A 217,708-nucleotide genomic window follows, 5' to 3' on the forward strand; every position below is an offset into this window, starting at 1 on the left:
CGACTAGTACAGGTTAGTCTTCATTCCCCTTTCTGGAACACACTCCTCCTTCTAGGATGTAATGGAGATCAGAGCTTGGACCCTGTAACTAGACTGCCTGCCTGGGTTTGAGTCCCAGCTCCTCTAATTACTTGTGTGACCTTGGGCAAGTTATGTAACCTCTTCAGTGCCTCAGTTTTCTCATCCGTAAAATGGGAACTTCAATCATCATAGCTATCATTTGGCTGTGGATGAGAAGTAAATGAAGTGCTGAGTAAGTGTTAACTGTTGCCTCAGAAGAAACTGGGAGGGGGAAGTCTTAGAAGTGTTTCAACATAGAAAAGCTCTCATTCTGAAATGTGGGCAAATTTCAGGGATTGATAGATCCTAGCAAACTCTTGTGTCCCTGGTTCCTGTGCTGGGGATCTTATACAGGATTTGAACCAGGTAAGCTGCTACAGGATATTGGGCAGAATGCAGGACCAGGAAGCAAGAAAACTGAGTCTGCCACAAACAAACCAAGTGATCTTGAGCAAGCGACTTCTCCTTTGGGGACCTCAACTTCCTCATCTCTAAAATAAGGGTGACCTGGATAATCATTCAGTTCACTTCCAGCCTTGACATCCTATGACTACCTACATCTCAGGGTGTTTAGGGCACATGCCTTTGGGTAGATAGCATGTGGAAATTGTTACTGTTCCCCATGCTCCTGTCTACACTGTTAACCAAATATGAGATATCTGGGAAGAATGGAGAGTATAGATATTTGGTTTTTTTTTCAATTAATTTAGTTTTATATATTTGGGGGCACAAGTGCAGGTTTCTTTTTTTTTTTTTTTTTTTTTTTTTTGAGACAGGGTCTCACTCTGTCTCCCAGGCTGAAGTGCAGTGGTGCGATCTTGGCTCACTGCAACCTCCGCCTCCCCGGTTCAAGCGATTCTCCTGCCTCAGCCTCCCGAGTATCTGGGATTACAGGCACATGCTACTACACCCAGCTAATTTCTGGATTTTTAGTAGAGCCAGGGTTTCACTATGTTGGCCAGGGTGGTCTCAAACTCCTGACCTCAAGTGATCCACCCGCCTCAGCCTCCTAAAGTGCTGAGATTACAGGCGTGAGCCACCGCGCCCGGCCTAGTGCAGGTTTCTTTTTTTTTTTTTGAGACGAGTCTCACTGTGTCTCCCAGGCTGGAGTGCAGTGGCATGATCTCGGCTCACTGCAAGCTCCGCCTCCCGGGTTCATGCCATTCTCCCGCCTCAGCCTCCCGAGTAGCTGAGACTACAGGCGCCCGCCACCACGCCCGGCTAGTTTTTTGTATTTTTAGTAGAGACGGGGTTTCACCGTGTTAGCCAGGATAGTCTCGATCTCCTGACCTCGTGATCCACCCGCCTCGGCCTCCCAAAGTGCTGGGATTACAGGCTTGAGCCACCGCGCCCGGCCGTGCAGGTTTCTTACATGCACTTATTGCATGCATAGGGGTGAAGTTTGGGCTTTTTTTAGTGTACGCATCGCCCAAATAGTGAACATCATACCCAATAGGTAGTTTTTCAACCCCCACCCTCCTCCCACCTTCTCACCTTTCATAGTCTCCGATGTCTTTTATTCCGCTCTGTATGTCCATGTATACCCATTATTTAGCTCCCACTTATAAGTGAGAATATGCCATATTTGACTTTGTTTCTTGAGTTATTTCACTGAGGATAATGGCCTCTGGTTCCATCCATGTTGCTGGAAAACACATGATTTCATTCTTTTTTATGGCTGAGTAGTATTCCACTGTGTGTGTGTTTGTGTGTGTGTGTGTGTGTGTGTGTGTGTGTGTGTGTTGGGAGATGATCATGATGTCCATTGCTGTGTGATAGCTTGGAATTTAATTTATTAAAGTCAAGTTGGAGTTTATAAACTGCATTTTATCACTCACTACATTCGCTACATTTTCTTTATCCAATCCTCCATTGATGGACACATCGATTTGGTTGATTTTTATATAGTGAAATGTTCAATTCTAGGTCATGAAAATTCAAAGAGATTTTTCAAGCTGTTTCCCCTAATCTAAGAAATGTAACTCTAGGCCGGGCGCGGTGGCTCAAGCCTGTAATCCCAGCACTTTGGGAGGCCGAGACGGGTGGATCATGAGGTCAGGAGATAGAGACCATCCTGGCTAACACGGTGAAACCCTGTCTCTACTAAAAAAAATACAAAAAACTAGCCGGGCGAGGTGGCGGGCGCCTGTAGTCCCAGCTACTCGGGAGGCTGAGGCAGGAGAATGGCGTGAACCCAGGAGGCGGAGCTTGCAGTGAGCTGAGATCCGGCCACTGCACTCCAGCCTGGGCAACAGAGCGAGACTCCGTCTCAAAAAAAAACAAAAAAACAGAAATGTAACTCTAGTGGTTCATAGAGGAACAGTTTTTCTACCAGTATGACAGGACAGCCAAACACAATGAACTTGTGATTGCACAAGAAACTTTTGTTGATGGAAGAACAGGTATTCAGATTTCTACAAGACCTGGGGACTGAGTAGATGGCAACTGGAATCTGTATTGAGCTTCCAGTGCTGAGCTGCCCAGAGTTCCATGGAATGACATATTTTAGTGAAGAAGAGCCTGATCACGTTTCAAAAATAGGGAATTTTTAAATGAATGAAAAAAATACGAAACATATTTTCATCAACTTAATCCATTTCACACTTTCAGAAGAGATCCACAGCTTTTAATGAGTATGAATTATGCTTTCAGTTTTTGTGGCAGCTTTTAAAGAACAAATCTTGGGATATGTCTGAATTACCCAGCCAAAATTGTGGCTTGTTTTCAAGAGAAGCAGATTGAGATAGAAGTAAACTATGCTAGACAGCATGACACTGCTTTAAATTTTGGAAACATATATATGGATCCCAGAGCAATCCTGAAATTTTTGCTCTGTAACCTATGTTTGAGTTTACACAGCTCTGTGAATGAACTTTTTCTTCATAAAATTGCTAAATAAAGCTAAAAGCTATTTTCAGTGAAGCAAATCTGAATTAAAATGAGGTTGGCATTTCATGAAGTACTACTATATGCATTTTTGAATGAATAAAGTTGGTAAGATATATTCTGTTACTTTTGAATTACATTTTTTAAAACTTTTTTTTTTTTTTTTTTTGAGACAGTGTCTCTCTCTGTTGCCCAGGCTGGAGTGCAGGGGTGTGATTTTGGCTCACTGCAACCTCTGCCTCCCGGGTTCAAGCGATTTTCCTGCTTCAGCCTCCTGAGTAGCTAGGACTACAGGTGCCCACCACCACACCTGGCTAATTTTTGTATTTTTAGTAGAGATGGGGTTTTGCCATGTTAGCCAGGCTGGTTTCAAGCTCCTGACCTCATGATCTACCCTCCTCGGCCTCCCAAAGTGCTGGGACTACAGGCATAAGCCACAGCGCCCGGCAAAACCCTATTTTAAAATAGGAACCAAGTTACAACTCACTGTTGTTAAAACCAAAAGTCAAAATTTATGCACAAGTATGACTTTACTATCTTAATGGCATTTAAAATTTTATTTTATGTATATTGAACATTTAATGTGTTTGCTGATTATACAAATTATAGAGGTTTATTTTTATATTAGAAGATACAGAAAACTACAATGCAATAAAATATCAATCTTAACGAACTTTATTGAGGTATATCATTTAACAAGTATGTCTTGAACCCTTACTGAGTTTCAGCCACTGGGCTGAGTGATGGGTTTTTTGTTTTGTTTTGAGACAGAGTCTTGCTCTGTCGCCTAGGCTGGCGTGCAGTGGTGCCATCTCAGCTCACTGCAACCTCTGCCTCCTAGGTTCAAGCGATTCTCCTGCCTCAGCCTCCTGAGTAGCTGAGATTATAGGCGCCCGCCACAATGCCCAGCTAATTTTTGTATTTTTAGTAGAGACAGGGTTTCCCCATGTTGGCCAGGCAGGTCTTGAGCCCCTGACTTCATATGATCCACTCGCCTTGGCCTCCCAAAGTGTTGGGATCACAGGCGTGAGCCACGACACCCGGCCCACTGATGGAGTTATAAAGGTGAAGAACTAGTCTAGCGCAGAATGCAGAGTAAACAGACGAATACAATGTGATTGAGCTGTATTGTTAAATACAAGAAAGGACTATCAGGAAGACTTTTTGGAAAAAGTGTCTACACTGAGACCATAAGAATTAGTAGGAATCAGTCAAATAAATGTGGGAGGAGGAGAAAGGGATTATTCCAGGTAAAGAAAACAAGTCCAGGGCTTGAGAGGTAAAAGGTGGCTTGGTGTGGTGGAAAAGGTGAAAGAAATTTGCGACTGGAGAGCAAGAAATATGGTCGAGAGGGACTAAAAAAAAAAAGTAGGGAGAGCCCAGATGCCGAAGGGTCTAAAAAGCCTCAGTAAGGTTTTGGAGCTTTGCCCTGAAGGCAATAGAATGCCTTTGAATTGTCTGAAGCAGGTGGTAACTTGATCAGGTCTACTTTTTGCAAAGTGGAGAATGCTTTGGAAGGAAGCAAGTGTGCACGCAGCGGGACCCGTTAGACTAATGTATAAATCCTGCCTGGAGGTCATCACTGGACAGGGGAGGTGGGGGAGGCGGTGAAGATAAAGAAAAGGGGATGAATTTGAAATATCCTGTTTTAAAAGGAGGTAGAATCCACAGAACTTGGCAATGGATTGGATGTGACAAGTGAGAGGAATCAGTGATGACTGCCAGGTTTCCGACCTGAACGAGTGGATGGATGAAGGGAAGCCGAGTTTTGGAGGGAAAGAGAAACATAATACCAACATTTAAAACATAGTAAGACTAAGAGGCTGAAGGAAAGGGTAGAACCTTCAATCTGAGCCGAGCAGGGCCGACAGCGCTGGGCAGCCTCCCACGCCTTTTCCTCCGCGAGGCCCACGCAACCGGTCAACTAAACCGAAGAACCACGTGAGGGAGACCCCACTGGGCACCGGGCGCGAGCCCTGCGCATGCCCGTTGGGTCCCGGAGGCCGAGTCTGCGCAGTTGGGGGAATTCAGGCCCATACGCTCCCCGCCTTTGCGTCGCCCCGAACATCGAGGCGCGGTCATGCGCTACCTTTTGCACGTATCCGGTCGTCCCTCTGTCCGCCCGGGACGCCTAGCCCCACCCACCGTTCCCGCCCCTTCCGTGTTTTGGTGCGCACGGGTTCCGCCAGACAGTACTACCATTGGCTGTCAGTCGGATCCGAGAACGACGATTGGCTTTCCTTGACCGTCCCTCAAGCACCTCCCCGGAGATGGTCTGAGGTGGGAGAAGAGCTGAAGAGACCCGGAGCCGACGGATGGTAAGCTCGGGTATGTGATCTGCAGAGGCTGCAGGAGGCCGGGCTCATCCCGAGCCGCTTCGGCGAGTCTTCTTGCCGCTTGGCCACGCTGGTCTGCCCTGGTCCGGTCCCCTCACCCCGACTTGAACCTCCCTGCTTTCTAGTCAAGGGGCTTCGCTGCGGCTGAGAGTCGGTCGCTGCCACGCCTTGGGGGGAAGGATTCCGGGAAGCCTGCGAGACTGCGAGTGGAGAGGTTTTGTCCAACGGGACGGTCTCCTTCCTTCTGTCTAAATTCTACTTGTCCTTCGAGGCGTGGTGCGGGCCCCATCGCTTAGGGGAGCCTTGCTTTTCGCCTGACCGCGGAGGTTTCTGTCCTGGTCTCCCTCATCGGGTACTTTGTTTTGGTCGTTGTCTTCACATATCAGTCTTATGTCTTTGGCCAAATTATGAGTTCTTAGGCGTTTAGGACCCTCTTTTTCTTGAACACCACAGTTCATTCATTGTCTTGCATTACAATATATGCTCTCTTAAGTGTTAAGAGGGTGGAGTGATAATCATGCCTCTGTCTCCTCAGAGTAGAAACAAGCGACACAGAAAGAGAAATTAAAGAAGCCAGGAGCACAGTCAGAGAGAGTCAGGGAGTTTTGCCCAGGTTTCAGATCATTCTGTATCTCCAGCTAGCTTGCCTCCTTGGTCTTACCCAGTAGTCTAACAGCAGGTATATGTTTAGAATATTTGTGCTCGGCACAGTATAGGGACACAGGCAGGTATGATATGGTTTCTGCTCAGAAGCTTCTTATAGTCCAATTGGGTAAACGAGACTAGAACATATAAAACGACCGTGGCAACATAAAAATAGGGTTGAGGTTTTATGGTGTCAGCTGTGCCAGCCATAGAACTAAGGAGCAAAAGTAGATCCAGGGATGGGGTAGTTTAGGAATGCTTCCCGGAATGTGATTACCTCCTGATATTTATTGAGTACCTGAGGTGTACAAAGCTCTGTGCTGAATCTGGGAACGAGAAATGAGTAAGTGATGGCTACTATCCTGAGAAACTCCTAGTCTAGGGGAAACAAGTTTCATTGCAGTGATAGCAAAGATGTGGATGGATGCTGTGGGCAGGAGATGGGATATGCCAGCTGTACCTGGATGAATTGGGAAAGGGGTCATCAAAGAGAGGGCTTTTGGGTTTGAAGGGCAAATAGAAGTTGCATAGGCAGGCCTATCGCGGTGGCTCACACCTGTAATCACAGCACTTTGGGAGGCCGAGGCGGGTGGATCACTTGAGGTCAGGAGTTTGAGACCAGCCTGGCCAACATGGCAAGACCCTATTTCTACTAATACTACAAAAATTAGCCGGGCGTGTTGGTGCGTGCTTATAGTCGCAGCTATAATACGTCGGAGGTTAAGTCACAAGAATCGCTTGAACCTGGGAGGCGGAGGTTGCAGTGAGCCAAGATCACACCACTGCGCTCTAGCCTGGGCAACAGAGCAAGACTCCATCTCCAAAAAAAAAAAAAGAAAAAAAAAAGAACTTGCATTGGCATAGAGTTTTAGGAGAATGTAGGGTATTCAGAGACAAAGATGATGGAATCAGAGGAAGAAGGAATGAAGTATGGCTGAGGAAGCCAGAGAACAGCATCGTGTGGGGGAAAGAGCATGATCTCTGGATTGGAATGAGGGTGCTCTTACATCAGATGAAGTGTAGAGAGGGCTCACCACAGGGCTGACACACCGTAGCCTCTCAATAGATGTTCGTTTCCCTACCTAGACCTGGAGAAGTAAAAATGAGACCACTTTGAGAAGAGCCTTGCATTTCATACTGTAATAGAGAGTCAGAGGAGGTGTGGGATTTTATGACTTTTGGAAGCTGTTTTTCTACTTTTTTTACCCCAACATTATAAAAGCAGTCAATGTTCAATATTTCTTTCTTCTTCTTCTTCTTTTTTTTTTTTTTTTTTTTTTTTTTTTGACAGGGTCTGGCTCTGCCGCCTAGGATGGAGTACAATGGTTTGATCTTGGCTCTTTTGCAACCTCTGCCTCCTGGGCTCAAGCCATCCTCCCACCTCAACCTCCCAAGTAGCTGAGACTACAGGTGCATGCTACCACATCGGCTGTTTTTATTGTCGTTGTTTTTTGAGATGGAATCTTGCTTTGTCGCTAGGCTGGAGTACAATGGTGCGATCTCGGCTCACTGCAACCTCCGCCTCCTGGGTTCAAGCGATTCCCCTGCCTCAGCCTCCCTGGTAGTTGGGACTACAGGCGTATGCCACCACACCCAGCTACTTTTTTGTATTTGGCCAGAATGGCCTCGATCTCCTAACCTTATGATCCGCCCACCTCGGCCTCCCAAAATGCTGGGATTACAGGCATGAGCCACTGTGCCTGGCTGATTTTTGTATTTTTAGTAGAGACGGAGTTTCACCATATTGCCCAGGCTGGTCACAAACTCCTGAGCTCAAGCCATTTGCTCACCTCGGCCTGCCAAAGTGCTAAGATTGTGAGCCACTGCACTCGGCCCAGCAGTCAACATTTGTAATAGGGATTCACTGTTAGTCTGTGAGCAGCTCAGCAGCCCCACATACACCCCAGAGTGTTAAGGATGACTGGATTCTTCTCTGGGGAGGAGAAAAGGCTATGTAGGTATAGTGGGTATAGTAGGTTCAGAAAAGCCTGTATTGGAGGCATGAAGGATCTTCTGTTTTTTTGTATTTTCTGTTTTTTTCCTTTTAGTATTCAGCAAAGGCCTTTTTCAGAGTCCCCACCTGTCTCAGGTAGGCCAGAGAGAGCAACATGGTGGGGTCAGCAAGAATCAGTGAGAATTCCTGAGGAGAAGGTGACACTCAGGAGACAGAGCCAAGGCCAGCTAGTGTCCTCTGTCTACCAGAAAGTTTACTTGCAATGTCACCCTCTGTTCTGTATTTTGTTTATTCTTTATTGTTACTCAAAGTATGCTTCTGGAACTGCTTGTATCACAACTGGGGTGCTGAGTAAAAAGGGCACATTTCTAGGCTTAACCTCTGCCTTCCTGAATCTGAACTTCTCAGGCAGACGCTGGATAACTCTACATTCATGTGCAGATCTAAAATTAAGAACCAGCCGGGCACGGTGGCTCACATCTGTAATCCCAGCACTCTGGGAGGCTGAGGTGGGTGGATCACCAGAGGTCAGGAGTTCGAGACCAGCCTGGCCATCATGGTGAAACTCCGTCTCTACTAAAAATACAAAACTTAGCCAGGCGTGGTGACACACCTGTAATCCCAGCTACTCAGGAGGCTGAGGCAGGAGAATCGCTTGAACCCTGGAGGTGGAGGTTGCAGTGGGTGGAGGTTACAGTGAGCTGAGGTTGCGCCACCGCATTCCAGCCTGGGCGACAGAGCAAGACTCTGTCTCAAACAATAAAAATATAATAAAATTGACAGCATTTAGGGGTGTGTGTGTGTGTGTGTGTGTGTGTGTGTGTGTGTTTGAGACAGTCTCACTCTGTCACCCAGGCTGGAGTACAGTGGAATACAGTGGCACGATCTTGGCTCATTGCAGCTTCTGCCTCCCAAGTTCAAGCGATTTCCTGCCTCAGCCTCCTGAGTAGCTTGTGCCATCATGCCACCATGCCTGGCTAATTTTTGTATTTTTAGTAGAGACAGGGTTTCACCATGTTGGCCAGGCTGGTCTCGAAATCCTAACCTCAGATGATCCACCTGCCTTGGCCTCCCAGAGTGCTGGGATTACAGGTGTGTACCACTGCGCCTGGCCAAGAACCTTCAGTTCTGTGTTTATCTTTCTTCAATAAATATTTATTACAGACTGGGTGCAGTGGCTCATGCCTGTAACTCCAACACTTTGGGAGGCTGAGGCAGATGGATTGCTTGAGTCCAGGAATTCGAGACCAGCCTGGGCAACATGGGAAAAACAAAATAAAAATTAGACAGATATGGTGGCGCATGCCTGTGGTCCCAGTTACTTGGGAGGCTGAGGTGGGAGGATCTCCTGACCGTAGGGAGGTCGAAGCTTCAGTGAGCTGTGATTTTGTGCCGCTGTACTCAGCCTGGGTGACAGAGTGAGACTCTGTCTCAAGAAAAAAAAAAATATTTGTTACATGCCTAAGCATGTCTAGCAGCGTATAGACACCCAAGGTGCAGTATAAACTACATAGATAACGACTGTTTATGTTCAAATGGAATCTACATTTTAACAAGGTATTAGCAGAGTGGTGGAGTAAACCATTGGATAGGTTAGGTAAAGGCAGATTGGATGGCACTTTGAAAGTCTGGCAGGGGACTTATGATTCAGTAAGAAATAAGGAGCTTCTGGGCTCATCTGCAGGCTATATGTAGTAGAACCATATATGGACTAGAGTCAGCTCAACATGACCCTACCATTACCACTAGTGTGTGGCTATGAGCAAGACAGTTGACCTCTGGAACTTCAGGTGTTTATCTATAAATGAGGTTAAAAATAGCACCTACCAGCTGAGCGTGGTGGCTCACGCCTATAATCCCAGCACTTTGGGAGGCCAAGGCGGGTGGATCACCTGAGGTCAGGAGTTTGGGACTAGCCTGACCAACATGGGGAAACCCTCTCTCTACTAAAAATTTAAAAATTAGCCAGGCATGGTGGCAGGCACCTGTAATCCCAGCTACTCGAGAGGCTGAGGCAGGAGAATCGCTTGAACCCGGGAGGCAGAGGTTGCAGTGAGCTGAAATCTAGCCATTGCACTCCAGTCTGGGAGACAAGTGAAACTCAATCTCAAAAAAAAAAAAAGCACCTACCCCAAAGGGTGGTGTTGGTAATTAAATGACATAATGCAAATAAAATGCTTACTAGGGTGCTTGACATATAATAAGTGTGAAATTAAAAACAAAAAGATTTATTATCTTCATTTTGCAGATGAGAGTATTCAGAAGTTACGAGTTAAGTTCTTGACAAAGGTCGTACAGCTAGTAGGTGGTGAACAATGGAGCCAGGATTTGAACGCTGATCTTTCTCAAAAGCCATCTGTTTGAACCTGAGCATTGTTCTTCCTCACATAGGAATAATTCCTTCTTGGTGGGTTGCTCTGAAGCTTCATGAGAAAATGTCTGTTAAAGCGTTTAGCTCAGTGCCTGGCACACACTCAGTAGTGTTAGTTTTTGTTTTCCCTTTCCACAAACACCAGACATCCTCCAGGGATTTAAGGAATTACTCCATCCTTACTGTAAAAGTGCAGGGTTTCTCATGGGTCACTGGAACAACACGTGCTGATTCTAGGCAGGCTGCCTGCCCAGGTTTTTGCCCCCAGCAGCACCTGGGTGGAATTCTTGCAGCTGTGGATTTCTTCCTCTTCCTCTAGGGTGAAGGCCATGCCGCCTCCTGGGAAAGTTCCTCGGAAGGAGAATCTGTGGCTCCAGTGTGAGTGGGGGTCCTGCTCCTTTGTGTGCTCAGCCATGGAAAAGTTCTTCGAGCATGTCACTCAGCACCTGCAGCAGCACCTGCACGGCCCTGGGGAGGAGGAGGAAGAGGAAGAGGAGGATGACCCACTTGGTAAGACAACAGGACACAGGAAGGGGAGGAGCTCAAAGAAAGGTGGAAAATCTGACTTTCTTTTCCTTAGAGGAAGAAGGCGGCCTGAGAGAATGGTGATTTATTTTCCTAATTGTGTTTTTGTTGTATATAAAAACATTGTAAACTCATTTATAGAAAACTCAGTCAACAAGGATATAAGGAATAAATCTGCCATCCTGCCATCAAAAAGTAATTGCTGACAGTACTTTAGTGAACATTATTTTTGACATCTCTTTGCATGTGTTTACATATATTTAAATACAGATGAATATGCTTTTTTTTTAAAGATAATTCTGTACAAGTTGTTGGCAACCTGTTTTTTTTTCCTTTTTTTTTTTCTTTTTTTTACTCTGCTAGTATTCCCAATTTTTTTTCTTTTACTGCAACCAGTCAGAAATGCATCTTATTTTTTAGAGACAGGGCTTCTTCACGTTGTCACCCAGGCTGGAGTCCAGTGTCATGATCATAGCTCATTGCAGCCTTCAACACTCAAGGGATCCTCCTGCCTCAGCATGCCGGGTATCTAGGACTGCGGGCATGTACCACCACCACACGCCAATTTTTTTTTTTTTTTAATTTTTATTATTTTTAGAGACAGGATCTTGCTTATGTTGCCCACGGATCTCAGACTCCTGGCCTCGAGCAATCCTACCTCAGCCTCCTGAGTAGCTGGGACTATTGGCGTGTGCCACCAAGTCTAACCCTACTCCCACCTCCCAATTTTTTTTTTTTTTTTTTTGCTTTGAGACGGAGTTTTGCTCTGTTGCCAGGTTGGAGTGCAGTGGTTCAATCTCGGCTCATTGCAACCTCCGCCTCCCAGGTTCAAGCGATTCTCTTGCCTCAGCCTCTCGAGTAGCTGGGACTACAGGCGTGCGCCACCACGCCCAGCTAATTTTTGTACTTTTAGTAGAGATGGGGTTTCACCTTGTTGGCCAGGATGGTCTCGATCTCTTGATATCGTGATCCGCCCGCCTCGGCCTCCCAAAGTGCTGGGATTACAGGCGTGAGCCACCGTGCCCAGCCCTATCTCACACTTTTTAACCTTTCTCTGACTTATGTTTTAGGTATGCCTTTTATCAATAGCAAATAACTGGGATTTTAATAAAATCCAATCTGAAAACAATAACAATAGTGAACTCTTCTATAGTACCTACTGTGTATCAAGTATTGCTGGGTACTTTTTTTTTTTTTTTTGAGACAGAGCCTCGCTCTTGTCGCCCAGGCTGGAGTGCAGTGGTGCGATCTCAGCTCACTGCAACCTCCACCTCCCGGGATCAAGCAATTCTGTTGCCTCAGCCTCTTGCCATGATTACAGGTGCCCGCCACCACACCTGGCCAAGTTTTGTACTTTGAGTAGAGACAGGGTTTCATCATATTGGCCAGGCTGGTCTCGAACTTCTGACCTCGGGTGATCCACCTGCCTCAGCCTCCCAAAGTGCTGGGATTACAGATGTGAGCCACCTCCCCCGGCCAGTACTTTTTTAAACCAACATTAAAGCACTGTTTCCCACAGAGCCTATGAGGTAGGCACTATTATTATTTATTATTATTATTATTATTTTTTGAGACGGAGTCTTGCTCTGTCTCCCAGGCTGGAGTGCAGTGACTGGATCTCGGCTCACTGCAAGCTCCGCCTCCCGGATTTACACCATTCTCCTGCCTCAGCCTCCCGAGTAGCTGGGACTACAGGCGCCCGCCACCTCGCCCGGCTAGTTTTTTGTATTTTTTAGTAGAGACAGAGTTTCACCGTGTTAGCCAGGATGGTCTCGATCTCCTGAGCTCGTGATCCACCCGTCTCGGCCTCCCAAAGTGCTGGGATTACAGGCTTGAGCCACCGTGCCCAGCCCTATTATTATTTTTTAGACGGAGTCTTGCTGTGTCACCAGGCTGCAGTACGGTGGTGCGATCTCGGCTCACTGCAACCTCTGCCTCCTGAGTTCAAGCGATTCTCCTGCCCTGGCCTCCCAAGTAGCTGGGATTACAGGCGCGTGCCACCACACCCGTCTAATTTTTTTTTGTATTTTTAGTAGAGACGGGGTTTCACCATGTTAGCCAGGATGCCCTGTTGGCCAGGCTGGTCTTGAACTCCTGACCTCAGGTGATCTACCCGCCTCGGCCTCCCAAAGTGCTGGGATTATAGACGTGAGCCACCATGCCTGGCCAGTACTTTTTTAAACCTACATTAAAGCACTATTTCCCAAAGAGCCTATGAGATAGGCACTATTATTATTTATTATTTATTATTATTTTTAGACTGAGTCTTGCTCTGTCGCCAGGCTGGAGTGTGGTAGTGTGATCTCGGCTCACTGCAACCTCCCCCTCCCGGGTTCTAGCAATTCTCCTGCCTCAGCCTCCGTAGTAACTGGGATTACAAGTGCATGCCACCATACCCAGCTAATTTTTTTTGTATTTTTAGTAGAGACAGGGTTTCGCTGTGTTAGCCAGGATGGGATAGGTACTATTATTATGTCTATTTTACAAATAAGGAAATGGAGGCACAGAGGAATAAAATAACTTGTCCAAAGTCATGGTACTAATAAGTGGCAGGATTTAAAAGAAAAAGGAAAAAAACCTTTTTTTTTTTTTGGAGATGGAGTCTTACTCTGTCACCCAGGCTGGAGTACAGTGGTGCAATCTTGGCTAATTGTAACCTCCATCTCCTGGGTTGAAGTGATTCTCTTGCCTCAGCCTCCCGAGTAGCTGAGATTACAGGTGCCCGCCACCATGCCCGGTTAATTTTTGTGTTTTTTGTTTTGTTTTGTTTTGTTTTTTTTTTTTTTTTTGAGACAGAGTCTCGCTCTGTAGCCCAGGCTGGAGTGCAGTGGCCGGATCTCAGCTCACTGCAAGCTCCGCCTCCCGGGTTCACGCCATTCTCCTGCCTCAGCCTCCCCAGTAGCTGGGACTACAGGCGCTGCCACCTCGCCCGGCTATTTTTTGTATTTCTTAGTAGAGACGGGGTTTCACCGTGTTAGGCAGGATGGTCTCGATCTCCTGACCTCGTGATCCGCCCATCTCGGCCTCCCAAAGTGCTGGGATTACAGGCTTGAGCCACCGCGCCCGGCAATTTTTGTGTTTTTAGTAGAGATGGGGTTTCACCATATTGGCCAGGCTGGTCTCAAACCCCTGACCTTGTGATCCGCCCGCCTCGGCCTCCCAAAGTGTTGGGATTACAGGTATGAGCCACTGTACCTGGCCAAAACGACTTTTTTTTAGAGACAGAGTCTTGCTGTGTTACCCAGGTTGATCTTAAACTCTTGGCCTCAAGTGATCCTCCTGCCTCAGCAGGCTGAGCAGCTGGGACTATAAGCATAGACCATTGCATCTGGCAGGAATACATTTTTCTTTTCTTTTTTTCTTTTGCGGGAGTGCAGTGGCTCATCTCCGCTCACTGCAAGCTCCACCTCCTGGGTTCATACCATTCTCCTGCCTCAGCCTCCCTAGTAGCTGGGACTACAGGTGCCTACCACCACACCGCCTAATTTTTTTATTTTATTTTTTAGTAGAGATGGGGTTTGACTCTGTTAGCCAGGATGTTCTTGTCCTGACCTCGTGATGTGCCTGCCTTGACCTCCCAAAGTGCTGGGATTGCAGGCGTGAGCCACCGTGCCCGGCGTTTTATTTTTTTATTTTTTTTTGAGACAGAGTCTTGCTCTGTTGCCTAGGCTGGAGTGCAGTGGCTGGATCTCAGCTCACTGCAAGCTCCGCCTCTCGAGTTTACGCCATTCTCCTGCCTCAGCCTCCTGAGTAGCTGGGACTACAGGCGCCCGCCACCTTGCCCGGCTAGTTTTTTGTATTTTTTAGTAGAGATGGGGTTTCACCGTGTTAGCCAGGATGGTCTTGATCTCCTGACCTTGTGATCTGCCCGTCTCGGCCTCCCAAAGTGCTGGGATTACAGGCTTGAGCCTCCGCGCCCAGCCTGTTTTATTTTTTAAATATGTTTTTATTTTGCCTGTGACTCAGTCCTCAGGAGGTTCTGAGAACATGTATCGAAGGAATACATTTTGTATCACGACCTTGTACACCAAAGTTAAAGAAAAAAAACGTTGAAATAATACTTTTTTTACTGAATGCTTTCTGCAATGTTCTATCCTATTCTCTTTTATTTAAAAAGAAAATGTGGCTTTTTTTTTTCTTTCTTTTTTTTTTTTTTTTTTTCCTGAGACAGAATTTCCCTCTTGTTGCCCAGGCTGGAGTGCAGTGGCGCGATCTCGGCTCACTGCAATCTCTGCTCACTGCAATCTCTGCCTCCCAGGTTCAAGTTATTCTCCTCCCTCAGCCTCCCGAGTAGCTGGGATTACAGGCATGCGCCACCATGCCCGGATAATTTTGTATTTTTAGTAGAGACAGGGTATCTCCATGTTGGTCAGGCTGATCTCAAACTCCTGAACTCAGGTGATCCGCCCACCTCAGCCTCCCAACGTGCTGGGATTACAGTCATGAGCCACAGCACCCAGCCCAAAAATGTGGTTTATAGTTCATTGAACTGATTTCATCACCCACTAGTGGGTCACAACACAGTCTGAAAAACTGTATTCTACAGGAAATATGGAGGCAGCTCTCCTTCTCCCACCCCAAATTCTGTTTTAAGTCTGGTGACTGTGAACCATAACTGATAGTTTCAAAATTCAAGTCATATTTATACAAAAGAAAAATTGGGGCATGATTATATTTTCTAAAGTATCTGTGTTTCAAAACAAGTTAACTTCCATAAAGCACTGAAAATACAGTATTTAGAGATGCTAGAGAGATAGGAAATGGATTGGAAGAGTTGATGGGGCCTTCTTGGAGAAGGCAGATCTTAAGCAAAACATGAGGGGAAGGAGGACTGTTGGTTTTACAAGAAGTGGGAGGTGTCTGAGATCGAGAGGCAGCATCTTCATCAGGAACTGCAGAAACACATGTCAGAGGTCTTGCATGCCGGCCATTTCTGCTGTCTGTTTCTGGCATAGGCCTTGCACACACACTCACCTCTGCCTAGACCACACTTCACCTATTTACAGATACTCATCCATCGTCCTTCAGAGTTCAACATGGGGACGCTACTCAGAACACCATGTCTACATCAAATTATCTCTGTTTAATACTTTTATAGCACCACGTATATCCCCACTTTGTAACACTCATCACTGGTTGCAATTTTATATTTATAGATCTGATTATTTGATGAATATGCTTTCTCCCTGACTGAAAGCTATGTGAGGGCAAGGAGTGGGACACTTTTTACTTGTTATAGTCCCTCTACCTGGCACACAATTTATGTTCATTAAATACTGGTATTTGCTAAATGAACTCCTGGTAATTGGATTAGAGTCCAGCCTCCTCACTCTCTGTTTAGTGCTGCAGGGGGAAGGTGACCTGAGCCTTGGAAAGTGTCCGACTCTTCCTTTTAAACCCCTTTCTACAGAGGAAGAATTCTCCTGCTTGTGGCAGGAATGTGGCTTTTGTTCTCTGGACAATTCTGCTGACCTCATCCGCCATGTCTACTTCCACTGCTACCACACCAAGCTGAAACAGTGGGGGCTGCAGGCCTTGCAAAGCCAGGCTGACCTCGGCCCCTGCATCCTGGACTTCCAGAGCCGGAACGTCATCCCTGATATCCCTGACCACTTCCTGTGTCTGTGGGAGCACTGTGAGGTCAGCAGGCAGTGCCAGTAATTGGGGTGGAAGGAAGCTGGGGGTCTTAACTCTGAAGCCTTGTCCCTTTCAGGGATGCCTTCTATTTCCAAGATTCCTGCTAGTATCTCTCCTCCATTTCTTTTGCTCTCTTTAAAATTTATTTATTTTTTACACACAGGCTCTTGGTCTGAAACCCAGGCTAGAGTACAGTGGTGCAATCACAGCTCACTGTTACCTTTAACTCCTGGGCTCAAGCAATACTCCCACCTCAGCCTCCCAAGTAGCTAGGACTACAGGCATGTACCACCATGCCCTGCTAACTTCCAAATTTTTTGTAGAGACAAGGTCTGGGTATGTTGCCCAGGCTGGTCTCGAACTCTTGGCCTCAAGTGATTCTCCTGCCTCAGCCTCTCAAAGTGCTGGGATTATGGGGTTGAGCCACCACCGCACCTGGCCACTCGTCCATTTCTGTGTAGTGCCTTTCACAAACTTTCCCATCCCCATCAAGTTAATTTGGGAGAGAGCCAATAATTCTTTGGGCACATAGGGGTGAGTCCCTCTACCCACCCTCAGTCCTCACCCCAAGTTGCCCTGGCACAGAGTTCCTTCGACAATCCTGAGTGGTTTTATCGGCATGTGGAAGCACACAGTCTGTGCTGTGAATATGAAGCAGTCGGCAAGGACAACCCTGTGGTGCTGTGTGGCTGGAAAGGTAGGGCTACTCCTTAACTTCTGGTCTCTGGAAGAAACCCTGGGGTTGCTGAAGAGCTAGGACAGAAAGGGATAGGGGTCCTACAGGGGCAAGGTTGGCTGCTGGCTGGAGGGACTCAGGGGTACCAGATCCGAGGCAAAACGGGTTTTGTGGCTGGAGACTGACAGGGCTTCCTTCCTAGGCTGTACCTGCACCTTCAAGGACCGCAGTAAACTTCGGGAGCACCTCCGCAGCCATACCCAGGAGAAAGTGGTAGCCTGCCCCACCTGTGGGGGCATGTTTGCCAACAATACCAAGTTCTTAGATCACATCCGTCGCCAGACCTCATTGGATCGTAAGTAGTCAGAGGAAGTGGGGTAGATGCAGGATGTCCTGCTTGCAATGGGTTAGGGGCATGTTTCTAGCGGGGGTGGCTGCTGAAGAGACCTGCCTCTTGGCTCCCTCTTCTTTTTGGGCTCAGGCACCTCCCATAGTCTCTTTGCTGATTCAGATTCGTAGACATTGTTATTCAGTACTTACTGTGTGTATTACCAGTTACTCAGGGAATCCTCACAACAGCCCCATGAGGTAGGCTTCTTATCCCCTTTTTGCAGATGAGGAAACTGAGGCTCAGAGAGGTTAAATCACTTACCTGAGATCACACAGCTAGTAAGTGGTGAAGCTGGAATTCTAACTCAGGTTCTCCAAGTCCCATGCTCTTTCCATGATACTGTGTCCATTCATAGCTCCCTAAGCTCTCCTTTTCTCCTTGGGTGGTTCCCTTCTGCCTGGGATGGTTCCCCTCTCCTTTCTGTGCCTGTCCACTATCCCCTACAGCCCTCCTTTCTTCTGCCTGCCCCACCCCAGAGCAGCACTTCCAGTGTTCTCACTGTTCCAAGAGATTTGCCACAGAGCGGCTGTTGCGGGACCACATGCGCAACCATGGTGAGTGGCCTGCGGCCCCCAGCCTCCCTGCTGCCCTCCAAGCTTCCACAAGTTCTCACATCACAGCCTCCTCTCTGCTTCTCTCAGTGAATCACTATAAGTGCCCTCTGTGTGACATGACCTGCCCGCTGCCTTCCTCCCTCCGCAACCACATGCGCTTTCGTCACAGTGAGGACCGGCCCTTTAAATGTGACTGTTGTGACTACAGGTAAGGGGGACCAGGGACCAGAAAACAGCTCGTGTTCCTGTGTTCCCCATGTCCTCCAATCCCTCCTGATTTCTCATGGCAGCTGCAAGAATCTTATTGACCTCCAGAAGCACCTGGATACCCACAGTGAGGAGCCAGCCTACAGGTGTGATTTTGAGAACTGCACCTTCACTGCTCGCTCCCTCTGCTCTATCAAGTCCCATTACCGCAAAGTACACGAAGTGAGTGGGGCTGGTGGTGCGAAGGGCTAGTGGAAGTATGGGGGACCCTGGGGTGAAGAACTGGTATCATTTTACCCTTCCTTCCCCATCAGGGAGACTCTGAGCCAAGGTACAAATGTCATGTGTGTGACAAATGCTTCACACGGGGCAACAACCTCACCGTGCACCTTCGCAAGAAGCACCAGTTCAAGTGGCCCTCAGGGCATCCCCGTTTTCGGTATGTCTCTCAGCCCTCCTTCCCAGATTAACACACTTGTTTTTATACCTTTTCAACAAGTTGTGAAAACCTTAATTTGATGGTGGTTTTATGTCTACCATTTCCATTTAGATGCAAAGAATCCTAAGAATAATGGTGGAGCAAAGCTTATTTTTCTATTTTTTGATTGTAAGGCATGGTGCCAAACCCAATTAATCGTGCCAAAAAGTCCTGCAGCCGGAACTAGAGCTAGAGTCTAAGGGTTCTGATCCTTAGCTCCAAGGCCTTCTCATAAATCCTTTGACACTTTCACCCTTCAACACAGTCAGTCTCTGTTTCTCTGGTTGGGTTTCTACATAAAACTTTCCATTTTGAGTAATGATCTTTCCCTCTTGCCTTTTCTTCTACATATTCCAATAAAGACCTTTTTTGTCTTCAACTCCTGTCACTTGGAATCCAGGACTTCTTCCATCCCTCATGTTTGTTCCTTACTTTGCCAGCCTCCACACCATTTCTGTATCCCCCTGCCTGGATTTGCTGCCCTTTATGCTCCTACCTCACCAGGTACAAGGAACATGAAGATGGCTATATGCGGCTGCAGCTGGTTCGCTACGAGAGTGTAGAGCTGACACAGCAACTGCTGCGGCAACCACAGGAGGGATCGGGCCTGGGAACGTCGCTGAACGAGAGCAGCCTGCAGGGCATTATTCTGGAAACAGTGCCAGGGGAGCCAGGACGTAAGGAAGAGGAAGAGGAGGGCAAGGTTGGCGATGGGACAGCCCTCTCAGCCTCTCAGGACAACCCCAGTTCTGTCATCCATGTGGTGAATCAGACCAATGCCCAAGGCCAGCAAGAGATTGTCTACTATGTGCTGTCTGAAGCCCCAGGAGAGCCTCCGCCAGCCCCTGAGCCACCCTCAGGGGGCATCATGGAAAAGCTTCAAGGAATAGCTGAGGAGCCAGAGATCCAGATGGTTTGAAGGCCGCAGAGCCAGACCATTTCTTCTCCAGGTCCTGGAGTTTGAGCCAGGCAAGTGGCTGTGCCCCTAGTGGACAGCCGTTGCCAATGGATGCCTTTAGGAGTGGTGCTGAGAGCAGTGTGGTCCACTCTGGTCTGGGTTTGCATCATTCTATGGACTCTAAAGACTTCCCTTTTCTGCCAGACTGCATTTTGTGGGGAGCCTGAGGACTTTGGATTCTTTGAGGGGATCCTAGATGTGTGTGTTCTTGTTAAAGAGGCTGTTATCAGGCTTAACCATAACCCTCAAGACATGCTTGACGGTGATTAAATCCTTAGCTCACATCCATTCCCATCTTTAGGGCTCCTTAGGCCCAAAGATGGCATGTGACTGGTTCCTACAAGGGTCCTTTCTTTGTCGCCAGCCAAGGCATTGAGAACCAATTAGCCATTTTCCTCTTAAGGTTTCCTCTACAACCCCAAGGACTTTCATGATTATCCTCAGGGACAGGATAGGAGGCATTGAGCGTGTTTATTAACAAATTGTTTTTGGTAATAAAAGAAATGCTTGGACTCTTACTCATTTCTTCTTACATTTGGTGGCAGTTTAATAGGTAATGAGGAGAATAGCCACCCAGGAGAGGAGCTGAATAGTTAGGCTTGTTCCCCTTCTGGTGACTCAGGTGGTTGGTTTTTTGTTGGCTTAACTGTCCTGTTGTCCTCTCCTCCTCCCCTTGGTGAAACTTCACTATTTCTTCTTAGAGTATATGCCATTTCCATGGAGGTCCCAGGTCTTTGGCTGTGAGTGGGCAATAGTGGTACTATAGAATGAACAAGAATGGGCTCACCAGGAGGATAGGACAGCTGACTGTGGCCTCACTTTGAATACTGATTAGAACCCAGTGCCTCCAGGGTAGGGGTTCTTTACCTGGGAGTGGGAAGGAAGCTGGGGGTACAGAGTGGATTGGAAAGCCTCCTAGGGAAGGGAGGCAATCAAATGGTCCAGGAACCAAACTAAAAAATGATGTGTCTGTGCATTTTCCTGGGGAAAGGATCTGTTTTTTGCTGGATTCTCAAAGAGATTGAAACCTTGCAAAATAAGAATCATTTAGTCTGGTTCAGCTACTTCTCAGCACCCTGTGTCCATTTTTATGGTCTACTGCTATACTAGAGAGGTCAAGGAAATAGTTTTGGGTGGACAGGAAGCTACCCAAAAAGGATCTCTGGGCCTTTTTTTTTTTTTTTTTTTTTTTTAAAGACAATTCTATTACTAAAAAAACTAAGGTCGGGTGTGGTGGTTCATGCCTGTAATCCCAACACTTTGGGAGGCTGAGACGGGCGGATCACAAGGTCAAGAGATTGAGCCCATCCTGGCCAACATGGTGAAACCCTGTCTCTACTAAAAATATAAAAATTAGCTGGGCATGGTGGTGTGCACCTGTAGTCCCAGCTACTTGGGAGGCTGAGGCAGGAGAATCACTTGAACCCGGGAGGCAGAGGTTGCAGTGAGCCGAGATCATGCCACTGCACTCCAGCCTGGCAACACAGCGAGACTCTATCTCAAACAGACAAAGAAAGAAAGGAAAACTGTGTGTCTATTTGTGGAAAGAAAAAAATATCTTCATTAATCCCATCAGCCATTTACTGAGTTCCTACTATAGTCCAGGCACAGGTGCTAAGGATACAAAGATGAATAAAACCCAGGACCTTCCCTGGAGGGACTTGCAATATAGAAGCAAGGAAAGACTAGGTAAGCTGAGTGATAGAAGTTTATCAGGGTACATTTAGAAGGCTCCAAATAGGAGTAGATGGTATTACCTGGGCAAGGAATCAGGAAAGGTTTCATCCAGGAAGAGACCTTCCGCCTAACCAAGACTAGATGAAGACTTTAAAGGTTCTAAACTCCAAAAAGATTGTGGTGTCCCATTTTTCATATGTAATCAGAATGAAAATATTAAGCCCTGAAACATATTTCAAGTTCAACATGATTATACTTAAAACGTATACTGTGTATAGATTGACTATCAAATTCTGTTTCTAATTTTTTCCTTTATTTTTCAGTTCCCCTGTTTTGCTGGTGTTCTAAGCACTGACGTGGCGTGCCCTTTGAGTAATACCACACTAGTGACTTTATCCATTCTTCCATGAGCAGTGTCTTTGGGAACAGGCCAGCATTCTATGAAAAGGGCCTTCCCTACTAGTCTCAGTCATGCCCACACCAAATCCCATTGCTCTATCTGGACCATGGAGACAGAAGAAGAGATTCTGGTCTGTTACCATGTGATTCCATTCCCTAGGAGGAGGGGTGACTTGGGATCCTGGACTCAGTATGCATGGCTTAGAAAGTACTGGACCAGAAGTGAGGGGTCATTGTTGAGTAGGCAGCCAAAGGCCTCTGGAAGGATACTAAAGGCTGTGGTGGGTGACAGTGGGCTCCTGGAGGAAGCAGGGTGATGATACTAATTTGGTTACCTTCGAGTTTCACCTAAAGTCAACCCTGGTCCCAGCATCATGGTGTCTGAAGATTAAGGAGACACCCTGTCTTAGTGTTCCTTAAAGTGAGTAGGGATAGGAGAGAAGGCAGGCGGTCTAGGAGTTGGAAGCAGATAACTTCTTTTCTCTTATTTGGGACAAGTCCACAACCACAGAGGACTTAGAATAACTGGGTGGATATAAAAAAATGTCAACTATGGCCGGGTATGGTAGCTCATGCCTGTAATCCTAGCACTTTGGGAGGCTGAGGTGGGCAGATCACTTGAGGTCAGGAGTTCGAGACCAGCCTGGCCAACATGGTGAAACCCTGTCTCTACTAAAAATACAAAAAGTAGTTGGGCATGGTGGCACATGCCTCTAGTCCCAGCTACTCGGAAGGCTGAGATAGGAGTATTGCTTGAACCTGGGAGGCAGAGGTTGGAGTGAGCGGAGATCACATCACAGTACTCCAGGCTGGGCGACAGAGCAAGACTCTGTCTCAAAACAAAACAAAAAAAAAAGTGTCAACTAAAAAGGAAAATTCAAAAACAGGCCAGGTGCAGTGACTCATGTCTATAATCCCAGCACTTTGGGAGGCCAAGGTGGGTGGATGGCTTGAGCCCAGGAATTCACGACTAACCTGAGCAACATAACGAAACCCCATCTCTACAAAAAAATACAAAAATTTAGCGCAGGCGTGGTGGTGCATGCCTGTAGTCCCATCCACTCAGGAGGCTGAGGTGAGAGAATTGCCTGAGCCCAAGGAAGTCGAGGCTGCAGTAAGCTGTGATTGTGCCACTGCACCCCAGCCTGGATGACAGAACAGTGTCTCAAAAAAAAAAAAAAAAAGAAAAAGAAAAAGAAAAATGATTCTCCAAGATGAGAAGAGAGAGGAATGATGAATGGTCATGGGGAATAAATCATTACTGTAAGATTATGACCTAGTGAATTTGGACACTCAATGCATGTTAAATGAATCAATGAATTTTGCTCAAGACCAAGAATCAAATGAGGAACATATCCACTTCATGTACAGTAGCAGAGAGACTTAAGGCTGAGAGGGAAGGGTGGAGGAGATGGTGAAAGCTTCTTCATACTATGCTAAATAGCTTGGATTTCTTGGCTGGGAAGGGAATGTGGAGGACAAGTAAGTAGATGAAACTTGGAAAGGAATGGGGATGTCCCTCCCCTCGTGGAACTTAAGGCTAATTTCCTGAGGGAAAGAGACTAGAAGCCAAAGGGAAGAAGCCAGTGAGAGAAGATTTCAAAAATACAAGAGAAGCCTGGTGCGGTGGCTCATGCCTGTAATCCCAGCACTTTGGGAGGCAGAGGCAGAGGCAGGGGCAGAGGTGAGAGGATTGCTTGAGTCCAGGAGTTTGAGACCAGCTAGGGCAGCATGGCAGAACCCAGACTACAAAAAACTACAAAAAGCAGGGCATGGTGGTGCGTGCCTATAATCCCAGCTACTCAGGAAGCTGAGATGGGAGGATGGCTTGAACCTGGGAGGTCCAGGCTACAGTGAATTGTGATCATGCCACTGCACTTTAGCCTGGGCAACAGAGCCAGACTCTGTCTAAAAAGACAAACAACAACAACAAAAAAAGGGAGAAATCTACAGGAGAGAGGATATTGATAGGGTAAAGCCCCTAGATTTGGGGTGGGAAGAATATAGAGAACAAGTAGATAAATAAAACTTGGAAAGGAATGGAGTACAGAGAAGAAGGTAGGAGTGGGAGTGGATATGGATTTTATTCATAGGCATAAGGTGGATTTCATGCTCGGTGGTCTCTATTTCATTGATAAAGTAGGAATTAAAGTTATTGAGGATAATTTGTTGGATTAAGGATTTATATGAATTGACACATTTTAGAAATGCCATTTACAGATACAAGAATGAGATAGAAGACCTGACCACCCAGCTGAGGTTGAAGACCAAGATCAGACAGGGGCAACTTCAATACAACCATACAATTTTCTTTTTCTTTTTTTTTTTTTTTTTTTTTTTTTTTTTTTTTTTTGAGACGGAGTCTCGCTCTGTCGCCCAGGCTGGAGTGCAGTGGCCGGATCTCAGCTCACTGCAAACTCCGCCTCCCGGGTTTACGCCATTCTCCTGCCTCAGCCTCCCGAGTAGCTGGGACTACAGGCGCCCGCCACCTCGCCCGGCTAGTTTTCTGTATTTTTTAGTAGAGACAGAGTTTCACCGTGTTAGCCAGGATGGTCTCAATCTACTGACCTCGTGATCTGCCCGTCTCAGCCTCCCAAAGTGCTGGGATTGCAGGCTTGAGCCACCGCACGCAGCCTTTTTTTTTTTTTCTTTTTTTTTTTAGCAGACAGGAGCACCCCTGGAACAAAAACAGAAGACAGACCACTGGGTGTATCACAGCAATGGCGTGGTGGCCAGGACATGGGTTGCACAGGGCCAAGGAGCAAGGCAATTAGAGCAGCTAGAGATGGATCATCAAGTCCAGACTGGACGGTGAGGGCCTGGGAATCTGAAGGTAGTACAGCAGTTAGTCACACCACTGGAGATTCCAGTGAGGCTTCTGAAGATTAGTGGGCAGAAAGGAAAGGTTGTGGTCAAGAAGGGGACTTCTGTTTAATTGATGCATAATAAGTATGCATATTTATGGGTAATATGTGATATTTTGATACTTGCATACAATGTGTAATCAAGGTAATTAGGATATCCATCATCTCAAACATTTATCATTTCTTCGTGTTGGGAACATTTCAAATCCTTTTCTGGCTGTTTTGAAGTATGCAATAAGTGGCCAGGCAGAGTGGCTCACTCTTGTAATCCCAGCACTTTGGGAGATCTAGGTGGGCGATCACGAGGTCAGGGGCTCGAGACTAGCCTGGCTAACACGATGAAACCCCATCTCTACTAAAAATACAAAAAATTAGCCGGGCATGGTGGCACGTGCCTGTAATCCCAGCTACTCAGGAGGCTGAGGCAGGAGAACTGCTTGAACCCAGAAGGCGGAGGTTGCAGTGAGCCGAGATCGCGCCATTGTACTCTAGTCTGGACAACAGGGCGAGACTCCATCTCAAAAAAAAAAAGAAAGAAAAAAAAAAAGAAAAGAGAAAAAAAAGAAATATACAATAAGCTGCTGTTAACTAGAATCACCCTACTGTGCTGTGGGATGCTAGAACATATTCCTTCCATCTAACTATATTTTTGTAGACATTAACCAATCTCTTCATCCCCTACCCTTCACTTCACTACCCTTCCTTCCTAGCCTCTGGTAACCATCATTCTACTCTCCACCTTCATGAGATCAACTTTTTTAGTTCCCACATATGAGTAAGAACATGAGACATTTGTCTTTTTGTGCCTGGCTTATTTCACTTAACACAATGTCCTCCAGTTCCATCTATGTTGCTGCAAATGACAGAATTTCATTATTTTTATTTTATTTATTTATTTATTTATATATCTATTTATTTATTTTATTTTTTTTGACAGAGTTTCGCTCTATATCCCAGGCTGGAGTGCGATGGCGTGATCTCTGCTTACTGCAACCTCCATCTCCCAGGTTCAAGCAATTCTCCTGCTTCAGCCTCCCAAGTAGCTGGGATTACAGGCGCCTGCTACCACGCCCAGCTAATTTTTTGTATTTTTAATAGAGATGGGGTTTCACCATGTTGGCCAGGCTGGTCTCAAACTCCTGATCTCAGGTGATCCACCTGCCTTGGCCTCCCAAAGTACTGGGATTACAGGCATGAACCACCGCGTCTGACCTATTTTTATTTTTATTTTTATTTTTGAGACAGAGTCTGGCTCTGTCCCCCAGGATAGAGTGCAGTGGCGAAGTGGCACTATCTCAGCTCACAGAAACCTCCACCTCCCAGGTTCAAGCAATTCTCCTGCCTCAGCCTCCCAGGGAGCTGGGATTATAAGCGTGCACCACCACACCCAGCTAATTGTTGTATTTTAGTAGAGACAAGGTTTCACCATGTTGGCAAGGCTGGTCTCGAATTCCTGACCTCAATTGATTCACCTGCCTCAGCCTCCCCAAGTGCTGGGGTTACAGGCATGAGCTGCTGTGCCTGGCCGAATTTCATTCTTTTTTATAGCTGAATAATATTCCACCGTGTGTATGTACTACATTTTCTTTTTTTTTTTTTTTTTTTTTTGAGACGGAGTCTCGCTCTGTAGCCCAGGCTGGAGTGCAGTGGCCGGATCTCAGCTCACTGCAAGCTCCGCCTCCCGGGTTCATGCCATTCTCCTGCCTCAGCCTCCCAAGTAGCTGGGACTACAGGCGCTGCCACCTCGCCCGGCTATTTTTTGTATTTCTTAGTAGAGACGGGGTTTCACCGTGTTAGCCAGGATGGTCTCAATCTCCTGACCTCGTGATCCGCCCATCTCGGCCTCCCAAAGTGCTGGGATTACAGGCTTGAGCCACCGCGCCCGGCCTACATTTTCTTTATCCATTCATCCACTGATGGACACTGAGGTTGATTCCATTTCTTGGCTATTGTGAATAGTACTGCAATGAACATGGGAGTGCAGATATCTCCCCAATATACTGATTTCCTTTATTTTGGATATATACCCAGCGGTGAAATTGCTGGATCATATGGTAGGTCTATTTTTAGTTTTTTGAGAAATGTTCATACTGATTTTTTTTTTTTTTTAAAGACAGATTCTCACTGTCACCCAGGCTAGAGTGCAGTGGCACAAATCTTGGCTCACTGCAACCTCTATCTCCTGGGCTCAAGCAATTCTCTTGCCTCAGCCTCCCAAGTAGCTGGGATTACATGCATGTGGCGCCACACCTGGCTAATTTTTTGTATTTTTAGTAGAAGAGGAGTTTCACCATGTTGGCCAGGCTGGTCTTAAACTCCTGACCTCAAGTGATCTGCCCGCCTTGGCATCCCAAAGTGCTGGGAACACAGGCATGAGCCACTGTGCCCGGCCCATACTGTTTTTTATAGTGGCTGTGCTAATTTACATTTCTACCGACAGTGTACTAGCGTTCCCAGAAAGGGGACATTTTTAAATGGAGCTATTCAGAGTCCAGAGTACGTCTGCAGGGAAGTAGGCTGCTGAGTGGAGACAGGTCATTGGAGTAGAGTAGACCAAGAGAAATAAAGCATTTTAAATGCCTACTAGAAGTGACCTTTCTGACCCACCCATCAGTGGGGTGGATCTTTATGATATTGTGAAACGTATCAGTTGGCCCTCCATATCCGTGGGTTCCACATCCATGGATTCAACCAACTTCAGACTGAAAATATTCAGGAAAAAAAATGGTGGTTGCATCCGTACTGAACGTGTACAGACTTTTTTCCTTGTCATTATTCCCTGAAAATATACGGAATAGTATAACAACTATTCACATAGCATTTACATAATATGAGGTATTATAACTAATCTAGAGATGATTTAAAGTATATGGGAAGGGCTGGGCACAGTGGCTTATGCCTGTAATCCTAGCACTTTGGGAGGCTGAAGCGGGCAGATCACTTGAGGCCAGGAGTTCAAGACCAGCCTGGCCATTATGGCAGAACCTCGTCTTTACTAAAAATTCAAAACTTAGCTGGGCATGGCGGCACATGCCTGTGATCCCAGCTACTTGGGAGGCTGAGACAGGAGGATTTGCTTGAGCCCAGGAGGTAGAGATCACAGTGAGCTGAGATCGCAGTGCGCTAAGATCACACCATTGCATTCCAGCCCAGGTGACACAGCAAGACTGTCTCAAAAAATATATATATACACACACACACATATATAAAAGCATATATAATGTATAAATATATATTATATATAAGTATATATTTAAGTATATATAAATATGTAAGTATATATTTACATATGTATAAGTATATATAAAATATATAAGTATATATTTTTATATAAGTATATATTATATATAATATTTATATAAGTGTGCAGGGAATTCAAAGCCAGCTTTCAATGATCAGATCAAAACTACTGCAAAGTCTGCTTTAATACATGAAATTAAAAAAAATAAAGTATAGGCTGGGCACGGTGGCTCACGCCTGTAATCCCAGCACTTTGGGAGGCTGAGGCAGGCGGATCACGAGGTCAGGAGATCGAGACCATTCTGTCTAACACGGTGAAACCCCGTCTTTACTAAAAATATACAAAAAATTAACTGGGCATGGTGGTGGGCACCTGTAGTCCCAGTTACTCGGGAGGCTGAGGCAGGAGAATGGCGAGAACCCGGGAGGCGGAGCTTGCAGTGAGCTGAGATCGCACCACTGCACTCCAGCCTGGGCGACAGAGCGAGACTCCGTCTCAAAAAAAAAGAAAAAGAGGCCGGGCGCGGTGGCTCACGCCTGTAATCCCGGCACTCTGGGAGGCCAAGACGGGCGGATCACAAGGTCAGGAGATCGAGACCATCCTGGCTAACACGGTGAAACCCCGTCTCTACTAAAAAAAATACAAAAAACTAGCCTGGTGAGGTGGCGGGCACCTGTAGTCCCAGGTACTCGGGAGGCTGAGGCAGGAGAATGGTGTAAAACGCGGGAAGCGGAGCTTGCAGTGAGCTGAGATGCGGCCACTGCACTCCAGCCTGGGCGACAGAGCGAGACTCCGTCTCAAAAAAAAAAAAAAAAAAAGAAAAGAAAAGAAAAAAAAATAATAAAGTATATGGGAGGCTGTGCATAGGTTATACGGAAATACTAAACCATTTTATATTGGGACTTGAACATCTGTGGACTTTGATTATCCGAAGGGAGTCCCAGAACCAATCTCCCACAGATACTGAGGGACGACTGTACAAATGTACAATATTTGGTCTTTTCCCTCATTTCCCGGCATACAACTTCTAAAATCCTTGGACTCTTCACAGTGTAAGTGTCTTTTTGTGACCCAGTGAGTTGACTGAGGGCTGGCAGCACCTAGGTAGCTTCAGGATGGGGGCTGATCACGGGAAAGAACAAGGCAGGATTAGAGGGTTGAGACTTTCAGCCCCACCCCACAACCACCAGGAAGGGGAGAGGGGCTGAAGGTTGAGTTGATCACCAATGACCAATGATTTAATCAATCATGCCTATGTAATGAAGCCTCCATAAAAACTCAAAGGAGGTTCAGAGAGCTTCTGGATAGCTGAACATGTGAAGGTTCCTAGAGAGTTCCTGGAGAGTGCATAGAAGTTCTCCACCCTCTGGCTGGGCACGGTGGCTCATGCCTGTAATCCTAGCACTTTGGGAGGCTGAGGTGGGCGGATTGCCTGAGCTCAGGAGTTTGAGACCAGTGTGAGCAACACGGTGAAACCTCGTCTCTACTAAATACAAAAATCAGCCGGGCGTGGCAGCATACACCTGTAATCTCAGCTACTCATGAGGCTGAGACAGGAGAATCATTTGAACCCGGGAGGCGGAGGTTGCAGTGAGCCGAGATCGCGACACTGCACTCTAGCCTGGGCGACAGAGCGAGACTTCGTCTCAAAAAAAAAAAAAAAAAAAGGAAGTTCTCCACCCTCTTCCCACATACCTCACCTATTGCCTCTCTTTGTCTGTATTCTGTGTAATATCCTTTATAATAAGCTGATAAGTGTAAGTAAAGTGTTTCCCCAAGTTCTATTAGCCACTCTAGCAAATTAATCAAACCAAACGAGAGGGTTGAGGGAACCATGATTTATAGCCAGTTGGTCAGAAGCATGAACAGAAACAACCTGCGGCTTGTGATTGGCATTGGAAGTGGGGGGTAGTCTGTGGGACTGAGCCCTCAACCTGTGGCATCTGACACGATCTCCAGGCAGGTAGTGTTGGAATTGAATTGAATTAGAGGACAACCAGCTGGCGTCCACTGCAGAATTGATTGCTTGCTTAAAGTGTAGGGCAAAACACCCACACGTCTGGCGTCAGAAGTGTGTTGTGAGAATACAGTAAGAGAAACTGAGTTTGTTTATTTCTGTATATTCTCAACCCATATTAAGGATAGGAGAACAGGGCCCAGAGAAAAGCTGGGGAGACACCTGATCTGTAAAGCTGGTTCCACCCAAAAGATACAACCAAGAGGTGTGGTGCGAGTTCAAGTTTTAAGAGAAGGAAGAAAAAGAGATAAGAGACTTGGGCAGAGACCCTTGGCATTCTGCAGCTTTGGAGAACCCCACTTTCTTCTTATCAAAGGAAATGGTGGTACATAGCAGGAGAGAGAGGGAGAGACAAACACTGCACTTTAAAAATTCACTTTAAAATTGCTTCATTTTGTTTCGTTGTTTTTATAATTTTTTTTTTTTTTTTTTGAGATGGAGTTTCACTCTCGTCACCCAGACTGGAGTATAATGGCACGATCTCTGCTCACTGCAACCTCTGCCTCCCAGGTTCAAGTGATTCTCCTGCCTCAGCCTCCCAAGTAGCTGGAATTACAGGTATGTGCCACCACGCCCAGCTAATTTTTGTATTTTTAGTAGAGACAGGCTTTCACCATGTTGACCAGGCTGGTCTCGAACTCCTAACTTCAGGTGATCCACCCGCCTCAGCCTCCCAAAGTGCTGGGATTACAGGCGTGAGCCACTACGCCCAGCCTATAATTTTTTTAAAAAGCAACAGCAACAGCAGAGACTCTGCCTAGTCTCTAAGGGGTCAGGAGAGGTAATCAATAGTTACCCCTCCACGGCCTCCACGCAGCGCCTATGCACATTTTTCCTTCCTGCCTTGAGGAGCCACAGGAGGACTGGAGAGCTTTGCTGCTACATACTGGCAGGAACCCTGAAGCCAGCTGATTGGGTGGGGCAGGGTGGGGGTTTGTCCTCAGTCTCGTCTTTATCCACCCCTCCTTCCTGGTCCTGGGCTGCATCTCTCCAAGTGACCAGCAGAGGGGCCTTCATTAACAAATACACTTCAAAACCATTCTGTCCAGAGGTGACAGACTGTCATGATGCTCAAGGGAGGCACAGTGGAAGAGGGACCTGGGATGGTGGAAGCAGAACTGGTCAGTTACAATATCCCCCCAGTCGAATTCCTTTCCAGCTCCCATAGGACCCTGGTAACCCTCCTTTTTTCCATAGGCCCACAAAGCTGCTTACCAACTGCTTCTCCCACAAATCCCTGCCCAGAGCAGCCTGTGTCTGTTAGATTAGCTCCTGGCACTAAGCTGAGATGGGAATTTTCTGCTTCTGCCTTGCTCCTCTTAAGCCAATTATCATCAACCCTTACATGTCATGTCTGGGCCTAGGGAAACATGCCCTGGATGGAGGCTCTGTCTTAGTGGTGGGGGTGAGGAGGTCTGGGGTGGGAGTTGGGAGAATCCTAGAGGAGGGGGAGAATCCATCTCAGGGAATGGGAGGAGTTCTGTTTGGAGGAATAGAGGAGGATCCACCTGGACATTGGAGAAAGTCTGTGGTGGGAAATAGGGGGCTTGTTCTGGGGATGGGAGATTTAGACTAAGGAAAGAAGGTTCTTTTAAGCAACGGTTCTCAAAAGGTGGTCCCTGGACTAGCAGCATCAGCATTACTTGAGAACATTAGAGATATAAATTCTCTGGCTCCACCCCAGATACTGAATCAAAAACTCTGGGAGTAGAGCCCAGTAATCTAATCAGTGTTTTAACAAGCTCTCTAGATGATGTGGATGTGCGCTCAAATTTGAGGACCACTGCTCTTGAGTTACAAGGTCTACTCTAGGAGTTGGAACTGTGTGTTCTCAGGAATCAAAGGTCCATCCTGGGGGATACGTGGTGGGAGTGGGGAGTATCTCTAGGATGGAAAGGGTCTGTGCTAGTGGACCTCTGGAAGGTTGGAAAGGTTCTATATCCTAGAATTAGAAAGGTCCGTTGAGGGGAACTGAGAAAATCTGCTTTATAAAGTGGGAAGGTGACAATAGGTAATGAGGAAGTCTGACATCATACATAAAGCCATGGTTTAGGATCACTGAGACCTGGATTTGAATCCCTACATTCATCACACTAGCTACGTACTTCATACTTGTACTTAACATTTCTGAGCTTCAGTTCCTTATCTAAAACATGGAAGAATAATACTGACTTCATAACATTGTTACAAGGACTGGTTAGACTGTTCGGTTAATGGGTATTTATGGAGTTCATTTTCTTTTTTTTAATTTTTAATTTTTTAATTTTTAATTTTTTTTTTTTTTTTGGTAGAGATGGGGTCTCCTTACATTGCCCACGCTGGTCTCAAAATCCTGGGCTCAAACAGTCCTCCTGCCTGAGCCTCCCAAAGTGCTGGGATTACAGGTATGAGCCACCACACCTGGTTTTGAGTGCAATTTCTGTGTCCAAGTTCTAGGAACATAGTGGAGAAAGAGACTGGCCCAGCCCTTTACTCAGATATCAACCATAGCTCTATGCTATGTGCCTAGCAAGTAGTAGGCATCCAGTAAATGTAGTTTCCCCTCTTTGCTAAGGAAAGGAAGATTCATCTGGGGGAAGGAAATGAGCCTGAACCATGGTGTGACCTGGAAGTAAGAATGTATGGTCTATGCAGTGGCGTGATCATGGCTCACTGCAGCCTTAACATCCCAGGCTCAAGTGATCCTCCTGCCTTGGCCTCCCGAGTAGCTGGGACTACAGGCATGTGCCACTACGTCTGGCTTATTTATTTGTGTATTTACTTATTCATTTAATTTTATTTTTTGAGACAGAGTCTTGCTGTGTCTTCCAGGCTGGAGTGCAGCGGCGTGATCTTGGCTCACTACAACCTCCGCCTCCCGGGTTCAAGCGATTCTTGTGCCCTAGCCTCCAAAGTATTATAGGCATGAGCCACCATGCCTGGCTAATTATTCTAATATTAGTAGAGATGGGATCTCGCCATGTTGGCCAGGCTGGTCTCAAACTCCTGACCTCAAGTTATCCACCCGCCTTGGCCTCCCAAAGTGCTGGGATTACAGGCGTGAGACACCATTCCTGGCCTATAGTCTATTCTTGAGAATGAAAAATTGTAATCTGCTGAGTGTGGTGGCTCACGCCTGTAATCCCAGCACTTTGGGAGGCTGAGGCGGGTGGATCGCTTGAGGTCAGAAGTTTGAAACCAGCCTGGTCAACATGGTGAAACCCCATCTCTACAAAAAATACAAAAAGTAGTCAGGTGTGCTGGTGTGTGCTAGTAGTCCCAGCTACTCAGGAGGGTAAGGCAGGAGAATCACTTCAACCCGGGAGATAGAGGCTGCAGTGAGCTGAGATCTCACCACTGCTCTCCAGCCTGGGTGCCAGAATGAGACTATTAAAGAAAGAGAGAGAGAGAGAGAGAGAGAGAGAGAGAGAGAGAGAGAGAAAATAAGAAAGGAAAAAAGGAAGGAAAGAAGGAAAGAAGGAAAAGAAAGAAAAGAAGGATGGAAGGAAGGAAGGAAAAAGAAAGTTGTGTGCCAAAGAATAAAGCTGGGTGGTATTAAGACATGGAGGTTATATCAGGAGGATGAAGAGCCTGTCTAGAAAACAGAGGGAGACAGTCCATTTGGGAATAAGGTTCTGAGAGGCCCAATTAGCAGGGTAGGTAAAAGCTGGGACTTTGGGGTTCAAGCCCTGCTCTGCCATCAACTATTGCTTAACCTCCCTATGCCTCAGTTTTTCATCTCTAAAGGGGGGTTGTAAAACCTGTCTCATAGGGATATTGTGAAGATTAAATGAGATAATGCCTAGTACAAAGTAGTTAATAAATGCAACTGTTGGGGGATGGGAGGTCTATAGTAGCTGATGGGAGGTTGACTTGGAGAATGGAGGGTCCATCTGGAGAATAGGAGGTTGGTCCTGAGGAATGGTGGTGATGGTGGGGCATGGAGTTGGGGGAAGACAGGAAAGACTGGATCCAAACCCCACATAAACCTCACTGTTACAGGGCGGGGCCTAGAGAAATCCTCCAGGGACCACCAGCTTTTAGGGCTGTGGAGAGGTGGTTGGCAGTGGAGAGGTTTGACTGCTAGTAACCTCTCAACTGCTGCAAGTAAGGAGAAGCCTCAGCGGTGGCAGTCGCACCAGCGGCCTCAGAGCCTTCCCTCCCATCGTCTCTGCTGTGTGACAGGTGGGAACTTAAAAGCTCAGGTCACGTGTCTTGGCTAGCTAACCTACTTACCCCTTGAAGACATAATGGCTGGGACAGGCAAGGACCAAGAGGAATTGGCTGAGAAAGGGGCAGAGCAAGGGAAAGCCCCAAGTATGTTCTGGGGACCTACATTTGAAGTCTTTGGGGGCAAGGGAGAGAATGTGCAGGTGCATGAGATTCCCGGAGCACTGTCTGTGAGCCCTCTGCATGCCCTGGCACACAGGTCCCTCCAGGATATGGCATGTGCCTGTCTTGAAGGCCTGTATCTGGCTAGGTGACTGCAGTCGGAGCAGACTGAGCACTGGGTTCCAGTTTAACTCTGGAGCTGCTGCAGGCTCTCCCAAAGCTGCTGCCATTTCCCCGTCTTTATTAGTGTCCTAACCCAGAGAAAGTGTGAATGGGGAAAGGGGAGTATGTTCCAATGTCCCAAGGCTCCTGCGTTTTTGAAAGCCTTTGTACCTAGTTTGGGGATTCCTGGAGGGAGGCCTGCACTCATGGGCTGGAACTGAGGGAAATTGTTGGGGAGCTGGTATCGTGTGTGAAGACAGACTGACACCTTTACAATCCCTCCACTTCTCCCCACCCCCAACACCACTGCCTAATCTGTCTTCCAGAGACTTGTCCCCACGGAATGACTCCAGCTCTCCTTTCCTCACTGCCTCCAAGTCGGCCCTTTGCCATCAACCCCCAGTCCTGAGTTCACCCCTGCACCCGATCCGGCCCACGCGCCGCAAGCGCTGCTCTCTCCTTTGCCGTCCTCGCCCACCGCGGGCTGCCGGGCGGCGCGGGCCCTTTAAGAACGGCGGGACCGGCGAGCAGTAGCTGGGAGGAGAGCGCAGTCGCCCCGCGGGCTCGGAGGACACAGCGTCCGGGTCCAGGCTCTGGGAAGCGGGTGTGCACAGCCCAGCGGAGTCGGGGCGCGACCCCAACCGCCTCTCACCATCCTTGCCATCTTCTCCGAGCCGAGGGCCGGCCGTCCTGCCTCGCCTGCCCCGCCCCGGCCCCGCCCCGGCCCGGGCAGCCGGGACCGGGAGCCGGGACGCGGGTGCCGCAGCCCGAGGCAGGTAAGGGGATCCCCGGCTCTCCGTCCCTGGTCCGTGGCAGCGCTGAGCATCCCTGCCTCGCACCAGCCCGGGGGCGCGTCAAGGTGACTAGGCATGCGGGAGACGGGGCGGGGGCTTGAGCCGCCGTGGGGTGCTTAGTTTTGAGTCCGGGTGGTGCGCCTGGCTTTGGGGACAGCCCGGGGCACGCGGGCCCGGGGGTGCCGGCGGGAGGGGCCGGCCTGGGCATCGTGCCAAGGGATGGGGAGTGGGACGCAGCTGGAGGCCTGAAGCCTCCTCCTCTCCGCCTTCCCCTGGTCCGCCCTGCACTCACCCTGATACCCCGACCTCCTAGCTGGCAGCCTCGGCCGGCTGCCCCTTCTCCCCCGCCCCCTATCCCTTCAGTCCCCAGGGGCTGCTGGCCTGCGGGGTAAGGAGATTAGAGAAGCCGCGGGGAGGAAGGAGCGATTGAGGGCTTCAAGGGGACGGGCTGGAGCCAGGTTGGAGCTGGGCTGCCCGGGACTGAGCGTCTCCGTGCGGGGAGTGGGGGGCGGGGGCAGAGTGCGGGGCTAACAGTCGCGGATCTGCCCCGAGAAGGAGGTGGGGAGTGGGGGCGGGGGAAGCATTGGAACGCCAGGGAGCTTTGAGCGGGGCTCCGTAGTCTGCCCCAAACTGAGCAGGCCCTCTCCCCGCAGGCCGGCGGCGTGATGGCGGAGAAGGCGCTGGAGGCTGTGGGCTGTGGACTAGGTCCGGGGGCTGTGGCCATGGCAGTGACGCTGGAGGACGGGGCGGAACCCCCTGTGCTGACCACACACCTGAAGAAGGTGGAGAACCACATCACTGAAGCCCAGCGCTTCTCCCACCTACCCAAGCGCTCAGCCGTGGACATCGAGTTCGTGGAGCTGTCCTATTCCGTGCGGGAGGGGCCCTGCTGGCGCAAAAGGGGTAGGGAACAGCCTGGTAGGGGGAGTCCGTGGGCCCTCTCTGAGTTGCCTCTCCAGAAGCATGAGGCCTGGGTGTCCCATGTTCGGCAAGTCCTGCACCAGTGGGCTCTGTGGAAACACTAAAATCTGGGTCCCAGCCCGTTGCTCACTGCACTGTTGGGGTGTCAGGATCTACTCTCCCCCACACCTGTGAGCACCATGGGATACTGGGTGCAATTGGTTATTGAAGCTTTATCTTCTAAAGAGATCCTGTGACCTCTGGTCCTTGAGTGGTCCTTGATGAGTTTTCCTTCTTTTGTTTATGGAGGATTCCTAACTGTGAGGACTACTATGAAAAAGCAAGGGGCTGTGTCTGCAGGGTTGAGCAATACCCTTGGACCTAATTATAAAGACGTTCTCATTCCTGTCATCTTACTCCATTCTTACCACAGTGCTCAGAAGCAGGGAGGGTGGCGGTTTGGCAGGATAGATGTCATCTCTTTGTTACTAATAAGGAAACTGAGGCCCAGGGAAGTTGAGTAACTTGACCAATGTCACACAGCTAGTCAAGTGGCAGAGCTGGGACCAGAAGCCTGGTTTCCCAGCTCTCCATGCATTGTTCTTTTCTCTCTCTTCCCTGTACAGCAGTCCCATCACCTCCACCTTCCTGCCCATGAGAACAGGTTCCCCTGAACCCTGAGCAGCCCCTGCAGCCCCTACCCTGAGCAGCTTTAGCTGGTAATAGGGAAGCTGAGGCTGTTTCCCAGAGCCTGGGTGTGGGCTGGGGTGGGGCTGGGACATTGTTCTCTGAGGTTTGACAGATAGGTTTGGGGTGCTTCAGAGCAGGGCTGAGCATGATCTTCTCTGCACTCTCCAAACCCTCATTCCCAAGAGTGACCAAAAGGTCACATGGCTGAGCCAATGGAAACTGAGGCATCTAGGCTTCCTGCCCAGTGTGCCCTGTCCCTAAGCAGCCTCTTTCAGTCCTGAGACCAGCTCTGGGCAAGATGATGAGGCAGTTGTTATTTCCTTAGCTCTCTCATTTCCTCATAATTTTAAGAAGAAACTAAGATTGTTTTAAAAATGTGTCTAGACGGGCCAGCTCTCCAGTTGCTTCCATGTGCCAGCTACAGATTGATACCCCTCACCTGGTCCTTCCCTCCTTTTGACCTTGCCAGCCTCATTCTGCTCTACTGGCCATTTTGCCATTTTTTTCATCCGTCATCCCTTTCTCTGGCCCCTGCCCTCCCCTCGATGACTTCTCTTTTCCTTTGAATCCCTCTCCCCTTCTTTAGAGGACAGAAAGCAGTTAGGGGTAGGCAGAAAGGAAAGAAAGCAAGGGGGATGGAGAGAGAGTGAGTTCTGCCTTTCCCAAGTGAGGATTTGTTATCTCCCCTAAATATATATGACGTTTCTTATTTTTTCAAAACAGCTTCCTTTTAATTATTATTAATAATCTCACTTAACATTAATAATAACCTTATTAAGTCCTTGGGAATATATATTATTATCCTTCCTTTATAGATGAGGAGTCAGAGGCCTTAAACATTAAGTGACTTGACAAAATTGCAAAGAGAGCTACTGACGGCAGCAGAACTAGAATACCAGTGTCTCTCCAGCCCAAGGGCCTGGCTGGTCTCTTCAGTTGTGGGACAGAGGTTCCTAGTCACTTATAAGCTGTGTGACCTTGGGCAGGCTGCTTACCCGTTCTTGGCCTTGCTTTTCTCATCTGTAAACAGGGATGATAAGAATACACAGACGTGTGAAGCTCAGCTGAGGCGGTATCTGTGAGAGGCAAATGTAAGATGATTTTTGTGTTAGGCATCAGTGTTCAACCAGCTACTGTAATTAATTGAGGGGAAGGTTCGTTGTTGCCAGTTTCTTCTCCTGCAAGAGATCACTTCCTGTGAGTGGCTCTGAAAGGCATATGCTGGAGTGCACCACCAAATGTCTCTGACTGATGGCGAGGAGGACTGAGGCAGAGGGCTAGAGCCCACGGCTTCCCTCTCCCAGGAAAGAACTTGCTGTGTGACCCTGGGTGAGTCACTAGATGTCTCTGGTCCCCAGTTGCCTCACCCATGTTGTTAGAGAAACAGTTGAAGCTTTGTAAACCATGGGTACCATCCAGGCAGTTGCTGTGATCCGGACCTGACAGTGGGCAGGAGCTGCTCCCCCTTCTGATGGGAAGCATCCAGAGGGACAGCCGGGCCCAGAACACAGTCCTGGGTGTTGTGGAGGGAGGGTTAAATATGCCTTCCCTTCACTGTCTCCACTAAGGACACTAAGGAGGTGAAATGGGGAGGGACTTGGGCTCTGTGGGGGTTAGAGGGGGCCGCAATGAGCAAGGTGCTAGGTAAGGGATTGGCATGTCCTCAACTACGAGGCACGTCTGCCAGCATCGCAAGCGAGGCCCTCCTTGATGGTTTTATCCTTCCCCTCCACTTCCATGTCTCACCAGGTCACTCCATGTAGGTTCTGCCCTCTGTTCCTTGGATTGTGAGTGTAAATACACATACTTTTATATCACAGAGCTTTTCCTCCCAAAGCCTGGAGGGCCTCTGCTTTCCCTTTGCCTTTTAGAATCCTGCTCATCCTCCGAGGCTTAGCTCAAACGCCACCTCTTCCATGAGGCCAGTCTTGATTTTCCCCTTGCCCCTCCGACTCACATCAATTCCATTGTTTTGCATTCTCACAGCACATTTTTTGTACTTCTGTTATAACTCTAATTTGATTTTTCTTCATAGATTTTTTTGTCTGTCTATCTTACTTAGATTATGACCTTCTTGAATACAAAAACTATGTCTTCCTCAATTTTTGTCCAGTGTTTGGTACAGAGCTTGGTATATAGTAGATATCAATAAGCATTTGTCAAGTAGGATTAATAGTAAAATGTCACTTTTTAATGCATTCTATGTGCCAAGCACTGTGTCATATGTTTTACATATATTATCTCATTGAATCTTTACAACAACCCTATGAGATAGGTACTATCATCCTCATTTTACAGATGAGGGACCTGGAGCTCAGAGAGGTTAAGCAACTTGCCCGAGGTCACACAGCTGGTAAGTGTGGAGCCAGAATTTGAACCCAGATCCACCTGACTCCAAACCGTGCTCTAAATGCATATGCTGCCTTCCAATGAATGAATGAAAGGTGAGATTTTACTGGGCCATGTAGGGGCTAGAGAGACAAGCCTGGTGGGCAGAGAGAGTGCAAAGAAGAAGGCTTTTTCTGAATTAGGGAAAAGCTCTGAGAACTCACGCTCATGGAACAGACACTTACTGAACATCTACTACAGGCCAGACAGTCTACTGAGATTACCAAGATGAGTGAGACACTGCCCCCAAGGAGCTCACTGACTAAGAGGCTGGGAGAGTGGGGCAAGTGACAGGCACATCAAGTAACAAACATGCTAGGATAGGAGAGGTGCTATGGAAACACAGGGGATAGGCAGCCAGCTCGGGCTGTAGTAGTGGGCAAGTTTTCCTGGAGGGGGTGAGACAGTGGCCGCTGTGATTACAGAAGAGGACCAGGGGCTTCTACAGCTTTGATCCCCTCTCCACACCCATCTATGAGACATGTGGATTTTCCCACGCCCTTTAGAAGAGGATTGTTGCCTCTGGTACTTTGATATTAGTGGTGGTGGTTTCTAGGGGGACGGGATGAGAGGGACAGGTTCCTGCCAGGGCTATGAGGGTTGTTCCTCCATCCTAACCCAATCACACTGAATAGGGACTACCTATTTCACTGATAGCCATGGCTGCTCCTAAGAATTTTGGGGGTACCTCTGTTCACTGCAGCCTGACCAAAAATTCCTCCTCTCCTCACTGCAGGTTATAAGACCCTTCTCAAGTGCCTCTCAGGTAAATTCTGCCGCCGGGAACTGATTGGCATCATGGGCCCCTCAGGGGCTGGCAAGTCCACCTTCATGAACATCTTGGCAGGATACAGGTAAGAATGAGACTGGGGTGGAATGGGGGCAGGACTCAGGAAGAAGTATCCCTTGGGGAACACAGAAGGTATTCTGAAGTGGCTTTGACCCCCATCCTCAACCCACATCCCCGCAGGGAGTCTGGAATGAAGGGGCAGATCCTGGTTAATGGGAGGCCGCGGGAGCTGAGGACTTTCCGCAAGATGTCCTGCTACATCATGCAAGATGACATGCTGCTGCCGCACCTCACGGTGTTGGAAGCCATGATGGTGAGGGCTGGATAGTCCCCTCCTCCCAGCAACCCCCTCTGTCTGCTGTCCCCACCTTCCCCATCGGCGGAGGGGTCAAGGCAGAGCTCTCTCCCACACATACCTCTCTCGCTTACTCTCTGGACCCCAGGTCTCTGCTAACCTGAAGCTGAGTGAGAAGCAGGAGGTGAAGAAGGAGCTGGTGAGTGGAGAAGGGAGGCAGCGGCGCCACTCCCTTTTGTGGTGCTGCTGAGCTCAAGGCCCCGAGCTGGGGGTGGGAGAGTGGCGGCCTAGGCTGAGACAGTGGACTTAAGGGAGATGCTTTTTGAAGCTGGGGTGGTGCCTGGGGGAAGCAGAGACTCCGAAGCTGACCTGGCATGGGTGGGGTGGGGCCAGGTGACAGAGATCCTGACGGCACTGGGCCTGATGTCGTGCTCCCACACGAGGACAGCCCTGCTCTCCGGCGGGCAGAGGAAGCGTCTGGCCATCGCCCTGGAGCTGGTCAATAACCCGCCTGTCATGTTCTTTGATGAGCCCACCAGGTAGTTCTCTTCACCCTTTCCCACCAGCATACCCCTCTCCTCTCGGCCCTGCGCCAGGGCTGGAGGCTGTATCTTCTCCATGATCCAGAGCCTCTGTTCACATCCTCCTGGGGCCAAGATAAGGGCTTCTTCCTCATCTCCGTCCTTGCCAAATCTGTTGCTGTGAGTGGCCCCATCCTTCATCCGGGCAGAGATCCAGATGTCCTCCCCGATTGACACCTCCCTCTCCAGTCACCCTCGGCCATCAGTCACCAAGTCCTGTTGATTCCGCCTCCTTTTGATATCTCTCATATTTGCCCTGCCCCATCGCTAATGTTGATGTTAAATTCAGGACAGCAACAGATTCTTATCTCCTTGTCTCCAGTGTCTCCCAGTCAGTCCTTCCTCCAAACTGTAGCTAGAGTGAACTTTCTTTTATTTTTTTAAGACGGAGTCTCGCTCTGTCAACCAGGCTGGAGTGCAGTGGTGCAATCTTGGCTCACTGCAACCTCTGCCTCCTGGGTTCAAGTGATTCTCCTGCCTCAGTCCCTTGAGTAGCTGGGATTACAGGCAGGTACTACCATGCCTGGCTAATTTTTGTATTTTTAGTAGAGACGGGGTTTCACCATGTTGGTCAGGCTGGTCTTGAACTTCTGACCTTGTGATCCACCCGCCTTGGCCTCCCAAAGTGCTGGGATTACAGGTGTGAGCCACCATGCCTGACCAGAGTGAACTTTCTAAACACAAGTCTGCAGTGCTCACTCCCCTGCTTAAAACATGCAGTGTTTCCTGTCCCACTTGTCCTCAAAATATAAAGTCAGGTGACTTACAAGGGCCTGGTCTGAACCTACTTCTCCAGCCTCATGTCATGTACTTTATGCTCTAATAATACTGAGTTGCTTATAATTCCCTGGTCAAGCCACGTGTTTCATGCCTCTAAGCTTTGCCCATGCTGTGTCTTCTGCTGGAATGCCCTTCACCACTGTGCCTCCCCTCTTCCCTTCACCTGCTTAGCTCTTACTCCTGGGCTCGCTCAGGAACCTTCTCTGACTACCCTCCAACACCTGATACAGCTGAGCTGAATCCTCCCCCTCTTTCACCCAGTGTTGCTACAGCACTTTCCGCATTACCCAAAATCATCTGTGTGCTTGTCTCTCTCTCCTTCCAGACCAGAGTCTATGTATTATTTATGCATCATTGTAATCCCAGTGCCTGGCATACAACAGGTCCTCAATATATGCTTATTAAACTGAACCGTGCTCTGGGCTTCTGGGTATACCTCCAAGTGCCTGAACAGTAAAGGATACAGATGTGGCCAGAGTGCCCTCTTCCTGCCAGCTTCATCCCCTTCACAGCAGCTGCCCCACCCCAGACACTCCCTTCTTTTGGCCTCACCCACCTCACGTGGCCCCCTGGTGGCCTCTCTCTGGACAGTGGTCTGGATAGCGCCTCTTGTTTCCAAGTGGTGTCCCTCATGAAGTCCCTGGCACAGGGGGGCCGTACCATCATCTGCACCATCCACCAGCCCAGTGCCAAGCTCTTTGAGATGTTTGACAAGGTGAGTGTCTCCAGGCCTCAAGGAGGATTGGCTTGAGATGGAGGGATGGAAGGGGGTCAGTAGGGGTGCTTGGCCCGCTGCTCCTTCCTTACCCTTCTCTTTCTGCTGCAGCTCTACATCCTGAGCCAGGGTCAGTGCATCTTCAAAGGTGTGGTCACCAACCTGATCCCCTATCTAAAGGGACTCGGCTTGCATTGCCCCACTTACCACAACCCGGCTGACTTCAGTGAGTGGGGGTCGTTGGTAGGGGCTGGGAAACGGCAGCGGGCCGAACCTGGAGGCTCTGCACTCAGGCCTTCTAGGGATAGGGATCTCACCGTCGCCTGCCTTCCCCACACACCCAAGGCGGGACTGACTTGCCCTTGGGAAGTGAGGATGAATCTAAACTGACCTCTCCACTCTGTGTCCCCAGTCATCGAGGTGGCCTCTGGCGAGTATGGAGACCTGAACCCCATGTTGTTCAGGGCTGTGCAGAATGGGCTGTGTGCCATGGCTGAGAAGAAGAGCAGCCCTGAGAAGAACGAGGTCCCTGCCCCCTGCCCCCCTTGTCCTCCGGTGAGTAGGAGTGGAGAGGGCAGAGAGGGCATAGTTGGGGAGGGGAGACTGGACCATGGACAGTGGCCCTGTCAAAGAGGCTGTTCCCTGGAGGCATTGCAACCATTGGGTACGGAAGAACCTAGGACTTGGAATCGACCTACTATGAACAGCACCGTGACCTTAGGCACGTTATTTAACCTCCTTGAGCTCCAGTTTCCTCATTCACGTATTCATTTGGCAAGTTCTTGTTGAGCAGCTACAGTGTGCTGTCCTTGGTCCTGGCATAGTGCTCATCTGGTAAGCAAGATCAACATGGTCCCCAGCCTCGTAGCCAGTGTGGCTTACTGTTCTCTCTAACTTAGAGATGATGATACTTACCTCACAGGGTGATTGGGAGGACTAATCAGATAATCACATAAAGCTCTTAGCACTGTAGCTGGTACAGCGGGCATCTGCCCGGTGCTAGTTCTCTTCCTTAAATGAGACACTATAACCCCTGAAAACCAGATTGGTTAGTCTTTGTTGTTATTGTTGTCATTATCATCATTATTAAATAATATTACTGTATAATTAGTGGCATAAAGGAATTATACCCTTAGAGTTAATATGTTTTGATGGATTAAAGAAGTAACTGATCTATTATTAGCCACCACGGGTGTCCATTACTTTCTTTCCATCTCCTCCCTCCCAAGTTTTTGCCCCCTCTTTGTGTCTGAATCTCACTCGGATTCACACCCCTAAGCCTGGCTTTCAGGAACACAATTTAATGGTGGAAGATTCTCTGTAGACTTGGAGGACCCCTGCCCTGGGGAAGAGCTCTGAGGTTTTTAATTCACTGAGCTGGGTGTTCTGTGGGTGAATGGGGTAGGCTCACCTGATCCCGATCCAATTTCTTCTTCCCAGGAAGTGGATCCCATTGAAAGCCACACCTTTGCCACCAGCACTCTCACACAGTTCTGCATCCTCTTCAAGAGGACCTTCCTGTCCATCCTCAGGGACACGGTGAGGCGTCAGGCTAGGGGAGAGGAGGCTGGCACAGGCCTGACCTTTTGGGCTGTAGGCTCCTAGCAGCTGAGATGGGAATGGGGACCCTCCCTCACAGCCCCACAATGTGCCTGTGGGTCTCTGTGCCTGTGAGGACAGCTCCGAGTTCCTACCCTGCTCTGTGGCTTGCCCTGGCCTGTAACACATCCCTCTCCTGGTGATGACCCCTCCCAAGGTCCTGACCCACCTGCGGTTCATGTCCCACGTGGTTATTGGCGTGCTCATCGGCCTCCTCTACCTGCATATTGGTGACGATGCCAGCAAGGTCTTCAACAACACCGGCTGCCTCTTCTTCTCCATGCTGTTCCTCATGTTCGCCGCCCTCATGCCAACTGTGCTCACCTGTGAGCTGACCTGCCCTGGGCATGGGGCAAGGGCGTGGGTGCTGGGGCTTGGGGCAGGGGCCAGGGTGTTGGCTGGCTGTGCCTAAGCAGCCTGTGTCCTCAGTCCCCCTAGAAATGGCGGTCTTCATGAGGGAGCACCTCAACTACTGGTACAGTCTCAAAGCGTATTACCTGGCCAAGACCATGGCTGACGTGCCCTTTCAGGTGGGCCTCTTCCTCCCACCTGCCCAGTGCCTCCATCTTGTTTTGCTCCTTCTATCCTTGCTTTCTTGCCTCCCTCAAACTTGTCACTTTCCTTCCTTTGCTGTCCTTCTACTCACTTAGCAAATAGATGGTGAGTACCTATCATAGGCCAGGCTCTGTACCAGGCCTTAGGGATATAGCAATGAACTAGACTGATATAGTCTTGACCACGTGGAACTTATGTTTTAATAAGAACAACTGACAGCAAACAGAAAACGATGAAAATAACCCTATAGGGCCGGGCGCGGTGGCTTACGCCTGTAATCCCAGCACTTTGGGAGGCCGAGGCTGGAGGATCACTTGAGCTCAGGAGTCTGAGACCAGCCTAGGCAACATGACGAAATCCCATCTCTACTGAAAATACAAAAATTAGTGAGGCATGGTGTTGTGCACCTATAGTCCCAGCTACTGGGGGCAGTGGGGGTTTGAGGGCAGTGTTGAGGTGGGAGGATTGCTTGAGCCCAGGAGGCAGAGGTTGCAGTAAGCCTCCAGATTGCGCCACTGCACTCTAGCCTGGATGAGTTAGTGAGAGACCCTGTCTCAAAAAAAAAAAAAAGAGGAAATAGCCCTACAAATGACTCTGTAACTCTTATTAGGGGCGGTCGACAATGGTGTACTCTCTGGCTCTTACTGCCACTTGCTATCTGTAAGATCTTGGGCAAATCACTCTCTTTGCTAAAGTGTCCCCATCTATAAAGTGGAATTACAATACTATCTACCTGAGGATTGTTAGAATTGAATGAGTTAATGTATATAAAGTACTTAGAATAGTGCCTGGCACACACGAAGTGCCAAATAAATGTTAGCTGGTTGTTGTTACTGCCAGTACCACCCTGTTCCAAGCATCAGGGCCACCAGTAGTCCACAGGATGCATTTGTGTAAATTAGAAAAAGGTACCCCTTCCTCAGGGTGGACAGCACAACAGGATGCTTGGCTTAATGAGAAGAGCACAAGCTGGACCTTTGGCCTTTGGTTGGCTCTTGGTTACATGCCCTTGAGCAGGGGATGACTGTATTTAGTAGGCTCAGACCCTGACCCCTAGGAGTTGGTAGCTCATGGGGGAACAAAATGGCTCTCCTATGGAGAGTTAATTAATTAACAATATAATGAATAAGCTGGTCCAGGTGGGAAGGACTTTAGACGCTCAGGGAAGGGAAAAGTCACTGTGCCTGAAGCAGTCACGGTTGACCCAACGGAACACGTGAGACAAGATAAGTGAGGGTCATATGGCCAGGGAGGAAGGGGACGTGTGTCAGTCTGGGGGACAGCTTGAACGAGAGTGTGGAGGCAGGATGGGCACCCTGGGAATAGGTATTCTAGAGGCCCAGGCTTGGGTGGAGTGGAGGTCTTGGCTGCTGCACCCCTGGCTTGAAGTCCACTGCCCAGTCCGTGCCCACTCCCCAGGTGGTGTGTCCGGTGGTGTACTGCAGCATTGTGTACTGGATGACGGGCCAGCCCGCTGAGACCAGCCGCTTCCTGCTCTTCTCAGCCCTGGCCACTGCCACCGCCTTGGTGGCCCAATCTTTGGGGCTGCTGATCGGAGCTGCTTCCAACTCCCTACAGGTGGGAGGCCGGCAGCTGGGGATTCCCAAGGTGGGAGGAGGTCTTGTGGGAGGAAGCAGGGCCTGGTGCAAGGGGTAGGGTGGAGCTCTAGGAAACCTGGGTTTGTCTTGGTCACCCCTATGATGGCCTGGCCCCTTCTCGTCCCCTCTAGGTGGCCACCTTTGTGGGCCCAGTTACCGCCATCCCTGTCCTCTTATTCTCCGGCTTCTTTGTCAGCTTCAAGACCATCCCCACTTACCTGCAATGGAGCTCCTATCTCTCCTATGTCAGGTCAGTACCCCTGCCCTCCTCATTCGCCTCTGCTTCTCCCTGGAGGAGTCCATACCCAGGGCTTCCTGGGTTGTGCCAAGTCTGCTGCCTGCCCCATTATCCTTTGGGCAGGGGCACCCTGGCTGTGCCCCAGGGATGAAAGCATTGCAGCTGGGCTCTGGCAGTTTTCTCAGAGAGCAGGGACCCTGTGTGCTGTGTCCTATCTGACATCCTTGCCTGCCTAGGTATGGCTTTGAGGGTGTGATCCTGACGATCTATGGCATGGAGCGAGGAGACCTGACATGTTTAGAGGAACGCTGTCCGTTCCGCGAGCCACAGAGCATCCTCCGAGCGCTGGATGTGGAGGATGCCAAGCTCTACATGGACTTCCTGGTCTTGGGCATCTTCTTCCTAGCCCTGCGGCTGCTGGCCTACCTTGTGCTCCGTTACCGGGTCAAGTCAGAGAGATAGAGGCTTGCCCCAGCCTATACCCCAGCCCCTGCAGCAGGAAGCCCCCAGCCCTAGCCCTTTGGGACTGTTTTAACCTTATAGACTTGGGCACTGGTTCCTGGCGGGGCTACCCTCTCCTCCCTTGGCTCCTCCACAGGTTGGCTGTCGGACTGCACTCCCAACCTGGACTCTGGGAGTGGGGGCTCCAGCCCTCCCCACCATGCCCAGGAGTCTTCCCAAGTTGATGCAGTTTGTAGCTTCCTCCCTACTCTCTCCAACACCTGCATGCAAAGACCACTGGGAGGCTGCTCCTTCCTTCCTGCCCATGGCACCCTCCTCTGCTGTCTGCCTGGGAGCCCCAGGCTCTCCAGACCCCCACTTACAACTGACCAAAGTGGCCCCCTCTGGGGGTCCCCACCACACAAGTGTTTGTAAACTGGGCTGCTATAAGGTTGGAGTTCCAGGGCTGGGCCCTGGTGGGGTCCCCTGGAAGTCCCATTATGGAAGTTGAAATGGACAGGGAGGGACTCTGGAAGTCTCTTCCTCCTCCTCCCCTTCTCCCCACCCCTAGACCCTGGCTCACTTGGACAATCTGCCAGGACAGAAGCTGGATTTTCTGTCTAGGTCACCACTCCCAATCCTGGGGATTGGAGAGGCCTGGGGCTGTGGGATGCCCCGTCCCCCTCCCCATCACCTTTGGTGGGAGTAGGGCCTGGTGGCACCTGTGCAATAATGTATGTGTTTCTCTCCCACCTGCCACTGGAACTGGAGAATGCACTTTATTCTGGGGGGTGAGTGGGGGAAGACCCAACCCTCCTTTCTCGCTGCCCCTGACGCATGCACGGTCTCGTGATGCTCCCTCCCTCTCCGGAGTGACAGGCACATACATGCGAACAGGCCATCTCAGCCCTACACACTTGCCATCCTCTACAGTGCAGAGGAAGAGTGATGGTGGCATGCTGGTGGTGGCGGGAGGACAGTGCCAACCTCCTCCTGGGGATCCCATGTTGGAGACTCTAAGGATAAGGCTGGTGCTGCCCAGGGTGTCTACAGGACCTGCAGGTGTCTACCCCCAAGTCTTCTCTCCTCCCGAGCCAGGGGTGGCACAGGGCACTAGATCCCTGGAGTTCAGGACCCAACACAAGCACAAACACGGGCATAAGTTGGCCTTGGCCACTGCCACCCATGGCCCTCCTTTTGTGCTCCATGCTGGCATCTTCACTCCCCTACCCCTTCCCCAGCCACTGCTGTTCATTCAAACCCCTGTCCGTGTCCCTCCACCATTCCTATCAGCAGGTGGCCCCTGGGCATCAGAACAGCCTGCCCTGGGCACCAGGTGGCGGACACAGAGCATGTCTGGCTTTCCTGGTGGGTCCAGGCTCATTCTGTTTCTTGTTTCCCCTCCCCCAGGGCTCATTTCCCTCCTTTTTCCTGTACACATCCGTGTCTACCTCCTCTCACCCTGCCACAGATTCTTCCTATCACACAGAGATGCCAGTTGTATTCGTGGATTTCACCCATTATTAATAAAACCTATATTTATACAGTATGCAATGTGTAAATGTGTGTGGATCTGCCTCCTGGTACTGTGCGCTGCAAGGGGATCTTCAAAGCATTTGGCAAGATGCTTGTCGGCTGTAGGGAGTCTGTGGCAGGTGATGGTAGGTCCTAGGTACATGTCAAGCTAGTGAACATGTAGCTTAAGAAATATTTGTCAGGCCGGGCGCGGTGGCTCACGCCTGTAATCCCAGCACTTTGGGAGGCCGAGGCGGGCGGATCACAAGGTCAGGAGATCGAGACCACGGTGAAACCCCGTCTCTACTAAAAATACAAAAAATTAGCCGGGCGCGGTTGTGGGCGCCTGTAGTCCCAGCTACTCGGGAGGCTGAGGCAGGAGAATGGCGTGAACCCGGGAGGCGGAGCTTGCAGTGAGCCGAGATTGCGCCACTGCACTCCAGCCTGGGCGACAGAGCGAGACTCCGTCTCAAAAAAAAAAAAAAAAAAAAAAAAATTTGTGTCACCGGGCATGGTGGCTCATGCCTGTAATCCCAGCACTTTGGGAGGCCGAGGCAGGTGGATCACGGGGTCAGGAGATCGAGACCATCTTGGCTAACACGGTGAAACCCCGTCTCTACCAAAAATACAAAAAATTAGCCGGGCATGGTGGTGGGCGCCTGTAGTCTCAGCTACTCGGGAGGTTGAGGCAGGAGAATGGCATGAACCCGGGAGACGGAGGTTGCAGTAAGCTAAGATTGCGCCACTGCACTCCAACCTGGGCAACAGAGTGAGACTCCGTCTCAAAAAAAAAAAAAAAAAAAAAGATAAAAATATTTGTGTCATGCTTTCCATTTCACAGAGGCTTCACTTTCATTCTCTCAAGGGAGTCCCATGCTGCCCCTGCACTATCCTTGTTTGTAGGTGAGAGAACTGAGACTTGGGTTAAGGAACTTACCCAAGGGCCCTCAACGAATGGAGGAGGAGTAAGGCCTGGAGACCAGATCTTCTGCCTCCGTAGTCCTCATTCTTGGCATTGGTCAATGACACTTGTTCATGGTGGATCCACATGCTGTGTGGGGGACCTGTGTGTCTGTTGCATGGGCGAGTTCTTGCCCAAATGATGCCTGCCTCTGTCTTCAGGACTCACTGAGGCCTGGGTGTGCCTGCAGGGGTGGGGTGTGTTAATGGTTCTGGAGGACAGTGAGAAGCAGAAAAGACCCTGGAGCCCCATCCCTAGGATGGGGGTGGTGGGGACCTCACTGGGTTTATTTGCCTTTCCCCTTTGCTTCTCTTCTTTCCACCCAGCCACCCTTCCCGGGGCTGAACTGTCAGCCACCAGGAATACAAATGGGTTTGGTGACTGGGGGTTTGAATCAGGCAAGTGTCCAGAAGTTCTTGAGGGCTGGGGGCAGGACAACCCAAGAAGCAGCACACGGACTTGCCCTCTTCTCTCCTGGGCCTGCGGCTTGGGGACTGAAGGAAATGACTGGCATCAACCTGCCAGCTGCCTGGGACACCCTAGTGCCACACGTAGACTTAAGTGACCCAAACTAAACTAGGCTCCAATTTATGAGTGGTTGGGTGCTCACCTGGAGATGAATGACTTTTTTTTTTTTTCTTATGGAGGTTTGTGATGGGAGTGGAAAGCATGAAGGAGTTCAAGCTGCTGGAATTCTAGTTAGATTTAGAGGGCATTCTGGGTGCCACCTTCTCCCTGGAGTGATGCCAAGAGATGGCTTTTGACATATCAAAGGGCATGAAATCCCACCATTAAAGAATCTTTCTTAAGATTCTTATTGTACTCTCTCTATTTTTCTTTTTTATTTAAAGACAGGGTCTCACTCTGTCACCTAGGCTGCAGTGCAGTGGTACAAACATAGCTCATTGCAGCCTTGAACTCCTGGGCTCAAGGGATCCTCCTCCCTCAGTCTCCTGGGTAGCTGGGACCATAGGTGTATGCCACTATGCCCAGATAATTTTAAATTTTTTTTTTTTGAGACAGAGTTTCACTCTCGTTGCCCAGGCTTGAGTGCAACGGCGCGATCTCGGCTCACCACAGCCTCCACCTCCCAGGTTCAAGCGATTCTCCTACCTCAGCCTCCCGAGTAGCTGGGGTTACAGGCATGCACCACCACGTCCAGCTAATTTTGTATTTTTAGTAGAGATGGGGTTTCTCCACCTTGGTCAGGCTGGTCTCGAACTCCTAACCTCAGGCCTAATTTTTAAAATTTTTAAAATGTAGAGATGGGATCTCATCATGTTGCCCAGGCTGGTCTCCACCTCCCGGGCTGAAACATTCCTCTCAGCTCAGCCTCCAAAAGTGTTAGGATTATAGGCATGAGCCACTATGCCCGGCCCTCTTTCTCTTTTTAAAACGTAAATACTAGGGCATGGCATGGTAGCTCACACCTGTAATTCCAGGACTTTGGGAGGCCCCATCACTACAACTCTCTATAAAAACAAACAAACAATTAGCTGGGCAAGGTGGCAGTGCTTGTAGTCCTAGTTACTTGGGAGGCTGAGGTGAGAGGATCACTTGAGCCCAGGAGTTTGAGATTACAGTGAGCTGTGATTGTGCCACTGCACCCTAGCCTAGGTGACAGAGTGACACCCTGTTAAAAACAAAACAAAACAAAAAAACAGTAAATACTTCTGAAAGGGTTAAACACTTATAGATTCACACATTTACAAGTTCCTGTGGGAGCCAATGAAGGCCATCGGCCTTCCAGAGCCAGCAAAGGCCATGCGGGCACAGAGAACATTTGTAGAGTGGCTCACATATTTGCTAAGAGAGCTCTTTTGATTCCCACAGCAACCCCACGAGATTGCTAGGATGAGCACTATCATCTCCTTTTATAGAAAAGGAGTCCAGGCACGGTAGCTCATGCCTGTATCCCAGCACTTTGGGAGGCCGAGACAGGCAGATCACCTGAGGTCAGAGTTTGAGATCGGCCTGACCAACATGGAGAAACCCCGTCTCTACTAAAAATACAAAAATTAGCCAGGCATGGTGGTGCATGCCTGTAATCCCAGCTACTCAGGAGGCTGAGGCAGGAGAATCTCTTGAACCTGGGAGGCGGAGGTTGCAGTGAGCCGAGATCGCACCATTGCACTCCAGCCTGGGCAACGAGAGTGAAACTCTGCCTCAAAATAAATAAATAAATAAAAATAAGAATACAAAATAGAAAAGGAAACCTAGGCTTGAAGAAATAACTTGAGCAAGCTCTTGAGATACTGTATTCTTTTGTTTTTTTTGGAAATGGAGTCTCTCTCTCTCTGCCACCCAGGCTGGAGTACAGTGGCACCATCTCAGCTCACTGCAACCTTCGCCTCTGGGGCTCAAGCAATTCTCCTGCCTCAGCCTCCCAAGTAGCTGGGATTAGAGGCGTGCACCACCACACCTGGTTGATTTTTTTGTATTTTTAGTAGAGATGGGGTTTCACCATGTAACCCTGATGGTCTCGAACTCCTGAGCTCAGGCGATCCACCCACATTGGCCTCCCAAAGTGCTGGGATTACAGGCATGAGCCACCACGCCCGGCCGACATCATCTTCTTTAACACAATCACCTTCTCTGTCCAGACCTATGCAAAGTGCTGAAGACCAGAGTTGACCAAGACAGTTGTCCATGCAATAATTCTTTTTTTTTTTTTTTGAGACAGGGTCTCGTTCTGTCACCCATGCTAGAGTACAAGGTGCAGTCATGGCTTACTGTAGCCTCAACCTCCTGGGCTCAAGGGATCCTCTCATCTCAGCCTCTAGAGTAGCTGGGACTGCAGGTGCATGCCACCATGCCTGGCTAATTTTTTTTTTTTAATTATTTTTTGTGGAGTCAGGGTTTTATTATGTTGCCCAAGCAGGTCTCAAAACTCCTGGGCTCAAGCGATCCTTCTGCCTCAGCCTCCTAAAGTGCTGGGATTGCAGGTGTGAGCGACCACACTCCGGCCTCATGCTATAATTTTTTTTTTTTTTTTTTTAGACAGAGTCTCACTCTAGCCAAGGCTGGAGTGTGCAGTGGCATGATCTTGGCTCACTGCAACCTCTGCCTTCTGCATTCCAGTGATTCTCCTGCCTTAGTCTCCTGAGTAGCTGGGACTACAGGTGCCTGCCACCACGCCTGGCTAATTTTTTTGTATTTTTAGTAGAGATGGGGTTTCACCATGTTGGTCAGGCTGGTCTCGAAGGTCAGGATCACTGACCTCAGGTGATCCACCCACCTCGGCCTCCCAGAGTGCTGGGATTCTAGGCGTGAGCCACTGTGCCCCATCCTGAGGTCACACAACAGAGGACATGCCCATGGCATGACTCACAGTACTTCTGTCTGCAAGAGGTCAAAGTATATGTTATTAATAAAACCTACATGGCTGTCGTATCCATGGGGAAGGTGACAGGGAAGGAAAACAGATTGCTCTGAGCTGTGTCCAGGAGCTGCCGCCAGGTGACTGCCTTGCATGGCTAGGTAAGTGGAATTAAGCTAGAGGAGTTTATCAGGCCCAAACTGTCACCCCTGAGACTACATTCATGGGGTTCCTATACTTCCCCTCCCACATTCCATTCTACTCTCCTTGAAGAACCTCTTTTTAAAACGCAAATGTGTTGTTCACCCTGCTGCTGGCATGCCCTGCCCTTCCTTTCTCTGATTTATTTATTTATTGAGACAGGGTCTCTCTTTATTGCCCAGGTTGGAGTGCCGTGGCACAATCTCGGTTCACTGTGACCTCTGCCTCCCAGGTTCAAGCAATTCTCCTGCTTCAGTCTCCCCAGTAGCTGTGAGTATAGGCGTGTGCCACCATGCCCAGATAATTTTTTGTGCTTTTATTTTTATTTTTGAGACAGAGTTTCACTTTATCTCCCAAGCTAGAGTGCAGTGGCATAATCTTGGCTCACTGCAACCTCTGCCTCCCAAGTTCAAGCAATTCTTGTGCCTCAGCCTCCTGAGTAGCTGCTACTACAGGCCCACGCCACCACTCCTGGTTGATTTTTTTTTTTTTTTTTGGATATGGAGTCTTGCTTGTCTCCCAGGCTAGAGTGCAGTAGTGTGATCTCGGCTCACAGCAACCTCCACCTCCTGGATTCAAGCAATTCTCCTGCCTCAGCCTCCTGCATAGCTGGGACTGCAGGCATGCATCACCCAGCCTGGCTAATTTTTGTATTTTTAGTAGAGATGAGGTTTCACCATGTTGCCCAGGCTGGTCGTGAACTTCTGGGCTCAGGCAATCCGCCTGCCTTGGCCTCCCAAAGTGCTAGGATTACAGGTAAAAGCCACCATGCCTGGCCAATTTTTTGTATTTTTAGTAGAGACGGGGTTTCACCATGTTGGCCATGGTGACCAATTTGAGCTGGTCTGAAGCTCCTGGCCTCAGGAGATCTGCCCTCACCCCCAGCCTTCCAAAGTGCTGAGATTACAGGCATGAGCCACTGCGCGTGGCCCTCTGATTTATTTTTTCAGATCCAGTACAAATGTTACCTCCTCTGCACTCCCTTTTCCAGACTCTCCTAATGCTTTGCCTCTGCCACTGACGGACATCATTTGTTTGTCTGTTTTTTATATTTTTCTTTTCTTTTTTCTTTTCTTTTTCTTTTTGAGATGGGGTCTCACTCTGTTGCCCAGGCTGGAGTGCAGTGGCGCAATCTCTGCTCACTGCAAGCTCCGCCTCCCAGGTTCAGGCCATTCTCCTGCCTCAGCCTCCCGAGTAGCTGGGACTACAGGCACCCGCCACCACGCCCGGCTAATTTTTTGTATTTTTGGTAGAGACGGGGTTTCATCGTGTTAGCAAGGATGGTCTTGATCTCCTGACCTCGTGACCCGTCCGCGTCGGCCTCCCAAAGTGCTGGGATTACAGGTGTGAGCCACCGTGCCCATCCTTATTTTCTATTTTCATTTTAAGTAGAGACAGGGTCTCACTGTATTGCCCAGGCTGGTCTTGAACTCCTGGTCTCAAATGATCCTCCTGCCTTGGCCTTGAAGTACATCATTTGTAAATGTGGTAGTTGGTTCCATTAAAACGAGGTGCATGCCTTGTTTTGGTTGGCAGCCCAGGGCCTAGTGCTGAACCTGGCTCAAGGGGGTGAGGTGCTCAGTACTACCCAATACCACACTACAATGAATGAACAAATGTCTAAATGAAACATCCACATTGTTTTCAGTAAGTCCTCTTCCCAGCCCTGCCCTGGAGAGCCTGTCTGTTGGTGCCCTAGTGCACAGCTCTGTTGTGTGAATATTGTCCACTCATGCTTGCATACAAAGGCGTGCCCTGGCTGTGGGTGGTGGGTGGCTCCCCTTTCTGGCCTACGTGAGCCCAGGGTGTGGAAGTGTGTGGAAGTGCAGGGATAAGGGTGGGAGCTTCGGGAACTGGGAAGCCCCAGGGCTAGGCCATGAATGGGTGTCAGACCCGAAGAGCAGGTTGGGGTGCAAGCTCTCCTTCAGCCCCCATTCTTCCTCCTTTCTTAACCAAGGTTACCAGAGGCCACACACTTACAGGTCTGGGGTCTGAAGAGGACCAGATACCTAAGGGAGAACCCAAGGAAGCCTTAGGCTCAGGTCTCTGCCTGAAGGTAGGCTGGGGAAGTAGAGAGGGCAGAGGGAAGAATCCCGCGGACACCTGCGCCTCAGGGAGGCCCAGGGGTAAGGTAGGAAGACTCAGGCCCGGGATTTTGTTCTGGCTCATCCACTTCCTAACTGAATCAACCTGCACAAGTCATTTCACCCTTCTGAGCATCAGTTTCTTCATCTGTAAAATGGGCCTAACAAGCAGCCCAGCCTGGGAGGTGGTTAGTGAGGTCACTGGGTGTCACTGGCGCTTGGGAACCTGCAGAGGGCAGTACTAGCGTCAATGCCCGCGGGGATGGAGGCAGGGAGGGGCGGGGGCGGGGGCGGGGGCGGGGGCGATGGCGGGATGGGTGGCCCCGGAGTGCCAGCCCTGCGCCTGCTCCGGAGCACTGGGCCCCTCTCGCTGACCCCCTCAGACCCCGCAGATCCAAGTGCCTGGGCTCGTCCTCTTTCACTCCCGCTGCCAGGGCCAGGTGCCAGGGCCGCGCAGGCGGGCGGAGGCGGGCAGGAAGCGCCTTGCGGAGGAGCCGGGGACTCTGGGAGTCAGCGGGAGACGCCGGTGTCCGCTCAGCCGACCCCTCCGGGCCGCGGCCGACGTCTCCCGGAACTGTGCAGCCGCGGGTAAAGGCCTGGCGGGCTTGATCGCCACTGCGCCCCTGGCTGGGAGGCCGTGATGAGCGTGGGGCAGGGCGGGCCGGGGGAGGAGGCTGTGCAAGGGCGGCGGAGAGATCCCGGCCGGGAACGAGAGCTGGGCGCTGAATGGCGGGCGTTCTGGCAAGTCTCCCCCTGGTTCCCCGAGGCAACCTGAAAGTAGGAGAGCTGTTTGGGACCCAGTTTGGTGGAGGAGCTCTGGACCTGTGGGAACACCGCCCCTGTACGTTTCCTGCAGTGCCCCCTCCTTTTCTCACTGCCCTGGAGATCTGGGTGATCACCGGAGAACTGCCCTTGGCCCTGCGAGTCCCGTCTTGACTCAGTGGCCCTAGATCCGAGGTTAACCCGGAACCTAGGCTTTGTCAGGCTTCCGGAGCCCTCTCTTAACCCTTCCCCAGCCCCTGTGACGGGCCAGCAGCCAGCCAGCTCCTCCGCTGGTGGCCTAATGCAGCCAGTTCTCCCTAAGCGTGCCCTGCCCAAGAAGCCCCGATCTCAGTGGAGAAGACCAGGTGCTAAATAGGGACACATTCCATTTAAGTGAGTTCAGAGGCCTCAGAAAAGACTTTCCAGGGACGGAGACTTTTGAGTAGGATCTTAAAAGATTGATTGGGGCCCGAGTGGTGGCTGGAGCCTGCAGTCCCTGCACTTTGGGAGGCCAAGGCGGGCGGATCACTTTAGCCCCGGAGTTCGAGACCACCCTGGGCAACAATGGTGAAAACCCGGTCTCTACAAAAACAAAAAACAAAAATTAGCCAGGTGTGGTGGCACACCACTGTGGTCCTAGCTACTCAGGAGGCTGAAGCAGGAGGATTGCTTGAGCCCAGGAGGTACAGGTTGCTGTGAGCTGAGATCGCACCACTCCACTCCAGCCTGGGCAACAGAGCGAGAGACCCTGTCTCAGAAAAAAAAAAAAAAAAAAAAGATTGGTTGGGACTCTAACAGAGGAGAAAGGTCATTCCAAACTGAGAAGAGTGTATGAACAAATTTAGGACAGCAAGAGCAAGAATCCGGTGAGCCTGGGGAATAAGGTACGGGCTGGGACAAACTCAGAAAAATAGCTTGTGAGAGCTCAGTGTTTGGACTCGTAACCTCGGACTTTCAGGAGGTGCTTGGTGCCTGGGGTGAGGGATTAGAATGGGATGAGACTGAAGGCAGAAAGGCTGGTGAGGAGATCATGTCGTGTCCAATAAATGCTGGTCAGGGCAGCAACTGGCTGGCAAAGCAGTGGGGAGGAATTGCTGGTACTCTTCACACTGCCTGAAGGAGCAGGGGAAGAAAGATTTGAAGACAGAGGTCAGGTTTCTAGTGTAAGGCGTGGGTGGGAAGATTTGCAGCAAGGTAAATGACAAGAGGAGGGGAATGATGAGTTCAGTTTTACATGGGAGAAGTTTGAAGCAGTGGCAGGTTGTCCATCTGGAGATGTCAAGTGAGAAGTTCATTCATTTATTTGTTATTTATGTCAGCTTCAAAAGCTGCTTACATAAAAGTCACAGAGAACATAAAATGATAACACCATTAAAACTCAGCTAAAAGGACCTGATATCTGGGGAAGAAAGGCAGAGTGGGATGGATAATTATTACTGGAAAATCTAGGCACAGGAAAGCCACTGAAAATGAACACAGGACTCCTATCTGAGCTTGCTGGCAACTAAGAAGGAAAAAGGACATCTAAATAAAGCAGTTTCCCAGGGTAGAACTCAGGGAAAGGTGTTCGTGAAGCTTCAGGGGAGAGGCAAGACGTGGTAGGAAGGCTGGCTGTGATGGCTCATGCTCGTAATCCCAGCACTTTGCAAAGCCAAGGCAGGTGGATTACCTGCCTTGGTCAGAAGTTCGAGAGCAGCTTGACCAACATGGTAAACCCCATCTCTACTAAAACTACAAAAATTACCCCATTGTGGTGGTAGGCACCTGTAATCCCAGCTACTTGGGAGGCTGAGGCAGTAGAATGGGATCCCTCAAGTTGGAGAGTTTGGGAGAGGGATGAGAGCTGAAAGCCAGGCCAGGGCTTCAGCAGGGCCAACATTTGAGGAAGGGCTGATCCTCTCTTGGGAGGAAGGTCCCTCCTTGGCTGGAATGGGGTTAGGGGTACAGGGCAGGAGTGGTGGCAGTCATCCATTCGTACCATTCTTCTTGCAGGATAGAAGTCAGTCCTAGGCCCCCCAGGCTCTGGCCTTCTCTCCCAGAATGAGGTGGGGCCACCATTTGCCCAGGGCCTCTTGGGGCTCTGGTTTTGGAAGAGCACTCCAGCCACCAGGTGAGTAGGAAGCAGGGGTTTCTGTTTTTATCTCTTTCTTGCTTTCCAGGGTCCACATGATGCCTCCAAGACAGCAGGGATCCAGATACCAGGTGCACTAGTCTCAGCTCTGTGATTCTCTAGCTGTTGACCTTCAGCATGTCACCTCACCTTCCTCAGCTGCCTTTTTCCCATCCTAAAATAAGGGAGTTGGACTCGGCCAGGTGCAGTGGCTCATTCCTGTAATTCTAGTACTTTGGGAGGCCAAGGCGGTCGGATCACGAGGTCAGGAGTTCAAGACCAGCCTGGCAACATGGTGAAACCCTGTCTCTATTAAAACTACAAAAAAAAATTAGCCGGGCATGGTGGTGCACACCTGTAATCCCAGCTATTTGGGAGGCTGAGGCAGGAGAATCATTTGAACCTGGGAGGCAGAAGTTGCAGTGAGCTGAGATTGCACCATTGCACTCCAGCCTGGACAATAGAGTAAGACTCTGTCTCAAAAAAAAAAAAGGAGTTGGACTAGATCGTCTTCAAGAGTCTCTTGTAGCTACATAAGTCTAGGAACTTGTCTGACTTGACTTTACATACAACAGAGATTTACTGAGTGCCTGCTGTACTGCAGACCTGGTGTTAAGTTCTAAGTAAGAAATTGTGAACAAAAACAGACGTAAGGGGGACAAAAAAATTTTAAAACACCCAAATGTGATCCCTCTCATGGAGGAGAGAGGAATGAATGTTAATCAAATAACCACACAATGAAATATAAAGTTGCAAAATAACTGCTGCAAAAGGGCAGTACATGCTGCTATGAGAGCAAATACTGGGGGGTTTGATGTAGACATGGGTTCTGTGTATGGGATGGGATCTGCAGATGCTATTTCTTCCTTCTCTCTATAGATGAACGTATCCCCTTCCTGATCCACTGGAGTTGGCCCCTTCAAGGGGAGCGTCCCCTTGGGCCCCTTAGGTGAGGCCTGGGTGTCATACCTTAGGACTAATCTGGGCACAACAGAGCAGACTGGGAAGGGTCAAGACTTGGGGCTAGCTTGATCTCTTGGGGACCTTGGGGAGGGGTTTGGTCCTCTGGGGGAGGGAGGATACAGTGGCAGCTCCAAGGCCTTAGAGGAAGTTGGCTTAGATCATCTGTGGTAGAAGGCATAGTAGTCAGTGGAGGGAGGACCCTGTGGGAAGTGGGTGGAGCCTGGCATGACCAGCTTGAGTTCCAGGCAGGCAGTCAGCAGTGGGGGCTGGAGGGCTAGGGTTAAGGCCTCAGCACCTGGGAAGGGTGTGAGAGTCAGACAAGCCTCTAAACTTGGGGGTCCAGTGTGGGGCCTGCATCTCAGGAAACCGGAAATCTAGCAGTGCAGACGGGCTTGGATCCAGAGCTTGCGAAGGGGCTGACCCAAGATCCAAGTCCCAGCTCATCCCCTCTCCTTGTTCCCAGGGCCTTTATACGCCACCATGGAAACTTGGCAGACAGTGCTTCCCGGTTCGGGAGGCATGGACGGCTGTTCCCCAGCGCCTCTGCAACCGGTAAAGGGACTGGCTGGGACCCTGGTTGGGGGGTGTGGTGGGGAGATGGGGCTGGAAGGAGAAGTAGGGTGAGGAAGGCATAGAGGATCCACTGCCATCTTCCATCGGTGGTCCCTCCTCCTCTCTCTGCCTCCCTCCCATCCGTCTATGTATCCCTTCCTGCAATACTCTTGCAATGCACACTTATATGTACAAAGCACTAGGAGAGCCACACCATCCTATCCTCAACCAAGTTGGGTCAAGCGGGTTAAGACGGCACATAGGTCACTGTGAAACCAGTTGGTCCAGGCTCAGCATTACATGTCTAGTGGCTCCCCACTTTCTGACATAGGGATTCCAGACTTTCTGGACAGTCTATATTTTCTCAGGGAGTCTTGTGTGCCCACCATTGTGGGCCCCAGCATCAGCATCTATGCCTTGATGTCCCAGCCTGACCTCACCACCGCCCTGATTGGCCCTAAGCTACATCTCCAGGCCCCTTTCTCTGACCCATTTCCCTTGTCTTCCCACTCAGAAGCCATACAGCGGTACCGCTGGAACCTGGCTGAGTGGTTCAGCAGGCTGCCCAGGGAGGAGCGCCAGTTTGGCCCGACTTTTGCCCTAGACACAGTCCACGTTGATCCTGTGATCCGCGAGAGCACCCCCGATGAGCTACTTCGCCCACCCGCAGAGCTGGCCCTGGAGCATCAGCCACCCCAGGCTGGGCTCCCCCCACTGGCCCTGTCTCAGCTCTTTAACCCGGATGCCTCTGGGCGCCGGGTGCAGACAGTGGTGCTGTATGGGACAGTGGGCACAGGCAAGAGCACGCTGGTGCGCAAGATGGTTCTGGACTGGTGTTACGGGCGGCTGCCGGCCTTCGAGCTGCTCATCCCCTTCTCCTGTGAGGACCTGTCATCCCTGGGCCCTGCCCCAGTCTCCTTGTGCCAACTTGTGGCCCAGCGCTACATGCCCCTGAAGAAGGTTCTGCCCCTGATGGCTGCCGCTGGGTCCCACCTCCTCTTTGTGCTCCATGGCTTAGAGCGTCTCAACCTCGACTTCCGACTGGCAGGCACAGGACTTTGCAGTGACCCGGAGCAACCAGAGGAACCAGCTGCTATCATCGTCAACTTGCTGCGCAAATACATGCTGCCTGAGGTGGGTGGCCCTTCACCCCAGGCTATCACTGCTGCCCCTTGACTTGCCCCGTAGGTCCTGGGTTACTTTAACTCCTGGGCCCTTCACTTCCCAGCAGTGTGACCCAGAACAAGTCAGTAACTTCCTCAGGCTTCTGTTCCTTTCTTCTTGAGTTGCTCTGATCAAATGGGATACTGCACATAACATTAGCACAGCGGCCTGGATCACAGCAGGAGTTCAGTAATTGCTAGTTATAACTGTTATCCTCATCAATGTCTTCCTCCTTGGACACTCAGTCTTCAGGGGTCCCCTGGGAATAGAGGCAGTCAACAGGACACTAAGGTCTTTCTTAACTTTCAACCATGATCTTCCCAGGCCAGCATTCTAGTGACCACTCGGCCCTCTGCCATTGGCCGTATCCCCAGCAAGTACGTGGGCCGCTATGGTGAGATCTGTGGTTTCTCTGATACCAACCTGCAGAAGCTCTACTTCCAGCTCCGCCTCAACCAGCCAGACTGCGGGTGCGGTTCAGGTGTCTCCGCTGCACCAGCTCAGCGTGACAACCTGGTGCAGATGCTCTCCCGGAACCTGGAGGGGCACCACCAGATCGCCGCTGCCTGTTTCCTGCCGTCCTATTGCTGGCTCGTCTGTGCCACCTTGCACTTCCTGCATGCCCCCACGCCTGCTGGGCAGACCCTTACAAGTATCTACACCAGCTTCCTGCGCCTCAACTTCAGCGGGGAAACCCTGGACAGCACTGACGCCTCCAATTTGTCCCTGATGGCCTATGCAGCCCGAACCATGGGCAAGTTGGCCTATGAGGGGGTGTCCTCCCGCAAGACCTACTTCTCTGAAGAGGATGTCTGTGGCTGCCTGGAGGCTGGCATCAAGACGGAGGAGGAGTTTCAGCTGCTGCACATCTTCCGCCGGGATGCCCTGAGGTTTTTCCTGGCCCCATGTGTGGAGCCGGGGCGTGCGGGAACCTTCGTGTTCACCGTGCCTGCCATGCAGGAATACCTGGCCGCCCTCTACATTGTGCTGGGTTTGCGCAAGACGACCCTGCAAAAGGTGGGCAAGGAAGTGGCTGAGCTCGTGGGCCGTGTGGGGGAGGACGTCAGCCTGGTACTGGGCATCATGGCCAAGCTGCTGCCTCTGCGGGCTCTGCCTCTGCTCTTCAACCTGATCAAGGTAACATCCCTGACACCCCCACCTGCTTCTTCCCTCCCCAGCACCCCAAGCTGCCCATGCTCCCACAGGGTTCCCTGTTCACCCCTTGCTCCTCTCCCAGCAGGAAACTGCTGCTTCCTGCACAGGTATGAATCTTCTTCCTGGATCTGGTTTCAGCTCTGGGCATTTTGGCTTTTGGTGGGATTGCTTAGAGAGAAGCCACAAGGCTGGGGAAGGCTTGGTGGCTGGGGAGGGGAATCTGGGGACATGGGGACTTTAATAACAATCCTACATGGATTCCTAAAAGTGGTTTCTTTTTTGTGTCTTTCCTCCTAGGAGGCAGGCCTGTCCTCTGCTTTGCAGGTCCAGAAACTCGATTGTGTCTGTTCCTCCAGAGGTGATTAGGCTCTGAGAGTGATGACTCATCCTAACTAAATCACCAGGGACAGGTTTATAAAGCAGATGCCATTTTATTCATTTATACTAGGAAGATGAATGGCATTGGTAATTGGCTTAGGGGAGTCATCCTGAGGGCAGGTCCACTCCAGAAACCAAATTACAGACTTGAGGACTGTGCTGTGAGCGGCGCAGCTGAGCGAAGTCTTTGAGGGCTGGAAGGAGCCACTGTGTGTGTGATGTGTGCCAGGCGCTTTATCAGTGTTCATCCTTTTGTTTTTCACATCACTCCTGGAAAGGAAATACTATTTTTTTTTTTTTTTGAGAAGGAGTTTCACTCTTGTTGCCCAGGCTGGAGTGCAACGGCGCGATGTCAGCTCACTGCAACCTCCGCCTCCCAGGTTCAAGCGATTCTCCTGTCTCAGCCTCCTGAGTAGCTGGGATTACAGATATGCGCCACCACACCCGCCTAACTTTTTTATTTTTAGTAGAGACAGGGTTTCATCATGTTGGTCGGGCTGGTCTTGAACTCCTGACCTCAGGTGATCTACCTGCCTTGGCCTTCCAAAGTGCTGGGATTACAGGTGTGAGCCACCGTGCCCGGCCTGGAAATACTATTATGATCCCTTTTACAGAGGGATAAACTGAGGCTTGAGAGGTAAAGTAACTTGTCTAAGATCACTCAAATAGTAAGTTTAAAAAGCTGGGATAGAAGCTCAGGGCTTTGTGATTCTGAATCCTGTGCTCTTTTTGCCAAACTATACTGGTGCATTATGGATATTTCTGTCAAGCTGTGGGACCTTGCTAGATAATCTTTGTTTTCTCTAGGTTGTTTCTGCAACCAATTTTGAGGAGGCAGAGTGCTGATTAGTGCTGGCAGAATTTCAACACTTTAAAAAAAAATTTAAATGTATTTTTATTTTTTGAGACAGAGTCTTACTCTGTTGCCCAGGCTAGAGTGCAGTGGTGCAATCATAGCTCACTGCAGCTTCAACCTCCTGGGCTCAAGCAATCCTCCCACCTCAACTTCACTGAGTAGCTGGCACCTCAGGCATGTGCCACCATCCCTGGCTAATTTTTAAAAATTTTAATTTTGTAGCCGGGTGCAGTGGCTCACGCCTATAATCCTAGCACTTTGGGAGGTGAGGCAGGTGGATCACCTGAGATCAGGAGTTTGAGACCAACCTGGTCAACATGGTTAGCCAAGTGTGGTGCCGGGTGCCTGTAATCCCAGCCACTTGGGAGGCTGAGGCGGAAGAATTGCTTGAACCTGGGAGGCGGAGGTTGCAGTGAGCCAAGATTGTGCCACTGCACTCCAGCCTGAGCGACAGAGCGAGGCTCCCTCTCAAAAATAAAAAAAAATAATAAAATTAAATTAAATTAAAAAATAAAAATTGTTTAATTTTGTAGAGATGGGGTCTCATTAGTGATCTTCTCACTTTGGCCTCCCAAAGTGCTGGGCTACAGGTGTGAACCAGTGTTCCCAGCCACCTTTTTCTTTTTATAGGCACCAAAGCATAAGGACTAAGCACAGGAATTTGGTAACTCAGCTATTTGAGTTCAAATCCAGGCTCTGCTACTTAATTAGCTGTGAGATCTTGGACAGGTTACTTAACTCTGTGCCTCAGATTCCTCATCTGTGAAATGGAGATAATACTAGAACTCATATCACTGGCCTAGCATGAAGATTAAAGGAACTCATCCTCAGGGTCTGGCACATGGTAAGTGCTATTTAATTGCTTTTTTTTTTTTTGCTTTTGTTTTTTTGAGATGGAGTCTCACTCTGTCGCCCAGGCTGGAGTACAGTGGTACCATCTCTGCTCACTTGGTTTAAGTGATTCTTCCGGCTCAGCCTCCCGAGTAGCTGGGACTACAGGCACCTGCCACCATGCCTGGCTAATTTTTGTATTTTTAGTAGAGACAGGGTTTCACCATGTTGGCCAGACTGGTCTTGAACTCCTGACCTCAGGTGATCCACCCACCTCAGCCTCCCAAAGTGCGGGATTACAGGAGTGAGCCACCACGCCCGGCCTAGGCTGTTTGTTTGTCACACATAGAAACAAACTTAGTTTGAGACCAGCCTGGACAACATGGCGAAACCCCATTTCTACTAAAAATACAAAAATTAGCTGGGTGTGGTGGCACGTGTCTGTAATCCCAGCTACTTGGGAGGCTGAGGCAGGAGAATCTCTTGAGCCCAGGAAGTGGAGGTTGCAGTGAGCCGAGATCGCGCCACTGTACTCCAGTCTAGGTAACACAGCGATACTCTGTCTCAAAAAAAAAAAGAAAGAAAAGAAACAGGCTCGTGCAGCCCACTCCTTCTCACACCATCACCTCTGATAGGAGGTCACAGCTGCTGCTGAGGCCACCCCGCCTTGAGGATGTGCCTGCTGGACCTGAGTTGCAACGAGAGGATGCAGTCTCCCGAGGGGATTCAGAAAGCCCCCAGTTATTGAAAACCCACAAGAATTGTCAGCCCCACACCCCCAAGCCCTCTTGGAGGGAGGGCTGCCCTGGCAGAGCACTGAGCCCATCTGTTTATTCACAATCCTGTGGATTCAGCTTCACAGGGTGACATATTCTGTCACAGGTTAGTGTTGGAGAAGGGGTACTATCACCTCTATGAAAGGAACCTCACATGTAAACATGAAACATAGCCAGGTGCAGTGGTGCACACCTGTAGTCACAGCTCTCAGGAGGCCAAGGCAGGAGAATCACTTTAGCCCAAGAGTTAAAGACTGCAGTGAGCTAGGATCACACCACTGCACTCCAGCCTGGGTGACATAGCAAGACCCTGTCTCTAAACAAATAAAAAATCAAAAAGTGAAAAAAAACCCAGACGTTAAAGGTGGTGCCACAGAACAATGTCATGGTTTGTTGCCAGAGGAATGACCCTTCTTCCCTTTCACTACCATTGCAGGGATGGGGGAAGATATCACAAACCCCCAACATTTATTTCTTTGTCAGATATTTGAGTACCTGCTGTGTGCCAGGCAGTGTGTTAGAATCTGAGGAAACTACAGGCTTCTGCCCTTTCTGATCTAGTCGGAGCTCCTCTCCCAGAAGGAAACTGCTGCTTCCTGCAGTTTCAGCACAAAAATATCGATGTAACCATATAAGGAAAAATTACGGCAAATGCCTGGAAAGGAGCCCCAGATGCCATGAAAGTGTGTAGTGGGGGAACTGGTTTGAGGGGTCAGGAGAGTCTCTTTGTGGAAGGGCATGTCATCTGACCCTTGTAGCATTAGCCAAGGGAAGAAGTTGGGGGGAAATGCCCCAGGAAGGGGCAGCACCCTGGAGGATTTTTTTATTTTTCTCTGAGACAGGGTCTTGCTCTGTTGCCCAGGCTGGAGTTCAGTGGTGTGATCTCAGCTCACTGCATCCCCGACCTCCAGTGCTGAAGGGACTACAGGCACATGCCACCATGCCTGGCTAATTTTTTTTTTTATTAAAAAATTTTTTTGCCGGGTGCAGTGGCTCACGCCTATAATCCCAGCACTTTGGGAGGCCGAGGTGGGTACATCACGAGGTCAGGAGGTCGAGACCATCCTGGCTAACACGGTGAAACCCCGTCTCCACTAAAAATACAAAAACTTAGCTGGGCATGGTGGCGGGCGCCTGTAGTCCCAGCTGCTAAGGAGGCTGAGTTAGGAGAATGGCGTGAACCCAGGAGGCAGAGCTTGCAGTGAGCAGAGATTGCGCCACTGCACTCCAGCCTGGGCGACAGAGCGAAACTCTGTCTCAAAAAAAAAAAATTTTTTTTCGATAGAGATAGTGTCTGGCTATATTGGCCAGGCTGGTCTAGAACTCCCGGGCTCAAGTGATCCTCCTGCTTCGACCTCCCTAAGTGCTGGGATTACAGGCATGAGCCACTGCACCGGGCCTATGGAGGCTTTGAAGGAGGAAAGACCTTGGCACTGTGTTTTTTTTTTGTTTGGTTTTTTTGTTGTTGTTGTTTTTTGTTTTTTTTTGTTTTTTTTGTTTTTTTTGTTGAGACGGAGTCTCACTCTGTCACCCAGGCTGGAGTGCAGTGGCGCGATCTCGGCTCACTGCAAGCTCCGCCTCCCGGGTTTACGCCATTCTCCTGCCTCAGCCTCCCGAGTAGCTGGGACTACAGGCGCCGCCACCACGCCCGGCTAGTTTTTTGTATTTTTTATTAGAGATGGGGTTTCACCGTGTTAGCCAGGATGGTCTTGATCTCCTGACCTCATGATCCGCCCGTCTCGGCCTCCCAAAGTGCTGGGATTACAGGCTTGAGCCACCGCGCCCGGCCTGACCTTGGCACTGTTAAGATGAAAAAAGCCAAAAAGGCAGGAGCATAGTGAGTGGGGCCAAGAGGCTTGTGATGAAGGCATTGTAGTTGGCAGGGCCCAGATCACACAAGACCTTAAAGCAGTAGGAGCTGCATCAATCGTAGCTGCTGAGACAACAATGATGTTGAAGATGGTGATGTATTTGTGACACCTAGCCTGGTCCCAAACTAAGTGTGTAATACATGCTAATTCCTTCTTACCACCTCCTGGGTTTGAAAATGTATCAGGGTGTTTGGGAAAGAGAAAGAAGTTCCTAATGTCTGCAGCACATGAGACAGGTGTTGAGATATGACCCTGGGAAAGTCAAATTAGGGCCAAATTATTAAAAGTTTTGGGCCGGGTGCAGTGGCTTATGCCTATAATCCTAGCACTTTGGGGGCCTAGGCTAGGGAGCCCAGGAGTTCAAGACCAGCTTAGGTGACACAGCAAGACCCCATCTCTAGTTTTAAAAATCATTTCATATTCCAGGCTAAATGTTTGGAGTTTGCCACATAGGCAGTGGAAGGTGTCGCAGCAGGGGAGTAGCATGATCAGACAAATTATGCTAAGTTCACGGGGAGACCACAGGGCTGGAGCGGTCACAGGGGTGTACCTTAAGCTGAGCCTTGAAGGCTGAACAGGCATGTGGAAGGCCACAGTGACCCTCCCCTGCTTCTTTTTCAGGTGGTTCCACGAGTGTTTGGGCGCATGGTGGGTAAAAGCCGGGAGGCGGTGGCCCAGGCCATGGTGCTGGAGATGTTCCGAGAGGAGGACTATTACAATGATGATGTTCTGGACCAGATGGGCGCCAGTATCCTAGGCGTGGAGGGCCCCCGGCGCCACCCAGATGAGCCTCCTGAGGATGAAGTCTTCGAGCTCTTCCCCATATTCATGGGGGGGCTTCTCTCTGCCCACAACCGAGCTGTGCTAGCTCAGCTTGGCTGCCCCATCAAGAACCTGGATGCCCTGGAGAATGCCCAGGCCATCAAGAAGAAGCTGGGCAAGCTGGGCCGGCAGGTGCTACCCCCGTCGGAGCTCCTTGACCACCTCTTCTTCCACTACGAGTTCCAGAACCAGCGCTTCTCCGCCGAGGTGCTCAGCTCCCTTCGTCAGCTCAACTTGGCAGGTGTGCGTATGACACCCGTCAAGTGCACAGTGGTGGCATCTGTGCTGGGCAGCGGAAGGCATGCCCTGGATGAGGTGAATTTGGCCTCCTGCCAGCTAGACCCTGCTGGGCTGCGCACACTCATGCCTGTCTTCCTGCGTGCCCGGAAACTGGGGTAAGGACCTATCCTCATGCACAGGCATGAAGAGGGTTGGAGGTGAAGCAGTGGGAAGAGAAAGTGCCAGGGAAACCAGAGGTACTGATGAATGACCAGATGAAGAAATCTAGTTTGGGCGGAGGAGACAGGAGCAGCAGAAGGGAGGAGCCAGCCCTGGTGGCTCCTGCTTGTAATCCCACTGCTTTGGGAAGACAAGGCAGAAGCATCACTTGAGCCTAGTAGTTTGAGACCATCCTGGGCAACATAGCAAGACCCTGTCTCTACAAAAGAATTTAAAAATTAGTCAGGTGTGGTGGCATGTGGCTATCATCCCAGCTACTCAGGAGGCTGAGATGGGAGGATTGCTTGAGCCCAGGTGTCTGAGGCTGCAGTGAGTTGTGATCATGCCATTGTGCTCCAACCTGGGTGACAGAGTGAGACCCTGTCTCTCAAAAAAGGGGAGGCAGGTATGGATTCCCAGAGGCAGGCTGATGAAAAAAGGTCATGGTAGATGGACAGACTGCTTGCTGAATTCCCTCCCTGGTCTCTCACCTCCCCTCTGGCCACCTTCTGCTCCAGCTTGCAACTCAACAGCCTGGGCCCTGAGGCCTGCAAGGACCTCCGAGACCTGCTGCTACATGACCAGTGCCAAATTACCACACTGCGGTGAGTGCCCTGGGAGTGGGGCATCCTGGTGGCCAGCTAAGGTCAAGGGTGAGTTCCCTGCCTCCTGGCATACTTGGCACAGGCCCGTCCAAGGGATAGTAAATGGAGGTGGGTCTAGGCCCTGACTGGTCCCCTCCACTTCCCCTAGGTCTACTGCAAGCAGCGGGGCAGCAGGGAAAGATGCCACCTGTAATGGGTGCTAAGAAACCTCTCACGTGGCTAAAAACAGCCTGGGGGAGGCAGGGAGAGAGGGTGGAATAATACCTAGGCCAGTTGCCTGGTAACAGTGCCACTGATCCCCTTCCAGGATTTTTCCTGCAGCTTCCTGAGGATGACCCTAATGCTGGGCACTCAGTAGACACCCCTGAAGTGTTGACTGATACATGGGGAACCCGAGCACCTGGGTTCCGAGTTTCTGGTTGGTGTAAGGGGAGGCAAATGAGGAGAGAAAAAGGAAGAACAGGGAGAAGGATACAGGAGTCAGAGGGAAGGGAGAAGCAGAGGCTGTGGAGGGGGTGAAAAAGGCAGAAGAAGGGAAACAGAAATGGTGAGGAGGAAGGGAATAGATAAGAAGGGGGTCGGGGGAAGAGGGAAGGAAAGGCCAGCTCCCCTACTCTCCCTCCTCTGCCAGGCACCACACCCCCTATTGCTCTACCCTTTCTCCTGGGCCTGCATTTCTATGTCCAGGCTCCTCTTGCCCCAAGCAGGGCCCTCTTTGGCCCACGTCCTGACACCCAGCACAGCGCGCTGCCCCATCAAGGCTGCCAGCACCACCAGCAACCTTGCCTCCCCCTCCTCTCAATGGGCCCTCATAACCTTGGGTTGCACGTGGCCGTAGGCTGTCCAACAACCCGCTGATGGCGGCAGGTGTTGCCCTGCTGATGGAGGGGCTGGCAGGAAACACCTCAGTGACACACCTGTCCCTGCTGCACACCGGCCTTGGGGACGAAGGTCTGGAGCTGCTGGCTGCCCAGCTGGATCGCAACCGGCAGCTGCAGGAGCTGAACGTGGCTTACAATGGTGCTGGTGACACAGCGGCCCTGGCCCTGGCCAGAGCTGCCCGGGAGCACCCTTCCCTGGAACTGCTGCAGTGAGTCCTGTCCCTGGTCCCATTGCCCCCAGCCCTTCAGACTACTTCCATCTCTCGACTGTGCTCTTCCAATCCTAGGGAGTGCTTCTGGGCCTGGGCCTGTCACCTGTCCTCTATTCCTGGTTTCTGACTGATCCTTGTCAACCTAGCTCTGAGTCAACCCACCCGCTCTGTGACTGGCCCTTAAACTGCCCCAGTTCCCTACCACCATTTCTCCTAAAGGCCTACTGTCCCTGGTCCCACTGAATTCTAGTATCAGGATCGGGTGCGGTGGCTCATGTCTGTAATCCCAGCACTTTGGGAGGCCGAGGCAGGCGCATCGCCTGAGGTCAGGAGTTCAAGACCAGCCTGGTCAACATGGTGAAACCCTGTCTCTACTAAACATACAAAAATTATCTGGGCATGTTGGTGCGCACCTGTAATCCCAGCTGCTTGGGAGGCTGAGGCAGGAGAATCGCTTGAACCCGGGAGGTGGAGGTTGCGGTAAGCCGAGATCATGCCACTGCACTCCAGCCTGGGTGACAGAGCGAGACTCTGTCTCAAAAAAAAAAAAAAAAAAAGAATTTTAATATTAGTCCCTGCTTCCCACTGGCCAGCACCCTCCATCTCTGGCTCATTGCAGATACTTACCTGATCGCACTCTGCAGCCAGGAGATGAGATGTGAGGCCCCCTGCTTTCCATCTGTCTACCCTCGGGCCCTCCTTCTCAGAGCTCTACTGAATGGCATCGACTTTCTCTCTCCTGCCAGCCTCTACTTCAATGAGCTGAGCTCAGAGGGCCGCCAGGTCTTGCGAGACTTGGGGGGTGCTGCTGAAGGTGGTGCCCGGGTGGTGGTGTCACTGACAGAGGGGACGGCGGTGTCGGAATACTGGTCAGTGATCCTCAGCGAAGTCCAGCGGAACCTCAACAGCTGGGACCGGGCCCGGGTCCAGCGACACCTTGAGCTCCTCCTGCGGGATCTGGAAGATAGCCGGGGTGCTACCCTTAATCCTTGGCGCAAGGCCCAGCTGCTGCGAGTGGAGGGCGAGGTGAGGGGCCTCCTAGAGCAGCTGGGAGGCTCTGGAAGCTGAGACACTGGCGGCAGGCACCTAACTATGTGACCACTGGCCCTAAACCTCTTCCCTCTGTGGCCTCCTGGCTTGCACTGCTCCCCCTAGAAAGATTCCTTCAGGTCTGGGGGCAAAGGAATGGGCACAGCTGTGCCAGTTGCCCTCCTAGGGCATGTTCGATCAGGACCGAGTCTGGAATCTCCAAGTTAAAGATGGTGAATCAATGCTTCGGGCTTGGAGATGGAACATGCCTCCTCTCCATTCATCAAGAAGGACCAAAGCATGTGGCATTTGGATGGCCAGAGTGCCCTGAAGCACCACCACCAACCTTGCCTCCCCCTCCTCTCAAGGAGCCTCTGATTGTGCCACCAAGGGGCTCACATCTTATGTCTGCCATGCCAGGGGTGTTGCCATCCAGATGTGTTGGAAACTTCCCCTCATGACTTATGCTCACCTGTGGACACTGAGGGTGCCCTCGCATTGGTGCTTTCTCCTCATCCTCATGCCCCCTTTGCCACAGTGGTACGATGGCTTGGTGGCCCCGCGAGGCAGATGCACCTGACTTGCTGCTATTAAAAAGCTGTGTGCCTTCCACCGATTGTGACCTCTTCTTTATTGCCTGGTGCTTCCAGGACGGGCACTCTTCTTGGTCTTTCTGGTTAAACTACCAACCATGATCTATTGCACGTGGTTCTTGGGCACTAGGTTCAGAGGCAGTGGAGGCTGGAGGGGCCCATGAACAAGATACTGGCATGGGGTTTGGCCATGCTGGACTGTATTATTCTGATCTCACACTGCTAATGAAGACATACACAAGACGGGGTAAGTAATTTATAAAGGAGGCTGGGCATGGTGGCTCACGCCCATAATCCCAGCACTTTGGGAGACTGAGGTGGGCGGATCACCTGAGGTCAGGAGTTTGAGACCAGCCTGACTAACATGGAGAAACCTTGTCTCTACTAAAAATACAAAATTAGCTGGGTGTGGTGGCGCATGCCTGTAATCCCTGCTACTCGAGAGGCTAAAGCAAGAGAATCGCTTGAACCCAGGAGGTTGCAGTGAGCTGAGATAGCGCCACTGCACTCCAGCCTGGGAAACAAGAGTGAAACTCTGTCAAAAAAAAAAAAAAAAAAAAAATTATAAAGGAAAGAAGTTTAATTGACTCACAGTTCCACATGGCTGGGGAGGCCTCACAATTGTGACAGAAGGCACATGAGGAGCAAAGTCACATCTTACATGGCAGCAGGCAAGAGAGTGTGTGCTGGGGAACTCCCCTTTATAAAACCATCAGATCTCATGAGACTTATTCACTCTCATGAAAACAGCACAGGAAAACCTGCCCCTGTGATTCAATTACCTCCCACCGGGTACCTCCCATGACACGAGGGAGTTATGGGAGCTGCAATTCAAGATGAGATTTGGGTAGGGACACAGCCAAACCATACCATGGGCCATAGAATTCTTATCACCCTTTTCACACTTACCCCCCAGGCTGGGAGTTAGTGACCAGCAATATGCCTTTCTCTGCACAGAGGGGCAACGGGGTCAGATTCAGGGTCTCCAGAAAAGTCTTGGGCCCAGGATAGAGTCAGTATGAACTCACACTTTCCCAGAGAATAAGACTAAGCGGGGCATGGTGGCTCACGCCTGTAATCCCAGCACTTTGGGAGGCCGAGGCGGGCAGATCACCTGAGGTTGGGAGTTTGAGACCAGCCTGACAAATACGGAGAAACCCCATCTCTATTAAAAATACAAAATTAGCAGGGTGTGGTGGCACATGCCTGTAATCCCAGCTACTGAGGAGGCTGAGGCAGGAGAATTGCTTGAACCTGGGAGGCAGAGGTTGTGATGAGCCAAGATTGTGCCATTGCACTCCAGCTTGGGCAACAAGAGCTAATCTCTGTCTCAAAAAAAAAAAAAAAAAAAAAAAAAAAGACTCTCACTGCCGTTAACCATTACCCCACTGCTTCCACAGCGTCTTCAAGGAGGCGGGACCTGGGAGGGGATGGGTGGGAGGGTCAGTGACTGGACGAACCTTGTCCCTACCCCAGCACTGGGTTGCTGATCCAGCTATGGAGAAAGCTGCAGGTAGGAGGCCAGGAGAAATCCTCTGCAGGGGACTTTGGGACAGGCAGGGGGCCGACTTGGAGGCTGAAGCTTTGGGACCAGGGCACACTTGATTTTGGGGCTTGGAGCCCTGAGGCAGGTAAACAAGTCAGGAGAAAAGTAGTGAGTTGATATGTCTGTCTTCCTGGTCCACACCCTGTACTGATATGCTCAGATTTATGTGCCAAGGACTTGGGGGGAGGGGAAGGGAGAGGACCGCACAATATTCCTGTGCGTATGGCAGTGAGAAGAGAAGACCCTTTTGGAGCAGAATGGAGGGGGCATGCCCTGAGTTTGGGGGTTCCCCTGAGTCCTTTTAGTTTATGCCAATGGAAGAGGCACATCTGGGGAGAAGAATGTGACTCTCCTCCTCTCACCCACTTCTTTGCCCAGTAGATCTGCAGGACGCAGCCTCGTTAACTCTGTAAGTGCCATGAGGGTTGGGGCAAGGGGAAGAAAGAATCGGAGGCAGGGAAGCGCTTCACTGCCATTAGCACCCAAAGGAGATCCTGGGACCCAAGTCCAGCTGCCAGCTTGTACCTGCTTCCCCTGCCTCCTTGCAGGAAGTTTAAGTTTAACCCAAAGCTGGGCATTGATAATCCTGTCCTCTCACTGGCCGAAGACCACGACCCCTCTGGTAACTCCCTCACCCACTGACAACCATTCCCTTTCCCTGGAGGCACCACAACTCCACACAGCCTCCCATCTCCTTGGTAACCACTCACTCAGTCTCCCTCTGATAACAGCCTTGGTTGGGAGTAGAGATAGGAGGGGCCAGGCGTATTCTCCTGTCCCAGTCCCTCTGCCCATGAAGTGTTCACCCCACCACCCAACACCCAACCAGGCAGAAACTGCTTGTATCAGGACACAGGGTCTGCCAGGCACATGGCGAACCTGTACTTGGGCTGTGCCCTCTCCTCCCCCTTTTCTGCTGCCCACCTCACCCTCCAGATCCCTGGAGCCTGGAGCGGCCTCGCTTCTGCTTGCTGAGCAAAGAGAAGGGCAAGAGTTTTGGCTTCCACCTGCAGCAGGAGCTGGGCAGGGCTGGGCATGTGGTGTGCAGGGTGGACCCAGGCACCTCTGCCCAGCGCCAGGGTCTTCAGGAAGGAGACAGAATCCTGGCGGTGAACAACGATGTTGTGGAACACGAAGACTACGCGGTGGTAAGGCTGTGGTCCGGGAGAGCATGCTAGCACCTCAAAAAGAGAAGCGGGTTGCTCAGTCCCCTGGGCACTATGGCAGCAAGGCACAAGCCTCACTCCCCTACACCCCAGGATTTAGGAGTGCCCAAGTCAGAGGGGTTGGGGAAAGCATCTAGAAAGCTGATTCCCACTGGGCGCAGTGGCTCATGCCTGTAATCCCAGCACTTTGGGAGGCCGAGGCGGGTGGATCACCCAAGGTCAGGAGTTCAAGGCCAGCCTGGGCAACATGGCAAGACCTTGTCTCTACTAAAAATACAGCAATTAGCTGAGCGTGGTGGTGGCGCCTGTATTCGCAGCTACTCGGGAGGCTGAGGCAGGAGAATCACTTGAACCTGGGAGGCGGAGGTTGCAGTGAGCCGAGATTGTGCCATTGCACTCCAGCCTGGGCAACAAGAGCGAAACTCCATCTCAAAAAAAAAAAAAAAAAAAAAAGAAAAGAAAGAAAAAAAGCCTATTCCCATGGCAAAAAAATGTGGATTCCAGGGAGGTCCTGGGGGTTGGCAAGAGGGTCTAGACCAAACCCACGCCCACGTGCCCTCTGTCCAGGTGGTACGCCGCATCCGGGCCAGCGGTCCTCGGGTGTTGCTGACAGTCTTGGCACGGCATGCACATGACGTGGCCCGAGCTCAGCTGGGAGAAGATGCCCACCTCTGTCCCACCCTAGGCCCAGGGGTCCGGCCCCGGCTGTGCCACATAGTGAAAGATGAGGGTGGTTTTGGCTTCGGCGTCACCCATGGTGAGCCCAGAGGGTGCGAGGGGGTGGCAAGGATGAGGGATTTCAGTCCCTGTTCAGGGCAGGCAGGCAACAGACTGGAACTTTTTTTTTTTTTTTTTTTTTTTTTTTGATTTCTAGGCAATCAGGGTCCTTTCTGGTTGGTGCTAAGTACTGGAGGAGCAGCTGAGCGGGCAGGGGTGCCCCCCGGGGCCCGACTGCTGGAAGTGAATGGGGTCAGTGTGGAGAAGCTCACTCACAACCAACTCACCAGGAAGGTGTGGCTGCCTGTCTCCCACTCTCCTCCCCCAGTCTGGGCCTGGGCCCCACCTCGGGAAGACGCCTCCTCCCCTATGCACCTAACCTCCTTATCTGGTCTCCTACCTTGATCACCATCCTGCCCCTCTACAGTTTGTGCCAGGCTCCACTTAGTGCCTGGGAGGAGGGGCTGTGGGGGGAGCATGCCTCTTCTCTCCCTGCCCAGGTGTTATACTGATGCCCTGCTGGGTCCCCACAGCTTTGGCAGAGTGGACAGCAGGTGACCTTGCTGGTGGCAGGGCCAGAGGTGGAGGAACAGTGTCGCCAGCTGGGATTGCCCCTGGCTGCACCCCTGGCAGAGGGCTGGGCACTGCCCAACAAGCCCCGCTGTCTGCACCTAGAGAAAGGGCCCCAGGGTTTTGGGTTCCTGCTCCGGGAGGAAAAGGGCCCTGACGGTCGCCCTGGTGAGTAGGAGCCCTGGGGGTGGTGGGGGAAGGTGGGCCTTGGGGTGGGCACACAAGTGTATATACACCTTTCAGTGCACAGAAGAGGTGTCCCTGTCTGAGCTCTGGCCCTGGGCCGCCTCTTCCTGTTCACTCCGGGGTCAGTCCCCTGGTGTGCACACAGTGGCCTAGGATAGCTGGAGGGGAGCAGTGAGGATGTGTATGCCCCAGGACAGTTCCTGTGGGAAGTGGACCCGGGACTGCCAGCCAAGAAGGCTGGGATGCAGGCTGGGGACCGGCTGGTGGCTGTGGCTGGGGAGAGCGTGGAGGGGCTGGGCCATGAGGAGACAGTGTCCAGGATCCAGGCGCAGGGCTCCTGTGTCTCCCTCATTGTCGTCGACCCTGAGGCTGACCGCTTCTTCAGCATGGTGCGTGCTGAGGGGCAGGGGCTAGGGTTGGGGCAGGAGTGGAGCAGGGCTTGGGTCCAACAGATTTGCTCTACCTGCCACCTTCCAGGTTCGCCTATCCCCACTCCTCTTCTTGGAGAACACAGAGGCTCCCGCCTCTCCCCAGGGCAGCAGCTCAGCCTCACTGGTTGAGACAGAGGTCCCTTCGCTTGAAGACACAGGCGTGCCTTCTGTCCCTCTGGGCTCCCGACAGTGCTTTCTGTACCCTGGGCCTGGTGGCGGCTATGGCTTCCGACTCAGCTGTGTGGCCAGTGGGCCTCGTCTCTTCATCTCCCAGGTGACTGATGCCCCATGCATCTTGGATCCCTTCAATCCTTTGCTGCCTGATCAGTCTTCCTCTTCTTCCCTCCCAGAGCCTTAAGCCAGCAAACTTTCCCCTGGTGTCCCCTGTTCTGCATGCCCCCACACCACCAGGTGACTCCCGGAGGCTCAGCTGCCCGGGCTGGGCTGCAAGTGGGAGATGTGATTCTGGAAGTGAACGGGTATCCTGTTGGGGGAGAGAATGACCTGGAGAGGCTTCAGCAGCTGCCTGAGGCTGAGCCACCCCTCTGCCTGAAGCTGGCAGCCAGGTCTCTGCGGGGCTTGGAAGCCTGGATTCCCACTGGGGCTGCAGAGGTGAGGAAGAAGAAACGGATGGGACTGTGAGTAGTTACAGAGGGCAGGGAGGAGTGAGAAAGAAGGGCAGAGTGGGCGAGGTACAAGGTGAAGCAGTGTGGGGCATGCAGGTTGGGACTTCAGGTTGTGGTAGGTGGGGACAGAAGGACCCGTGAAATAAGCCCCATTCCTGGGCATTGCAGGGCAGGGGTGAGAAAGAAAAAGGAACTCTTCTGGGTGCCACCTGGAATGACCTTCTACCTCCTCTCTCTGCACAGGACTGGGCTCTGGCCTCGGAGCTGCTGTAGAGCACCTCTGCCTGGTACAGACATACCCAGGGGCTACTGTGTCTTCACTCTCCAGCCCGAGGTGGTGGAGGCAGGATTGCTCTCTCTAAGCCAGACTGAAGGAACTCAGGCACCACCCATCACAGGCTGGCCCAGGTGCTCCCCCGCTTCCTGCAGGCCCACCTTCTAGCAGAGGGTGTGGATGGAGGCCTCAGGCAGGTTCCTGAAGGAGTCTGAGGCTCCAGAGGATGTCATATGGGAGTTTGGAGAGCTGTGTCCCAGGGATGAAGGTGTGGCTGTGGGTCTGGCTAGGATTTAAGCCATCTGGACCTTTTCTAGATATGACTCCAGGACACTTGAGTGTAATGCAAAAATGTGGAGACCAGCTATGCCTGCCCGCTGTGGGTGCCTTAGCATTGCCGGAGGGTGGTGCTTGGTCACCGTTGCATTTGTTATAGAAGTGGCCGTTCCCCATAAATCTGACTGCCTGTGTTTGTGTTGGTGGGGGTAAGGGACAGTGGTGTGAAGGGACCAAAAGGGCCTCAGGCTCAAGGGGTGGGATGCGGCTTCTGCAGGAGAAAAGGTGAGACCTGGTCAAATTTCTTTCCTATCACTGAGTCTCAGGGATAATGGGTCAACCCAGAACTGAGATGTCTGCATGAGAGCCACTCCTAAAAATAAACAAAACAAAAGAAAAAAACAACAAAAGAAGAAAACTAAATAAAAATAAAAATAAAAAAGATCCACTCCTCTCTGCCAAAAGGCCAGAGCCCACAGCTCTACTGAGTTCTACATCAAGACACTTTATTGCTGGCGCCTCAGAGAACACTAGAGACTAGGGGCTGATGGCCTCAAAGATCCAGGGCGGTGAGTCCAAACTGGCGTAGCTGCTCCTTGTGCCTGGCATGGAGTCTCAATGCCGTCCCATCCCACTGTGACTTGATGGCTCTCAGCTTGGCCAAGAGCCTGTCCAGACTGTCCTGCAGACATCAATATTTCAGCCCCCAGGAAGAGACAGGGAAGGAGTGAGGGCTGCCCCAGGTTGGTTCGTAAGCTTTCCTTGCCCAGTAGACATGGTTGTATCCCCTCTCTGCCCTCAGGATAGAGCGGGGCTCCCTTGGAGATACGTCTTCTCCTTACCCCTGGGTTGTCAGTCATCACACTAGCTGGGGTTTGTGGGCATGGGGGAGTCCTGGGTACTGGGATGACTGGGATCCAGGAGGTGGTGCTTACCTGTAAGATTTCCTCATACTTTGCCTCCATGTCTGCCACGTGGGTCCGAAGCTGAGACAGGGCCTGGTCCCGCTCTCTTAGAGCTTGTTCAGCCTCTTCCCGGGCAGCCGCAGCTTCCCTTTGGCATGCCTCTGGGGGCAGGCAGGATGAAAGACAGCAGGATGGTGACACTCTATCCTTGACCAGTCTCCAAAGGTATCTGGAAAGGAGACCTTGAATGGGCTCATTCCAGACTCCCCCAGCATCACCAACTTTCCTGCAGTCCCTGTAAAAGCTGAAGCTCCACTGAGGTGTAGCAGAGAATGGTGGGCTTGAGACAGAAGGCTCCAAAGTCGGATTACTACCTAGGTGACCACAGACATGTCTCTTTCTGAGCCTCAGTGTCTTCATCTTTTTATTTATTATTTATTTATTTATTTAGATGGAGTCTCACTCTGTCGCCAGACTGGAGTGCAGTGGCATGATCTCGGCTCACTGCAACCGCCGCCTCCTGGGTTCAAGCAATTCTCCTGCCTCAGCCTCCTGAGTAGCTGGGACTACAGGCACATGCCACCACGCCCAGCTAATTTTTAAATTTTTATTAGAGACAGGGTTTCACCATGTTGGCCAGGATGGTCCCTATCTCTTGACCTCGTGATCCGCCCACCTCAGCCTCCCAGAGTGCTGGGATTACAGGCGTGAGCCACCGCAGCTAGCTGGTGTCTTCATCTTTAAAGAGAGAATGACACATCTCTCAGGGGTATGCTGTGACCTTTAAACACGATGATGGATGACAAAGCACCTAGCTAGTATACAGGAAGTGCTCCGTAAACATTGATTCATTGGCCGGGTGTGATGGCTCACGCCTGTAATCCTAGCACTATGGGAGGCCGGGGAGGGCGGATTACCTGAGATCAGGAGTCCTGGCCAACATGGTGAAACTCCCATCTCTACTAAAAATACAAAAATTAGCCAGGCATGGTGGCACACATCTGTAATCCCAGCTACCCGGGAGGCTGAGGCAGGAGAATGGCTTGAACCTGGGAGGCAGAGGTTGCTGTCAGCCGAGATTGCGCCATTGCACTCCAGCCTGAGCAACCAGAACGAAACTGCGTCTCAAAAAAACAAAACAAAACAAAACAAAAACAAAAAACAACAACAACAAAAACAAAAACAATTGAGTTATTGATTGACTTGGAATTTGAGGTAAAGCAAAGATTAGGAAAGGAACCCAGGGTCTGAATGGCAGATAAGCAGCTCCTGGCCATCTATAGCTAAACCAAAGGCTTTTTTTTTTTTTTTTTTGGTCGGAGTCTTACTCTGTCACCCAGGCTGGAGTGCAGTGGTGCGATCTCGGCTCACTGCAGCCTCCGCGTCCTGGATTCAAGTGATTCTTCTGACTCAGCTTCCCAAGTATCTGAGATTACAGGCACATGCCACCATGCCCGGCTAATTTTTGTAATTTTAGTAGAGACGGCATTTCACCATATTGGCCAGGCTGGTCTCGAACTCCTGGCCTCAAGCAATCCTCTCGCCTTGGCCTCCCAAAGTGCTGGGATTACAGAGGTGAGCCACTGAGCCTGGCTGAAGGCATTTTTAAGGTATGAACACTTTGGGACCAAAATTGTGCAAGACCTCATGTGTCATGCTGAGATATTTCAACATTATTTTGTAAGCAGGAGGCAAGAGAAGAGAAGCAAAGGCTTCCTAGTTTTTAAAAATATTTTTGCTTATTGGGAGTGTTTATTCATTTATTTAGTGAACAGTTATTTAGGACCTACCGGGTGCTAGGTCTTGTAAGTAAATAAGTCAAACATTTTCCCTTAGTTTCGTTGTAGAAATTAGCTAAACTAAAAGGGAATATGTTTTGCTCACAAGAGACATGGCAGTGGTGGGGAGTTAGGTAGGGCTGGACTTGGAGAGGAGGAAATGGGGTGTGACGCCTACCTCTTCTTTTTTATTTTTATTTATTTTTTTGAGACAGAGTTGCTCTGTCGCCCAGGCTGGAGTGCAATGGCGCGATCTCGGCTCACTGCAACCTCTGCCTCCCGGATTCAAGCAATTCTCCTGCCTCAGCCTCCCGAGTAGCTGGGATTACAGGTGTGCGCCACCACATCCGGCTAATTTTTATATTTTTAGTAGAGACAGGGTTTCACCATTTGGCCAGGCTGTTCTCGAACTCCTGACCTCAGGCGATCCGCCCGCCTTGGCCTCCCATAGTGCTGGGATTACAGGCCTGAGCCACTGCGCCTGGCACCTCTTCTTTACTTACAACAGAGATTCTTGGCATCCCGAACCCTCTGCTCCAGTCCTCGGTGGTGGAGGGTCAGTGAAAGTGGGGAAAGTGATCCCAGAGCCCAGGTGGCAGCTTTCTGGAGCAGAGACTTTGAAGTCTGCCCCTTCATGCTGGCCCTTGCTGCAACTCTTGGAGACAAGGGGCTTGGGGGATGGGGAAACCTACCTAGCTGCCCCCGAAGGCCCTTGACTTCTTCCTCCAGCTGCTTGCTGCGGGATTGCATATCCTCCTGCAGGGCATGGCACTGGCGACTCATCTCTGGGGTGGGGGCAGTAGGCCGCCAGGGACCCAGGTCGGAGATGGAGCGATGGAGAAAGGAAATGAAGTTGTGGGTGGGGAAGACTCTACTTGGTCTAGTGGAACAGGAGCACAAAGGCCTTCTTGGTTCTTCTTTTTCTTTTTCTTTTTTTTTTTTTTGAGACGGGGTCTCGCTCTGTCGCCCAGGCTGGAGTGCAGTGGTGCGATCTTGGCTCACTGCAAGCTCCGCCTCCCGGGTTCACCCCCTTCTCCTGCCTCAGTCTCCCGAGTAGCTGGGACTACAGGCACCTGCCACCACACCCGGCTAATTTTTTGCATTTTTAGTAGAGACGGAGTTTCACCATGTTAGCCAGGATGGTCTCGATCTCCTGACCTCGTGATCCGCCCGCCTCGGCCTCCCAAAGTGCTGGGATTACAGGTGTGAGCCACCACTCCCGGCCCATGGTCTTCTTGGTTCTTTTTGTGATTCTGAGAAGCTAGAGACCATGAAAACCTGAGGAAGGGAAAGGAAGCCCAACCCACCTCCCCCACCGTCCAGCTTTGGATGGGGATGCTAGTCCTTCTCCCCTCCCATAGGATGGTTGAGGTGATGGCTATGACTGCATGTGTATCCTACACAGCATCAAGCACATGGCACCAGGCATCCTGGCAGGCCCCTGCCTGGGATCCCAGGAACCTACCTGCCTTTGATTCCTGCAGGATCCTGCCTGATTTGTACTGTTCGGGGAAGACCAAGACCAGGCCTGGCAGTTGGAAGCCCTCCTTGTTTCCCTTCCTTGCATCATCTGACCCTGCTGGTTGTCTTCCTCCAGGCCCCTGTCTCCTGCCCACCTGCTCAACAGACCACACACCTGCATATATGGCCTTCCCTTCACTTCGGGCCCCTTCCAGCTCAGCCTCCACCCTTTGCAGCCTCTGCTTCAGCTGGTCTTCGGAAGCCTTGGCTCGACGGGCTTCATCCCTCCGTACAGCTGTGAGCAGTCCCAGAGCCACTGTCAGGACTGGCTGGGGCCCGCTAAATCAGCCCCCATGAACTTGATGAATTTTGCCCGTCTCTAGAAATCTGGTGGCGGGGCGTCCAGCCTCTTATTCTCTCTCTGGGTTTTGTTGTTTTTGTTTTTTATCCCTAGAGTCTCACAGGCTCCTCATTATTAAGAAGTAAAGACTCTCTCCATGTTCTGCCTATACAAAATAGCTTTCCGGATAGCCCGGCATGGTGGCTCATGCCTGTAATCCCAATATTTTGGGGGGCTTAGGTGGGAGAATTGCTTGAGGCCAGGAGTTTGAGACCTGCCTGGGCAACAGAGTGAGACCTTGTCTCTATAAGAAAAATAAATAGGGCCAGGCGCAGTGGCTCATGCCTGTAATCCCAGCACTTTGGGAGGCCAAGGTGGGAGGATCATGAGGTCAAGAGTTCGAGACCAGCTTGGCCAACATGGTGAAAACCTGTCTCTAATAAGAATACAAAAATTAGCCGGGTGTGGTGGCTGTGTGCCTGTAATCCCAGCTACTTGGGAGGCCGAGGCAGGGGAATCACTTGAGCCTGGGAGGCAGAGGTTGCAGTGAGCCAAGATCGCGCCACTGCACTCCAGCCTGGGCAACAGAGCACAGGACTCTGTCTTAAAAAAAAAGATAGTAAAATAAAATAAAATGAAATAATAAAATAAAATAAATTTTAAAAAAGAAAAATAAATAAATAAATAAATAAAGTAGCTAGGTAGGGTGGTGTGCACCAGCTACTCGTGAAGCTGAGGTGGGAAGATTGTTGGGGTCCAGGAGTTTGAGATTACAGTGAGCTATGATCACACCACTGCAGTCCAGCCTGGGCAATAGAGCAAGATTCTGTCTAAAAAAAAAAAAAGCTTCCTTTATCAACTCTCACTGCCCACCCCTCTCTCATTGTCTTTTTCCACTAGGGGATGGTTAGGGTTCAACTTAGCCCCCCACTGTATCTCCAACTCTCCAATCCCCCAGGATACAGAAATGCCCCATTTCACTTGCCCTGTTGCCCACCCCCATGCCAACTTCTACCCTCCTTACCCAAGTGGTCTCGGAGCAGCTCCTTCTCCAGCACCACCAGCCTGTGCCTGGACTCAGCCTCCACATCTGCACCTGCTGTGGCAAGTGGCAGAGCCTCAGCTCTTCGTGATCTCAGCATTCCTCACTCTCCTTGCGTCCTCGCCCCACACCCTGCACTTTTGCCACAGGAGACCTGAGGACCACTAAATGAGGGATCCATGGTGGCAGAGTCTACTGAAGTCAGCACTGTGTCCTTACCAACCAGCACATAACAGATATGCAAAATACACATGACAAATATATTAGGAAGGCACAAAGCTAGATGGTGCTTAAAGGACAGCGTGAGTGACCATTTCCCCACTTCCTCAGCTCCCTGCATCTGACTTCAAGGACACGAAAGAGGAAGGTCAAGAGAGTTCCATCCTGTCATGTAGAAGGCTGAATTCTCTCTGGAGGAGCTCTGCGTGGTCTTCATGCCAGAACATGGAGAAGCAGGGGGCACCTCCACCCACCATGACTCACCCCAGTTCTTTTTCTTCTGCGCCCCAGATTTCTTCCCTTTTTCTTTGTTTTTAAGTGGCATCTCCTTGCTGTCCTGGGAGAAGGAGGGGACCTTATGTTTAGGTCTGGACACAGGGATGCTTTCCTGACTGAATCAGGAGTCTCAGGGGAGTCTCCTGGTTCTACTCCAAATTTGCATCTCATACTCTTCAGAAAAGTCAGTTCACAGTCTCTTTGGAACCTCAGGCAGGGTTGGGGTCAACGGGGAGGGTGAAGTTTTTTCTCTCAACCAGGCTGACTGTACGGAAGTCACTCCTCACAACTCTCTTTTAGATAAATCCCTGTACCTGCTCCCCTCCCTCTTCCCATCATCCTCAACCCCCTCTTCCTACCTGTAGGATCCTCTCCTGCCAGTGTTGGGGCTCCCTGTGGAGTGACCCACCCGTGGGGAGTGGCAGAGAGAAGGCCCAACTAGCGAGGAGCCTGAGGCGGGGCCTGGGTCCTGGGAGCCAATCCTTGGTGGCAAATTTCTCTTGAGGGCAGGACTGAGGGCTGGAAGGTTGGGTTTCGGGAGGCTGTATGTTGTCCAGGCAACTGGGAAACATGGAGTTGGTAGGAAGGTGGAATGGGCTAAATCAGCTCACAAAGCTTAAAATATCAAGGTCTCAAAGGGTCAGTTCTTTCCTTATCCCAAAACCCTAAGTATAGTTTGAAAAGAAAGGGCTTTGGAGGCCGATTGGTTATGATTCATTGCCACGTAGACATGGCCTGCAATTTGGAGACTTCCAAATTCAGATGTACACATCTGAGATAATATGTTGTGCTGATACAGAGGAAAAGGACTGACAGTAGCCATGTTGGACAATTGACATCCCGAGGTCCCATCAGCAAAATGACATTAGTAGGTTTAAAACTGAAGATCTAAGCTGGGGGCGGTGGCTCATGCCTATAATCCCAACATTTTCAGAAGCTGAGGCAGGAGGATTACTTGAGGCCAGGAGTTCAAGACCAGCCTGGACAACACAGTGAGACCTCATTTCTACAAAAAATTAAAAAATTAGCCTGGCAGGGTGGTGCACACCTGTTAGTCTCAGCTACTCGGGAGGCTGAAGCAGGAGAACCACTTGAGCCTGGGAGGTTGAGGCAGCAGTGAGCTATGATTGCACCACTGCACTCCAGCCTGGATGACAGAGGGAGACCCTGTCTCAAACAAACAAACAAACAAACAAACAAAAACCCCAAACCACTGAAGATCCTCTTCAGTACACTGTGGAATGAGGGTAATAAGTACAGGAATAGGTAGTCGAGGGCGTTTCCCACTTCAGAGAAATGAGACACAAAGGAACAGCAGACCCATGGACTCTAGGGTACTGACCTAGAGGGATGCAAGTGTGCAGGAAAGTGCTCAGGTTAGAGACAAGACATTTGAGTTTGAGTCCCAACTGTGGATATGTAAACTGAGGCAAGCCATTTGACTTTGCTCAGCATCAGTTTCCTGATCTTTAAATGTTTGATTTTGTAGCTCTTGAAAAGCCTGTGTTTTAGCTAGGTGTTTACATGGCTATCTTCTCTCCTAGTTACTTAATCTATTGCTACATTTCCCCATTCCCTTGTGTGGTTGATTTTCAGACAGGTGTTGAGACATTGCTTTGTGAGGCTCCCTGCAGCATAGAGTTGGTTGGGGCTCCCTCTAGTGGACTTGTTTGACCTTCTCCTGAGTTTCCCACATTTTTGCTTTTAAATTATTTACTGGGCAATACTGGGGGTGACTCCCTTTGGGGATACTTCTTAGTGTCCTGCTGGAGCCAGGAGTGGCTGGAATAATTAATGTGGGGGAGAGAGTATGACAGGTGGCCCTCCCTTGTCAGGCAGCCTTCACTCTCCCTGCAGCTCTGTGCTATCCTGAGGCTTGCCATCTATCTGCCACTTGGATCTCTGGGCACCATACTGGTTAGAGTGAAAACAGCAGACACTTCAGGGCTTTTCTCCTTTTGGATTAGGGGACCTGCAGACCGTTTCTTTAGGTTTTTTGTTTGTTTGTTTTGTTTTTGTTTTTGTTTTGAGACAGCGTCTCGCTCTGTTGCCCAGGCTGGAGTGCAGTGGCACGATCTCGGCTCACTGCAAGCTCCACCTCCCGGGTTCATGCTGCGACTGCAGGCATCCACCACCACGCCCCGCTAATTTTTTTGTATTTTTAGTAGAGATGGGGTTTCACTGTGTTAGCCAGGATGGACTCGATCTCCTGACCTCGTGATCCACCCGCCTCGGCCTCCCAAAATTCTGGGATTACAGGCGTGAGCCACCGCGCCTGGCATTTTTTTTTTCTCAGTGTCTCTCTCTGTCACCCAGGCTGGAGTGCAGTGGCATGATCACGGCTCACTGCAGCCTCAGCCTCTCCAGGCTCTGGTGATCTTCCCACCTCAACCTCCTGAGTAGCCGGGACTATAGGCGCATGCCACCACACCTGGCTAATTTTTATATTTTTTGTAGAGACGGGGTTTACCATATTGGCCAGCATGGTCTTGAACTCCTGGCCTCAAGTGATCTGCCTGCCTTGGCCTCCCAAGTTTCTTGGATTACAGGCGTGAGCCACTGCACCAGGCTATCTTTTTTTTTCAGACAGAGTCTTGTTCTGTCACCAGGCTGGAGTACAGTGATGTGATCTCGGCTCACTGCAACCTCCACCTCCTGGGTTCAAGCAATTCTCTGCCTCAGCCTCCCGAGTAGCTGGGATTACAGGCACCCACCACCACGCCTGGCTAATTTTTGTATTTTTAGTAGAGATGGGGTTTCACCATCTTGGCCAGGTTGGTCTTGAACTCCTGACCTCGTGATCCACCTGCCTCAGCCTCCCAAAGTGCTGGGATTACAGGCATGAGCCACTGCGCCTGGCCTTCTTTCTTTAGGTACTTCTCTTCAACTCTGTCACCCTCAATATTTTTGGTCCATTGCCTATTGTCAGGAGCAGATCTGTAGAAATAGCCACAAGAGGCTGGGCATGGTGACTCATGCCTGTTATCCCAGCACTTTGGGAGGCTGAGGTGGGCAGATCATGAGGTCAGGAGTTCGAGACCAGCCTGGCCAACATTATTAAACCCTTTCTCTACTGAAAAATACAAAAATTAGCTGGGCATGGTGGTGTGCGCCTGTAATCCCAGCTACTTGGGAGGCTGAGGCAGGAGAATCGCTTGAACCCAGGAGGTAGAGGTTGTGGTGAGCCAAGATCACGCCACTGCATTCCAGCCTGGGCAACCAGAGCAAAACTCTGTCTAAAAAAAACCCGTGGTCTCTGCAACCCCTTATTGTGATCCAGACATTCCTTTCTATTGATTCCAGATCTTTAGATAATAACTCTTTCAAGCAATTGTCAATTGGAAAATCTCTGAATTCACTTATGACCCGGAACCTAATTCTAACCCTAATTCCCTTACCCACTTCCTCACTTCCAGTTGTCCTGCCTTTCTAGACCGAACCAATGTACATCTTACATGTATTGATTGATGTCTTATGTTTTCTTAAAATGTATAAAGCAAGCCGGCGCAGTGGCTCACGCCTGTCATCCCAGCACTTTGCGAGGCCAAGGCAGGTGGATCACCTGAGGTCAGGAGTTCAAGACCAGCGTGACCAACATGGTGAAGCCCTGTCTCTACTACAAATACAAAAAATTAGCCGAGCATTTTGGTGGGTGCCTGTAATCCCAGCTACTTGGGAGGCTGAGGCAGGAGAATCTCTTGAGCCCGGGAGGCGGAGGTTGCAGGGAGCCGATATTGCGCCATTGCACTCCAGCCTGGGCAACAAGAGTGCAATTCCGTCTGAAAAAAAACAAAGATGCAAAAAGCCAAATTGTAGCCTGTTCACCTTCAGCACTTGTCAGGATCTCCTGAGAGTTGTGTCACGGGCCATTGGTCACTCATATTTGGCTCAGAATAAATCTCTTCAAATATTTTACAGAGTTTGACTCTTTTCTTTGACATGAGACTAATGTTAATAAGTTCTGATAGCCCACTACCATCAGACCAGCTTCTTCTAATCTTGAGCATGTTTTTCATTTATTCTCCCTCCACCACCTCCTTCTCCTGTGCTGTAATGCAGTGGGGGTTCCTGTCCCTGTCCTCCTCATCTAGAAGCCTGTTTGGGAGGTTTTTCTTTTTTTTTTTTTTTTTTGAGACGGAGTCTCGCTTTGTCGCCCAGGCTGGAGTGCAGTGGCCGGATCTCAGCTCACTGCAAGCTCCGCCTCCCGGGTTCACGCCATTCTCCTGCCTCAGCCTCCCGAGCAGCTGGGACTACAGGCGCCCACCACCTCGCCCGGCTAGTTTCTTTTTTTTTTGTATTTTTTAGTAGAGACGGGGTTTCACCGGGTTAGCAAGGATGGTCTCGATCTCCTGACCTCGTGATCCGCCCGTCTCGGCCTCCCAAAGTGCTGGGATTACAGGCTTGAGCCACCGCGCCCGGCCTGGGAGGTTTTTCTTTCTTTCTTTTTTTTTTTTTTTTGAGACAGTCTCACTCTGTGGCCCATGCTGGAGTGCAGTGGTGTGATCTCAGCTCACTGCAACCTCTGCTTCCTGGGTTCAAGAGATTCTTGTGCCTCAGTCTCCAGAGTAGCTGGGATTACAGGCATGTGCCACCACATTCAGCTAATTTTTGTATTTTTAGTAGAGATGGGGTTTCACCATGTTGGCCAGGCTGGTCTGGAACTCCCAATCTCAGGTGATCTGCTTGCTTTGGTCTCCAAGTGTCAGGGTTGTGTGAACCCGAGCAACTCCATCTTGAAGAGGAGCTGGGTAAAATGAGGCTGAGAACTACTGGGCTGCATTCCCAGAAGGTTAAGGCATTCTAAGTCATAGGATGAGATAGAAGGTTGGCACAGATACAGATCATAAAAACCTTGCTGATAAAACAGGTCGCAGTAAAGGAGCTGGCCAAAACCCACCAAAACCAAGATGGTGACGAGAGTGACCTCTGGTCGTCCTCACTGCTACACTCCCACCAGCGCCATGACAGTTTACAAATGCCATGGCAACATCAGGAAGTTACCCTGTATGGTGTAAAAAGGGGAGGCATGAATAATCCACCCCTTGTTTAGCATCTCATCAAGAAATAACCATAAAAATGGTTATGTCTATGGAGTCACCATTCTTCTGTTCCAACACTTTCCTAATAAACTTGTTTTCACTTTACTCTAGAGTCGCCCTGAATTCTTTCTTGTGTGAGATCCAAGAACGGTCTCTTAGGATCTGGATCGGGACCCCTTTCCTGTGACAAAAGTGCTGGGATTGCAGGCATGAGCCACTGAGCTTGGCAAATTTTTTGCATTTTTTACAGAGACAGGGTTTCCCTATGTTGCCCATCCTGGTCTCGAACTCCTGGTCTCAAGCAATCCATCTGCCTCAGCCTCCCAAAGTGTTGGGACTACAGGCAGGAGCTACCTTGCTTGGTTGGAAACTTTTTTTTCCGTGGAATGATTAGTGTCCCCATTACTTGTTGATGTAAAGGAAAAGACTGGCACAAATTTAAGCAGAGAGTTTACTTGGGCCAAGTTTGAGGACAGCAATCCAGGAGCATAGATTCAAGTTGCCCTTGACAATAGGCTTAGATTAGTAGCAGTTACAAGTGTGTGTGTGTGGGTTTTTTTTTTTTTTTTTTTTTGAGATGGAGTTTCACTCTTGTTGCCCAGGCTGGAATGCAGTGGCACAATCTTGGCTCACTGCAACCTCTGCCTCCCGGTTCAAGTGATTCTCCTGCCTCAGCCTCCCGAGTAGCTGAGATTACAGGCTCCCACCACCAAGTCTGGCTGATTTTTTGTATTTTTAATAGAGACAGCATTTCACCATCTTGGCCAGGCTGGTCTTGAACTACTGATCTCGTGATCCGCCTCCCAAAGTGCTGAGATTACAGGCGTGAGCCACCAGGCCCGGCCAACAAGTCTTTTTTTTTTTTTTTTTTTTGAGACGGAGTCTCGCTCTGTCGCCCAGGCTGGAGTGCAGTGGTGCGATCTCGGCTCATGCAAGCTCCACCTCCCGGGTTCACGCCATTCTCCTGCCTCAGCCTCCTGACAAGTGTCTTTTTAAAGGAAAAAAGAGGCCAGGTGTGGTGGCTCATGCCTATAATCTTAGCACTTTGGGAGGCCCAGGCGGGAGGATCACTTGAGGCCAGGAGTTTAAGATCAGCCTGGGCAACCTGAGACCACCACCACCCCACCGAAAATAAATAAATAAATAAACAAACAAATGCAAAGAAGAGGCAGTTCCTAAACTGTCTGCTAATCATTTGCATTAACATAGCGTAAGGTATTTGATTGGCTGTACGTTGTATTCCAGGAACATGAAGATGATGGGTGAGGCAGCTAGTCAGGGACCAAATGCCTTTAAACCACTGCCCCCAGGCATGGGTCGGGGGTTTGTGACTGAAGTCCCATACTCATGTTTCTCTGGGCCTGATAATTTTGCATACCTCACACAGTTCAGACAGTTTTGAGCTACTTTTCTTTTCTCATCCTGATGCATAGAATGACATTAGAATAGAGATTGCAGAATATAAGCAACTATACCCCAGAAGAGAATGTAGTTTACAAATACGTTCAGTCAATGGACTTTCCTTTTTTTCTTTTGAGACAAAGTCTCGCTCTGTGCCCAGGCTGAAGTGGAGTGGTGCGATCTCGGATCACTGCAACCTCCGCCTCCCAGGTTCAAGGCATTCTCCTGTTTCAGCCTCCAGAGTAGCTGGGATTACAGGTGCCCGCCACCACGCCTGGCTACTTTTTGTATTCTAGCAGAGATGGGGTTTCGCCATGTTGGTCAGGTTGGTCTCAAACTCCCGATCTCGAGTGATCCGCCAGCCTCGGCCTCCCAATGTGTTGGGATTATAGGCGTGAGCCACCATGCTCGGCTCAGTCAATGGACTTTCAGGTGCGGAATGAGGATGTGGTTTGGGGTGAAGGTGAAGTGGGATAAGAAAAAGGCTACATGTTACACGATGTGATGCAGGATGAACCAACTCTAGCATAATCTGGAATGGGAATGACATTGTGATCAACAGTCCAATCCCCTCTCTTGTACGTTTTCTAAAACAAGTCAAATAAAAATTGTGGCCTGGCGTGGTGGCTCGCGCCACGCCCAGCTAATTTTTTTTTTTTTTTGGAAAAAAAAAAAGGTAAGAAAAGGGCAATCTTCCTTTTCTTATTAACCTTACTTTATTTATTCTTTTTTTTTTTTTTTGACAGAGTTTCACTCTCGTTGCCCAGGCTGGAGTGCAGTGGCACAATCTCGGCTCACTGCAACCTCTGGCTCCCGGGTTCAAGTGATTCTCCTGCCTCAGTCTCCCGAGTAGCTGGGATTACAGGTGCCCGCCACTAAACCCAGCTAATTTTTGTATTTTTAGTAAAGACGAGATTTCACCATGTTGGCCAAGCTGGTCTCCAACTCCTGACCTGAGGTGATCCGCCCCCCTCGGCCTCACAAGGTGCTGGGATTACAGGCATGAGCCACTGCACTGGGCTGAATGGATTGGATTTTAAAGCACACTTCAGGCAGAGGGAATAAGGGAACTGTCTGAGTAATGGTGATGAAGAAAGAAAGAATTGCGGTGGTGCGGTGGTCATGCCTGTGATTCTCAGCACTTTGGGAGGCCGAGGAGGGCGGATCACCTCAGGTCAGGAATTGGAGGTCATGTCAGCTTGGCCAACACTGTGAAATCTCGTCTTTACTAAAAATACAAAAATTAATCAGGCATGGTGGCAGGCACCTGTAATCCCAGCTACTCGGTGGGCAGCGGTTGCATTCAGTTGAGATTGTGCTACTGCGCTCCAGCCTGGGTGACAGAGAGAGACTCTGTCTCAAAATAAAAATAAATAAATAAATAAATAAATAAATAAAAAGAATTGTATTTGATGACTTGGTGAGTCAGTTAGCATAAGACATGTGTACCAGGGAGTAGTATAAAACTACAAGTTTGTTTAGCTTGGAGTTAGAGCAACTTGATTGTCGATTTTATTCCAGAGGCAATGGGAAGTGTTTAAAGTTTGTGATGCTGTCTGAACTACACTATAGGAAGCCTATGGTGGCAGGATGAATTGAAGGCAGAGGAAAAGGTTTCAACAGTCCAGGGAAAAGAAAAGGAGGACCTGCAACTAGGTGTTGGCACTAAGGATGGAGCTTTGCCTAGATTTTCCCTTCATAGATTCTTCTCTTCCTGAATGGAAACTGATAAAAGGAAATTCTTCTGATAGTAAATTATGTTGACTCCAAAATCAATTCTAGATAAAGGCGATTAAATTGCAAACCCAGGATGTCTGGCTGAAAGGTCCCTGCATTCAAAGATATTTTCCCCTTTACAGGAGCACCTGATAAATATAGCTCACTAATCCTTTGTGCTTTGTGGAAGAGCCTGGAGGGGGATCGAAGGCGGAACTAATACTTACTGACACACCTGGGTCTGCAAACTCCCAAAACCGAGGCTCAGAATTAGTAAATTAGGGCAGGGCACTTCCTTCTTTGGAAGGGAAGTTCCTATTTTCAAAGTTCTTCCAACGGAACTTTTACATTAGAGAAGTGTAATTGACCGAGAAGTGGAAGTGACCGGGAACAGCATTTCTGTTCCCTGGGCGGGAGACAGAACCCCCTCGGGCAGAGCCAGTAGCAGGTCAGCTTCTGAGGGGGCCCTCATGCTGGCGGCGCGGACCTGTGGTGCAATGCTCCGAATAGGAGAATCTTAAATACATGTTTGAGACTCAATTCCCAGAAACGTAACTAGTCTTCACGAGCCAAAAAAAAAAAAAGGAAGTACTTTCTTTTCAAGAGGTCAAAGGGCCTGGAAGAAGAGCTACTGGCTTGAGTGTCTCAAGCCTTGCTGGGGGCCTAATCCGGCTGGAACAGGCCGCAGCATTCATATTCCTGTCCTTGGTCGTGTCTTAATGAAGACTTGAATAAGGGGTGGAGAAATAACTTTCCTTTTTCTCCCACCATCCTCCCACAGTGTAAATAAGCAAATAACTCGAATCTCCATTTCGTCATTTGTCAGGCGTGGGGAAAGACTTGACATCAAGACTTCCATTCCATCGCCACCTGTCTTAATTTAAACATTCCCATGACCCACTCCAGAAGCGCCAACCTCCCGCCCACAAGGAGCATGGAAGTCTCGGTTTCTGACTACTGCGCAGACTCCACCTTGGACCTACCCCCACCTCCAATCCCCCGCCGCTCCTTTCCCCGTTTCTCCAGCAGAGGGCGCAGGCCCGAAGGTTCCGCCGGCCCCGCCCCAGCCTGGCCCCGCCCCACCTCCGGCGTAGGGGCGGGGGAGACGGGCACGGAAACCTCGCTGCGGCGTTCCGGGAGTTGTGGGCACGCTGGCTGCTCGGAGCCGGTGGCCCGGGGGTCGTCGCTGCGCAGTCTGGCCGCGGCCGGCCGCTTCCCCGAGCTCACCAGTAAGCCGGTCCGCCTCCGGGACGCGCGCCCCGCCCGCCTCGGGCTCGCGCGCTCGGAAGGGGCGCGTCCCGCGCTCTCCCGGCACCGCCCACTCCCCTCCCCACGGCCGCTCCTCCCTCAGCCCGGATAGCCGGCAGCGGCGGCGGCGGCGGCGGCGGCGGCGGCGGCCGGGAGAGGCCCCTCCTTCAAGCCCTGCTTCTCTCCCTCGCTCGCAGTCCAGCCGAGCCGGCGGACCCGCCTGGGCTCCGACCCTGCCCAGGCCATGGCCGGCAACGTGAAGAAGAGCTCTGGGGCCGGGGGCGGCGGCGGCTCCGGGGGCTCGGGCTCGGGTGGCCTGATTGGGCTCATGAAGGACGCCTTCCAGCCGCACCACCACCACCACCACCACCACCTCAGCCCCCACCCGCCGGGGACCGTAGACAAGAAGATGGTGGAGAAGTGCTGGAAGCTCATGGACAAGGTGAAAGGCCTGCGGAGCGCCCGCTGTTGCAGGGTGGGCGTGGGCGGAGGGCCGCGGGGTGGGGAACGAGCGGACGGAGGAAGCGGGGGAGGGGACGTGTCTGGTGAAGCCGGGGAGGCGCGGAGCCGGGGTGACCGGCCGGGGGATGGGGGGCGTGGGGGCGGGGACGAGGCCGGGAGGGTGGGGGGCGGCGTGGGGGAGGGGCTGCCGTTGGGAGTCGGGGAACGCTGGGGTGCCGCGTTTGGGGTAGCCAGACAAAGATGGAGTGGGGGCTGGGGCGAAGGTTAACTGGGAAGCCAGTGGGGCGGAAGTATAATGGGGGGTGCGGAGTTTGGGGCTCTGTGCAGGGTGTAGGGATGTAGGTCACGGAATTGGCCTGGGAGGTTAGCAGGGAGGGCGTGAGGAAGAGTGTTTGATTTACCGGCTGGGGCTCTTGGCTGGGGCTCTTGGCTGGGTGAGATCTAACCAGGGAATTAGGTTCCTGGGCTCTGATTGAGGAACCTGGCTGGGGTCAGGACAGCTCCGCAGGGAAGCTGTGCTCTGGGTGAGAGTATAGTGCCTTCTCATTAAGATGTAACCCGAAGATAAAAGACATAGGGATGTTTAAGTGGGGCAAGGAAATAACTTTCCTCCACATCTAGCGCCAGCTCAAGTTTTTTGTTACCCTCAGAAACACTGGATTTGATCCATTGCTGGTGCTGAGATATGCACTGATTAAACCACAAGTTCTGGTTAGAACTATTATCTTCTGAAAGATGGACTGGCTGAGCCTGTTAAGCAGCAGCAGATTCTGACTTCTTAATAACTTCCTCCCTACTACACCGCTTGAGCTGGGTTCTTTTTTTCTGGTAACGGTTCTGACTCCTTATTACAGGTCCTGACTTTAAACTTGTTCGATGAGCTTCTTTGATTACGCTTGTTTGTTTGTTTTTTGCAAATGCGAACAAAAATAACTCCTTTATATTTAGCCAGTAAGTTTGTCATTTGGGAGACTTTTACTTCCTTATAGTTGTTTCTATATAATGAAATGTAGTTAGTCTCAAGTAATTAAGTGTTTAAGCAGTCAGACGCTTTGGTAGAATTCAGTACGTTTTCTTGGTATTTTTCATATTCATTAATTACTTTGGCAAAATTCATATTGCGCATGAAAAGTGATTAGAAGTATCTGGCACGTTCTAACAGAATGGTGTTATTTCCTCCAGGGTAAAATTTGGTTTTCTTTGGTTCCTCTCTGGGCCTCGGTTCCTCTTCTGTAAAGTTCTTCATGGGGTGTTTTGGACTAGAAACCGCTAATACAATGATTATGAAGCGCTTAGCCAATGTAATGTGCAATTCAAATGCCTAATAAGTCCTGTGTGTGAATTAACACTCCTGTAGTGCGTGCCAGTGGTTTCATAGCTACCTTTTTAGGGCTGGTTTTTCTCATGTTAAATAATTGGTATTGTAATTAATGACACAAGTATTTGTGTGTTGATTATATTGGTGGTGTAGTACTAATTTTATTATTAGAAATTATAATAAAATCCTTACAGAAAGTTTAGGTGCGTAAAGGAAACTTTAAATGTGTCGCCTCTTTTAAAAAAAGCGCATTGGAGGTATTCAAATGCTGAAGTTTGTTAGTTTGCTTTTTAGGGATATATCGTTAAGGACTAAAAAATTTCCTCTGGCATAGAAAAAAATACCTTTATAATGAGTGTCTCGTATCAGACATGTGGGTGCAGTACAATCAAAATTGTACTGATTAGTGACCCCTGCTTAAGAATAATCTCTTTATTAAAGAGATTCTGTATTCTGTTTTTTTTTTTTTTTCTTGAGATGAAGTGTCTGCTCCTGTTACCCACTGGGCCCGGCCCTCTATTCTAAAAGAATAAGAATATTCTGTATTCTTATTAAAGTGTTTCTGTAAATACAGAGTAAGATATAGGTAGTCCTATTCTACAAGGTAGCCCAAATAAAATCCTCCCTTAAGTCTTACTCCTTCATCTATTTAAAGTATGTGTATTGAATTTTGATTTATTCAGCAGAATGTTTAATTATTTGGGAAGAATAAAGAGGACTCAAAGTTTCGACTCAAATTGCTTTTCAGGTTTGATAGTTTCACAGAAAGTAGGCTTCTAGCTTTTCCATTCCAGTGTAGGGAGAGGGATGTTTTATTTTTGTATTACTTGCCTCAGAGGTTGGTTTTAGTACTATCTCCTCCCCCTGTATCACATATTTCTAGTTGCTCTGAAAACGTAGTATTTTCTGATGTGTCAGTCTGATAGGTTTATGCTGCTTTCCAGATCTTTGAATACCTCTGTGATGTTACTAGATTGCACCATCTCTTTTACCCTTGATGTTTTGAGCGTAAGGTTTACTCTTTTTTCACTTTATTTTTATTGTTGAAAGTCTTAAATGTGTCACCACACCTGGACTTCAGGTGCTATAAGTGGTGAAGAACCTACTGTCAAATCCACAGATGTCCCACACATTTATTTCTTTTTAACAAAATTTTTGGGCCAGGTCCCATGGTTCACACCTGTAATCCCAGCATTTTGGGAGGCCGAGGTGGGCAGATCACTTGAAGTCAGGAGCTCCAGACCAGCTCTGTCAACATGGTGAAACCCTGCCTGTACTAAAAAATACAAGAATTAGCCAGGCGTGGTGGCAGACGCCTGTAATCCCAGCTACTTGGGAGGCTGAGACAGGAGAATCCCTTGAACCTGGGGCAGAGATTGCAGTGAGCCAAGATCATCGTACCACTGCACTCTAGCCTGAGCTACAGAGCGAGACTCGGTCTCAAAAAAAAAAAAAGAAAAAAAAAAGTCTGTTTAATTCCTTTGAATGACACACATTTAGTTCTTTTTTTTAAATTTAAATTTTAATTTTTTGAGACGGAGTTTCACTCTTACTGCACAGGCTGGATGCAATGACACGATCTCAGCTCACCGCGACCTCCGCCTGCTAGGTTCAAGTGATTCTCTCCTGCCTCAACCTCCTGAGTAGCTGGGATTACAGGCATGTACCACCATGCCCAACTGATTTTTTTTCTTTTTTTTCCTGTTTTCAGTAGAGACAGGGTTTCTCCATGTTGGTCAGACTGGTCTCGAACTCGCGACCTCAGGTGATCTGCCCCCCTCGGCCTCCCAAAGTGCTGGGATTACAGGTGTGAGCCACCACGCCTGGCCATACACACATTTAGTTCTAAGTCACCATCTCATACCTGTTTTATCTTTGTTGTTGAAGCTGGATGAATATTATTCCAGCCAACTCTTAATCAGTTTATTGAATTAGCACTGGGAACTGTTAGTCTCTTTCCTTCCCCCAATATGGGATCTATACAGATGGAAAAATTGGCATAAGACATGGGTTCTGGTTAACATAGGCCCGATTTCCTAATCCATTATGGAACTTAAACTTACTATTGGAAAAATGTTTGTGCTAGAATGCTTGTTATTAAACTAAAGTTAGACAGAGCCTCTGGTTTTCTTTTTGCCACCCCAGGATATTGTAATAAACATGTGCATAAGTACTTCTATGCGAAGAAAGTCGCTAGTAAGCCAAAAGACAGTTGGGCAGAGAGGAGAGGAGTGGGAAGTGAAGAGAAAAAGTCACCTAAATTGGCCTTAAACGTATGCCGGGCTCACACCTGTAATCCCAGCACTTTGAGAGGATGAGGTAGGTAGATCATTTGATCCCAGCTTGAGCCCAGGAATTCCAGATCAGCCTGGGCAACATGGCGAAACCCTGTCTCTGCAAAAAATACACATGTTGGCCAGGCATGGTGGTACCTTCCTCTAAGTTTGAGCTGCTAGGGATGATAGCTTGAGCCTAGGAGATCGAGGCTGCAATGAGTTGTTGAGCGAGCCACTGCACTCCAGCCTGGGGAACAGAGTGAGACCCTGTCTCAAAAATAAGTAAATTGCTTTAAATGTAAATTTAGAAGTATCAAAGTGTTTAATTTGATAAGAGAGTTTATTTATTTATTTGCTCTGTCACCCAGGCTGGAGTGCAGTGGCACGTTCTCAGCTCACTGTTTCCTCCACCTCCCAGGTTCAAATGATTCTCGTGTCTCAGCCACTGAGTAGCTGGGATTACAGGCATGCGCCACCATACCTGGCTAATTTTTCTATTTTTATTTTTTACTAGAGACAGATTTTCACCATGTTGGCCAGGCTGCTCTCGAACTCCTGGCCTCAGTTGATCTGCCCAACTCAGCCTCCCAAAGTGCTGAGATAACAGGCATGAGCCACCATGCCTGGCTCAATTTAGTAAGAGACTTTACATTCCATTATGAAATAGAACAGAGGTTGGCAAACTTTTTCTGAAAAGGGAGGTTTCAGAGCCATTGTAAATACCGTAATCCTCCATTATCCTAGGGGATATGTTCAAGACACCCAGTGGATGCCTGAAAACCCTGGATAGTACTGAACCCTGTACATATACTATGTTTTTCCTATACATACGTACCTATGATAAAGCTTAGTTTATAAATTAGGCACAGTAAGAGATTAACAACAACAATAATGAAAGAGTACAATTACAAAATACACTGTAGTAAAAGTTATGTAAATGTGGTCTCTCAAAATATCTTATTGTAGGCTGGGCGTGGTGGCTTATGTCTGTAATGCCAGCACTTTGGGAGGCCGAGGCAAGTGGATCACCTGAGGTCAAGAGTTCGAGACCAGCCTGACCAAAAAGGTGAAATCCTGTCTCTACTAAAAATACAAAAATTAGCTGGGTATGGTGGTGGGTGCCTGTAATCCCAGCTACTTGCGGGGCTGAGGCAGGAGAATTGCTTGAACCTGGGAGGCAGAGGTTGCGGTAAGCTGAGACTGCTCCATTGTACTCCAGCCTGGGCAGCAAGAGTGAAACTCCGTCTCAAAACAACAACAAAAAATCTTATTGTATGGTACTGCAGGTAATGGTAACCTTAGATATGGGGAGATTACTGTATTTTAGGCTTTGCTGGGCACACAGTAAGTCTCATGTTCTTTGTTGTTATTGTTACAACTCTTTTTATTTTTATTTTAGTTTTTTTTTTGAGACGGAGTCTTGCTCTGTCTCCCGGCTGGAGTGCAGTGGTGCAATCTCGGCTCACTGCAAACTCCACTTCCCGGGTTTACGCCATTCTCCTGCCTCAGCCTCCCGAGTAGCTGGGACTACAGGTGCCCGCCACCACACCCGGCTAATTTTTTTTGTATTTTTAGTAGAGACAGGGTTTCACCATGTTAGCCAGGATGGTCTTGATCTCCTGACTTCATGATCTGCCCACCTCGGCCTCCCAAAGTGCTGGGATTACAGGCTTGAGCTACCACTCCTGGCCACAACTCTTTGTATTTTTTATTTTTTGAGGTAGAGGCTCACTCTGTTGCCCAGGCTGGAGTGCAATGGCATAATCTAAGCTCACTGCAACCTTTGCCTCCTGGGTTCAAGCAATTCTTTTGCCTTAGCCTCCTGAGTAGCTGGGATTACAGGTGCCCACCAGCACACCCAGCTAATTTTTGTACTTTTAGTAGAGATGGGGTTTTGCCATGTTGGCTAGGCTGGTCTTGAACTCCTGACCTCAAGTGATCCGCCCACTTCAGCCTCCCAAAGTGCTGGAACTACAAACATGAGCCACCGCGCCCGGCTGTTGTTATGACTCTTTAAAAATGTGAAAGCCACAAAAAAAGGATACAGGTGATAATTTGCCCACTCTTGAAGTAGAGCATCTATTTTAGGTTTGAATTTTATTTTCATTTTATTTTTTTATTATTTTTGAGGTGGAATTCCACTCTTACTGCCCAGCCTGGAGTGCAATGGCGCGATCTCACCTCACCGCAGCCCCTGCCTCCCAGGTTCAAGCGATTCTTCTGCCTCAGCCTCCCCAGTAGCTGAGATTACAGGCATGTGCCACCATGCCTGGCTAATTTTGTATTTTTAGTAGAGACAGGGTTTCTCCATGTTGATCAGGCTGGTCTCGAACTCCTGACCTTAGGTGATCCACCTGCCTCAGTCTTCCAAAGTGAGCCGCCATGCCCCGCCCTTATTTTTAATTAGTTTATATAATTGAAACATTAAGGTATTGATGATTTTTAAATGGGATATAGTTTGTTAGAAAAATACATTTAAAAGCATGAGCTTGAAAGAAAATTACATTTTTTTTTTTTTTTAAATTTAAAAAAATATTTAATTGCCCGGGTATGTGGTGGCTCATGCTTGTAATCCTAGCACTTTGGAGGCCGAGGCGGGTGGATCACTTGAGGTCAGTTTGAGACCAGCCTTACTAACATGGAGAAACCCCTTCTCTACTAAAAATACAAAAAATTCGCCAGGTGTGGTGGCGCATCCCTATAATCCCAGCTACATGGGAGGCTGAGGCAGGAGAATTGCTTGAACTCGGGAAACAGGCTGCGGTGAGCCGAGATCGCATCATAGCACTCCAGCCTGGGCAAGAAGAGCAAAACTCCGTCTGAAAGAAAAAATATATATATATTTTATTTTTATTGATTATTATTAACTAGTATTTTTTTAAAAAATAGAGACAGGATCAGGCCTGGCACGGTGGCTCACGCCTGTAATCCCAGCACTTTGGGGGACTGAGGCTGGGGGATCACCTGAGGTCAGGAGTTTGAGACCAGCCTGACTAACATGGTGAAACCCTGTCTCTACCAAAATTAGCTGAGCCTGATGGCTATGGGAGGCAGAGGTTGCAGTGAGCCGAGATCGTGCTACTGCCCTCCAGCCTAGGCGACAGAGCAAAACTCTGCCTCAAAAAAAAACAAAAGAAAAAAAATAGAAACAGAGTCTGACAATGTTGTCTAGGCTGGTCTCAAACTCTCTTGGGCTCAAATAATTCTCCCATGTCAGCCTTCCACAGTGTTGGGATTACAGGCGTGAGCCACTGCGCCCAGCCAAAAAAGTATTTTTAAAAGATGATTATTGGCCGGGTGCGGTGGCTCAAGCCTGTAATCCCCGCACTTTGGGAGGCTGAGACGGGTGGATCACGAGCTCAGGAGATCGAGACCATCCTGGCTAACACGGTGAAACCCTGCCTCTACTAAAAAATACAAAAAAACTAGCCGGGCGAGGTGGCGGGCGCCTGTAGTCCCAGCTACTCAGGAGGCTGAGGCAGGAGAACGGCGTGAACCCGGGAGGCGGAGCTTGCAGTGAGCCGAGATCCGGCCACTGCACTCCAGCCTGGGCAACAGAGGGAGACTCTGTCTTTAAAAAAAAAAAAAAGATGATTATTTCCTTCCTTCTAACTTTTCCTGCCTTACCCTATCCACCTTGCCTCCTGTGCCTCCTAAAAGCACCTTAGGAAACTTCCTGTATTTTGGAAGTGAGATGCACTTAGAATTTGCAAATTAGTATATAGCATTTAATTGGACTACTACTTAACTCCCTCCCTTCCTTACCTTCCTGTATCTGCACACTCAAGCATAGTGGTAGGTATTAAGTTGTTACACTCTAGGAGATTACATTACAAATTGTATATAAGTGATGTGACTATAGGTGAAATACGTCTGAAGTGATAAGGATCTCTTAAGTTTATCTTCTCTGTGTGAAATGTGTCAATATTTTTTCTGTATTTATCTTAACCTCTCAAGATTGTAAAGTCCTTGAGGGTAGCACCTGTAACCTGCTTATCCCCTGCAATAACCAGTTATGGAGCCTTCCATAATAGTAGATACTTTGTAAGTTTTTTCGTTTTGTTTTTATTTTTTTAGAAAGGTATTTATTTATTTATTTTTTAGTACACTTGAAAGAGGGCCAAGTGGGTGACTTGAGACCAAGTGCCTATTTTTATTTTTATTTATTTTTTACTAAAGAGACAGAGTCTTGCTCTAATGCCCAGGCTGGAGCACAGTGTCACAGTCATAGTTCACTGCATCCTTAAGCGTCTGGGCTCAAGCCATCCTCCTGCCTTGGCCTTCCAAAGTGCTGGGACTATAGTCACAAGCCACTGCACCCAGCTAGTAGTTGGCTTTGTGGGCCCCCAAGGAATAACTGCATGGAAAAGGTATGGAGGGGGGCATCCATCTTTTCTTTTTTTTTTCTTTTTCTTTCTTTTTTTTTTTTTTTTGAGAGGGAGTCTAGCTCTGTTGCCCAGGCTGGAGTGCAATGGCATGGTCTTGGCTCACTGCAACCTCTGCCTCCTGGGTTCAAGCAATTCTCTTGCCTCAGCCTCCTGAGTAGCTGGGACTACAGGTGTGTGCTACCACACCTGACTAATTTTTGTATTTTTAGTAGAGATAGGGTTTCGCTGTTCTGGCCAGGCTGGTCTCAAACTCCTGACCTTGTGATGTGCCCGCCTTGGCCTCTGAAAGTGCTGGGATTACAGGCATGAGCCACCACGCCCGGCAGGGGGCATCTATCTTAATTACATTAAAACTTATTTATTTCTTGCAGTAGCCCTTTGTTGGTATCATCCCTGTTTTATATATAAAGACATTTAGGCTCAGAGTGGTTAAGTAGCTTAGTTAATAATGGAGCCTGTCTTGGAATGGTGGATTACCCACCGTCCTAAAAGTTCTTCCATACGTTACCTTCTCAGGTATACAACAAAGTCTCAATCACAAAAGCCATTTATTTAGAAAGTGACCTGTTGAGGTCACCTGCTGTATAGACCTCTGACTTATACAGCATTCCCCTCCATTCGAGGGAAGTAGACATTCTCTGTTTTTTTTTAATTATTATTATTTTTATTTTTATTTTTATTTTTTTTGAGACGGAGTCTCACTCTGTGGCCCAGGCTGGAGTGCAGTGGCCGGATCTCAGCCCACTGCAAGCTCTGCCTCCCGGGTTTACGCCATTCTCCTGCCTCAGCCTCCCGAGTAGCTGGGACTACAGGCGCCCGCCACCTCGCCTGGCTAGTTTTTTGTATTTTTTAGTAGAGATGGGGTTTCACCATGTTAGCCAGGATGGTCTCGATCTCCTGACCTCGTGATCCACCCGTCTCGGCCTTCCAAAGTGCTGGGATTACAGGCTTGAGCCACCGCGCCCGGCAATTATTATTATTTTTAAAATTAATTAATTATTTATTTTGAGACGGAGTCTCGCTCTGTCACCCAGGCTGGAGTGCAGTGGCGCGATCTCGGCTCACTGCAAGCTCCACCTCCCAAGTTCACGCCATTCTCCTGCTTCAGCCTCCTAAGTAACTGGGACTACAGGTGCCTGCCACCACACCCGGCTAATTTTTTTTGTATTTTTAGTAGAGATGGGGTTTCACTGTGTTAGCCAGGATGGTCTCGATCTTCTGACCTCGTGATCCGCCTGCCTCAGCCACCCAAAGTGCTGAGATTACAGGCATGAGCCACCGTGCTGAGCCCCGGCTGACTAATTTTTATATTTTTAGTAGAGATGGGGTTTCATCGTATTGGTCAGGCTTGCCTCGAACTCCTGACCTCAGGTGATCCGCCTGCCTCAGCCTTCCAAAGTGCTGGAATTACAGGCGTGAGCCACCCTGCCCGGCCTTTTTTTTTTTTTTTTTAAAGACAGAGTCTCTCTCTGTCACCCAGGCTGGCGTACAGTCTCGGTTCAATGCAGTGAGTGGCATGATCTCACCTCCGCCTCCCGGGTTCAAGCAATTCTCTTGCCTCAGCCTCCCAAGTAGTTGGGATTACAGGCATGTGCCACCACACCAGTTAATTTTTGTACTTTTGATAGAGATGGGGTTTCACCATGTTGACCAGGATGGTCTCAAACTCTTGGCCTCGAGTGACTCACCCACTGTGACCTCCCAGGTGTGAGGGATTACAGGTGTGAGCCACCGTGCCTGGCCAGTAGACATTCTCTTGAATGACAGTAAGATAGTGTTTAGTACTATTCAATGAAGTATCTGTTGTCTACTTAAAAGGTTGGTGTTTCTTCAAATTGTGAGTGCTAGTTACTTTGTGTGGTGATCATAGAGGCTTTTGTATACTTTTCCACTTATACTTAATTTATGTTGTGTACTACATTTTTTATTTTTTCTGATCAGATAGTTCAGATTGTAGTTTACTTTTTAGCTTCTGTTTATTAACATCTCTCTCTCCCCCGTTAGAGCTCCTTAGGACCAAGGCTTTGTCTTAACATAGTCCCTCATTTTCTGTCGAATGAATTGAGGGGATCCGGTAGGAAATTTATTTATTTTTTTTTTATTTTTTTTATTTTTTTTTAGCGAGTGCTCTGTAACTCGCTAAAAAAGTAACATTTACTGAATGAGGGTTTACCTCATAAAGGTAGTATATAATTATTGTAAAACATGATTTGTGTTTTATGCCTATGAAAAGCTCACCCAAAGAATGTAAGATTCTTCATAATTCCTTAATGTAAAACATGAGACGGTTGGGTATTTCATGTAATCAGCAATAGGATTTTGAAAGGCATGTAGAATAAAAGTAGGGTTAGGCCAGGGAAAAAGATTGTACGCTCTCTTCATTTTGTGAGTTTGGTTGAAGTTTTTGCTGATTCTTGCTATAGGAAAAAAGTTATTTTTAATATGTTTTTAGCCAGCAGTATACATATAATGAATCTGATAAATCATGGTCAAATTGGTCCTGGAGTCTTCCTCTTCATCAGAGTTCAATGTTATATTCAAACATACAATAATATTTATACTGTGATAATTTCCCTAATGATTAACCTAGAGTGTTGAAAAATGGACTAAATATTTGTTTGAAAACAGCCTACATTTTTGTTTTATTTTTTCGAGATGCCGTCTTGCTATGTTGCACAGGCTGTGTTGCCCAGGCTGACCAACATGGTGAGCTCCATCTCTACTAAAAATACAGGAATTAGCTGGGCGTGGTGGTGCATGCCTATAATCCCAGCTGCTTGGGAGGCCAAGGCAGGAGAATCGTTTAAACCTGGGAGGTGGAGGTTGCCGTGAGCCGAGATCACGCCATTGCACTCCAGCCTGGGCAACAAGAGCGAAACTGTCGCAAAAATAAAAAAGCCGGGGGTTGTGGCCAGCGCCTGTAATCCCAGCTACTCGGGAGGCTGAGGCAGAAGAATCGCTTGAATTTGGGAGATGGTGGCTATGGTGAGCAGAGATTGTGTCGCTGCACTCCAGCCTGAGTGACAGAGCTAGACTCTGTCTCAAAAAAGAAAAAAAAAAATGTTAGAAAAGGGGCATTTAACAAGTCACTGAAATATTTTCATGATTAGCAAATTTTGTGCTGGAAGAAAATAGGTAGGAGTAGGCAACCACCTGAAAGCCAGCATCAGCTTTGTCCCCACAGTGCTGCTTCCTGCAGCAGCTTCCGCAAGGAGGGAAAGGGGGTGCTAATGATAGCACTGGTGGTGCGCATCCACTGGGGATCCAAGCACTGGGGAGATGTGATGCCACTATCATAGGTGCACCTGTGGTTCTCTCACAAGAAATAAGCAGCCACTCTGGGTCCCTCTCTGCTGTGTTTGGAATGGCTAGTGAGTCGTGTGTGACAGCATCCCCTGCCTGGGCACCTTCTCACAACCACCACTGTTTGCTGCCTTCCCTGTGGCTTGAATCTGGCATGGAGGAAGGACTGAAATGAGGCCAATTCATTGGTGCTTCATTGAGTGAGGATGGGATCCTAATTTCTGCTTCCTCCTCTCTTGGACTTATTGTACTGTATTTATTTATTTTTATTTTATTTTATTTTATTTATTTATTTTTTGAGATGGAGTCTTGCTCTGTTGCCAGGCTGGAGTGCAGTGGTGCAATCTCGGCTCACTGCAACCTCTGCCTCCCGGGTTCAAGCGATTCTCCTGCCTCAGCCTCCCGAGTAAGCTGGGACTACAGGCGCTCGCCATCACGCCCGGCTAATTTTTGTATTTTTAGTAGAGACGGTGTTTCACCATACTGGCCAGGATGATCTCGATCTCTTGACCTCGTCATCTGCCTGGCTCGGCCTCCCAAAGTGCTGGGATTACAGGCGTGAGCCACCGTGTGCAGCCCATATTTTTGTTTTTTTAGGTGGATCTTAAACTGATGTTCAGACTCTGTCAAGCGATTTCTTACAAACCAGTACTCAGATTTTATCATGAATTCAGATAAATTCAGGGGATCTTGTTAAAATACTGACTTTGAATAGGTCTGGAGTGGGGCCTGAGAGATTTTGCATTCCTAATCAGCTCTCAGGAGATGTCACTGCAGCAGGCCCAGGTGCCAGACTTGATATAGGAAGGCCGTATGCCACAGTTCCTTTTATTTTGGAGAAGCTTAGCAGATTTTTTTTTTTTTTAAGAAATGGCAGTTTAAGATTTTAATTACGATGATCTTCAATTATGAAAGTAGTACTTTAAAATATAACTTTTTGGCTGGATGTAGTGGCTCACACCTGTAATCCCAGCACTTTGAGAGGCTGAGGCAGGAAGATTACTTGAAGCCAAGAGTTCGAGACCAGTCTAGTCAATATAGTTAGAACCAAATCTCTACAAAAATAAAAAATAAAAAAATTATTTGGGCGTAGTGGTGAGTTGCTTTAGTCCCAGATACTCAGGAGGCTGAGGTGGGAAGATCACCCAGGAGTGTGAGGCTGTAGTGAGCTGTGGTCCTGCTACTGTGCATCAGCTTGGGCAACAGAGTGAGACCCTGTCTCTAAATAAAGGAAAGGAAAAAGGAAAAGCAGCTGATTCTTAGTTACCTCAAGTGAAAATTATGTTGACACTTTTGCACAGTGACACTTAACATAAATGTAGTAGTTGCTGGGGAGTTAAAGATGACCCGGCACTCACACTTAACAATTTGTGTGATACAGCTGAAGGTACATAGAGGGCTCTGGGAACCCTCTATGCAATAGAGTCTATGGGGCTCATGAGGCAAACCATTAATCTCTGAGGAGGCAAAAAAGGGAATGGGGAGGAACTTTAGACCAGTCAGGCTCTTATGTAATACCCTCAAGCACAATTGTGTCTTAATTAGTATATGGCGTCTAAAAGTGATACTAAAACATTTACAGTTGTCCTTTCCTACCCCTAGTTTGCTTCCTGCAGTTTCAGTTACCTGTGGTTTGAAAATATTAAAGGGAAAATTCCAGAAATAAACAATCCGGAAGTTTTAAATTGTGTGCTGTTCTGAGTAACGAGATGAAATCTTGCAATCTTGTGCTGCTTGTGTCCTGGGCATGAATCATCCCTTTATGCAGTGTGGATACATACTGTGGATATAGTAGTGTAGCCACACCGTCTACACTACCAACCTGTTAGTCGCCTAGTAACCATCTTGATTCTCAGATCAACTGTTGTGGTCTTGCAGTGCTTGTATTTGAGTCACCCTTATTTTACTTAATGACCCCCAAAGCATAAGAGTAATGATGCTGGCATTTTAGATATCCAAAGAAAAACCAGAAAGTGCCTCCTTTAAGTGAACAGGTGAAAGTTGTTAAGAAAAAAATCATATTCTGAGGTTACTAAGATGTACAGTAAGAATGAATCTTCTACTCATGAAATTGTGAAGAAGGGGCTGGGCTCAGTGGCTCATGCCTGTAATCCCAGCACTTTGGGAGGCCAAGGTGGGTGTATCACTTGTGTCCAGGAGTTCGAGACCAGCCTGGGCACATGGTGAAACCCTTTTTTAAAACAAAATTTTGAAGAAGCAAAAAGAAACTTTTACTAGGGCTGGACGTGGTGTCTCACACCTGTAATTTCAGCACTGCGGGAGGCTGAGGCGGGTGCATCACTTGAGGTCAGGAGTTGGAGACCAGCCTGGCCAACATGGTGAAACCGTCTCTACTAAAAAATACAAAAATTAGCCGGATATGGAGGCGGGCTCCTGTAATCCCATCTACTCGGGAGGAGGCTAAGGCAGGAGAATTGCTTGAACCCAGGAGGCAGAGGTGGCACTGAGCCGAGATAGTGTTGCTGCACTCCAGCCTGGGCACAGAGTGAGACTCTGTCTCAACAACAACAAAAAAATTCATGCTAGGCTTGCTGTCATACTTCATGGCCCTGGTATATGATAAGTGCTTAGTTAAGATGGAAAAAGTGTTAAATTTGTGGATGGAAGACATGCACAGAAACGTGCTCTGATTGGCGCACTTGGGTTTGGTATTCTTGATTTGAGGCAACCACCAAGGGTCTTGGAATGCATCTAACATAAACGAGGACCACTGTGATCTCTAGTTCATGCCAAGTATTTGGTTTGAAGTTGCATCAATAACTCTGGACAAATAAACGTTTTTGCATTTTTTTTTTTGAGACAGAGTCTCGCTCTTTCGCCCACGCTGGAGTGCAGTGGTGTCATCTTGGCTCACTGCAACCTCTGCCTCCTGGGTTCAAGTGATTCTCCTGCCTCAGCCTTTCAAGTAGCTGGGATTATAGGTGGGCACCACCTCACCTGGCTAATTTTTTTTTTTTTTTTTTTGAGACGGAATCTCGCTGTGTCGCCCAGGCTTGAGTGCAGTGGCCGGATCTCAGCTCACTGCAAGCTCTGCCTCCCGGGTTTTTACGCCATTCTCCTGCCTCAGCCTCCCGAGTAGCCGGGACTACAGGCGCCCGCCACCTCGCCCGGCTAGTTTTTTGTATTTTTTAGTAGAGACGGGGTTTCACCGTGTTAGCCAGGATGGTCTCGAACTCCTGACCTCGTGATCCGCCCGTCTCGGCCTCCCAAAGTGCTGGGATTACAGGCTTGAGCCACCGCGCCCGGCCTTTTTTTTTTTTTTTAAAACGGAGTCTTTCTGTCACCCAGGCTGGAGTGCAATGGCATGATCTTGGCTCACTGCAACCTCTGCCTCCTAGGTTCAAGCCATTCCCCTGCCTCAGCCACCTGAGTAGCTGGGATTATAGGCATGCGCCACCACGCCCGGCTAATTTTTGTAATTTTTGTAATTTTAGTAGAGATGGGATTTCACCATGTTGGCCAGGCTGGTCTCGAACTCCTTGTGATCCACCCGCCTCGGCCTCCCAAAGTGTGGGAATTACAGGCGTGAGCCACTGCGCCTGGCCATGCGGAGTTATTTTTGTATTTTTAGTAGAGATGGGGTTTCACCATGTTGGGCAGGCTGGTCTTGAACTCCTGACCTCAAGTGATCCGCCTGCCTCGGCCTCCCAAAGTGTTGGAATTACAGGCATGAGCCACCACACCTGGCCCATTTTTGCCTTTTAAAAGTGGAACTGGCTGGGTGCAGTGGCTCATTCCTGTAATCCCAGCATTTTGAGAGATTACAGTGGTAGGATCACTTGAGGCCAGGATTTTAAGACCAGCCTGGATAACATAACAAGACCCTGTGTCTGAAAAAATATTAGCCAGATGTGGCACATGCCTGTAGTCCCAGCTACTGGGGAGGCTGAGGGAGGAGCATCATTTGAGCCTAGGAGGCCCAGGCTGAGTGAGCTGTGATGGCGCCACTGCATTCCAGTGTGGGTGACAGAGTGAGACGCTGTCTCAAAAAAATAAAAATAAAATATATATATAAAAACTGCATGGTTAAGCTGTCAGAACATACATTGTATTGAATGTGTTTTTTCTGCAGTTGATGTGGTAAGTGAAAGTAATGAGACTGGTAATGAATTATAAGTGGCATGGTGTTTTTAGTAAATGCTGTTGGGTGGTTATTTGAGAAGTGTTATGTAGTAATTACAATTCAAGAACCTGAATGGAGTTTTGAGAAATTAAAAATTGAGAATAGTAATTACAAGTAAGGTGTTTTTCAAATTATTGTCTAATGATGGGGCTATTGTCTAGTGATGACACTTTTTTTTCTCCTATAATTGGTTGACTTTAAAATATGTTTGTTAAAAAAAGTATAGGTGGCTGGACGCAGCGGCTTATGCCTGTAATCCCAGCACTTTGGGAGGCCGGGGTGGGCGATCACTTGAGGCCAGGAATTCAAGACCAGCTTGTCCAACATGTGAAACCCTGTCTACTAAAAATACAAAATTAGCCGGGTGTGGTAGTGCACACCTGTAGTCTCAGCTACTTGGGAGACTGAGGCAGAGAATTGCTTTAACCTGGGAGATGGAGGCTGCAGTGAGCTGACATCACACCACTGCATTCTAGCCTGGGTGAAGAGTGAGATTCCATCTCAAAAAAAAAAAAGGTATAGGTTTCTGGCCAGGCACCGTGGCACATGCCTGTAATGCCAACACTTTGCGAGGTTGAGGTGGGCGGATTGCTTAAGCCTAGGAGTTCAAGACCAGTCTAGGCAACATAGTGAGACCCCACCTCTATTTTTATTTAAAAATTAAACCAAAACCAAAAAAGGATAGGTTTCTGATATGTCTTTGAAAAACAGTCATGAGTTTTCGTTTAAAAAAGCGTCACTATATGTTTATACTTGTTAAACCTCTTCAGGTTTCTGAGATGGAGTTTTTAAAATTTGAAGCTTTAAGAGACTTTGGAAATAAATTGATCTAACTCTTTCATTTACAGAGACAGAAATTGAGACCCAGAAGGGCAAATAATTTGCTTGAGGTTGGGTAGCCAGTGTCACCAGACTTGAGCCCAGGTCTCTGGACTTGTGCTCTGGTGTCCTCCTCTCCTCTTGACAGGAGGTTAATATTCATCTTTGTAAAGTATAATGACATTTTACACATAGAGCTCCACATATTGAATACTTGTTTTTGTAGCATAAAACTATTCATTTTTAACATGGGAAAACATTGAAATGAAAATGAAAAATGCTTCTATCAATAAGTTGGAGTCTTTAGAGATAAAAAATATTTAAGTTATTTTAGACTTGTATGCTTATGGTTTTCTGCCTAATTAAAAATACAAATTCCTTAGTGTTAGAAAATATTCTGTATTCACAACAGTATTAGGCCTAGGCATTGTTGTTCTCTATAACTTTTTGCTTTTTAAAAGTTTAGCAGTTTTCAAGCATAGTTTTATTCCTCTTTATTGTGATCATAACACTTTCCAAATTTTTTCTGTTGACCATTGAGTCTTGGCAGAAGCAAAGGGAGGAGCTAGGCCAGTGAGAAAGCTATTATGAATGGAGTGCATGGCAGCTGTACAAGGATACTGTTGGTTTTTCCAGAGCTAAGCACGTTTCTTTTTAACATTGTTCTGAGTGATGCTGTAAATGTACAGGCAGAAGTAAACAAAAGGCAGCCATTTTTGCCACTGCAGGATTTGGAATGCAAAATAAAGTTGGCCAAATGGAGGACAGACTAAGCAGGAAAATATTTTTATCTTTCAGAAATTTTTTGGTGAATTTTTTTTAAGCTTGGGGTTCATGTTCTTTGAAGGTTAACTGTGACTGCCAGTTTACAATTCACTAAATAATACAGGCAGATGGTTTGGGTTTTTGATGTTTGTTAACTATCGAGTTGAATTATTCACACAGGGCCTTTGGGAACCATTTTTTTTTTTAAGAGGTTATACATAATAAGGACTTTTTTTCCTTTCCAAAGAATGTTAATTTCAAGAGTATCAACAGCATGGCCAGGTATGGTGGCTCTTGCCTGTATATAATTCCAGCGTTTTGGGATGCCAGGAGGCAGGATCACTTGAGGCTAGGAGTTCGAGACCAGCCTTGGTAACATAGTGAGGTTCTATCACTGCAAAAAATAGTTTAAAAAAATTATGCAGGCCGGGCGAGGTGGCTCAAGCCTGTAATCCCAGCACTTTGGGAGGCCGAGACGGGCGGATCACGAGGTCAGGAGATCGAGACCATCCTGGCTAACACAGTGAAACCCCGTCTCTACTAAAAATACAAAAAAAAAACTTAGCCGGGCGAGGTGGCAGGCGCCTGTAGTCCCAGCTACTCGGGAGGCTGAGGCAGGAGAATGGCGTGAACCCGGGAGGCGGAGCTTGCAGTGAGCTGAGATCCGGCCACTGCACTCCAGCCTGGGTGACAGAGCGAGACTCCGTCTCAAAAAAAAAAAAAAAAAAAAAAATGCAGGTGTGGTTGCGTGTACCTGTAGTCCTATCTTTTTGGGAGGTCTAGTTGGGAATGTCTCGAGTCCAGGAGACAAGTATTCAAGCTGCATTTGAGGTATGATCATGCCGTTGTACTCCAGCCTGGGTGACAGAGCAAACCACCCCACACCCTTCCTTTTTTTAAGAAAAAAAAGGTCTTGCCATCTTTCTCAGCTGGTCTCAAACTCCTAGGTTCAAGCCACCCTCCCATCTTAGCCTTCCAAAGTGCTGGGATTACAGGCATGAGCCACCACGCCTAGCCCTTTTAAATTTTTGTTTTTTATTTTATTCTACTTTATTTTATGTCTTGCTCTGTCACCCAGGCCAGAGTGCAGTGGCCTGATCTCTGCTCACTGCAAACTCTATCTCCCAGGTTGAAGCGATTCTCCTGTCTCAGCCTCCCCAGTTGTTGGGGTTACAGGTGCCTGCCACCACACCCAGCTAATTTTTGTATTTTTAGTAGAGACGGGCTTTCACCATGTTGGCCAGGCTGTTCTCGAACTCCTGACCTCAAGTGATCGGCGTGCCTTGGCCTCCCAAGGTGCTGGGATTACAGGCGTGAGCCACCGCACCTGGCCTAAAATTTTTATTGTTTATTTATATTTTATTTATTTATTTATTTATTTATTTATTTTGAAACAGAGTCTCTCTCTGTCGCCAGGCTGGAGTGCAGTGGTGTGATCTTGGCTCACTGCAACTTCTGCCTCCCGGGTTCAAGTGATTCTCCTGCCTCAGCCTCCCGAGTAGCTGGGATTATAGGCATGTGCCACCACACTCAGCTAGTTTTTGTATTTTTAGTAGAGATGGGATTTCACCCTGTTGGTCAGGCTGGTCTCGATCTCCTGACCTCGAGATCTGCCCGCTGCAGCCTCCCAAAGTGCTGGGATTACAGGTGTGAGCCACCACGCCTGGCAATTTTTATTTTTTGAGACTCTGTCTCTTAAAAGATGAAGAAAAAATAAAAAAAGAGTAGGCTTACTTTTATATTCTTTGAGGTCTGTGTTGGTGTTCCATGGTTGAAGACTTAAGAGTTAGTGCAGTGCTGATTTCCCTGTTCATGATGATTCATTTTCAGAAGATCTTGAGAAAAACAGACATTTAATATGCAAATGAACTTTAAGAGGTTACATGCTAAAGAAGGACAGATAACACTTGTGGAAGGCACATGGTACTAGTTTAAAAATACTAATTCATGAAGTATTTTGGAAACATTTTGTAGTATGTCGTGAGGGCTGATCCATTGTCATGAGCATTTATTGATTGCGTATGATAAAGGTTTCAGTTTAGTTTTTTGTTGTTGTTGAAGGGATGTGCGGTTGACCCTAGAACAGCCAGGAGGTTAGGGGCACAGATCACCCCACATCCCATCCCCCTCATTACCTCCAGCCCCTGCCCCCCCATCGAAAGTCACGCATAACTTTTGACTCCGCCACCAAAAGTTAGCCAGTAATAGCCTGCTCTTATTGATAACATAAAACAGCTTATTAACACGTATTTTGTACATGTATGTGTTGCATCCTGTGTTCTTCCAATGAAGTAAGCCAGATTAAAGAAAACATTATTTTTTGTATTTTTTGTTTGTTTGTTTGTTTGAGATGGAGTCTCACTCTGTCACCAGGCTGGAGTGCAGTGGCGTGACCTTGGCCCACTGCAACCTCTGCCTCCTGGGTTTAAGCGATTCTCCTGCCTCAGCATCCCGAGTAGCTGGGACTACAGAAGAAAACATTGAAAAAATCATAAGGAAGATAAATATTTTTTTTTTTTTTTTTTTTTTTTTGAGACCGAGTCTGGCTCTGTGGCCCAGGCTGGAGTGCAGTGGCGCGATCTCAGCTCACTGCAAGCTCCAGCTCCCGGGTTCACGCCATTCTCCTGCCTCAGCCTCCTGAGTAGCTGGGACTACAGGCGCCTGCCACCACGCCCGGCTAATTTTTTGTATTTTTAGTAGAGATGGGGTTTCACCTTGTTAGCCAGGATGGTCTCGATCTCCTGACCTCATGATCCGCCCGTCTCGGCCTCCCAAAGTGCTGGGATTACAGGCTTGAGCCACCGCGCCCGGCCGGAAGATAAAATATTTACGATTCATTAAGTGGAAGTGGATCTTCGTAAAGGTCTTCATCCTCTTTGTCTTCATGTTGAGTAGGAGAAGGAGGGATTGGCTGCTGTCTCAGGTGGCAGAGACGGAATAGATGGAAGAGGTGGAGGGGGAAGCAAGAGGGCAGGCACACTTGGTCAAACTTTTATTGAAAAAAAGACTTTGTATAAGCAGACCCACGCTTTCAAACCCGTGTTGTTGAAGGGTCAACTGTATACCTGTTTTTCAGAGACATTAGGCAAGTACTTCGTTTTGTCCTAAACTCTTTGATATAAGTGTGTGTGTGTTTTGTGTGTGTGTGTGTGTGTGTTTATGTATGTATGTATTTGAGACAGAGTCTCGCTCTGTTGCTCAGGCTGGAGTGCAGTGGCGTGATCTTGGATCACTGCAACCTCCACCTCCTGGATTCATGCAATTCTCCAGTCTCAGCCTCCCTAGTAGCTGGGACTACAAGTGCATGCCACCACACCTGGCTAATTTTTGTATTTTTAGGAGAGACAGGGTTTCACCATGTTGGTCAGGCTGGTCTCCAACTCCTGACGTCAGGTAATCCATCCGCCTTGGCCTCCCAAAGTGTTGGGATTACAAGTGTGAGCTGCAGTGCCTGGCCTTATGTTTTGTTTTTGTTTTGAGACAGGGTCTCATTCTATCCTACAGGCTGGAGTGCAGTGATGCAATCTTGGTTCACTGCAGCCTCAACCTCCTAGGCTCAACTGATCTTCTCACCTCAGCATCCCAGGTAGTTGGGACTATGGGTACGTGCACCACATCCAGCTAATTTTTTGTATTTTTTGTAGAGATGGGGTTTTGCCATGTTGTCCAGGCTAGTCTTGAACTCCTAGGCTCAAGCGAACTGCCCGCCTCAGCCTCAGCCTCAGCCTCCCAAAATTCTGGGATTACAGATGTAAGACACTGTATCCAGCCAATATAAATACTTTCTTTTCTTTCTTTTTTATTTTTGAGACAGAGTTTTGTTCTTGTTGCCCATCCTAGAGTACAGTGGTACTACCTTGTACCATGGTAGATCACTGCAACCTCTGCCTCCCAGGTTCAACCGATTCTTCTGCCTCAGCCTCCCGAGTAGCTAGGATTATAGGCGTGTCCCACCACGCCCGGCTAATTTTTTGTATTTTTAATAGAGATGGGGTTTTTCACATGTCGGCCAGGCTGGTCTCAAACTCCTGACCTCAGGTAATCCCAAAGTGCTGGGATTACAGGTGTGAGCCACCGTGTCTGGCCTAAATATTTTCTTTTTTCTTTTCTTTTTTTTTTTTTTGAGATGGAGTCTCGCTCTGTCGCCCAGGCTGGAGTGCACTGGCGCGATCTCAGCTCACTGCAAGCTTCGCCTCCCGGGATCACGCCATTCTCCTGCCTCAGCCTCCCGAGTAACTGGGACTACAGGCGCCCCCCACCTCGCCCGGCTAGTTTTTTGTGTTTTTTAGTGGGCACGGGGTTTCACCATGTTAGCCAGGATGGTCTTGATCTCCTGACCCCGTGATCCGCCGACCTTGGCCTCCCAAAGTGCTGGGAATACAGGCGTGAGCCACTGTGCCCGGCATGGCCTAAATATTTTCACTGGGAGCTGTACTTGGTACTTGGTACTTGGTTTGAACCTTTAAAGGGGTGGATTCTATAGCTTTTGCAGATTGTTGGCCACCCAGTTCTTGTGTTGCCTGCTGCCTTTTCTCTATTTCTTGGTTACCAGAGACCATGCAGGACTGGGAAAGTAGTTGTGTCATGGGCCCGAATGATAGGACTAATGGTACCAGATTCTGGGAATCTTTTTTTTTTTTTTTTTTTTGAGACGGAGTCTCACTGTGTCGCCCAGGCTGGAGTGCAGTGGCCGGATCTCAGCTCACTGCAAGCTCTGCCTCCCGGGTTTTTACGCCATTCTCCTGCCTCAGCCTCCCGAGTAGCCGGGACTACAGGCGCCCGCCACCTCGCCCGGCTAGTTTTTTGTATTTTTTAGTAGAGACGGGGTTTCACCGTGTTAGCCAGGATGGTCTCGAACTCCTGACCTCGTGATCCGCCCATCTCGGCCTCCCAAAGTGCTGGGATTACAGGCTTGAGCCACCGCGCCCAGCCTCTGGGAATCTTTAAAGGGTGATATGAGGTCCACCATTCTGTCTTTAGTAGGTAATTCTTGCCTCCCCTGCATATAAGCCAGTCAGATGGTATGGAAATGAGGAGGGGAACTAACATTTATTGAATGCGATTTTTTTGGAAACTATGCAATCCTTTTATGCAAATTTTATTATGAGGCATTATCTTTGATTTTGTGGATAAAAACTGAGGCTCAGAGGTTAAGAAATTTACTCAACTTAAATGACTGAAACAGGACTGTTTTTTTTTGTTTGTTTGGTTTTTTTTTTTGAAATGGAGTCTGTGGTCACCCAGGCTGGAGTGCAGTGGCATGTCTCAACTCACTGCAACCTTCTCCTTCTGGGTTCAAGTGATTCTCCTGCCTCAGCCTCCTGAGTTAGCTGGGACTACAGGTGTGTGCCACCCTGCCTGGCTGATTTTCACATTTTTAGTAGAGACAGGGTTTCACCATGTTGACCAGGCTGGTCTTGAACTCCTGACCTCAAGTGATCTGCCTGCCTCAGCCTCCCAAAGTGCTGGGATTACAGGCATACGCCACCACGCCCTGCCTGAAGCAAGACATTTTGATATGGCTGTTTGATTAAATCTGGTCAAAATACTAAAACATTATTTAGTCCTTTAAAAATTTAATTGAAAAGTTAAAAACTTATAGTTTAGCCTTTAGCACAATGTCTCTTTGGTGACTTCCTTACCTGTTCCACAAATCTCTCTCATTACCTTCTCCACCTTGTTCACTATGCTTTAACCTCACTGACCTTTCTACAAACAAATCTCAACCTCTTCCCGCTTTAAGACCATCGAAGTACAATGGTTTGATGGTACAATGGTTTGATTTGGGATTTTTCGACTTAATGATGGTGCAAAAGTGATGGCTATTCAGTGGAAACTGCACTTTAAATATCCATATAAGTATTCTGTTTTTCACTTTTAGTGCAGTATTCAATAAATTACACGAGTTATTCAGCACTTTATAATAAAGTAGGCTTTGTGTTAGATGATTTTGCCCAACTCTAGGCTACTGTGTTATGAGCATGTTTAAGGTAGGCTAGGCTAAGCTATGATGTTTGGTAGGCTAAGTATATTAAATATACTATTGACTTATATCTTCAACTTAGGATAGGTTTACTGGAATGTAACTCCATTGTAAATTGAGGAACATCTGTGGTTGTTCCCTCTTTTTGAGCTACTGTTCTGCTATAGCTTGCTTTTTTCTCTTAATTTCAGCTCTTAGCCTAAATGTCGCTGTTGCATCAGTAGAAAAGCTTTATCTACTAGTCACCCAGCACTCTCTTATCATATTAGCCTATTTTAATTCTGTAGCGAACCTTATAATTTTCTTTTTTTTTTTTTAATTAGACGGAGTTTTGCTCTTGTTGCCCAGGCTGGAGTGCAACGGTGCTATCTTGGCTCACTGCAACCTCCGCTTCCCGGGTTCAAGCGATTCTCCTGCCTCAGCTTCCCAAGTAGCTGGGATTACAGGTGTGGGCCAACACACCCGGCTAATTTTGTATTTTTATTAGAGACGGGGTTTCGCCATGTTGGTCAGGCTGGTCTCGAACTCCTGACCTCAGGTGATCCACCTGCCTCGGCCTCGCAAAGTGCTGGGATTACAGGTGTAAGCCACCACGCCCAGCAAACCTTATAATTTTCTTGTTGACTTCATTTTTATTGTTTTATTGCTTGATTCCTCTCACATTCAGATACCTTGTCTTTCTACTTCTGTGTCCTTGTGCCTGACACTATTTTTTGAATCAATACGTTGAGAAAAATAAAACTGGTACAACCTTTAACTTACAGCCTCCATATGTACAAATTGGTCTCTGTCTGAACCTATGCTCACTCTTTCTTTTTCCTATTCTAGGAGGTGTCTTCTTGTTGTAAAATATATTTTTTTAATTTTTTTTTTGAGACAGAGTCTCATTCTGTCTCCCAGGCTGGAATATGGTGGTGTGATCTTGACTGACTGCAACCTCCACCTCAAGCGGTCCTTCAGCCTCCTGAGTAACTGGGACTACAGGTGCCCATCACCACGCCTACTTAATTTTTTTGTATGTGTTTGTGGAGATGGGGTTTCACAATGTTGCCCAGGCTGAATTTTAATTGTTTAGAAATAGACACAAAGCATTTTGGGAGGCCAAGGCGGGCGGATCACCTGAGTTCAGGAGTTTGACACCAGCCTGGCCAACATGGCGAAACCCTGTCTCTACTAAAAATACAAAAATTAGTCAGGCATGGTGGCGCACGCATGTAATCCCAGCCACTTGGGAGGCTGAGCCAGGAGAATCACTTGAACCTGGGAAGTGGAGGTTGTGGTGAGCTGAGATCACGCCATTGCACTCCAGCCTGGGCGACAAGAGCAAAACTCCATCTCAAAAAAAAAAAAAAAAAAAGAAATAGGGACAAGGTCTTGCCGTGTGGCCCAGGCTGGAGTGCAGTGGCTGTTCACAGGCATGATCATAGCACACTGCAGCCTCAGACTCTTGGACTCACTCAAGCAATCCTTCTGCTTCAGCCTCTGGAGTAGCCGAGACTTACACCCATACCACCACCACTCCTAGCTAATTCCTTCTCTCTCTCTCTCTTTTTTTTTTTTTTTTTTGGAGATGTGGTTTCACTCTTGTCCCCCAGGCTGTAGTGCAGTGGCGTGGTCTTGGCTCACTGCAACCTTTGCCTCTGGGTTCAAGTGATTCTCCTGCCTCAGCCTCCCGAGTAGCTGGGATTACAGGTGCCTGCCAGCATGCCTGGCTAATTTTTTTGTAATTTTTAATAGAGGCAGGGTTTCACCATGTTGACCAGTTGTCACTTACCTCCTTTTCTCTTCTGGATGTTTCTTAATATGAACTATGTTTAGTTTTCAGTTTTTGCTGGATATTAATCTGTAGTTACAGTGTCAGTCTCCCCCACCTCTTTCCACAGACTAACATAGGAACCTACAATTTTAATATTTTTATTGTAAAATGTATTGTTTATAAATACCTGACTGACTTTTGGAATGTAGCATTTGTAAACTGGGAACTGTCTGTATTTGTTTTATTAATATGAGTTATTAACTCTTTTGTACTTAGAATATAGTTATCTTGTGAGGTGGAGTCTTTTTCCCTGGCCATGTTCTTCCCTTTTGACTTAAACACTTGATAGGAAGAAGAGCTTTCTAAAATGCTGTGAAAATATTCATGAACCAAATGTTTTTTGTTGATTCGGCTTGTCTTTATGTGCTAGGCTTATATATGGGGCTAACTGGATGTGGTGGCATGAGCCTTTAATCCCAGCTATTCGGGCAGCTTAGGCAGGAGGGTTGCTTGAATCCAGGAGTTCGAGGTTGCAGTGAGCTATGATTGAACCACTGTACTCTAGCCTGAGTGACAGACTGAGTCTCTCAAAAAAAAAACACAAAAAAAACCTTAAGAAAACAAGAGTTCAAGAAATGTATTGAGAATAACGTATCTTAGTTTTACAATTTTCATATTATTTCAAGAGTTCCTTTTTTTTTTTTTTCTTTCTTTTGAGATAGAATCTTGCTGTTGCCCAGGCTGGAGTGCAGTGGCATGGTCTTGACTCACTGCAACTTCCACCTCCCAGGTTCAAGTGATTCTCCTGCCTCAGCCTCCCGAGTAGCTGGAATTATAGGCATGTGCCACCATATCCGGCTAATTTTTGAAGAATTCTTGATCATTAGTTATTAAATGGGAATTTATCCTAAGGAAATAATCTGATATATAGAAGACTGAAATGCCCAAGCATGTTCATCACTGTGATGTTGCAGTAGTAAAGACTTGAAAACAAAATAAATGTTAAAACAAAGTTGGGGGGAGATGGTTAAGATATGTTATTGTCTATCCATGGACTAGAATTATTTAAATATCTCAAAAAAGTTTATAATGAGCTTTTGGTGACACAAGAAAATAGGTATTTTTAAATGTGAAATAAAAATGAGAACGTGTGCTTCCATTAATGTTAGCTTAGGTTGTTTTGAACCAAATATACTGCTAACAGCTAGAAAAGCTAGAAGACATAGAATTATTATCAAGACAGTAAGAAATTATGCCAAATTTGGGAAGTTGAGGAGAGCTGTGAGAAATTTATTTTCATGTAATGTGTAAGGGATCTAGTTTTGTTTTTTTCCATATGGAGAGCAAAGTTTTCAATAGTTTTTCTCTTGTATTCTTGATTTTTAATGTTCACTGCTGATACTGAATTTCCTTATGTGCATGTGTGAGTCTGTTTCTGGACTTTCTGTTCCAATAGTTTGTCTTTTCCAGACACAGAAAAGTCCGTGTAAATAGAGAGCACAAACAAGATGTTAGGAAGAAATCCAAATTTATTTGTTTGACAAACACAAAATGGACTAAACTTACCAGTTAGAAAACAATGATTGTTACATTGGATTTTTAAAATCTGTCTTTATGATCTTTAAAATAAACACTTAACATAACTCAGAAAAGTTGAAAGTAAAAGATGGGATGAAGAATTACCAGACAAATTCTGAGAGTCTAACTGTAGGACTCTCAGCTCCAGGCTTTGCTGAGTCCAAGACCTGTCTGTTCCTGTTCCTCAAGCGGTTGTTAAAACTCAAACCCTAGTAATCCCAGCACTTTGGAAGGCCGAGGCAGGCGGATCACCTAAGGTCAGGCATTCAAGACCAGCCTGGCCAACATGGCGAAACCCCATCTCTGCTAAAAATACTAAAATTAGCTGGATGTGATGGCAGGTGTCTGTAATCCCAGCTACTTGGGAGGCTGAAACAGGAGAATCACTTGAACCTTGGAGGCGGCGGCTGCTGCAGTGAGCTGAGATTGTGCCATTGCACTCCAGTCTGGGCAAAAAGAGCAAAACTCCATCTCAAAAACAAAAAACAAACAAAGGTCTGGGCGCAGTGGCTCACGCCTGTAATCCCAGCACTTTGGGAGGCTGAGGCGGGTAGATTACGAGGTCAGGAGTTTGAGACCAGGCTGACCGACATGGAGAAACCCTGTGTCTACCAAAAATACAAAATTAGCCGGGCATGGTGGTACATGCCTGTAATTCCAGCTACTGGGGAGGCTGAGGCAGGAGAATCGCTTGAACCCAGGAGGTGGAGGTTGTGGTGAGCCAAGATCACACCATTGTACTCCAGCCTGGGCAACAAGAGCAAAACTCTGTCTCAAAAGACAGACAAAACTCTCTAATCCCCTAGATTACAGAGATTTACCTCCCAGGGCACTCATGTCCTTTATTTCCGTCCCTGGGAATTTTCTTTAGTCTATTAGAGGGGTCAGGCGGGACATAGTGGCTCATGCCTATAATCCCAGCATTTTGGGAGGCTGAGGCAGTTGGCATCGTTTGAGCTGAGGAGTTTGGGACTAGCCTGGGCAACATGTCTCTACAATAAAAACAATTAGCTGGGTGTGGTTACGCATGGCTGTAGTCCCAGCTACCCAGGAGGCTGAAGTGGGAGGATCACCTGAGCCTGGGGATTTGAGGCTGCACTGAGCCGTGATTGCTCCACTCCACTCCAACCGTGAGACCCTGTCTCAAATAAATAAATAAATAAAAATATTGTGGGGATTAGCAGTATATTTAAAAGTAATTTGCCATATTTCATCTGGCATGTTTTAGGCATTTATGTGGATGTTTTCCCCTAGTTGTTTGGTCTGTGTGTTATCTGTACCATTAGTCTCTCAAAGGGATTTAAAAACACATTCTTCTGGGGGACCACTAAAAATTTTAAGATGATTGCCTGTGGGCAATGGGATTATGGATCTGTTTCTTATATTCTCATGTATTTTTCATATTTTGCAAAACAGCACATATATCATCACTTTCTTAAACTTAAAAAAGGGAGCTGTCCTTAAAATTCTCCAAGTAATAGCCCTTCTTTTTCATTTGTTGCAGGTGGTGCGGTTGTGTCAGAACCCAAAGCTGGCGCTAAAGAATAGCCCACCTTATATCTTAGACCTGCTGCCAGATACCTACCAGCATCTCCGTACTATCTTGTCAAGATATGAGGGGAAGATGGAGACACTTGGAGAAAATGAGTATTTTAGGGTATTCATGGAGAATTTGATGAAGAAAACTAAGCAAACCATAAGCCTCTTCAAGGAGGGAAAAGAAAGAATGTATGAGGAGAATTCTCAGCCTAGGTAATGGAGAAATACTACACAAATAATAATGCAGGTCTGTGACTGCCTGAATGGGTAACACATAGAAGTAGTTGAGTTGGTTTTAATTTTATGTTAGTAGGAATGGAAAGTTGACATTTGATTTAAAGATATAGTTTATATAAAAGGTTGCCATGTATGACATTGTAGTATCCCTAACTCTGATTTGCTTACCTCTGAAAAATCATTTACTGATAGTAATGAAAATGAGTTGGAGGCAGTAGGTCCTTTGGAGAACCTGAAGATCATGAAAGTTTGTGAGTAGATGGGAGTTTGGAAGAAAGAAGACTGGGGTTAAGTGGAGTTTGGGAGTAAATAAGAGGCAGATCTTGCCCAAAGCTGTAGCATATTAGGTAAATTTATGTGTGGGATAATAGGGGAAAAAGCCACTAGTTTAACTTCTTAAAACATGAAGCTATGTGAAATGACATTTTCTTTACAGGTAAAAGTAACTTTTCAAATAAAATAGGTAGAGGTGAATGCAATTAATTCAATAAATATTTGAAGGATCACTATGTATTTTTTTGTATTAATTTTATTATCATTATTATTATTTTTTTGAGACAGAGTCTGGCTCTGTTGCCCAGGCTGGAGTGCAGTGGCACGATTTCGCCCTCTAGGTTCAAGTGATTCTCCTGTCTCAGCCTCCTGACTAGCTGGGATTATAGATGTGTACCACCATGCCTGGCTAATTTTTATATTTTTAGTAGAGATGGGGTTTCACCATGTTGGCCAGTCTGGTCTCCAACTCCTGACCTCAGGTGATCTGCCCGCCTTGGCCTCACAAAGTGCTGGGATTACAGGTGTGAGCCATCGCACCTGGCCCTCTTTGGTATTTATTAAATACCAGAAACTATAGGCTATCCTGCATGTTGTTAGCTTGGCTGTCATAAATTACGTATTGGGAGAGAAATAAGTTAACTGTATGTGTGAATGTAATTGTGTTTGATTTTGTTCAATTGGAACTAAATATTAACTCATCTAGAATGAGTAATAAAATAATTCCACTAGAATTTTTTAGTAAGTTACTATCGAGGAGTGACTTGAATTAGAAGGAACAGTATTTCTGAAGACATCTGGTTACCATGCATGACTCTAGCAGTAACATACTAAATGGTGTCCTTGTTGTCTACTTTCCTTTGGGCCTGTTGGCCTAGATTCTGGCAACCCTAGCTCTCAGTTAAAATTGTATGCACATGATTATCCATATTACTATTATTGCAAACAAATTACTCAGGTGTAGTCTGAATAATGGACTCTAAATGTCCATCTTTTCTTTCTTTTTTTTTTGTTTGTTTGTTTGAGTCGTGCTCTTGTCACCCAAGCTGGAGTGCAGTGGCGCGATCTTGGCTCAGTGCAACCTCCACCTCTTAGGTTCAAGCGATTCTCCTGTCTCAGCCTCCCGAGTAGCTGGGATTACAAGCATGCACCACTGTTCCCGGCTAATGTTTGTATTTTTAGTAGAGACGGAGTTTTGCCATGTTGGCCAAGCTGGTCTTGAACTCCTGACCTCAGGGGATCTGCCTGCCTCAGCCTCCCTAAGTGTTGGAATTGCAGGTGAGAGCCACTTCTGCTGGCCTGTCCATCTTTTCTTAAAAAGATTCTGATGAGTGAATTCAATCCATAAGAACCTTTGTTCTAGTTTATCTGGAAGTGAACTTTATTCCTTTTAAATATTCAAATTTCGTAACTTGTTAAAACCGCGACTGTATGGACCTTTTAGCTAGCTAGTCGTTTTGTATTGCTGAGTTTCTAAAAAATAATTTTAATTCATTAGGTACCAAAACTTAAAAATTTTATTTACCATGTACTGTGAACTAGGTTCTGGTTCTAGGAGGTGAAAAGGAAAGTTAAGCATTCAAATTTGAGGTGATATGACAAATGCATTAATAGAGATATGTACAAAATGCTATTGGGAGACAGGCACAGTGACATGCATCTGTAGTTCTAGCTACTCAGAAGACTGAGATGGGAGGATTCCTTCAGCACAGGACATTGAGACCAGCCTGGGCGACACAGCGAGACCTCTTCTTAAAGTAAATGAAACATTTTTAAAAAGTGCTGTGTGAATACAGTTTTGTCCAGGGGCATCAGAGAAGGTGGCATAAAGGACTTGTAATTTGAATTAGAGTTTGAAGGATAAGTAGGAATTTTCTAGGCAGAGAAGTCGAAGTCAAAATCTTAACACAGTGGCATGAAAATGGAGGCGCTGGTATGTTTAAAATAAATAAAAGTCTGGTTTGGTTAGAATTGTGGGAGATAGATATGCTGGAAATACAGGTCGAAGTCAGATTGTGAAGGGCTGTTTTTTGACTTCTAGACTTTCTCCTATAGATGATAATTTTTGACTTCTAGACTTTCTCCTATAGATGATAGGCTGTCATAGAACAGGTTTATTTTAAAGAGCATTTCTTTTTTCTTATTTATTTATTTATTTATTTTTTCGAGACGGAGTCTCGCTCTGTTGCCCAGGCTGGAGTGCAGTGGCGCGATCTTGGCTCACTGCAAGCTCCGCCTCCCGGGTTCACGCCATTCTCCTGCCGCAGCCTCCCAAGTAGCTGGGATTACAGGCACCCGCCACCACGCCCGGCTAATTTTTTGTATTTTTAGTAGAGACGGGATTTCACCGTGTTAGCCAGGATGGTCTCGATCTCCTGACCTCATGATCCGCCTGCCTCGGCCTCCCAGAGTGCTGGGATTACAGGCATGAGCCACCGCGCCCAGCGTCTTTTTTTTTTTTTTTATTGAGACGGAGTCTCACTTTGTTGCCTAGGCTGGAGTGCAATGGCGCAATATTGGCTCACTGCAAACTCTGCCTCCTGCATTCAAACAATTCTCTTGCCTCAGACTCCCAAATAGCTGGGATTACAGGTGTGTGCATCACGCTGGGCTAATTTTTTTGTATTTTTAGTAGTGACAGGTTTCACCATATTGAGGCTAGGTGGTCTCAAACCACCTAGGCTCATAGGCTGGTCTCAAACTCCTGGCCTTAAGTGGTCTGCCCGCCCTGGCCTCTATTTTATATGTATTCTTACAGTAAAGTGTGGTAGAGAAAAGAAAATGTTATTAAAATCATAAGGAAGATAAAACATTTATTATTTAGTAAATGGAAGTGGATCCTCATAAAGGTCTTCATCCTCATTGTCTTCATGTTGAATAGGAAGAGGAGGGGTTGGCTGCTGTCTCGGTACTGAAAATTCCAGTACTGGTGTTTCTGTGGTAGAGGCAGAATAGGTGGAGGAGGAGGAAGGGGAGGCAGGACAGGCAGGCATATTTGGTGTTACTTAAATAGAAAAAAAATCTGTGTATAAGTGGACCCACACAGTTAAACCCATGTTGTTAAGGCTCAACTATATCTAATTTGCCCTTACCAAATGACTTCAGTATGTGTTGACAAGTTCTTTTGCCTCTTTTTAAACCTCACTGTCAGTGTGCCTATCTGTATCAATTTCATTCCCCCTAACATGAGGTTTTTAATATTTTATGGACTTTGAACCCAGATTTGTACAAATTATATGTAAAATGAGAGTAAACAGATTGCAGGCGAGGATCAAGGAGTTCATTTTTTCAATCAACTTTCTCAGGTTGAAAGGGTTTTTGTAAATAGGGAAAAATATATAGGCTTTTTTATGATCTTTGTGATCTTTTTGGTTACTTAGAGGTTTTTTTTTTCTATTCAATTTTTAAATTGAGATATAATTCACATACCATAAAATTCACCCTTTTAAAGTGTACAATTTTGTGGTTTTTAGTGTATTCACAAAGTCAGGCAACCATCACCCGTCTGTAATTCCAGAACATTTTCATCCCCCACAGGAAACCCCACTCCCATTAGCAGTCACTCTTTTTTCCTCTCTCTGGATCTCCCCCCGCCCTTGGTAATCACTAATACCTGCTTTCTGTCTGTGTGGATTTGCCTGCTCTGGACATTTCGTGTAAGTGGAATCACATTAACAGTGGCCTTTTGTGGTTTTTTTGTGTGTCTTCTTTCCCTTAGAATGCTTTTACAGTTCATCCATATTGTAGCATGTATCAGTACCTCATTCCTTTTTATGGCTAAATGATATTTCTTTTTTTTTTTTTTTGAGACGGAGTCTCGCTCTGTCGCCCAGGCTGGAGTGCAGTGGCCGGATCTCGGCTCACTGCAAGCTCCGTCTCCTGGGTTCACGCCATTCTCCTGCCTCAACCTTCCGAGTAGCTGGGACTACAGGCGCCCGCCACCTCACCCGGCTAGTTTTTTTGTATTTTTTTAGTAGAGACGGGGTTTCACCATGTTAGCCAGGATGGTCTCGATCTCCTGACCTCATGATCCGCCCGTCTTAGCCTCCCAAAGTGCTGGGATTACAGGTGTGAGCCACCATGCCCGGCCAATCATATTTCAATGTATGGATATACCATATTTTGTTTATGATATTTGTGTTGTTTCTACTTTTTGGCTATTAATAATGTTGCTATGAATGTTTGTGTGCCAGTTTTTGTATGGCTATAGCCATATAAACATATATACATAAATGTTTTCACTTCTTTTGAGTATATATATACACATAGGAGTGGAATTGCTGAGTCATATGGTATTCTGTGTTCAACTTTTTGAGTAACCTCCAAACTGTTTCCACAGTACGTGTACCATTTTTCGTTCCCCTAGTGATGTGTGTGGGTTCTGATTTTTTGCTAACACTTGCTATTGACTTTTTATTATAGCCATTCTACTTGGGGTAAAGTGGTGTCTTGAGGTTTTGAAATGCATGTGAATACCTTTTCATGTGCCTGTTGGATGTTTGTATATAGTTGTCCCCCTTTATCCTCCGTTTCACCTTCCTTGGATTCAGTTACTTGCAGTCAACCATGGTCTGAAAATACCAAATGAAAAATTCCAGAAATAATTCATAAATTTTGAATTGCATGCCCTTCAGAGTAGTGTGATGAAATCTCACAACGTTCTACTCTATCCCAGCCGGGATGCAGAGCATCCCTTTGTACAACATTTCCACGCTGTATACACTAGCACCTGTTAGTCATCTAGTAGCTATCTTAGTTATCAGATTGAGAAAACAATATATACATAGGGTTCAGTACTATCTGTGGTTTCAGGCATCTGCACATCTTGGAATGCAAAGGGGGACTATTGCATCTTTGGAGAAACGTCTATTCAAATCCTTTGCCCATTTTAAAGTTGCATTATTTGTCTTTTCATTGTTGAGTTGTAAGATTTTCCTTCATATTCTGGATGCTAGACCGGATACATGATTTGCAAAACTTGACTCCCTTTCTGTGGGTCATCTTTTCACTTTCTAAATAGTATTCCTTGAAGCACAGAAGTTTTAATTACAGTGAAGATCAATATTTATTTGGTTTTTGTACTTTTTTTTTTTTTTTTTTTGAGACAGAGTCTTGCTCTGTCGCCCAGGCTGGGGTGCAGTGGCCGGATCTCAGCTCACTGCAAGCTCCGCCTCCCGGGTTTAGACCATTCTCCTGCCTCAGCCTCCCGAGTAGCTGGGACTACAGGCGCCCGCCACCTCGCCCGGCTAGTTTTTTGTATTTTTTTTTTTTTAGTAGAGACGGGGTTTCACCGTGTTAGCCAGGATGGTCTTGATCTCCTGACCTCGTGATCCGCCCGTCTCGGCCTCCCAAAGTGCTGGGATTACAGGCATGAGCCACCTTGCCTGGCCTTGCTTATATCTTCTTTAATATCTTCTTTAATTTATTTCAGTAATGTTTTGTAATTTTCAGTGTTCATGTTTTTTGCCTTCTTAGTTATGTTTATTCCTATTTTGTTCGTTTTGATGCTATTATAAATGGAATTGTTAATTTTAGGGTTCATATATAGAAACATAGTTGACTTCTGTGTATTGATCTGGTACTCCGCAACTTTGCAGAACTTATTTATTGGCTCTAGTAGCTTTTTAGTAGGTTCCTTAGGCTTTCCTAGATACCAAATCATGTCACATGCAATTAGAGGTAGTTTTACTTCTTCCTTTTCTTTCTGGATGCATTTTATCTCGTTTTTCTTGCCTACTTATTCTTGGCTATGTTGAGTAGGAATCTCAGGAGTAGCCATCTTTGTCTTTTTGGTATTGAGGAGGAAAATGTTCAACCTTTCACCATTCAGTATATTAGCTGTGAGATTTTTATAAAGGCTTTTTATCAGGTTAAGGAAGTTTCCTTACGTGTCTTGTTTTTCAGTTTTTTTTTTTTTTTTTGCTTGTTTTTTGTTTTATCATAAACAGGTGTTAGAGACCTTTTATGTTTCATTCATGGTTTGTTTTTTTTTTTTTTGATAGATGAGGTTGTGGACAGCTAAGTGCTAGTTAAATATAGTACCTAGAATCTTGAAAAGAAAACTAGTTTGAGTAAGCCAAGGTAGAAACTTGTTGACTCATAAAATTCTAGAAAAAATGAGTATCTTAAATTGCACTAAAGAGGCTGGGCATGGTGGCCTACGCCTGTAATGCCAGCACTTTGGGAGGCTGAGGTGGGCGGATCACTTGAGGTCAGGAGTTGGAGAGCAGCCTGGCCAACAGAGTGAAACCCCACATCTACTAAAAAATACAAAAAAAGACATGGTGGAACATACCTGTAATCCCAGCTGCTTGGGAGGCTAAGGCACGAGAACTCGGGAGGTGGAGGTTTGCAGTGAGTTGAGATCACGCCACTGCGCTCCAGCCTGGGTGACAGGGCGAGACCGTTAACCAATGAAAAAAAGAAAAATTGCGCTAAAGGCAAGAATGCAGGTAAGCTTCAGGAACAACTGAAGCCAGGATTGAAATGTTGCCAGGACTCCCTCTGTTCTCTTTGATTCTTCTGGTGTTGCTTCCATACTCAGTGCAGATAGATTAATGTATAAATTGCAGAAAAGTTTGGTCTCTGTAACACCCAAGTTTTATATCTTAAGAGTTTCTGCTGTAGCAGAAGATCTGATTCTTAGTTCCAGTTTTCACTTTGTCTTGGTATAGAGCATTTGATTGTCCCTGGACCAATCTCTGGAAGGAGAAGTTAAGTACTGGGATTAGTACAGCACAGGCCAGGTGTAGACCTCTAGACTAATTGACTGTGAGTTGGGAGACATGTGTTCCTTCATAGCCATGTGCACGGGGGAGTTTGTTCCTAGTTTTTTGGGTGTTGACGAGCCAATCTCTTAAATATTCTCTATAAGAATGTACATAATTGGCTGGGCGCAGTGGCTCACGCCTGTAATGCCAGCATTTTGGGAGGCCGAGGTGGGTAGATCACCTGAGGTCAGGAGTTCAAGACCAGCCTGGCCAACATGGTGAAACCTAGTCTCTACTAAAAATACAAAAACTAGCTGGGTGTGGTAGCGGGCACCTGTAATCCCGGCTACTCAGGAGTCTGAGGCAGGAGAATTACTTGATCCTGGGAGTTGGAGGTTGCAGAACCGAGATTGTGCCACTACACTCCAGCCTGGGTGACAGAGAGAGACTCCATCTCAAAAAAAAAAAAAAAGTGTATATAATTGTGTCATTATTATATAGTATAGTTGCTTCATGGTTTTATTTTAGAGTTATTAGCTGATTCAAGTTCTCCAAAGATAAATTTGCCCTCATTTTTCTTAGACTTTATAAAAAATGAATTAAGTAAAACCATAAGCCTCTGTTTTGCCTTTGATCTTTCTGGGTTTTGCACCTGTTTTCATTTGTGTACAGGAAGTTACAGTAGAAGCCGACTGGGATTATACAGTACAGTTAATTTTAAAAACTGACTTGTATTCGTTGTGCAAGTAGTGTTAAGCTTTTCTAGTGTAATTCTGCCTTCTTAGAGGTAGGTAAAAGGAAAAAAAAATTAGTATTGAGTATTTTGTCTATGGTAGGCACTGCTCCCTCTCTAGTACGTAATGCCTTCTTTTCATGAAGCTTATAAGCTTATATTATCTCTTTTTCCATTAGTTTCCAAAACATAACCTTCATATTATCATTCAGTGGAACAGTATTTAACAAACTAGACAAAAGTGTTTGTGCAGCTATAATCTTTTCCTAGCACCCTGAAAATAGGTTTCAATAAGTGTGCCAAATTCTTCTGGTAGGTAATGGCAGCTTAGATCTTTGTGTTCAGGATTTTGGGCTTGGTGGGGAGAGATTTTCGCTTAGGTTAAAAATGTCCTTGCATTTAGGAAAGGGACAACAACATGGGTCCTGAAAGAGATTTTCAGTCCATGAGAGAGACAATGATGGCTTGGACTGAAGTGGTGGGTGTAAAGATGGAAAGAAGTGGGCAGAATTTGATGTATTTTAAAGCTAACATACCAGGACTTGCTAAAGGATTGGATAGATTTCTAGTTTGAGCAACTGAATAGATAGTGCAATGGGAAGCCACTGAACTTTTAAACTGGTGAAGGATGTGATCCTCTTGTCTTTTACAGTGATAGCATTGGCTGCTCTCTGGAAAACAGGTAAGGTCTTGTGGCAATGATGGAAATAGATGGATAGGTTACTAGGTTATTAACTCTATGCCAGGTTAGATTAGACTAGGGATGAGGAATTTAAAATGAAGAGAAGTGGGCAAATAAATAGATTGGGGCTAGGCATGGTGTAATTCCTGTAATCCCAGTGATTTGGGAGACTAAGAAAGGAGGATCACTTGAGGCCGAGAGTTTAAGACCAGCCTGAAGCTGGGCTTGGTGGCTCATGATTGTAATCCCAGCACTTTGGGAGGCCAACGCAGTGGATCACCTGATATCAGGAGTTCGAGACCAGCCTGAACATGATGAAACGCCCTCTCTACAAAAATCAGCCGGGTGTGGTGGCGGGTACCTGTAGTCCCAGCTATTCAGGAGGCTGAGTCGCTTGAACCCAGGAGGCGGAGGTTGCAGTGAGCCAAGATTGCGCCACTGCACTCCAGCCTGGATGACAGAGTGAGATCTCCATCTCAAAAAAAAAAAAAAAAAGAAAAAAAGAAAAAGACCAGTGTGGCAACATAGAGAGACCCTGTCTCTGCAAAAAATTTAAAGAAAAATTAGCTTGGTGTGGTGGCGCGCATGCTTGAAGTCCCAGCTACTCAGGAGTCAGCTGAGGTGGGGAGGATTGTTTGAGCCACTGCACTATAGCCTTGGTGACTGAGTAAGGCCCTCTTTTAAAAAAGAAAAAAAAAAAAAACAGTTTGCTAGGCATAAAATAATTGTTTCTTTTGGCTTGCGAAAGTGGCAAAAATGGCAAATCTATTTGTTTTTACTTTTTTTAAAAAAAATGTTTTCTCGCAAATCTATTTATAATGAGTATTCCAAAAGAAGATGCAGAGACATGAGTATTGCCATACCAGGTTGCATTAGGGGTGAAATTGGTTTAATCTTTTTGGTGTGGTGGTTTTATCAAAAGATTTAGAATTTTCCCAGCCAGGCACAGTGGCTCATGCCTGTAATCCCAGCACTTTGGGAGGCCAAGGCGGGCAGATTACCTGAGGTCAGGAGTTCGAGACCAGTCTGGCCAACGCAGTGAAACCTCATCTCTACTAAAAATACAAAAAGTTGCTGTGTGTGTGGTACACGCCTGTAATCCCAGCTACTTGGGAAACTGAGGCAGCAGAATCGCTAGAATCCAGCAGGTGGAAGTTGCAGTGAGCCGAGATCACACCACTGCACTCCAGCCTGGATGACAGAGCGAGACTCCATCTCAAAAAGAAAAAAAGACTTAGAATTTTGCTTAAGAAGTTCACTGGCAGGATTTTTATTTATTTATGTATTTATTTAAAAAGAGATTGGGCCGGGTGCGGTGGCTCAAGCCTGTAATCCCAGCACTTTGGGAGGCCGAGACGGGCGGATCATGAGGTCAGGAGATCAAGACCATCCTGGCTAACACGGTGAAACCCTGTCTCTACTAAAAAATACAAAAAACTAGCCGGGCGAGGTGGCGGGCGCCTGTAGTCCCAGGTACTACTCGGGAGGCTGAGGCAGGAGAACGGCGTAAATCCGGGAGGCGGAGTTTGCAGTGAGCTGAGATCCGGCCACTGCACTCCAGCCTGGGAGACAGAGCGAGACTCCGTCTCAAAAAAAAAAAGAGAGAGATTGGTCTCATCGTGTTTTCCAGGCTGGTCTCAAGTGATATGCCCACTTTGCCCTCCCAAAGTGCTGGGATTATAGACATAAGCCACTGCGCCCAGCCTACTGTTAGGAATTTATCAAAGAGAATTGATCAAGGATGTGAGACCCTGTCTCAAAAAATACAAATTTCTTTTTTTTTTTTTTTTTTTTTGCTGATGAAGAGTAATGATATGACAAACTATATTACAGAAATGGGCTATAGAATTATATGTTTAATAATATCTCATTTTTGTAGAAAATATTTTAAAATACGAAAACAATATCTAGAAAGAATAATACCAAAATACCAACAGTAGGTATTAGAAATAGAGGTGGTTTAAATTTTCTACAATGAATATGCAAGTGATCAAAAAAACTTTTTTGTTTTTAGGCAGGGTCTCCTGTCACCCAGGCAGGAATGCAGAGGTGTGATCACAGCTCATTGCAGCCTCAGCCTCAGCCTCCCAGCTTCGAGCAATTCTCTTGCCTTAGCCTCCTGAGTAGCTGTAACTACAGGCATGTATCACCATACCTGGCTCGTTTTTAAGTTTTTTGTGGACATTGGGTCTCACTGTGTTGCCCAGGCTGGTCTCAGACTCCTGTGCTCAAGTGATCCTTTTGCCTTGGCCTCCCAAAGTGTTGAGATTACAGGTATGAGCCACTACTCCTGACTTCAGATTCTTTTTAAAATAAGAAAAAAATATGGTAACTTCTTAGGTAACAGCATGAATTCACAAGAACGGTTCTGAAAATTTTCCCCTTTATTGTAGTAATATGATCACTAGATTATGGTGAAGCTCAGTGAAGCTAGCAAGAGAGAGTGCAAAGTTCCTAGCTAGAAAGACTGGAAAACTGGGTTAGAATGAACAAGGTGAAGTTTATGAAGGTGAAAAGTCACACTTAGTTCTCAGCATCATCCTGTACAAGGTAATAGTGCTTGTAGAGCAGTAGATCATAAATTACTATGGTTTAATTATGAAAACCTGATGATCAGATAATCTGTTTTCTTAGAAATTGTAATGTAGTGGTAGGTTATAGATTAGTGCTTCAAGCATGATTTGCTTTTTATTTTTAATTAATTAATTATTATTATTTTTTTAGATAAGGTCTCACTCTGCTGTGCAGGCTGGAGTGCAGTGGCGCAATCTTGGCTCACCACAGCCTCAACTTCCAGGACTCATGTGATTCTCCTACCTTGGCCTCCTGAGTAGCTGGAACAGGTGCATGCTACCACGCCTGGCTGATTTTTTGTTTTGAGACGGAGTCTCACTCTGTCGCCCAGGCTAGAGTGCAGTGGCGCGATCTCGGCTTACTGCAAGCTCCGCCTCCCAGGTTCTCACTATTCTCTTGCCTCAGCCTCCCGAGTAGCTGAATTTTTGTATTTTTTTTTTTTTTTTTGTGGAGACGGGATTTTGCCATATTGCCTAGGCTGGTCTTGAACTCCTGAGTTCAAGCAATCCACCCCACCTTGCCTTCCCATAGTGCTGGGATTATAAGTGTGAGCCAGCATGCCTGGCCTGTTTATTTTTATGAGATAAGGTCTTGCTCTGTTACACAAGACTGGAGTCCAGTGACACAGTCATAGCTTACTGCAGCCTCTTCCAGGATCATCAGTCTACTCGCTTCAGCCTCCCAAGTGGGTGGAACTACAGGCACACACCACCATGCCTGGGTAGTTTTTTAATCTTTTGTAGAGGTGGGGTCTCACTTTGTTGCCCAGGCTGGTCTCCAACGCCTGGCCTCAAGTGATTCTCCCACCTTTGTCTCCCAAACCAAAGTGCTGGGATTACAGGTGAGAGTCACCTTGCCTGACCAGTTGTGTGTGTTTTTTTATTTTTTGAGATGGAGTCTCGCTCTGTTGCCCAGGCTGGAGTGCAGTGGCGCGATCTCGGCTCACTGCAACCTCCGTCTCCCGGACTCACGCCATTCTGCTGCCTCAGCCTCCCAAGCAGCTGGGACTACAGGCGCCCGCCACCACGCCCGGCTAATTTTTTTTTTTCTATTTTTAGTAGAGATGGGGTTTCACGGAGTTCACCAGGATGGTCTCTATCCCCTGACCTCGTGATCTGCCTGCCTTGGCCTCCCAAAGTGCTGGGATTACAGGCGTGAGCCACCAGTTTTTGTTTTTTTTTTTAAACCAGTTATCTACCTACTTGTCTAGGGCATTTTTTATTAATGCAGTTTTTCTCTCAGCCTTTTGGTTTGAGGACCCCCTTACCTTCTAAAAAATCTTTGAGGACCTCAAAGAGCTTTTGTATATATGGGTCATATTGATCAATATTTATCATATTTGATATTAAAACCGAGAGATTTAAAAATATTTAGGTTTTTAACATTTAAACACTTAACAATAATAAGCCTATTACCTGTTAACATAAAAAGTTTTAATGAGCCAGGCACAGTGGCTCATGTCTGTAATCCCAGCACTTTGGGAGGCCGAGACGGGTGGATCACCTGAGGTCAGAAGTTCAAGACCAGCCTGGCCAACATGGTGAAATCCAATACCTGTAATCTCAGCTACTCAGGAGGCTGAGGCAGGAGAATCACTTGAACCTGGGAGGTGGAGGTTGCAGTGAGCTGAGATTGTGCCATTGCACTCCAGCCTGGGTGCCAAGAGCAAAACTCCATCTCAAAAAACAAACAAGAAAAGAAATAGAGACAGGGTCTTGCTCAGCCTTCTTCGTGACTGGGACTATAGGCCTGTGCCACCATGCCTGGCTAATTTTTAAATTTTTTTGTATAGATGGGATCTCACTATGTTGCCCAGGCTGGAACTTCTTTTGGTATAAATTAACCAGTCTTTGGTATTTTGTTAATAGCAGCCCAAACAAAGACGGATGCTTTCTTTTATGTTTTTTGCAAATTTTTTTTTTTTTTTTTGGAGACGGAGTCTCACTTTGTCACCAGGCTGGAAAGTGCTGGGATTACAGGCGTGAACCACTGCGCCCGGCCTTGCAAATCTTTTTAATACATAGTTTAAGAGAATACAGCCGGAGTTTCATATCTGCTGCATTCAATGTGTTACAGTGTGATCTTTAGGTTGAAGTTTATGAAGAAAATTCAGGCCGGGCACGGTGGCTCACGCCTGTAATCCCAGCACTTTGGGAGGTTGAGGTGGGTGGATCACAAGGTCAGGAGATCGAGACCATCCTGGCTAACACAGTGAAACCCCGTGTCTACTAAAAATACAAAAACAAAATTAGCCAGGCGTGGTGGCGGGCGCCTGTAGTCTCAGCTACTCAGGAGGCTGAGGCAGGAGAATGGCGTGAGCCTGGGAGGCGGAGCTTGCAGTGAGCCGAGATTGCGCCACTGCACTCCAGCCTGGGCGACAGAGCGAGACTCTGTCTCAAAAAAAAAAAAAAGATTCAGCTACCCACAAATATGTAGTTGGAAAGGGGGAGGTGTATCCATACTTTACCAAAACTGAACAAGTGTTAGTTTCTTTTTCCTTTTTTTTTGAGATGGAGTCTCGTTCTGTTGCCTAAGCTGGAGTGCAGTGGCACCATCTCAGCTCACTGCAGCCTCCACCTCCCAGGTTCGAGCGATTCTCCTGCCTCAGCCTCCTAAGTAGCTGGGACTACAGACGTGTGCCACCACACCTGGCTAATTTTTGTATTTTTAGAAGAGACAGGGTTTCACCATGTTGGCCAGGCTGGTCTCGAACTCCTAACCTCAAGTGATCTGCCTGCCTTGGCCTCCCAAATGTTTGGGATTACATGTGTGAGCCACCGCGCCCAGGCGAGTATTAGTTTCTTAAAAGGTTAGTTGGCAGTGTGCAACTGCTTCAATTAACATTTTATACTTTTAAGATTCATGCTATTTTGTAATTGGAATGATTCTTTTACTCGTGCATGATTTCGTAACATACATTGGTCACTTGGAAAATATTGATTCACTAGGTTATAGAGATTTTTCCATATATTGTTACATCATTATATCGTATCAAAACATTAAATTCATTGATTAAATCTCATTAGAAAAGTTTGGTTTTGGGAAGCTGTTGCTTATAGTTGTGGATAGAAGTTTGAAAAATGAAATTTTGCTTAAAAGCTTGAGTTTCATTATTGACAATGAAAACTGCCAGTTTGTCATCAAGTGACAGGGCACTTCATTTTGGAGAAACACTGCCAATTATGCAAGTCTGAGTAGCCATAGTCTATTTGTCATTCTTTCAAGTAAAAATGATATTCCATACCATACATGAAAACACAGCTAATACTTGATGTTGAAAGACTAAAAGCTTTCCTTTTGACATCGTGAAGCAGATAAGATAGCACACTTTTGCCACATCTCGTCAATGTGGTACTAGAAGTTCCAGCCAGAGCAATTAGGCAAGAAAAAGAAGCCTAATTGCTCTGGCTGCAACTTCTAAGAAAAGATAGGAAAAAGAGCCATTTCTATTTGCATGTGACATAATTCTGTATGTAGAAAATTCTAAAGAATCCAGTAAGAAAACACTAAAGCTGATAAATGAGTTCTGCAAAGTTGCAGGACACAAGATCAGTATACAGAAATCAATTGCCAGGTGTGATGGCTCGCGCCTGTAATCCCAGCACTTTGAGAGGCTGAGGCAGACGGATCACTTGAGGTCAGGAGTTCAAGACTAGCCTGGCCAACATGGTGAAACCCTGTCTCTACTAAAAATACAAAAATTAGCTGGGTGTGGTGACGGGTGCCTGTAATCCCAGCTATTCAGGAGGCTGAGGCAGGAGAATTGCTTGAAACTCGGCAGGCAGGAGTTGCAGTGACTCAAGATCATGCCACTGTACCAACTTGGGTGACAGAGCAAGAGTCCATCTCAAAAAAAAAAATTATAGTTTTATACATAAGGAATGAACAATCCAAAAATAAAATTAAGAAAATTCCATTTGCAGTAGTATCAAAAATAATAAAATACTTAGGAATAAAATTAAGGAGGCAAAAGACTTGTACACTGGAAACTACAAAACGTTGCTGAAAGAAACTGAAGACCTAAATAAATGGAGAGACATTCTGTGTTCATGGATTATAACTTAGAATTGTTAAGGTTGCAGTATTCCCCAAACTGATACACAATCATTGCAATACCTATCAAAATTCCAGTAGCACTTTTTTCAGAAGTTGACTAATGGATTCTAAAAGTGATAAAAAATCTCAATGGACCTCAAATAGCCAAAACAATCTTGAACAAGAATAAAGTTGGAAGATGCATACTTCTGATTTCAAAGCTTTACTGCAAAGCTACAGTAATCAAAACATTGTGGTACTGGTATAAGGATAGACATACAGACCAGTAGACTAGAATTTAGAGCCCAGAAATAAACCCTCACACATAGGGTCAATCGATACTTTTTTGACAAGGTTCTCCATGGAGAAAAGACAGTCTTTTCAACAAATGGTGCCAGGAAAACTAAATTATCATATTCAAAAGAATGAAGTTGGACCCTTTTCATATGTTTCATATAAAAATCCTGCAGAAGGATGAGCCAAAAAACCAAAAACAAAAACCCTCAAAATGTATCAAAGACCTAAATTTAAGAACTAAAATACAAAACTTGTAGAAGAAACATAAGTGAAAATCTTCATGAATCTTGGATTAGGCAGTAATTTCTTAAGTATGACACCAAAGGCATAAAGATAGATAAATTAGACTTCATGAAAATTAAGAACTTTGTTCATCAGAGGACATATTAAGGGAGTGAAAAGGCAACACACACAATGGGTCAAAATATTTACAAGTTATATATTTGATAAGGGATCAACATCCAGAACGTGTAAAGAACTGCAAAACAACAACAAAACATACCAATTCAAAAATGCTAAGCAGTTTTGAATACATTTTTCTTCAGAGAGAAGATACACAGCTGGCCAATAAGCTCATGAAAGGATGCTCAACATCATTAAATCATTAGGGAAATGCAAATCAAAACCACAATGAGATATCACTTCACACCTATTAGATGCATATTATTTTAAAAATAAAACCCTCATGCATTGCTGACAAGAATATAAAATGGTACAGCCACTGTGGAAAATAGTTTGGCAGTTCTTTAAAAAGCTGAACATAGAATTACCATAGGATCTAGCAATTCTTCTAGGTACATACCCCAAAGAATTGAAAGCAAGGACTTGAACAGATATTTGTACACCCATGTTCGTAGCAGCAGTTTTCACAACAGCCAAAAACTAGAAGCAGCTCAAGTGTTCAGCAGATGAGTGGGTAAACCAAATGTGTTGTAGCCATATGGTGGAATATTATTCACTCATAAAAATTGAAATTTTTGGCCGGGCGCGGAGGTTCATGCCTGTGATCCCAGCACTTTGGGAGGCCAAGCCAGGCAGAACACTTGAGGTCAGGAGTTTGAGACCAGCCTGGCCAACGTGGTGAAACCCTATCTCTACTAAAATATAAAAATTAGCTGGGCGTGGTGGCACGCGCCTGTAATCCCAACTGCTTGGGAGGCTGAGGCAGGAGAATCGCTTGAACTGAGGAAGTGGAGTTTGGAGTTTGCAGTGAGGTGAGACATGCCACTGCACTCCAGCGTGGGCGACAGAGTGAGACTTGGTCTCAAAAAAGAAAAAAAATGCTGTAGGCACATGATAGAGAAATGAAATCAAATAACAAAAGGGAAAGGAAAGTGACTAATATTGCTGTTATTTTGGTACAGTTTCTTTTTTTTTTTTTTTTTTTTAATAAGTTGAGACAGGGTCTCCCTTTATCTCCCAGGCTCAAGTGCGGTGGCATGATCACGACTCATTGCAGTCTCGACCTCCTGAGCTCAAGTATTGATCCTCCCACCTCAGCTTCCCAAGTTGCTGAGAATACAGGCATGCACTACCATACAGGCTAACTTATTTTTTTGTACAGGTAGAGCCTCATTATGTTGCCCAGACTGGTCTCAAACTCCTGGGCTCAAGTGATCCTCTTACCTCACTAAAGCTTCCCAGAGTGCTGGGATTTTGGATGTGAGCCACTGTGCCCAGCTTTTTTCTGCTAATTCTGTCATCTGTGTCACTCATAGATTTAATTCTATTGGTTTATTTTTATCCTCAGTAAGAGTGATATTTTTCTGCTTCAATCCATGCCGGGCAATTTTTGAGTGGATGCCAGACATCATTAATTTTACCTTGTTCTACGCTAGATTCTTTTGTGTTATAAATACTCCTAAGCTCTGTTGTGGAACACAGCTATGTTACGTGGAATAGTTTGATCCTCTTAAACCTTGTTAGGCAGGACCAAAACGACCTTTAATCTAGGGTGAATTTCCCCTGCTGTCTTGAATAGTAAGATTTTTTTCCTCTTTCGTCCTTGTGTGAGATCTAGGGATTATTCCCTCTACCCCTTTCAGCTGGTTCTTTCCCTAGCTTCAGGTATTTTCCTGTGTTGATCAGTGCTTAGCTGAAGACTTAGAATGTCCCCTCTGTAGCTCTTCAAAGCTGGGCTTTCTCTATGCATCTCTCTCCTCTCTTGTATTTTGCACTGTGAACTCCAGGTGCCTTGGCTTTCCCAGGCCCGAAATTCTGTCTTCTCAACCCAGAGTGCGTCAAGTCTGCCTGAATTCCCTTTCTAGTGCTGAGACATGAGAACTCTCCAGGCAGTGAGTTAGATCATAGGGCTCGCCTCATTTGTTTTCCTTTTTCAGGGGGTCCCTGTCCTCTATTACCTGATGTCCAGTTTGTGAAAATTATTTCAGGTACACCGGCTCATGCTTGTAATCTCAGCACTTTGGGAGGCTGGAGGTGGGTGGATTCCTTGAGGCCAGGAGTTCGAGACCAGCCTGGCCAGCATGGTGAAACCCCGTCTCTACTAAAAATACAAAAATTGGCCAGGTGTGGAGGTACGCACCTGTAATCCCAGCTACTCAAAAGGCTGAGGCAGGAGAATCGCTTGAACCTGGGAGGCAAATGTTACAGTGAGCCAAGATTGTACCACTGTACTCCAGCCTGGGTGACAGAGTGACACTCTGTCTCAAAAATAAAAAATTATTTTAAATATTTTGTCTAATGTCAGGCAGGGTGCGGTGGCTCATGCTTGTAATCCCAGCACTTTGGGAGGCTGAGGCGGGTGGATCACGAGGTCAGGAGATCGAGACTACGATGAAACCCCGTCTCTACTAAAAATACAAAAAATTAGCCAGGCGTGGTGGCGGGCACCTGTAGTTCCAGCTACTTGGCGAGGCTGAGACAGGAGAATGGCGTGAACCCAGGAGGCGAAACTTGCAGTGAGCCGAGATCTCGCCACTGCACTCCAGCCTGGGCGACAGAGCGAGACTCCGTCTCAAAATAAGTAAGTAAGTAAATAAATAAATATTTTGTCCAAGTTTTTTAGTCCTTTCAGGTAAGAGAGTAAATCTAGTCCTTGCAATTCCATCTTGGATGAAAGAAGTTGTCCCAGTCTAAAATTTAATTTTGGGTATTTCCAAATTCTGATGCAATTAATATTTATCGTGTGCTTGCTGTATGCCTCATATGTTCAAAACTCAACCTATCCTTCTTCCCTTACTCCCTACCTCATTTTACACGTTAGTTGAGCACTTTCTCTGTGTCAGGCATTCTATATTCATTGTGGAGCTAAATAACCTGGCCTTTGCCTTTGTGTAAGGACAGTATTTTTCTCTTTAGAGTTGTGGACACTGAGGCTCAGAGAGTTAGATTAACATACGTTTACCAACCTCTCTTCCTTTGAAACACACAATGGTTCAACCCCCCAAAAAAGACAAGATAAGCCTGCCTTTACGCAAGGTTTCTAAAATGTTAATGAGCAGTTCTATTTTGTTTGAATGTAAAGGAATGGTGACTGTTTCATTTCATATTACAGAAGTGATTCTTTGGAGGCCGTACTTCAAACATCATATAAAGTAGTAAACTACATAAATTTAGAGAAGTTACAACATGTTTTAATAACCTAATAACCATGCCTTTTGGACACAAAAATATTCAGTAGTATGATTTACAGCAGAATTATATGTTCACATAACAAGAGAATTTCACTCCTGAAATTTCTAATGGAACATAGGCTAGATGATGCAGAGAGGGGAATTATAAAGAAACCCTCCTGCACCTGCCCCCAATAATGAGTGATAACTTTTGTAAAACTAGGGTATTATAGAGAAGTAGGCTGTGAATGTCAAGTAGAAAGTGCAGAAGCTTTTTCCAATCACTTTTCTCTAATATTGCCAACCAAGACTTGCTCTAAAACCGTAATACTTGTGAAGTCTACACCTGCATTTAAATTAGGACATCTTAAAGAACAAGCCCCAAAACTGGCTACAAGAACATCTTTCCTGCCAGACTTTAGTATACAAAGCCAGCAAATGCCTGCTAGAGATACCTAGTAGTGTGAAAATGTTAGCAGCATTGTAAACTTCAATCCTGGCAGCTTATTTTTTTTTACTCTTATTTGTTGTGTGTTGAACTTAATAATACATTTTTTTCAGAAAGCTTAAGTCCTATGTGTTAAATTTGTTAAAGAAATGGAAAAAAAAAAACCCTTTTGTTAACATTTTTCTTTTCTCTCTTTCCGTAAACCCTCCCCCACTCCATTTACATGCAGAACACTCATCCAGCCTAGTGTCTCTAATATATCTAGGTGATTGAAATCCAAGTTTAATTACTTAGATTTAGTGTTTCTTAATGTGTTCCTTATATTTATCGTATTTTTTTCCAGGGTATTTACATTTAAAATAATTAGTTGAATATTTTCTTTCTTTCTAAAGTTGAACCAGATAATAGTGATTCCTTTCCTCCTGTTCTTTTTCTTTTACTTCATTGAGTATGATTTAAAAGCCACTTAGGGAAGAAAGTCTTCCGTTGTGCTTTCTGTTAAATAGCAAGCTAAGTGCTATTGACGTCAACCACTGTGCAGGGCTTCTTAGGCCTATATATGACTGTATATTAGATACTCTTAAAATCACTCAATTGAGGCTAGACACGGTGGCTCACACCTGTAATCCCAGCACTTTGGGAGGCCGAGGTGGGTGGATCACCTGAGGTCAGGAATTCAAGACCAGTCTGGCCAATATGGTGAAACCCCGTCTCTACAAAAAAAAACTAGCTGGGCATGGTGGCAGGCGCCTGTAATCCTAGCTAATTGGGAGGCTGAGGCAGGAGAATTACTTTAACACAGGAGGCAGAGGTTGCAGTGAGCCGAGGTCACGCCGTTGTACTTCACCCTAGGCAGTAAGAGTGAAACTCCATCTCAAAAAAAAAAAAGATTAAAAAAAATAAAATCACTAGGTTGAGGTTTTATAAGTTATCTTCCTCGCAGATCCTAAATGATTAACATATTGTTGGTAGCACAGTTTCTTAGTCATCTTTTTTACCCGATGGCACACCACACTTATGCGTTAGTAGATACAAAGTGTTTAGCAGTGTGATGAAGATAGTGTAGAATAAGGTTACATGTACAGATCATGGAGCTGGATTGTTCCAATTTGACTCCTCTGCCATTTATTATCTATATGACCTTAAGTTACTTTTAAAACCTCAGATTTCTCATTTTAAGTGTTCTCATAGTTTAATCATTTCAAAGTATAAACATGTATCAAAACATCACATTGTACCCATGAATATAGACAATTATTTGTCATTTGAAAAAAAATTTTTTAAGTGTTCTCCTAAGATTGTTATAAAGTACTTAGAATAATGCCTGGTTCACAGAAAACAGGACATGGTATTTGATTAAAGGAAAATTAGAGCCGTGCACCGTGGCATATGCCTGTAGTCCCAGCTCAGGAGGCTGAGGTGGAAGGATCACTTGAGCCCAGGAGTTCAAGTCCAGCCTGCTCAATATAGCCAGACCTCATCTCAAAAAAAATAAATAAAGTCATTGATGAAAAATTACGTAAAGGAGAAAGCGTTAATAAAAGACACCCAGGCTGGATGACGTGGCTCACACCTGTAATCCTAGCACATTGGGAGGCCAAGGCAGGAGGATTGTCTGAGCCCAGGAGTTTGAGACCAGCCTGGGCAACATAGCAAGACCTCATCGCTGCAAATAATAAAAAAGGCTGGGCGCAGTGGCTCATGCCTGTAACCCCAGCACTTTAGGAGGCCAAGACAAGTGGATCACCTGAGGTCAGGAGTTCAAGACCTGCCTGGCCAACATGTTGAAACCACTCCCTTCCCGCCCCCGTCTCTACTAAAAATACAAAATTAGCTGGGTGTGGTGGTGCATGCCTGTAATCTCACCTACTCAGGAGGCTGAGGCAGGAGAATTGCTTGAACCTGGGAGGTGGAGATTGTAGTGAACCAAGATCGTACCATTGTACACCAGCCTGGGCAACAAGAGCTAAATTGTGTCTTAATAATAATTATCTGGTTGTGGTGGCACATACCTGTGGTCCAAGCTATTCTGGAGGCTGATTTGGGAAGATTGCTTGAGTGTGGGAGGTTGAGGCTGCAATGAGCTGTGATCATGCCACTGGAGTCTAGTCTGGGCAACAGAGTGAGACCCCATCCAAAAACAAAAACAAAACCGGAAAAAATCGGCCAGTCTTGTTGGCTCACGTTTGTAAGTAATCTCAGCACTTTTGGAGACTGAGGCGAGAAGATCACTTGAGGCCAGGAGTTTGAGTCCAACCTAGTCAACAGAGTGAGACCTTGACTCAAAAAAAAAAAAAAAGAAAAAAGGACATACACTGATTGATGAAAAATTATAGAAAAGAGAAAGTGTTAATCAAAAGTCAGTTGGTCTTGGTGGCTCACACCTGTAATCCTAGCACTTTTGGAGATCGAGGCAAGAGGATCACTTGAGGCCAGGAGTTTGAGACTAGCCTGTGTAACAGAGCAAGACCTCATCTCTATAAAAAAGTCATGTTCACTGAATTATATACTTAAAAATGCTTAAAATAGTAAATTTGGTAAGTATATTTCACCACAATATTTAAAAAAGAAATGTCACAATTTAACGGCCATTGAAATTTTCTTTTATGTAAGTACAACCATGTATTGCTAACAACAGGGTGCATTCTGAGGAATGTATTGCTGCCTGATTTAGTTGTGTGAACGTCATAGAGTGTACTTACAGAAACCTAGATGATACAGCCTCCCACACACCTAGGCTATATGGTAGAGCTTATTGCTCATAGGCTACCAACCTGTACAGCATGTTACTGTAGTGAGTACTGCAGACAGTTGTAACACAATGGTAAGTATATATCTTAACATGTAAACATAGAAAAGGTGCAGTAAAAATATGGTATTATAATATTACAGGACCACTGCTGTATATGTGGCTCATGTTGACCAAAACCTTGTCAGATGGTGAGCTTTTTGTTTGTTTGTTTGTTTGGAGATGGAGTCTCATCCTGTCTCCCAGGCTGGAATGCAGTGGTGCGATCTTGGCTCACGGCAGCCTCAACCTCCTGAGTAGCTGGGATTACAGGCGTGCACCAGCACGCCCAGCTAATTTTTGCATTTTTAGTAGATCGGGGTTTTGTCATGTTGGCCAGACTGGTCTCAAAATCCTGACTTCAGGTGATCCTCCTGCCTCAGCCTTACAAAGTGCTGGGATTACAGGCGTGAGCTACTGTGTCTGGCTGCGAGTATTTTTTGAGAACTTGTTCTCAGTAGATTCATGGTGAGCATCAGTGACATCATTTAGACTGGAACTCATGGGTAGAAGGAGGAGCAGGTGTACAGTTCTCCTATTCTCTTGGTGTCCTGTGGAGTGGCGTGCTTGGATTGGGGCATGGGTGGATGTACCATTAGACTGGGCTCCATGAAAGGATTCTACCTGCCCTCCCCTAACCTTCTTTATGGGATTGAGTGTGATAAGTGAGGTTAAGAATTGTGAGTCTGGGTACTGACTTTACAGGAGTTGCTGAGAACTAGTGCCCTGGTACCTAGAGACTGTGTGGGGCTTCGGGAAGGTGCTTTGGAGAAACTACTGGCCAGAGGGAGGGAGGAGTCAGGAGCCCCGGATCCTAATTAGCTCTTCGCTAAGCAATCCAGAAAGAACAAAAAGATCAGTTGGCCAAATTTGGTAATCCAGGTGAGATCATGATGGCTTGGACTAAGGTAACAACTCAACTAAGATGGAGATGAAAAGCTGTTGGCACTATGAGATGGTTATATGTTTTTTCCCTGTATTATGTTATTGCAGTGAATTGTTCTTAAATTTGCAAAGTTAAACCATCCTTGGATAAATTCTAGTCTGTAATATATATATACTTAACAATTATATAAAAATACATGTTTTACTATTTCTCTGGATTCTAGTAATCATTTAGGACTTTTTCCATCTATATTGGTAAGTCAGGCTAGTACATACAAATTTTTTCATGATGTTTGTCTCATTATGGAAGTAATCAAAATGAGTTATTTCTCTTCCTGTATTTGTGAACAGTTTGTAGAAGATAAGAGTTTGCTTTTGCAGGGTACATTTAGCAAAATTCTATAATACAATCACAGCTTAATGTTTGTACTTATGAACACATGAATGTATGTCTGTATATGAATGATGGAGAAGGGATTTTGACACCTATTTAATGGTTACTGTTTTATTCAGGGTTTAAAATGGCCCATTTCCCCTTAATTTATACTTTAAAAATAATAATAATAGTAAGTAGAGACAGAGTTTTACTGTGTTGCCCAGGCTGGTCTTGAACTCCTGGGCTCAAGCAGTCCTCCTGCGTCGGCCTCCCAAAGTGCTGGGATTATAGGCATGAGCCACTGCACCTGGCGGATACGTGTAAAAATAATGCCTGCCATCTAGTAGGCACTCAGTATTTATGGATTGAATAAATTAATGAACGTTATTGAAATAGAATCCATTGCATTTTGTTGTCGCGGTACCATCTGTATGTTAAGCTTCAATTCTACTTGATAGTATTTGTACATTCTTTTTTTGGACGGAGTCTCGCTCTGTCGCCTGGGCTGGAGTGCAGTGGCGTGATCTCGACTCACTGCAACCTCCGCCTCCTGGGAGGCGATTCTCCTGCCTCAGCCTCCCGAGTAGCTGGGGTTACAGGAATCCACCACTACACCCAGCTAATTTTTGTTTTTTTCAGTAGAGATAGAGTTTCACCATGTTGGCCAGGCTGGTCTTGAACTTCTGACCTCAGATGATCCACCCGCCTCGGACTCCCGAAGTGCTGGGATTATAGGTGTGAGCTACCACGCCTGGCCATATTTGTACAGTTTGAAGATTTTTACTGATTCATCATGATAGATTTAAGTTGATGCCCTTTTTTTTAGATTTTTCTTTTTAAAAATTTTGGTTAACTTTAGGGATACAGGTAGGTTTTGGTTATATGAATGAATTGTATAGTGAAGTCTGAGATTTTTGGTGCACCCATCACCTGAATAGTGTACGTTGTACCCAGTATGTAGTTTTTTTTTTTTTTTTTTTTTAATCCCTCACTGCACTCCTACCTCCCCACTTCTGAGTCTCTATAAAGTCCATTAGACCAGTCTGTATGCCTTTATGTACCCAGAGCTTAGCTCCCACTTATCAGTGAGAACCTTTGGTATTTTGTTTTCCAGTCCTGAGTTACTTCACTTAGAATAATGGCCTCCAGTTCCATCCAATCTCCAAGTTACTGCAAAAGACATTATTTCATTATTTTCTATGGCTGAGTAGTATTCCATGGTGTATATATTAATGTATCACATTTTCTTTATCCATTCATCAGTTGGTAGGCACTTAGGTTGGCTCCATATCTTGCAGTTGTGCATATTGTGCTATAATTAACATATACATGCAGGTCTTTTTCATATAATGACTTCTTTTCCTTTAGGTAGATACCCAGTGGTGGGATTGCTGGATTGAACTGGTAGACCTACATTTAGTTCTTTGAGAAATCTGCATACTATTTTCCACAGAGGTTGTACTAGTGCTAATTTACTTCACCACCAGCAGTGTATAAGCATCCCCTGTTCAAATGAACAAATAACTAAATGAAACATTCCCTTTCACTGTGTACACGTCAGCATCTATTGTTCTTTTGATTTTTTAAATAATGGCCACTCTGGCTGGGGTAAGGTGGTATCTCATTGTGGTTTTAATTTGTATTTCCCTGATGATTAGTGACGTTGATCATTTTTTCATATGTTTGTGGCCATTTGTATATCTTGTTTAGAGGCATGTCTATTCATGTTATTTGCCCACTTCTTGATGGGATTATTTGTTGTTGTTTTCCTTGCTGATGTGGGCTTCTCGTAGATTCTGGGTATTAGTCCTTTGTCAGATGCATTTTTTGCTTGCACGTATTTTCTCCCATTCTGTGGGCCCCATTTATTTTTGTTTTTGTTGCATTTGCTTTTGGGGTTTTAGTTATAAATTCTTTGCCTATGTCAGTGTCCGGAAGAGTTTTTCCTAGGTTTTCTTCTAGAATTTTTGTAGTTTCAGGTCTTAGATTCAAGTCTTTAATACATCTTGAGCTGATTTTTCTATGTGGTGAAAGGGATTCATTTTCCTTCTTCTACATGTGAATATCCAGTTTTCCCAACACCATATATTAAATAGGGTGTGTCCTTTCCCTAATTCATGTTTTTGTATGCTTTCTCAAAGATCAGTTGGTTTTAAGTGTTTGGCTTTATTTCTGGGTTCTTTGTTCTGTTCCATTGGTATATTAGTCCATTCTTGAACTGCTATAAAGAAATACTTGTGGCCGGGTGCCGTGGCTCATGCCTGTAATCCCAGCACTTTTGGAGGCCAAGGCAGGCGAGTCACTTGAGGTCAAGAGTTCGAGACCACCCTGGCCAACATGATGAAACCCCGTCTCTACCAAAAATATAAAAAATTAGCCGGGTGTGGTTGTGCACACTTGTAATCCCAGCTACTCGGGAGGCTGAGGCAGGAGAATCACTTGAACCTGGGTGGCAGAGGTTTCAGTGAGCCGAGATTGTGCCATTGCACTCCAGCGTGGGCGACAGGTGAGACTACGTCTCAGAAAAACACAACAGAAAACAAAAAGACTTGAGACTGTAATTTATAAAGAAAGAGGTTTAGCTGGCTCATGGATCTACAGGCAGTACAGGAAGCATAGTGGCTTCTGCTTCTGGGGAGGCCTCAGGAAACTGACAGTCATGGCGGAAGGTGAAGGCAGAGCAGGCTCCTCATATGGCCCAAGCAGAAGGAAGAATGCGGGAGGAGGTGCTACAAACTTTCAAAGGACCAGATCTCCTGAGAACTCTATCACTGTATAGTACCAAGTGGGGATAGTGCTAAGAGAACTCTGCCCTCATGATCCATCACCTCCCACCAGGCCCCATTTCCAGCACTGGGGATTACATTTCAACGTGAGATTTAGGTGGGGACAGATGCAAACCATTCAGTTGGTCTATGAGTCTTTCTTTATACCTGTACCATACTGTTTTGGTTACTATAGCCTTAATAGTATAATTTGATGTTGGGTAATGTGGTGCCTTTAGATTTGTTACTTCTGTTTAGGATTGCTTTGGCTTTTCAGGCTCATTTTTGGTTCCATATGAATTTTAGGATTGTTGCTTTTAATTCTGTGAAAAATGATGTGGGTATTTTGTTAAGAATTGCATTGAATCTATAGATTGCTTTGGGCAGTATGATCATTTTCACAATACTGATTCTTCCAATCCCTGAGCACACGATGTGTTTCCATTTGTTTGTGTAGTCTGTGATTTCTTTCAGCAGCGTTTTGTCGTTCTCCTTGTAGAGATCTTTCATCTCCTTGGTTAAATATATTCCTTGGTTTTTATGTGTTGTTTTTCTCTCAGCTATTGTAAAAGGGATTGAGTTCTTGATTTGATTTTCAGGTTGGTCGTTGTTGATGTATAGCAGTGCTACTGACTTGTGTATGTTGATTTCATAAGCTGAGCCTTAACTGAATTCACTTATCAAATCTAGTTGTCTTTTGGAGGAGTCTTCGGAATTTTTTTAGATATGCGATCATATTATTGGCAAAACAGAGATAGCTTGGCTTCCTCTTCCAGTTTGGATGCTCTTTCTTTCTCTTGCCCAATTATTGTGCCTGGGTAAGTTGGTAGCCTTATGTGGCTTTTTAAGTTTCTTGTATTCCGCTTAAGATGCATTTGTGATTTTTCTCCCATTTATTATTTATTCTTATGTTTTTCCCCATTTATTGAATATACCTCTGCTCCTTTGACAATACTGAAATTTTATTTGCTTGTATGTTAGAGCCACTATGCAGAAGTAAACAGTATTTATTAAATTTATGTGAATTTAGTGAACACAGTAAATACTATTTGCTTTTGCATAGTGGCTCTAATGTTCAAGTTCCATATAAATATAAATATTTCTGGTGGGAGAATTATGATAGATACCACTGAATGGGTGTTAGAATTCCCCAGAATTGAGAATTTTTGAAGTGCTAAGATACTAAATGTGTTTTATCAGGCCTATATAAAAGATACTGAGAAACAAAGATTGGGTCTCAAAGAGATGGCATTAGTTTCTGCCTTAGGTGAGAACAACTAAAAAATTGGCATCATTTTCTTATAAATATAGCTCATTTAGGACGTGAATTGTATTTCCAAATACCTGTCATATGGATTTATTCTGCCTTTTATAGGAGAAACCTGTAATACTGTTCTTTTGTATCCTTCCGATTCTATCTCACTTACCTCCACACCCTTCTGAAAGGGGGAAACAATTTCAGCTTGATTATCTTGTGCAAGGGAACTAGCAAATGGACCGTTCCGTTCCCAGAGATGCCAAAACTCTTACACAAATTATTCACAAATCTGTTTTCCCAAGCTGCCTGCTAGTTATACTCATGTTAGTATCTTTCCCACACTCAAAATACCTGAACACTGAATGTATCCTCTTCAATAGCAAACCAACTTCCTCTTTCACGTCCCGTTATTGAGTTAGTATTGTATAATGTAGTGAGTAGTGATGATGAGTGTGGATTGATTGTTGGCTTAGCTTCTTTTTTTTTTCTTTTTCTTTTTTTGAGACAGACTGTCACTCTGTCATTCAAGCTGGATTTAGTGGTATGATCTCAGGTCACCACCACCTCCACCTCCTGGGTTCAATCAGTTCTCCTGCCTCAGCCTCCCGAGTAGCTGGGACTATAGGCGTGTGCCATCACGCCTGGCTAATTTTTGTATTTTTAGTAGATGTGGGGTTTTACTATGTTGACCAGGCTGGTTGGCTTAGCTTCTTTATGCCTAAATTTTCTCATCTGTAAAATGGGGATAATATTGGAATCTGAGGGGATTGTAAGTGAGAATTAATTAAATATCAAAATATGTAAAGTGCCTGATATTTAGTAAGCCCTTAAAAAATAGCTTTATATTATTACCAATATATTATTGGTAATACCCTAGGTTTATCTCCTCTCTTACTCGATCATACTCTTGATTTTACTGCTGCAGTCTCTCTCAAATCTGTCTTTATTTTACTGCCCCTGTTACTTTTCTATCTCAGGCTCCCATTACTTTTCTACTGCACTACTATGCTGAGTGATCTCTCTGCTTTTATGATTTCCTCTCTAATTCACCTTGCATTTGATGTCATTTTCTGTCTTAAAATAATCAGATATCACTCCCCAGTCCCAAATCCTTAATGACTCCCCACTGCATTTGTATTTTCTTTCACATTGGCAGTTAAAGCTCTACTTTTTTTTCTTTTTTTTTTTTAAATGGAGGCAAAGTCTCCAGGCTGGACACTGCAACCTCTGCTTCCCAGGTTCAAGCGATTCTGATGCCTCAGCTACCGGAGTAGCTGGGATTAGAGGTGTGCACCATCATGCCTTTTTGTATTTTTAGTAGAGATGAGATTTCACCATGTTGGCTAGGCTGGTGTCAAACTCCTGACCTCAGGTGAGCTGCCCGTCTCGGCCTCCCAAAGTGCTAGGATTACAGGCATGAGCCACCGCGCCTGGCCTCTAGATTCTTTTTCATGGAACATTTATCGAAGATTTCTCTAGTTTTTGTCCCTTTTAATAGTCTTATATTCAGACAGAGAACATTCCATGTTCTTTCTCAAGTTTTGCAAAGCTTAGTATTAGCTACTGTGTTTATTTGTTCAGGGAAATGCTATGTTTAAATGGAAATTGATGTCTCAGTTACATACTCAGGAGTTAAATAATTAATGGTAACTAGATATAGACTTTCTACATATTTGATTAGATTCTACTAGTGCTGTCTCTTTATAATTTGTATCTATGTTTTTCATTTTTTAAGTTGATTGCGTCAGCCTTCTGAAAGGTGCTTGGTGGTGGTTGTCGTTTGTTGAGGGACAGGGTATGAGAGGTTTTGAAGAGTTCAGCATTATCTTACTGATACGTTTCTATATATCTTTAAGGAACTGGTGTGGAGTAGTAGTAACCAGTACTGAGGGTTAATGTGCTTTCAATTGTGGGCAGTGCTCCAGTGCATGTAATTCTACTTATTAAAGTTGTCTTTCAGAGCTTGGGCTAAGTGAACTCAAAAGTTATTTTGAAATACAGAGAACTCTGATTAAACAGGACCATGAAGTAATGTAGCTAGTGAACACTTGCTAAATGTTCACAATGATTGTTTTGAACTATTTTTGTTTTTTCTGACCACACTGAAAACTAAAGATACTAGTGTAAAATATTTGTGATTTAATGAGAATGTATTACAGTCATTAAAAATATTATTGACTCTTGTATAAGTGATTTGTTTTAAATTATCTAAGAAAGGTGTGGAGAAGTAAATATTTTTCACTAATAGCTTCACCTGCAGAATCATGACATGCAAACACTAAGTGATCGAGTTGAACATTTTCAGTGATACCATGTAGATATTGTGACTTGATGTGCTGAGAAGGGCACTTCACTCTGTGTTATTCTTTCCATAAACTCGTAATTCCAGTCAAAATATCAGAAAAACAGACACACTGAGGGACATCCTTTAAAATACTTGACCAGCACTCAGAACTATTAATGTCCTGCAAAACAAGGAAAGACTAAGAAATTGTTCCAGACCAGAGGAAACTAAGGAGATAGGATGAGTAAATATAAAGTGGTATCCTTGCTTGGATCCTGGAATAGATAAAAACATTAGTGGAAAAAACTGGTGAAGCCTGGATATAGCCTGGCATTCAGTTATTACTACCATACTGTTAGTTTCTTAGTTTTGAAGAATGCCCCGCAGTAATATAAGATGGTAACATTAGGGGAAACTGAAACTGGATTTGGGGTTTATGGGAACTCCCTGCATAGTCTTTTATAACTTCTCCATAGATGTAGAATTATTCTAAAATTAAAAGTTTGTCAAAAGTAGGTAATATTTTCCAGTTCAGTTCTACAAATGTGTTGAATGCCTGTTATGTGCCCAGTGTGACCAGGGTTGCAGGGGATAAAGTGTGTAAGAGATACTTCCCCTGCCTCTGCCCTTAAGGTGTTGTCTTCTAGATTGGGGAGTAAGACAATGTGAAGCAGAACATGATGGAACCTGTGAAAAGTATGAGCAAGTTGCTGTGGGGGGTTCAGAAGCTGAGGGTAGGTGTTAAATATAGACTGGAGAGTCCTCCCCAAGGAGGCAGCGTTTGAGAACTTTGAAGAATGGGCAGGATTTAGTAACCATAGTCATCAGAAAGGAAATGTGTCATAACCAAAGAGCCCTGGCTCTGGAATTTCATAGACCTACGCTGCCCCTTACTAGCTTTGTGACCTTGGGCAAATTATTTAATGTCACTAAGTCTTTGTTTCTCATTTGTAAGATAAGGTTGGTAATTGCTATTTCAAAGCATTATGAGAATTAAATGCACTTTATTTAGCTTAGTAAAGCATCTGATCCCTAGTAAACTCTTAATGTTAACTGCTGGAGATGGAGAGAAGCATGTATTGTTGATGTAGTACCATCACCACAGGCACAGAGCCTGGAGAGTGTAGAATGTTTGGTGGAACATTGGTGGTGTTTAGAAAGCTGAATTAGGACTACATTGTGAGTGCTTTGATATATCAGGTCAGCAGTTCAAACTTTTTAAGTGGTAATTGGGAATCATTAAAGATTTTCATATAGGGAGAGTAAGGAGATTGAGTCTGTTTTAGGATTAGTTTGATAGACACATGAGGGGAGTGTTGGAGGCTCTCATGTGGGTTGCTGCCTTCCCATTTACTTGGTGAGTTAGATGTGTCCCCTTTAGAATTCAGTGAAACAGTTAGGTTGAAATGCTCTGGATGATTACTGGTAATCTGTTACTGTGTAACTTGGGAATTTCAAAAGCAGGACCATGAGTTTGTAGTATCAGATACACTCAATATGTGTTTAGTAAAAAGGGCCATTGCTATTTTTAGATGTATTGGCTAAGAACTCCTTTTGTAGGTGATGGTTTTCTATCTTTCTTTTTTTCTTTTTTTTTTTTTAACAGCTTAAGTCAATAAGAGTTAAACAGTACTTCATTGACTTCCTGTGAGGCTTTGTGGAAAGCAGTTCCGTTGTATCTATTTTTAAAGCTGATTACTGTGAGCAGAGGATGCTGCTATTGAGTTATAAATGTCATCTCAGTATGTTCTCACTCAGCATTCTTTAGATGACACTAGTGTTTGTATATAAGGTTTCTGGAGTTTATCTGATAGGAAAAGCAGCAGTTATCACTGAAATAGTACCAGTAAATGAAATACTTAAAAGCAGTGATCATGCTACCCTTCAGCAGTATAATTATCATCATCTATATGAGTCTTAAGCCTATACCATCACTGAATGGCAAAAATTGTAACCTTATTTTGGGACTATTTTGCAACCCTGTAATGGTATTGTATAATGTTTTGCAGCTTTTTTGTTAATCGTTGTATTAAAAGTATTAAATCATCTTGGAATTTTCCTCTTGGGATCGATAGGATCATTTGATTTACAAATATTGTTAAAGGCTGGGCACGGTGGCTCAAGCCTGTAATCCCAGCACTTTGGGAGGCTGAGACGGGCGGATCACGAGGTCGGGAGATCGAGACCATCCTGGCTAACACGGTGAAACCCCGTCTCTACTAAAAAAATACAAAAAACTAGCCGGGCGAGGTGGCGGGCGCCTGTAGTCCCAGCTACTCGGGAGGCTGAGGCAGGAGAATGGCGTGAACCCGGGAGGCGGAGCTTGCAGTGAGCTGAGATCCGGCCACTGCACTCCAGCCTGGGTGACAGAGCGAGACTCCGTCTCAAAAAAAAAAAAAAAAAAAAAAAAAAAAAAAAAAAACAAATATTGTTAAAATACACTTATGTGTAAATTACTGGGAGTTTTCTTCAGTGTGTTTTTTGTTTTTAGAGACAGTCTCGCTGTGTTGCCCAGGCTGGTACGAAACTCTTGGCCTTCAGCCATCCTCCCATCTTGGCCTCCCAAAGAGCTGGGATTACAGGTGTGAGTCCCTACGCCTGACCTCCAGTCTTTTGTTATGATCTTTCTTTCTTTCTTTCTCTTTCTTTCTTTCTTTCTTTCTTTCTTTCCTTTCTTTCCTTTCTTTCCTTTCCTTTCCTTTCCTTTTCTTTTCTTTTCTTTTCTTTTCTTTTCTTTTCTTTTCTTTTTTCTTTTCTTTTCTTTTCTTTCTTCTGACAGAGTCTCTCTTAGTTTGCCTAGGCTGGAATGCAGCGGCATGATCTCTGCTGACTGTACCTCCACCTCCAGGGCTCTAGCTATCCTCCCACCTCAGCATCCTGAGTAGCTGAGACCACAGGCTCATGCCACCATGCCCGGCTGATTTTTGTATTTTTTGTAGAGACGGAGTTTCACCATGTTGTCCAGGCTGGTCTCGAACTTGTAAGCTCAAGTGATCTGCCCACCTTGGCCTCCCGTAAGTGCTGGGATTACAGGCGTGAGCCACCACGCCCAACCTATTAGGAAATTTTTCAGTCCTACAGAAGAGTTGAAAAAATTTTATAACCACCATATACCAATCTACAATTACTTAATTACTTTTCTTTGTTTATTATTATTATTATTATTTTTGAGACAGTCTTGCTCCGTCATACAGGCTGGAATGCAGTGGTGCGATCTCTGCTCACTGCACCCTCCACTTGCCAGGTTCAAGCTATCATCCCACGCACCACCATACCTGGCTAATTTTTGTATTTTTTGTTTAGATTGAGGGGTCTCACTATATTGCACAGACTGGTCTCAAACTCCTGAATTCAAGCAATCTGCCGGCCTCAGCCCCTCAAAGAGCTAGGATTATAAGTGTGAGCTGCTGTGCCCAGCCTAAATTACTGTTTTTAAAATGAAAGTTTTGTTTCCTTCTCTTTTTAAATATCATATAAACTTTTTCGAGTCTTTAAACCATTTTTAAGAGACTATTTTGAAGTAGGTGGGATGATTTTTGATATTTCTGTGTTAGTTCTTCAGAACAATAATGTTGTTCAAGTAAAATAATTCTAATAATCTGAGATTTGGGAAATCTCTGTTTTAGAATAGGTAATACTAGTTTAGCAGATTAAGTTAATTTTTCTGGCCCTGTATAGGGTTTTTACAGTTAACTGTTCATTTAAATTCCATAAGACATAAATTCTTTTAAATTATCTGCAGACAGAAAATACACGTTAAAAAGTTACTTCTGCTAAGGTATGAGGATCGCTTGAGCCCAGGAGTTGGAGACCAGCCTGGGCAATATAGTGAGACCCCCATCACACACAAAAAAATAGAAAAAGTGGCTGGGTGCGGTAGCTGACATCTGTAATCCCAGCACTTTGGAAAGCCAAGGCAGGTGGATCACCTGAGATCAGGAGTTTGAGACCAGCCTGACCAATATGGTGAAACCCCGTCTCTACTGAAAATACAAAAATTAGGGCAGGTGCAGTGGCTCACGCCTGTAATCCCAGCACTTTGGGAGGTTGAGGCGGGTGGATCATCTAAGGTCAGAAGTTTGAGACCAGCCTGACCAACATGGAGAAACTCCGTCTCTACTAAAAATACAAAATTAGCCGGGCATGGTGGTATGTGCCTGTAGTCCCAGCTACTGGGGAGGCTGAGACAGGAGAATTGCTTGAACCTGGAAGGCACAGGTTGCAGTGAGCCAAGAAGTGACACTGCACACCAGCTTGGGTGACAGAGTGAGACTTCGTCTCAAAAAAGAAAAAAGAAGAAAAATTAGTCAGGCATAGTGGCCTGTGGGTTCAGCTATTCAGGAGGCTGAGGCGAAAGGATTGCTTGAGTCTGGGAGGTTGAGGCTGCAGTTTACTTGTCTTAAATGTTAATACATGCATTTTTAATAGAAGGAATTAATTTATCTCCTCATACTGTGTTTGTTTTCCTATTTCCTCTTTCTCTTCAAAGTACCTTTTGAGCAAGAGTTACAAGATAACTTTTTCAGTATTCTATGTAGAAACAAAATAGTTTGAGAGATTTTTCTGTTTACCTCATCATTCATATAAAGGCTACTTTTCAACTCCTGTCTTGCTTAAGATGGTGATTGTGAGTCCTATGAAGTTGTATTTATAGTTTTACTTTTGAAGCTAAAACAATAGCTATAATTGCTCATTTAATTTTTAATATACTTGTGTATTGGTGATATGTAAATCTTACTTCTTTATTATGTGAAATTATACACAGGAAAATGCATAACATTGCTTTGGGCCTGAGGCACGAAGGTACATTGGCATTGAAGGTAGGCCCTGAGGTAGAGAGAAAAGAACTGATACCAATCTTGAATTTAAAAAAAAAAAAAAAAAAGATGCTTCATGCAGAATCAGCATTTGATTATGAGGAAGTTGTGAGAGGAAAAGAGAAGAGGAAGATGGAAGCTGTAGAGTAGAATTTGCAGTTAAGTAGATGTAGATGGTTAGAGCTGAAGGCATTAGAAGGTGAATGACTTCCTTCCCCAGCACTGTGTTACTGTGTTAAAGAAAAGCCTGTACTGCTTGCTGCTACTAGAACTGAAAAAAGAAAAGTTCTGTCTTCAGGGCATTTACAAAAAATTGAACAGTTGTGTTCTTTTGTGGATCTTTGGAGAATCGTTAGAACACATTGTATGAGTTGAGGTAACTGCTGACAGAATTTTTTAAAGTATTGCTTACCATGTAAACTCAAATGTCTATATCATGCCTCATTCTTTTTACATGTTAAGACAGATTCTGCTGATTGAATTCGGCCCCATATACTGTAGACACTGAACCATAAGCTTCATATTGATTACAAAATGCTCTGACTCATGGACTTTTGTAAATTCATTATTTCCTTTTAAGAAGTATGATGCTTAGAGTGGACATCTCTGGTGGTTTTAAGAAATGTGAGCAGGCTTTTTGAAGGGATGCATTCTTGAGTAGGAAAATGTCTTAAATTGATTTCCCGTAACTGTTGCAGTCAGCACTTTGAACTGCTCTTAGGTACCTGGTGCCATTACATCTTTGTGGTCAATAACTTTTTTTGTGTGTGGCTTACTTCACAAAATAAAAATGCTTTCTGTGTCTTGTTATTTTGGTATGCATATTTTATCTTTGATCCAACGTAGTGCTAGGTACCTGGTAGATTTTTGGTAGAAAATTATTTTAAGAACCAAAGATGCCAGCATGGTCCAGTTTTTCCAAGACCCACTACCCACTCGATAAAGTCTCTAAGACTGCCCTCCCTGAACAGCAGCCCTGCATGGCTTCTCATACTCTGTGTTATTCCTCCTCACAGCAGTTTTCTCCTGCCATCTGATACACTCCCGTGGGAATGTACATGTCATAAAAGCAAGAATTTTATTTTGTTCGTTGTCGTATTCACCCCGAGCCTGACACGTAGTGGGCACTCAAAGGTTTTCTGAAGGTATATTGATCATTAGAAATTTCTGCCATTTGCCTGGCCCAGAGGGATATAAATACAAGTCAGAATTAGATTTAGCCATTGTGTACACAGATAGCTATAGTGCAAAATGGGTTCAGATGGTGTAAGAGAACTGCAGAGAAAATGCTGGGGTTGTTGAGTATTTTATTTTATTATGTCTAGCTTGCTCTTAAAGAAATGACATTTAAACTGGGTCTTATTTCAGACCAGAGAAACAGGCAGAGACCGAGAAACAAAGAAGAGTGGCAGGTGTAAGAAAAGGTGAAGTACTTGGTTTGGCTAGAACATACTAGTGAAGAACTCAGAAGTTAGTTAGAAAGGTTAGATCCAGGTCAATGGAAAGCCTTAAAATCCAAGCTGAGTTTGGATTTTATCCCATTGGCTGTGAAAATTGTTTATTTTTTCCCTTCGTCAAAAGGCAGTTAAATGTCATAAGGATTGTACATGCATAGGAAGAGACGCTGAAGACACAGAATTCTAAGACTGGAATTTTAATTTTAATTATTACCAAGGAGTTTACATTAGGCCAGTACCACGTAAATCGAAGGTAGGAATGACCACAGATTGGCAACAAATTGACTAATTAGATATGGAGAACAAGGTAAATGAAAGAAGCTAGGAAGATTCTTCAGGTTTTGAACCTGTGGTAAGTAAGGTGGTGTTGTCATTAAATACAGAAGTAAAGAACACGAAGAAAGAGCAGATTTAAGAAAGATTAGTTTAATTCTGAACATGTTGCTTTGAGGTGCTAGCATTCGAGTGGAGGAAAAATGTGGTAGAGTAGATAGTTGGAAAAACTACCAAGGCCTAAGATTTGGGCATCGATTGCTAAGTAGCTTTTAAAGCCCTAAGATTGCAAAGGAAGAGAAGAGAGTACACAGAGAAAGAACTGAAAATAGCAGAGAGCAAATTCTTGGGAAATACCACTTAAGATGATGGGGGAGAAAAGCCAAAAACAACAGAAGGAAGTAGGAGAACCAAGAGAAGACAATACTGCAAAACCCAAGGAAAGATGTTCAGGAAGAAGTAAAATTCAAACCTGTTTGCTTCAGAAAGAGCTCTGGTATAACCTCAAAAGTGTGATACATATTTATTTTTTCTGTCATCTCATTCATTATCCCGCTGTACTGTTTAGCGTAGTTCTTCACACACACAGTAGGTTCTCAGTAATCTAGTTGAAGGATTACTGCTTGACAGAATGTTAGGTAGATGTCGACGTCTGAGCCTCAAGCTGCTGATTGTGCAGTCTAGGGTCCTGCTGAACACTGGAAAGTAAATTCATTGGGATTAACTTGTGCTTTGCAGGGTTTCTTTCAAGTTACCTGTTTCATATTCCATTTGTGATATATTCTTGATCTTGTCTATTTTCTCTTTGATAAATGGTAGAAGTTCTATTAAACAATAATCAAAGGATCTCAAAGTGCTAGGGAAAAAAAACAGTTAATGGACTTTAAAGATTGGATAAGTGCTTAAAAAACAAACAAACAAAAAAGACTGAGTCTCACTCTGTCGCCCAGGCTGGAGTGCAGTGGCGTGATCTTAACTCACTGCAACCTCTGCCTCAGCTTCTTGAGTAGCTGGGATTACAGGCATGCACCACCACCATGCCCGGCTAATTTTTGTATTTTTAGTAGAAATGGCCAGGCTAGTCTCAAACTCCTGACCTCAGGTGATCCACCTGCCTCGACTTCCCAAAATTTTGGGATTGCAGGCGTGAACCACCGCACCTGGCCAAAAAAAGATTTCAATAGCATTTTTCGAACAAGTCATGGATATAGAGACTTGGATAATTTGGTGCTGCATTTTATCCACGAAAGACAAAGATAGCACTGATGGTGACCTTCCAGTATAGCATTAAGAAAAATCTATTCCTAGTAGAGGATTGTTAGGCAATCAGTAATTGATCAGGATTTGACTTGAATTTTTATAGTACATTTGTATAACAAGAATAAACTTTTGAGTACATAAATACAAATTATTGGGACAAGGAAAAATAGACACATGTATTCAGTAGCTTGTTTAGTGTAATAGTATCTATATCATGTGTATCCTGTTTTTTTTTTTGTTTGTTTGTTTGTTTGTTTTTTTGAGATGGAGTCTCGCTCTGTCACCCAGGCTAGAGGGCAGTGACACAATGTCAGCTCACTGCAACTTCTACCTCCCGGGTTCAAGGGATTCTCCTGCCTCAGCCCTCCCAAGTAGCTGAGGTTATAGGCACACACCACCATGCCCAGCTAATTTTTGTATTTTTTAGTAGAGACAGGGTTTCACCATGTTTGCCAGGCTGGTCTTGAACTCCTGACTGCAAGTGATCCGCCTGCCTCAGCCTCCTGTAGTGCTGGGATTACAGGCGTGAGGCACCACTCCTGGCCTGTGTGACATCTTTATAATCATATCCATTAAACAGGTTGTGAGAACAGAATTAACTAATTGTTAACAGTAGCATATGCATTACGTAGAAATTTTTGTGTGGTTTGGATGTTAGCATCTCATTTTTGGTAAAGGAAGAGGAGTTTGGGTAAAATTTATCTCTTTAAGGTCTGATTTAGTGAAAGGAGACATTTATTAGGTCTGGATACTTTAAAAGTTCTTTTTATTAAGACTATCTTTTATTTAGATATGTTATATGATGATAAATATACTTGATAAATACACCTGCAAAGCAGGAAATAATACATTGGTTTCCTATCATTTTTTTCTTTTGTGATAGAGTGATTATTATTTGTTGAATTCTCTTACCTGTCATCCTTAAAAAGTGAATTTGTCCATGTTCGTGCTTAGCTATTAAGCTTTATTAATTCAAGATTAGAGCTTTAAAATATATGACTAAATTTTTTCTCTTGTTTACTTCGTATCTGTTTGAATGGAGGAGATAAAAGTGGAGACAGTGAATGCAACAGTATTTCTTCCATTGTATTTGTATCTTTCGTATGATCTTAGAACAAAAAGTTTCTAAAACCCTTCTTTAAACAAAGACAACAATATCACTGAATATGTAAAAATATTCTCAACGGCGCATTTCTTTTCTCTACTTTTTTATATCCTTGAATAATACTGGCCAGAAAGAATATTTGAAGAGGTTCTTTCTAAATGTATTTTGATATTCATGTTAATTATACATCTTGTATGGTGAATTTGGTGCATTTAAAATAAAAATAATTTTTTGTGTTTAATTATTGCACTTCTGATCATTTGTAGGCGAAACCTAACCAAGCTGTCCCTCATCTTCAGCCACATGCTGGCAGAGCTAAAAGGAATCTTTCCAAGTGGACTCTTTCAAGGAGACACATTTCGGATTACTAAAGCAGATGCTGCAGAATTTTGGAGAAAAGCTTTTGGGGAAAAGTAAGTCTCAATAATGAATTTGAACTATGAATAAAGCTTATGAGTTTTTTCTTTACTTTTTTACTATTGAAATATTTAACATTCAGGAACTCTGAGAAACTATATGTGTACGTATTTCCTAGCTGTGGTTAAATATTTGGTTAAGTTTTTGGTTAAATATTTGGTTAAGTTTTGCCCTGTTCATTTTTTTTTTTAAGAAATAGTTTTGCAGATTAAGCTCTTTGAATGCTCTTCCCTTTATCTCCACAGCCATTGTGCACTTTTTTTTTTTTTTTGGATATAGAATCTTGCTCTGTCACCCAGGCTGGAGTGCAGTGGTGCGATCTCCACTCACTGCAAACTCTGCCTCCTGGGTTCACGCCATTCTCCTGCTTCAGCCTCCCAAGTAGCTGGGACTACAGGCGCCCGCCATGCCCAGCTAATTTTTTGCATTTTTAGTAGAGAGTTTCACCGTGTTAGCCAGGATGGTCTTGATCTTCTGACCTCGTGATCCGCCCACCTTGGCCTCCCAAAGTGCTGGGATTATAGGCGTGAGCCACCGCACCCAGCCCCGTTCTGCCCTTAATGGACATATATATTTCACATTATTTGCTATCAGCAGTGAACAATATCTAAGTTGTCTTCATATGCAAGAAATTGTCTTTATTTACATACATAGGAGTGGAATTACTAAGTCTTGGGGTTTTACTTCTTTTGCTTTGCTAAGTATTGTCTAATTTCTTTCCAAAATGGTTGTACCAGTTCATATTTTACAGTAGCCCCATAATTTAGCTAACGCTGGTGATGTGAATTAGTGTAATATTTTGCTTTATATTCCTTGATGAGAAGGGAGATTGAGCTTCTTCTTACCTTTATGACCAGCCGAGATTCTTATTCTGACTTGCCTGTTCCTATTTCTGATTTGCCCATTTTCTTATTGAGTGGTTTATCTTTTTCTTATTATAGGTTACTAGTTCTTTGTTAATTACTTACATTACAAATATCTTCTCCTAGGCTGTGGCTTACCTTTTCCATTTTGCTGTATTGTCTATATGTATTATGTAGGTTGATTTATGAGTCAAGCTTGTTTTTAAGTATAAATATAAATATTCTGGTTTTTGTTGTGCTATTTTTTTTTCTTTTTTGAGACAGGATGTCACTCTGTTGCCCAGTCTGGTGTGCAGTGGTACAATCAATCATAGCTCATTGCAACCTTGAACTCTTGGACTCAAGCAGTTCTCCCAAGTAGCTGGGACTACATGTGTGTGCTGCCAGTCCCAGCTAATTTGCAGAGACAGGATTTTGCTGTGTTATCTAGGCTGGTCTTGAGCTTCTGGCCTCAAATAATCCTTCCCCCTGGCCTCTCAAAGTACTAGGATTACAAGCATGAGCCACCGTGCTAGGCCCAAGTTTCTCTTTAAAGGCTTTTATTTTTGGCCAGGCACAGTGGCTCACTCCTGTAGTCCCAGCATTTTAGGAGGCCAAGACAGGAGGATTGCTTGAGGCCAGAAGTTTGAGACTACCACCCTGGATGACATTACAAGACCCCGTCTTTATTTGTAGATTATTTTTTCTTTTTCTTTTCTTTTTTTTGCAACATGGTTTCACTCTGTTGCCCAGGCTGTAGTGCAGTGGCCTGATCTTGCCTCACTTGCAACCTCCGCCTCCAAAGTTCAAGAGATTTTCCCACCTCAGCCTCCAGAGTAGCTGGAACTAATTAATTAGTCCGGCTAATTTTGTTTGTTTGTTTTTGTGGAGACAAGGTTTCACCGTATTGCCCAGGCTGGGCTCAAGCAATCTGCCCACTCTGGCCTCCCAAAGTGCTGGGCCTCCTGAAGGCATGTGCCGCAGTGCCCGGCCCCCTTCTTTCTATATTAAAGAAGCTGACCTGTATTTTGAATTAAGAGGATTGAAATTGGTATTGAGAACTTAATGTGGCTCTCTTTCCTTTGCTTGATTATGGCGATGCCTGGAATTATCTCTGTTATTTCACTTTGTGTCTCCTCTCCACCCCCATCCCAGGACAATAGTCCCTTGGAAGAGCTTTCGACAGGCTCTACATGAAGTGCATCCCATCAGTTCTGGGCTGGAGGCCATGGCTCTGAAATCCACTATTGATCTGACCTGCAATGATTATATTTCAGTTTTTGAATTTGACATCTTTACCCGACTCTTTCAGGTAGGATACTAAAAAAGTTGACTAAACTGGTTACTGCTACTTTTCTGAAGAGAAAACTTAAAAAAAAAAAAATTGGGGTTTTTGTCTGTGTGATAGTATTTAATTCATTTTAGGAACTATGCCAAAAAAAGATTAAAACTACCTCGTATTAAAAATATATGTGTGTATGTATATATAGTGAAAATGACAGCTATACCACCTGCTTTCTTCTCTTCACATCTTTCCTTGTTATTGAATATTCTTCTTTTTATCATTTTAATGTTTGTAGAATGGCCAGAATATGGATATATTAGTTTTCTGATACTGGATATTTGTGTATGTTTGCAACTTTTTCTCCTGTTTTATCAAAATTGACTGTTAATATTGAGATGTTTAGATACTTCAAAAACAACTCCTTTCTTTTTCTCTAAAAATAATGCTTTTTCTGGTGTTGTCTATGCCAATTTGCATACACATTTATTTGAAACTTATTAGTTGCACCTGTAGGCCCTATCCTGGTTTTCAGTTTGTTGTTGTTCAACCCCACTACTGTTAATTAGAGCTGCTTTACAAATTCTAGAATTTTCATTTTGTATTAAGTTTCTCCCTATAAGCATATATTCTTTTCTTCATAGCTTTTCAGAGTTTTTAATCTCCCAAACACGTGTGTCTTCCCTCTGAGTGATGGTATAATTAAAAATTTCTGACAATGAATTAAGAGTTGGTGTTGTTGTTTTTTTTGTTTGTTTGTTTGTTTCTCATTGCCCTCTGAGTTGGTTGTACGTCTGATCTGAATAGTCTGTGATTGATCTCGTTTCTTTAGCCCTGGTCCTCTTTGCTCAGGAATTGGAACAGCCTTGCTGTAACTCATCCTGGCTACATGGCTTTTTTGACGTATGACGAAGTGAAAGCTCGGCTCCAGAAATTCATTCACAAACCTGGCAGGTCAGTGCAATGAAGCAAAAAGGTTTATTCTTCTGAATTTTGTTATCTTGAGACTTCTGCTAGTATAGAAGAAACATGGCCTTTATTAGTTTCACAATAGCCAAGATTCTGCAATAGGATTGATACCTCTTTATCAGATGTATTGACTTAATTCAGATCCTATAATTTGATAAATGTTTTCAGGCCACTTAAGAATTGAGTTTATGGCCGGGCACAGTGGCTCACACCTGTAATCCCAGCACTTTGGGAGGCCGAGGCGGGCGGATCACGATATCAGGAGTTTGAGACCAGCCTGGCCAATGTGGTAAAACCCTGTCTCTACTAAAAATACAAAAATTATCCAGGCGTGGTGCAGGTGCCTGTAATCCCAGCTACTCAGGAGGCTGAGGCAGGAGAATCACTTGAACCTGGGAGGTAGAGGTTGCAGTGAGCCGAGATCATGCCATTGTACTCTAGCCTAGGCAACAAGAGTGGAACCCCGTCTCAAAACCAACACAAACAAAAAAGAATTGCGTTTATGTGTCGTTTGCTTCTGGTGTGGAGTCATGGAGGAAGTTACTCTCTTTTTAAAAATATTTTCTTTCTTTTTACTCGTCACTGACTTGAAGCTAAGGATAAGTGTTATTCTTGCCTTGGTGTGGTGGCTCATGCCTGTAATCCCAACACTTTGGGAGGCCAAGTTGGGCAGATACTTGAAATCAGGAGTTCAAGACTGGCCTGGCCAACATGGTGAAACCCCATCTCTTCTAAAAATACAAAAATTAGCCAGGCATGGTGGCACATGCTGTAGTCCCAGCTACTTGGGAGGCTGAGGCAGGAGAATCACTTGAACTCAGGAGGCGGAGGCTGCAGTGAGCCAAGATCATGCCATTGCACTCCAGCCTGGGTGACAGAGCCAGACTCTGTCTTTTTTTTTAAAAAAAAAAGTTATTCTTGACGGTCCTTTTGATTTTTGTCTGTATCTTGCCTTGCCTTCCACCCTAATACCAGCATAATCTACTAAAGCTTCTGTTTGTCTCTGTTCATAGTTACATCTTCCGGCTGAGCTGTACTCGTCTGGGTCAGTGGGCTATTGGGTATGTTACTGCTGATGGGAACATTCTCCAGACAATCCCTCACAATAAACCTCTCTTCCAAGCACTGATTGATGGCTTCCGGGAAGGCTTGTGAGTACCTACTGCATACCATCTGTTAGAGTCTAGGAACTTAGGGGCTGTAAAACCTCATCATTAATGACTTTATTCCAGGTTTCTTAAACTACAGACTAAGATTCAGGAAAATATTAACAGATGATACTGATTTGACCTTCAGGTCCTGGAAGACTTGTTTTTCTTTTTTAGGGATTCCATGAGTGAAATTATTCTCTACTGCTTCAGTTATTACCATAAATAAACTTCATCTTTTTTTCTTTTTTTCCAAATGTTAACTTATTTTCAAGCCTATTTTGGGTTTTAAAATATACCAATTAGCAGGAAATTTGACCAGTTATTTAGTTGGCATTCAAGTGATTCAATGTTCCTAATGGCCATAGGCCTCGGTGGCCTTCATCTGCTTTCATCCTCACTTCATTTTTGTTCAGCAGCATTTCTTCAGGCCTTGGGCTTTTGTAACCTATGCTGCTATTTGTAACTAAGTCCTTATTTATTCCAGAATTGCTATTCCTTTGAGAATTCAAATTGATTATCAGTTGGTAAACACTTAAAAATACTAACAGTTGACCAGGTGGTAGAAAACTAGCTTGTGTTTTAAAGTGATTAGGAAAATACATTTTGTATTATACATTATCTTTTACTTATGATAGCATTGGGTCTGAAAGAAGTGCTGTCCCGGCCGGGCGCGGTGGCTCAAGCCTGTAATCCCAGCACTTTGGGAGGCCGAGATGGGCGGATCACGAGGTCAGGAGATCGAGACCATCCTGGCTAACACGGTGAAACCCCGTCTCTACTAAAAACACAAAAAATTAGCTGGGCGTGGTGGCGGGCGCCTGTAGTCCCAGCTACTCGGGAGGCTGAGGCAGGAGAATGGCGTGAACCCGGGAGGCAGAGCTTGCAGTGAGCTGAGATCCGGCCACTGCACTCTAGCCTGGGCGACAGAGCGAGACTCCGTCTCAAAAAAAAATAGAAGTGCTGTCCCAAATGTCAGAACAGTTTGATGCTAGAAACTGGATCTCCCTGGTAGATGATCTCAGTGGCTTAATTTGCATCTTGTTACATTGCTTTTAAATTAGTGTCTCTCATTTTCTTAAACCTGTAAATAAAGGTATTTCAGGTCCTTGATCAAAAGCAAATGCAGTTTAAATTAAGAATTTAGGCTGGGCTCAGTGGCTCACACCTGTGATCCCAGCAGCTTGGGAGGCTGAGACGGGCGGATCACCTGAGGTCAGGAGTTCAAGACCAGCCTGGCCAACATGGCAAAACCCTGTCTCTATTAAAAGTACAAAAAATTAGCTGGACGTGGTGGCAAGTGCCTGTAATCGCAGCTACTTGGGAGGCTGAGGCAGGAGAATCACTTGAACCCGGGAGGTGGAGGTTGCAGTGAACCAAGATCACTCACTGCAACCTCAGAAAAAATAAAAAAAATCTGTCTCTAAAAAAAAAAAAAAAAAAGAATTTCTGTATGGTGGCCATCCATTGATTAAAAATTGGTTGGTAAACTGTGACCCATGTGCTACCTGTTTGTTCCCCGTGTAAGCCAAGATAGTTTTTCCTAAGAGTCATTTTGAAGAAAACAATCAGAGAAGAATATGTGACCCAGACTAATGTGGCCTACAAATCCTAAATGATTTTCTGTCTGGCTCTTTACAGAAAAGCTTTGCTAACCAACCCCTTGATTAAAAGATAGAACCTATGGCATTGTTACCTGGAGAAGGAGAATATCTTTGTTTTTGGAGAATATCTTTGAACTGTTCTGTTATTTATTTTTTTGAAGTAAGATTTATCTTTATACTTACACCAAGTTGCCCTTTTAGATTGGAGGAACTTCCAGATACCATTTGTCTATATTAGCAAGCACTGGTAAATTGGCTTCAATAAAACCCAAGATTGGTTACTCTTTACAGCTATTTGTTTCCTGATGGACGAAATCAGAATCCTGATCTGACTGGCTTATGTGAACCAACTCCCCAAGACCATATCAAAGTGACCCAGGTGAGTTTTGTTTTACATTATAACCATATCACTGAACACAAACTTTAGTATAGTCTTTATAGAACTGATGGCATAATTGAATTGATTGGAACACCATTGACTAGATTAGTGAATTTAAACTGTTGACTAGATTAGTGAATTTGTGTGTATGTGGTTTCACTTTAAACCCTGGAGCTTAAAATAGGACCCAGACTAGATGCTTTCTGGTTTAATGGGAGAAAATAAACCACTGTTGTGACATTTTTATATAAGCAAAATTTGTATAGGAAGCAAGTCTTCACTTTTTCTGTTGTTAACATTTATGATTGCAGTTATTCAACTAATAGTCTCTTAATTTTTCTTAAAGGAACAATATGAATTATACTGTGAGATGGGCTCCACATTCCAGCTGTGTAAAATATGTGCTGAAAATGATAAGGATGTAAAGATTGAGCCCTGTGGACACCTCATGTGCACATCCTGTCTTACATCCTGGCAGGTATGGATCTAAACAGTGACTTTCTTCAGCTATGTAATCACCTTAGAGAATTCGGTATTATATAGCCTTTACTGATATAAGGGGTGGTCTGGCTTTTGGGGTTAGGTTTAAACTTTGACTTTCTTTTAATCTCTAGGAAATGTATTTTCTAGCAGATTAATATTTTAAATATTTTCAGATGCATCTTTTACTATCTCTTGCTTCTTCTGCAGGAATCAGAAGGTCAGGGCTGTCCTTTCTGCCGATGTGAAATTAAAGGTACTGAACCCATCGTGGTAGATCCATTTGATCCTAGAGGGAGTGGCAGCCTGTTGAGGCAAGGAGCAGAGGGAGCTCCCTCCCCAAATTATGATGATGATGACGATGAACGAGCTGATGATACTCTCTTCATGATGAAGGAATTGGCTGGTGCCAAGGTAAGACAGCAGTTTAGGAGACTGGCTAAATCCATTATGAGTTTATGTTCTAAAGCCGTAAAACACTTAATGATATGCAAACTACAATGATAGGTAGTATTAATAGCTGATATTTATTGAGCATTTACTATATGACAGATACTATGTTAAACACTTTACTTGTTTTTTACTTATATAATCTTTACTACAACCCCGTGAGTACATACTACTATTACCCTCATTTAACAGATTAAGAAACTGAGGCACAAAGAGGTTAAGGAATTTGCCGAAGATCACACACTGCAACCTCAGAAAAAATAAAAAAAAAATTTATTTTTATTTTTATTCAAGCTAGTAGGTTGAAGCATCTGTGAGCTGCATCTGTAACCAGGCATTCCAGCTTAAGGCCCATGCTGTCTGTATTTTAGGACTAAGATCCGAAGTTTAGGACTAAGATCCGAAGTTTTAGGACTAAGATCCTAAGATCACACAGCTAGTAGGTTGAAGCATCTGTGAGCTGCATCTGTGACCAGGCATTCCAGCTTAAGGCCCAATACTGTCTGTATTTTAGGACTAAGACTTTATTCATATCCCCTGATGGAGAATATGATGGAGAAATAAAAGAACTGGATCCTCTTTTGCTAATGCAACTAGAATAAGTTCGGTTCCCTTTTTTTTTTTAGTGGAGTCTTGGCATTAGAAAGTTGGGGCTGGGCATGCCTATAGCTCATGCCTATAATCCCAGTACTTTGGGAGGCTGAGGCTGGAGGATCAGTTGAGCCCAGTTTGAGACCAGCCTTGGCAATATAGTGAGACCCTATCTCTACTCCCAACTCCAAAAAAAAAAAAAAAAAAAGCTGGGTATGATGTTGTGTACCTGTAGTTCTGACTACTCTGGAGGCCAAAGCTGGAGGATCAGTTGAGCCCAGCAATTCGACGTAGCAAGACCCTATCTTCACCACCACTGCCCCGATGCCGCCCTAAAAAAAAAAATAGTTAGGCATGGTGGTGTTCGCCTGTAGTTCTAACTAGTCTGGAGACTGAGACAGGAAGATTGCTTGATCCCAGGAATTCAAGGCGGGAGTGAGTTGTGATTGTACCACTGCACTGTAGGCTGGGTGACATAGTGAGACCCTGTCTCATAAATAAAAAGCAATTGTATACTACGTGTAGCGTGACTTATTTCTGTAAAAAAATTTTTTTAAAAGGATATACATAGAAAAGTTGGATGACTACATACCAAACTAATCACTGTTATTTCTGAGGATAGAAATTGAGAGCACTTAAATTCTGTGGAATATTTGAATTTTTTACAATTAATGCATGTTACTTTTTCAAAGTGTTTGTTGTGCTAGATGGTTGAGTGCTATATGGGATAAGAAATCTAAGACAAGGCTTTCAAGGAGCTAATAGTTTTATTTAGGAAGAGGACATATGTGCAGGTGAAACACTTGAGAGGAAGAAGTAAAGGAACACTCTTTCCCTAGCCATGTAGAAATGCAAACAGAAAAAAAACCAGCTTCATGTATTTTGTCATTTGGCCATTCCATAATTTATTTTGTCTTCCTTTTAATGGACATTCATATTGTTTGCAGGCTTACATATATTGGCCAGCTTTTAAACAAGTCTGTCTAGGCTAGCAGTGGGATTGCTACATAAGGGCATGTGTATTTCAACTGTGATAGAGGGGAAGGTTGTGATTAATGGAGGGGCTCATGGGAATATCACAGTGATAATGGTATTTTGTTTTTCAGCTGGATGATAAGTACATGGATGTTTTATTCCTTGTACTTTATAGTTCATTATATATTTTGTATGAATAAAATAATTTGAGTGAAAATATTTAACTTTTGGATAGTTATTAAAGCTTAGCCCCTTTTTTTGGTCCTGAAATCACTCTTGAAGGTATGGAAAAGAATGAGAATGCCTGTTTCTTCACATCCTGGTAGATGTTGTTTGTTGTTTTATTTTGATTTGTTTTTAATATAGTGAATCTACTTATAGTTGGTGAGGGCACATGGATTTTTTTTTTAAGGTTTAAAAGAATTGCTAAAAAACTTACAAAAACATTGGTTCCCTGCCTCTGTCCCCTCCAGCACCTCTCTGTCCCCTCGTTCAGAGTTTTAATTCTTGAAACTGTTTACTACCTCTGTGTTTCTTAACCATATGCTTATGCTGCTTCTTCTGGATTCTTGATCTCTTCACCTCAGATATTGTGGGAGAGTGTTTAGGTCTCTTATCTCCCTCCTCTGTACTCCATATCCTCCCACTACAGTTATTTGAATTTGGCTTAGTACTCAGTGTTTATATGATTTCACTCCATACTCTGCCAAATAGCATACTATACAATAATTACTTTTGCTTTCTTATACAACTTTCTGCTTTTCCTGGTATAATTATTTTTATTTTTTAGTTTTCAGTTTGTACCTGTCACTACCAAATCATACCGTACTCTCAAACATCCTCTCAATATAGTTTCTGTGAAATAAAATCTGTTAGTATAGTAGTATGTGATATCGTGTACTGCTGCGTAGGAATTAGGAGTCATCTGTGTTCAGCTCCAGTCTGCTCCAGTCATTCTCTGTGCCATACTGCTTGTCACCCTGAGGTGTCCCCTCGCCATACTCATGGAACTTCATTGCCTCTCCTCTCTTGGAGTACCTTGGTTCCCATGTTTTCCTCTTTTTTGCTTTACTTCTTTATGTCCTTAAAATGGCTTTCTGTGAAAGGGTGAGAGATAAACTTCTTGAGATCGTTGGTATCTTAAAAGTTCAACCCTCAAACGTAAATTGACTAGTTACAGAATTCTAGGTTGATAAATATTCTCCTCTAAATTGTTAAGGCTTCACTGACTTCTAGCTTCTAATGTATTTGTACTTTTCAGTGCTTCCTTTCCCTCTGTCACCAAAAGCCCTTTTTTTTTTTTTTTGAGATGGAATCTTGCTCTGTCGCCCAGGTTGGAGTGCAGTGGCGCAGTCTCAGCTCACTGCAACCTCAACCTCCTGGGTTCACGCCATTCTCCTGCCTCGGCCTCCTGAGTAGCTGGGACTACAGGCGCCTGCCACCACGCCCGGCTAATTTTTTTTTTTTTTTTTTTTTAAGTAGAAACAGGGTTTCACCGTATTAGCCAGGATGGTCTTGATCTTCTGAACTCATGATCTGCACACCTCGGCCTCCCAAAGTGCTGGGATTACAGGTGTGAGCCACCACACCTGGCCCACCAGAAGCTTTTAAGATATTTTCCTCATCCTTGATTTGATGAAAAATGTAAGGGTATTTTTGGTTTGTTTGTTGTGGGTTTCTTTTCCTTAATTGAGCTGGGTATGTAATAAACCCTTTCTATTTGGCTATTTATGTCCTTTAAGTCTTTAAGTCTTGGAAATGTTCGTATTTCTCTGATCATTTGTTTTCCATTTATAAATTTATAAAGGTTCTACCTTTTCTGGAACCTTATATGCTGTGATAAAAGAATATTGCGGCCGGGTGCAGTGCTTCACGCCTGTAATCCCAGGACTTTGGGAGGCCAAAGCGGTCAGATCACCTGAGATCAGAAGTTCCATACCAGCCTGGCCAATATGGTGAAACCCTGTCTCTACTAAAAATACAAAATTTAGCCGGGCATGGTGGCGCATGCCTATAATCCCTGTTACTTGGGAGGCTGAGGCCGGAGAATGGCTTGAACCTGGGAGGCAGTGGTTGCAGTGAGCCGAGATTGCGCCATTGCACTCCATCCTGGGCAACGAGTGAGACTCCATCTCAGAAAAAAAAAAAAAAAAAAAAAGAATATTGCAAGGATCCATTGTGATGTTGAGACATGAATTTAAAAATATGATTAGTTCAACCCTCTGTGCTTAAGGAATGAGAGAAAGATCGATGAGAGGGCCTTCCAGAATGGGGAAAGGATTTGAAGAATCATACCGAAGTCAAAATAATCATAGCATGTGCAGGAAACACTGAGGAGATAAGCCTGAATAGAGCAGCCTTGACACTTGTTAGGGAGTTGTGGGAAATACCTTTGGTTGCAGAGACCAGATTAGAAAGCCCGGCAGGAGGGTGAGATTTTGTAACAGGGCAAATTGGGAGTTACTGGTGGTTTTTGAGTTGGTGAGTGTTTAAGAATGGCTAAGCTGATAGTGGTAAGCAGAAGGATGTGGCGAGATAAACTACAAGTTGGGAAGTTCACTATGTTGTTGAATAAATCACGTCAAGACGCGGTGGCTCACGCCTGTAATCCCAGCACTTTGGGAGGCCAAGGCAAGGAGGATCACTTTAGCCCAGAGGTTTGAGACCACCCTGGGCAACATGACAAGACCCTGTCTACCTGTGCTTCCCAACCCCCCCGCCCCCCCAAAAAAAGCAACGTGTGGTGGTGCACACCTTGTCCCAGCTACTTGAGAGGCTGAGGCAGGAGGATGGCTTGAGCCCAGGAGGTCAAGGCTGCAGTGCACCATGTTTGTGCCACTGCAGTCCAGCCTGGGCGATAGAGCAAGACCCTGTCTCCCATAAATAAATAAGATCTGAGGTTGCTAAGTAGAATGAAATGAAATATACAGATATGAGAATCTTTTGGGGAAAAATCAGCAGGATATAGCGACTGACAAAATAATTATGATGAAGTGAGAGGAGGCTTGACTTTGACTTTTGTCATTGAGCTGTTTAGTTGCTCATGCTGCATTGTCAGCTGATTGGGAGCCCGTTATCTTAAGCATGTGGATAAAGCAAAGAGCTAAAGATGAGAGCTTTCTTTTCTGTCATCTACCACCCAACACTAATAACAGGACTAAGTATGGGGATGGCTGTTCCTCTGTCAGTTGCTTTCCTGTTAGGGAATTTAAATGCAGAGTAGCCTTTTTTTTTTTTTTTTTTTTTTTAATGAATTACTGTATATCTCTTGACCGCTTACTGTGGCAAGCTTATCAGCTATTCCTAAGCCTGCTATAGGCAGGGAAATGGAAGAGGTTATATATGTGTTCTTTCTTCTAATTTGGTACCTCATTTTTTAGAGCTCAAATTGACAGAAAATATTAATCCCTTTTAATTCTTGAATTGAAATAATTTATTTCTTTGGAAGAACTCAAGATACTTTTTAGTGATATTCTTGATCTTTTTTTTTTTTTTTTTTTTTTTACAAATTTCACCTTTAAAAATTTTTTTTAAGTTAAAAAAAATTTTTTAGAGGGATCTCTGGTGTTGAACTCCTGGCCTCAAGCAATCCTCCTGCCTCCCAAAATGCTAGGATGACAGGTGTGAGCCGTTGTACCCACTCTTATCTTCTTTCTTATTTTAATAACCCATAGAAAATTCGTCGTCATTGATCTGTTTCTTTGTTATGTTCCTTAAACATTGTTTTCCCAGGTACTTTGTTGAGAGGTTAATATCTGTACCCCGCCCTCCATCCTTTTTTTTCTTTTGTCAAGACAGGCTCTTGCTCTGTTGCCCAGGCTAGAGTACAGTGGCATGATTATGGTTCACTGCAGTCTCAAACTCCTGGGCTCAAGCAGTCTTCCTGCTTTAGCCTCCCAAATAGCTGTGTGCCACTATGGCCCAGCTAATTTTTTATTTTATTTTTTGTAGAGACGGGGTCTCACTATGTTGCCCATACTGGTCTCGAACTCCCGCCTCCCAAAATGTTAGTATTACAGGTGTGGGCCGCCATGCATGGCCTGCCCCTTTCTTTTTCTACGGATTCCTATTTTTAATCTTGAAAAGATTTTTTTTCTTTCTCCAAAGGTGAGGGGGTAGAAAACTGTAGTAATTTTTAAAATTGTAAGCTAGGAAATTTTTTGTCGCCCTGTCCTTTCTAGATAGATTACCTGTAGCTTGCCATGGGTATGGTGTTTCTGTGATTGAGAGTGCCCTCTTATGGTGACACAAAAATTATTCAGGAAGTGCTAGAATATCTGGAAGTTTTTTAAGAGGGTGTGTGTGACCTTAAACCTAAGTCTGGCCCATTTGTAGTTGTAAGTGTTCCCATGGTATTTGCCATCCACAGCTTTAGGAGAGTTGAAAGATGCCATTTCCCCAAACGAGAGTAACCTGTTAAATTTTTTATGTACCCTAGGTGGAACGGCCGCCTTCTCCATTCTCCATGGCCCCACAAGCTTCCCTTCCCCCAGTGCCACCACGACTTGACCTTCTGCCACAGCGAGTATGTGTTCCCTCAAGTGCTTCTGCTCTTGGAACTGCTTCTAAGGTAAAGCATTTTCCATTACTGCAGTTTTTGGATTCTTTGCTGTGTACTAGTGGGTTTTTATTGATTTGCTTTCACCGTGCTTCCACAGGCTGCTTCTGGCTCCCTTCATAAAGACAAACCATTGCCAGTACCTCCCACACTTCGAGATCTTCCACCACCACCGCCTCCAGACCGGCCATATTCTGTTGGAACAGAATCCCGACCTCAGAGACGCCCCTTGCCTTGTACACCAGGCGATTGTCCATCCAGAGACAAACTGCCACCTGTCCCCTCTAGCCGCCTTGGAGACTCATGGCTGCCCCGGCCGATCCCCAAAGTACCAGTATCTGCCCCAAGTTCCAGTGATCCCTGGACAGGAAGAGAATTAACCAACCGGCACTCACTTCCATTTTCATTGCCCTCACAAATGGAGCCCAGACCAGATGTGCCTAGGCTCGGAAGCACGTTTAGTCTGGATACCTCCATGGTGAGTCTTCATTTTGAAACTATCTAACCTGTTAAGAAGTATGTGTGGACCAGGCACAGTGGTTCATGTCTGTAATCCCAGCCCTTTGGGAGGCCAAGGTGGGCGAATCGCTTGAGCCAAGGATTTCGAGACCAGCCTGGCTGGGCAACATGGTGTTTTTGAAACCCTGTATCTACAAAAATTACAAAAATTAGCTGGGCGTGGTGGCACATGCCTGTAATTCCAGCTACTCGGGAGGCTGAGATGGGAATATTGCTTGGGCCCAGGAGGCCAGGGTTTCTGTGAGCCATGATTGTGCCACTGCACTCCAGCCTAGGCAACAGAGTGGGACCCTGTCTTGAAAAAAACGAAGAAAGAAAAGGAAATATGTGTGGATAGAAGTTTATGGGTTGAAATTTTGTGATAGGTTTTATCTGGAATTCAGAGATGCTATAACATAATTCCTACCCTCAAGAAGTGTGGCCGGGCGCGGTGGCTCACACCTGCAATCACAGCACTTTGGGAGGCCGAGTCAGGTGGATCACCTGAGGTCAGGAGTTCGAGACCAGCCTGGCTAACATGATGAAACCCCGTCTCTACTAAAAATACAAAAAATTAGCTGGGCCTGGTGGCGGGTGTCTGTAATTCCAGCTACTCGGGAGGCTGAGGCAGGAGAATCGCTTGAACCTGGGAGGCAGAGGTTGCAGTGAGCTGAGATCATGCCACTGCACTCCAACCTGAGCAACAAGAGTGAAAGTTTGTCTCGAAAAAAAAAAAAAAGTGTGTATGTTCATAGACCAGATGAGGCAGTTTGTAAATATTGCAGCAAATGTCCTTTTATAAATGCCATTTGTAATCTAACTAGAAAACAGTTAAGTTTTAGAGAAATAAGAGGTTATTCCCAGGTAGGGCAATCATGAGGACTTTATAGAAGGAGTGGCATCTGAATCTGAAGTATTTCTTTGGAAAGTGGATACGGTTTTCAGATTGTTAACAGCCACATTGACAAACGCTTAAGGTGTACTGTGGAATGACGATTAGGTTAATTTAAGTAGAGCAGAAATTTTGTCAGTAGGAGAAAGAACTGGAAAGGAACATCACACTAGATTAGAGAGACTTGAATACCCTCTCCCAAAAGAATTTTAATTTATATGGTAGGAAATGAAGAGCATTCGGAGGTAGGTTATTGGTCTTTTGTCTAAATATGCAAGAAAGGGTCCGGAACTGGGAGGTGGGAGAGGAATATTTGATGTTTTGTTCATTTATGCACTCAACAAAAAGTCTTGCCCTCACAAAGTTTATATTCTAATGGGAGGAAGATGGAATATAAACACGTTAATTGAATAACATAGTATGTTCACAGTCACAAGTGCTGTGGAGAAAAATAGCCCAAAGAAGGGTATAGAGAAAGCTGGCACAGGAGTGGGAGGTACATGAAGTTACAGAGTACAATTCTGAGCAGAAACCTGTAGCAGTAGGGAGGACCCGCCATGCTGATCCCAGGGGAGATTATTTCAGGATGAAGGAAAAAGCAAGTGAGTTTGGGAGAGACTGTTTGAAGAGTAAAAAAGGGGTTTAGTATAGCCAGTACTAAATGAGCAAGAGAGAGAATCATTGTTTATGAGCAGAGTGGGCAGCCAGATTAGGTCGAAGCCTCTTGAGAGCATGAAATAAAGACTTGTTAAGGCTTGAAAAGCAGTCAGTGCATGGAATAAAAGATAAGAAGTATCACATGTATACCGCATGCACGTAAAAATGAAGCTTTTACCTGGCTGACTGTTGAATTTGAAATGAGCAGTTGATGGAAGCATTGGCAAGCAGGCAGTCAGAAATCTAAGGAGATGGAATGGGAAGAGTAAAGTTGAGAAATGCGGCACTAAGTGAATGGCATATTCTTTCGTTGCAGAGAAGGGGTAACACTCAAGTGGTACCAGTGAGTTGGACAGTTTAATTAGTGAGTGTGGATTAGGTTTGACTTTCTGTCAGCATCAGTATGGAATGACCGTTTTGAGTTTGGATATAGATTATTTAAGATACTAATGGTATTTGTGTGGATAGCCAATTTACTCAAATCTTTTTAGAATTAAACCAAAAAGTTCATTTCCCTGCCTCTTTCTAGATCTCCATCTCCCTAAACCTTACATTTGAAGGTTCTTCAGAACCTTAAGGCCTCTAAGCCTTCAGGTCAGATGTGTCAGATGTGATAACCCCTGGGCATGGCATTGAGAGTTAGGTCTGTATCTGTTACTGTTATTTTGAAAAGGTTCAGTAAGAGGAGCAGCTCAGCTGTGGTAAGAAAGTTGTTTTTCAACACTTTTCTTTACTTTCCAGAGTATGAATAGCAGCCCATTAGTAGGTCCAGAGTGTGACCACCCCAAAATCAAACCTTCCTCATCTGCCAATGCCATTTATTCTCTGGCTGCAAGGTAAGTCTGCTAAAGCTATATATATTTCATACAGTGGAGTTGGTACTTGTGAAAAGTTTACTTGGAGAAAATTTAGAAAACCCAGAGAAGTGTAAAAAAGAAAATAAAAATTAATTTCTGTTTGCACCATGTAGAAATGATTATATTTTATGTTTTAGAGTATTTCCTTCTTTTCCTTTTTCTGCATACATGTACCTTGATCTGTGTTGCTGGGGCCTGTCAACTTTATTAATATTTTCAAGGAGGTTATTTTGGATATCTGCTCTCTGTTTCATTGCTCTGTGCTCATTATTCTTAAGAGCAGCTTTCTTTAAGTTTAATTTCCTGTTTTTCTAGCTTCATGGAATGGATGCTGTGTTGGTCTGCTCAGACTACCATCACAAAATACCACATACTGGGTGGTTTAAATAGTGGAAATTTATTTTCCCTCAGTTCTGGAGGCTGGAATTCTGAGATCAGGGTGCCAGCATAGTGGCTTTCCGGTGAGGGCTCTCTTCCTGCATCTCACTGTGTCCTTACATGGCCATCCTCAGTGTTTGCGCAGATACAGAGAAAGAGAGAGAGCGCGCACAAGCTCTCTGGGGTCTCTTCCTATAAGGACACCAATGCTACTGGATCTGACTTCTTCCAACCTTAATTACATCCTTAGAGGCCCCATCTCCAAATACAGCCACCCCTCAGTATATATGCATGCAGGGGATTAGTTCCAAGACCCCAGCATATACCAGAACGCCCATGGTGGGGTCCCACACTTGGCCCTGTGGAGCCACATATATGAAAAGTTGACCCTCCCTGTATGTGGGTTCTAATGAATACTGTATTTTCAAGCCAAACTTGCTTACAATCACAGAACCCAAGGATACAAAAGCCTGACTGTGTTTATTGATAAAAATCTATGTGTACACTGAGAATAAGGGCTTCAACAGATGATTTTTGGGAGAACACAAACATATTTTACGGTATTCCACCCATTTTGATATGTCATATTTTCATTAAGTTCAAAATACATACTTTTTCTATTTGTGGTTTCTTTAATTTATGGGTTATTTATATGTTGCCTGATTTTCATACCTTTGAAAATTTTCTAGTTATCCTTCTGTTACTGGTGGCTTTATTCTAATGTGATCAGAAACCATACTGTCAACTAGTTTATGGTAAAATTTGGTAATTTGTATCACCCTCAGTTCCTAAGAATGTGTATTTTGCAGTTTTTGGGTTGTAGCATTCTATGTAAGTTAATGAGGTCAAATTTGTTAATTGTGTTAAATCTTGTATCTCCCTAGAACCTTTTTTAAATCTCTCTGCTATTGGATAACTGAGAGGAGAATGTTAAATTCTCCATCTATGACTGTGGTTTTTTCTTTTCTTTTTAGTTATATTTATTTGTGTTATCTGTATATTTAGCCTACGTAATTAGGGTACATAGAAACTTAGACTTTTTGATGCTAAATAAGTTTTTATTATAATCAAATATACCTCTTTTATTCTGTAATTCTGTTTCTTGCCTGCCTTAAGTCTGCTTTGCCATACATGAAAGTGGCTACATCACCTGTCTTTTAGTATTTGCATAACCTCTGTATTGTACCATTTCACTCCTTCTATTTTTTTTTTTATAAAAAATATGGAACGCTTGACGAATTTGTGTGTCATCCTTGTGTAGAGGCCATGGTAATCATCTCTCTATAGTTTCAGTTGTATGAGCTGCTGAAGTGAGCACAACTCCTTCTATTCTTTAATAGTTATCAAGAGATTCCATCATGCACTTTTGACTTTTGTTAGAGTTTTGTTTATTTATTTATTTAGAGATAGGGTCTTGATCTGTTGCCCAGGTTGGAGTGCAAAGACTCAATCATAGCTCACTGCAGCCTCAGCATACTGGGCTCAAGAGAACCTCCGGCCTCAGTCTCCTGAGTAACCAGGACTCCAGGCATTCACCATCATGCCCGGCTAAGTTTTAAATTTTTTATTTTTAGTAGAGACAAGGTTTAGCTGTGTTTCCCAGGCTGGTCTTGAACTACTGGTGTCAAGAGATCCTCCTGTCTCAGCTTCCTCAAATGCTGGGAAATACAGATGTGAGCCATCACAGCCAGCCTAGAGTGTATTTTAAATCAGCATCTCTGTTTGTTGCACAGGCTGGAGTGCAGTGGTGCAATCTCGGCTCACTATAGCCTAAACCTTCCAGGCTCAAATGATCCTCCTGCCTCAGCCTCCCGAGTAGCTGGGACCACAGATGCGTGCTACCACACTCAGCTAATTTTTGCATTTTTTGTAGAGATGGGGTTTTGCCATGTTGCCCAGGCTGGTTTGGAACTTCTGGGCTCAAGTGATTTGCCCGCCTTGGCCTCCCAAAGTACAGGGATTATAGGTGAAAGCCACCGTGCCAAGCCCACTTTTAATTTTTTTTGTTTTTTTTTTTTGAGATGGAGTCTCGCTCTGTCGCCCAGGCTGGAGTGCAGTGGCCGGATGTCAGCTCACTGCAAGCTCCGCCTCCTGGGTTTACGCCATTCTCCTGCCTCAGCCTCCCGAGTAGCTGGGACTACAGGCGCCCGCCACCTCGCCCGGCTAGTTTTTTGTATTTTTAGTAGAGACGGGGTTTCACCATGTTAGCCAGGATGGTCTCGATCTCCTGACCTCGTGATCCGCCCGTCTCGGCCTCCCAAAGTGCTGGGATTACAGGCTTGAGCCACCGCGCCCGGCCCCACTTTTAATTTTTTAAAAAGATACTTGGCTGTGCGTGGTGGCTCGTGCCTATAATCCCAGCACTTTGGGAGGCTGAAGCGGGCAGATCACGAGGTCAGAAGATCAAGACCATCGTGGCTAACACGGTGAATCCCCATCTCTACTAAAAATACAAAAAAATTAGCGGGTGTGGTGGCGGGCGCCTGTAGTCCCAGCTACTTGGGAGGCTGAGGCAGGAGAATGGCATCAACCCAGGAGGCGGAGGTTGCAGTGAGCTGAGATCGCGCCACTGCACTCCAGCCTGAGCGACAGAGCGAGACTGTCTCAAAACAACAACAACAAACAGATACTTTCATTGAATACAGCATCTGTTTTTGTTTTGTTTTGTCTTGTTTTGTTTTGAGATGGAGTCTTGCTCTGTCACCCAGGCTGGAGTCCAGTGGCATGTTCTCAGCTCACTGCAACCTCCACCTCCTGGGTTCAAGCGAGTCTCCTGCCTCACCTCCCAAGTAGCTGGGATTACAGGTGCACGCCACCCTGCCCAGCTAATTTTTTTATTTTTTGTTTTTTAGTAGTGACGGAGTTTCACCCTGTTGGCCAGGCTGGTCTCGAACTCCTGACCTCAAGTGATCTGCCCGCCTCAGCCTCCCAAAGTGCTGGGATTTATAGGCGTGAACCACTGCACCTGGCCCAGTATAGCGTCTGAACTGAAGCTATTTTCTTTTTCTTTTTTTTTTTTTTTTTGAGGCGGAATCTCACTCTGTCGCCCAGGCTGGAGTGCAGTGGCGCAGTTTCGGCTCACTGCAAGCTCCACCTCCCGGGTTCACGCCATTCTTCTGCCTCAGCCTCCCAAGTAGCTGGGACTACAGGCGCCCACCACCACGCCCGGCTAATTTTTTGTATTTTTAGTAGAGATGGGGTTTTACCGTGTTAGCCAGGATGGTCTTGATCTCCTGACCTTGTGATCCGCCCGCCTTGGCCTCCCAAAGTGCAGGGATTACAGGTGTGAGCCACCACGCCCGGCCTAAAGCTATTTTCTTTCAGCAGTTTAAAAATAGCATTCCACTTTGGCTTCCATCGTTTCTGTTGAGAACTAAGCTCTCAGCCTTAATGTTACTCCTTTAAAGGTAGTGTTTCTTGACTGTGAGTGGTGGCTCACACCTGTAATCCCAACACTTTGGGAAGCCAAGACAGGAGGATCGCTGGAGTCTGGAGTTTGAGACCAGTCTGGGCAACATAGTAAGACTCCCATCTTTACAAAAAATAAAAAGTCAGCCGGGCATGGTGGCACATGCCCATGGTCCCAGCTACTGTGGAGGCTAAGGTTGGCTGGAGCCCAGGATGTTGAGGCTGCCGTGAGCTGTGATGGCGCTACTTCACTCCAGCCTGGGTTACAGAGAAAGACCCGGTCTCAATAAAATAAAATAAAATAAAATTGAAAAATAAATAGGCCGGATAAATAGGCCAGGTGCAGTGGCTCACGCCTGTAGCCTCAGCATTTTGGGAGGCCGAGGCAAGCAGATTGCCTGAACTCGGGTTTGAGATCAGCTTGAGCAACATGGCAAAACCCTGTCTCTGAAAAAGATACAAAAAAGTAGCTGGGCATGGTGGTGCACACCTGTGGTCTGAGCTGCTCAGGAGGCTGAAGTGGGCAGATTGCCTAAGCCTAGAAGGTCGAGGCTGTAGTGAGCCATGATTGTGCCACTGTACTCCAGCATGGGCAACACAGTGAGACCGTGTCTCAAAAAATAAAAATGTATATTAAAAAAAAAAAAAGATATTGCTGCTTTTCCTAGGTACTTACAAAATGTTTTTCCCCCCTCTGGTCCCAGCAGTTTTACTGTATCTTCCTTTGTGGTTTTCTTTGTATTTATCTTTTAATCCTTCATAAGTTTTTTTTCTTCTTCTTCTTTTTTTTAAAGACGGAGTCTCACTCTGTCGCCCAGGCTGGAATGCAATGCTGTGATCTCAGCTCACTGCAACCTCTGCCTCCCAGGTTCAAGCAGTTCTCCCACCTTAGCCAAGTAGCTGGGATTTTAGGCATTTTTGTATTTTTAGTAGAGATGGGGTTTCACCATTTTGGCCAGGCTGGTCTTGAATTCCTAATGTCAAGTGATTCACCTGCCTCAGCCTCCGGAAGTACTAGGATTACAGGCATGAACCACTGCACCCTGACCTCCTTTTCTTTTTCAAACACTAACTGGAACCAAGCCTTCGTAAGTTTGGTAAAGTTTATTTAGTTTGTGATATTTTTAATCAGTTTTAGGACATTGTCAGCCAATTTTTCTGAAAACAGACTGAATATTGCAGTCCCTCTTTGTTCTCTTCTTCTGGGACTACCTTTTCCGGAATGTTAGACCTTTTCACTATGTCTCTGAGAGCTCTTATGCTGATGTCTTTTTTTTTTTTTTTTTTTTCCATTGTTTTTTCTCTGCATACTTTATTTTCTTTGATTTTTTAATTTTTTCAGCCTCCCTAGTAACTGGGACTATAGGTGTGCACCACCACACCCAGCTAATTTTTGTATTTTGTGTGCATATAGGGTTTTGCTGTGTTGTCCAGTTGTATTTTTAGATAAAGATGCTCCTCAACTTAAGATGGGGTTATGTCCCGGTAAACCCATTGTAAGTTGAAAGTGCATTTTGACTTATAGTATTTTTGACTGGGTTTATCCAGATACTACTCCATTGTAAGTAGAGAAGTGTATTGAATGTTTATTACTTTTGCACCATTGTAAAGTTGAAAAATCATAAGTTGGGTACTGTGTTGTATTTTTAAGTTCTAGTGTTTCCATGTGATTTTTTAAAATGTATCGATTCTATCCTTTTTTTTTTTTTTCTTTTTCTTTTTTGAGATGGAGTCTCGCTCTGTCACCTAGGTTGGAGTGCAGTGGTATAGTCTTGGCTCTCTGCAACCTCTGCCTCCCAGGTTCAAGCGATTCTCCTGCCTCAGCCTCCCGAGTAGCTAGGATTACAAACATGTGCCACCACCATGTCTGGCTAATTTTTGTATTTTTAGTAGAGACAGGGTTTCACCGTGTTGGCCAGGCTGGTCTTGAATTCCTGACCTCAGGTTATCTACCCGCCTCAGCCTCCCAAAGGGATGCGATTACAGACGTGAACCAGCGTGCCCATCCCATCTTCTTTTTTTTTTTTTTTTTTTTTTTTTTGAGACGGAGTCTCGCTCTGTCGCCCAGGCTGGAGTGCAGTGGCGCGATCTCGGCTCACTGCAAGCTCCGCCTCCCAGGTTCACGCCATTCTCCTGCCTCAGCCTCCCGAGTAGCTGGGACTACAGGCGCCCACAACCGCGCCCGGCTAATTTTTTGTATTTTTAGTAGAGACGGGGTTTCACCGTGGTCTCGATCTCCTGACCTTGTGATCCGCCCGCCTCGGCCTCCCAAAGTGCTGGGATTACAGGCGTGAGCCACCGTGCCCGGCCCATCTTCTTTTTTTATTAAACAAATAAATTATTATTTTAATGGCCATATATAACTCCAACTCTGTCCAGCTTGGCAAGACAGCCAAAATATCTATTTAGCTTTTCGATTGCTGCTTTCTGCTTGTTTTCTCAAAATCTAGCCCCATGCATAAACAGTTTAGGGATTTGCAATAGCTCTAGGGAAAATTGCTGGCATTTCAGGTATACTTCTCTGCTCTTCCCTTCTCTATACTTTTTGGTCCCTCATAACCTGGCTGTCATTGTACCCCAAAATTCCTGTCTCTTCTTAGTCTGTTTTCTGTTATAACGGAATACCTGAGATTAAGTAATTTATAAAGAAGAGAAGTTAGTATTTAGCCCACGCTTTTGGAAGCTGGAATGTTGAAAAGCATGGCACTGACATGATGAGGGCCTTCCTGCTACCTTGTAACAAGGCATCAGCATGTGAAGATGGTAACTTAAGTTTCCAACACATGAAATTGGGGGACACATTTATATCGTAGCATTCTCACCAGCCCATTGAGACTACTTTAAACCCCTAGTTCAAAGCCCCTAATACAGGGCTTACTCTAATGTATTCTTTCTTGAATCTTAGCCTGTTAAATCATGGCTGCCTGGTTGCTCTCCAGCGTCGTCTTTCTTTTAAAGTATATATTGCAGGCCGGGCGCGGTGGCTCAAGCCTGTAATCCCAGCACTTTGGGAGGCCGAGACGGGCGGATCACGAGGTCAGGAGATCGAAACCATCCTGGCTAACACGGTGAAACCCCGTCTCTATTAAGAAATACAAAAAACTAGCCGGGCGAGGTGGCGGGCGCCTGTAGTCCCAGCTACTCGGGAGGCTGAGGCCGGAGAATGGCGTGAACCCGGGAGGCGGAGCTTGCAGTGAGCTGAGATCCGGCCACTGCACTCCAGCCTGGGAGACAGAGCGAGACTCCATCTCAAAAAAAAAAAAAAAAAAAAAAAATAAAGTATATATTGCTAACATGCTTTGTGAGAAGGAGGTTCAATTATATATTTTATGGACTTTATTAACAGAGAATTATAATTAAAAATTTTTTAAGTCAGGCGCAATGGCTCACACCTGTAATCCCAGCACTTTGGGAGGCCAAGGTGGGTGGATCACTTGAGGTCAGGAGTTTGAGACCAGCCTGGCCAACATGGTGAAACCCTGTGTCTGCTAAAAACACAAAAATTAGCTGGGTGTGGTGGCGGGCGCCTGTACCACCAGCTACTTGGGAGGCTGAGGCAGGAGAATCACTTGAATACAGCAAGTAGAGGTTTCAGTGAGCCGAGATCGCGCCATTGCACTCCAGCCTGGACGACAGAGTGAGACTCCGTCTCCAAAAAAAAAATTTATTGCCTTTTTAATGGCCCTTTTTACAAAAATAATACATGTTAACTAAAATTTAGAAAATACAGGTAAGCAGGCTGGGCGCAGTGGCTCATTCCTGTCATCCCAGCAGTTTGGGAGGCCGAGGCTGGTGGATCACAAGGTTGAGATTGAGACCATCCTGGCCAACATGGTGAAACCCTGTCTCTACTAAAAATACAAAAATTAGCTGGGTGTGGTGGCATGTGCCTGTGGTCTCAGCTGCTTGGTAGGCTGAGGCAGGAGAATCGCTTGAACCTGGGAGGCGGAGGTTGCAGTGAGCCAAGATTGCGCCACTGCACTCCAGCCCGGTGACAGAGTGAGACTCTGTCTCAAAAAGAAAAAAAAAAAGAAGGCCGGGCGCGGTGGCTCAAGCCTGTAATCCCAGCACTTTGGGAGGCCGAGACGGGCGGATCACGAGGTCAGGAGATCGAGACCATCCTGGCTGACACGGTGAAACCCCGTCTCTACTAAAAAATACAAAAAACTAGCCGGGCGAGGTGGCGGGCGCCTGTAATCCCAGCTACTCGGGAGGCTGAGGCCGGAGAATGGCGTGAACCTGGGAGGCGGAGCTTGCAGTGAGCTGAGATCCGGCCACTGCACTCCAGCCTGGGTGGCAGAGCGAGACTCCGTCTCAAAAAAAAAAAAAAAAGAAAAAGAAAAAGGAAATATAGGTAAGCAACACTGAAGAAATAAGTGGTATCTATAATCTTACTACCTAGAATCAGACAGTAGTTAGCAATTTGATACATGTTCATTGCCATTCTTTCTTGTATGAAATCATATTGTCATTGCTGGTTTTCGCTAGAAATATCTTGAACATCTTTGCATGTTATTACATATTCTATTGCAATGATTTTCAAATTATTTCACATGATTATACATCAGTGTAACTAACTTAAGTGGAATCTCAGTTTGTAAAATAGCTAAGAATAAATCTATTGTAGTAGAAGCAGCGGTAGGCTTCTGTGGCTCCTGCTTGGAACCTCTAAGGCACTTGGGGACACAGTTGTGTGGCTCAGTATTTATTCGGTACATTATTATTTGGTATTTAAGTTATTGCTTAATTTTCCAGCATTATAAATAATGCTGCAATGAATGTTCTTGATGGTTTCCTTAGGGAAAATTCTCAGAAATGGAGTTTCTGAGACCAAGAGTATGCGTGTTTGGTAAATACTTTTGTTGAATTACACAACAGAAACGTATCAATTCCTTATTTCTACAGCTGTGTAACAAAGTACCCATTCATTTCCCTATACCTTCACTGACACAATGCGGCCAAATACCACATTAAGAACAAACTAGGGCTGGGTGGGGTGGCTCAGGCCTGTAATCCTAGCATTTTGGGAGGCTGGAGCGGGAGGATCACTTGAACCCAAAAGTTTAAGACCAGCCTGGGCAACATAGTGAGACTCCGTCTCTACAAAAAAATATATATATATATATTTTTTTAAGTTAGCCTGGTGTTGTGGCACATGCCTGTAGTCCCACCTACTGAGGAGGCTGAGGCGGGAGGATCACTTGAGCTCGGGAGATTGAGGCTGCAGTGGGTTGTCATCGTGCTCCTGTGCTCCAGTGAAAAATCTAGGTGTTTCTTTATGTGGATTGTCCTCCTGCCATCTCATTTTATTGTGAAAAATTACAAAGATAGTAGAGGTGAAAGAATTTTACAGTGAACACCCATATACTGATCACCTGGATTCTACTTTTAGCATTTTATTTGTCTTATCAAACTTTATGTCTGTCTTTTGATGTTTTCAAAGTAAATTGTAGATACCAGTACATTTCTGCCTCAGAACTTCAGCATGCATTGCACAAATCTTAAGTGAATATTTGCCATTAACGGCAAAAAACACAATTACTTTTGCACCAACCTAATAAAAGTAATATGTAGACATAAGAAAAAAGCTCAAGTGAGATTAAAGGGGACTTTTATGTTCTGTGTTAAGTTTCTATAGCACTTACATGTGTTACTTTTATAATTAGGAGAACTAAACATCAAGCAGACAAATAAATGAAAGAGATGCTCCTTGTAGCATCTTTGGGATATGCAAAAATAATATAAAGAGGAAGGGAGGAGAAACAAATTCACACTCCAAGAAGTAGGTTTTTGTGTAGTTTTTTCCCCCTACAATTTGGTGGGGTGTTTTTGTATTTCTTGGGAGTTTTTTTGTTTCATTTCATGGGGTGGCAGAAGTCTTGTTTCCAAAGTTTCTGGGTGAAAGTTACATGTGGGTGTAACAGCCAGATCCTTGATGTGGGAATCAGTAGATTTGGGATCTAGCCTCAGAATTTATGCTAACTCCCAGGTCACTTTCTCTCTCTGTATTTTAAATTTTTCTTATATAAAACAAGGAGTTTGAGAAAGCTTTTGACAAGCTATGCATTTCTTGAAACCATAGGTAGAGTTTAGAATTGGAATTTAGTGTACAGTTCTAACATATTGTCAGAAAAAATCTTGCTGTTTCTCTAACTCTAGGGCCTGGGACTCTATAATGAAACTTCTGTGGGGATTAGGACCAACCGGTGTCTCAGGTGATTAGCCCAGTATATCACCTTGGAAGCATAAAAGCTGCACCTTTGGTCAGTTGAAAGTGACATTTTTAGTTAGTGTGCTTTTGCTAATTACCTGTCTTGGTCAGTAGAAATAATAGTTCGCTAGGTGGCAAGTGTTTTGCTCTGTTCAATTTGAGTTATGTCTGTTTTTAAGTCACTTACTTTATGCTTCAGAGTTTACCAGTTTGTTACTACTTTTTCTGTTTTTCATTCTTCATCTTCCAGACCTCTTCCTGTGCCAAAACTGCCACCTGGGGAGCAGTGTGAGGGTGAAGAGGACACAGAGTACATGACTCCCTCCTCCAGGCCTCTACGGCCTTTGGATACATCCCAGAGTTCACGGTAGGTTCACAACAACCCTGTTTTGGGCCATATAGCTCTGTGCGGGTAATTGCTACCCTTCACCTGCTTGGCCTGCTGCCTGCACACAGTGTTATCCAGTCAGATTAAAGCAGAAAGATGAATCTAGCCCTTCATGGTTTAAGCCTTTTGTAGCTGTAGGTAATTGCACTTATGTTTTCTCAGCAACATGAGAACCTCAAAAGCACACACACCTGTAACTTGCCACAAGAGTCAACCTTAACAACATTTATTAGTGATACTGGCAAAAGGAGGAGATTAATCTTCATAAGTTTATAGATAACAGTTCTATTTCCAAAGATCATTATGGCACTTTTCCTTCTGGTTCAGAGCATGTGATTGCGACCAGCAGATTGATACCTGTACGTATGAAGCAATGTATAATATTCAGTCCCAGGCGCCATCTGTCACCGAGAGCAGCACCTTTGGTAAGTAGCCATTCTGCTACTTTAAAAGTCATTGATATGTCATAGGAATGAACATGTAATATTTAGCAATTGAGATAGCTTAATCTAAGCTGAAAATTCTTCTGTAGCTGGGACTACAAGTATGTGCCACCATGCCTGGCTAATTTTTGTATTTTTAGTAGAGACGGGGTTTTACTGTGTTGGCCAGGCTGGTGTTGAACTCCTGACCTCAGGTGATCCACTCCTCCCAAAGTGCTGAGATTACAGGCATGAGCCACCATGCCAGGACAAAGCTGAAAATTATTTTCAATAATCTTTGGCAAAATGATCCATGGCAAAATAAAGGAGTAAAGTATCCCCATTCCTTTATTTCCTACTCACACTACTGGTTCCTTTTGTGCTTTGCTTTGTCCTTTCAGGGCCTAGAGACATTTGTGTTCTATACCCTGGACCTGTAAGCTCCTTTTTATTCTCATCGCATTGATGAAATTCTTCTATGTGGGGGTGGTGAGCACTGAATTTCCATGTTCACTAGCCTACCAGATTGAAAGTTCAAGAAGCCTGCTCTCACAGGACCTTCTGCTGATCTTCCAAGGTGGAATGTGGATAGAAATGTTTATTGAATGCTCTGAGATGACGTTCGAGTCATTGGCATCAGTGGCTATTAACCTTGTCAAGAATAACCTTTGGCATGTTCAAAAATGAAAACTGCAGTGTTGGTGTAGATTTTATTTTCTATTTTTATCTCTGTTTACATGGTGTTTGGCCCACAGTAGACAATCAGTAACTGTTCGTTGAACGAGATAAATGATTGCATACATGCAAAAATGAGTGGATGCCCCTATATTGAAATGTATTAGAAGATGAAGTGTGTCAGAAGAAGATCACCTCACTGATTTTTCTCCAGGTGAAGGGAGTTTGGCTGCAGCCCATGCCAACACTGGCCCTGAGGAGCCAGAAAATGAGGATGATGGGTATGATGTCCCTAAGCCACCTGTGCCGGCCGTGCTGGCCCGCCGGACTCTGTCAGATATCTCTAATGCCAGCTCCTCCTTTGGCTGGTTGTCTCTGGATGGTGATCCCACAACAAGTGAGTCTCCAGGCTACTTTGGGTTTGTCCTGAATGGCAGTATGGCCTGTATGTTTATATTGAAAGGGAGATGACCTTCTCTGGTGATAGTAAGTCAGTATGTGGATGTAGTAGGCTAAACATTATGTCTAAATGGGAGGAAAGTCCTAAGTTAGGAAGTTAGACTGTAGTCAGACTCTCTAGGATTTTTGCAGACTTAGAGAAGAGGTCGTTCTTTAAACTCTGGCTGTTCTTATGTTAGGGGTAGGTAGGATTTATAGTTTTTCTGAGTATGCCTTATGACACTGGTAGTTAGGTTTGACAGCTCAGACCACACATTCCTTTTTCCTGGGCTCTATTCCATTGGAAAGGAGGTGTGCTGGCTCTGGAACACACACTGAATGGGCCTGGAGCCAGCCCATGTTGGGCCTTGATTATTGGAGGCTGCTCTTCTGGCACCTGTGGCTGCCTGGCAGGGCAGCAGCCAGAGTTGCTGTCACTTTGGAAATTGAAGACAGCCTTCAGGACAGACAGCTGGTGAAAAAGAATACAACCTTCAGTTGCCCAGACGAGCAGTGATCCCCACTCAGCCTTGGCTAATGCTTCTTTATTGCAACTTATATCTCTCTTTTTCCTTATTTGTAGAAGGCGAAGTTTAGTATCTTCTCTGGTCCCCTCAGAATTAAAACAGACAATTACATGTGCACAAACATGTTGCTTAGTGTAAAGCATGATGCAGTTGTTTATGACTGCAGTGGTTATTGTTTGTAGAACAGGTGCATGGTATATTTAGAAGGTTGTTTTTATTGTGATAAGGAGGAGGCTATATCTTAAAACCCTTGAACCTGTAAAACCCAGCCTTGTGACTGAAGAGCACATGTATCCAATTTACAGAAAGTCAATAATATCTTGATATTAGCACATTTTTATTGCTCTCGTTAAATGAGGATTTCCCCAGATTTGCAAATATTTGTTTTCCTATTCTAGATGTCACTGAAGTTTCCCAAGTTCCTGAGAGACCTCCTAAACCATTCCCTCGGAGAATCAACTCTGAACGGAAAGCTGGCAGCTGGCAGCAAGGTAGTGGTGCTGCCGCCTCTGCTGCCACCGCCTCGCCTCAGCTCTCCAGTGAGATCGAGAACCTCATGAGTCAGGGGTACTCGTACCAGGACATCCAGAAAGCTTTGGTCATTGCCCAGAACAACATCGAGATGGCCAAAAACATCCTCCGGGAATTTGTTTCCATTTCCTCTCCTGCCCATGTAGCTACCTAGCACATCACCTCCCTGTTGCAGGTTTAGAGGACCAGTGAGTTGGGAGTTATTACTGAAGTAGCACCTAGAAGGGCAGGAGTTCCTTTGGTGACTTCATAGTGAAGTCTTGCCCTCTCTGTGGGGTATCACATCAGTGGTTCCAAGATTTCAAAGCAGTGAAATGAAAATGGAGCAGCTAGTATGTTTTATTATTTTATGGGTCTTGAGAGTGCATTTGAAGGTGTCCTTCAGTTCCCACATAAAGAGAGTGTGGATTTTATTACATGATAACCTACCTGGGGAACAGTCCAGAAAGCTGTAGAACAAATATTTTGCTGGAAATCCTAATTGAGGACTTAAGACTTCCTGGGTTAAGGATGTGGCCGTGTGTGTGTCTGTCTGCCTGTGGTTGTGTGTATCCTTGTGATTATAAGATTAACCTGCTGTGTGTGTTAATTCCAGGCAGGGAATTAGCACAAAAGGTTTAGGAAGGAATCTTTTTTAAAGACTTCCATCTACTGTGGTATTATACCCAAGCCTAGTGTGTATTACAACTTCAACACTCCCCTTTGGCTTATATCACCATGTGCATAGCTAAAGTCTTCTATTTTTAGAACGCCCTCAGTCTGTTCTTTCCTCATCAACTCCTTCCTCATCCTTCTTGGTGTTCTGTCATTGGCCGTGGGCTTGCTATGACCAGCCTTACTGAGGCCAAGCAGCTTATGGGTTGTTCTTTATTGTGTGTGATGGTATTGGTTTGTTTGGTAAATAAGTGGGAGGAAAAGTACTGTTGCTACACTATTATAGTCATATTTGATACTAGCAGCTAACACTGGTCACTCCAAAGCACTGTTTCTATAGGAACATTGAATCTATTAAGATGTTTTGATTATCCTAATTACATAATGACCGATTTGAGATAGAGGCCTTTAAATACATTCCATGCCCTCCCCAGAAAATAGTCTGTGGGAGTCAGTTGCCTTGGTGCCAGGTATGTGTTCTGATGTAGGTCATGAGTCTTTCTACTTAATGGGAAGGGAAGAACATTTGTTTCCAGGATGACTTTCTGGCCAGAGTACCATAAAGCTTTTAGGAAGCTTCATTCACATGCTATTTAAATGCACAAAATAGACAGTAAGGATTTATCTGTTCAGTTTTTCTTCCCAGTGAATTAATTTCAGCTTTTATGGGTGTCTTCATTTGAACATGAGGAATATTAGGTTAGATTTTCAGCAGCGATTTTTTCGTTTGCCCTTTAAGGAGTGGGGATAATGCCCATGGTGGCCCAGCCTCTTGCAGATAGCACCTTCCCTGCATTGCTGCCTCCCGATGATGTTGTTTCTTTCTTGTGCCTGTGGCTTTGGGAATGTAACATCTCTTTCCTCCTTTCCTTCCCTTTTCCTCTTCACCTGAGGTCTTCAGTACTCTCTGTAATTACTGTATTCTTCACAGTAATTAGACATCATTCAGTGAATAAATTACTGTAGTCAAAGACAATATGGGCTGGCAGTTTGTGTAATCGCAGGTTCATAAAGAAGATTGAGAGTCCAGTTTGGAGAACCATTAGTCAGTTCCTTTATATGCTGATAAATGATCCCTCGAGTTCAGTTAGTATTCTGTCCAGAGTGTTTTGCTGACTTTCTTAGCAGTGTGTAACCTTGCTCCACATCAGAAGCAAGCCTGCTCTTTGATAAATATGTCTTCCTGAAAATCTAAATCATGCTTTTGTCTTTAGATCTAGACAGAAATGACCCTCCTTGGATCAGTCTTTTTTCTAGTCTTACCATCTTTGGAACTAAAACTTGTTCTAACTGGTGTCTTGGCATTCAGCTACTCCTGAATCTTTTGGTTTTATCCTCTGGCCTCAGAGCCATTTATGTTCCCAGAGTAGGCAGTACAGGACCTTGTGTTGATTTGCTATGGCTACCCAGTATCTTCTCTACATGGCATAAAGCGGCACAACCCACCATTAGGTGAGGTGGTCCTGAATTGAGGTGGAGTGGGGCAGAGGAAAATGGCAGTGAATATCGACTGCCATCAACTTCTAACAGACAGTACGTATACTGTTATATTTTGAGGTAACATTCAGTTTTGCATTTTGTTTAAATATTGAAGGCCTAGACAAATAACTAGAAAAAAAACGGCAGCAGATTCCAGGCCCGTCCATATTGTGATTTTTCTTTATCTGCAGATACTGCCCATAGTCTAAAGATCGCTTCAGAAGACAAAGCACTGGCTATATATCTTTTGCCTTTTCCATGCATCTAAATCTTCTCTGGAAATTATTGTCCCTACTGTGTAGGCTCAGGGCAGTCTCGACTTTTCCTTTTTTGAGTCCTGTGTGGCTCTTTGAATCAGCGTGAAACTGAGGCTCCAGCTCCGTGTGTTGTGCCTGTGTCCCATCGATGGGCTGGGGTGTTAGTTGCTCACGGGTATCTGCCAGCATTCAAGGTTTTGGATCATTTCGTGAGGGTCTTTCCTTTGACTGGGTGCTCTGAGGACACACCTGGGTCTGTGCCTGAGATTGCCAGGCAAGATTAAGGAAAGTTTTCATGTGGCTTTTGTTTTGAGATTATTGTCAAAAGCTTAATTTCTTATATTTTCTGTTGACTAAGGCACCAGTAACCCATTCTTCACCCTCCATTTGTATGGAAATGTAAAATTCTTTGGCTTTGCTCTGAATTTAATTAAAACTGCCTTTTACGAACAGACTTCGAGTTTTGCCATTTTTGGCAAGCTCTTCCCCTTGTCCCTTCCTAGTGGCTGATAAAGTAAAAAAACCCACAACACACTGTTCTCCTTTTTCTCATATTCATTGGGCTGTTGTATTCAGCCCAGTTTCATGCTTTCCCTGTGTCTTCACGGATTGCTTTCCAAGCTGCCTTGTTGCTGGGTTGCTGGTCTGCAGCAACCACAACTGGACCTTTGCAGCTGCCCCCATGTTTCTTCCACTAAAGTAGAGGGTTCTTTAAATGGAAAAACCTGTGGGCTCTTAATATACCTCCCTTTAGTTAATATGCCAGGCAGCTTCTCATCTCAGCATTTACCTGTTAATATTTTTGTGAATAGTGCTCTGTACCTGTGGGTGGCCGCTCTCTTCCACTTGTCGTCTCCCCCGAGCCCCAGTCTACATAATCTGCCATTCTTTTCCCTTTCTCTTCTTACACAGACCCTCATTACTGGGGCCCAAGATGTGGGATAGTACTGTTAGTATTATTTAGCTATCTTATAGATTTAAAAGATTTCTGGTTAAGGGAGGTGGGGGTCACTGTTCATTACTCTTAAAATATGTGTTTATAGAAAAGTAAAATGTGTTTATGGTCCTAAACAGTCAAGTCACAAATTTTTATAACAAAACTTCCTTGTAAAAACTAGGGACCACCTATATATTCCCTTTAAGATCTAGCTCTTTTTGTAGGTGTTCAGCAATGGTGATAAAGCAGAATATTCTCCTACCTCACATCTTGAAAATCAGAAGATTATAGGCCTTCTCAAACTATAAGTCCCTCTTCTTGCCATTGGCCTTTCTGACTCTGGAATGACCACTGTTCGTTGAAAAATAGTTTTCTGACTATTGGCCTGGCTGTAACAGTTTGTTCATCCAGCAAATGTTTGAGTGATGACCATGTGCCAGAAATGTCAGGCATTTGTCCTTCCCTTGGTACCACATAGTAGTTTACTAATGTTTGAGGGATTGTACTTGGACTGTCATAGCCTCTGCATTTGACCTTAAAATAGCTCTTCCCAGTAAGATTGTGCAATTTTTATTCACAGCTCTTTCATGTAGACTTACCTTTCCTTATAGAGCTGTCCTGATTAATAGCAGGGCAAGATTCTCCCATTATCCCCTGTTGTCTCCTATAGCTTTGATAATGCCTGGGAAATTCCTTGATGTAAGTCTCATGGATAGTGACTGTTTTTATGTTGGAATTTGTTCCAACATAATTAGAATCTGTTTGGCAAGTTGAAAGGTAAGTTGGCTCAGAGTTGCACAGTAGGGCGTTAAATGTTTAAGCAAAGCATCTGTCCGCACTGCCCTTTCCAATCTAGTGCCTTCCTTGAACTTTTTCCTGAGCTGCTATGTCCCTAATCTCCCTCGTTGGGAGGATTTTCATATCACCCTTCTGGGACCTGTCACCATGTCCTGTACTATTTGGAATTGGTTTTCCAGTCTTTCAACAACCTTTGCAGCTAACTCTATGTTTTAGAAGGGCTGGAGGTGTGGGCGCTATCTTTGGGTCTCAGGACCCAAAGATCCTTGAGTCAGTTGTTTGGTCTTCCAAGAGCCAGACATTATACAGATTGAATTCCATCAGTCCCCTAATTGTCAGCCTTTACCTCCCTCTCAGAGCAAGGAATTTAGGGATTCTAAAGCTTAGTGTCCACACATCATTCTGCCAGACCTTAGAGCTTTAGAAGCTCAATCTAAAGTACTCTAACTCAGCAGAAACTATTACTGTCACTCTCTTGAACTCAGTCTCCATGAGCAGTCTTTTGTTAGAAATACGTAGAACTGCTTAATGCCTAGAGGGTGGTGGATAGTGAAGGACGGTCAAGGTTGTATTTTTGACTGCTTAGGGATCCTTTGGACACCAGAAACAGAAATGTTCAAGCGGAAGAAAGGAGGGACTCATGGTAAGGATGCAGGGTATTTCGCAGAACCTAGGATGGGAAGTGCCTTTGGTTCTCGGGTGGAGCTGGAACTGCAGAGCTTTGCACCTAGTCCTTTCTCCCGCTTCCCTGTCTGGTTTGGTATGCGTGACCCCCAAATAGGCACTCCAGTCCTCAAGTCCACACCACCTTCCAACTCTGCGGATCACTATGAACAAATTCTCAATTTCCCATACTACTATTTTTTTTTCTTTTTTTTGAGAAGGAGTCTTGCTGTGTCACCTAGGCTGGAGTGCAGTGGTGCAGTCTCAACTCACTGCAACCTCCTCCACCTCCCAAGTTCAAGCAGTTCTCTGCCTCAACCTCCCGAGTAGCTGGGATTACAGGTGCCTGCCACCATGCCTGGCTAATTTTCATATTTTTAGTAGAGATGGGGTTTCACCATCTTGACTGGGCTGGTCTTGAACTCCTGACCTCGTGAACCACCCGCCTCGGCCTCCCAGAGTGCTGAGATTACAGGCGTGAACCACCGCTCTCGGCCCATACTTCATATTCTTAAGAAAAACTACACTCAGCCTGGCACATTAATCAAGTATCCTTGAGCAGTTGGCCTTGCCAGGGAGAGCAGAGATGTGGCAGGCTCCTTCAGCTGGAGACAGGGAGCTTCTCAGAGAAGTGAGCAGAGACTCCGCAGACGCCCTAAAAAGGCTTCTACTCAAGGAGTAAAGCCTCTACTCCCGCCTTTTTGCTAGTGGAAAGGAAGGCATGGGAGTTTTTCTGGGACATCATAGAAATTCTTAGGTTTAACTTAATTCTGGTCATTGTCATCTTTATTTCCTGTTTTTCTTCCCTTTGTCAGTCTTGGCATCCAAGATTTCTTACCTCCCTCTTGTGGGCCAGCCTGTCCTGTTCCAGAGCTAGCCTGTTCCTGGGTGGCCTTCCTTAGCCTCCATTCAGCCTCAGGTCTTTTGCCTTCTTCCGTGTTACTTAGAAAGCAGAATCTAATAACGGGTGCCACTGTAGCCACTATCCATGGACTTCTGGGTCCTCTTCAGGTTTGAGTGCTTGGAAATGTTCATTCTCTGGGCTTGCAGCCTATCTCCTCCACTCTCCTCCTTACCCTCTCCTCCTTCCTGTGTGAGGGCCGCTCTGCAGTAATGTTCTCAGGCAGGCCTTCCTAGGCACCTCAGAAACTACTTTGCCAGAGCCAGTAAGAATATATAATAATGGAGCAGTTGCCAGGATAGAAATTAAATATAGATTCCAGTTTAGGATAGAGTTTTTACTGAGAGCTCTTTAGACAGTATACCTGTGTCTTCTCTGGCAATTGCTTTCATTTTAGTACTATATAAAAGCTTTCCTTTTCTTTTTTTTTTGTTTAACTATGCTTTTGCTTGCCTGAATCTTTTGTCCTGAGTTGTAAGGTATTTCATACTGCCTTACTTAAAGGTTTATTAAACTACTAGAGTCATTTGATACACACAGAAGTTACCTGATAATCCAAAGATGTCCATCAAGGGAGGAAGGATGGGTCATCAGACTTTGCATTTGATGTTGTAGTCTAGGCTCCTGGGTTAAGCAGCGGAGGGACAGCAGTGCCATGTGCCTTCACCGTGTCCCAGGAAATCTGAGTTGGTTCCGTGGGAAATACCAGTGTTTCTTGGTTCTGAAAAGTAGCAAAAGAGTAAGAGATGGGGAAGTAGGGATGGGGAGAGCAAGCCCTGCACGTCCGTGGTGAGTCAGGTGGGGAGCACAGGTGGAGGGGCTGGCTGTTGACAGATAGACTAAGCTGTGTGGCGCTCTTGCCGCCCCTTCCTGGGTACAGAGCTTGAGAAAAATGCAGCCGACCACTGCCTGTGTTTGTATAGAGCAAAGCCCAGAAGCCAACCTCAGATCTCCTGATTTGGCAGCTGAAGAAATCAGCAGAGTCCTGATTGCCTGATTGAGTTCCAAAAATGAATGTCAGGCCCCTCCCTTCCCCCAACATTGCCTCTCCTACATTCTCCTTCTACCCTCAAATCAGACAGGCGGCCAGAGAGGAGTATTGCTCAATGCGTGCTACGTGCAACTCCTCAGGCCTTGCGCCACCTCCATGCTGAGCCCTGAAGCAGGGTGTCCTGGGTGCCTGTGTGTCAGCTCCCTCCTCTCTACCTACCTCTGACCTTGTTGTGGGTGAGGGTAGCCATGCTTATGGCCGTCTTAAAACTGGAGAGGCGGAGAACTACTTAGGAGTCTGTAGACCACGTGTTGTCTTCCATGGCCTCTTTTCTCCTGCTGTCTGGCTGGGTGAGCCTGCAACGCAATGCCCGCGAGAGTAAATGCCTCCTGACCTACCCTGCTCAGCACTGTTCTAGTGTCTTGGCCTTGAAAGAAAAGCCTAACTTCCTGCTGAAACATGTGGTAGTGGCATGGCAGCTATGAGGCACCTCCTACATCTGTTTTCTGGCTGTGGTGACTTGGGATTTTTAACCTTATATATCTTTTTCCTTTACTCAAAACAAAACAATTTTTAGCACACTGAAAAAAAAAAAAAAAAAAAAAGCCAAATGTTTTGTGCCTTTCTAAGGCAGCACTGTATCCCAGGCTGCATTTTAGGACTTAATATGGAAATAGCAGAGTCTGAGCTCCTCTACCTTGAGTTTCATTAGTCCTTAGTGTCTAGGAGACAGGAAAGAATGCTCTCTGTGACTGGAGAGGTGACAGGCAGGTGCAGTGTGTCCGGAGTCCCTTTCCCCTGCCGTGAGACTTCAGTGGAGGAGAGCAGCATTGTACCCTGGGATCATTTGGTTGGTTCCAATCACAAGCTTAGTTATCAGGTTGCATGCCTTGTCTCCTGCAAGAGACAGAACGTTCCACAATTCCCAGGTAAACTCTGGACCATTCCAAGTGTCCTAGCCTCCTGATGACATTAATTACCCAGTTGTGTGGAGGAGTGTAGGATGGACTCTCCTGAGAAGGGGAGGTTGGTGGTTTTGTCTTCTTTTTGCTGGATCCTGAACTGGTCTAGACCTCCTGTCCCCACCCCCCGCCCCCATCAGATGTGGCTGGCCTTTCATTTGAAGGCTTCAGACTTAAAGCATTAAGCAGCTAGTGCCCTCTGCAGGGCCTGGTTTCCCCAGGGAAGGGCAGCAAGGAACACGGACCAGAAGCCTGTCCTCAGTAATGTGACTATAGTGAGCTTTAGCAAAAGTTTTTCTATATAATGACATTTTACTTATCTCTTACCCTTTCCTCAGTTTTCCCTTGCCTTTAACTAATAAAAATTGGGAGATAGAAATTTTAAAGTCCTCCTTATTCAAGATTTTGAAATTCTTAGCCTGGGGGTGCTGGAGAGAACCTGATGCTTTCTCCAGAATGAAGAGTCCCAATTTGTATATCAGTGTTAAGAAGAAAACAAACACATAGATAAGATTTTCGTGGACTATTTTAAAAATGTGTCATTAATATAAAAAAATTTATATTAGCAGTATTTAATCATTCTCACCTGTAAAGAATAACAGAAGGTAAATATTCTTACAGAGAATAGCAGAGCTTTAAGATTCATTTTCATTTTAAGTCCATTTTATTTTGCCAGTGTATTAATGTTTAGAAGTCTGTTATACTAATGTTATTTATTAATTTTTTTCATTTCCATATACAGTTAACTAAAGAGCTTTTTCAAGCACCCATGTCTGTAAAAAAATATTTTTAAATAAAGTTTCTTTTGTTGTAGCGGACTTGAGTTCTTGCTCATTCAGGGGGTTGGGAGGTAATAGTCGAGTTGCCGTAGGACCAAATGCCAAGGCCCCCTTCCTCATGGCGGTGAGCCTGAGCTGCTTCAGTTCCAAATGGCAGGAAAGCATAGGAAGGGGACACAGCTCCTGCTAATAGCCTGCCAGGCCCTTCATGCTGCGTCATCAGGGCAGTTTGGCTGCTGAAAAGTAGAGTGACTGTCCGCTGTGTGGTAGAACTTGAGCCATTTGCTCCAACTGGAAACGGTTTTGTGTGCCTTTTGGTTGTAGTGTCAGAGGCCCCCAGGTTCCTGTGGTACCCATGATGAATAAAAAGCAATGTAAGACTTCTGGGACAATTAAGCTTTATTTTTCATATATATACATATATAAAGGAAACAGTTTGCAAACTTACACACCTGACAAAACCATATATACACACATATGTATGCATACACACAGACACACACCCAAAGCTCTAGCCAGGCCCCTGTTTTTCATCCCTAAGTACCATTCTCTCATTTGGGCCCTTCTAGGTTGGGGCTCCTGAGCTTGGTTTGTAGAAGTTTGGTGCTAATATAACCATAGCTTTAATCCCCGTGAAAGACAGTGTAGACCTCATCTTTGTCCGCTTCCCCTGCCTTTCACTCACGTGATCCATCAAGACAGCCGTGGGAGCCAAGTGAACACGGGCGGTTGAGGCTAATTCACTTGAACTCAAAAACAGTGCCCAGCTTCCTCACTGCAGGCACGTATCTTTTTTTTTTTTTTTTTTTTTTTTGAGACGGAGTCTCACTCTGTCGCCCAGGCTGGGGTGCAATGACACGATCTCAGCTCACTGCAAGCTCCACCTCCTGGGTTCACGCCATTCTCCTGCCTCAGCCTCCCGAGTAGCTGGGATTACAGGCGCCGACCACTATGCCCGGCTAATTTTTTTTGTATTTTTAGTAGAGATGGGGTTTCACCGTGTTAGCCAGGATGGTCTCAATCTCCTGACCTTGTGATCCACCTGCCTTGGCCTCCCAAAGTGCTGGGATTACAGGTGTGAGCCACTGCGCTCGGCCCCGGCACGTATCTTTTAAGGAATGACACCAGTTCCTGGCTTCTGCCCAAAGAAAAAAATGTCACAGGAGACTTGGAAGAGGCAGACAGGAAGGTGGTGGCGGCAACACTGCAGCTGCTTCTGGATGCCGCTGGGGTGCTCTCCAGAGCCGGTGTGAACAGCACACTTAAACATGAGCAGGTGCCTGGCTCCAGTGCGTCCTCACTTCAGTGGTGCACTTGGATGATGGAAGCCATTCTTTGGGGCAGGAAACCAGCTCAGCGAGGCTACCCAGCTCAGCTGCTGGCAGGAGCCAGGTATTTACAGCCATAATGTGTGTAAAGAAAAAACACGTTCTGCAAGAAACTCTCCTACCCGCTCAGGAGGCGGGGGCTCCTTGCTTGGCATGAGCTTCACTCAATGTGGAGATGGTGGCGGACTGGTCCCTGAAAAGCGGGCCTTCTAGGGCCAAGTGAGGTTCTCAGGACAGCTCTGGTCCTAACCCAGTGGCCCTCTGAAAGGGGGTGTGCAGGCGAGTGGAGCAGGAGGCTTCTCTCTAGTCCCTTTGGAGGCTTTGGTTGAGAGAAGAGTGAGCAGGGAGCTGGGAATGGTCCAGGCAGGGAAGGGAACTGAAGTGATTCGGGGCTAATGCCTCAGATCGATGTATTTCTCTCCCTAAAAGTGGGAAGAGGAGAAGAGGGAAACACGGAGACGGTGCTCAGAGTTGAAGGTGTGAGCACCGAGAGGAAGGAGAGATGGAAGCAGAAGCCGATGAACTTGGTGCGGCAGCCTTGGGGAGGAAGCAAGGATGGGCATGGCAGGCCAGGGAAGGAGGGCGGCCCCCGTTTGACTGCACTGGTGAAATGGCCACACCCAGAGTCATGGGCATTGGTCAGGAAAAGATGATGGGACAGGGTTTTTCTCAGTCTTCCTCCAAGCTCCCTCAGCCACTTGCCTGGCCCTGCCATCTGTGAGTGGTGTTAAGAAGGCAAGATGGGGCCTGCTCCCTATCTCTGACAAAGAGGGGTGAAGGATAGAGAGTTAGAACCGTTAGCCCCTGCTGCCCCCGGTCCTTGAGGATGTGGCAGGCTCTGGCCACAGGAACCGCCTCCTACCTGGTCTCCTGGAGCCCTCTTGTCACCGCTGCTGCCCTGCAGGAGGCCCATCTCTTCTGGGAGCTTATCTGACTTAACTTCAACTACAAATTCACTCTTACGAGACGGGGGCAGCGTGCTGGGAGGAGGGAGGGAGGCGAGAGGTTGGCACCTCGGGGCCGCAGGAAGGGAAGGGCCCACTGTGAAGGATGTGGGATGGTTGAGGGCTCCTTGCTCCAGGGCCAGCCCAGGGCAGGGAAGCAGGTCATGAGACCATGTGGCTGATGGAAGCTGGGCAGTGGGCAGTGGAGCAGGGAGCACCCTGGCCCAGGGCCCCACTTCTGCTCTCGAGGGGCAGGCGGGCGCTGGGCAGGCGGCAGGCTGGGCGGCAAGATGGGCGGGGGTGGAGGGGCCAGTGTTGGGCTTACATCTCCTGCTTGCCTGAGCGCCCGCACGGCAGCTTGCCCTTCTTATAGAGGAAATAGAGGACAGCACCCAGCACTGCCAGGACCAGGATGCACACAATCACAGCCACGATGACCACGCCCTGGCTCTCCGGCTCTGGCAGCTTTCTCTCTGCGCCACAAAGACACTCCTCGTCACTCCCTGCTCCAGGCCACCTTGTCGCCATTGCTGCCCCAGCCAGTCCAAGGCCGACAAGATGAGGCTGCTACTCACCTTTCTGGACAGGGCTCTCTGGGGAGGGACGGGGCAGAAAGGATGCCCTGGCACAGCCCTGTTCTCTTGCCAGGCCTGGCTTACCTGTGGAGGTGCTGTTGGCTCTGGTATGAGGACTGGCAGTGGAAGTGCTGAGGCCAGTGGTTGTGTTGGAGTCTGGTGTGAGGGTGGTTAAATTGACTAGGAGGCAGAGGGAGGGGTGTTAGGAGAAGCGCAAGTTACTGCCCGTGCCTGGGCCTGCCCCTGCCATCCCCTGCAGGGATGCAGCCCTCACCCAGCTCCAGGAAGAGGACGCTGGTGTTTTTGCCCAGGTCGTTGGAGGCCGTGCATTCAACACCTGTCTCCAACAGCTCTGGGGTCACGAGGACATTCAGGGTGCTCAGGACTCGCTGTGGATCTTGGTCTTGTTCACTTGCCTGCAAGGAAAGGAAGGAGGCAGCTCAGGGGATGGGGAGGATCTCTGGTCCCGGCCGCAAAGCCCAGGCGGGGATTGGGAGAGGGTGGCAGATGAGACACCTGCTCACCGTGCCATTGACGTTCCAGGAGATGGTGGGCCGGGGGTGCCCTGACGCTTCACAAGACAGATTCAACATCATATTCTCTTTCACCCACACCTTCCTCTCCTTGAATGCCATCCAAGGGGGACCTTGGGGAGGTAGGAAGGGGTGAGGCGGCAAGCCCAGCTAGCCCGCCTCCCCCTCCGCACCAGAGCTCCCCAGAGCAGCAGGTGGCTTTTTGTCAAGAGCTTAAAAACCACCCCACTTGGGGTGACCTGGTCTCTACCCAGAGGGAGGGCCTCACCAAAAACGGCCACATTGACCAGCTGTGTGCGGTTCAGGCCGGGTATGCTGGGCACAGAGGCCACACAGCGGTAGCCGCCTCCTGCCTCCCGTTTCAGGTCATGCAACTGGAGCACAGGCCCCCTTTCCAGCACCTGGCCTGTCTGGGATGAGAGATGGGTCAGAGGGTCTGGGGAAGAGCACACTCTTGTCACCCCCAGCCCCACTCACCCATCAGCCCCTTGCTCCCCAGACCCGCCTGGTACCTCTTCTCTCAGCCACTGGAACTCGAGGTCCTGGCTGCTCTCTGCCTTACAAGTCAGAGTGAGGCTGCTGCCTTCCTGTCTCTCAGGGGCTGCGGGACTCACTCGGACGTCAGACACATCTGGGGGTACAGCAATCATGTCACCCAGGGCAGGGCAGGGCCAGTTCCCTATTGCCCCAGTCTGCTCCCCCTGTCCTGGGTCCCCAGCTCCTCACAGTTCACCAGTAGTTCCTGTGGTTCACTCGGCAGCGATATCATGGTGTCCAAGTCCAGGCCCTGACATTCATAGAGCCCACTGTGTTCCTTCTGGGCAGGCTCTAGCACCAGGACCCCGTTGTCATTGGTTGTCTCTTCTTCTGCCTCCCTGGTGCTGGGGTTCTGGGGAAGACTGGGGAGGTGAGCAGAGTGCTCCTCCCGCCACTCCACCCGGGTCTCTGCTTGCATCCCCATCTGCACCCAGCACAAAGCCCCCACACCTGCTTGCTGATGCTGAAGTGCGGTGGAGGGTTGCCATCGGCCAAACACCTGATTTCCACGCGGTCCCCTTCCTTCAGCATTCCCACGGGCTCCACTTCCAACCACACTTTTTCTGTCGGGTCTGCATAGGCAAAGGGGGTAGCTCTTGGCCCATGAGTCAACCCTGGGCTGGAGAGGGAGGGGCTAGCAGGAGTTTCCAGCAGCCCCAGCCCCAGTGAGCAGAGAGTCAAGTTAGCACTCACAGAAAACAGGGACAGTCACTTCCCTGGACTCCTTCATGTGGTTCCCACTAGGCAGCCGATAGTTGAGCTCACAGTAAAACTGGGCATCTTTGTCTTCTTTAACCAGCTGAGCCTTCAGAATACTCTTCAAGGTGTACAAACCACTCGACTCCACAGTCTGGGACGACTGAATATGGACCCCTGGGCAGGGAGGAAGGGGAGGAAGACTCAGCCTCAGTCCCACCTCCAACCCCACCCTAGGGTTGTCCACCAGGGTTCGTAGGTGTCCATCTAAAGAGTCCCGTGTCCCCTGTAGAGGGCCAGGTACAAATGCAAGCTGGAAACCCTTCAACCCAGCACTTTCACTGCTCAGGGTCAACCCTAGAAAAACATTTACAGGTCTGCTCATGCTCATATCCAAGGATGTGTGCAAAGAATGCTGCAATGATAAAAACGAGCAGCTGTCTAGATGTCCACTAACTGGGGAATGGTGAACTCGACTACATGATATGCATAGTATGGAAAACTCGGCAATAAGCAAAACCATCAGCTGATCTAAATAGACTGACCCAGAAAGATCGTACAAAAGAAATTGTCTAACAATGTACACCATACAACACCACTTAGATCAGGCTTTCTCAGCACTACTGATAATTTTTTTTTTCTTTTTTGTTTTGAGAGGGAGTTTCGCTCTTGTTGCCCAGGCTGGAGTGCAATGGTGCAATCTCGGCTCACCGCAACCTCCACCTACCTCCTGAGTTCAAGTGATTCTCCTGCCTCAGCCTCCTGAGTAGCTGGGATTACAGGCATGCGCCACCACGCCCGGCTAATTTTGTATTTTCAGTAGAGATGGGGTTTCTCCATGTTGGTCAGGCTGGTCTTGAACTCCTGACCTCAGGTGATCCGCCCATCTCGGCCTCCCAAAGTGCTGGGGTTATAGGCGTGAGCCCAGCCAGCACTACTGATGTTTTAGGCCACATTGATTCTTTATTGTAGGGGCTGTCCTGTGCACTGTAGGATGTTAGCGACATCCTTGGCCTCTCTACCTACTAGATGGCAGTAGCACCCCCTCTAAGTGTGACAACTAAAAATATCTCCAGACATTGCCAAATATCTCCTAGGAGGAGGGGGTACAAAATCACCCCTGGTTAAGAATGACTGATTTAGATAACAAAAAACAAAAGCCTATATCGTTCTAGAAATGTTTCTATATATGAGCAAATACATAGAAATAGGCTTGAAAGAACACACCCTGATTGATAACAGATATTATTTCTGGGAGGGGGTCTCAGGCAAGAAGAAACTTCTAGATTTTTTGTCAGTTTAAATTCTCATGAAAATATTTTCAAGCACCATTTGTATATTTTTTTTTTAGTTAAAAAGCTTAAAGAAAACAGAAGGCAAGTTCCTGTGTAGTACCATAGGCACAGCTCTTTTTAAGAGATGGGGTCTCGCTCTGTCACCCAGGCTGGAGTGAGGTGGCACAATCCTAGCTCACTGCAGCCTCCATTTCCTGGGCTCATATGATCCTCCTACCTCAGCCTCCCAAGTAGCTGGGACCACAGGCACACACCACCATGTCCGGCTAATTTTTTTATTTTCTGTAGAGACGGGGTCATCCTATGTTGTCCAAGGTGGTCTTGAACTCTTGGCCTCCAGAGATCCTCCTGCCTTGGCCTCCCACAGCACTGAGATTACAGGTGTGAGCCACCACACCTGGCCCAAGGGTGGCTTTTGGGAGCAGAAAGGGCTACTCACGGTTCTTCTCCTCCTTCAGAGGCCGGCCATTCTTGTACCAGATGACTTGAGGAATGGGGTACCCATTCCTCCCTACACAGGTTGCGACCTAAGGAGCACAAGGTGTAAGTCTCCCTGCCTCCCAGCCCCTCTGCAAGCCCCATCTCAGCTGCTGCGCACCAGCTGCCCAGCCCATCTGCCACACATCTCACCTCCTCAGGCTCCTTACTGTCCACAGGGATGCCCAGGGCGTTGACCTGGATGTTTGGCTCCTCTGGAGCTTCTACAAGAAAATAGAAATGAGGGGGACATGGGACCACGCCCCACCACCCTCACTGCCCAGCTGGCAGACATGGGGTCACGCACTGTAGACGCGGAGTTGGATGCGGTGCTCCTGGGACCGAGGGCGCTTGCCCTGGCACAAGAAGATGCGCTCGTCGTGGGGGGTGACTTGAGTCAGGGCCAGAGTAGCCCCTCTGTCCTGGAGGCTGAGCCGGTGCTGGTACTCCCCAGGTTCACTCTGGCCCTGGCCCTGGCGCACACGGAAGATGGGTATCCGCTTCTCCTTGTGGACCTAATGGGAGGGGATACAGAGGAGGAGAGGGTCCTGGGCTACAAGAGGGGCAGAGCCTCCCACCCCGGGCTGCGCTTTGCAGGAGCCCAAGCACTCACAGAAAACCAGTCGACATGGCTGAGGTTGCCTTGGGACTGGGAGAGGCCGCACTTCAGAAGGGCTGTGCTGCCCACTTCCACCTCCACCAGCTCAGGCGCAGGCTGCTCAGCCTCTCCGGGCACACCTGGGGGAGGGAGGCGGGGCCCCCCGCAGCTGTGTCAGCTCCAGCTGCTGTCCGCCCCTCCCCTCGCAGCGCTGCTGCAGCTGTTTTTCCTGCCACTCAGAGCGTCTGCAGAGGGCCCTGTCCTCTGAACGCTGGACCCCCCGACCTGTGCCCCACCTGGGCCAGCCCTCTCCCCGTCCAGGAGACCCCAGGTCCCTGGAGCTGAGCAGAGATTGAGCAGAGACTGAGCACCGAGCAGCTCCAGCTGAGGCTGGTAGAGGGGCTGAGAGGGGCAACCCAGGCTCCGAGCCAAGAGGAAGGCCCCTTTCCTTCCAGGCCCCCTCCTCTCCGGGTGAGCTCAGAGTGTGGGAATGCAAGGCATGTGCCAGGCTGGGGCACACAGGCCCTTTTGTGTCACCACCGCCAGGGGAAGACACCACTACTCTACCCTCTGCCCTCCAAAATCCCTGCCCTAACTCCCCACAAGACCCAGCGGGCTAACTCTGGCGGAAGTTCCCGTCTCATGCTCCCTCAGCAGCACCTCCATAAACTCCGCACACACCCGGGACCCCACCCTGGGAAGCCGGTAAGGATGGAGAGGTCAGAGTCTCCTCCAGGGGTCAGGGCAAGGGCCAGGCAGTGGGCAGGAGTGACGTCAGTGGTGCCAGCGTGCTGCCAGCCCTGTGAGGAGGTGATGTCACTCGACACCATCTGCCTGGGCTCTGGGATGCCTGGGTTGTTGCCTTGGCTCTCGGACAAGGAGGGCAGGTGGAAGGAGGGGTCTCCAACCCGGAGCCTCAGACCCCTGACTCCTTCTCCCAGAGCTAGAAGAGCAGGGCAGGGTGGAGCTGGACCGGCTGCAACTGTGGAGCCCGATTTAGCCCTTTCCCCAGAAATAAAGTCAGCCTGGGAGGCAGTAGCCTGGAATACCCCAGGGACATGGTTGGCACCTGGGCATGAGGCCAGCGAGCTGGGTATTGCCTAGCCCTCCCCTTCCCCAGCCGGACAGCGGCTGGGACGGCGGAACGGGAGCTAAGAGAAACACGCGACACAGCTGCGGGCCATACAAGGGCAGCGTGGACCCGAGAGCGCCCGGCTACCAGGCGGATCCAGAGAAACGCTCCAAGGTGCCCGGGCGCTCTTCCCACCTGAATGTGGTCCCCAAAATAAGCCGGCGGGCGCTTCCAGTATGGGAATCCTCCATCCCTCATCTCTGTCCCCTATGATCCCATCACTTGGGGAGGCGCGAGGCGACCCACACCGCCCCGCAACCCATGCCAACGCCCAGCTCGGGCGGGAGCCGCCGAACCTCCCGCTCTCGCTCACCTCCAGCCTGGCGCGATGCCCAGGCGGGAGGGGGAAGGGGTGGGCCGGCGCACCCCCTCCAGCGAAGGAAGCTGCCTTTTCCAGCAACAGGCGGGCGCGGAATTCAGGCTTTGAGGATGCGCCCCAGCTGCGCCTCCTGCCCGGCTTCAGTTGCGGGCCTCCAGAGTGAGCACCTCAGGGACGACTCCCCCCAGCACCCCGAAAGGCTGGGCTCCACCCCTTCTCGCTCCCAGAAGCAGCCTCCTCCCCGCCTTCCCAGTGCTGCTCCCGGGATACTCTAGAATCCCCGCTGCAAACTGGCTGCAAAGAAGAGTTGCTCGTGAGCAAGGCGCCCGGCGGTCGGGGACCCGGGGAGGAGGCGCGTCCTCTCGGACGCAACGCCCTGACCCTGCCGCGCCGCTGGCTCTGCTCGCTGGCACGCTCCACCGTAGACCCCTAGCCGGGGCGCGGCCCCCCTACGAACTCACTCACCCGCGACGCGAGGACAGCAGCAGCAGGCGGCGAGCAAGAAGGCGCAGACCAGCCTGGGAAGCCCCATGCTTCCCCGCCGGAGGGCGAGAGCCAAGTGAGCAGCTCAAGGCTGCCGGGGGCTGACGTCAGGGGGGCGGGGGAGGGGGCCCGGAGCGCCCGGGCCCGCCCCGCCCCGCGCTGCCCCCAGCCCCCGCCCCGCGCGCCGCAGCCCTAGGGGGCGGGCCCCGGCGCCGCCAGCCCGGGAGCTGCGCCCAGGAGCGCAGCCGGAGGTAGGCCGGAGCCGGACTCCCAGGCTCCTGGCTTGGGAAGGCTGAGGGGGTAGTGACAGGTGTCTAGGGGTCTGACTGACCGAGGTGGCAGCGAGGAGAAGCTGTCCCGGATGCCCGGAGTCGCCCCGGGTCGAAGCCAGCCAGGCTCACCCCTGTTGAGCCCCTGCCAGCCAATGTAGCCTCTGGGGGACCTCCTGGGGGAGGAGCAGTAGCGGACCTGGTCCTCAGTGTCCCCAAGGGGCCTCCCAATTGGCTCCCCTCCCCTGCCACAGAGAATTCAGGCCGGCCTCGATCGCTTCCCAGAACGATTGCACCACTGTCGCTGCCGCCGGCCTGGCACTGCCTCAGCCTCACAGTGCTGGCAGCTTTGGGAGAAGAACCCTGTGCCAGTCCCACAGACCAGAGGTACCTGTATGGGGAGTGGAGAGGGTGCCTTCTGGGCTGTCCCTTCAAACCCAAGCTGCTGCAAGTCTAGCCTTTGACCAGAGAAAGGAAGGAGGGGGCTGAATTCGCAGGCCCAAGGTGTTCACACTTGTCCAGACCTGGGCCTTGAGAATCATGTTTCTTCCCTCTTCACTCTGGAGCCTACCCTGGGACTCAGTTTCCCCTCACCTAAGAGAAAGAAACAGGGAGAAGAAAGAGTTAATGGGCGAGGGGTCCCCAGCCTGACCCTGCAAACCTGTTGCTGTTCCTGATCATTGAAAGGATCCCTGCAGCAATGACCCCCACGCCGTCTTCCCCAGCCCTGTTGGTGGTGGGTCCATAGCTGAGGGAAGAATCAAATCAGCCCTGCTTGGGTGGGGAGCTCTGCAGCTACCCTTCTCCCAAAAAGACTTCTCCCTGGGTCTTCTGGCCTCTTGAACTAAGGCTCTAGGGAGGGGGAGGGGCTCTTGCCTCACTGTGACCCCAGCAGCCTGGCCTCAGAAAAGGGGTCCACATCTCCTGGTGCGCCTTCACCAGGGAGTGCCAAATAGGGGCCTGGATTTGGGTAGAGGTGTGTTGCCCAGCGGGGCCACCCCTCTGCTGGCTGGGGGAGGTGGAGGGTGAGCCGGCAAACCCCAGAGATGGCCAGGTGACTTGAGAGCATGCTCGGGGTGGCGTTTTGATGACGCAGAGATGACTGGCAAACCACACCAGCCTTGTCTTTCAGAGCTTTGCCGACCCCTCCTCCATGGCCATTAGTCTCCAGCCAGAGGCCGTGCAGAACCCAGGCCCGCCGGGCCAGGGGCCTGGAGCCTGGAACTTGGAGCCTGCCGGGAGAACAAGAGGAGGACCCTGGCACCCCCTCCGGAGTGAATTTATGGACTGGCCCCAGGCCCAGAGCTGAATAGATGAGAATATTTTGTCTGCTGGGCTGGAGTGGGAATGGTTGAAGGATGCCATTTGCCCTGGCAGGCCCGGCTGGGCATGGAGCTGGCCTCCCTGCCCAACCCCCTTCCTTCACTTAACACCATTAACTAATCATTCGCCTCTCTGGCCTGAAAACAAAGCCAGCTAACCACCAAGGACAGTCAGTTCTGAATTCTTCTTCCGCTGGAGGAGAGTGAAGCCAGGTGGGGGTGGAGGAGTTTTCTCTGCAGTGAAAGGGAAATGAGGTTAGAGCCTAGAGCCCAGGGTGACGTCCCTTCCCCTGCATGGCCCCACCAAACAGGCACAGAAGACTGTCCTTTAAGGAAGCCAGTAGCCTGGGGCTGTCTAGGCTGCTCAGGAGTGGGTCATAGCCTCAGGGGACAGACAGCTTCGGGATGGTTTCATGAGGTGGGCACTTTGGGATTCCAAACTAAAGAGGGGTCAGGACCTCGGAGAGGACTCAGGAATGGAGGCAGGGAGCAGGGTGGGGGGAGCGGAAGGTGAAGGGGATCAGCCCTCAGCTCCCCTTAGAGGCCGGAGGCTAGCACTCCAGCAGCAGCAAGAGAGAGAAGGTGGCTGCTGGACTTCCAGCAGGACAGGATTGACAGCCAGCAGAAGGGAGTTGGAGGAGGAGGCCATGGCCTTCCACCCTGCAGGGCCCCAGCACATGGACTGGGTTGGAAGAGCCTGGCTCAGATGTAGGCCAGGGCCAGAAGAGGCCCTGGGGGCAGAGTCCTAATTCTTACTCTTTTTTCCCTCCTTGGGTTGCAGGCAAGAAGGCTGCTTTCCTCCAGCCCCATGGTGGACCTGGGCCCCTCAGACGTGAGGGACCCTCCTGCGCATAATGTCCTCTGCATGTCTCTGGTATAGGTCTGATCACAGGTGGAGAAATTGAGGCCAGGTGGGATGGGGGGTGGGGGTCCTGGTTGGGCTCCTCAGCCACATTCTCCTGGGTGGGTGGAGCTTTCAGCTCATTGTAAGGAGAAGTAGAGCCCTGGGGAGTTGGAGGTAAAAAGACAAGGATGGACCTGTCCCCAGAGGCCGGGAAGGGGCAAGACTGGAACCCAAGTGTCCTCTCTCAGCTCCAGCATAGGGAACTTAATGACTTCCAACCCATCCTTCTGGATCCAGGGGCCTTGACCAGGATGTGAGGATGTGAGAAGGGTGGGCTGGGCTGAGGAAGGAAGCTGATAAAGAGGTGTTTGCAGCTGCTATGAGAACATGGGGTGGGGGAGTCCCAACAATCTTGGCAGTTATGGAGACTGGGGAACCTCCTGGCCAGGCCAGATAATAGGATCCGGTCTGGGTCTTTGGAGGGGGGGGAAGGTGGAGAATTTTTCCAGAATGTGGGTGTGAGTAGGAGAGGATTGTACTGAAGGAGTGAAAACAGGGTAGAAAAGGGGGGGGGCAGGAAACCGGATACTGTACTGGGGGGCCTGTGGGAGATGTGGGGGAAGAGACTGAATCGGGGGAAGCAGCCCTGCTCCCGCCGGACGCTGTCTCACCCATGTCCTTCGCACCTGACCCAGGGCAGGAGGAAGGAGGCACAGCCGGGATGGAGGTGTACCCCACAACACCTTGGGAGAGAGGGAGGATGGCCTTCTGGGGGATGGGGGGACTATTTTTAAACTTGGAAAAACCGTGAGTTCATCTCCATTCTGGAGGCTGCAAAGGCCCCATTGTACAGGGGTCTAGAGAGGGGGAGCAGAGGGAGGGGGCAACGGGCACAATGGCGAGGATTATGTTGGAGCAGGCAGGGGGGTAGAGGGCGGAGAGCGGGGGAGGGGCTGTCTTCGTCACAGCTGGCCTACTGAACTCTGGGGTCGAGCCAGGCTGGGGCTTGAACTGGGGGGGCGGGGCCCACCCTCACAAAGATCCCTGTTGGGGAACTGGGGTCTCTGACATCCGGTGGCCCATCATGGGGAGGGGGCTGACGGTGGGATTCCCACAGCCTGGCTTTCCCAGGGACCGCAGGGTCTGTTCCCAGGCTCCCAGCATTCCGACGACTCCCCTGAGAGCTGCTGGCCTCTTCCCTCCGCCCCTTCCCTGCCAGGGAGTGGGGGGAGAGAAGGAGAAAGGATGTGGATGCATCAGGACTCTTCCTGGGGATGATGGACTCTTAAACCAGAGGCAGGGATTGGGTGGGCAGCAGTGGGTGGTTAGGGTAGGTTGATGGGGATTATAGCCCTCCCACTGGAGCCCCCAACCCCGCGGACCCCTCCTCGGACCAACTGGGGACTGTCCTTCTGGTACTTAGGAGCCTCCGCACGGGGGCCAGCCCACCTGCCGAACCTCAGGCCTCCGGCACCCAGGGTCTCCACCCAGGGGACCCGGCCGCGGCGGGAAGGCGCCGGCGCTAAGCTCCCCAGGAGCCGGCCTCGAGGTCCCGCCCGGCGGAGGCAGGGGGCGGGGATCCGGCCGCTCGCCCCAACCCAAACATTACCATAAATGCTCAGGCGACCGCGGGTGGATGGGCGCGCGGGGACCCTGGGGCTCTCCGGAAGTCCCGGATCCGGTCCCCAGGCTCGACCCAGCGCGGGCCAGCGCAGTGATTCAGTCTGACCAGCCGTCCTCTTTACAAAGCGGTGCAGCCGGGGAAGGCAGAGCTGGGGTGGGCGCGGGGACAGGGTGGAGAAAACCCAGGCCGTAGGGGGCGTCTCGGGGCTGCCTCCTGGGTAGGCAGTGAGACTGTGACCTCTGGTTAAAGAAAGAGTGGGGCCTTCCAGCCAGATGGCAGCGTCGGCTCCGCGGGGCCGCGGCTTGGTCTCCCTGCAGCTCTGCGTGCCCGCTGCTGTCAGCGGTGACACCCTGGGTCTCGGTTCCCCGGCCCGAGCACCTAATCCCCTTCCCTCTCCTCTGTCCCCAGCCTGCACTTGGGGAAATGAAGGGTGATGGGGGCGGGGGTGGTAGCAGGATGCTGGGAGTTTACACCTCTCCCCTTCAGGGAAGTTCACATCCGCTCCCCAAAATACCGCCACCCAGGGAGAGGAATGTCCCCAGAGAGCTCTTCAAATTAGACTTTGAGTCGTCACTGAGGGAAGGGCCAGCTGGTCTACAGGAGGGGGCCTGTGGGAAACCTGGGGGCGCCATGTTGCTGTCTTCTGGCCCCTCTCCTCCCTGAAGGACGCTCCGGCAGTTCCTCTTCCCTGCCACACGGGGCTGCCAGCAACCCAGGGGGAGCCTTGGAGAAGGTGGGTTCCATCCCACCCCCGGCGAGGCCTCGGACCCTCACTGCTGCTGCCAGGACTGATATTGGAGCTGGGAGTACAGAGGGGAGGAAAGAGGCCGGGCGTGATGGCTCACGCCTGTAATCCCAGCACTCTGGGAGGCCAAGGCAGGCGGATCACAAGGTCTAGAGATCGAGACCATCCTGGCCAACATGGTGAAACCCCATCTCTACTAAAAATACAAAAATTAGCTGGGTGTGGTGGCGCGCACCTGTAGCCCCAGCTAGTGGGGAGGCTGAGGCAGGAGTATTGCTTGAACCCAGGAGGCGGCAGTTGTAGTGAGCCGAGATCATGCCACTGCACTCCTGCCTGGGCGACAGAGTGAGATTCTGTCTTAAAAAAAAAAAAATTGTGTTAGCAGCTGAAACTGTGGTGTGTACCTGTGGTCTCAGCTACTCGAGAGGCTGAGGTAGGAGGATTGCTTGAGCCCAGTAGTTCAAGGCCAGCCTGCACAACATATGGAGACCCTCATCTCCAAAAATAAACAAATAAATAATTGTGGTAAAATGCACATAACAGAATTTTAGCCAATTTAAACGTCAGCATTCCGTGGTATTAAGCACATTCACAATGCTGTGCAATTATCACCATTATCAAGTTCCAGAATTTTGTCTTCACTCCAAGGAACTAAAATTTGAACCAAGTTTTATCTAACTCCAAAACCTGCACACTGTATGTGTCATAATTACAGCTGAATCAAGAGCTCAGTTGTGTGGTAAAGACAGGAAGTGCGACTGGGATTCAGAAAAGGGGGTGTCAGTGTGGACTGTGCTGGCTAGGAAAGTCCGGAAATATGAAGCCTTCAATGAAAGGTCAGGTTTAGATAGGGAGGATCGAGGAATGATCTTTTGAGGTAGGGGAAATGACACAAGCAAAAAGAGAGAGATGGGACCCGTGAAAGGGGCACCTATATGGACAACTACAGAATTTCCCTATCAGAAAGTGTCAGAGTAGCCATCCGGCTAGAAGATGGAGTTGGTGGGGAGGCTAGGTGACTTGTCTTGAGATTATATTCACATAGCAATCCCACTACTTTTTTTTTTTTTTTTTTGAGACAGTCTTCCTTAGTCGCCCAGGCTTTAGTGCAGTGGCTCGACCTCAGCTCACTGTAACCCCTGCCTCCTGGGTTCAAGCGATTCTTCTGTCTCAGCCTCCCGAGTAGCTGGGATTACAGGAACACCACCACGCTTGGTTAATTTTTGTATTTTTAGTAGAGATGGGGTTTCACCATGTTAGCCGGGCTGGTCTTGAACTCCTGGCCTCAAGTGATCCGCCAGGCTCAGCCTCCCAAATTGGTGGGATTACAGGCGTGAGCCACCTCACCTGGCCTAGTCCACTACTTTCATTTCCAGTATCCATTTACTTGGAGTGCATTGAGGATAGCTTTATTTATGTATTTATTTTTACGTGGCGCCTGTCAGGGCCTGGGTTTCACTGCCACACTCAGGGCAGTGCATGGTGAGCTGAGTCCCCTAGAAGCTCTGGGCACTGAATCTCACTTGTGGCCACTGGCAAAGCACAGCATGATTTTCATCCAACCCCGGGCTCCCCAACCACCAGAGGGATGTGGGTGGTTGACGCAGCCAGATCTACCTAAGTGGAGAGGGGGCTAGCTCTAGCTACACCACTCTACCCCTTGGCATCACCCTTATGAGTTACATGGCTAAGTAGAAATTCAGCACGATAGAGGGTGCATGCACGTGGGAGCTTGGGCAGATGAGATGGGCTTAGGTTATAAGGGAACAGCTTAAGATAGGGTGAGCAATGGGGAGCCACTGCAGGTTCTTGAGCAATGGAAAAACGATGTGACATTGGAATTTAGGTTTACCGTGGTTTCTTGATTTCATCTTGGCCTGAGAGCACCCCCTGGTGCCGCTAGTTTGAATTGTTTTCTCAACTTACAGAGCAGGTGGGAGGATGGGAGACTGAAAACCGGGATTGATGAATCGCAGAAGCCAGACTCTTGGGTCCTATTTCACTTCATCCTGGGTAATGACAGCCTTGCAACAAAGCTAGGGATGATATGTGGGCAGACAGGATTTGAGGTCAAGAGGGGCATTGTAGTTCCCTTCTCTGTCTCATAACTCGGTGCATATGTGTATTGTGATTTGGGATACAGCACACTAGTCAGGAACTAAGCTGGGGGCTGGAGACAGGATAATAACTAAAAACAAAAGTCATGTGCTTGAGAAACGTACAGTCTTGTGAGGGCGACAGACAAATAAGTAATTATAACACAAAGGGCTGCGTACCAGGGTGCAAATATGCACATAAAACAGTTACTTAACCCAGCCTGAGGTGAGGAAAGACGGGTTCTTGGAAGTTGATGCCTAGCTTCATTTTAGGTGATGAATAGGACGTAACTAGGTAAATGGGGGTGGGCTGTGTTGTCTGAAGTGTGACAGAGCTCGCTATGAGCAGGGGGCTGCTGGGAGTTGGTTAATATTCTTCAAGGGAAGGCTGAGGTTAGTGAAGGATGAGGCCAGATTACAAAGGATTTGTAAGCCATGGTCAATTACTCAGAGCAACAGGCTGTGTATAAATGGTGGTGTTAAGCAAGGGAGCAACCACAAGTGACTTTAAATCCATTAGAGCTCAGGCCCCAGAGGGACAGAACAAAAGGCCCCTCTTACTAAGTTTCCATTTCCCTTCTCAGATCCCTCCTTTCCCTTGGGTGATGAGGTTGAAAACAGCCAATCCCTTCTGGGGAGCCTGCCTCCGGCACACTGAGTGTGGCCTTATTTTACCTCCAACAAACCAGTTCATTTTATCATAATAGTCCCACAGTAGAATCAGAGGGAAGTGTGGGGAGGGGGGCTCTTCCCTCATATCATCCACATGTGACTGAGATCCCCTTGGCAACCTCTTGGAGGTGGGATACAGCACTTCACCGAGTCCACTAAAAACAATCCTTGCACCAACTCCACACAGTGGAGTACTATGCATCTGTTAAAAGAATGAGGACAGGCCGGGCACGGTGGCTCACACCCAACACTTTGGGAGGCCGAGGCAGGCCCATCACTGGAGGTCAGGAGTTCGAGACTAGCCTGGCCAACATGGTGAAATCCCCTCTCTGCTAAAAATAAAAAAATTAGCCAGGCATGGTGGTGCGTGCCTGTGGTCCCAGCTACTCGGGAGGCTGAGGCACAAGAATTGTTTGAACCTGGGAGGCAGAGGTTGCAGTGAGCCAAGATTGTGCCACTGCACGCTAGCCTGGGCAACAGAGCAAGACTCCGTCTCAAAAAAACAAAAACAGAAACAAAAACAAAACAAAAAACAATGAGGACAATCTCTATACACTGGTGTGGACCATAAGGGAATAAAACCCATTCAATTTGAATAAAATAGGAATCCATGACTCCAAACTGATAATAAAAAGATATCCATAAACAGGCCGGGTGCGGTGGCTCACGCCTGTAATCCCAGCACTTTGGGAGGCCGAGGTGGGTGGATCACGAGGTCAGGAGATCGAGACCATACTGGCTAATACGGTGAAACCCCATCACTACTAAAAATACAAAAAATTAGCGGGGCATGGTGGCGGGCGCCTGTAGTCCCAGCTACTCGGGAGGCTGAGGCAGGAGAATGGCGTGAACCTGGGAGGCGGAACTTGCAGTGAGCTGAGATCGCGTCACTGAACTACAGTCTGGGCTACAAAGCCAGACTCTGTCCCCCCCCAAAAAAAAAGATATCCATAAACAAATAAACGAGAAGGGAAGGCTATTCTTTATAATCTTTACTGAACATGATTTTAAATCAAAAAGATAGGTATATGGCTGGGCAAGATGGCTCATACCTGTAATCCCAGCACTGTGGGAGGCCAAGGCTGGTGTATGGCTTGAGCCCAGGAGTTTGAGACCAGCCTGGGCAACATGACGAAAACCCATCTCTACCAAAACCCAAACAAAAAAATTCCAATAATTAGCTGGGTGTGGTGGCACCTGTAATCCCAGCTATTCAGGAGGCCAAAGTGGGCGGATCGCTGGAGCCTGGGAAGTCAAGGCTGCAGTAAGACAAGATGGTGCTACTGTACTCTAGCCTGGATGACAGAGCAAGACCTGTCTCAAATAAATAAATAAATAAATGAATAAATAAATAATAAAAAACATAAAAATAGCTACCTAAAGAGGGATAGAAGGAACACCCTCCACCCTCATAATATTTGTGGAGATAGGGCAGGGTATAAATGCAGGCTGTCATATCATACATCTAAATATTTGAAATATTTGAAAGTTAACTAGCTGTTTGGTATGCTCTATCCTCCTACCTTGACAAATATATCTTCTAATGACAAAATTTAAAAATATGTAAAGCTGGCCGGGTGCGATGGTTCACGCCTGTAATCCCAGCACTTTGGGAGGCTGAGGCAGGCAGATCACTTGATGTCAGGAGTTCAAGACCAGCCTGACCAACATGGTGAAATCCTGTCTCTACTAAAAGTACAAAAATTAGCCAGGCCTGGTGGCACCTGCCTGTAATCCCAGCTACTTGGGAGGCTGAGGCAGGAGAATCACTTGAACCCAGGAGGCAGGGGTTGCAGTGAGCTGAGATTGTGCCATTGCACTCCAGCCTGGGTGACAGAGAGATACTTTGTCTCAAAAAAAAAAAAAAAAAAAAAGTAAAGCTATGGTTTTTGTATGATCCAAAGTCAACAAAATATCCAAGATAAGTTAACTTAGCTATTATTGCATATATTATTACATATATTATGCCTGGGTACCCTTATGATGGACTAGCAATATTTAGTTGAGTAATAAAGTGATACACAATTCATAATTATCTATTTATTCCATAAATTAATTTTCCTTGCCTTCACTTCAGGAAATTCCTTAATTATGTTGTTATAATAAAACATTTCTCATAATTCATGTTCTATTGCCAGTAATGCCAAATTAATTGGCCTTTCTTGAGTCATAGTTGTTCTGAGGTCTTTAAAAAAATAATATATATATATTTCTTGAGACAGTCTCGCTCTGTTGCCCAGGCTGGACTGCAGTGTGTGCGACCTCAGCTCACTGCACCCTCTGCCTTCCAGGTTCAAGTGATTCTCCTGCTTCAGCCTCCCAAGTAGCTGGGATTACAGGCACATGCCACCATGCCCTACTAATTTTTTGTGTTTTTGGTAGAGACAAGGTTTCACCATGTTGGCCAGGCAGGTCTCCAACTCCTGACCTCAAGTGATACACCTGCTTTGGCCTCCCAAACTGCTGGGATTACAGGCATGTGCCACCGCGCCCCGGGCAATTTGTTTTTGTTTTTGTTTTTGAGACAGGGTCTCACTCTGTCACCGGACTGGAATGCAGTGGTGCCATCTCAGCTCACTGCAACATCTGCACTGCAGTGCAACCTCTGCAACATGGGCTCAAGTGAGTCTCCCACCTCAGCCTCCCCCCAAGTAGCTGCGATCACTGTGCCACTGCACTCAGCTAATTTTTGTTTTTGTTTTTTTGGTAGTGATGGGGTTTTACCATGTTGCCCAGGCTGGTCTTGAGCTCCTGGGCTCAAGTGATTTGCCCGCCTCTGCCTCCCAAAATGCTGGGATTACAAGTGTGAGCCACCGTGCCCAGCCTTAAATAATTAATTAATTATTATTATTATTTTTTGAGATGGAGTCTCATTCTGTCACCCAGGCTAGAGGGCAATGGCACGATCTTGGCTTACTGTAATCTCTGCCTCCTGGTTTCAAGCGATTCTCCCACTTCGGCCTCCTGAGTAGCTGGGATTACAGGTAACCACCATCATGCCCAGCTACTTTCTGTATTTTTTTTTTTTTCATTTTGATTAAACCAGTATTTATTAACAGCATGCCTGATTCTGCGGAAAGCAGACTTGAACCCTGGTCATTCCTACTCTCAGGGGCAGCATGTTAAGGATAGCAGCCTGCAAGTCTATCTCTTAAACTCCACTTGTGTGTACACCTTGGTGACGTCACTGTACTTGCCTTCAGGGGGCTGGTAGTTAGGGATCGGTGGTGTGTAACATGGCCCTTCCCTCTCAAAGGGGAACAGGTTGGGATCCCGCTTGATGGCCTCAGCATGGAGCTTCGGGGACTCGAGTCGCAGTTCCTCCAGAGCTTCCCGCTGGGCTCCTAGCATGGCCCTGATGGTGTCCCTCTCCATCTTATGCTCTTGCTGCTTGCACAAGGACCACTTCTTCAGAAGCAGAGCTCTCCTCTCAGTCTCCTCAAAGGTGGGCTCCACCTGAGGCCGCTGTCTTGCTTTATTCGAGAACTTTAGAGGGGTAATAAAATCTTCAATAGGAATTAGCTCTTGACTAGCCTTTTCCAGTTTTCGGATCCTTCTTTTCAAGCGCTCCTTTGCTGCTTGGTCTTTTTTAGGATCTACCTTCTTCTTCTTTCGAAGAGGTTCTGATCTCATGGGAACGAGTTCCCAGAAAGACAACAATGATGCTCGCTGGTGAGTATTTCTAATCTGCGTCTGCCAAGTTCCCAGAAGCCCACTCATCGGGCGCAGGGTTACTTTCTGTATTTTTGTAGAGAGGGGGTTTCACCATGTTGGCCAGGCTGGTCTTGAACTCCTGACCTTAGGTGATCCACCTGCCTCGGCCTCCCAAAGTTCTGGGATTACAGGCGCGAGCCACTGCGCCCGGCCAAAAAATTAATTTTAATATGGAGAAACTGCTCTGCTGAGGCCTTAGCAAATAAAATTATTACTAATATGTTAAGCAAGACTTAGATTCAGAAAGGAATCATAAATGTTGTATGTCATGTTCAAATATTTTAAGGAGGCTACATATAATAAATATTTGATCCCAGAAAATATTTGAAATATTTTTTT

At 46.7% G+C, this 217,708-nt stretch overlaps 7 protein-coding genes, 3 long non-coding RNA genes, 2 other non-coding genes and 1 pseudogene across 71 annotated transcripts; 7 read left to right on the top strand and 6 right to left on the bottom strand.

Annotated features, from left to right (window-relative positions):
* Positions 1-5,212: 5,212 nt before the first annotated feature.
* Positions 5,213-20,196, top strand: HINFP (histone H4 transcription factor). Of its 6 annotated transcripts, none has more exons than XM_065529086.1 (11): positions 5,213-5,274; positions 7,219-7,337; positions 10,572-10,762; positions 16,188-16,417; positions 17,000-17,111; positions 17,293-17,445; positions 17,958-18,035; positions 18,123-18,243; positions 18,326-18,464; positions 18,557-18,681; positions 19,225-20,196. In XM_065529086.1, the coding sequence occupies exons 3-11, from the start codon at positions 10,582-10,584 to the stop codon at positions 19,637-19,639; spliced, it is 1,554 nt and encodes a 517-aa protein (XP_065385158.1). In that variant the 5' UTR covers positions 5,213-5,274; positions 7,219-7,337; positions 10,572-10,581; the 3' UTR covers positions 19,640-20,196. The 6 variants fall into 6 exon arrangements, with proteins under 6 accessions (XP_065385158.1, XP_065385159.1, XP_045226884.1 ...); XM_065529087.1 differs by having other exon boundaries at positions 5,213-5,264; XM_045370949.2 differs by lacking the exon at positions 7,219-7,337 and having other exon boundaries at positions 5,213-5,634.
* A 12,182-nt stretch (positions 20,197-32,378) lies between these two features.
* LOC135967140 (uncharacterized) lies at positions 32,379-33,254 on the top strand. Its single transcript, XR_010581033.2, has 2 exons — positions 32,379-32,514; positions 33,199-33,254. It is a non-coding gene; the product is annotated as an uncharacterized lncRNA (long non-coding RNA).
* Positions 33,255-34,896: 1,642 nt separating this feature from the next.
* Positions 34,897-48,262, top strand: ABCG4 (ATP binding cassette subfamily G member 4). 7 transcript variants are annotated; one of them, XM_074015426.1, is made up of 16 exons: positions 34,897-35,208; positions 35,797-36,046; positions 39,032-39,086; positions 39,858-39,975; positions 40,092-40,224; positions 40,355-40,405; positions 40,600-40,745; positions 42,159-42,282; positions 42,394-42,508; positions 42,695-42,837; positions 43,723-43,821; positions 44,039-44,207; positions 44,311-44,411; positions 45,856-46,014; positions 46,166-46,284; positions 46,509-48,262. In XM_074015426.1, the coding sequence occupies exons 3-16, from the start codon at positions 39,032-39,034 to the stop codon at positions 46,732-46,734; spliced, it is 1,758 nt and encodes a 585-aa protein (XP_073871527.1). In that variant the 5' UTR covers positions 34,897-35,208; positions 35,797-36,046; the 3' UTR covers positions 46,735-48,262. The 7 variants fall into 7 exon arrangements, with proteins under 7 accessions (XP_073871527.1, XP_065385165.1, XP_073871528.1 ...); XM_065529093.1 differs by having other exon boundaries at positions 34,897-35,125; XM_074015427.1 differs by lacking the exon at positions 43,723-43,821.
* Positions 48,263-55,085: 6,823 nt separating this feature from the next.
* Positions 55,086-70,810, top strand: NLRX1 (NLR family member X1). 19 transcript variants are annotated; one of them, XR_012423784.1, is made up of 11 exons: positions 55,086-55,534; positions 57,548-57,665; positions 58,545-58,614; positions 59,092-59,180; positions 59,695-60,314; positions 60,669-61,481; positions 61,797-61,857; positions 66,833-67,428; positions 67,990-68,124; positions 68,915-69,166; positions 69,916-70,810. XR_012423784.1 is itself a non-coding variant. In XM_005579905.4 (10 exons), the coding sequence occupies exons 2-10, from the start codon at positions 57,596-57,598 to the stop codon at positions 70,235-70,237; spliced, it is 2,919 nt and encodes a 972-aa protein (XP_005579962.3). In that variant the 5' UTR covers positions 55,086-55,634; positions 57,548-57,595; the 3' UTR covers positions 70,238-70,810. The 19 variants fall into 19 exon arrangements, 10 of the variants coding, with proteins under 10 accessions (XP_005579962.3, XP_073871530.1, XP_045226871.2 ...); XR_012423782.1 differs by having other exon boundaries at positions 67,990-68,076; XR_012423783.1 differs by having other exon boundaries at positions 55,086-55,381.
* A 1,444-nt stretch (positions 70,811-72,254) lies between these two features.
* Positions 72,255-76,763, top strand: NHERF4 (NHERF family PDZ scaffold protein 4). Of its 9 annotated transcripts, none has more exons than XM_005579912.5 (11): positions 72,255-72,304; positions 72,716-72,746; positions 72,886-72,959; positions 73,274-73,485; positions 74,071-74,260; positions 74,378-74,514; positions 74,754-74,958; positions 75,169-75,365; positions 75,454-75,681; positions 75,819-76,019; positions 76,277-76,763. In XM_005579912.5, exons 1-11 carry the CDS (start codon positions 72,289-72,291, stop codon positions 76,304-76,306), a joined length of 1,521 nt encoding a protein of 506 aa, XP_005579969.3. In that variant the 5' UTR covers positions 72,255-72,288; the 3' UTR covers positions 76,307-76,763. The 9 variants fall into 9 exon arrangements, 8 of the variants coding, with proteins under 8 accessions (XP_005579969.3, XP_005579970.3, XP_005579972.3 ...); XM_005579913.5 differs by having other exon boundaries at positions 72,719-72,746; XM_005579915.5 differs by having other exon boundaries at positions 72,719-72,746; positions 74,378-74,472.
* On the bottom strand, positions 73,380-83,006 carry DRC12 (dynein regulatory complex subunit 12 homolog). Of its 10 annotated transcripts, none has more exons than XR_012423787.1 (7): positions 82,964-83,006; positions 82,593-82,665; positions 82,092-82,166; positions 80,903-81,022; positions 79,959-80,051; positions 77,519-77,717; positions 73,380-73,518 (listed from the first exon to the last, which is right to left on the bottom strand). XR_012423787.1 is itself a non-coding variant. In XM_045370935.3 (7 exons), the coding sequence occupies exons 2-7, from the start codon at positions 82,651-82,653 to the stop codon at positions 77,137-77,139; spliced, it is 606 nt and encodes a 201-aa protein (XP_045226870.2). In that variant the 5' UTR covers positions 82,654-82,665; positions 82,964-83,006; the 3' UTR covers positions 77,076-77,136. The 10 variants fall into 10 exon arrangements, 6 of the variants coding, with proteins under 6 accessions (XP_045226870.2, XP_065385170.1, XP_045226869.2 ...); XR_012423788.1 differs by lacking the exon at positions 73,380-73,518 and adding an exon at positions 77,076-77,260; XR_012423786.1 differs by lacking the exon at positions 73,380-73,518 and adding an exon at positions 77,076-77,265.
* A 9,127-nt stretch (positions 83,007-92,133) lies between these two features.
* CBL (Cbl proto-oncogene) lies at positions 92,134-195,575 on the top strand. 4 transcript variants are annotated; one of them, XM_074015437.1, is made up of 16 exons: positions 92,134-92,450; positions 120,305-120,586; positions 159,435-159,581; positions 161,583-161,739; positions 162,542-162,663; positions 163,692-163,829; positions 165,722-165,809; positions 166,156-166,287; positions 166,500-166,703; positions 172,744-172,875; positions 172,964-173,341; positions 175,652-175,746; positions 186,015-186,131; positions 186,480-186,577; positions 187,464-187,646; positions 188,613-195,575. In XM_074015437.1, exons 3-16 carry the CDS (start codon positions 159,472-159,474, stop codon positions 188,897-188,899), a joined length of 2,241 nt encoding a protein of 746 aa, XP_073871538.1. In that variant the 5' UTR covers positions 92,134-92,450; positions 120,305-120,586; positions 159,435-159,471; the 3' UTR covers positions 188,900-195,575. The 4 variants fall into 4 exon arrangements, with proteins under 4 accessions (XP_073871538.1, XP_005579973.1, XP_045226860.1 ...); XM_005579916.5 differs by having other exon boundaries at positions 120,305-120,552; XM_045370925.3 differs by lacking the exon at positions 120,305-120,586.
* Positions 166,799-175,155, bottom strand: LOC141408527 (uncharacterized). Its single transcript, XR_012423796.1, has 2 exons — positions 175,089-175,155; positions 166,799-169,402 (listed from the first exon to the last, which is right to left on the bottom strand). It is a non-coding gene; the product is annotated as an uncharacterized lncRNA (long non-coding RNA).
* Positions 177,362-177,466, bottom strand: LOC123568886 (U6 spliceosomal RNA). The gene has a single exon (XR_006692445.1). It is a non-coding gene; the product is annotated as a U6 spliceosomal RNA (small nuclear RNA).
* Positions 195,576-197,032: 1,457 nt separating the features above from the next.
* MCAM (melanoma cell adhesion molecule) lies at positions 197,033-210,583 on the bottom strand. 11 transcript variants are annotated; one of them, XM_074015440.1, is made up of 18 exons: positions 210,128-210,583; positions 206,744-206,946; positions 205,595-205,894; positions 204,165-204,289; positions 203,859-204,066; positions 203,705-203,775; positions 203,514-203,601; positions 201,777-201,956; positions 201,534-201,655; positions 201,273-201,435; positions 201,059-201,177; positions 200,815-200,956; positions 200,538-200,659; positions 200,288-200,429; positions 200,098-200,193; positions 199,764-199,911; positions 199,357-199,474; positions 197,548-198,916 (listed from the first exon to the last, which is right to left on the bottom strand). In XM_074015440.1, the coding sequence occupies exons 8-18, from the start codon at positions 201,811-201,813 to the stop codon at positions 198,887-198,889; spliced, it is 1,239 nt and encodes a 412-aa protein (XP_073871541.1). In that variant the 5' UTR covers positions 201,814-201,956; positions 203,514-203,601; positions 203,705-203,775; positions 203,859-204,066; positions 204,165-204,289; positions 205,595-205,894; positions 206,744-206,946; positions 210,128-210,583; the 3' UTR covers positions 197,548-198,886. The 11 variants fall into 11 exon arrangements, with proteins under 11 accessions (XP_045226863.1, XP_073871541.1, XP_073871540.1 ...); XM_074015439.1 differs by lacking the exon at positions 205,595-205,894; XM_074015443.1 differs by lacking the exon at positions 199,357-199,474.
* LOC135967144 (uncharacterized) lies at positions 206,306-207,839 on the top strand. Its single transcript, XR_010581038.1, has 2 exons — positions 206,306-206,739; positions 207,485-207,839. It is a non-coding gene; the product is annotated as an uncharacterized lncRNA (long non-coding RNA).
* Positions 210,584-212,323: 1,740 nt separating the features above from the next.
* LOC123568974 (small nucleolar RNA ACA64) lies at positions 212,324-212,450 on the bottom strand. Its single transcript, XR_006692516.2, has one exon. It is a non-coding gene; the product is annotated as a small nucleolar RNA ACA64 (small nucleolar RNA).
* A 4,212-nt stretch (positions 212,451-216,662) lies between these two features.
* On the bottom strand, positions 216,663-217,412 carry LOC102115800 (large ribosomal subunit protein mL40 pseudogene; annotated as a pseudogene).
* Between the last annotated feature and the right edge of the window lie 296 nt (positions 217,413-217,708).

The sequence above is a fragment of the Macaca fascicularis genome, chromosome 14, assembly GCF_037993035.2.
Source record: "Macaca fascicularis isolate 582-1 chromosome 14, T2T-MFA8v1.1".
In the NCBI taxonomy this organism is placed as follows: domain Eukaryota; kingdom Metazoa; phylum Chordata; class Mammalia; order Primates; family Cercopithecidae; genus Macaca; species Macaca fascicularis.

Coding starts and splice junctions, on each gene's coding strand:
- CBL (XM_005579916.5), top strand. CDS start 92,253: ATGGCCGGCAACGTGAAGAAGAGCTCTGGGGCCGGGGGCGGCGGCGGC. Junction 173,342..175,651: donor TTAGTCTGGATACCTCCATG/GTGAGTCTTCAT, acceptor TTTACTTTCCAG/AGTATGAATAGCAGCCCATT. Junction 175,747..186,014: donor ATTTATTCTCTGGCTGCAAG/GTAAGTCTGCTA, acceptor TTCATCTTCCAG/ACCTCTTCCTGTGCCAAAAC.
- NLRX1 (XM_005579905.4), top strand. CDS start 57,596: ATGAGGTGGGGCCACCATTTGCCCAGGGCCTCTTGGGGCTCTGGTTTT. Junction 59,181..59,694: donor CCCCAGCGCCTCTGCAACCG/GTAAAGGGACTG, acceptor CTTCCCACTCAG/AAGCCATACAGCGGTACCGC. Junction 61,482..66,832: donor TGCTCTTCAACCTGATCAAG/GTAACATCCCTG, acceptor CTTCTTTTTCAG/GTGGTTCCACGAGTGTTTGG.
- DRC12 (XM_065529098.2), bottom strand. CDS start 82,653: ATGCCACTTAAAAACAAAGAAAAAGGGAAGAAATCTGGGGCGCAGAAG. Junction 81,023..82,091: donor GCTGCTCCGAGACCACTTGG/GTAAGGAGGGTA, acceptor GACTGCTCACAG/CTGTACGGAGGGATGAAGCC. Junction 80,052..80,902: donor AGGGAAGGCCATATATGCAG/GTGTGTGGTCTG, acceptor CCCCCACCCCAG/AGATGAGTCGCCAGTGCCAT.
- MCAM (XM_045370927.2), bottom strand. CDS start 206,132: ATGGGGCTTCCCAGGCTGGTCTGCGCCTTCTTGCTCGCCGCCTGCTGC. Junction 204,067..204,164: donor GCCATGTCGACTGGTTTTCT/GTGAGTGCTTGG, acceptor CCCTCCCATTAG/GTCCACAAGGAGAAGCGGAT. Junction 199,912..200,097: donor AGCCAACAGCACCTCCACAG/GTAAGCCAGGCC, acceptor TTTGTGGCGCAG/AGAGAAAGCTGCCAGAGCCG.
- HINFP (XM_045370949.2), top strand. CDS start 10,582: ATGCCGCCTCCTGGGAAAGTTCCTCGGAAGGAGAATCTGTGGCTCCAG. Junction 16,418..16,999: donor GTCTGTGGGAGCACTGTGAG/GTCAGCAGGCAG, acceptor GCCCTGGCACAG/AGTTCCTTCGACAATCCTGA. Junction 17,112..17,292: donor GGTGCTGTGTGGCTGGAAAG/GTAGGGCTACTC, acceptor CTTCCTTCCTAG/GCTGTACCTGCACCTTCAAG.
- NHERF4 (XM_045370931.3), top strand. CDS start 72,756: ATGAGGGTTGGGGCAAGGGGAAGAAAGAATCGGAGGCAGGGAAGCGCT. Junction 74,959..75,168: donor GGGCCCTGACGGTCGCCCTG/GTGAGTAGGAGC, acceptor TGTATGCCCCAG/GACAGTTCCTGTGGGAAGTG. Junction 75,682..75,818: donor CTCGTCTCTTCATCTCCCAG/GTGACTGATGCC, acceptor CCACACCACCAG/GTGACTCCCGGAGGCTCAGC.
- ABCG4 (XM_005579901.4), top strand. CDS start 35,809: ATGGCGGAGAAGGCGCTGGAGGCTGTGGGCTGTGGACTAGGTCCGGGG. Junction 42,283..42,393: donor TCTTTGAGATGTTTGACAAG/GTGAGTGTCTCC, acceptor TTTCTGCTGCAG/CTCTACATCCTGAGCCAGGG. Junction 46,285..46,508: donor TCCTATCTCTCCTATGTCAG/GTCAGTACCCCT, acceptor TTGCCTGCCTAG/GTATGGCTTTGAGGGTGTGA.